Source organism: Rhinoderma darwinii, chromosome 12 (genome assembly GCF_050947455.1).
Source record: "Rhinoderma darwinii isolate aRhiDar2 chromosome 12, aRhiDar2.hap1, whole genome shotgun sequence".
Classification (NCBI taxonomy): Eukaryota; Metazoa; Chordata; class Amphibia; order Anura; family Rhinodermatidae; genus Rhinoderma; species Rhinoderma darwinii.
In genome coordinates this window covers 52,676,722-52,965,079 of record NC_134698.1, presented here as the reverse complement: position 1 = coordinate 52,965,079, position 288,358 = coordinate 52,676,722, and the positions used below count along the sequence as shown (strand labels likewise).

Below are 288,358 nucleotides of genomic sequence, written 5' to 3'. Positions count from 1 at the left end.
TTATCTAGGGGTATAGTGAGCATTTTGACCCCACAGGTTTTTTGCAGAAATTATTGGAAGTAGGCCGTGAAAATAAAAATCGTCATTCTTTCAAAGATTATGTAGGTTTAGCTAATTTTTTCTAATTTCCACGAGGACTAAAGGAGAAAAAGCACCACAACATTTGTAAAGCAATTTCTCCCGAGTAAAACAATACCCCACATGTGGTTATAAACGGATGTTTGGACACACGGCGGAGCTTAGAAGGGAAAGAGCGCCATTTGGCTTTTGGAGCTCAAATTTAGCAGGAATGGTTTGCGGAGGCCAGGTCGCATTTGCAAAGCCCCTGAGGTACCAAAACAGTGAAAACGCCAAAAAAGTGACTCCATTGAGAAAACTACACCCCTTGAGGAATCCATCTAGGGGTGTAGTGAGCATTTTGCCCCCACAGGTGTTTCATAGATTTTATTAGAATTGGGCAGTGAAAATAAAAAAAATCCTTTTTCTTCAATAAGACGTAGCTTTAGCTCCAAATTTTTAATTTTCTCAACAAATAAAGGAAAAAAAGAACCCCAACGCTTGTAAAGCAACTTCTCTGGAGTACGGCAATACCCCACACGTGGTCGTAAAATGCTGTTTGGGCACACGGCAGGGCTCAGAAGGGAAGGAGCGCCATTTGCTTTTGGTGTACAGATTTTGCTGCATTTGGTTTCTGGTCGCTATGTTGCATTTGCAAAGTCCCTGTGGGACCAAAACAGTGGATCCCCCCCAGAAGTGACGCCATTTTGGAAACAACACCCTCAAGGTATTCACCTAGGGGTGTAGTGAGCATGTTAACCCCACAGGTGTTTTGCAGAAATTCGTGTGCACACGATGTGGGAGAATGAAAATGGGAATTTTTCCTTAGATACGCCAATATGTGGTGCCCGGCTTGTGCCACCATAACAAGACAGCTCTCAATTATTATGCGGTGTTTCCCTGTTTTAGAATCACCCTACATGTGGCCCTAATCTTTTGCCTGGACATTCGACAGGGCTCAGGAGTGAAAGAGTACCATGTAAAATTGAGGCCTAATTTGGCGACATATAAAGTATTGGTTCACAATTGCAGAGGCTTTGATGTGAAATAATAAAAGAAACCCCTGAGAAGTGACCCCATTTTGGAAACTGCACCCCTCAAGGCATTTATTAAGAGGTGTAGTGAGCATTTTCACCCCACGTGTCTTTTCCATAAATGATTGCGCTGCGGAAGGTACAAATTAAATAGTTTCCCTAGATATGCCAATTCAGTGTCAAATGTCATGCCCAGCTTGTGCCACTTTTTTTTTTATATACACCGTTCACCGTACGTTATAAACTACATGTTACCTTTATTCTGCGGGTCAGTACGATTCCGGCGATACCAAATTTATAGAACTTTTTTATAACTTTTTGCACAATAAAATTACTTTTGGAAAGAGAATGTATTTTTTCTGTCGCCAAGTTGTGAGAGCCATAACTTTTACATTTTTTCGTCGATGAAGCTGTGTGAGGGCTTGTTTTTTTTGCGAGACGAGGTATAGATTTTATCGGTACCATTTTTGGATACATGCGACTTTTTGATCACTTTTTATTTCAATTTTTGGAAGACAGTGACCAAAAAAACAGTAATTATGGCAGTGTTTTTGAGTTTTTTTTTTACGGCGTTCACTGTGCGGAATAAATAACATAATATTTTTATAGTTCAGGTCGTTACGATCGCTGCGATACCAAATATGTATGGCTTTATTATTTTTTTCAATAATAAATGACTTATAAGGGAAAAAGGGCGATTGTGTTTTGTGTTATTATTTGAAACTTTTATTGTATGTTTTCCAACTTTTATTTTTACTTTTTTGACACTTTTTTTTACACTTTTCTTTAGTCCCACTAGGGGACTTGAATGTCCAACTATTTGTTTGATGTTCTAATACATTGCACTACCTATGTAGTGCAATGTATTGGAACTGTCAGTTGTTCACTGACAGCAAGCCGATTAGGCTCCGCCTCTGGGCGGGGCCTAATCAGCTTACGTAATGGCAGACAGGAGTCCATTGTTAGGGCTCCTGTTGCCATGGTAGCAGTCGCCAGCCTTGCCATCGCATGGCAAGGCTGCCGATTTTCTACAAACCTCTAGGATGCAGCGATCACAATGGATCGCTGCATCGAAGGGGTTAATGCCAGGAATCGGAGCTAGCTCCGGTTCCTGGCGATAGATCGGGGTGTCCGCTGTTACATACAGCGGACACCCACTGCTGATGACGCCGGCTCAGCTTCTGAGCCGGAAGCTGAGCCGGCGCCATCTTGCCGATGTTACCGGAAGCCTCCTGGGCCCCGCCGACGACGGGGCATAGGAGGATTCCGTTACAGGCTGATCGGGAGGTAAGCATTAGCCCTCCGATCGCCTTTGCAGCCACCGGCAACCCAGCGATCACGTTGCTGGGGTGCCGGTGGCTATAAACTCCTCACATGCTGCGATCTCTATTGAACGCAGCATGTGAGGGGTTAATCGGTCGGATCGGATGCTAGCTCCGGTCCTGGCCGATACCTTAGGGTGCCAGCTGTAACATACAGCTGTCACCCGGTGGTGATGTCGCTGGCTCAGCTCCTGAGCCAGCTTCATCTCCATGACGTATATTTACGTGAAAAGGCGGTAAGCCACCGATTTTAATGACGTATATATACGTGATCCGGCGGGAAGGGGTTAAAGGTACTAAAACATAACAAAAACTATATAATTCTGGTATCACCGTGATCGTACTGACCCGCAGCATAAAGGTAACATGTCATTTTCACCGTAAAGTGAACACTGTAAAAAGGAAACCCATAAGAAAATGGCGGAACTGCTGTTTTTTCCCAATTCCACCCCATAAAAACGAAAATGAGTCTGTTCCTGAAAGGATTAAGGTGAATTGCTGAGCAAAACTGTAATAATGTATGAGTAGTCTGTAATATGGTTTGTTAATGCTTGAGCGACCTCTCCTGGCAATATGCAGTACTACACAGCAAAGGAATGCATGTTATGGGTTTAGCCAGTAGGGGTCAGTAGCGCACGGCATAATATATCTTTATAGAATAAGCCGCTGGACATAAAAGAGGCGAGGGAAAAAAAAACCCATAGTGATAATAATGTAGAAATAATATATATGTTAATTGAAATTGAAATAAATGTGAAATATTTTTTGTACAGTTCCTTTAAACCTCCCGTAAAATGATCTGATAATAATTAAAATAATACTAATAGTTATCAAGTACACACAGAGATGAACAAGTAAATGACTTGTATTATGTGCATCAGTAAAAGTCTGTGTCTCACTGTATCGTCCAGGCTGCGCTACACTGGCTATTCACAGGCGCGATCCCACTACTGATTGGCACGGGGGTTTTGACCTGCTCCGTTTCCGACCTGGGCCGGTTCACCCCTCCTTAGAGCAACCTGGTGGCTCTGAACTCCCCCAGAGTCACCATATCGATACCAAACTTAGTGCGGACACCCGATTGACATAGCGCAGTGCAGACCAGAACTCCTGGACTCAAGCAATCCGCCAGCCTCAGCCTCCCAAGCAGCTAGGATTACAGATGCACGCCACTGCACCCGGCAAAAGTAGGGCTCTGCTATCACTTACTAGAAGCTGAAAGCGCTCTGACGTCAAAAGACCCTCCATTGCCACCTTACTTAGATCCCCACAAGACCTTCCGAGCAGCAAAAGAGAGGCCTTATAATATGTTCAAATATCAGTTATGCCTATGAAAACAATACACATTATATGCCATGTCTGGTAGGTGGGGTCCTACCTACAACCTATGGGACCTCCACCCATTAGGATGACAGGAGTCCACTCACCCCCATTCTCTAAGCCAAGAAGTTAGCGATTAGGTGGAGACTGAATGGAGAGGTTGCCCCCTTAGGCAATTTAAAGGGGCCGACCTCATATAAGAGAAAGCTAAGTAAAAAGCTGGCTATATGGGAGTTAAAAAGAGTTGTGCAGTCATAAGAAATTAAAGGCCTCTCCTCAGGATAGGCCATCAATATCTGATCGGTCAGGTCCGACTCCAGGCACCCCTGCCGATCAGCTGTTTTGAAGGGGCAGCAGCGCTCGTAAGAGCGCTGATTCCCGTTCATTCCTTATCTGCTGGTATTATGAATCGCCAACACGCTTGTAGCGGTGGTTCACAGTATTACTGCCCTCTCCCATTGAATCAAAGAGGAGCAGGCTCTAATACTGCGAACCGCCGCTACAAGAGAGTCAGCGATTCACAGTGTGAGCAGATAAGGAATGAACGGGAAGCAGGGCTCGTGCAAGTGCCGCGGTCCCTTTAAAACAGCTGATCGGCAGGCGTGCAAGGAGTTGAACCCCCATTAATCAGGTATTGATGGCCTATTCTGAGGTCTAGTCCCCATTTAAGTGATCAGTTGATGGTAATTTGATCTATTCTGTTAATAAAGTTTCTTATGAAAGCTGAATAAAGATACGAGCTTGACAGGATAAGAATGCAAATCTAAGATTATTACCAACTCAAGTATCCAATGCTAATAAATAAAAAATATTTATCTAACACGGTGAACACCGTAGCGGGAAAAAATATCAAAATGGCCGAATCGCAGTTTCTTTGCCATTTCGACCCCCCGAAAAAATTGAATAAAATGTCATTGAAATGCCAGACATTCCCCAAAATGGTATCAATAAAAACAACATCTTTCCCCTGTACAAAAAGACGCCTTACACAGCTCTATACGATGAAATATAAAAAAGATACGTGGGTCACTATTTGGCGATGCAAAACATTTTTATTGTTTTTTTTCAAAATATGACATTTTTTTAAAGGTACTAAAACATAACAAAAACTATATAATTCTGGTATCACTGTGATCGTACTGACCCGCAGCATAAAGGTAACATGTCATTTTCACCGTAAAGTGAACACTGTAAAAAGGAAACCCATAAGAAAATGGCGGAACTGCTGTTTTTTCCCAATTCCACCCCATAAAAACGAAAATGAGTCTGTTCCTGAAAGGGTTAAGGTGAATTGCTGAGCAAAACTGTAATAATGTATGAGTAGTCTGTAATATGGTTTGTTAATGCTTGAGCGACCTCTCCTGGCAATATGCAGTACTACACAGCAAAGGAATGCATGTTATGGGTTTAGCCAGTAGGGGTCAGTAGCGCACGGCATAATATATCTTTATAGAATAAGCCGCTGGACATAAAAGAGGCGAGGGAAAAAAAAACCCATAGTGATAATAATGTAGAAATAATATATATGTTAATTGAAATTGAAATAAATGTGAAATATTTTTTGTACAGTTCCTTTAAACCTCCCGTAAAATGATCTGATAATAATTAAAATAATACTAATAGTTATCAAGTACACACAGAGATGAACAAGTAAATGACTTGTATTATGTGCATCAGTAAAAGTCTGTGTCTCACTGTATCGTCCAGGCTGCGCTACACTGGCTATTCACAGGCGCGATCCCACTACTGATTGGCACGGGGGTTTTGACCTGCTCCGTTTCCGACCTGGGCCGGTTCACCCCTCCTTAGAGCAACCTGGTGGCTCCGAACTCCCCCAGAGTCACCATATCGATACCAAACTTAGTGCGGACACCCGATCGACATAGCGCAGTGCAGACCAGAACTCCTGGACTCAAGCAATCCGCCAGCCTCAACCTCCCAAGCAGCTAGGATTACAGATGCACGCCACTGCACCCGGCAAAAGTAGGGCTCTGCTATCACTTACTAGAAGCTGAAAGCGCTCTGACGTCAAAAGACCCTCCATTGCCACCTTACTTAGATCCCCACAAGACCTTCCGAGCAGCAAAAGAGAGGCCTTATAATATGTTCAAATATCAGTTATGCCTATGAAAACAATACACATTATATGCCATGTCTGGTAGGTGGGGTCCTACCTACAACCTATGGGACCTCCACCCATTAGGATGACAGGAGTCCACTCACCCCCATTCTCTAAGCCAAGAAGTTAGCGATTAGGTGGAGACTGAATGGAGAGGTTGCCCCCTTAGGCAATTTAAAGGGGCCGACCTCATATAAGAGAAAGCTAAGTAAAAAGCTGGCTATATGGGAGTTAAAAAGAGTTGTGCAGTCATAAGAAATTAAAGGCCTCTCCTCAGGATAGGCCATCAATATCTGATCGGTCAGGTCCGACTCCAGGCACCCCTGCCGATCAGCTGTTTTGAAGGGGCAGCAGCGCTCGTAAGAGCGCTGATTCCCGTTCATTCCTTATCTGCTGGTATTATGAATCGCCAACACGCTTGTAGCGGTGGTTCACAGTATTACTGCCCTCTCCCATTGAATCAAAGAGGAGCAGGCTCTAATACTGCGAACCGCCGCTACAAGAGAGTCAGCGATTCACAGTGTGAGCAGATAAGGAATGAACGGGAAGCAGGGCTCGTGCAAGTGCCGCGGTCCCTTTAAAACAGCTGATCGGCAGGCGTGCAAGGAGTTGAACCCCCATTAATCAGGTATTGATGGCCTATTCTGAGGTCTAGTCCCCATTTAAGTGATCAGTTGATGGTAATTTGATCTATTCTGTTAATAAAGTTTCTTATGAAAGCTGAATAAAGATACGAGCTTGACAGGATAAGAATGCAAATCTAAGATTATTACCAACTCAAGTATCCAATGCTAATAAATAAAAAATATTTATCTAACACGGTGAACACCGTAGCGGGAAAAAATATCAAAATGGCCGAATCGCAGTTTCTTTGCCATTTCGACCCCCCGAAAAAATGGAATAAAATGTCATTGAAATGCCAGACATTCCCCAAAATGGTATCAATAAAAACAACATCTTTCCCCTGTACAAAAAGACGCCTTACACAGCTCTATACGATGAAATATAAAAAAGATACGTGGGTCACTATTTGGCGATGCAAAACATTTTTATTGTTTTTTTTCAAAATATGACATTTTTTTAAAGGTACTAAAACATAACAAAAACTATATAATTCTGGTATCACTGTGATCGTACTGACCCGCAGCATAAAGGTAACATGTCATTTTCACCGTAAAGTGAACACTGTAAAAAGGAAACCCATAAGAAAATGGCGGAACTGCTGTTTTTTCCCAATTCCACCCCATAAAAACGAAAATGAGTCTGTTCCTGAAAGGGTTAAGGTGAATTGCTGAGCAAAACTGTAATAATGTATGAGTAGTCTGTAATATGGTTTGTTAATGCTTGAGCGACCTCTCCTGGCAATATGCAGTACTACACAGCAAAGGAATGCATGTTATGGGTTTAGCCAGTAGGGGTCAGTAGCGCACGGCATAATATATCTTTATAGAATAAGCCGCTGGACATAAAAGAGGCGAGGGAAAAAAAAACCCATAGTGATAATAATGTAGAAATAATATATATGTTAATTGAAATTGAAATAAATGTGAAATATTTTTTGTACAGTTCCTTTAAACCTCCCGTAAAATGATCTGATAATAATTAAAATAATACTAATAGTTATCAAGTACACACAGAGATGAACAAGTAAATGACTTGTATTATGTGCATCAGTAAAAGTCTGTGTCTCACTGTATCGTCCAGGCTGCGCTACACTGGCTATTCACAGGCGCGATCCCACTACTGATTGGCACGGGGGTTTTGACCTGCTCCGTTTCCGACCTGGGCCGGTTCACCCCTCCTTAGAGCAACCTGGTGGCTCCGAACTCCCCCAGAGTCACCATATCGATACCAAACTTAGTGCGGACACCCGATCGACATAGTGCAGTGCAGACCAGAACTCCTGGACTCAAGCAATCCGCCAGCCTCAGCCTCCCAAGCAGCTAGGATTACAGATGCACGCCACTGCACCCGGCAAAAGTAGGGCTCTGCTATCACTTACTAGAAGCTGAAAGCGCTCTGACGTCAAAAGACCCTCCATTGCCACCTTACTTAGATCCCCACAAGACCTTCCGAGCAGCAAAAGAGAGGCCTTATAATATGTTCAAATATCAGTTATGCCTATGAAAACAATACACATTATATGCCATGTCTGGTAGGTGGGGTCCTACCTACAACCTATGGGACCTCCACCCATTAGGATGACAGGAGTCCACTCACCCCCATTCTCTAAGCCAAGAAGTTAGCGATTAGGTGGAGACTGAATGGAGAGGTTGCCCCCTTAGGCAATTTAAAGGGGCCGACCTCATATAAGAGAAAGCTAAGTAAAAAGCTGGCTATATGGGAGTTAAAAAGAGTTGTGCAGTCATAAGAAATTAAAGGCCTCTCCTCAGGATAGGCCATCAATATCTGATCGGTCAGGTCCGACTCCAGGCACCCCTGCCGATCAGCTGTTTTGAAGGGGCAGCAGCGCTCGTAAGAGCGCTGATTCCCGTTCATTCCTTATCTGCTGGTATTATGAATCGCCAACACGCTTGTAGCGGTGGTTCACAGTATTACTGCCCTCTCCCATTGAATCAAAGAGGAGCAGGCTCTAATACTGCGAACCGCCGCTACAAGAGAGTCAGCGATTCACAGGGTGAGCAGATAAGGAATGAACGGGAAGCAGGGCTCGTGCAAGTGCCGCGGTCCCTTTAAAACAGCTGATCGGCAGGCGTGCAAGGAGTTGAACCCCCATTAATCAGGTATTGATGGCCTATTCTGAGGTCTAGTCCCCATTTAAGTGATCAGTTGATGGTAATTTGATCTATTCTGTTAATAAAGTTTCTTATGAAAGCTGAATAAAGATACGAGCTTGACAGGATAAGAATGCAAATCTAAGATTATTACCAACTCAAGTATCCAATGCTAATAAATAAAAAATATTTATCTAACACGGTGAACACCGTAGCGGGAAAAAATATCAAAATGGCCGAATCGCAGTTTCTTTGCCATTTCGACCCCCCGAAAAAATTGAATAAAATGTCATTGAAATGCCAGACATTCCCCAAAATGGTATCAATAAAAACAACATCTTTCCCCTGTACAAAAAGACGCCTTACACAGCTCTATACGATGAAATATAAAAAAGATACGTGGGTCACTATTTGGCGATGCAAAACATTTTTATTGTTTTTTTTCAAAATATGACATTTTTTTAAAGGTACTAAAACATAACAAAAACTATATAATTCTGGTATCACTGTGATCGTACTGACCCGCAGCATAAAGGTAACATGTCATTTTCACCGTAAAGTGAACACTGTAAAAAGGAAACCCATAAGAAAATGGCGGAACTGCTGTTTTTTCCCAATTCCACCCCATAAAAACGAAAATGAGTCTGTTCCTGAAAGGGTTAAGGTGAATTGCTGAGCAAAACTGTAATAATGTATGAGTAGTCTGTAATATGGTTTGTTAATGCTTGAGCGACCTCTCCTGGCAATATGCAGTACTACACAGCAAAGGAATGCATGTTATGGGTTTAGCCAGTAGGGGTCAGTAGCGCACGGCATAATATATCTTTATAGAATAAGCCGCTGGACATAAAAGAGGCGAGGGAAAAAAAAACCCATAGTGATAATAATGTAGAAATAATATATATGTTAATTGAAATTGAAATAAATGTGAAATATTTTTTGTACAGTTCCTTTAAACCTCCCGTAAAATGATCTGATAATAATTAAAATAATACTAATAGTTATCAAGTACACACAGAGATGAACAAGTAAATGACTTGTATTATGTGCATCAGTAAAAGTCTGTGTCTCACTGTATCGTCCAGGCTGCGCTACACTGGCTATTCACAGGCGCGATCCCACTACTGATTGGCACGGGGGTTTTGACCTGCTCCGTTTCCGACCTGGGCCGGTTCACCCCTCCTTAGAGCAACCTGGTGGCTCCGAACTCCCCCAGAGTCACCATATCGATACCAAACTTAGTGCGGACACCCGATCGACATAGCGCAGTGCAGACCAGAACTCCTGGACTCAAGCAATCCGCCAGCCTCAACCTCCCAAGCAGCTAGGATTACAGATGCACGCCACTGCACCCGGCAAAAGTAGGGCTCTGCTATCACTTACTAGAAGCTGAAAGCGCTCTGACGTCAAAAGACCCTCCATTGCCACCTTACTTAGATCCCCACAAGACCTTCCGAGCAGCAAAAGAGAGGCCTTATAATATGTTCAAATATCAGTTATGCCTATGAAAACAATACACATTATATGCCATGTCTGGTAGGTGGGGTCCTACCTACAACCTATGGGACCTCCACCCATTAGGATGACAGGAGTCCACTCACCCCCATTCTCTAAGCCAAGAAGTTAGCGATTAGGTGGAGACTGAATGGAGAGGTTGCCCCCTTAGGCAATTTAAAGGGGCCGACCTCATATAAGAGAAAGCTAAGTAAAAAGCTGGCTATATGGGAGTTAAAAAGAGTTGTGCAGTCATAAGAAATTAAAGGCCTCTCCTCAGGATAGGCCATCAATATCTGATCGGTCAGGTCCGACTCCAGGCACCCCTGCCGATCAGCTGTTTTGAAGGGGCAGCAGCGCTCGTAAGAGCGCTGATTCCCGTTCATTCCTTATCTGCTGGTATTATGAATCGCCAACACGCTTGTAGCGGTGGTTCACAGTATTACTGCCCTCTCCCATTGAATCAAAGAGGAGCAGGCTCTAATACTGCGAACCGCCGCTACAAGAGAGTCAGCGATTCACAGTGTGAGCAGATAAGGAATGAACGGGAAGCAGGGCTCGTGCAAGTGCCGCGGTCCCTTTAAAACAGCTGATCGGCAGGCGTGCAAGGAGTTGAACCCCCATTAATCAGGTATTGATGGCCTATTCTGAGGTCTAGTCCCCATTTAAGTGATCAGTTGATGGTAATTTGATCTATTCTGTTAATAAAGTTTCTTATGAAAGCTGAATAAAGATACGAGCTTGACAGGATAAGAATGCAAATCTAAGATTATTACCAACTCAAGTATCCAATGCTAATAAATAAAAAATATTTATCTAACACGGTGAACACCGTAGCGGGAAAAAATATCAAAATGGCCGAATCGCAGTTTCTTTGCCATTTCGACCCCCCGAAAAAATTGAATAAAATGTCATTGAAATGCCAGACATTCCCCAAAATGGTATCAATAAAAACAACATCTTTCCCCTGTACAAAAAGACGCCTTACACAGCTCTATACGATGAAATATAAAAAAGATACGTGGGTCACTATTTGGCGATGCAAAACATTTTTATTGTTTTTTTTCAAAATATGACATTTTTTTAAAGGTACTAAAACATAACAAAAACTATATAATTCTGGTATCACCGTGATCGTACTGACCCGCAGCATAAAGGTAACATGTCATTTTCACCGTAAAGTGAACACTGTAAAAAGGAAACCCATAAGAAAATGGCGGAACTGCTGTTTTTTCCCAATTCCACCCCATAAAAACGAAAATGAGTCTGTTCCTGAAAGGATTAAGGTGAATTGCTGAGCAAAACTGTAATAATGTATGAGTAGTCTGTAATATGGTTTGTTAATGCTTGAGCGACCTCTCCTGGCAATATGCAGTACTACACAGCAAAGGAATGCATGTTATGGGTTTAGCCAGTAGGGGTCAGTAGCGCACGGCATAATATATCTTTATAGAATAAGCCGCTGGACATAAAAGAGGCGAGGGAAAAAAAAACCCATAGTGATAATAATGTAGAAATAATATATATGTTAATTGAAATTGAAATAAATGTGAAATATTTTTTGTACAGTTCCTTTAAACCTCCCGTAAAATGATCTGATAATAATTAAAATAATACTAATAGTTATCAAGTACACACAGAGATGAACAAGTAAATGACTTGTATTATGTGCATCAGTAAAAGTCTGTGTCTCACTGTATCGTCCAGGCTGCGCTACACTGGCTATTCACAGGTGCGATCCCACTACTGATTGGCACGGGGGTTTTGACCTGCTCCGTTTCCGACCTGGGCCGGTTCACCCCTCCTTAGAGCAACCTGGTGGCTCCGAACTCCCCCAGAGTCACCATATCGATACCAAACTTAGTGCGGACACCCGATCGACATAGTGCAGTGCAGACCAGAACTCCTGGACTCAAGCAATCCGCCAGCCTCAGCCTCCCAAGCAGCTAGGATTACAGATGCACGCCACTGCACCCGGCAAAAGTAGGGCTCTGCTATCACTTACTAGAAGCTGAAAGCGCTCTGACGTCAAAAGACCCTCCATTGCCACCTTACTTAGATCCCCACAAGACCTTCCGAGCAGCAAAAGAGAGGCCTTATAATATGTTCAAATATCAGTTATGCCTATGAAAACAATACACATTATATGCCATGTCTGGTAGGTGGGGTCCTACCTACAACCTATGGGACCTCCACCCATTAGGATGACAGGAGTCCACTCACCCCCATTCTCTAAGCCAAGAAGTTAGCGATTAGGTGGAGACTGAATGGAGAGGTTGCCCCCTTAGGCAATTTAAAGGGGCCGACCTCATATAAGAGAAAGCTAAGTAAAAAGCTGGCTATATGGGAGTTAAAAAGAGTTGTGCAGTCATAAGAAATTAAAGGCCTCTCCTCAGGATAGGCCATCAATATCTGATCGGTCAGGTCCGACTCCAGGCACCCCTGCCGATCAGCTGTTTTGAAGGGGCAGCAGCGCTCGTAAGAGCGCTGATTCCCGTTCATTCCTTATCTGCTGGTATTATGAATCGCCAACACGCTTGTAGCGGTGGTTCACAGTATTACTGCCCTCTCCCATTGAATCAAAGAGGAGCAGGCTCTAATACTGCGAACCGCCGCTACAAGAGAGTCAGCGATTCACAGTGTGAGCAGATAAGGAATGAACGGGAAGCAGGGCTCGTGCAAGTGCCGCGGTCCCTTTAAAACAGCTGATCGGCAGGCGTGCAAGGAGTTGAACCCCCATTAATCAGGTATTGATGGCCTATTCTGAGGTCTAGTCCCCATTTAAGTGATCAGTTGATGGTAATTTGATCTATTCTGTTAATAAAGTTTCTTATGAAAGCTGAATAAAGATACGAGCTTGACAGGATAAGAATGCAAATCTAAGATTATTACCAACTCAAGTATCCAATGCTAATAAATAAAAAATATTTATCTAACACGGTGAACACCGTAGCGGGAAAAAATATCAAAATGGCCGAATCGCAGTTTCTTTGCCATTTCGACCCCCCGAAAAAATTGAATAAAATGTCATTGAAATGCCAGACATTCCCCAAAATGGTATCAATAAAAACAACATCTTTCCCCTGTACAAAAAGACGCCTTACACAGCTCTATACGATGAAATATAAAAAAGATACGTGGGTCACTATTTGGCGATGCAAAACATTTTTATTGTTTTTTTTCAAAATATGACATTTTTTTAAAGGTACTAAAACATAACAAAAACTATATAATTCTGGTATCACCGTGATCGTACTGACCCGCAGCATAAAGGTAACATGTCATTTTCACCGTAAAGTGAACACTGTAAAAAGGAAACCCATAAGAAAATGGCGGAACTGCTGTTTTTTCCCAATTCCACCCCATAAAAACGAAAATGAGTCTGTTCCTGAAAGGATTAAGGTGAATTGCTGACCAAAACTGTAATAATGTATGAGTAGTCTGTAATATGGTTTGTTAATGCTTGAGCGACCTCTCCTGGCAATATGCAGTACTACACAGCAAAGGAATGCATGTTATGGGTTTAGCCAGTAGGGGTCAGTAGCGCACGGCATAATATATCTTTATAGAATAAGCCGCTGGACATAAAAGAGGCGAGGGAAAAAAAAACCCATAGTGATAATAATGTAGAAATAATATATATGTTAATTGAAATTGAAATAAATGTGAAATATTTTTTGTACAGTTCCTTTAAACCTCCCGTAAAATGATCTGATAATAATTAAAATAATACTAATAGTTATCAAGTACACACAGAGATGAACAAGTAAATGACTTGTATTATGTGCATCAGTAAAAGTCTGTGTCTCACTGTATCGTCCAGGCTGCGCTACACTGGCTATTCACAGGCGCGATCCCACTACTGATTGGCACGGGGGTTTTGACCTGCTCCGTTTCCGACCTGGGCCGGTTCACCCCTCCTTAGAGCAACCTGGTGGCTCCGAACTCCCCCAGAGTCACCATATCGATACCAAACTTAGTGCGGACACCCGATCGACATAGTGCAGTGCAGACCAGAACTCCTGGACTCAAGCAATCCGACAGCCTCAGCCTCCCAAGCAGCTAGGATTACAGATGCACGCCACTGCACCCGGCAAAAGTAGGGCTCTGCTATCACTTACTAGAAGCTGAAAGCGCTCTGACGTCAAAAGACCCTCCATTGCCACCTTACTTAGATCCCCACAAGACCTTCCGAGCAGCAAAAGAGAGGCCTTATAATATGTTCAAATATCAGTTATGCCTATGAAAACAATACACATTATATGCCATGTCTGGTAGGTGGGGTCCTACCTACAACCTATGGGACCTCCACCCATTAGGATGACAGGAGTCCACTCACCCCCATTCTCTAAGCCAAGAAGTTAGCGATTAGGTGGAGACTGAATGGAGAGGTTGCCCCCTTAGGCAATTTAAAGGGGCCGACCTCATATAAGAGAAAGCTAAGTAAAAAGCTGGCTATATGGGAGTTAAAAAGAGTTGTGCAGTCATAAGAAATTAAAGGCCTCTCCTCAGGATAGGCCATCAATATCTGATCGGTCAGGTCCGACTCCAGGCACCCCTGCCGATCAGCTGTTTTGAAGGGGCAGCAGCGCTCGTAAGAGCGCTGATTCCCGTTCATTCCTTATCTGCTGGTATTATGAATCGCCAACACGCTTGTAGCGGTGGTTCACAGTATTACTGCCCTCTCCCATTGAATCAAAGAGGAGCAGGCTCTAATACTGCGAACCGCCGCTACAAGAGAGTCAGCGATTCACAGTGTGAGCAGATAAGGAATGAACGGGAAGCAGGGCTCGTGCAAGTGCCGCGGTCCCTTTAAAACAGCTGATCGGCAGGCGTGCAAGGAGTTGAACCCCCATTAATCAGGTATTGATGGCCTATTCTGAGGTCTAGTCCCCATTTAAGTGATCAGTTGATGGTAATTTGATCTATTCTGTTAATAAAGTTTCTTATGAAAGCTGAATAAAGATACGAGCTTGACAGGATAAGAATGCAAATCTAAGATTATTACCAACTCAAGTATCCAATGCTAATAAATAAAAAATATTTATCTAACACGGTGAACACCGTAGCGGGAAAAAATATCAAAATGGCCGAATCGCAGTTTCTTTGCCATTTCGACCCCCCGAAAAAATTGAATAAAATGTCATTGAAATGCCAGACATTCCCCAAAATGGTATCAATAAAAACAACATCTTTCCCCTGTACAAAAAGACGCCTTACACAGCTCTATACGATGAAATATAAAAAAGATACGTGGGTCACTATTTGGCGATGCAAAACATTTTTATTGTTTTTTTTCAAAATATGACATTTTTTTAAAGGTACTAAAACATAACAAAAACTATATAATTCTGGTATCACTGTGATCGTACTGACCCGCAGCATAAAGGTAACATGTCATTTTCACCGTAAAGTGAACACTGTAAAAAGGAAACCCATAAGAAAATGGCGGAACTGCTGTTTTTTCCCAATTCCACCCCATAAAAACGAAAATGAGTCTGTTCCTGAAAGGGTTAAGGTGAATTGCTGAGCAAAACTGTAATAATGTATGAGTAGTCTGTAATATGGTTTGTTAATGCTTGAGCGACCTCTCCTGGCAATATGCAGTACTACACAGCAAAGGAATGCATGTTATGGGTTTAGCCAGTAGGGGTCAGTAGCGCACGGCATAATATATCTTTATAGAATAAGCCGCTGGACATAAAAGAGGCGAGGGAAAAAAAAACCCATAGTGATAATAATGTAGAAATAATATATATGTTAATTGAAATTGAAATAAATGTGAAATATTTTTTGTACAGTTCCTTTAAACCTCCCGTAAAATGATCTGATAATAATTAAAATAATACTAATAGTTATCAAGTACACACAGAGATGAACAAGTAAATGACTTGTATTATGTGCATCAGTAAAAGTCTGTGTCTCACTGTATCGTCCAGGCTGCGCTACACTGGCTATTCACAGGCGCGATCCCACTACTGATTGGCACGGGGGTTTTGACCTGCTCCGTTTCCGACCTGGGCCGGTTCACCCCTCCTTAGAGCAACCTGGTGGCTCCGAACTCCCCCAGAGTCACCATATCGATACCAAACTTAGTGCGGACACCCGATCGACATAGTGCAGTGCAGACCAGAACTCCTGGACTCAAGCAATCCGACAGCCTCAGCCTCCCAAGCAGCTAGGATTACAGATGCACGCCACTGCACCCGGCAAAAGTAGGGCTCTGCTATCACTTACTAGAAGCTGAAAGCGCTCTGACGTCAAAAGACCCTCCATTGCCACCTTACTTAGATCCCCACAAGACCTTCCGAGCAGCAAAAGAGAGGCCTTATAATATGTTCAAATATCAGTTATGCCTATGAAAACAATACACATTATATGCCATGTCTGGTAGGTGGGGTCCTACCTACAACCTATGGGACCTCCACCCATTAGGATGACAGGAGTCCACTCAACCCCATTCTCTAAGCCAAGAAGTTAGCGATTAGGTGGAGACTGAATGGAGAGGTTGCCCCCTTAGGCAATTTAAAGGGGCCGACCTCATATAAGAGAAAGCTAAGTAAAAAGCTGGCTATATGGGAGTTAAAAAGAGTTGTGCAGTCATAAGAAATTAAAGGCCTCTCCTCAGGATAGGCCATCAATATCTGATCGGTCAGGTCCGACTCCAGGCACCCCTGCCGATCAGCTGTTTTGAAGGGGCAGCAGCGCTCGTAAGAGCGCTGATTCCCGTTCATTCCTTATCTGCTGGTATTATGAATCGCCAACACGCTTGTAGCGGTGGTTCACAGTATTACTGCCCTCTCCCATTGAATCAAAGAGGAGCAGGCTCTAATACTGCGAACCGCCGCTACAAGAGAGTCAGCGATTCACAGTGTGAGCAGATAAGGAATGAACGGGAAGCAGGGCTCGTGCAAGTGCCGCGGTCCCTTTAAAACAGCTGATCGGCAGGCGTGCAAGGAGTTGAACCCCCATTAATCAGGTATTGATGGCCTATTCTGAGGTCTAGTCCCCATTTAAGTGATCAGTTGATGGTAATTTGATCTATTCTGTTAATAAAGTTTCTTATGAAAGCTGAATAAAGATACGAGCTTGACAGGATAAGAATGCAAATCTAAGATTATTACCAACTCAAGTATCCAATGCTAATAAATAAAAAATATTTATCTAACACGGTGAACACCGTAGCGGGAAAAAATATCAAAATGGCCGAATCGCAGTTTCTTTGCCATTTCGACCCCCCGAAAAAATTGAATAAAATGTCATTGAAATGCCAGACATTCCCCAAAATGGTATCAATAAAAACAACATCTTTCCCCTGTACAAAAAGACGCCTTACACAGCTCTATACGATGAAATATAAAAAAGATACGTGGGTCACTATTTGGCGATGCAAAACATTTTTATTGTTTTTTTTCAAAATATGACATTTTTTTAAAGGTACTAAAACATAACAAAAACTATATAATTCTGGTATCACTGTGATCGTACTGACCCGCAGCATAAAGGTAACATGTCATTTTCACCGTAAAGTGAACACTGTAAAAAGGAAACCCATAAGAAAATGGCGGAACTGCTGTTTTTTCCCAATTCCACCCCATAAAAACGAAAATGAGTCTGTTCCTGAAAGGGTTAAGGTGAATTGCTGAGCAAAACTGTAATAATGTATGAGTAGTCTGTAATATGGTTTGTTAATGCTTGAGCGACCTCTCCTGGCAATATGCAGTACTACACAGCAAAGGAATGCATGTTATGGGTTTAGCCAGTAGGGGTCAGTAGCGCACGGCATAATATATCTTTATAGAATAAGCCGCTGGACATAAAAGAGGCGAGGGAAAAAAAAACCCATAGTGATAATAATGTAGAAATAATATATATGTTAATTGAAATTGAAATAAATGTGAAATATTTTTTGTACAGTTCCTTTAAACCTCCCGTAAAATGATCTGATAATAATTAAAATAATACTAATAGTTATCAAGTACACACAGAGATGAACAAGTAAATGACTTGTATTATGTGCATCAGTAAAAGTCTGTGTCTCACTGTATCGTCCAGGCTGCGCTACACTGGCTATTCACAGGCGCGATCCCACTACTGATTGGCACGGGGGTTTTGACCTGCTCCGTTTCCGACCTGGGCCGGTTCACCCCTCCTTAGAGCAACCTGGTGGCTCCGAACTCCCCCAGAGTCACCAAATCGATACCAAACTTAGTGCGGACACCCGATCGACATAGCGCAGTGCAGACCAGAACTCCTGGACTCAAGCAATCCGCCAGCCTCAACCTCCCAAGCAGCTAGGATTACAGATGCACGCCACTGCACCCGGCAAAAGTAGGGCTCTGCTATCACTTACTAGAAGCTGAAAGCGCTCTGACGTCAAAAGACCCTCCATTGCCACCTTACTTAGATCCCCACAAGACCATCCGAGCAGCAAAAGAGAGGCCTTATAATATGTTCAAATATCAGTTATGCCTATGAAAACAATACACATTATATGCCATGTCTGGTAGGTGGGGTCCTACCTACAACCTATGGGACCTCCACCCATTAGGATGACAGGAGTCCACTCACCCCCATTCTCTAAGCCAAGAAGTTAGCGATTAGGTGGAGACTGAATGGAGAGGTTGCCCCCTTAGGCAATTTAAAGGGGCCGACCTCATATAAGAGAAAGCTAAGTAAAAAGCTGGCTATATGGGAGTTAAAAAGAGTTGTGCAGTCATAAGAAATTAAAGGCCTCTCCTCAGGATAGGCCATCAATATCTGATCGGTCAGGTCCGACTCCAGGCACCCCTGCCGATCAGCTGTTTTGAAGGGGCAGCAGCGCTCGTAAGAGCGCTGATTCCCGTTCATTCCTTATCTGCTGGTATTATGAATCGCCAACACGCTTGTAGCGGTGGTTCACAGTATTACTGCCCTCTCCCATTGAATCAAAGAGGAGCAGGCTCTAATACTGCGAACCGCCGCTACAAGAGAGTCAGCGATTCACAGTGTGAGCAGATAAGGAATGAACGGGAAGCAGGGCTCGTGCAAGTGCCGCGGTCCCTTTAAAACAGCTGATCGGCAGGCGTGCAAGGAGTTGAACCCCCATTAATCAGGTATTGATGGCCTATTCTGAGGTCTAGTCCCCATTTAAGTGATCAGTTGATGGTAATTTGATCTATTCTGTTAATAAAGTTTCTTATGAAAGCTGAATAAAGATACGAGCTTGACAGGATAAGAATGCAAATCTAAGATTATTACCAACTCAAGTATCCAATGCTAATAAATAAAAAATATTTATCTAACACGGTGAACACCGTAGCGGGAAAAAATATCAAAATGGCCGAATCGCAGTTTCTTTGCCATTTCGACCCCCCGAAAAAATTGAATAAAATGTCATTGAAATGCCAGACATTCCCCAAAATGGTATCAATAAAAACAACATCTTTCCCCTGTACAAAAAGACGCCTTACACAGCTCTATACGATGAAATATAAAAAAGATACGTGGGTCACTATTTGGCGATGCAAAACATTTTTATTGTTTTTTTTCAAAATATGACATTTTTTTAAAGGTACTAAAACATAACAAAAACTATATAATTCTGGTATCACCGTGATCGTACTGACCCGCAGCATAAAGGTAACATGTCATTTTCACCGTAAAGTGAACACTGTAAAAAGGAAACCCATAAGAAAATGGCGGAACTGCTGTTTTTTCCCAATTCCACCCCATAAAAACGAAAATGAGTCTGTTCCTGAAAGGATTAAGGTGAATTGCTGAGCAAAACTGTAATAATGTATGAGTAGTCTGTAATATGGTTTGTTAATGCTTGAGCGACCTCTCCTGGCAATATGCAGTACTACACAGCAAAGGAATGCATGTTATGGGTTTAGCCAGTAGGGGTCAGTAGCGCACGGCATAATATATCTTTATAGAATAAGCCGCTGGACATAAAAGAGGCGAGGGAAAAAAAACCCCATAGTGATAATAATGTAGAAATAATATATATGTTAATTGAAATTGAAATAAATGTGAAATATTTTTTGTACAGTTCCTTTAAACCTCCCGTAAAATGATCTGATAATAATTAAAATAATACTAATAGTTATCAAGTACACACAGAGATGAACAAGTAAATGACTTGTATTATGTGCATCAGTAAAAGTCTGTGTCTCACTGTATCGTCCAGGCTGGGCTACACTGGCTATTCACAGGCGCGATCCCACTACTGATTGGCACGGGGGTTTTGACCTGCTCCGTTTCCGACCTGGGCCGGTTCACCCCTCCTTAGAGCAACCTGGTGGCTCCGAACTCCCCCAGAGTCACCATATCGATACCAAACTTAGTGCGGACACCCGATCGACATAGTGCAGTGCAGACCAGAACTCCTGGACTCAAGCAATCTGCCAGCCTCAGCCTCCCAAGCAGCTAGGATTACAGATGCACGCCACTGCACCCGGCAAAAGTAGGGCTCTGCTATCACTTACTAGAAGCTGAAAGCGCTCTGACGTCAAAAGACCCTCCATTGCCACCTTACTTAGATCCCCACAAGACCTTCCGAGCAGCAAAAGAGAGGCCTTATAATATGTTCAAATATCAGTTATGCCTATGAAAACAATACACATTATATGCCATGTCTGGTAGGTGGGGTCCTACCTACAACCTATGGGACCTCCACCCATTAGGATGACAGGAGTCCACTCACCCCCATTCTCTAAGCCAAGAAGTTAGCGATTAGGTGGAGACTGAATGGAGAGGTTGCCCCCTTAGGCAATTTAAAGGGGCCGACCTCATATAAGAGAAAGCTAAGTAAAAAGCTGGCTATATGGGAGTTAAAAAGAGTTGTGCAGTCATAAGAAATTAAAGGCCTCTCCTCAGGATAGGCCATCAATATCTGATCGGTCAGGTCCGACTCCAGGCACCCCTGCCGATCAGCTGTTTTGAAGGGGCAGCAGCGCTCGTAAGAGCGCTGATTCCCGTTCATTCCTTATCTGCTGGTATTATGAATCGCCAACACGCTTGTAGCGGTGGTTCACAGTATTACTGCCCTCTCCCATTGAATCAAAGAGGAGCAGGCTCTAATACTGCGAACCGCCGCTACAAGAGAGTCAGCGATTCACAGTGTGAGCAGATAAGGAATGAACGGGAAGCAGGGCTCGTGCAAGTGCCGCGGTCCCTTTAAAACAGCTGATCGGCAGGCGTGCAAGGAGTTGAACCCCCATTAATCAGGTATTGATGGCCTATTCTGAGGTCTAGTCCCCATTTAAGTGATCAGTTGATGGTAATTTGATCTATTCTGTTAATAAAGTTTCTTATGAAAGCTGAATAAAGATACGAGCTTGACAGGATAAGAATGCAAATCTAAGATTATTACCAACTCAAGTATCCAATGCTAATAAATAAAAAATATTTATCTAACACGGTGAACACCGTAGCGGGAAAAAATATCAAAATGGCCGAATCGCAGTTTCTTTGCCATTTCGACCCCTCGAAAAAATTGAATAAAATGTCATTGAAATGCCAGACATTCCCCAAAATGGTATCAATAAAAACAACATCTTTCCCCTGTACAAAAAGACGCCTTACACAGCTCTATACGATGAAATATAAAAAAGATACGTGGGTCACTATTTGGCGATGCAAAACATTTTTATTGTTTTTTTTCAAAATATGACATTTTTTTAAAGGTACTAAAACATAACAAAAACTATATAATTCTGGTATCACCGTGATCGTACTGACCCGCAGCATAAAGGTAACATGTCATTTTCACCGTAAAGTGAACACTGTAAAAAGGAAACCCATAAGAAAATGGCGGAACTGCTGTTTTTTCCCAATTCCACCCCATAAAAACGAAAATGAGTCTGTTCCTGAAAGGGTTAAGGTGAATTGCTGAGCAAAACTGTAATAATGTATGAGTAGTCTGTAATATGGTTTGTTAATGCTTGAGCGACCTCTCCTGGCAATATGCAGTACTACACAGCAAAGGAATGCATGTTATGGGTTTAGCCAGTAGGGGTCAGTAGCGCACGGCATAATATATCTTTATAGAATAAGCCGCTGGACATAAAAGAGGCGAGGGAAAAAAAAACCCATAGTGATAATAATGTAGAAATAATATATATGTTAATTGAAATTGAAATAAATGTGAAATATTTTTTGTACAGTTCCTTTAAACCTCCCGTAAAATGATCTGATAATAATTAAAATAATACTAATAGTTATCAAGTACACACAGAGATGAACAAGTAAATGACTTGTATTATGTGCATCAGTAAAAGTCTGTGTCTCACTGTATCGTCCAGGCTGCGCTACACTGGCTATTCACAGGCGCGATCCCACTACTGATTGGCACGGGGGTTTTGACCTGCTCCGTTTCCGACCTGGGCCGGTTCACCCCTCCTTAGAGCAACCTGGTGGCTCCGAACTCCCCCAGAGTCACCATATCGATACCAAACTTAGTGCGGACACCCGATCGACATAGCGCAGTGCAGACCAGAACTCCTGGACTCAAGCAATCCGCCAGCCTCAACCTCCCAAGCAGCTAGGATTACAGATGCACGCCACTGCACCCGGCAAAAGTAGGGCTCTGCTATCACTTACTAGAAGCTGAAAGCGCTCTGACGTCAAAAGACCCTCCATTGCCACCTTACTTAGATCCCCACAAGACCTTCCGAGCAGCAAAAGAGAGGCCTTATAATATGTTCAAATATCAGTTATGCCTATGAAAACAATACACATTATATGCCATGTCTGGTAGGTGGGGTCCTACCTACAACCTATGGGACCTCCACCCATTAGGATGACAGGAGTCCACTCACCCCCATTCTCTAAGCCAAGAAGTTAGCGATTAGGTGGAGACTGAATGGAGAGGTTGCCCCCTTAGGCAATTTAAAGGGGCCGACCTCATATAAGAGAAAGCTAAGTAAAAAGCTGGCTATATGGGAGTTAAAAAGAGTTGTGCAGTCATAAGAAATTAAAGGCCTCTCCTCAGGATAGGCCATCAATATCTGATCGGTCAGGTCCGACTCCAGGCACCCCTGCCGATCAGCTGTTTTGAAGGGGCAGCAGCGCTCGTAAGAGCGCTGATTCCCGTTCATTCCTTATCTGCTGGTATTATGAATCGCCAACACGCTTGTAGCGGTGGTTCACAGTATTACTGCCCTCTCCCATTGAATCAAAGAGGAGCAGGCTCTAATACTGCGAACCGCCGCTACAAGAGAGTCAGCGATTCACAGTGTGAGCAGATAAGGAATGAACGGGAAGCAGGGCTCGTGCAAGTGCCGCGGTCCCTTTAAAACAGCTGATCGGCAGGCGTGCAAGGAGTTGAACCCCCATTAATCAGGTATTGATGGCCTATTCTGAGGTCTAGTCCCCATTTAAGTGATCAGTTGATGGTAATTTGATCTATTCTGTTAATAAAGTTTCTTATGAAAGCTGAATAAAGATACGAGCTTGACAGGATAAGAATGCAAATCTAAGATTATTACCAACTCAAGTATCCAATGCTAATAAATAAAAAATATTTATCTAACACGGTGAACACCGTAGCGGGAAAAAATATCAAAATGGCCGAATCGCAGTTTCTTTGCCATTTCGACCCCCCGAAAAAATTGAATAAAATGTCATTGAAATGCCAGACATTCCCCAAAATGGTATCAATAAAAACAACATCTTTCCCCTGTACAAAAAGACGCCTTACACAGCTCTATACGATGAAATATAAAAAAGATACGTGGGTCACTATTTGGCGATGCAAAACATTTTTATTGTTTTTTTTCAAAATATGACATTTTTTTAAAGGTACTAAAACATAACAAAAACTATATAATTCTGGTATCACTGTGATCGTACTGACCCGCAGCATAAAGGTAACATGTCATTTTCACCGTAAAGTGAACACTGTAAAAAGGAAACCCATAAGAAAATGGCGGAACTGCTGTTTTTTCCCAATTCCACCCCATAAAAACGAAAATGAGTCTGTTCCTGAAAGGGTTAAGGTGAATTGCTGAGCAAAACTGTAATAATGTATGAGTAGTCTGTAATATGGTTTGTTAATGCTTGAGCGACCTCTCCTGGCAATATGCAGTACTACACAGCAAAGGAATGCATGTTATGGGTTTAGCCAGTAGGGGTCAGTAGCGCACGGCATAATATATCTTTATAGAATAAGCCGCTGGACATAAAAGAGGCGAGGGAAAAAAAAACCCATAGTGATAATAATGTAGAAATAATATATATGTTAATTGAAATTGAAATAAATGTGAAATATTTTTTGTACAGTTCCTTTAAACCTCCCGTAAAATGATCTGATAATAATTAAAATAATACTAATAGTTATCAAGTACACACAGAGATGAACAAGTAAATGACTTGTATTATGTGCATCAGTAAAAGTCTGTGTCTCACTGTATCGTCCAGGCTGCGCTACACTGGCTATTCACAGGCGCGATCCCACTACTGATTGGCACGGGGGTTTTGACCTGCTCCGTTTCCGACCTGGGCCGGTTCACCCCTCCTTAGAGCAACCTGGTGGCTCCGAACTCCCCCAGAGTCACCATATCGATACCAAACTTAGTGCGGACACCCGATCGACATAGCGCAGTGCAGACCAGAACTCCTGGACTCAAGCAATCCGCCAGCCTCAGCCTCCCAAGCAGCTAGGATTACAGATGCACGCCACTGCACCCGGCAAAAGTAGGGCTCTGCTATCACTTACTAGAAGCTGAAAGCGCTCTGACGTCAAAAGACGCTCCATTGCCACCTTACTTAGATCCCCACAAGACCTTCCGAGCAGCAAAAGAGAGGCCTTATAATATGTTCAAATATCAGTTATGCCTATGAAAACAATACACATTATATGCCATGTCTGGTAGGTGGGGTCCTACCTACAACCTATGGGACCTCCACCCATTAGGATGACAGGAGTCCACTCACCCCCATTCTCTAAGCCAAGAAGTTAGCGATTAGGTGGAGACTGAATGGAGAGGTTGCCCCCTTAGGCAATTTAAAGGGGCCGACCTCATATAAGAGAAAGCTAAGTAAAAAGCTGGCTATATGGGAGTTAAAAAGAGTTGTGCAGTCATAAGAAATTAAAGGCCTCTCCTCAGGATAGGCCATCAATATCTGATCGGTCAGGTCCGACTCCAGGCACCCCTGCCGATCAGCTGTTTTGAAGGGGCAGCAGCGCTCGTAAGAGCGCTGATTCCCGTTCATTCCTTATCTGCTGGTATTATGAATCGCCAACACGCTTGTAGCGGTGGTTCACAGTATTACTGCCCTCTCCCATTGAATCAAAGAGGAGCAGGCTCTAATACTGCGAACCGCCGCTACAAGAGAGTCAGCGATTCACAGTGTGAGCAGATAAGGAATGAACGGGAAGCAGGGCTCGTGCAAGTGACGCGGTCCCTTTAAAACAGCTGATCGGCAGGCGTGCAAGGAGTTGAACCCCCATTAATCAGGTATTGATGGCCTATTCTGAGGTCTAGTCCCCATTTAAGTGATCAGTTGATGGTAATTTGATCTATTCTGTTAATAAAGTTTCTTATGAAAGCTGAATAAAGATACGAGCTTGACAGGATAAGAATGCAAATCTAAGATTATTACCAACTCAAGTATCCAATGCTAATAAATAAAAAATATTTATCTAACACGGTGAACACCGTAGCGGGAAAAAATATCAAAATGGCCGAATCGCAGTTTCTTTGGCATTTCGACCCCCCGAAAAAATTGAATAAAATGTCATTGAAATGCCAGACATTCCCCAAAATGGTATCAATAAAAACAACATCTTTCCCCTGTACAAAAAGATGCCTTACACAGCTCTATACGATGAAATATAAAAAAGATACGTGGGTCACTATTTGGCGATGCAAAACATTTTTATTTATTTTTTTCAAAATATGACATTTTTTTAAAGGTACTAAAACATAACAAAAACTATATAATTCTGGTATCACCGTGATCGTACTGACCCGCAGCATAAAGGTAACATGTCATTTTCACCGTAAAGTGAACACTGTAAAAAGGAAACCCATAAGAAAATGGCGGAACTGCTGTTTTTTCCCAATTCCACCCCATAAAAACGAAAATGAGTCTGTTCCTGAAAGGGTTAAGGTGAATTGCTGAGCAAAACTGTAATAATGTATGAGTAGTCTGTAATATGGTTTGTTAATGCTTGAGCGACCTCTCCTGGCAATATGCAGTACTACACAGCAAAGGAATGCATGATATGGGTTTAGCCAGTAGGGGTCAGTAGCGCACGGCATAATATATCTTCATAGAATAAGCCGCTGGACATAAAAGAGGCGAGGGAAAAAAAAACCCATAGTGATAATAATGTAGAAATAATATATATGTTAATTGAAATTGAAATAAATGTGAAATATTTTTTGTACAGTTCCTTTAAACCTCCCGTAAAATGATCTGATAATAATTAAAATAATACTAATAGTTATCAAGTAAACACAGAGATGAACAAGTAAATGACTTGTATTATGTGCATCAGTAAAAGTCTGTGTCTCACTGTATCGTCCAGGCTGCGCTACACTGGCTATTCACAGGCGCGATCCCACTACTGATTGGCACGGGGGTTTTGACCTGCTCCGTTTCCGACCTGGGCCGGTTCACCCCTCCTTAGAGCAACCTGGTGGCTCCGAACTCCCCCAGAGTCACCATATCGATACCAAACTTAGTGTGGACACCCGATCGACATAGCGCAGTGCAGACCAGAACTCCTGGACTCAAGCAATCCGCCAGCCTCAGCCTCCCAAGCAGCTAGGATTACAGATGCACGCCACTGCACCCGGCAAAAGTAGGGCTCTGCTATCACTTACTAGAAGCTGAAAGCGCTCTGACGTCAAAAGACCCTCCATTGCCACCTTACTTAGATCCCCACAAGACCTTCCGAGCAGCAAAAGAGAGGCCTTATAATATGTTCAAATATCAGTTATGCCTATGAAAACAATACACATTATATGCCATGTCTGGTAGGTGGGGTCCTACCTACAACCTATGGGACCTCCACCCATTAGGATGACAGGAGTCCACTCACCCCCATTCTCTAAGCCAAGAAGTTAGCGATTAGGTGGAGACTGAATGGAGAGGTTGCCCCCTTAGGCAATTTAAAGGGGCCGACCTCATATAAGAGAAAGCTAAGTAAAAAGCTGGCTATATGGGAGTTAAAAGGAGTTGTGCAGTCATAAGAAATTAAAGGCCTCTCCTCAGGATAGGCCATCAATATCTGATCGGTCAGGTCCGACTCCAGGCACCCCTGCCGATCAGCTGTTTTGAAGGGGCAGCAGCGCTCGTAAGAGCGCTGATTCCCGTTCATTCCTTATCTGCTGGTATTATGAATCGCCAACACGCTTGTAGCGGTGGTTCACAGTATTACTGCCCTCTCCCATTGAATCAAAGAGGAGCAGGCTCTAATACTGCGAACCGCCGCTACAAGAGAGTCAGCGATTCACAGTGTGAGCAGATAAGGAATGAACGGGAAGCAGGGCTCGTGCAAGTGCCGCGGTCCCTTTAAAACAGCTGATCGGCAGGCGTGCAAGGAGTTGAACCCCCATTAATCAGGTATTGATGGCCTATTCTGAGGTCTAGTCCCCATTTAAGTGATCAGTTGATGGTAATTTGATCTATTCTGTTAATAAAGTTTCTTATGAAAGCTGAATAAAGATACGAGCTTGACAGGATAAGAATGCAAATCTAAGATTATTACCAACTCAAGTATCCAATGCTAATAAATAAAAAATATTTATCTAACACGGTGAACACCGTAGCGGGAAAAAATATCAAAATGGCCGAATCGCAGTTTCTTTGCCATTTCGACCCCCCGAAAAAATTGAATAAAATGTCATTGAAATGCCAGACATTCCCCAAAATGGTATCAATAAAAACAACATCTTTCCCCTGTACAAAAAGACGCCTTACACAGCTCTATACGATCAAATATAAAAAAGATACGTGGGTCACTATTTGGCGATGCAAAACATTTTTATTGTTTTTTTTCAAAATATGACATTTTTTTAAAGGTACTAAAACATAACAAAAACTATATAATTCTGGTATCACCGTGATCGTACTGACCCGCAGCATAAAGGTAACATGTCATTTTCACCGTAAAGTGAACACTGTAAAAAGGAAACCCATAAGAAAATGGCGGAACTGCTGTTTTTTCCCAATTCCACCCCATAAAAACGAAAATGAGTCTGTTCCTGAAAGGGTTAAGGTGAATTGCTGAGCAAAACTGTAATAATGTATGAGTAGTCTGTAATATGGTTTGTTAATGCTTGAGCGACCTCTCCTGGCAATATGCAGTACTACACAGCAAAGGAATGCATGTTATGGGTTTAGCCAGTAGGGGTCAGTAGCGCACGGCATAATATATCTTTATAGAATAAGCCGCTGGACATAAAAGAGGCGAGGGAAAAAAAAACCCATAGTGATAATAATGTAGAAATAATATATATGTTAATTGAAATTGAAATAAATGTGAAATATTTTTTGTACAGTTCCTTTAAACCTCCCGTAAAATGATCTGATAATAATTAAAATAATACTAATAGTTATCAAGTGCACACAGAGATGAACAAGTAAATGACTTGTATTATGTGCATCAGTAAAAGTCTGTGTCTCACTGTATCGTCCAGGCTGCGCTACACTGGCTATTCACAGGCGCGATCCCACTACTGATTGGCACGGGGGTTTTGACCTGCTCCGTTTCCGACCTGGGCCGGTTCACCCCTCCTTAGAGCAACCTGGTGGCTCCAAACTCCCCCAGAGTCACCATATCGATACCAAACTTAGTGCGGACACCCGATCGACATAGCGCAGTGCAGACCAGAACTCCTGGACTCAAGCAATCCGCCAGCCTCAGCCTCCCAAGCAGCTAGGATTACAGATGCACGCCACTGCACCCGGCAAAAGTAGGGCTCTGCTATCACTTACTAGAAGCTGAAAGCGCTCTGACGTCAAAAGACCCTCCATTGCCACCTTACTTAGATCCCCACAAGACCTTCCGAGCAGCAAAAGAGAGGCCTTATAATATGTTCAAATATCAGTTATGCCTATGAAAACAATACACATTATATGCCATGTCTGGTAGGTGGGGTCCTACCTACAACCTATGGGACCTCCACCCATTAGGATGACAGGAGTCCACTCACCCCCATTCTCTAAGCCAAGAAGTTAGCGATTAGGTGGAGACTGAATGGAGAGGTTGCCCCCTTAGGCAATTTAAAGGGGCCGACCTCATATAAGAGAAAGCTAAGTAAAAAGCTGGCTATATGGGAGTTAAAAGGAGTTGTGCAGTCATAAGAAATTAAAGGCCTCTCCTCAGGATAGGCCATCAATATCTGATCGGTCAGGTCCGACTCCAGGCACCCCTGCCGATCAGCTGTTTTGAAGGGGCAGCAGCGCTCGTAAGAGCGCTGATTCCCGTTCATTCCTTATCTGCTGGTATTATGAATCGCCAACACGCTTGTAGCGGTGGTTCACAGTATTACTGCCCTCTCCCATTGAATCAAAGAGGAGCAGGCTCTAATACTGCGAACCGCCGCTACAAGAGAGTCAGCGATTCACAGTGTGAGCAGATAAGGAATGAACGGGAAGCAGGGCTCGTGCAAGTGCCGCGGTCCCTTTAAAACAGCTGATCGGCAGGCGTGCAAGGAGTTGAACCCCCATTAATCAGGTATTGATGGCCTATTCTGAGGTCTAGTCCCCATTTAAGTGATCAGTTGATGGTAATTTGATCTATTCTGTTAATAAAGTTTCTTATGAAAGCTGAATAAAGATACGAGCTTGACAGGATAAGAATGCAAATCTAAGATTATTACCAACTCAAGTATCCAATGCTAATAAATAAAAAATATTTATCTAACACGGTGAACACCGTAGCGGGAAAAAATATCAAAATGGCCGAATCGCAGTTTCTTTGCCATTTCGACCCCCCGAAAAAATTGAATAAAATGTCATTGAAATGCCAGACATTCCCCAAAATGGTATCAATAAAAACAACATCTTTCCCCTGTACAAAAAGACGCCTTACACAGCTCTATACGATGAAATATAAAAAAGATACGTGGGTCACTATTTGGCGATGCAAAACATTTTTATTGTTTTTTTTCAAAATATGACATTTTTTTAAAGGTACTAAAACATAACAAAAACTATATAATTCTGGTATCACCGTGATCGTACTGACCCGCAGCATAAAGGTAACATGTCATTTTCACCGTAAAGTGAACACTGTAAAAAGGAAACCCATAAGAAAATGGCGGAACTGCTGTTTTTTCCCAATTCCACCCCATAAAAACGAAAATGAGTCTGTTCCTGAAAGGGTTAAGGTGAATTGCTGAGCAAAACTGTAATAATGTATGAGTAGTCTGTAATATGGTTTGTTAATGCTTGAGCGACCTCTCCTGGCAATATGCAGTACTACACAGCAAAGGAATGCATGTTATGGGTTTAGCCAGTAGGGGTCAGTAGCGCACGGCATAATATATCTTTATAGAATAAGCCGCTGGACATAAAAGAGGCGAGGGAAAAAAAAACCCATAGTGATAATAATGTAGAAATAATATATATGTTAATTGAAATTGAAATAAATGTGAAATATTTTTTGTACAGTTCCTTTAAACCTCCCGTAAAATGATCTGATAATAATTAAAATAATACTAATAGTTATCAAGTACACACAGAGATGAACAAGTAAATGACTTGTATTATGTGCATCAGTAAAAGTCTGTGTCTCACTGTATCGTCCAGGCTGCGCTACACTGGCTATTCACAGGCGCGATCCCACTACTGATTGGCACGGGGGTTTTGACCTGCTCCGTTTCCGACCTGGGCCGGTTCACCCCTCCTTAGAGCAACCTGGTGGCTCCGAACTCCCCCAGAGTCACCATATCGATACCAAACTTAGTGCGGACACCCGATCGACATAGCGCAGTGCAGACCAGAACTCCTGGACTCAAGCAATCTGCCAGCCTCAGCCTCCCAAGCAGCTAGGATTACAGATGCACGCCACTGCACCCGGCAAAAGTAGGGCTCTGCTATCACTTACTAGAAGCTGAAAGCGCTCTGACGTCAAAAGACCCTCCATTGCCACCTTACTTAGATCCCCACAAGACCTTCCGAGCAGCAAAAGAGAGGCCTTATAATATGTTCAAATATCAGTTATGCCTATGAAAACAATACACATTATATGCCATGTCTGGTAGGTGGGGTCCTACCTACAACCTATGGGACCTCCACCCATTAGGATGACAGGAGTCCACTCACCCCCATTCTCTAAGCCAAGAAGTTAGCGATTAGGTGGAGACTGAATGGAGAGGTTGCCCCCTTAGGCAATTTAAAGGGGCCGACCTCATATAAGAGAAAGCTAAGTAAAAAGCTGGCTATATGGGAGTTAAAAGGAGTTGTGCAGTCATAAGAAATTAAAGGCCTCTCCTCAGGATAGGCCATCAATATCTGATCGGTCAGGTCCGACTCCAGGCACCCCTGCCGATCAGCTGTTTTGAAGGGGCAGCAGCGCTCGTAAGAGCGCTGATTCCCGTTCATTCCTTATCTGCTGGTATTATGAATCGCCAACACGCTTGTAGCGGTGGTTCACAGTATTACTGCCCTCTCCCATTGAATCAAAGAGGAGCAGGCTCTAATACTGCGAACCGCCGCTACAAGAGAGTCAGCGATTCACAGTGTGAGCAGATAAGGAATGAACGGGAAGCAGGGCTCGTGCAAGTGCCGCGGTCCCTTTAAAACAGCTGATCGGCAGGCGTGCAAGGAGTTGAACCCCCATTAATCAGGTATTGATGGCCTATTCTGAGGTCTAGTCCCCATTTAAGTGATCAGTTGATGGTAATTTGATCTATTCTGTTAATAAAGTTTCTTATGAAAGCTGAATAAAGATACGAGCTTGACAGGATAAGAATGCAAATCTAAGATTATTACCAACTCAAGTATCCAATGCTAATAAATAAAAAATATTTATCTAACACGGTGAACACCGTAGCGGGAAAAAATATCAAAATGGCCGAATCGCAGTTTCTTTGCCATTTCGACCCCCCGAAAAAATTGAATAAAATGTCATTGAAATGCCAGACATTCCCCAAAATGGTATCAATAAAAACAACATCTTTCCCCTGTACAAAAAGACGCCTTACACAGCTCTATACGATGAAATATAAAAAAGATACGTGGGTCACTATTTGGCGATGCAAAACATTTTTATTGTTTTTTTTCAAAATATGACTTTTTTAAAGGTACTAAAACATAACAAAAACTATATAATTCTGGTATCACCGTGATCGTACTGACCCGCAGCATAAAGGTAACATGTCATTTTCACCGTAAAGTGAACACTGTAAAAAGGAAACCCATAAGAAAATGGCGGAACTGCTGTTTTTTCCCAATTCCACCCCATAAAAACGAAAATGAGTCTGTTCCTGAAAGGGTTAAGGTGAATTGCTGAGCAAAACTGTAATAATGTATGAGTAGTCTGTAATATGGTTTGTTAATGCTTGAGCGACCTCTCCTGGCAATATGCAGTACTACACAGCAAAGGAATGCATGTTATGGGTTTAGCCAGTAGGGGTCAGTAGCGCACGGCATAATATATCTTTATAGAATAAGCCGCTGGACATAAAAGAGGCGAGGGAAAAAAAAACCCATAGTGATAATAATGTAGAAATAATATATATGTTAATTGAAATTGAAATAAATGTGAAATATTTTTTGTACAGTTCCTTTAAACCTCCCGTAAAATGATCTGATAATAATTAAAATAATACTAATAGTTATCAAGTACACACAGAGATGAACAAGTAAATGACTTGTATTATGTGCATCAGTAAAAGTCTGTGTCTCACTGTATTGTCCAGGCTGCGCTACACTGGCTATTCACAGGCGCGATCCCACTACTGATTGGCACGGGGGTTTTGACCTGCTCCGTTTCCGACCTGGGCCGGTTCACCCCTCCTTAGAGCAACCTGGTGGCTCCGAACTCCCCCAGAGTCACCATATCGATACCAAACTTAGTGCGGACACCCGATCGACATAGCGCAGTGCAGACCAGAACTCCTGGACTCAAGCAATCCGCCAGCCTCAGCCTCCCAAGCAGCTAGGATTACAGATGCACGCCACTGCACCCGGCAAAAGTAGGGCTCTGCTATCACTTACTAGAAGCTGAAAGCGCTTGACGTCAAAAGACCCTCCATTGCCACCTTACTTAGATCCCCATAAGACCTTCCGAGCAGCAAAAGAGAGGCCTTATAATATGTTCAAATATCAGTTATGCCTATGAAAACAATACACATTATATGCCATGTCTGGTAGGTGGGGTCCTACCTACAACCTATGGGACCTCCACCCATTAGGATGACAGGAGTCCACTCACCCCCATTCTCTAAGCCAAGAAGTTAGCGATTAGGTGGAGACTGAATGGAGAGGTTGCCCCCTTAGGCAATTTAAAGGGGCCGACCTCATATAAGAGAAAGCTAAGTAAAAAGCTGGCTATATGGGAGTTAAAAGGAGTTGTGCAGTCATAAGAAATTAAAGGCCGATACGAGCTTGACAGGCTAAGAATGCAAATCTAAGATTATTACCAACTCAAGTATCCAATGCTAATAAATAAAAAATATTTATCTAACACGGTGAACACCGTAGCGGGAAAAAATATCAAAATGGCCGAATCGCAGTTTCTTTGCCATTTCGACCCCCCGAAAAAATTGAATAAAATGTCATTGAAATGCCAGACATTCCCCAAAATGGTATCAATAAAAACAACATCTTTCCCCTGTACAAAAAGACGCCTTACACAGCTCTATACGATGAAATATAAAAAAGATACGTGGGTCACTATTTGGCGATGCAAAACATTTTTATTGTTTTTTTTCAAAATATGACATTTTTTTAAAGGTACTAAAACATAACAAAAACTATATAATTCTGGTATCACCGTGATCGTACTGACCCGCAGCATAAAGGTAACATGTCATTTTCACCGTAAAGTGAACACTGTAAAAAGGAAACCCATAAGAAAATGGCGGAACTGCTGTTTTTTCCCAATTCCACCCCATAAAAACGAAAATGAGTCTGTTCCTGAAAGGATTAAGGTGAATTGCTGAGCAAAACTGTAATAATGTATGAGTAGTCTGTAATATGGTTTGTTAATGCTTGAGCGACCTCTCCTGGCAATATGCAGTACTACACAGCAAAGGAATGCATGTTATGGGTTTAGCCAGTAGGGGTCAGTAGCGCACGGCATAATATATCTTTATAGAATAAGCCGCTGGACATAAAAGAGGCGAGGGAAAAAAAAACCCATAGTGATAATAATGTAGAAATAATATATATGTTAATTGAAATTGAAATAAATGTGAAATATTTTTTGTACAGTTCCTTTAAACCTCCCGTAAAATGATCTGATAATAATTAAAATAATACTAATAGTTATCAAGTACACACAGAGATGAACAAGTAAATGACTTGTATTATGTGCATCAGTAAAAGTCTGTGTCTCACTGTATCGTCCAGGCTGCGCTACACTGGCTATTCACAGGCGCGATCCCACTACTGATTGGCACGGGGGTTTTGACCTGCTCCGTTTCCGACCTGGGCCGGTTCACCCCTCCTTAGAGCAACCTGGTGGCTCCGAACTCCCCCAGAGTCACCATATTGATACCAAACTTAGTGCGGACACCCGATCGACATAGCGCAGTGCAGACCAGAACTCCTGGACTCAAGCAATCCGCCAGCCTCAGCCTCCCAAGCAGCTAGGATTACAGATGCACGCCACTGCACCCGGCAAAAGTAGGGCTCTGCTATCACTTACTAGAAGCTGAAAGCGCTCTGACGTCAAAAGACCCTCCATTGCCACCTTACTTAGATCCCCACAAGACCTTCCGAGCAGCAAAAGAGAGGCCTTATAATATGTTCAAATATCAGTTATGCCTATGAAAACAATACACATTATATGCCATGTCTGGTAGGTGGGGTCCTACCTACAACCTATGGGACCTCCACCCATTAGGATGACAGGAGTCCACTCACCCCCATTCTCTAAGCCAAGAAGTTAGCGATTAGGTGGAGACTGAATGGAGAGGTTGCCCCCTTAGGCAATTTAAAGGGGCCGACCTCATATAAGAGAAAGCTAAGTAAAAAGCTGGCTATATGGGAGTTAAAAAGAGTTGTGCAGTCATAAGAAATTAAAGGCCTCTCCTCAGGATAGGCCATCAATATCTGATCGGTCAGGTCCGACTCCAGGCACCCCTGCCGATCAGCTGTTTTGAAGGGGCAGCAGCGCTCGTAAGAGCGCTGATTCCCGTTCATTCCTTATCTGCTGGTATTATGAATCGCCAACACGCTTGTAGCGGTGGTTCACAGTATTACTGCCCTCTCCCATTGAATCAAAGAGGAGCAGGCTCTAATACTGCGAACCGCCGCTACAAGAGAGTCAGCGATTCACAGTGTGAGCAGATAAGGAATGAACGGGAAGCAGGGCTCGTGCAAGTGCCGCGGTCCCTTTAAAACAGCTGATCGGCAGGCGTGCAAGGAGTTGAACCCCCATTAATCAGGTATTGATGGCCTATTCTGAGGTCTAGTCCCCATTTAAGTGATCAGTTGATGGTAATTTGATCTATTCTGTTAATAAAGTTTCTTATGAAAGCTGAATAAAGATACGAGCTTGACAGGATAAGAATGCAAATCTAAGATTATTACCAACTCAAGTATCCAATGCTAATAAATAAAAAATATTTATCTAACACGGTGAACACCGTAGCGGGAAAAAATATCAAAATGGCCGAATCGCAGTTTCTTTGCCATTTCGACCCCCCCGAAAAAATTGAATAAAATGTCATTGAAATGCCAGACATTCCCCAAAATGGTATCAATAAAAACAACATCTTTCCCCTGTACAAAAAGACGCCTTACACAGCTCTATACGATGAAATATAAAAAAGATACGTGGGTCACTATTTGGCGATGCAAAACATTTTTATTGTTTTTTTTCAAAATATGACATTTTTTTAAAGGTACTAAAACATAACAAAAACTATATAATTCTGGTATCACCGTGATCGTACTGACCCGCAGCATAAAGGTAACATGTCATTTTCACCGTAAAGTGAACACTGTAAAAAGGAAACCCATAAGAAAATGGCGGAACTGCTGTTTTTTCCCAATTCCACCCCATAAAAACGAAAATGAGTCTGTTCCTGAAAGGATTAAGGTGAATTGCTGAGCAAAACTGTAATAATGTATGAGTAGTCTGTAATATGGTTTGTTAATGCTTGAGCGACCTCTCCTGGCAATATGCAGTACTACACAGCAAAGGAATGCATGTTATGGGTTTAGCCAGTAGGGGTCAGTAGCGCACGGCATAATATATCTTTATAGAATAAGCCGCTGGACATAAAAGAGGCGAGGGAAAAAAAAACCCATAGTGATAATAATGTAGAAATAATATATATGTTAATTGAAATTGAAATAAATGTGAAATATTTTTTGTACAGTTCCTTTAAACCTCCCGTAAAATGATCTGATAATAATTAAAATAATACTAATAGTTATCAAGTACACACAGAGATGAACAAGTAAATGACTTGTATTATGTGCATCAGTAAAAGTCTGTGTCTCACTGTATCGTCCAGGCTGCGCTACACTGGCTATTCACAGGCGCGATCCCACTACTGATTGGCACGGGGGTTTTGACCTGCTCCGTTTCCAATCTGGGCCGGTTCACCCCTCCTTAGAGCAACCTGGTGGCTCCGAACTCCCCCAGAGTCACCATATTGATACCAAACTTAGTGCGGACACCCGATCGACATAGCGCAGTGCAGACCAGAACTCCTGGACTCAAGCAATCCGCCAGCCTCAGCCTCCCAAGCAGCTAGGATTACAGATGCACGCCACTGCACCCGGCAAAAGTAGGGCTCTGCTATCACTTACTAGAAGCTGAAAGCGCTCTGACGTCAAAAGACCCTCCATTGCCACCTTACTTAGATCCCCACAAGACCTTCCGAGCAGCAAAAGAGAGGCCTTATAATATGTTCAAATATCAGTTATGCCTATGAAAACAATACACATTATATGCCATGTCTGGTAGGTGGGGTCCTACCTACAACCTATGGGACCTCCACCCATTAGGATGACAGGAGTCCACTCACCCCCATTCTCTAAGCCAAGAAGTTAGCGATTAGGTGGAGACTGAATGGAGAGGTTGCCCCCTTAGGCAATTTAAAGGGGCCGACCTCATATAAGAGAAAGCTAAGTAAAAAGCTGGCTATATGGGAGTTAAAAAGAGTTGTGCAGTCATAAGAAATTAAAGGCCTCTCCTCAGGATAGGCCATCAATATCTGATCGGTCAGGTCCGACTCCAGGCACCCCTGCCGATCAGCTGTTTTGAAGGGGCAGCAGCGCTCGTAAGAGCGCTGATTCCCGTTCATTCCTTATCTGCTGGTATTATGAATCGCCAACACGCTTGTAGCGGTGGTTCACAGTATTACTGCCCTCTCCCATTGAATCAAAGAGGAGCAGGCTCTAATACTGCGAACCGCCGCTACAAGAGAGTCAGCGATTCACAGTGTGAGCAGATAAGGAATGAACGGGAAGCAGGGCTCGTGCAAGTGCCGCGGTCCCTTTAAAACAGCTGATCGGCAGGCGTGCAAGGAGTTGAACCCCCATTAATCAGGTATTGATGGCCTATTCTGAGGTCTAGTCCCCATTTAAGTGATCAGTTGATGGTAATTTGATCTATTCTGTTAATAAAGTTTCTTATGAAAGCTGAATAAAGATACGAGCTTGACAGGATAAGAATGCAAATCTAAGATTATTACCAACTCAAGTATCCAATGCTAATAAATAAAAAATATTTATCTAACACGGTGAACACCGTAGCGGGAAAAAATATCAAAATGGCCGAATCGCAGTTTCTTTGCCATTTCGACCCCCCGAAAAAATTGAATAAAATGTCATTGAAATGCCAGACATTCCCCAAAATGGTATCAATAAAAACAACATCTTTCCCCTGTACAAAAAGACGCCTTACACAGCTCTATACGATGAAATATAAAAAAGATACGTGGGTCACTATTTGGCGATGCAAAACATTTTTATTGTTTTTTTTCAAAATATGACATTTTTTTAAAGGTACTAAAACATAACAAAAACTATATAATTCTGGTATCACTGTGATCGTACTGACCCGCAGCATAAAGGTAACATGTCATTTTCACCGTAAAGTGAACACTGTAAAAAGGAAACCCATAAGAAAATGGCGGAACTGCTGTTTTTTCCCAATTCCACCCCATAAAAACGAAAATGAGTCTGTTCCTGAAAGGGTTAAGGTGAATTGCTGAGCAAAACTGTAATAATGTATGAGTAGTCTGTAATATGGTTTGTTAATGCTTGAGCGACCTCTCCTGGCAATATGCAGTACTACACAGCAAAGGAATGCATGTTATGGGTTTAGCCAGTAGGGGTCAGTAGCGCACGGCATAATATATCTTTATAGAATAAGCCGCTGGACATAAAAGAGGCGAGGGAAAAAAAAACCCATAGTGATAATAATGTAGAAATAATATATATGTTAATTGAAATTGAAATAAATGTGAAATATTTTTTGTACAGTTCCTTTAAACCTCCCGTAAAATGATCTGATAATAATTAAAATAATACTAATAGTTATCAAGTACACACAGAGATGAACAAGTAAATGACTTGTATTATGTGCATCAGTAAAAGTCTGTGTCTCACTGTATCGTCCAGGCTGCGCTACACTGGCTATTCACAGGCGCGATCCCACTACTGATTGGCACGGGGGTTTTGACCTGCTCCGTTTCCGACCTGGGCCGGTTCACCCCTCCTTAGAGCAACCTGGTGGCTCCGAACTCCCCCAGAGTCACCATATCGATACCAAACTTAGTGCGGACACCCGATCGACATAGCGCAGTGCAGACCAGAACTCCTGGACTCAAGCAATCCGCCAGCCTCAGCCTCCCAAGCAGCTAGGATTACAGATGCACGCCACTGCACCCGGCAAAAGTAGGGCTCTGCTATCACTTACTAGAAGCTGAAAGCGCTCTGACGTCAAAAGACCCTCCATTGCCACCTTACTTAGATCCCCACAAGACCTTCCGAGCAGCAAAAGAGAGGCCTTATAATATGTTCAAATATCAGTTATGCCTATGAAAACAATACACATTATATGCCATGTCTGGTAGGTGGGGTCCTACCTACAACCTATGGGACCTCCACCCATTAGGATGACAGGAGTCCACTCACCCCCATTCTCTAAGCCAAGAAGTTAGCGATTAGGTGGAGACTGAATGGAGAGGTTGCCCCCTTAGGCAATTTAAAGGGGCCGACCTCATATAAGAGAAAGCTAAGTAAAAAGCTGGCTATATGGGAGTTAAAAAGAGTTGTGCAGTCATAAGAAATTAAAGGCCTCTCCTCAGGATAGGCCATCAATATCTGATCGGTCAGGTCCGACTCCAGGCACCCCTGCCGATCAGCTGTTTTGAAGGGGCAGCAGCGCTCGTAAGAGCGCTGATTCCCGTTCATTCCTTATCTGCTGGTATTATGAATCGCCAACACGCTTGTAGCGGTGGTTCACAGTATTACTGCCCTCTCCCATTGAATCAAAGAGGAGCAGGCTCTAGTACTGCGAACCGCCGCTACAAGAGAGTCAGCGATTCACAGTGTGAGCAGATAAGGAATGAACGGGAAGCAGGGCTCGTGCAAGTGCCGCGGTCCCTTTAAAACAGCTGATCGGCAGGCGTGCAAGGAGTTGAACCCCCATTAATCAGGTATTGATGGCCTATTCTGAGGTCTAGTCCCCATTTAAGTGATCAGTTGATGGTAATTTGATCTATTCTGTTAATAAAGTTTCTTATGAAAGCTGAATAAAGATACGAGCTTGACAGGATAAGAATGCAAATCTAAGATTATTACCAACTCAAGTATCCAATGCTAATAAATAAAAAATATTTATCTAACACGGTGAACACCGTAGCGGGAAAAAATATCAAAATGGCCGAATCGCAGTTTCTTTGCCATTTCGACCCCCCGAAAAAATTGAATAAAATGTCATTGAAATGCCAGACATTCCCCAAAATGGTATCAATAAAAACAACATCTTTCCCCTGTACAAAAAGACGCCTTACACAGCTCTATACGATGAAATATAAAAAAGATACGTGGGTCACTATTTGGCGATGCAAAACATTTTTATTGTTTTTTTTCAAAATATGACATTTTTTTAAAGGTACTAAAACATAACAAAAACTATATAATTCTGGTATCACCGTGATCGTACTGACCCGCAGCATAAAGGTAACATGTCATTTTCACCGTAAAGTGAACACTGTAAAAAGGAAACCCATAAGAAAATGGCGGAACTGCTGTTTTTTCCCAATTCCACCCCATAAAAACGAAAATGAGTCTGTTCCTGAAAGGGTTAAGGTGAATTGCTGAGCAAAACTGTAATAATGTATGAGTAGTCTGTAATATGGTTTGTTAATGCTTGAGCGACCTCTCCTGGCAATATGCAGTACTACACAGCAAAGGAATGCATGTTATGGGTTTAGCCAGTAGGGGTCAGTAGCGCACGGCATAATATATCTTTATAGAATAAGCCGCTGGACATAAAAGAGGCGAGGGAAAAAAAAACCCATAGTGATAATAATGTAGAAATAATATATATGTTAATTGAAATTGAAATAAATGTGAAATATTTTTTGTACAGTTCCTTTAAACCTCCCGTAAAATGATCTGATAATAATTAAAATAATACTAATAGTTATCAAGTACACACAGAGATGAACAAGTAAATGACTTGTATTATGTGCATCAGTAAAAGTCTGTGTCTCACTGTATCGTCCAGGCTGCGCTACACTGGCTATTCACAGGCGCGATCCCACTACTGATTGGCACGGGGGTTTTGACCTGCTCCGTTTCCGACCTGGGCCGGTTCACCCCTCCTTAGAGCAACCTGGTGGCTCCGAACTCCCCCAGAGTCACCATATCGATACCAAACTTAGTGCGGACACCCGATCGACATAGCGCAGTGCAGACCAGAACTCCTGGACTCAAGCAATCCGCCAGCCTCAGCCTCCCAAGCAGCTAGGATTACAGATGCACGCCACTGCACCCGGCAAAAGTAGGGCTCTGCTATCACTTACTAGAAGCTGAAAGCGCTCTGACGTCAAAAGACCCTCCATTGCCACCTTACTTAGATCCCCACAAGACCTTCCGAGCAGCAAAAGAGAGGCCTTATAATATGTTCAAATATCAGTTATGCCTATGAAAACAATACACATTATATGCCATGTCTGGTAGGTGGGGTCCTACCTACAACCTATGGGACCTCCACCCATTAGGATGACAGGAGTCCACTCACCCCCATTCTCTAAGCCAAGAAGTTAGCGATTAGGTGGAGACTGAATGGAGAGGTTGCCCCCTTAGGCAATTTAAAGGGGCCGACCTCATATAAGAGAAAGCTAAGTAAAAAGCTGGCTATATGGGAGTTAAAAAGAGTTGTGCAGTCATAAGAAATTAAAGGCCTCTCCTCAGGATAGGCCATCAATATCTGATCGGTCAGGTCCGACTCCAGGCACCCCTGCCGATCAGCTGTTTTGAAGGGGCAGCAGCGCTCGTAAGAGCGCTGATTCCCGTTCATTCCTTATCTGCTGGTATTATGAATCGCCAACACGCTTGTAGCGGTGGTTCACAGTATTACTGCCCTCTCCCATTGAATCAAAGAGGAGCAGGCTCTAATACTGCGAACCGCCGCTACAAGAGAGTCAGCGATTCACAGTGTGAGCAGATAAGGAATGAACGGGAAGCAGGGCTCGTGCAAGTGCCGCGGTCCCTTTAAAACAGCTGATCGGCAGGCGTGCAAGGAGTTGAACCCCCATTAATCAGGTATTGATGGCCTATTCTGAGGTCTAGTCCCCATTTAAGTGATCAGTTGATGGTAATTTGATCTATTCTGTTAATAAAGTTTCTTATGAAAGCTGAATAAAGATACGAGCTTGACAGGATAAGAATGCAAATCTAAGATTATTACCAACTCAAGTATCCAATGCTAATAAATAAAAAATATTTATCTAACACGGTGAACACCGTAGCGGGAAAAAATATCAAAATGGCCGAATCGCAGTTTCTTTGCCATTTCGACCCCCCGAAAAAATTGAATAAAATGTCATTGAAATGCCAGACATTCCCCAAAATGGTATCAATAAAAACAACATCTTTCCCCTGTACAAAAAGACGCCTTACACAGCTCTATACGATGAAATATAAAAAAGATACGTGGGTCACTATTTGGCGATGCAAAACATTTTTATTGTTTTTTTTCAAAATATGACATTTTTTTAAAGGTACTAAAACATAACAAAAACTATATAATTCTGGTATCACTGTGATCGTACTGACCCGCAGCATAAAGGTAACATGTCATTTTCACCGTAAAGTGAACACTGTAAAAAGGAAACCCATAAGAAAATGGCGGAACTGCTGTTTTTTCCCAATTCCACCCCATAAAAACGAAAATGAGTCTGTTCCTGAAAGGGTTAAGGTGAATTGCTGAGCAAAACTGTAATAATGTATGAGTAGTCTGTAATATGGTTTGTTAATGCTTGAGCGACCTCTCCTGGCAATATGCAGTACTACACAGCAAAGGAATGCATGTTATGGGTTTAGCCAGTAGGGGTCAGTAGCGCACGGCATAATATATCTTTATAGAATAAGCCGCTGGACATAAAAGAGGCGAGGGAAAAAAAAACCCATAGTGATAATAATGTAGAAATAATATATATGTTAATTGAAATTGAAATAAATGTGAAATATTTTTTGTACAGTTCCTTTAAACCTCCCGTAAAATGATCTGATAATAATTAAAATAATACTAATAGTTATCAAGTACACACAGAGATGAACAAGTAAATGACTTGTATTATGTGCATCAGTAAAAGTCTGTGTCTCACTGTATCGTCCAGGCTGCGCTACACTGGCTATTCACAGGCGCGATCCCACTACTGATTGGCACGGGGGTTTTGACCTGCTCCGTTTCCGACCTGGGCCGGTTCACCCCTCCTTAGAGCAACCTGGTGGCTCCGAACTCCCCCAGAGTCACCATATCGATACCAAACTTAGTGCGGACACCCAATCGACATAGCGCAGTGCAGACCAGAACTCCTGGACTCAAGCAATCCGCCAGCCTCAGCCTCCCAAGCAGCTAGGATTACAGATGCACGCCACTGCACCCGGCAAAAGTAGGGCTCTGCTATCACTTACTAGAAGCTGAAAGCGCTCTGACGTCAAAAGACCCTCCATTGCCACCTTACTTAGATCCCCACAAGACCTTCCGAGCAGCAAAAGAGAGGCCTTATAATATGTTCAAATATCAGTTATGCCTATGAAAACAATACACATTATATGCCATGTCTGGTAGGTGGGGTCCTACCTACAACCTATGGGACCTCCACCCATTAGGATGACAGGAGTCCACTCACCCCCATTCTCTAAGCCAAGAAGTTAGCGATTAGGTGGAGACTGAATGGAGAGGTTGCCCCCTTAGGCAATTTAAAGGGGCCGACCTCATATAAGAGAAAGCTAAGTAAAAAGCTGGCTATATGGGAGTTAAAAAGAGTTGTGCAGTCATAAGAAATTAAAGGCCTCTCCTCAGGATAGGCCATCAATATCTGATCGGTCAGGTCCGACTCCAGGCACCCCTGCCGATCAGCTGTTTTGAAGGGGCAGCAGCGCTCGTAAGAGCGCTGATTCCCGTTCATTCCTTATCTGCTGGTATTATGAATCGCCAACACGCTTGTAGCGGTGGTTCACAGTATTACTGCCCTCTCCCATTGAATCAAAGAGGAGCAGGCTCTAATACTGCGAACCGCCGCTACAAGAGAGTCAGCGATTCACAGTGTGAGCAGATAAGGAATGAACGGGAAGCAGGGCTCGTGCAAGTGCCGCGGTCCCTTTAAAACAGCTGATCGGCAGGCGTGCAAGGAGTTGAACCCCCATTAATCAGGTATTGATGGCCTATTCTGAGGTCTAGTCCCCATTTAAGTGATCAGTTGATGGTAATTTGATCTATTCTGTTAATAAAGTTTCTTATGAAAGCTGAATAAAGATATGAGCTTGACAGGATAAGAATGCAAATCTAAGATTATTACCAACTCAAGTATCCAATGCTAATAAATAAAAAATATTTATCTAACACGGTGAACACCGTAGCGGGAAAAAATATCAAAATGGCCGAATCGCAGTTTCTTTGCCATTTCGACCCCCCGAAAAAATTGAATAAAATGTCATTGAAATGCCAGACATTCCCCAAAATGGTATCAATAAAAACAACATCTTTCCCCTGTACAAAAAGACGCCTTACACAGCTCTATACGATGAAATATAAAAAAGATACGTGGGTCACTATTTGGCGATGCAAAACATTTTTATTGTTTTTTTTCAAAATATGAAATTTTTTTAAAGGTACTAAAACATAACAAAAACTATATAATTCTGGTATCACCGTGATCGTACTGACCCGCAGCATAAAGGTAACATGTCATTTTCACCGTAAAGTGAACACTGTAAAAAGGAAACCCATAAGAAAATGGCGGAACTGCTGTTTTTTCCCAATTCCACCCCATAAAAACGAAAATGAGTCTGTTCCTGAAAGGATTAAGGTGAATTGCTGAGCAAAACTGTAATAATGTATGAGTAGTCTGTAATATGGTTTGTTAATGCTTGAGCGACCTCTTCTGGCAATATGCAGTACTACACAGCAAAGGAATGCATGTTATGGGTTTAGCCAGTAGGGGTCAGTAGCGCACGGCATAATATATCTTTATAGAATAAGCCGCTGGACATAAAAGAGGCGAGGGAAAAAAAAACCCATAGTGATAATAATGTAGAAATAATATATATGTTAATTGAAATTGAAATAAATGTGAAATATTTTTTGTACAGTTCCTTTAAACCTCCCGTAAAATGATCTGATAATAATTAAAATAATACTAATAGTTATCAAGTACACACAGAGATGAACAAGTAAATGACTTGTATTATGTGCATCAGTAAAAGTCTGTGTCTCACTGTATCGTCCAGGCTGCGCTACACTGGCTATTCACAGGCGCGATCCCACTACTGATTGGCACGGGGGTTTTGACCTGCTCCGTTTCCGACCTGGGCCGGTTCACCCCTCCTTAGAGCAACCTGGTGGCTCTGAACTCCCCCAGAGTCACCATATCGATACCAAACTTAGTGCGGACACCCGATTGACATAGCGCAGTGCAGACCAGAACTCCTGGACTCAAGCAATCCGCCAGCCTCAGCCTCCCAAGCAGCTAGGATTACAGATGCACGCCACTGCACCCGGCAAAAGTAGGGCTCTGCTATCACTTACTAGAAGCTGAAAGCGCTCTGACGTCAAAAGACCCTCCATTGCCACCTTACTTAGATCCCCACAAGACCTTCCGAGCAGCAAAAGAGAGGCCTTATAATATGTTCAAATATCAGTTATGCCTATGAAAACAATACACATTATATGCCATGTCTGGTAGGTGGGGTCCTACCTACAACCTATGGGACCTCCACCCATTAGGATGACAGGAGTCCACTCACCCCCATTCTCTAAGCCAAGAAGTTAGCGATTAGGTGGAGACTGAATGGAGAGGTTGCCCCCTTAGGCAATTTAAAGGGGCCGACCTCATATAAGAGAAAGCTAAGTAAAAAGCTGGCTATATGGGAGTTAAAAAGAGTTGTGCAGTCATAAGAAATTAAAGGCCTCTCCTCAGGATAGGCCATCAATATCTGATCGGTCAGGTCCGACTCCAGGCACCCCTGCCGATCAGCTGTTTTGAAGGGGCAGCAGCGCTCGTAAGAGCGCTGATTCCCGTTCATTCCTTATCTGCTGGTATTATGAATCGCCAACACGCTTGTAGCGGTGGTTCACAGTATTACTGCCCTCTCCCATTGAATCAAAGAGGAGCAGGCTCTAATACTGCGAACCGCCGCTACAAGAGAGTCAGCGATTCACAGTGTGAGCAGATAAGGAATGAACGGGAAGCAGGGCTCGTGCAAGTGCCGCGGTCCCTTTAAAACAGCTGATCGGCAGGCGTGCAAGGAGTTGAACCCCCATTAATCAGGTATTGATGGCCTATTCTGAGGTCTAGTCCCCATTTAAGTGATCAGTTGATGGTAATTTGATCTATTCTGTTAATAAAGTTTCTTATGAAAGCTGAATAAAGATACGAGCTTGACAGGATAAGAATGCAAATCTAAGATTATTACCAACTCAAGTATCCAATGCTAATAAATAAAAAATATTTATCTAACACGGTGAACACCGTAGCGGGAAAAAATATCAAAATGGCCGAATCGCAGTTTCTTTGCCATTTCGACCCCCCGAAAAAATTGAATAAAATGTCATTGAAATGCCAGACATTCCCCAAAATTGTATCAATAAAAACAACATCTTTCCCCTGTACAAAAAGACGCCTTACACAGCTCTATACGATGAAATATAAAAAAGATACGTGGGTCACTATTTGGCGATGCAAAACATTTTTATTGTTTTTTTTCAAAATATGACATTTTTTTAAAGGTACTAAAACATAACAAAAACTATATAATTCTGGTATCACTGTGATCGTACTGACCCGCAGCATAAAGGTAACATGTCATTTTCACCGTAAAGTGAACACTGTAAAAAGGAAACCCATAAGAAAATGGCGGAACTGCTGTTTTTTCCCAATTCCACCCCATAAAAACGAAAATGAGTCTGTTCCTGAAAGGGTTAAGGTGAATTGCTGAGCAAAACTGTAATAATGTATGAGTAGTCTGTAATATGGTTTGTTAATGCTTGAGCGACCTCTCCTGGCAATATGCAGTACTACACAGCAAAGGAATGCATGTTATGGGTTTAGCCAGTAGGGGTCAGTAGCGCACGGCATAATATATCTTTATAGAATAAGCCGCTGGACATAAAAGAGGCGAGGGAAAAAAAAACCCATAGTGATAATAATGTAGAAATAATATATATGTTAATTGAAATTGAAATAAATGTGAAATATTTTTTGTACAGTTCCTTTAAACCTCCCGTAAAATGATCTGATAATAATTAAAATAATACTAATAGTTATCAAGTACACACAGAGATGAACAAGTAAATGACTTGTATTATGTGCATCAGTAAAAGTCTGTGTCTCACTGTATCGTCCAGGCTGCGCTACACTGGCTATTCACAGGCGCGATCCCACTACTGATTGGCACGGGGGTTTTGACCTGCTCCGTTTCCGACCTGGGCTGGTTCACCCCTCCTTAGAGCAACCTGGTGGCTCCGAACTCCCCCAGAGTCACCATATCGATACCAAACTTAGTGCGGACACCCGATTGACATAGCGCAGTGCAGACCAGAACTCCTGGACTCAAGCAATCCGCCAGCCTCAACCTCCCAAGCAGCTAGGATTACAGATGCACGCCACTGCACCCGGCAAAAGTAGGGCTCTGCTATCACTTACTAGAAGCTGAAAGCGCTCTGACGTCAAAAGACCCTCCATTGCCACCTTACTTAGATCCCCACAAGACCTTCCGAGCAGCAAAAGAGAGGCCTTATAATATGTTCAAATATCAGTTATGCCTATGAAAACAATACACATTATATGCCATGTCTGGTAGGTGGGGTCCTACCTACAACCTATGGGACCTCCACCCATTAGGATGACAGGAGTCCACTCACCCCCATTCTCTAAGCCAAGAAGTTAGCGATTAGGTGGAGACTGAATGGAGAGGTTGCCCCCTTAGGCAATTTAAAGGGGCCGACCTCATATAAGAGAAAGCTAAGTAAAAAGCTGGCTATATGGGAGTTAAAAAGAGTTGTGCAGTCATAAGAAATTAAAGGCCTCTCCTCAGGATAGGCCATCAATATCTGATCGGTCAGGTCCGACTCCAGGCACCCCTGCCGATCAGCTGTTTTGAAGGGGCAGCAGCGCTCGTAAGAGCGCTGATTCCCGTTCATTCCTTATCTGCTGGTATTATGAATCGCCAACACGCTTGTAGCGGTGGTTCACAGTATTACTGCCCTCTCCCATTGAATCAAAGAGGAGCAGGCTCTAATACTGCGAACCGCCGCTACAAGAGAGTCAGCGATTCACAGTGTGAGCAGATAAGGAATGAACGGGAAGCAGGGCTCGTGCAAGTGCCGCGGTCCCTTTAAAACAGCTGATCGGCAGGCGTGCAAGGAGTTGAACCCCCATTAATCAGGTATTGATGGCCTATTCTGAGGTCTAGTCCCCATTTAAGTGATCAGTTGATGGTAATTTGATCTATTCTGTTAATAAAGTTTCTTATGAAAGCTGAATAAAGATACGAGCTTGACAGGATAAGAATGCAAATCTAAGATTATTACCAACTCAAGTATCCAATGCTAATAAATAAAAAATATTTATCTAACACGGTGAACACCGTAGCGGGAAAAAATATCAAAATGGCCGAATCGCAGTTTCTTTGCCATTTCGACCCCCCGAAAAAATTGAATAAAATGTCATTGAAATGCCAGACATTCCCCAAAATGGTATCAATAAAAACAACATCTTTCCCCTGTACAAAAAGACGCCTTACACAGCTCTATACGATGAAATATAAAAAAGATACGTGGGTCACTATTTGGCGATGCAAAACATTTTTATTGTTTTTTTTCAAAATATGACATTTTTTTAAAGGTACTAAAACATAACAAAAACTATATAATTCTGGTATCACCGTGATCGTACTGACCCGCAGCATAAAGGTAACATGTCATTTTCACCGTAAAGTGAACACTGTAAAAAGGAAACCCATAAGAAAATGGCGGAACTGCTGTTTTTTCCCAATTCCACCCCATAAAAACGAAAATGAGTCTGTTCCTGAAAGGATTAAGGTGAATTGCTGAGCAAAACTGTAATAATGTATGAGTAGTCTGTAATATGGTTTGTTAATGCTTGAGCGACCTCTCCTGGCAATATGCAGTACTACACAGCAAAGGAATGCATGTTATGGGTTTAGCCAGTAGGGGTCAGTAGCGCACGGCATAATATATCTTTATAGAATAAGCCGCTGGACATAAAAGAGGCGAGGGAAAAAAAAACCCATAGTGATAATAATGTAGAAATAATATATATGTTAATTGAAATTGAAATAAATGTGAAATATTTTTTGTACAGTTCCTTTAAACCTCCCGTAAAATGATCTGATAATAATTAAAATAATACTAATAGTTATCAAGTACACACAGAGATGAACAAGTAAATGACTTGTATTATGTGCATCAGTAAAAGTCTGTGTCTCACTGTATCGTCCAGGCTGCGCTACACTGGCTATTCACAGGCGCGATCCCACTACTGATTGGCACGGGGGTTTTGACCTGCTCCGTTTCCGACCTGGGCCGGTTCACCCCTCCTTAGAGCAACCTGGTGGCTCCGAACTCCCCCAGAGTCACCATATCGATACCAAACTTAGTGCGGACACCCGATCGACATAGCGCAGTGCAGACCAGAACTCCTGGACTCAAGCAATCCGCCAGCCTCAGCCTCCCAAGCAGCTAGGATTACAGATGCACGCCACTGCACCCAGCAAAAGTAGGGCTCTGCTATCACTTACTAGAAGCTGAAAGCGCTCTGACGTCAAAAGACCCTCCATTGCCACCTTACTTAGATCCCCACAAGACCTTCCGAGCAGCAAAAGAGAGGCCTTATAATATGTTCAAATATCAGTTATGCCTATGAAAACAATACACATTATATGCCATGTCTGGTAGGTGGGGTCCTACCTACAACCTATGGGACCTCCACCCATTAGGATGACAGGAGTCCACTCACCCCCATTCTCTAAGCCAAGAAGTTAGCGATTAGGTGGAGACTGAATGGAGAGGTTGCCCCCTTAGGCAATTTAAAGGGGCCGACCTCATATAAGAGAAAGCTAAGTAAAAAGCTGGCTATATGGGAGTTAAAAAGAGTTGTGCAGTCATAAGAAATTAAAGGCCTCTCCTCAGGATAGGCCATCAATATCTGATCGGTCAGGTCCGACTCCAGGCACCCCTGCCGATCAGCTGTTTTGAAGGGGCAGCAGCGCTCGTAAGAGCGCTGATTCCCGTTCATTCCTTATCTGCTGGTATTATGAATCGCCAACACGCTTGTAGCGGTGGTTCACAGTATTACTGCCCTCTCCCATTGAATCAAAGAGGAGCAGGCTCTAATACTGCGAACCGCCGCTACAAGAGAGTCAGCGATTCACAGTGTGAGCAGATAAGGAATGAACGGGAAGCAGGGCTCGTGCAAGTGCCGCGGTCCCTTTAAAACAGCTGATCGGCAGGCGTGCAAGGAGTTGAACCCCCATTAATCAGGTATTGATGGCCTATTCTGAGGTCTAGTCCCCATTTAATACATACCCCCTGAGGAAGCTAGAATAGCGAAACGCGCGTTGGGGTGTTATTTTTCCTTTTTTGTTACGGGGATCACGTGGATCGCAGGCGCAACATTGCTGATATGGGTAAGTTTCTGACTTAGGGGCTCTTTCTGGTACTTGCCGGACGGGCCCTTTTTGTTCACCATTGGATACATACACGGTATATTCCCCATGTGATACCTGATATGGGGGGTCCCCCTTCTTTTTGTTGGGTAAACCTTTCTAAAAGTCACTAAGGGGGATTTTCATGATATATGGGAACATGTCCAGTGCTTTTGCTGTAACGAGCTAGTCAGTAGACTGTGTGTAACGTACATCTGTGCAATATACGCACTGATCACCTGATCTTCCATTCATTTGTAGTGTCCACTACATACATATTCTTGTGGATGGGTGGAATATATATCTTGTCATGTTTTTGACCAGGTGCTTATATGCATTTTTTCCCTGCGATTTGGCCATCTTGCGACGTGATCCAGCTATTACATGTCATCTTTTAGATACCTCGTTGTGTTTTTATCATCATATATGTTATATTTGATATGTTTATGTATTTATATGCAATAAAAATTGTCTTTTTTATTACATGTAGCCTTGTGACTCATGTTTCTCATTGTTTTTGTAAGGTATTATGAATCGCCAACACGCTTGTAGCGGTGGTTCACAGTATTACTGCCCTCTCCCATTGAATCAAAGAGGAGCAGGCTCTAATACTGCGAACCGCCGCTACAAGAGAGTCAGCGATTCACAGTGTGAGCAGATAAGGAATGAACGGGAAGCAGGGCTCGTGCAAGTGCCGCGGTCCCTTTAAAACAGCTGATCGGCAGGCGTGCAAGGAGTTGAACCCCCATTAATCAGGTATTGATGGCCTATTCTGAGGTCTAGTCCCCATTTAAGTGATCAGTTGATGGTAATTTGATCTATTCTGTTAATAAAGTTTCTTATGAAAGCTGAATAAAGATACGAGCTTGACAGGATAAGAATGCAAATCTAAGATTATTACCAACTCAAGTATCCAATGCTAATAAATAAAAAATATTTATCTAACACGGTGAACACCGTAGCGGGAAAAAATATCAAAATGGCCGAATCGCAGTTTCTTTGCCATTTCGACCCCCCGAAAAAATTGAATAAAATGTCATTGAAATGCCAGACATTCCCCAAAATGGTATCAATAAAAACAACATCTTTCCCCTGTACAAAAAGACGCCTTACACAGCTCTATACGATGAAATATAAAAAAGATACGTGGGTCACTATTTGGCGATGCAAAACATTTTTATTGTTTTTTTTCAAAATATGACATTTTTTTAAAGGTACTAAAACATAACAAAAACTATATAATTCTGGTATCACTGTGATCGTACTGACCCGCAGCATAAAGGTAACATGTCATTTTCACCGTAAAGTGAACACTGTAAAAAGGAAACCCATAAGAAAATGGCGGAACTGCTGTTTTTTCCCAATTCCACCCCATAAAAACGAAAATGAGTCTGTTCCTGAAAGGGTTAAGGTGAATTGCTGAGCAAAACTGTAATAATGTATGAGTAGTCTGTAATATGGTTTGTTAATGCTTGAGCGACCTCTCCTGGCAATATGCAGTACTACACAGCAAAGGAATGCATGTTATGGGTTTAGCCAGTAGGGGTCAGTAGCGCACGGCATAATATATCTTTATAGAATAAGCCGCTGGACATAAAAGAGGCGAGGGAAAAAAAAACCCATAGTGATAATAATGTAGAAATAATATATATGTTAATTGAAATTGAAATAAATGTGAAATATTTTTTGTACAGTTCCTTTAAACCTCCCGTAAAATGATCTGATAATAATTAAAATAATACTAATAGTTATCAAGTACACACAGAGATGAACAAGTAAATGACTTGTATTATGTGCATCAGTAAAAGTCTGTGTCTCACTGTATCGTCCAGGCTGCGCTACACTGGCTATTCACAGGCGCGATCCCACTACTGATTGGCACGGGGGTTTTGACCTGCTCCGTTTCCGACCTGGGCCGGTTCACCCCTCCTTAGAGCAACCTGGTGGCTCCGAACTCCCCCAGAGTCACCATATCGATACCAAACTTAGTGCGGACACCCGATCGACATAGCGCAGTGCAGACCAGAACTCCTGGACTCAAGCAATCCACCAGCCTCAACCTCCCAAGCAGCTAGGATTACAGATGCACGCCACTGCACCCGGCAAAAGTAGGGCTCTGCTATCACTTACTAGAAGCTGAAAGCGCTCTGACGTCAAAAGACCCTCCATTGCCACCTTACTTAGATCCCCACAAGACCTTCCGAGCAGCAAAAGAGAGGCCTTATAATATGTTCAAATATCAGTTATGCCTATGAAAACAATACACATTATATGCCATGTCTGGTAGGTGGGGTCCTACCTACAACCTATGGGACCTCCACCCATTAGGATGACAGGAGTCCACTCACCCCCATTCTCTAAGCCAAGAAGTTAGCGATTAGGTGGAGACTGAATGGAGAGGTTGCCCCCTTAGGCAATTTAAAGGGGCCGACCTCATATAAGAGAAAGCTAAGTAAAAAGCTGGCTATATGGGAGTTAAAAAGAGTTGTGCAGTCATAAGAAATGAAAGGCCTCTCCTCAGGATAGGCCATCAATATCTGATCGGTCAGGTCCGACTCCAGGCACCCCTGCCGATCAGCTGTTTTGAAGGGGCAGCAGCGCTCGTAAGAGCGCTGATTCCCGTTCATTCCTTATCTGCTGGTATTATGAATCGCCAACACGCTTGTAGCGGTGGTTCACAGTATTACTGCCCTCTCCCATTGAATCAAAGAGGAGCAGGCTCTAATACTGCGAACCGCCGCTACAAGAGAGTCAGCGATTCACAGTGTGAGCAGATAAGGAATGAACGGGAAGCAGGGCTCGTGCAAGTGCCGCGGTCCCTTTAAAACAGCTGATCGGCAGGCGTGCAAGGAGTTGAACCCCCATTAATCAGGTATTGATGGCCTATTCTGAGGTCTAGTCCCCATTTAAGTGATCAGTTGATGGTAATTTGATCTATTCTGTTAATAAAGTTTCTTATGAAAGCTGAATAAAGATACGAGCTTGACAGGATAAGAATGCAAATCTAAGATTATTACCAACTCAAGTATCCAATGCTAATAAATAAAAAATATTTATCTAACACGGTGAACACCGTAGCGGGAAAAAATATCAAAATGGCCGAATCGCAGTTTCTTTGCCATTTCGACCCCCCGAAAAAATTGAATAAAATGTCATTGAAATGCCAGACATTCCCCAAAATGGTATCAATAAAAACAACATCTTTCCCCTGTACAAAAAGACGCCTTACACAGCTCTATACGATGAAATATAAAAAAGATACGTGGGTCACTATTTGGCGATGCAAAACATTTTTATTGTTTTTTTTCAAAATATGACATTTTTTTAAAGGTACTAAAACATAACAAAAACTATATAATTCTGGTATCACTGTGATCGTACTGACCCGCAGCATAAAGGTAACATGTCATTTTCACCGTAAAGTGAACACTGTAAAAAGGAAACCCATAAGAAAATGGCGGAACTGCTGTTTTTTCCCAATTCCACCCCATAAAAACGAAAATGAGTCTGTTCCTGAAAGGGTTAAGGTGAATTGCTGAGCAAAACTGTAATAATGTATGAGTAGTCTGTAATATGGTTTGTTAATGCTTGAGCGACCTCTCCTGGCAATATGCAGTACTACACAGCAAAGGAATGCATGTTATGGGTTTAGCCAGTAGGGGTCAGTAGCGCACGGCATAATATATCTTTATAGAATAAGCCGCTGGACATAAAAGAGGCGAGGGAAAAAAAAACCCATAGTGATAATAATGTAGAAATAATATATATGTTAATTGAAATTGAAATAAATGTGAAATATTTTTTGTACAGTTCCTTTAAACCTCCCGTAAAATGATCTGATAATAATTAAAATAATACTAATAGTTATCAAGTACACACAGAGATGAACAAGTAAATGACTTGTATTATGTGCATCAGTAAAAGTCTGTGTCTCACTGTATCGTCCAGGCTGCGCTACACTGGCTATTCACAGGCGCGATCCCACTACTGATTGGCACGGGGGTTTTGACCTGCTCCGTTTCCGACCTGGGCCGGTTCACCCCTCCTTAGAGCAACCTGGTGGCTCCGAACTCCCCCAGAGTCACCATATCGATACCAAACTTAGTGCGGACACCCGATCGACATAGCGCAGTGCAGACCAGAACTCCTGGACTCAAGCAATCCGCCAGCCTCAACCTCCCAAGCAGCTAGGATTACAGATGCACGCCACTGCACCCGGCAAAAGTAGGGCTCTGCTATCACTTACTAGAAGCTGAAAGCGCTCTGACGTCAAAAGACCCTCCATTGCCACCTTACTTAGATCCCCACAAGACCTTCCGAGCAGCAAAAGAGAGGCCTTATAATATGTTCAAATATCAGTTATGCCTATGAAAACAATACACATTATATGCCATGTCTGGTAGGTGGGGTCCTACCTACAACCTATGGGACCTCCACCCATTAGGATGACAGGAGTCCACTCACCCCCATTCTCTAAGCCAAGAAGTTAGCGATTAGGTGGAGACTGAATGGAGAGGTTGCCCCCTTAGGCAATTTAAAGGGGCCGACCTCATATAAGAGAAAGCTAAGTAAAAAGCTGGCTATATGGGAGTTAAAAAGAGTTGTGCAGTCATAAGAAATTAAAGGCCTCTCCTCAGGATAGGCCATCAATATCTGATCGGTCAGGTCCGACTCCAGGCACCCCTGCCGATCAGCTGTTTTGAAGGGGCAGCAGCGCTCGTAAGAGCGCTGATTCCCGTTCATTCCTTATCTGCTGGTATTATGAATCGCCAACACGCTTGTAGCGGTGGTTCACAGTATTACTGCCCTCTCCCATTGAATCAAAGAGGAGCAGGCTCTAATACTGCGAACCGCCGCTACAAGAGAGTCAGCGATTCACAGTGTGAGCAGATAAGGAATGAACGGGAAGCAGGGCTCGTGCAAGTGCCGTGGTCCCTTTAAAACAGCTGATCGGCAGGCGTGCAAGGAGTTGAACCCCCATTAATCAGGTATTGATGGCCTATTCTGAGGTCTAGTCCCCATTTAAGTGATCAGTTGATGGTAATTTGATCTATTCTGTTAATAAAGTTTCTTATGAAAGCTGAATAAAGATACGAGCTTGACAGGATAAGAATGCAAATCTAAGATTATTACCAACTCAAGTATCCAATGCTAATAAATAAAAAATATTTATCTAACACGGTGAACACCGTAGCGGGAAAAAATATCAAAATGGCCGAATCGCAGTTTCTTTGCCATTTCGACCCCCCGAAAAAATTGAATAAAATGTCATTGAAATGCCAGACATTCCCCAAAATGGTATCAATAAAAACAACATCTTTCCCCTGTACAAAAAGACGCCTTACACAGCTCTATACGATGAAATATAAAAAAGATACGTGGGTCACTATTTGGCGATGCAAAACATTTTTATTGTTTTTTTTCAAAATATGACATTTTTTTAAAGGTACTAAAACATAACAAAAACTATATAATTCTGGTATCACTGTGATCGTACTGACCCGCAGCATAAAGGTAACATGTCATTTTCACCGTAAAGTGAACACTGTAAAAAGGAAACCCATAAGAAAATGGCGGAACTGCTGTTTTTTCCCAATTCCACCCCATAAAAACGAAAATGAGTCTGTTCCTGAAAGGGTTAAGGTGAATTGCTGAGCAAAACTGTAATAATGTATGAGTAGTCTGTAATATGGTTTGTTAATGCTTGAGCGACCTCTCCTGGCAATATGCAGTACTACACAGCAAAGGAATGCATGTTATGGGTTTAGCCAGTAGGGGTCAGTAGCGCACGGCATAATATATCTTTATAGAATAAGCCGCTGGACATAAAAGAGGCGAGGGAAAAAAAAACCCATAGTGATAATAATGTAGAAATAATATATATGTTAATTGAAATTGAAATAAATGTGAAATATTTTTTGTACAGTTCCTTTAAACCTCCCGTAAAATGATCTGATAATAATTAAAATAATACTAATAGTTATCAAGTACACACAGAGATGAACAAGTAAATGACTTGTATTATGTGCATCAGTAAAAGTCTGTGTCTCACTGTATCGTCCAGGCTGCGCTACACTGGCTATTCACAGGCGCGATCCCACTACTGATTGGCACGGGGGTTTTGACCTGCTCCGTTTCCGACCTGGGCCGGTTCACCCCTCCTTAGAGCAACCTGGTGGCTCCGAACTCCCCCAGAGTCACCATATCGATACCAAACTTAGTGCGGACACCCGATCGACATAGCGCAGTGCAGACCAGAACTCCTGGACTCAAGCAATCCGCCAGCCTCAACCTCCCAAGCAGCTAGGATTACAGATGCACGCCACTGCACCCGGCAAAAGTAGGGCTCTGCTATCACTTACTAGAAGCTGAAAGCGCTCTGACGTCAAAAGACCCTCCATTGCCACCTTACTTAGATCCCCACAAGACCTTCCGAGCAGCAAAAGAGAGGCCTTATAATATGTTCAAATATCAGTTATGCCTATGAAAACAATACACATTATATGCCATGTCTGGTAGGTGGGGTCCTACCTACAACCTATGGGACCTCCACCCATTAGGATGACAGGAGTCCACTCACCCCCATTCTCTAAGCCAAGAAGTTAGCGATTAGGTGGAGACTGAATGGAGAGGTTGCCCCCTTAGGCAATTTAAAGGGGCCGACCTCATATAAGAGAAAGCTAAGTAAAAAGCTGGCTATATGGGAGTTAAAAAGAGTTGTGCAGTCATAAGAAATTAAAGGCCTCTCCTCAGGATAGGCCATCAATATCTGATCGGTCAGGTCCGACTCCAGGCACCCCTGCCGATCAGCTGTTTTGAAGGGGCAGCAGCGCTCGTAAGAGCGCTGATTCCCGTTCATTCCTTATCTGCTGGTATTATGAATCGCCAACACGCTTGTAGCGGTGGTTCACAGTATTACTGCCCTCTCCCATTGAATCAAAGAGGAGCAGGCTCTAATACTGCGAACCGCCGCTACAAGAGAGTCAGCGATTCACAGTGTGAGCAGATAAGGAATGAACGGGAAGCAGGGCTCGTGCAAGTGCCGTGGTCCCTTTAAAACAGCTGATCGGCAGGCGTGCAAGGAGTTGAACCCCCATTAATCAGGTATTGATGGCCTATTCTGAGGTCTAGTCCCCATTTAAGTGATCAGTTGATGGTAATTTGATCTATTCTGTTAATAAAGTTTCTTATGAAAGCTGAATAAAGATACGAGCTTGACAGGATAAGAATGCAAATCTAAGATTATTACCAACTCAAGTATCCAATGCTAATAAATAAAAAATATTTATCTAACACGGTGAACACCGTAGCGGGAAAAAATATCAAAATGGCCGAATCGCAGTTTCTTTGCCATTTCGACCCCCCGAAAAAATTGAATAAAATGTCATTGAAATGCCAGACATTCCCCAAAATGGTATCAATAAAAACAACATCTTTCCCCTGTACAAAAAGACGCCTTACACAGCTCTATACGATGAAATATAAAAAAGATACGTGGGTCACTATTTGGCGATGCAAAACATTTTTATTGTTTTTTTTCAAAATATGACATTTTTTTAAAGGTACTAAAACATAACAAAAACTATATAATTCTGGTATCACTGTGATCGTACTGACCCGCAGCATAAAGGTAACATGTCATTTTCACCGTAAAGTGAACACTGTAAAAAGGAAACCCATAAGAAAATGGCGGAACTGCTGTTTTTTCCCAATTCCACCCCATAAAAACGAAAATGAGTCTGTTCCTGAAAGGGTTAAGGTGAATTGCTGAGCAAAACTGTAATAATGTATGAGTAGTCTGTAATATGGTTTGTTAATGCTTGAGCGACCTCTCCTGGCAATATGCAGTACTACACAGCAAAGGAATGCATGTTATGGGTTTAGCCAGTAGGGGTCAGTAGCGCACGGCATAATATATCTTTATAGAATAAGCCGCTGGACATAAAAGAGGCGAGGGAAAAAAAAACCCATAGTGATAATAATGTAGAAATAATATATATGTTAATTGAAATTGAAATAAATGTGAAATATTTTTTGTACAGTTCCTTTAAACCTCCCGTAAAATGATCTGATAATAATTAAAATAATACTAATAGTTATCAAGTACACACAGAGATGAACAAGTAAATGACTTGTATTATGTGCATCAGTAAAAGTCTGTGTCTCACTGTATCGTCCAGGCTGCGCTACACTGGCTATTCACAGGCGCGATCCCACTACTGATTGGCACGGGGGTTTTGACCTGCTCCGTTTCCGACCTGGGCCGGTTCACCCCTCCTTAGAGCAACCTGGTGGCTCCGAACTCCCCCAGAGTCACCATATCGATACCAAACTTAGTGCGGACACCCGATCGACATAGCGCAGTGCAGACCAGAACTCCTGGACTCAAGCAATCCGCCAGCCTCAACCTCCCAAGCAGCTAGGATTACAGATGCACGCCACTGCACCCGGCAAAAGTAGGGCTCTGCTATCACTTACTAGAAGCTGAAAGCGCTCTGACGTCAAAAGACCCTCCATTGCCACCTTACTTAGATCCCCACAAGACCTTCCGAGCAGCAAAAGAGAGGCCTTATAATATGTTCAAATATCAGTTATGCCTATGAAAACAATACACATTATATGCCATGTCTGGTAGGTGGGGTCCTACCTACAACCTATGGGACCTCCACCCATTAGGATGACAGGAGTCCACTCACCCCCATTCTCTAAGCCAAGAAGTTAGCGATTAGGTGGAGACTGAATGGAGAGGTTGCCCCCTTAGGCAATTTAAAGGGGCCGACCTCATATAAGAGAAAGCTAAGTAAAAAGCTGGCTATATGGGAGTTAAAAAGAGTTGTGCAGTCATAAGAAATGAAAGGCCTCTCCTCAGGATAGGCCATCAATATCTGATCGGTCAGGTCCGACTCCAGGCACCCCTGCCGATCAGCTGTTTTGAAGGGGCAGCAGCGCTCGTAAGAGCGCTGATTCCCGTTCATTCCTTATCTGCTGGTATTATGAATCGCCAACACGCTTGTAGCGGTGGTTCACAGTATTACTGCCCTCTCCCATTGAATCAAAGAGGAGCAGGCTCTAATACTGCGAACCGCCGCTACAAGAGAGTCAGCGATTCACAGTGTGAGCAGATAAGGAATGAACGGGAAGCAGGGCTCGTGCAAGTGCCGCGGTCCCTTTAAAACAGCTGATCGGCAGGCGTGCAAGGAGTTGAACCCCCATTAATCAGGTATTGATGGCCTATTCTGAGGTCTAGTCCCCATTTAAGTGATCAGTTGATGGTAATTTGATCTATTCTGTTAATAAAGTTTCTTATGAAAGCTGAATAAAGATACGAGCTTGACAGGATAAGAATGCAAATCTAAGATTATTACCAACTCAAGTATCCAATGCTAATAAATAAAAAATATTTATCTAACACGGTGAACACCGTAGCGGGAAAATATATCAAAATGGCCGAATCGCAGTTTCTTTGCCATTTCGACCCCCCGAAAAAATTGAATAAAATGTCATTGAAATGCCAGACATTCCCCAAAATGGTATCAATAAAAACAACATCTTTCCCCTGTACAAAAAGACGCCTTACACAGCTCTATACGATGAAATATAAAAAAGATACGTGGGTCACTATTTGGCGATGCAAAACATTTTTATTGTTTTTTTTCAAAATATGACATTTTTTTAAAGGTACTAAAACATAACAAAAACTATATAATTCTGGTATCACCGTGATCGTACTGACCCGCAGCATAAAGGTAACATGTCATTTTCACCGTAAAGTGAACACTGTAAAAAGGAAACCCATAAGAAAATGGCGGAACTGCTGTTTTTTCCCAATTCCACCCCATAAAAACGAAAATGAGTCTGTTCCTGAAAGGATTAAGGTGAATTGCTGAGCAAAACTGTAATAATGTATGAGTAGTCTGTAATATGGTTTGTTAATGCTTGAGCGACCTCTCCTGGCAATATGCAGTACTACACAGCAAAGGAATGCATGTTATGGGTTTAGCCAGTAGGGGTCAGTAGCGCACGGCATAATATATCTTTATAGAATAAGCCGCTGGACATAAAAGAGGCGAGGGAAAAAAAAACCCATAGTGATAATAATGTAGAAATAATATATATGTTAATTGAAATTGAAATAAATGTGAAATATTTTTTGTACAGTTCCTTTAAACCTCCCGTAAAATGATCTGATAATAATTAAAATAATACTAATAGTTATCAAGTACACACAGAGATGAACAAGTAAATGACTTGTATTATGTGCATCAGTAAAAGTCTGTGTCTCACTGTATCGTCCAGGCTGCGCTACACTGGCTATTCACAGGCGCGATCCCACTACTGATTGGCACGGGGGTTTTGACCTGCTCCGTTTCCGACCTGGGCCGGTTCACCCCTCCTTAGAGCAACCTGGTGGCTCCGAACTCCCCCAGAGTCACCATATCGATACCAAACTTAGTGCGGACACCCGATTGACATAGCGCAGTGCAGACCAGAACTCCTGGACTCAAGCAATCCGCCAGCCTCAACCTCCCAAGCAGCTAGGATTACAGATGCACGCCACTGCACCCGGCAAAAGTAGGGCTCTGCTATCACTTACTAGAAGCTGAAAGCGCTCTGACGTCAAAAGACCCTCCATTGCCACCTTACTTAGATCCCCACAAGACCTTCCGAGCAGCAAAAGAGAGGCCTTATAATATGTTCAAATATCAGTTATGCCTATGAAAACAATACACATTATATGCCATGTCTGGTAGGTGGGGTCCTACCTACAACCTATGGGACCTCCACCCATTAGGATGACAGGAGTCCACTCACCCCCATTCTCTAAGCCAAGAAGTTAGCGATTAGGTGGAGACTGAATGGAGAGGTTGCCCCCTTAGGCAATTTAAAGGGGCCGACCTCATATAAGAGAAAGCTAAGTAAAAAGCTGGCTATATGGGAGTTAAAAAGAGTTGTGCAGTCATAAGAAATTAAAGGCCTCTCCTCAGGATAGGCCATCAATATCTGATCGGTCAGGTCCGACTCCAGGCACCCCTGCCGATCAGCTGTTTTGAAGGGGCAGCAGCGCTCGTAAGAGCGCTGATTCCCGTTCATTCCTTATCTGCTGGTATTATGAATCGCCAACACGCTTGTAGCGGTGGTTCACAGTATTACTGCCCTCTCCCATTGAATCAAAGAGGAGCAGGCTCTAATACTGCGAACCGCCGCTACAAGAGAGTCAGCGATTCACAGTGTGAGCAGATAAGGAATGAACGGGAAGCAGGGCTCGTGCAAGTGCCGCGGTCCCTTTAAAACAGCTGATCGGCAGGCGTGCAAGGAGTTGAACCCCCATTAATCAGGTATTGATGGCCTATTCTGAGGTCTAGTCCCCATTTAAGTGATCAGTTGATGGTAATTTGATCTATTCTGTTAATAAAGTTTCTTATGAAAGCTGAATAAAGATACGAGCTTGACAGGATAAGAATGCAAATCTAAGATTATTACCAACTCAAGTATCCAATGCTAATAAATAAAAAATATTTATCTAACACGGTGAACACCGTAGCGGGAAAAAATATCAAAATGGCCGAATCGCAGTTTCTTTGCCATTTCGACCCCCCGAAAAAATTGAATAAAATGTCATTGAAATGCCAGACATTCCCCAAAATGGTATCAATAAAAACAACATCTTTCCCCTGTACAAAAAGACGCCTTACACAGCTCTATACGATGAAATATAAAAAAGATACGTGGGTCACTATTTGGCGATGCAAAACATTTTTATTGTTTTTTTTCAAAATATGACATTTTTTTAAAGGTACTAAAACATAACAAAAACTATATAATTCTGGTATCACTGTGATCGTACTGACCCGCAGCATAAAGGTAACATGTCATTTTCACCGTAAAGTGAACACTGTAAAAAGGAAACCCATAAGAAAATGGCGGAACTGCTGTTTTTTCCCAATTCCACCCCATAAAAACGAAAATGAGTCTGTTCCTGAAAGGGTTAAGGTGAATTGCTGAGCAAAACTGTAATAATGTATGAGTAGTCTGTAATATGGTTTGTTAATGCTTGAGCGACCTCTCCTGGCAATATGCAGTACTACACAGCAAAGGAATGCATGTTATGGGTTTAGCCAGTAGGGGTCAGTAGCGCACGGCATAATATATCTTTATAGAATAAGCCGCTGGACATAAAAGAGGCGAGGGAAAAAAAAACCCATAGTGATAATAATGTAGAAATAATATATATGTTAATTGAAATTGAAATAAATGTGAAATATTTTTTGTACAGTTCCTTTAAACCTCCCGTAAAATGATCTGATAATAATTAAAATAATACTAATAGTTATCAAGTACACACAGAGATGAACAAGTAAATGACTTGTATTATGTGCATCAGTAAAAGTCTGTGTCTCACTGTATCGTCCAGGCTGTGCTACACTGGCTATTCACAGGCGCGATCCCACTACTGATTGGCACGGGGGTTTTGACCTGCTCCGTTTCCGACCTGGGCCGGTTCACCCCTCCTTAGAGCAACCTGGTGGCTCCGAACTCCCCCAGAGTCACCATATCGATACCAAACTTAGTGCGGACACCCGATTGACATAGCGCAGTGCAGACCAGAACTCCTGGACTCAAGCAATCCGCCAGCCTCAACCTCCCAAGCAGCTAGGATTACAGATGCACGCCACTGCACCCGGCAAAAGTAGGGCTCTGCTATCACTTACTAGAAGCTGAAAGCGCTCTGACGTCAAAAGACCCTCCATTGCCACCTTACTTAGATCCCCACAAGACCTTCCGAGCAGCAAAAGAGAGGCCTTATAATATGTTCAAATATCAGTTATGCCTATGAAAACAATACACATTATATGCCATGTCTGGTAGGTGGGGTCCTACCTACAACCTATGGGACCTCCACCCATTAGGATGACAGGAGTCCACTCACCCCCATTCTCTAAGCCAAGAAGTTAGCGATTAGGTGGAGACTGAATGGAGAGGTTGCCCCCTTAGGCAATTTAAAGGGGCCGACCTCATATAAGAGAAAGCTAAGTAAAAAGCTGGCTATATGGGAGTTAAAAAGAGTTGTGCAGTCATAAGAAATTAAAGGCCTCTCCTCAGGATAGGCCATCAATATCTGATCGGTCAGGTCCGACTCCAGGCACCCCTGCCGATCAGCTGTTTTGAAGGGGCAGCAGCGCTCGTAAGAGCGCTGATTCCCGTTCATTCCTTATCTGCTGGTATTATGAATCGCCAACACGCTTGTAGCGGTGGTTCACAGTATTACTGCCCTCTCCCATTGAATCAAAGAGGAGCAGGCTCTAATACTGCGAACCGCCGCTACAAGAGAGTCAGCGATTCACAGTGTGAGCAGATAAGGAATGAACGGGAAGCAGGGCTCGTGCAAGTGCCGCGGTCCCTTTAAAACAGCTGATCGGCAGGCGTGCAAGGAGTTGAACCCCCATTAATCAGGTATTGATGGCCTATTCTGAGGTCTAGTCCCCATTTAAGTGATCAGTTGATGGTAATTTGATCTATTCTGTTAATAAAGTTTCTTATGAAAGCTGAATAAAGATACGAGCTTGACAGGATAAGAATGCAAATCTAAGATTATTACCAACTCAAGTATCCAATGCTAATAAATAAAAAATATTTATCTAACACGGTGAACACCGTAGCGGGAAAAAATATCAAAATGGCTGAATCGCAGTTTCTTTGCCATTTCGACCCCCCGAAAAAATTGAATAAAATGTCATTGAAATGCCAGACATTCCCCAAAATGGTATCAATAAAAACAACATCTTTCCCCTGTACAAAAAGACGCCTTACACAGCTCTATACGATGAAATATAAAAAAGATACGTGGCTCACTATTTGGCGATGCAAAACATTTTTATTGTTTTTTTTCAAAATATGACATTTTTTTAAAGGTACTAAAACATAACAAAAACTATATAATTCTGGTATCACCGTGATCGTACTGACCCGCAGCATAAAGGTAACATGTCATTTTCACCGTAAAGTGAACACTGTAAAAAGGAAACCCATAAGAAAATGGCGGAACTGCTGTTTTTTCCCAATTCCACCCCATAAAAACGAAAATGAGTCTGTTCCTGAAAGGATTAAGGTGAATTGCTGAGCAAAACTGTAATAATGTATGAGTAGTCTGTAATATGGTTTGTTAATGCTTGAGCGACCTCTCCTGGCAATATGCAGTACTACACAGCAAAGGAATGCATGTTATGGGTTTAGCCAGTAGGGGTCAGTAGCTCACGGCATAATATATCTTTATAGAATAAGCCGCTGGACATAAAAGAGGCGAGGGAAAAAAAAACCCATAGTGATAATAATGTAGAAATAATATATATGTTAATTGAAATTGAAATAAATGTGAAATATTTTTTGTACAGTTCCTTTAAACCTCCCGTAAAATGATCTGATAATAATTAAAATAATACTAATAGTTATCAAGTACACACAGAGATGAACAAGTAAATGACTTGTATTATGTGCATCAGTAAAAGTCTGTGTCTCACTGTATCGTCCAGGCTGCGCTACACTGGCTATTCACAGGCGCGATCCCACTACTGATTGGCACGGGGGTTTTGACCTGCTCCGTTTCCGACCTGGGCCGGTTCACCCCTCCTTAGAGCAACCTGGTGGCTCCGAACTCCCCCAGAGTCACCATATCGATACCAAACTTAGTGCGGACACCCGATCGACATAGCGCAGTGCAGACCAGAACTCCTGGACTCAAGCAATCCGCCAGCCTCAGCCTCCCAAGCAGCTAGGATTACAGATGCACGCCACTGCACCCGGCAAAAGTAGGGCTCTGCTATCACTTACTAGAAGCTGAAAGCGCTCTGACGTCAAAAGACCCTCCATTGCCACCTTACTTAGATCCCCACAAGACCTTCCGAGCAGCAAAAGAGAGGCCTTATAATATGTTCAAATATCAGTTATGCCTATGAAAACAATACACATTATATGCCATGTCTGGTAGGTGGGGTCCTACCTACAACCTATGGGACCTCCACCCATTAGGATGACAGGAGTCCACTCACCCCCATTCTCTAAGCCAAGAAGTTAGCGATTAGGTGGAGACTGAATGGAGAGGTTGCCCCCTTAGGCAATTTAAAGGGGCCGACCTCATATAAGAGAAAGCTAAGTAAAAAGCTGGCTATATGGGAGTTAAAAAGAGTTGTGCAGTCATAAGAAATTAAAGGCCTCTCCTCAGGATAGGCCATCAATATCTGATCGGTCAGGTCCGACTCCAGGCACCCCTGCCGATCAGCTGTTTTGAAGGGGCAGCAGCGCTCGTAAGAGCGCTGATTCCCGTTCATTCCTTATCTGCTGGTATTATGAATCGCCAACACGCTTGTAGCGGTGGTTCACAGTATTACTGCCCTCTCCCATTGAATCAAAGAGGAGCAGGCTCTAATACTGCGAACCGCCGCTACAAGAGAGTCAGCGATTCACAGTGTGAGCAGATAAGGAATGAACGGGAAGCAGGGCTCGTGCAAGTGCCGCGGTCCCTTTAAAACAGCTGATCGGCAGGCGTGCAAGGAGTTGAACCCCCATTAATCAGGTATTGATGGCCTATTCTGAGGTCTAGTCCCCATTTAATACATACCCCCTGAGGAAGCTAGAATAGCGAAACACGCGTTGGGGTGTTATTTTTCCTTTTTTGTTACGGGGATCACGTGGATCGCAGGCGCAACATTGCTGATATGGGTAAGTTTCTGACTTAGGGGCTCTTTCTGGTACTTGCCGGACGGGCCCTTTTTGTTCACCATTGGATACATACACGGTATATTCCCCATGTGATACCTGATATGGGGGGTCCCCCTTCTTTTTGTTGGGTAAACCTTTCTAAAAGTCACTAAGGGGGATTTTCATGATATATGGGAACATGTCCAGTGCTTTTGCTGTAACGAGCTAGTCAGTAGACTGTGTGTAACGTACATCTGTGCAATATACGCACTGATCACCTGATCTTCCATTCATTTGTAGTGTCCACTACATACATATTCTTGTGGATGGGTGGAATATATATCTTGTCATGTTTTTGACCAGGTGCTTATATGCATTTTTTCCCTGCGATTTGGCCATCTTGCGACGTGATCCAGCTATTACATGTCATCTTTTAGATACCTCGTTGTGTTTTTATCATCATATATGTTATATTTGATATGTTTATGTATTTATATGCAATAAAAATTGTCTTTTTTATTACATGTAGCCTTGTGACTCATGTTTCTCATTGTTTTTGTAAGGTATTATGAATCGCCAACACGCTTGTAGCGGTGGTTCACAGTATTACTGCCCTCTCCCATTGAATCAAAGAGGAGCAGGCTCTAATACTGCGAACCGCCGCTACAAGAGAGTCAGCGATTCACAGTGTGAGCAGATAAGGAATGAACGGGAAGCAGGGCTCGTGCAAGTGCCGCGGTCCCTTTAAAACAGCTGATCGGCAGGCGTGCAAGGAGTTGAACCCCCATTAATCAGGTATTGATGGCCTATTCTGAGGTCTAGTCCCCATTTAAGTGATCAGTTGATGGTAATTTGATCTATTCTGTTAATAAAGTTTCTTATGAAAGCTGAATAAAGATACGAGCTTGACAGGATAAGAATGCAAATCTAAGATTATTACCAACTCAAGTATCCAATGCTAATAAATAAAAAATATTTATCTAACACGGTGAACACCGTAGCGGGAAAAAATATCAAAATGGCCGAATCGCAGTTTCTTTGCCATTTCGACCCCCCGAAAAAATTGAATAAAATGTCATTGAAATGCCAGACATTCCCCAAAATGGTATCAATAAAAACAACATCTTTCCCCTGTACAAAAAGACGCCTTACACAGCTCTATACGATGAAATATAAAAAAGATACGTGGGTCACTATTTGGCGATGCAAAACATTTTTATTGTTTTTTTTCAAAATATGACATTTTTTTAAAGGTACTAAAACATAACAAAAACTATATAATTCTGGTATCACTGTGATCGTACTGACCCGCAGCATAAAGGTAACATGTCATTTTCACCGTAAAGTGAACACTGTAAAAAGGAAACCCATAAGAAAATGGCGGAACTGCTGTTTTTTCCCAATTCCACCCCATAAAAACGAAAATGAGTCTGTTCCTGAAAGGGTTAAGGTGAATTGCTGAGCAAAACTGTAATAATGTATGAGTAGTCTGTAATATGGTTTGTTAATGCTTGAGCGACCTCTCCTGGCAATATGCAGTACTACACAGCAAAGGAATGCATGTTATGGGTTTAGCCAGTAGGGGTCAGTAGCGCACGGCATAATATATCTTTATAGAATAAGCCGCTGGACATAAAAGAGGCGAGGGAAAAAAAAACCCATAGTGATAATAATGTAGAAATAATATATATGTTAATTGAAATTGAAATAAATGTGAAATATTTTTTGTACAGTTCCTTTAAACCTCCCGTAAAATGATCTGATAATAATTAAAATAATACTAATAGTTATCAAGTACACACAGAGATGAACAAGTAAATGACTTGTATTATGTGCATCAGTAAAAGTCTGTGTCTCACTGTATCGTCCAGGCTGCGCTACACTGGCTATTCACAGGCGCGATCCCACTACTGATTGGCACGGGGGTTTTGACCTGCTCCGTTTCCGACCTGGGCCGGTTCACCCCTCCTTAGAGCAACCTGGTGGCTCCGAACTCCCCCAGAGTCACCATATCGATACCAAACTTAGTGCGGACACCCGATCGACATAGCGCAGTGCAGACCAGAACTCCTGGACTCAAGCAATCCGCCAGCCTCAACCTCCCAAGCAGCTAGGATTACAGATGCACGCCACTGCACCCGGCAAAAGTAGGGCTCTGCTATCACTTACTAGAAGCTGAAAGCGCTCTGACGTCAAAAGACCCTCCATTGCCACCTTACTTAGATCCCCACAAGACCTTCCGAGCAGCAAAAGAGAGGCCTTATAATATGTTCAAATATCAGTTATGCCTATGAAAACAATACACATTATATGCCATGTCTGGTAGGTGGGGTCCTACCTACAACCTATGGGACCTCCACCCATTAGGATGACAGGAGTCCACTCACCCCCATTCTCTAAGCCAAGAAGTTAGCGATTAGGTGGAGACTGAATGGAGAGGTTGCCCCCTTAGGCAATTTAAAGGGGCCGACCTCATATAAGAGAAAGCTAAGTAAAAAGCTGGCTATATGGGAGTTAAAAAGAGTTGTGCAGTCATAAGAAATGAAAGGCCTCTCCTCAGGATAGGCCATCAATATCTGATCGGTCAGGTCCGACTCCAGGCACCCCTGCCGATCAGCTGTTTTGAAGGGGCAGCAGCGCTCGTAAGAGCGCTGATTCCCGTTCATTCCTTATCTGCTGGTATTATGAATCGCCAACACGCTTGTAGCGGTGGTTCACAGTATTACTGCCCTCTCCCATTGAATCAAAGAGGAGCAGGCTCTAATACTGCGAACCGCCGCTACAAGAGAGTCAGCGATTCACAGTGTGAGCAGATAAGGAATGAACGGGAAGCAGGGCTCGTGCAAGTGCCGCGGTCCCTTTAAAACAGCTGATCGGCAGGCGTGCAAGGAGTTGAACCCCCATTAATCAGGTATTGATGGCCTATTCTGAGGTCTAGTCCCCATTTAAGTGATCAGTTGATGGTAATTTGATCTATTCTGTTAATAAAGTTTCTTATGAAAGCTGAATAAAGATACGAGCTTGACAGGATAAGAATGCAAATCTAAGATTATTACCAACTCAAGTATCCAATGCTAATAAATAAAAAATATTTATCTAACACGGTGAACACCGTAGCGGGAAAAAATATCAAAATGGCCGAATCGCAGTTTCTTTGCCATTTCGACCCCCCGAAAAAATTGAATAAAATGTCATTGAAATGCCAGACATTCCCCAAAATGGTATCAATAAAAACAACATCTTTCCCCTGTACAAAAAGACGCCTTACACAGCTCTATACGATGAAATATAAAAAAGATACGTGGGTCACTATTTGGCGATGCAAAACATTTTTATTGTTTTTTTTCAAAATATGACATTTTTTTAAAGGTACTAAAACATAACAAAAACTATATAATTCTGGTATCACTGTGATCGTACTGACCCGCAGCATAAAGGTAACATGTCATTTTCACCGTAAAGTGAACACTGTAAAAAGGAAACCCATAAGAAAATGGCGGAACTGCTGTTTTTTCCCAATTCCACCCCATAAAAACGAAAATGAGTCTGTTCCTGAAAGGGTTAAGGTGAATTGCTGAGCAAAACTGTAATAATGTATGAGTAGTCTGTAATATGGTTTGTTAATGCTTGAGCGACCTCTCCTGGCAATATGCAGTACTACACAGCAAAGGAATGCATGTTATGGGTTTAGCCAGTAGGGGTCAGTAGCGCACGGCATAATATATCTTTATAGAATAAGCCGCTGGACATAAAAGAGGCGAGGGAAAAAAAAACCCATAGTGATAATAATGTAGAAATAATATATATGTTAATTGAAATTGAAATAAATGTGAAATATTTTTTGTACAGTTCCTTTAAACCTCCCGTAAAATGATCTGATAATAATTAAAATAATACTAATAGTTATCAAGTACACACAGAGATGAACAAGTAAATGACTTGTATTATGTGCATCAGTAAAAGTCTGTGTCTCACTGTATCGTCCAGGCTGCGCTACACTGGCTATTCACAGGCGCGATCCCACTACTGATTGGCACGGGGGTTTTGACCTGCTCCGTTTCCGACCTGGGCCGGTTCACCCCTCCTTAGAGCAACCTGGTGGCTCCGAACTCCCCCAGAGTCACCATATCGATACCAAACTTAGTGCGGACACCCGATCGACATAGCGCAGTGCAGACCAGAACTCCTGGACTCAAGCAATCCGCCAGCCTCAACCTCCCAAGCAGCTAGGATTACAGATGCACGCCACTGCACCCGGCAAAAGTAGGGCTCTGCTATCACTTACTAGAAGCTGAAAGCGCTCTGACGTCAAAAGACCCTCCATTGCCACCTTACTTAGATCCCCACAAGACCTTCCGAGCAGCAAAAGAGAGGCCTTATAATATGTTCAAATATCAGTTATGCCTATGAAAACAATACACATTATATGCCATGTCTGGTAGGTGGGGTCCTACCTACAACCTATGGGACCTCCACCCATTAGGATGACAGGAGTCCACTCACCCCCATTCTCTAAGCCAAGAAGTTAGCGATTAGGTGGAGACTGAATGGAGAGGTTGCCCCCTTAGGCAATTTAAAGGGGCCGACCTCATATAAGAGAAAGCTAAGTAAAAAGCTGGCTATATGGGAGTTAAAAAGAGTTGTGCAGTCATAAGAAATGAAAGGCCTCTCCTCAGGATAGGCCATCAATATCTGATCGGTCAGGTCCGACTCCAGGCACCCCTGCCGATCAGCTGTTTTGAAGGGGCAGCAGCGCTCGTAAGAGCGCTGATTCCCGTTCATTCCTTATCTGCTGGTATTATGAATCGCCAACACGCTTGTAGCGGTGGTTCACAGTATTACTGCCCTCTCCCACTGAATCAAAGAGGAGCAGGCTCTAATACTGCGAACCGCCGCTACAAGAGAGTCAGCGATTCACAGTGTGAGCAGATAAGGAATGAACGGGAAGCAGGGCTCGTGCAAGTGCCGCGGTCCCTTTAAAACAGCTGATCGGCAGGCGTGCAAGGAGTTGAACCCCCATTAATCAGGTATTGATGGCCTATTCTGAGGTCTAGTCCCCATTTAAGTGATCAGTTGATGGTAATTTGATCTATTCTGTTAATAAAGTTTCTTATGAAAGCTGAATAAAGATACGAGCTTGACAGGATAAGAATGCAAATCTAAGATTATTACCAACTCAAGTATCCAATGCTAATAAATAAAAAATATTTATCTAACACGGTGAACACCGTAGCGGGAAAAAATATCAAAATGGCCGAATCGCAGTTTCTTTGCCATTTCGACCCCCCGAAAAAATTGAATAAAATGTCATTGAAATGCCAGACATTCCCCAAAATGGTATCAATAAAAACAACATCTTTCCCCTGTACAAAAAGACGCCTTACACAGCTCTATACGATGAAATATAAAAAAGATACGTGGGTCACTATTTGGCGATGCAAAACATTTTTATTGTTTTTTTTCAAAATATGACATTTTTTTAAAGGTACTAAAACATAACAAAAACTATATAATTCTGGTATCACTGTGATCGTACTGACCCGCAGCATAAAGGTAACATGTCATTTTCACCGTAAAGTGAACACTGTAAAAAGGAAACCCATAAGAAAATGGCGGAACTGCTGTTTTTTCCCAATTCCACCCCATAAAAACGAAAATGAGTCTGTTCCTGAAAGGGTTAAGGTGAATTGCTGAGCAAAACTGTAATAATGTATGAGTAGTCTGTAATATGGTTTGTTAATGCTTGAGCGACCTCTCCTGGCAATATGCAGTACTACACAGCAAAGGAATGCATGTTATGGGTTTAGCCAGTAGGGGTCAGTAGCGCACGGCATAATATATCTTTATAGAATAAGCCGCTGGACATAAAAGAGGCGAGGGAAAAAAAAACCCATAGTGATAATAATGTAGAAATAATATATATGTTAATTGAAATTGAAATAAATGTGAAATATTTTTTGTACAGTTCCTTTAAACCTCCCGTAAAATGATCTGATAATAATTAAAATAATACTAATAGTTATCAAGTACACACAGAGATGAACAAGTAAATGACTTGTATTATGTGCATCAGTAAAAGTCTGTGTCTCACTGTATCGTCCAGGCTGCGCTACACTGGCTATTCACAGGCGCGATCCCACTACTGATTGGCACGGGGGTTTTGACCTGCTCTGTTTCCGACCTGGGCCGGTTCACCCCTCCTTAGAGCAACCTGGTGGCTCCGAACTCCCCCAGAGTCACCATATCGATACCAAACTTAGTGCGGACACCCGATCGACATAGCGCAGTGCAGACCAGAACTCCTGGACTCAAGCAATCCGCCAGCCTCAACCTCCCAAGCAGCTAGGATTACAGATGCACGCCACTGCACCCGGCAAAAGTAGGGCTCTGCTATCACTTACTAGAAGCTGAAAGCGCTCTGACGTCAAAAGACCCTCCATTGCCACCTTACTTAGATCCCCACAAGACCTTCCGAGCAGCAAAAGAGAGGCCTTATAATATGTTCAAATATCAGTTATGCCTATGAAAACAATACACATTATATGCCATGTCTGGTAGGTGGGGTCCTACCTACAACCTATGGGACCTCCACCCATTAGGATGACAGGAGTCCACTCACCCCCATTCTCTAAGCCAAGAAGTTAGCGATTAGGTGGAGACTGAATGGAGAGGTTGCCCCCTTAGGCAATTTAAAGGGGCCGACCTCATATAAGAGAAAGCTAAGTAAAAAGCTGGCTATATGGGAGTTAAAAAGAGTTGTGCAGTCATAAGAAATGAAAGGCCTCTCCTCAGGATAGGCCATCAATATCTGATCGGTCAGGTCCGACTCCAGGCACCCCTGCCGATCAGCTGTTTTGAAGGGGCAGCAGCGCTCGTAAGAGCGCTGATTCCCGTTCATTCCTTATCTGCTGGTATTATGAATCGCCAACACGCTTGTAGCGGTGGTTCACAGTATTACTGCCCTCTCCCATTGAATCAAAGAGGAGCAGGCTCTAATACTGCGAACCGCCGCTACAAGAGAGTCAGCGATTCACAGTGTGAGCAGATAAGGAATGAACGGGAAGCAGGGCTCGTGCAAGTGCCGCGGTCCCTTTAAAACAGCTGATCGGCAGGGGTGCAAGGAGTTGAACCCCCATTAATCAGGTATTGATGGCCTATTCTGAGGTCTAGTCCCCATTTAAGTGATCAGTTGATGGTAATTTGATCTATTCTGTTAATAAAGTTTCTTATGAAAGCTGAATAAAGATACGAGCTTGACAGGATAAGAATGCAAATCTAAGATTATTACCAACTCAAGTATCCAATGCTAATAAATAAAAAATATTTATCTAACACGGTGAACACCGTAGCGGGAAAAAATATCAAAATGGCCGAATCGCAGTTTCTTTGCCATTTCGACCCCCCGAAAAAATTGAATAAAATGTCATTGAAATGCCAGACATTCCCCAAAATGGTATCAATAAAAACAACATCTTTCCCCTGTACAAAAAGACGCCTTACACAGCTCTATACGATGAAATATAAAAAAGATACGTGGGTCACTATTTGGCGATGCAAAACATTTTTATTGTTTTTTTTCAAAATATGACATTTTTTTAAAGGTACTAAAACATAACAAAAACTATATAATTCTGGTATCACTGTGATCGTACTGACCCGCAGCATAAAGGTAACATGTCATTTTCACCGTAAAGTGAACACTGTAAAAAGGAAACCCATAAGAAAATGGCGGAACTGCTGTTTTTTCCCAATTCCACCCCATAAAAACGAAAATGAGTCTGTTCCTGAAAGGGTTAAGGTGAATTGCTGAGCAAAACTGTAATAATGTATGAGTAGTCTGTAATATGGTTTGTTAATGCTTGAGCGACCTCTACTGGCAATATGCAGTACTACACAGCAAAGGAATGCATGTTATGGGTTTAGCCAGTAGGGGTCAGTAGCGCACGGCATAATATATCTTTATAGAATAAGCCGCTGGACATAAAAGAGGCGAGGGAAAAAAAAACCCATAGTGATAATAATGTAGAAATAATATATATGTTAATTGAAATTGAAATAAATGTGAAATATTTTTTGTACAGTTCCTTTAAACCTCCCGTAAAATGATCTGATAATAATTAAAATAATACTAATAGTTATCAAGTACACACAGAGATGAAGAAGTAAATGACTTGTATTATGTGCATCAGTAAAAGTCTGTGTCTCACTGTATCGTCCAGGCTGCGCTACACTGGCTATTCACAGGCGCGATCCCACTACTGATTGGCACGGGGGTTTTGACCTGCTCCGTTTCCGACCTGGGCCGGTTCACCCCTCCTTAGAGCAACCTGGTGGCTCCGAACTCCCCCAGAGTCACCATATCGATACCAAACTTAGTGCGGACACCCGATCGACATAGCGCAGTGCAGACCAGAACTCCTGGACTCAAGCAATCCACCAGCCTCAACCTCCCAAGCAGCTAGGATTACAGATGCACGCCACTGCACCCGGCAAAAGTAGGGCTCTGCTATCACTTACTAGAAGCTGAAAGCGCTCTGACGTCAAAAGACCCTCCATTGCCACCTTACTTAGATCCCCACAAGACCTTCCGAGCAGCAAAAGAGAGGCCTTATAATATGTTCAAATATCAGTTATGCCTATGAAAACAATACACATTATATGCCATGTCTGGTAGGTGGGGTCCTACCTACAACCTATGGGACCTCCACCCATTAGGATGACAGGAGTCCACTCACCCCCATTCTCTAAGCCAAGAAGTTAGCGATTAGGTGGAGACTGAATGGAGAGGTTGCCCCCTTAGGCAATTTAAAGGGGCCGACCTCATATAAGAGAAAGCTAAGTAAAAAGCTGGCTATATGGGAGTTAAAAAGAGTTGTGCAGTCATAAGAAATTAAAGGCCTCTCCTCAGGATAGGCCATCAATATCTGATCGGTCAGGTCCGACTCCAGGCACCCCTGCCGATCAGCTGTTTTGAAGGGGCAGCAGCGCTCGTAAGAGCGCTGATTCCCGTTCATTCCTTATCTGCTGGTATTATGAATCGCCAACACGCTTGTAGCGGTGGTTCACAGTATTACTGCCCTCTCCCATTGAATCAAAGAGGAGCAGGCTCTAATACTGCGAACCGCCGCTACAAGAGAGTCAGCGATTCACAGTGTGAGCAGATAAGGAATGAACGGGAAGCAGGGCTCGTGCAAGTGCCGCGGTCCCTTTAAAACAGCTGATCGGCAGGGGTGCAAGGAGTTGAACCCCCATTAATCAGGTATTGATGGCCTATTCTGAGGTCTAGTCCCCATTTAAGTGATCAGTTGATGGTAATTTGATCTATTCTGTTAATAAAGTTTCTTATGAAAGCTGAATAAAGATACGAGCTTGACAGGATAAGAATGCAAATCTAAGATTATTACCAACTCAAGTATCCAATGCTAATAAATAAAAAATATTTATCTAACACGGTGAACACCGTAGCGGGAAAAAATATCAAAATGGCCGAATCGCAGTTTCTTTGCCATTTCGACCCCCCGAAAAAATTGAATAAAATGTCATTGAAATGCCAGACATTCCCCAAAATGGTATCAATAAAAACAACATCTTTCCCCTGTACAAAAAGACGCCTTACACAGCTCTATACGATGAAATATAAAAAAGATACGTGGGTCACTATTTGGCGATGCAAAACATTTTTATTGTTTTTTTTCAAAATATGACATTTTTTTAAAGGTACTAAAACATAACAAAAACTATATAATTCTGGTATCACCGTGATCGTACTGACCCGCAGCATAAAGGTAACATGTCATTTTCACCGTAAAGTGAACACTGTAAAAAGGAAACCCATAAGAAAATGGCGGAACTGCTGTTTTTTCCCAATTCCACCCCATAAAAACGAAAATGAGTCTGTTCCTGAAAGGGTTAAGGTGAATTGCTGAGCAAAACTGTAATAATGTATGAGTAGTCTGTAATATGGTTTGTTAATGCTTGAGCGACCTCTCCTGGCAATATGCAGTACTACACAGCAAAGGAATGCATGTTATGGGTTTAGCCAGTAGGGGTCAGTAGCGCACGGCATAATATATCTTTATAGAATAAGCCGCTGGACATAAAAGAGGCGAGGGAAAAAAAAACCCATAGTGATAATAATGTAGAAATAATATATATGTTAATTGAAATTGAAATAAATGTGAAATATTTTTTGTACAGTTCCTTTAAACCTCCCGTAAAATGATCTGATAATAATTAAAATAATACTAATAGTTATCAAGTACACACAGAGATGAACAAGTAAATGACTTGTATTATGTGCATCAGTAAAAGTCTGTGTCTCACTGTATCGTCCAGGCTGCGCTACACTGGCTATTCACAGGCGCGATCCCACTACTGATTGGCACGGGGGTTTTGACCTGCTCCGTTTCCGACCTGGGCCGGTTCACCCCTCCTTAGAGCAACCTGGTGGCTCCGAACTCCCCCAGAGTCACCATATCGATACCAAACTTAGTGCGGACACCCGATCGACATAGCGCAGTGCAGACCAGAACTCCTGGACTCAAGCAATCCACCAGCCTCAACCTCCCAAGCAGCTAGGATTACAGATGCACGCCACTGCACCCGGCAAAAGTAGGGCTCTGCTATCACTTACTAGAAGCTGAAAGCGCTCTGACGTCAAAAGACCCTCCATTGCCACCTTACTTAGATCCCCACAAGACCTTCCGAGCAGCAAAAGAGAGGCCTTATAATATGTTCAAATATCAGTTATGCCTATGAAAACAATACACATTATATGCCATGTCTGGTAGGTGGGGTCCTACCTACAACCTATGGGACCTCCACCCATTAGGATGACAGGAGTCCACTCACCCCCATTCTCTAAGCCAAGAAGTTAGCGATTAGGTGGAGACTGAATGGAGAGGTTGCCCCCTTAGGCAATTTAAAGGGGCCGACCTCATATAAGAGAAAGCTAAGTAAAAAGCTGGCTATATGGGAGTTAAAAAGAGTTGTGCAGTCATAAGAAATTAAAGGCCTCTCCTCAGGATAGGCCATCAATATCTGATCGGTCAGGTCCGACTCCAGGCACCCCTGCCGATCAGCTGTTTTGAAGGGGCAGCAGCGCTCGTAAGAGCGCTGATTCCCGTTCATTCCTTATCTGCTGGTATTATGAATCGCCAACACGCTTGTAGCGGTGGTTCACAGTATTACTGCCCTCTCCCATTGAATCAAAGAGGAGCAGGCTCTAATACTGCGAACCGCCGCTACAAGAGAGTCAGCGATTCACAGTGTGAGCAGATAAGGAATGAACGGGAAGCAGGGCTCGTGCAAGTGCCGCGGTCCCTTTAAAACAGCTGATCGGCAGGCGTGCAAGGAGTTGAACCCCCATTAATCAGGTATTGATGGCCTATTCTGAGGTCTAGTCCCCATTTAAGTGATCAGTTGATGGTAATTTGATCTATTCTGTTAATAAAGTTTCTTATGAAAGCTGAATAAAGATACGAGCTTGACAGGATAAGAATGCAAATCTAAGATTATTACCAACTCAAGTATCCAATGCTAATAAATAAAAAATATTTATCTAACACGGTGAACACCGTAGCGGGAAAATATATCAAAATGGCCGAATCGCAGTTTCTTTGCCATTTCGACCCCCCGAAAAAATTGAATAAAATGTCATTGAAATGCCAGACATTCCCCAAAATGGTATCAATAAAAACAACATCTTTCCCCTGTACAAAAAGACGCCTTACACAGCTCTATACGATGAAATATAAAAAAGATACGTGGGTCACTATTTGGCGATGCAAAACATTTTTATTGTTTTTTTTCAAAATATGACATTTTTTTAAAGGTACTAAAACATAACAAAAACTATATAATTCTGGTATCACCGTGATCGTACTGACCCGCAGCATAAAGGTAACATGTCATTTTCACCGTAAAGTGAACACTGTAAAAAGGAAACCCATAAGAAAATGGCGGAACTGCTGTTTTTTCCCAATTCCACCCCATAAAAACGAAAATGAGTCTGTTCCTGAAAGGGTTAAGGTGAATTGCTGAGCAAAACTGTAATAATGTATGAGTAGTCTGTAATATGGTTTGTTAATGCTTGAGCGACCTCTCCTGGCAATATGCAGTACTACACAGCAAAGGAATGCATGTTATGGGTTTAGCCAGTAGGGGTCAGTAGCGCACGGCATAATATATCTTTATAGAATAAGCCGCTGGACATAAAAGAGGCGAGGGAAAAAAAAACCCATAGTGATAATAATGTAGAAATAATATATATGTTAATTGAAATTGAAATAAATGTGAAATATTTTTTGTACAGTTCCTTTAAACCTCCCGTAAAATGATCTGATAATAATTAAAATAATACTAATAGTTATCAAGTACACACAGAGATGAACAAGTAAATGACTTGTATTATGTGCATCAGTAAAAGTCTGTGTCTCACTGTATCGTCCAGGCTGCGCTACACTGGCTATTCACAGGCGCGATCCCACTACTGATTGGCACGGGGGTTTTGACCTGCTCCGTTTCCGACCTGGGCCGGTTCACCCCTCCTTAGAGCAACCTGGTGGCTCCGAACTCCCCCAGAGTCACCATATCGATACCAAACTTAGTGCGGACACCCGATCGACATAGCGCAGTGCAGACCAGAACTCCTGGACTCAAGCAATCCGCCAGCCTCAGCCTCCCAAGCAGCTAGGATTACAGATGCACGCCACTGCACCCGGCGAAAGTAGGGCTCTGCTATCACTTACTAGAAGCTGACAGAGCTCTGACGTCAACAGACCCTCTATCGCCACCTAGTGTCTACTGACGAACATAAGTTTCTATCACTGGAGGCCTCAAAATCCTGACGTCACCGGACCCTACAGCGCCATCTAATGTCTACTCAGGAACATAGGTTTATATCGCTAGAGGCCGCATCAGCCCTAACGTCACCGGAGCCTGCAGCGCAAATTGTGATCTACTTTAAAGGAACGTACGGAAGTCTTTTTCTTTGTGAATAGGTACACCACCGTAATCTGGCAGAACTCGTGAAGCGCACGGAAGTGTCTGCGCTGATAGACCGAGGCGTGGAGCGCACACGCGTGCTTGTCTCGCACTTCAGGGAGGAGCCCTTGCTTTCATCTCCGTGTTGTTGCCCGGCAGCCTGGCGCTGGGAGCGGTCACTTGAACCTGCGATCTAATACTATGGCTACTGGAGAGGTACGGGTTCTAGGGTAATGTTTATGAATGTATTTTTGCTACGTCACTCTTGGACCTGACTTGTATAGAGATGCCATAACTGTCGTGATCCTGTGCTGTGATCGTACATGATACCGGTTACGTACAGGAGCGGACATATATATAGTTTAACCTTGGTTTCTGTTCACCCCACATTACATGAGTTTTGCCGCTGACAGGTGGACGACTACAACTACTGCTCACAGCATTAACGCTCAATATGAATCGGTGCCATACAGTGGGTGTTACACAGTGCGTTAGCCGGTATAAGCCTGTAGTATAGCGGAGATAGAGTAGGGTCTGTGGTGATCGCGGTACACATCAGCTTGTTGACGACTGTAGTCCTGTGACTGCTGCCCATAGTAGTGTATTCGCTGTTAGATCAGCAGGAGTTGTATGTTACTGTACCTGGCAGTGTTTCATCCAGGAGGTCACAATACATACAGGTGGGTTATTCCAGACACCTGCCAGCTGCTATGCCACTAGGCTGAGATCTACCACCTCTAAGCTGGCACAGCCGCACATGGACTTCCATCTGCACACCATTGTGACCTATGTACCTGTATTCAAATGTAGAAGTCCCCTAAATGTAACAAAACATTATTAATAATATACATTAATAAACTTAAACGTTTGTCCCATTAACAACCTTGTTGCTGTCAGCTGGTCACCATGGGTCTAGCCGCCGGTGATCAGCTGATATTGCCAGGAAAGCTGCATGTGGTCACACCGCGGTCAGATGTAGTATGACATGGCGCCTATTTGATTATACTCAAGCCTGCTAGAGAGTATCCGCTCTTTTTAGTGGCTCTCCAATGTGACTCAAAGGAAAGTCCTGGGTGAGGGACTGTCCTTCATGACGTCCATGTGCCCTAAAATTGTAACAAATCAAGAATGCTAAGGCCCTGTTCACACAGAGTTTTTTTGCAGGAGGAAAATACTGAGTGCCACGGGCAAAAACGCAGCGAAATCCGGTTTCTCTGCCTCCCATTGATGTCAATGGGAGGTCAGAGGTGTAAGCGCCCGAAGATAGGGCATGTCGCTTCTTTTTATCGTGAGCGTTTTTTTTACCACTTGCGGTAAAAAAAAATGCGCCCTCCTCATTGAAATCAATGGGAGGCTTTTTCGACGCGGTTTCCGCGTAAAAAAAAAACCTCAGTGTGAACAGGGCCTAAAGGGGCACCACAACGATTGATGTTAATGAGCCTGCTTCTCTCTTTCCGTAACGGCCATAGAATAGAATGACGAGAGCAGTCCTAATGCGCGGCATCCTCTCCACTAGTCCCCGTCTGGAATCTGCGGCCAGCAGCCACCTTACTGTCCGGCCCAGTGTTCGGGTGAACCCCGTTGACTATTTATGTGTGGGTCCCAGAGCTCTGTAGATTTGCTATATATGTCCAAGTTGTGAAAACCCCTTTAATGAATTGCGCGTCTTGCTCTCCTCTGTTAGCCCTCTCGGTAATGGTACCCCTGTTCTCTTGATACCTACTCGGCCTCAGACTTTTATGGCATAGCCTATAAAATACTCCTTTAAGTTGAAGAATACATTTCTCTGTTATGGTAATGGGGCTGTGACGGTTCTGTATTGTGTCAAATGTTCAATAGGTGACGTATTCAGTCTTGTTTATGTTGACATAGATTGTGGTCAATGCCGACCGTGAGTTTGAAAGTGTGGAGCTGGGGGATGTACGGAAGAATAAGAAAATTCCTCGAAGAATAATCCACTTTGCCAGTGGTGAAACCATGGAGGAATTCAGTACAGATGAGGAAGAAGAGTTGCAGGAGAGAAGAGATCTTTTGCCAACTGTTGACCCAGTAAGTGTTGAACAATGTGACAGCGGATCCCTTTATTTAATCATTGTATATTAAAACGACCCTCCGGCCCCAGGACAACATTTTAAATGTGATGGTGTATACGGAGTAACGTTACCTGGTTCTCTCCAGTTCTGCCCTTCTGTTGTGGGTCTCCCTTTTTAGGGTCCCCTCTGTGCTGTTCCAATATGGCTGCAGCACTTCTTAGACAGAGTCTGAGACACTCCCACTGTTCTCGGATTTGCCAGAGCTGGTCATGTGAGACTCCAAAGACTCAGTCTGAGGAGCACTGTGGCCATTGTGAGGCAACACATAGGGGGGCAACTGGAGGGCACCAGGTAATATTACTCCATATACCCCATCACATTAATAATTTTGTCCTGAGACCAGAGGGTTGCTTTAATAGAAGCCTCAAATGCTATTGGTCCAGGAGCAGGCGGTGAGGCCCCTCTTCACAGGCAATGCAAAATATGAATATTTTTTTTCTTTTTTCATAAATGAAATGAATGCAGTACAACCAAGCGCTGAGCCCTGGATCCAGCACCGGGGTACAGTGGAAGCCAGCTTAATATTGTCAATGGCGCCAAATGTGCAGTAGGTCAGTTTGGCAAAAATGACAATGTAGCACTTTGTCAGATCAGACTTTTACATATAACCGTGTTGGGGAAAGAGGGATCGGACACATTGGATTTTAACATGCCCGATTCTTTGTTCCCGCGGGAGAGAAGACGGTTTCAGACTCTAGAAATTCACAAACTAGAAATAGGATGGGGCTGCCTTTATGTTGCCCTGTGGTATGTGTCTTTTTAATAGCATGCATTTACTGTTAGGCCCAGTTCACACAGAGTTTTTTTTATTTTTTTATTATGATTTTGATGTGGAAACTGCGTCAGAATCGGCAACAAAAATCATCCGAATCTACCTCTCATTGATTTCAATGGGAGACTGAGGCATTTTCTTTTTTACCGCGACAGCTTTTAGCCGCTCGCGGGAAAAAAAAAAGAAGCAACATGCTCTTTCTTGCTGCGGTTACGCCTTTGGCCTCCCATTGAAATGAATAGGAGGTAGAGAGAGTTTTTCATATCGTTTTTTGCCGGCGACACTCAATGCCTTGGGCGAAAAACGTGGCAAGAAATTGCAGGCAGGTCAAAATCTGCCTCAAAATTCTTGAAGGAATTTTGAGGCAGATTTTTCTGCCTTCAAAAAAAAGCTCTGTGTGAACAGGGCCTTAAAGAGGCTCTGTCACCACATTAGAAGTGCCCTATCGCCTACATAAGGAGATGGGCGCTGTAATGTAGGTGACAGTAATGCTTTTTATTTAAAAAAACGATCTTTTTTCACAACGTTAGGAGCGATTTTGGTTTATGCTAATGAGCTTTCTTAATGCCCAAGTGGGCGTACTTTTACTTTCGACCAAGTGGCCGTTGTACAGAGGAGTGCATGACACTGACCAATCGGCATCATGCACTCCTCTCCATTCATTTACACTGCACTAGCGATATAGTTATATCAATATGTGCAGCCTCATACACAAACCCTAACATTACTACAGTGTCCTGATAATGGATACACATGAAATCCAGCCTGGACGTCATGTGTACTCAGAATCCTGACACTTCTGAATCTTTTTTTTTGAGATTCCGGCAAGTGAAACCAAATCTCGTTTAGCTCCGTGATCTCGCGAGATTTCGTATCCGTTGCTGGAATCTCACAAAAAAGAGTCAGAAGTGTCAGGATTCTGAGTACACATGACGTCCAGGCTGGATTTCATGTGTATTCATTATCAGGACACTGTAGTAATGTTAGGGCTTGTGTATGAGGCTGCACATAGTGATATATCTATATCGCTAGTGCAGTGTAAATGAATGGAGAGGAGTGCATGATGCTGATTGGTCAGCGTCATGCACTCCTCTGTACAACGCCCACTTGGTCGAAAGTAAAAGTACGCCCACTTGGGCATTTAAGAAAGCTCATTAGCATAAACCAAAATCGCTCCTAACGTTGTGAAAAAAGATGTAGGAGATAGGACACTTATAATGTGGTGACAGAGCCTCTTTAAAGCGAACATATCAGCCCCTAAATGCTTCTCTGTCTGTATACACGCTGATTAATGTAGTATGTCACTAACTATGCAGTGGTTTTGTAGACCTTACAGTTTGAGTTGCTATGAGGAAGGAGTCTGGCGTATTCATGAGCTGGCATCCGCCCTCGCCCACCGATTGACAGCTTTCTCCCTATTCACAGTAAGGCTATGTGCACACGCTTAGCAAAAAACGTCTGAAAATACGGAGCTGTTTTCAAGGGAAAACTGCTCCTAATTTTCAGTCTTTTTTTTTTTTTTTAGCAACTCGCGTTGTTTACGGCCGTTTTTGGAGCTGTTTTTCTATAGAGTCATCGAAAAACGTCTCAAGAAGTGACATGCACTTCTTTTTCGCTGCAGTTTTTTACGCGGCCGTTTTTTGTGACGTTTACGGCCCGAAAAATGTCTGAAAACACTCCGTGTGAACATACCCTGAGAGAGAAAGCTGTTAATCCGCAGCTGGAGGGCGGGCGGGAGCTGCAGTTCATGAATACGCCGGACTCCTGCCTTACAGCAACTAATACACTCTAAGGCCCAGTTCACACCAAGTTTTTTGATGCGGAAACCACGCCAAAAGCCGTCCGAAAATGTCTACCATTGATTCCAATGGGAGGCAGAGGTTTTTTTTTTTCCGTGAGTGGAAAAAAAATGCTCGCAGGAAAAAGAAGTGACATGCCCTATCTTTGGGCTTTACGTCTCTGACCTCCCATTGACATCAATAGGAGGCAGAGAAAGTGGATTTCGCTGCGTTTTTGCCCGTGGCTCTCAATAAGCGCAAGCGAAAAACACGGCGTGCAGGCTGGTCAAAATCTGCCTCAAAATTCCAAACTGAATTTTGAGGCAGAATTTTCTGCCTGCAAAAAACTCTGTGTGAACATACACTAAGGCAGAATTCAGGCAACCGTGATTTATGTCCGTGTGACAGCCGTCAAAACAACGGCCGTCACAGGGACGCATGTATTTCAATGGGGCCGTTCACACGGCCGTTGTTTCAATGGACCGTGTGAAGGGTCTGTTGAAAAATAGAACATGTTCTATTTTGTTTAGTTTTCACAGATCACTCGATAGACTCAAGTCTACGGGGATCCATGAAAACGGGACCCGCACAGGGGGCAACTCGGACATGAAAAACTGTAGTTTTTCACGTCTGAGATTCCCCACGTTCGTCTGAATTTGGCCAAAGTTCTACAAAACGACTGCATATCCTCATATAAGTGACAGACTGCTTAAATCAGCGTGTCCAGACAGAGCAGCATAAAAGGGGTTGACGTGTTCCCTTTAAGTGATTATATAACTTTGACTAATGAACTAATAACATTATATTTTCTTTTTATGGTTCTTGCAGACAAAGTTAACATGGGGACCATATCTCTGGTTCTACATGCTGAGAGTTGCGACCTCCACACTTTCAGGTTTGTTGTCCATTCCCCAGTTTTCAACGAATTACAAAAAAAAAAAAAAGTTTATCTTCAAAGCTACTCTGTACCTCTGGGCAGTGGTTACATCTAATAGTTAAATTTAGCCCGATAGTTTGTTTATTTATTTAATGTTCACCCCAGTAGGCAATTGACTCTAGCGCAATTACAGCCGTAGTCATGGCAACGTGTTATTATTCCTTTGGACCACCGTTTTCCTTGGTTGGCAATTCGATGTCAACACATTGATTTGATATCATACATATGTGTCGGCAAATCAGTCCAGAATAGGACATCGGGTCAGTGAGTCTGGGCAAGTATGTAGGGTTTTTTTTTTATTGCCAGGACTGTATTCTGCATTATGAATCCAGTCCACAAAAATGTCTTTCCTAATCAGATTGTCAACAATAAAGGACTTCCCGCACATGGCACAAGTCTCCCCTAGAAGCAAGCTTTGTTGTTATGCCAATAGCCAAGATTCAGTATTCATTAGGCAACTGCCACCCAATACTAGACATAAAGGGGTTTTCCAGGAGCAATTTGATCAGTGGGGGTCCATGTGCGCCACATCATATTGTTGACACCGGCACGTCGGCTCATCAGTATGTGTGTCTGTGCCCTGTATTGCAGCTGTCCCATTCATTCAGCTTCTTCATTCTGATGATCGGTGGGGATCCTGAAGGTAGGACCCCCACAGATCCAAAATTGATCTCCTAGTCTAAGGCTAGGGCATCGGTCTTTTACTCCTGGAAAACTTCTTCTTTAAAGGTGGCCCAAACACATTAGGCTATGTACCCCTGCACGTAGCTGGTTGTGCGGCTTCTGACATGGTTGCCAACAGCACACCGCTCCTGGCTGCTCTCGTGTCAGGACTGACCTCATCCATCAGCTTTATTTCACTTTCACATGGCAGCATTTTGGTCAGTATTTTGCTTTAGTATTTGGTCCAAAACACAGAAGAGGTGCAAATGTTTACATTATACTTTTTCTTTTTATGTTCCATTCCGGGTTTGGGCTTACAAATAGATGCAAAATACGTTAGTGTGAAAGAGACCTTACATTTTTGTTGTACACCGCAACGCAGGCTATCACAGTGTAGACCGTGCGGAAATCATCCACGGCTACAGGGACGGGGGAGATCTCACTCTCGTTCCACCAAGTTATTTTTCCTGACTCACATGGGATCATAGACACCATTGTGATATGAATAATATAATGACACAAACAATACCATTTGGATAAATAAGTCCGCGGTATTTATTAAGGGGTTACCACACATATTAAAATTTCAATAAATAAATCCATAAATAATTAAGAAAAACCAATGACCGTAACAAGGCTTAGTCCTAAAGACTCAAGCCTATGAGTCCAAATTTAAACTGAACCATCAAAGACCTTGTCCACCCATATTTTATTGGGCGTCAATCCCCACTAAGGAATATCGCGACTTCAGGGAGAGAGGGTGGGCGCTGTTCAAAGCTTCTTCTTCCAAAAGACCCAGCGAACGTTCCAGCACTGGAATAAATAGACTGAAGATTGGCCTACGGTGTTTTGGCGGGAATCAGCTGGATCCACGACATCCTTCCAGATGTTTCCAACACATTCCAGAACCCTCTCGTGACGAACACAGCTGACCTTCAAGTGAACTCCAAAAGGGAAGTACCAACTCTCCGCATATAGAGAGAGAGAGACCATTTATGATTAAATAGGAAAAACTAAACCCACAGGCGGCATGATCCCATGTGTCCCTGTTGCTAAGGGCACCCTGGCCTTCCATTCTCGTCCTGTTGTGATTGTTTAACTGGTTCCCGACCGCTGGCTGTGTTTTTACGGGCAGCGGTCAGGGTCCTTAAAGGAAGAGTGTCACGACCAACTTTTTTTTTAATATGTTATGTGTTTTAGTGTGATAGATCAATAAATTTTATTAATGTATGTTGCTGTGTTGTACTTTTTACGTTTTTAATTGATTTACTTCTCTATGGGGGCTGCCATTTTTGTTTCCATTACTGTGTGTGTCGATTAACGACACACACAGACATGGAATACGGCAGCCACAGTCCCATAGGGACTGCGAACGGCTCCCGTCCCATTGACTGCCGTGTACGGCGTCTGTGTGGGAACTGCGCATGCGCCGCTCCCACACAGTCCTATTCGAAATTGGCGCCGTCCGGCGCCATTTTCCTGTGGACCGGAAGTCGCGGCCGGACAGTAATATTACTACTTCCGGTCGCGGCTTCCGGACTTGTGCACATGGAACAGCGGCAGCAAACGGAGCGGACGGGCCGGAGGGAGCCGCGGCGGCAGGAGCAGGTAAGAGATTTCAATGTATGTTCGTGTTTACTACTGTATGTAAACCTACTACGCTGTGTGTTAGCTCAAAAAATGGCGACACACAGTGTAGGAGGTTACACCGTTCAAACCCCTCGTTTATCCCGGCACTAGCCAGGATAAAGGAGGGGGGGATGCTGAGAGCTCACTAGAGCGAGAGCTTTTAACCCAATGTTGCAATGCTGCAATTTTGGGAAATAGCTCCATCTAGTGACCAAAAATGGGTAGTATTATAAATTAGAATTAATTTATAATATTTCCTGACTATTTCCTGACTCGTGAAAAAAATAAAAAAAATTTGAACAATGTTTAATCACCCACACACTAAATGTTTAATTAAAAAAAAAAAAACATGTTTTTCGGGCAATACCATGCCTTTAAAACCCGAGCCATAGACTTTTTACGGCTCGGGTTTTAACTTGCTGCCCGCGCGATCGGGCAGCTGAATGTCGGGTCTCCGGCTGTCAGTGACTGCCGGGTCCCTGAGGAGAGGATAGAAGCAGCTTCCGCTGCTTCTGTCTTCTCTGATCACTTGTACACAGCGCTCAATGAATGCTGTGTAAAGGAATAGAGGCAGCGGCCGCACCTCTGTCTCTCTATTTCTCCCGGTGATAATGTGACTGGTCACATGATCGCCGGGTGCCGTTACTGACAGACTGCTGCTGGGTCTTACTAGACCCAGCACAGCCCTATTAGTGATAATCGTGTGCTGTGCAGCTCCAGTTACAGTGGAAAAGCATGGTGTAAAAGAAAGAAAAAAAATATATATAAAGTTCCCCAAAGGTCTTTTTTAACGTTTGAGGAACAGACCATAGTAATAAAAAAAACTAAAAGTAAACTAAAGTGCAAATTTTTTTTTTATAATAAATACACATAAAATACCCATCCCAAAAAAACTTTCCCCTCCCGCCAATCATTGTTGTAACGCTAGCGCTGACCCAATTGCCCTAATATAGACATGTAATATATTAAAATTTACGGTAGACAATGACGATCACAAATAAAAGCTCTATTTTAGGGTAAAACTATGTTATTACCAAAAAAAATAGCTGAAACGTAAAAAATATTATTTTTTTACTATTTTCAAACTTTATGAATAAAAATTCTAAAATAGTAAAAAGGATGTGTATAAAAAAAGAAACCTGCTTTTGTCTACGGAAAAAACGTTGCAAAAATCACGTCGTTCGCCCAACAAATAAAGTTAAAGCCATTTAACTAACGCGTGCTAAAAATGGCTAAACGGTGTCTAGTCCTGAAGGCGCAAAATAGCCCGGTCCTGAACTGGTTAATGTTAATGTTAATAGCGAATAAGCAGCTGTAAGACTCCTCTTGCAGTGGTTTATCTCCCATGAGAACAAAGGATCGGGCATGTTTAAATCCAACACGCCGGATCCTTCTTTCTCCCACATCTGCCGTCGGGAAAGGGTCAGGACACCCCCATACACATTAGATCATCTGCTGATCCCAACGAAATCGTTGGGATCGGCAGAATTTTGTCTAATGTGTATGGGCACCTTAACTTTTACTCTTCATTGTATAGGTGCATTTGCAGAATTTTCTTCTGTACTAGAGACACACCTTATGGAGAAATGCCGGGAGGAGACCAGTGTTTAATCATGAATTGTTTTGTGTAGTTTATACTTGTTATATAGTGTACAATATGACCAGAATTTACAAGCGCAGTATCGTAACCACTGTCTGAGCGTAGCCGCACATCACGTCTCATTTAGCCGTACTATATGGATCTGTTATAGGGTATCCCACTATGTAATGGTCACCTGCTGTAGCAATTCTGCTTCCTGTGCTGTAGGAAAGTAACAAAAGCTTGTTTTCCATGGCTGTAATATATGGGCATATTTTTGTATGTTTGTATTCGGGATATTACTTACCCCTCCCTCGTAGCTTTCTATGGTGAGCTAAGTTTGGTTCCATTTTGCCCCGATTCCACATGTTCTGGCCTCCCAAGTTTCACCTACCTGCTGGTCAGCATTGAAGCCATGCAGGTGAGTGAAACTTGGGGTGTATGTTTACTCTGATCCTTACATGTAATATCTTCTATTCCTACAGTTTGCGACTTCCTAGGAGAAAAAATAGCCTCGGTTCTGGGGGTTAGTACGCCCAAGTACCAGTATGCGATTGACGAGTATTACAGAATGCAGAAAGAGGTATGTGCGGTGTCCCCTGCTTCTCTGGTAATAAAGTGCATATTTTCTGCTCTTACTTGGAACTGACGTCTATTACTGGCTATAAACAGATCATATTTCTACAAGGATATGCAAAACCACTAACCACTGTTTAGGTGAGAATATGAGAATTGTAGATGTATTACATAGCTAGGGAACAGGTGAGTAAAACAGATCACCTACCAGCTGCGTATCTAAGGTTGGTCATACATCTAAAGATAATTGTGAACAAGTCGACTGGAGATGTACAAGCAATCATAATAGAATATTGTGATGCAAGGCCACACAAATTTATTCTTGCGGCCGCAATTCACCCGCACATCTTCGGGTGAATTGCGGCCCCATACCTTTCAATGGGCCCATGCACACGACCGTGGTTTCCAGGGTCCGTACATGGCCCAAGAGCCTGGACCGCAAAGAGAACGGACATGTCTTATTATGGCCGTGTTTTGCGGTCCAGGCAAGTAGAAATTAATGCACGCAGCCATGTGCACGGCCCGCGATTTGCGGGTAACACTCTGCGGCCGTCCGAGACGCAAATCACGGTCGTGTGTCATTATGATTGTAGCAATTAAAGGGGTTTTCCAGTGAGAAGACATTGATGGCCTATCCTCAAGATAGGCCATCGATATCTGATCCGTGAAGGTCCGAATCTTGGCAACCCTGTCGATCAGCTGTTTTGAAGGGGCCGCAGCACTAATACGAGGACTGTCTCCCCTTCATTCCTGTCACTACTCCATACTGTGAATCGCCGACACACTTGTAGTGACCGTTCACAGTAATACAGCCTTCTCCCATTCACTACAACTGTGTAGACGATTCACAGTACAGAGCAGGTAAGGAATGAAGGGGAAGCAGCTTTTGCGTGAGTGCCGTGGCCCCTTCAAAACAGCTGATTGGCAGGGGTGCTGGGAGCCAGACCCCCACCGATCAGATATTGATGGCCTATCCTGATAGGCCATCAATTTTTTTTCTCACTAGTAAATACACATGCCATGCACATGAACCATATTAATTGTTAATGTAATTCTAATTTTGGTTTCTTTAATTACCAGCATATTGACAAATATGAAACCATTGGTCAGATCAGTGACAGGCCCATCTATAGCCATTCTAACGCACTCCTCTCTCTGACATTAATAACCTCCAACGGAAAATCATTCCCATCATGGCTGATATCTTACAAATGTACATCCCACTTAGCAATCCGTTTCAAATATTACATTGGTGGTGAGATTTGGGCAAACTATACTGTATTTCCATATAGTTACAAAGTTTGAAAGAAAAATCGTTCAGTATTGTTTTTTTTAGTGCCTCTGAGATTTGGTGGCGGTGTTGCGTGCACCTACTACAGGCAATTTTGCAAATGTTTGTATGCAGTCAATGTAGGCTATAGGTCACATTATTACTGGAGACTTCAGGGGGAATTTAGTAAGACTGGTGTTTCATATGTCGGTCTTAATCTAAAAAGTGCTGGAGAAAGATGTGCCTAGTTTATTAAAAGATATACACTGAATGGATGCCAACCGGCAGAAAAAAACCCCTATTTCCCAAGTACCATTAAATGATTGACACCTTTATTAAGCTATAAAAGCAATCAGACGAACCACATAAGTGTTTAAAAATAAACCTGCATGCTGCTGGATAAGTAATACCAAAGGGCAATGTCTATACAGTATATAATGCAAGGTACTAATGAAATGCTGGCGGCTGCAGGACGCCGAGCTATATCAAGGAATAGATCCAGCAACAAAGCAGGTATTTTAAAAAGTTCCAAAGAGCCCCCCGACATGTTTGGCTGCATATGTAGCGTCCTCAGGGGTACTGGGGCAATTGACGGCGCGCCGCAGATTTCCTGGTGTTAAATTCACCGGACATGAACAACAGGTAGAAATCCAGCCAGCCTGTTGTTCATATCCGGTGTACTTAACACCAGGAAATCCACGGCGTGCCGTCAATAGCCCCAGTACCTCTGAGGACGCTACATATGTCGCCAAACATGGCGGGGGGGGGGGGGGCTCTTTGGAACTTAAATACCTGCTTTGTTGCTGGATCTATTCCTTGATATAGCTCGGCGTCCTGCAGCCGCCGGCATTTCATTAGTACCTTGCATTATATACTGTATAGACATTGCCCTTTGGTATTACTTATCCAGCAGCATGCAGGTTTTTTTTTTTTTTTTTAAACATTTATGTGGTTTGTCTGTTTGATACCTTTTTTTTTTTTTTATTAAGCTATAAAAGCAATTATTTAATGCTAGTTGGGAAATAGGGTTTTTTCTGCCGGTTGGCATCCATTCAGTGTCTGTAATTCTAGTGCCCGCCATCTACCAGGGTCATCTTTTCATTATTGTAATTTTATTAAAAGGGCACAGAATGTCGAATCTAAAAGTTATGAGCTGCTGTGGATTTGCCCTCCTTATTTATGCCAATTTCTTGGATAAATTATAGTACATTTAATATCGTCTGGCTGTGGGGTGACACTGCCCATTTTTTGGTATGGTGCAGTGTGTTGTAAATGCTGCAAAAGTTGCAAGATTTTCACAGAATGTGATTTCCTAGACCAGAAGACTGGTACAGAATGTTTGAGGAATTCCCTACAGGCTTTCTACACGTGGAATGCTTTATTTGAACGGAATACCTGCAGGGTTCACTATGGCCATATCCCACATGCCAAATTCATAGAGATCCATTTTTCACAGAAATTGGCACTCAGAGACTAAATGGAAAAAAAAACGTGATCACCTATAGTGCTCACACTTTCTATTCAGTCAGCGACCTTTGGTTACTCATGCTTACAGCACGCCATTACTCCGACCTTCAAACAACCTCAACATTTCCCTGGGGGGGGGGGGAGGAGTCACGGGACGACCACAAGATTTTTGAACATTACGTCCACTACTTTTTCCCCCATATTGAAACATTTTAGTTTGAGTGGTAATTCCGCTAAGGAGTACACAGTCGAAATGTCATTTGCAGCGGCTCTGTCACCAGCTAAGAGTTGCTTCCTTTTTAGGAGTTTAGACCCTCCTAATAGATGTGCCCAATTATTTTAGCGAGTTAGACTGATAGACTCCCCCAACTATAGAACCCCTTTGAGAAAGACCTGGCTCGAGTGCTCAATAGCCTGTCCGTTGGTCTTGAATCAGGCAATGCTGCACTGTATGAGAATGCCTCTGTCTGGATGTCCACAATGAAGTACATCTCTTTTGTTTTATAGGTTGAAGAGGAGGAAGAAGAGAATGAAATGTCAGAGCAGGCTGAGAAACAGTACCAAGAGCAGCAGAGTCCGCAGCAGAATGAGACAAATGCTCAGACGGAGCAGCCGGAGGCGGCCAGCTCCTTTGTCAACATTAGTTTTGTAATGGAAGGAGATGACTCTGTAAACTTGGCACAGAAACAGGAACTGTCTGCTGTCCCGACTTAGGCGAAAGAGGGGACTGGTGGATTTACCAGGAAAACCAAGACCTGCCAAAATTAAAACTGTGCCTTTCTATATTTTACTTGAGTCCCAAGTGTGTGATAGTAACATAAAATTCATAACGCTCAGCACCCAGGGGGCTGTCTGCATTCACAGGCTTGTTGCGATTGGCTTACTGATTTTAAGCAGTCTGGGCTGCTCATCCATTTGTAAAAATCTAGTGTATACGATATTACCATTTTAATATATTTAATATTAAATTAAACATGCAGGTCTGTCTTCATGTGACTTCTTCATGTATGTCTTAAGGTAAGTGTCCACCTTGTAACACCATTTTGTCTTTAAAAAGATTCAGAATTTTGTGCTGGTTAATTTCATAATACATCTTTATAGCAGTTGGAGCGGTTTTCCTGACACAGAGCTCCAAATCCCCTGCAGAGGCATAGATGGCTGATTGCCTGCAGCCACCACTAGAGGGAGCTTACTTTATTACGCAGAGAGCTTACTGCATGGTGCATACTCTGAACTAAATAACCATATGCATTAAAGGGCTCTCCTGCCTCCAGCGTTTTTCACCTATCCACTGGATAGGTTAAAAATACTAGATCGGTGGGGGTCCGCAAGACGGCAGCTAAGAGGAGTTTGAATTGAGCGGAGGCCGTGCATGCACTGTTCCTTTCAAAGTCTATAGGTCTGACACAAACAGCCGAGCTGACTGTTGGACCCCCACTGATCTAGCATTTTTCACCTATACATTGTATAAGTGAAAAATGCAGAAGGCTGGAATGTCCCTTTAGGGTACGAACAGACACAGCATAAACACTGCGGATTTTCCACAGTGGATTAATTGCGGAAAATCCACAGCGTTTTACAGTAGCAGCAGTGTGGGTGAGATTTCAACAAATCTCGTCCCCACACTGCAGATAAACCTGCCGAAAAAAAACTAACAAACTGTCGTGCGGTATCTTCAACCGCAGCCTGTCAATTAATGCAGAATCACAGCTCTTACTTTGCGGGTTTTCCCATTCCCAGATCACATGGCCTGCAACGTCATCCAGGGAGGCCGGAGCAGCTGTCGGGGGGGAGTAGGTGCAATAATTTACGCAGAAGAATTTACACCTGAAAAAACATACCACTGTGGGGCAGGATTTCGGACGGCATTCCCTGCGGTGTTCAGGGCGGATACGCTGCGCAGTTTGATGCAATATATCTCCCCTAATACGCCGTGTGTGTTCCTAATGTACATCTCACGCCAGCTTGCAATCAGTCATCATTTTACCGTTCAGATCTATGACTATGTAGGGGATTTGGAGCTCTGCGTCAGAAAAAATGAGAGCTCCAACCAAAGATATATTGAGTAATTGACACGGAGTTCTGAACCTTAAAATAACTTTTGCTATACATGTAATACGGTCTACTAGAGTCAGGTTTATCTGGGCCTGTTCATAAAAATCGTATTCACGATGTATGGAAGTGCAGTTCTACAGAAGGAAACCTAATACATCAGTGTTGTCGTTTTTTTTTTTTTAAACTTTAGGGAAATGTGGTCTAATGTACTTACATAAGATTATCAGCAAGTAATGCTAAAATCAATCTGCCAGCGACAAACAGGTCTATGAAAGCCCTACAGATCTGTATAATGGAAGAAATACTAATGTACAAGACTATGGTTTAAATATTTCATAAAATTAAGCCTCACCAAAAAATAAATATTAATAAATAAAATTTTAAAAAAAACCTGGTACATGTTGACCGGTATCAACAGTTCACATGAATATCAATACACGCTTATTTTTGTCTTGGGAAATAGGAAATATAACAATGCATCCTTTATAACATAAGAAAAACGGAACTACCGTGTTTAACTAGTACGTCACTCCGGGAAGGGCGACATTCAGTAGCCGGAGATATTGAGCAGTGTAGTTCAGCAACATCTGAAGTCTTTTGGTATATGGTGCATCTCATTAAAGGGGTTCTCTGCCCACATGGCTAAAGGTAAATTACCTAGACTCTTCAATACTAAAAAGGGTCTGTACCTGAACAGGGAATCTAGCAATGTAAAAATGTCTTTCCTAATCCATACATCAACGTATTTATGGGTAGTAAAGGTGCATTACCTTCCGATGTGAAGTCAGAAGTGGCCAATCGAAGAGAACCCCTGGTCTCCTAGCAACAATGGCAAACTTTTTACAATGACCCTGATTAGATTTAATTTTTATTATATTTTTGTCTGCTCTGAACAATACAATGTGTTACATGGAACAGAGTCTTCTACGTTTTATACCTATTTATTGCCTCACTAATAAAGCTGTGGCATTCTAAAACATACCGGCTTTGTGTTTATTGGTTTTTCTGGTTGGCTGGATTTACTTAACATGTAAAGTTTCTGGCATTATAACACTTCTTACTCCAATTGGCGTAGATCTTTGTAAGTTAGAAACTGTATATACCACTAGCGGTTATGGACTCATTCATGTTCAATTTGAAAGAAAAAGACCCTTAACTTTTGCGTTCTCTCCCCGATGTCAGCTTGACGTCCACTAGCGAACAGAAGATTTTTTTTTTTTTTTCCCATCTGCAGGACATTCCAGCTACCTCACCAAGTCGTGGATTATTACTGGTCATTACCTTCGTTTCATGTCAGGGTACTATCGGGACATTTCCAGGGTGTGTAATCACTCAATCGTCAGGTTCCTAGTGTTGTCACTGCAAATGTGCCACAAATGCCCCCTCTATTACTGCCATTATCCACATTCAGCTTTAATGCTTAGATCTGATATGAATTTGCAGTTACACAGCAGCTGGCATTCGGGAATCAGCGTTCCCTGTGGCAGAATTAGGCTGGATTCACACGAGCATGTTACGTCCGTAATGGACGGAACATATTTCGGCCGCAAGTACCGGACCGATCACAGTGCAGGGAGCTGGGCTCCAAGCATCATACTTATGTACCACGCTAGGTGTCCCTGCCTCGCTGCCGGACAATCATGTTTTCAGTACGGGACAGTAGTTCCACAGAGAGGCAGGGACTCCTAGCGTCGTACATAAGTATGATGCTAGAAGCCCGGCTCCCTGCACTGTGTTCGGTCCGGGACTTGCAGCCGAAATACGTTCCTTCCTTTACGGACATAACATGCTCGTGTGAACACAGAGTACTGAAAGTTTAAAAACTTTGTAAACCTTTTGAACAAATAGTGTATGTGTGTGTGTGTGTGTGTGTGTGTGTGTGTGTGTGTGTGTGTGTGTGTGTGTGTGTGTGTGTGTGTGTGTGTGTGTGTGTGTGTGTGTGTGTGTGTATATATATGAGATCTCTATCAATTTATTATGCAATTTTAAGCAACTTAAGTTTATTTTTTTTCTTTTAAATTACTTTTTCAGATACAGCTTCTATGTGTCCTGTGTATAGAGAAGCTGTATCTTGCGGTCAAAGCCAAATCCGTAAGGTCAGCTGCACTGATGGCTTTTGTGAAAGCTGCTCTGCAGGTCTCTGACTCGCAGGATCCAGCAGTCATCGATCACATCTATGTTCATGCACTTCGATGTGAACGACAACAGCTGGTGCGTGCGTGCCAGAGACGCAGGACCGTCTTTCACCGAAGCCATCAGTGCAGCTGACCTGACGGACTCGGCTTTGACAGCAAGATACAGCTTCTATCTCAAATTAAAACAATTATTTAAAAGTTGCTCAATCACGTAGTATATTGTTGGATTTCAATTTTATTTTTTAATAAAAGGTTTACATGGTCTAAATGATACTACAGATTTACACAAAGTTCTGTTCATTTATACCTTTTGTGCTGAAATGGGAGGTATACATTAATGTCATGAGAACTGACAGCAGAGCTCTGGTTGGGAACGATTGGACAAAGAAAATTATAAATCGCACTGATAGACATGGAAGAAGACTTCTAAAAAGCTTGTGAAGAAAGGGAGAAGCAATTTTCCATAACAACCAATCAGGTCTGCATTATTTTTTCCCAACATACAAAAGAACGTTCAAGCTGGATTCATACGGACAAAAGTGCTGCAGTGTTTCCGCAGCAAAATACGCACATTTTACGTCTTTTTTTGCTGTGACGGGCTGAAATCCGCAGATAACATCTAGAACAACACGAGCATGCTGCAGTTTTGAAAATCCACACCATACTCTTATTTCCATTCGGAAAATGTTCAGCAGCACTTGGATAAGAATTGTTAAAATCTCATCCACATGGATGGGACTGTAATCGGCTGCCTATTTTCAGCATGGAAAATCTGCAGCATTTCTGGCCCATATGAATTCAGGCTTAGGCTGAATTCAGACGAACGGAGTATAAGTCCGTGTGACGGCCGTTAAACGACGGCCGTCACACAGACGCATGTATTTCAATGGGGCCGTTCACATGGCCGTTGTTTCGACGTCTATGGGGATCCTTAGGCTGCTTTCACACGGCAGTTTTTAATTTCTGGTTTTGGCTTCCAAATACTGGAGTCGTTCCAAGACACAGAAGACGTGCAAATCTTTTTATCAGAATTTTTCTTTGTGTAGATTACACTACTGGCTTTGGTTTACAAATACTGAATCAAAATACTGCTGTGTGAAAGTGGCCTTAAAGGGGGTTTTACACTGGACGATTATCGGGCAGACGAGTTTTAATATAATGCTCGTTGCCGAGAATTGCCCTGTGTAAACAGTGGAACGATCAGCAGATGAATGAGCAAACGCTCGATCATCTGCTGGTCGTATGGTTTAAAAAAGTGAAATATCGGTCGGCAGCGCATGTCCCTGTGTAAACCGGGAGACAAGCTGCCGATGTGGGGATAATGTATGGGGATTAGTGATCGGAGTAACGACCACTCGTCCCCATCCATAGCTCTGTGTGACAGGAGCAAGCGAGCGCCGGTCAACGATGTCTCTTTCATCGGCGCTCGCTGCACCGGCCGATTATCAGCCAGTGTAAAAGGGCTTTAACTTCTAAACTTAAGATTAATGCAATGGAAAAGTAAATAAAATAATTGGATTACAGTATCTTTAACTCCTTAATGACCAGGCCTGAAAAGGCCTTAATGACCAGCTACATTTTTTTTGTTTAATCCAATCAAAGGATTAAACAACTGGGGTCAGAATGTTTTCCGATCCCAGAGGTGTTCAGCAGACTTCTCTAAGTTCTGGAGCGGTTAGTTCCAGCTCCTGCTTAGAGGATGAGCTCACAGGAGCGCTCATCAGCCTCTTCTACAGCGAGTCGCTGTAGACGAAGCACCTGCACAGCATGCTTTCAAAAGACTGTGGGTGGTCGTTAAGGGGTTAAACCAAACTCATTATGGCATAATCCTTTAGCTTCTGATGCTAAGGAAAGGTCAAAAAGTTTCCCATAGCAACATAGTATGTGAACATTTAATTTTTCGCTATAGGCAATACATTTAAGAGTTACTTCTGAATATAACTCAATATTTTTTAAACAATAATTGAATTACCTGGTACAAACTGTTTTAGAGGATATTACAGTTAAGACAATAAAAATTGAAAAATAAAATCAAAATAATTATACAATTAGAGAAGCAGAATAAATAAGAAAAAATACTCCATTGTCTTTCAAAATCTGTCGTTCTGTCCCTTAAGCTAAGTAAAAAAATACTCTGAAAATGGTCTTGCCATCACACGGTTTCTAGTAGTAGGAGTTTATCAACATGGTTTCCATTGGCAAATTCACAGAAAATCCAATTAATATAAAATGGACAACAGAGTGAAGGCCAAGTCAGGTCGGAAGCAGTCTCAGTGAATGTCTATGTATCTTCAATATCCGCAGGGCTTTCTCCATCGGTGGCTACTAAGACTTCCCTATTTTCATAGGTCCAGAACCCATTAAGATCTATAAGAATACTGCACACGGTGTCCCCTTGGCTGCTTTGGATAAGGTCTTGGAGTGTAATGCGAAGGGAATCTTTTGGTTTTACCATGTCAAAGATTTCATCCTAGAAAATGATATAAAAACGTTACAAATAAAGTATGTGTAGCGTTACGACCTGGTGACCTTCAACATGCTCTAGAACATATAATAGTAGGTATCGCTTATATAGTATGAACATTTTTGCGTCGTGTCTGTATCGATCAGCACAGAATGTTAATTCTGCAATGCCAGTATATATCTGCAAGGTCAAACTCCCCAACGTGGATCTTCAGGTAACTTCAGAAGTGTACAGGCCTTGTTTACAGCAGCCAGTATTCTGTGGATGGAGTCCTTATAGAACATACACTTATATGGATTTACCTTTACATCTTGGAAAGAGACAGGATCTTGTCCATGAATCTTCATTTGTTCCTGAATGGCCTATTACGTAAAGATAGAGAACTATTAAATATACAATGTACTGCTTTTTCTCTATAGAATACAATCAGACTCGGACCTGTGGCTCAAGTGACCTAAACTTCGATCACCATTGGGTTCTATAGTGATCTAAGTTCGGTCCACTTGAACTGCAGGAGTTTGGGTCTTGCGGCCATAATACAAGCGCTTAAATGCTTAGGCATAGGTCATCTATGGTTGGCAACATACCCTAAAAAAGTAGTTCAGAGAAAATACGTTCAGATTGCCTCTGTTCTCAATGTCCAGAAGCTTGAAGATATATTGCAGGGCAGCTGGCTCTTTTCTGTTCTCCAGAGCCAAGACAAAGTCTAAATATGTCTTATAGTCCTGAAAGGGGGTGAAAACAGAATTACCAATAAGTGATTCCAAATCTCAATGGTAACATAATTTTGCAAGAGCCTCTGCTATTGCCATTCACTAACCCAAGTCTATTTTCTTCAATTAATTATGCCTTCAATTTGCCTCAAGCCCCAACTCAAGCAGGGAGACAAAGTCTTGGCAATGCATCTCCACCACCTCTGGGGGCTTTGCCCACGGCAACTAGGACCACAAGTGCTGACAGAACATATAAATATTCAAAGTGCATATATCTAACATCTTCTGTTAATAAGCAGCAGCCCAAACTATCTCCCCGCAGTCCTGGAGGTTAAAATCAGAATATGCTTGCAGATGAAAAAAACAAAACACAGTTCGGTGGAGTTTCTTGGGAAAAATATTTAATCTTTGAACGTCTAATGCGTAACTACATTAAGGAATCTAGTATAACATATGACCGAGGCTCTGATGTCATGAGGCACTTACCATCTCACCATCGTAGGTCAAGCATTCCTGGAACACCCGATCTAAGAAGACGCTGGTCAAGGTACCAGTTCCATACCGGGACAGCTCTTCTTTGCTTAGCATCCCATTGTGGTCTTTATCAAGATTCAGGTACTGACCTAGATATTTGTAGCGACATGCAAAAAAATGTGGACAGGCCACTTCTCTTAAGTTCTTCAAGATTCTATAAAGCCATTTCTTAGTTATATCTGCCACCCAGCTTTCCCATACTCCTGAAAGTTGTTGTATACCTGATCCTTTATCATTGCCTAACTATGCAGATTCTTCAGGGGTTGTGGGAATTGTAATGGTAGGCAAACTGATTGACTGGAGATGTGTAAGCAACTATATAGATATATATATAATTATTATTTCTTTTGTTACACGCAAAAAAGTTGCACTCAACAATAACACCCCTCGCTCTCACCACCCTGCAAATTAGTCTGCGTTATTACATTTTTTGCACTTTGATCACGTCTCCATTGTTCCCTGCCTTTATAATCACCTTTAAAAAAAATGAGCTTACCATAAACCCTGAGTGCAGAGGGGGCAGAGAACCAGTTTGATTCTTGACTCTCTTTAGAAAGTTCCTCATCTCGTAGCTGTAAAACCAGAACAAGTCACTTATAAAGTGTGGTGCCTGAAGAAGTCAGTGTGATACAATGAGAAGGCTTGTGTAATTAAACTAACTGGTTGCCACTTTCAACACGACGCTTGTTCCTGTTGCATTGCCACGGAAAAACGGCAGGACCAGTGACAACGCAAATAGTCACTAACATTTCAACAAACTTTCCATAAATCCTTAGTACAAGCGAATATTAAAAAAAGATTGTAATATATCTTATTAGAGAAAAATACCTCTCATTTTCCACTTATCAGCCCCCCGCCCCTAATTGTTTACTCTCTAAATTTACTGCTCTTTCCTTCTCCTCAAGACGGGATGGACTATCAGATCATTGAAGGATCATGTTACAGTTGCCCATAGAAGTATTGGAGATTGGTGGGGGTGGGCGAGCAGGGAGAGAGAGGCAGCGAGTTGCAAAGAGATGCTACGGAAGCTTCCAGTAAGTGTAATATCTCACCTCAGGGCTGGATTCGCAGCTACACTCCTTATCACTGCTGTAAAATGTCCCCAATGATCCGCCCACTAGCTCAGGGAAAGCTGAGAATTAAGGGGGGTTCTGCAGAGGGAAAACCTGCTAAATAATGCAGGATCTAAGTCATATAAAAGGTCAGAAATAGTTATTTCTCATTTACACACATATGACAAATTATTATGAAAAGTCACCTGAGAGGTAAGGTTCGCTTAAAGAGGCTCTGTCACCAGATTTTGCAACCCCTATCTGCTATTGCAGCAGATCGGCGCTGCAATGTAGATTACAGTAACATTTTTAAAAAACGAGCATTTTTGGCCAAGTTATGACCATTTTTGTATTTATGCAAATGAGGCTTGCAAAAGTCCAAGTGGGTGTGTTTAAAAGTAAAAGTCCAAGTGGGCGTGTATTATGTGCGTACATCGGGGCGTTTTTAATACTTTTACTAGCTGGGCGTTCTGACGAGAAGTATCATCCACTTCTCTTCAGAACGCCCAGCTTCTGGCAGTGCAGACACACAGCGTGTTCTCGAGAGATCACGCTGTGACGTCACTCACAGGTCCTGCATCGTGTCAGACGAGCGAGGACACCGGCACCAGAGGCTACAGATGATTCTGCAGCAGCATCGGCGTTTGCAGGTAAGTCGATGTAGCTACTTACCTGCTAACGCTGATGCTGCTGCAGAATCAACTGTAGCCTGTGGTGCCGGTGTCCTCGCTCGTCTGACACGATGCAGGACCTGTGAGTGACGTCACAGATCTGCACTGTCAGATGCTGGGCGTTCTGAAGAGAAGTGGATGATACTTCTCATCAGAGCGCCCAGCTAGTAAAAGTATTAAAAACGCCCCGATGTACGCACATAATACACGCCCAGTTGTACTTTTACTTTTAAACACACCCACTTGGACTTTTGCAAGCCTCATTTGCATAACTACAAAAATGGTCATAACTTGGCCAAAAATGCTCGTTTTTTAAAAATAAAAACGTTACTGTAATCTACATTGCAGCGCCGATCTGCTGCAATAGCAGATAGGGGTTGCAAAATCTGGTGACAGAGCCTCTTTAATCTTGGTGGAGGGGGGGGGGGCTGTACAAAAGGCAATAGCTGACTAGGCCACTTTAATTACAAAAAATAAAATAAAAATAATCAGGGTTTGTGAGTATGCTGAATAACCTCCAAAATTCATCCAAGTTACAGGAAATGAGTGAAACAGTTTAATTGTTGTTATTATGGTTAAAAATAAGGCATGTGTCCTCCAAGTTCAACCAGGAAAAGGGAGAGGACTTACCTCAAGTAAATCATCCAAAAAGCTACATGCTAAAATATCCTGTATTTTTATCTTTCCTAAAAAAAAAAACAAACACACAGGTGATTATCAATCTGCTAGTATAACTGCTCTGTAAACATATGCATCTTTTTTTTGTTAGCTGTATTGAAGTTAACATGCAGCTAAGGGTGTGTTCACATCAGCGTTCGGTTTCCATTGATGGGTTCCATCAGACCTTTCCGTCTGAGGATCCCATCAAAGAAAAGGCAAACGTAAACTATAGCTTCCGGTTGCAATACCATTGATTTGACGGGGATATTGATTCCGTCAAAATAATGGACACCTTACGGAACTGAGACAAACGGAAACCATTAGCAACGGAAGCATTACCATTGAAATCAATGGTAATACAAATGGAAGCTATGGTTTCTGTTTGCCTTTCCGTTTAAGGGTTTCTCCGACAGGAAGGTCTGACAGAACCCATCAACGGAAACTGAACGCTGATGTGAACAGGCCCAAACTCATCTTTATTTGTTTCACACTAGTTACTTGGTGAATCCGCCGCACATTGTAGATTACATTTTATTTTAAAGAGGTTTCTTTTATTCATCTCCCCCCGAGTAATTGTTCCCCGTTGTTTTGGCGCCTGATATGGTAATTCATTGTAGTTAGCCAATGAGGTGTGAATTACAGTGAATCTCCGAGATGAGGCATTTTCACTGCCTCTGACGCGGTCTAATCAGCGCGACGCAGCTTATGACAAGTCTTGCCCAGCGTGATCTCGCGAGACGACTTCTCATCGAGCACATTTGTCATAAGCTGCCTCGCGCTGATTGGACAGTGTCAGAGGCAGTGAAAATGGCTTTACCCTGGGAGATTCATTGCAATTCATAAAGGACTTTTTACACAGGCCAATGATCGGGCAAACGAGCGTTCATATGAATACTCGTTCCCAATCATCGCCCTGAGTAATCAGGGCAACAATCAGCCGATGAATGAGCAAACTCTAGTTTATCAGCGGATTGTATAGTTTATGCAGCAAAAAATATTATCCTTGTCGGCAGCACATTTCCCGGTGTAATCTAATGGAAATGCATGGGGACGAGCGATCATAGTAACAATCGTTCATCCCCTTACATTACTGACCATAGCTCCTTGTGAAAGGAGCAAACGAGCGCCAATCAACAGGCTGTTTTGTTGATAGACTATCATTTTTTACGGCCCAAATTGGCCAGTGTAAAAGGACCTTTACTTGGCTAACTGCAGTGAATTACCGTATCTGGCGACAAAACAACAGGGGAAATATTACTCAGGAAAGGGAGGAACAGAACAAAATAAAAAACAGCGCAGGAAAAAGGGAGGGAGTGTGCTGCGTGTAATATATGTAATTTGGATGTTAGGACCGGATGACCGGTCCTCTTTAATGCGATGGTGTTTAACATGAGATAATAAAGAAGGAATAAATGAGCTAAGCTATTATTCAGTAGCGTACACAGAGGGTTCGGTGGGGACTCATAGAAAAGATAAGTATTCGGTCCCTTTCGGATTCTGCTTGACACCACCATACTCTTATTTAGCGCTGAAGGTTCCTGCAATTTCACAGATATAGCATAAATATACCAAAACTAGATGGCTAGGGCTCTGAACAATGCAGTGTGGCCACTGATGAGAGAAGCAACAAAAGTGGATGGCTCAAATAGATCAGGACTTCAGGCTAAAACAGATGAACCAGTTCTGGCAATACTGCCGTATGCTTGTGTGGATGGAGGACAAACACACACACACATATACATACATACATATACACACACACACACATATTTGTGATCAGTATCCATTTTGCCATGAATTGGAGCGATCAGGCCAAAGGAGGTGCAGGATCAATCATAATCTACTTCAATCATTCCTGCAAATGTCAAAACATTTTTACAATAAACAGCGTGAAAATATAACCTACTGTTTAGTTAAAAAAAAACAAACACATTAATTTCATGATTGTTTTTACCTGTCCTTAGAGGATCAAGGAAAAAAAAGAATTTCCGGACAGCAGTGCAGACATAGAAAGAATAGAAGGACTTCTCTAAACCGTCCAGTTGAGGCAGAGTTGGAATAAGCTCAAGGATATAATTTTCCAAGTCCTATATATGAGTAATACATTCATCATTTACTGGATAAATCTAAATAAATCACGGCCAATCTCAGCTTAACATTTCTTTCCTGATTTTCATACAATACAGTAACCAAATATAACCTACAAATGTACATAAACATGTATTAAAGGGTTAAACCGTCAGAATAATCCCTTGAAAACGTTTGGACCCTTCTCAAAATATATTTACAATGCAATCTAATATTATGACATGAAAACTGGAATTTTAGAAACGAATTGATCTCCTCGTCTAACTCAGCGAGGTAGACATTTTATGCGATAGTTAACCCTATGATGAACAGGGATATACGATAATTTGTTAAGATTCACAAGTTTCAGAAACATCGGATTTGACTTATATATATATAGGCCCCGTGCACACGCCCGTGCCCATAATCACGGCCCATGATTGCGGGCCCAGCCGGCTGCCATCCGCATTTTCGGGTTGTGCTCCCAATTAAGTATGGGAGCACGGTCCGTGAAAAGCAAAAGAACGGACATGTCTAATCTTTTGTGGTAAACTTCTACGGCCCGGACACCTTCCCATGAATATACGGGAAGGTATCCGTGGTCAATAAAAGTGAATGGGTTCGTAATTGCAGACTGCAATTACGGACGATTTTTACGGTCATGTGCATGGGGCCTTATACTGTACAGAAGTATCAGAACAAAGAAGAATGAAGACAGCGACATACCGATTCTCTAAGGTAGCCTTGTCCAGCCACATCATACAGGCTTAGACCGATCCTTGTTTGGTGGAGCCATACTGGAAGAAAAGGATACAGCCATCGGTCACCTGGTTACTAGGAGTGGAGGTGAATCAAGAAGGACGTGACAGCAAACTCCCCCTCCCCGCTGCCGTTTTACTAAGAGGTTCAGAACGGCAACAAGGTCATGCGTTATATAGAACTATATGCAGATGTGGGTGTTTTTTTAATGCCACTGAAGTAAATGCCAAGAAATTCAGTCCCTGCTTTGCCTACATGTCATGGACTGGGAATGCATACATAGGGATCTCTGTGTACAATCCTCATCTGTTGACAAGCTGTATGTAAACAAGTACAGCAATGCCTACAGCTATGATCTCAAGTCTCCCAGAAATTTTAACCAGTTCAGGACTGCCCACCATAAATTTACATTGCGCGGTCCTGGGCCTTAAAACCCGCGCCATAATATATCCATGGCGGAGGCTTTAGCTGACTGTCCAAGCGAGATGCAAGTTAGTGGGATGCTGTGCAGCCCCGGTTACAATGGTAAAGTATAGGTAAAGTATACTGTAAATATTGAAATATTAACATTGAAATAGTAAAGTCTCTTAAAGTTCTTCTCAGAAGTTTGAGGGACAAACTTTTATTTGTTATTAAAGTAAAAAAGCAAATATAAAATTACACATAAAATACCTCACCCCCCCCCCCCAAAAAACAAACGCTAAAAATGGCTTTGTGTAAAGTAGTGCATACAAAAAAAAAAAAAAAAGAATAAAAAAAAAAAAAAGTGGAGGTGTTTTTTTGTATTGAAGGACATGCCCTGGTATAGCGCCACCCCCAGATGAAGGAAAGTGCGCTGAAACGCACGTCGGAGTGGAAGCCAAAACTATTGCTCTACATTTGCACTTTATTATGGGTCAGTAGGATTGTTTATATATAATTCGTGCTATGGGTCTGTATACTGTATTGTAAGCATACCATTATGTGTTATAGAAAAAAATATTTCCATATCATACTACTGGTTATTTATATATGTATGCGAGCTGCTGATTTGGCGGTCCTCTTTTAGTGTGTCCGTGGACCTTTTTAAATATATATATATATATATATATGTGTGTGTTCTTGATTTTTTTGTCAATTAAAGATTGTCATACTTTTTGATACCCCTAAATTGCCATTTGCATCCTTTCTTCGCTTTTTTAGTTTATTTATTAGGCCGCAGCTATAGCAAGCGACATACTGTGCAGACTACAAGAACAGGGACACTCAAAACGTTTTCTGATCGGCGCAGCGCTGCTCACAGATTCCCCACATTGTAACCTGGTCAATAAAGCGAACATTTAATCCAACCTTAAACTTGCCTTTTCTCATAACATAGTTGAAGAACTGCATAATGGATATCCTGCCATATGGATCATTGTGAAGAAGTTTGCTGAAGATTTTAGCTGTAAAAAATGGCCTAAAAAAATATCAGTAAAAACAGATAGTCAATTATTTACACTTACACTGGCTTATTAACAGTAAAGGTCTAGTGGATTTGTAGAACATGGACTTACTTGCATTTTGGCCCAGCCTTTTCACCAACAATTTCGAAGTTAGTATAGTTGATCATGGCTTCCTCACCAATCATGGGAGGGGACTGGTGCTTGTCTAGAAGGAACCATAAGTTCTAAAAAAAAAAAAAATACATTTTAAAACCCATTTGTTATAATGACTTCACTAATAGCCAGGTCAGCAGGTTATGTCCGACCTATGCTGCTTGTAACTTATAGAATTATATATTTTTAACTATGGCTTTTGACCCATTGCTGCTGCCAATTTATGGGCCAAGGGAAGTATTCAAACATTCTGTCTATGTACCTACTTTATATCTGAACTTCTAATAATTCAAAACTTCGGGTGATCTGCCACCTTGGAGCTCCCAAGCATGACTAATTATTGAAATGTAATGGTATTTTTTACTAACTATCTATACACTGAAAGGCTACTCTATTAGAGGCACCTGCCCTTTCAAAATTGGAGCTTCTCTTTATGGATCAAGACTTGTGACCCATGAGTGCAGAATAAAAACAAGTGAGCAAGTCTTCTGCAGATCAATTCCAGTGTGACCACATTAGAATATTACGAGATCTAAGCGACTTCGAACAAGGCCTAGTCATCTGTCGAGATTAGCTGAGGGCCAGTATTTCAATAACTGACAAACTTTTGGATTTTCTCGTGCAACAGTGTCAAGAGTAAACCAAAATTGGTGCGATTAAGGAAAAACATGCAGCGAAAGGGGATCCTGTAGGTATCAACCACTCGTCGATAAAAGGGGTCAGAGGAGGATGTCAAGAATCGTTCTGACGAACAGGTGGATCACAGTCAAGAAAATTGCAGCCAAATACAACGCTGTTGCTTCAACTAACGTGTCCAAATGCACAACTCGTTTCTTAGTACAGATGGTCTATACCTGCAGACAACCAGTTTGAGTGCCATTGCTGGCAGGAAATCAGAAAAGCAAGACTCCAGTGGGCAAAAGATTGAAAAAATTGGATCACTGAACAACTGTAAATAAAATAAATCAATCGCCTGGTCAGATGAATCCAAATTTCTGTTGTACCATCCTGACAGGAGGGTCATGATTTGGAGCAAGCAGCATGACTCAATGAACCTTTGTCAGGTGTCAACCGGTCAGGCTGGTGGAGGCCGGAGTAATAGCGTGGAGAATGTTTTCTCGGCACACCCTGGGTCCTGTGTTTGGACATTTGAACAGTAGGGCTTACCCAAGAATTGTGGCCGACCAGGTTTATACCTTCATGGCAAAGTTTTACTCTATGGCAGAAGGACTTCTTAGTGGCAATTGCAAGAAGCTATCCTATCACATGGGCCAATATTCCTGCTGAACAATTTCGACACCTAGTGGAATCTATGCCGCGATGAATTCCTGCAGTTCTGAAGGCCAAAGGAGGTCCAACACACTAATAGATGGGTGTCTCTAATGAAGTGGCCAATCAGGAGATATATATATATATATATATAACGCAACAAAGTAGAGGCAGCACTCCAACGGTGTGTTTAATTCACCCCTGTAGCAACACTTGACAAAGATCTCATTGAGACGGATTGAAATGTTGGGGTGAATTAAACACACCATTTTCTTCACATCATTGGAGTGCTGCCTCTACTTTTTTGCCATTTGAATTTTCAGAACTTGTAGCCTGAGTCAGGGAGGATCTGCTGCAGCCGACTGTTGAGGATGTGCTGCTTTCTTTATAATTATATATATATATATACACACACATATACAAACAAAACAAAAAAACATAAAGAAGTAGTTATGGACAACACCACCATTTCTCCGTTTTCTGAAAGTTTCTACATGTGTAATAAAGTCTAAAATTAAGCACACCTATATTATAGCAAGATTTATCCACCTAGTGTGATCAACTGCCATTGTATCATCAAGTCTCATTCTACCTGCAGTTCCTCATTGTCCAGTAATTCTCGGCTCTTCCTCTGTAGAAAGACAGCTCGTGACTCTTCTCTCAGCTTCTGCTGTAACACCTCGTCCTCCGCTGGTAACTGAGGAACAAACATTTGGGGCTTTTATAAAAGTACTTTACAATATAAATTATCCATAACAATGGTACAGAGTCAAAAGAAGCAGGGTATGCCCTTCCTCCACACCTCCAAATGGGGTAAAAATGCCATACTACAGAACAAAAAAAACCTGGCATTACAAAGCTCCGCTACATATCCGGACCGGCAATTAACGTGTAGTTATTGGTGTTGGTCATAATGTCATGTGGCAGAAGAAGCAACATAAATTATAGGAACAAAATGAGCCTCATACCCGATTAGAGTTCCCCTATATTCATGTTGACTACAGACCCTTCGGGAGGTACAAGCCATTATATTAGGCAGATTAGCGATCTTCACTTTTATAGCAGAACAACAATTATTATATTTCTTCCTTGGAGCTCCACGATGGGCGCTCTGTAACCTTGGCCCACTCTTGCTTTCTACAACAGTATATTAGAGAATTGCAGCCTGTGCTCACCCTGTAGTAGAATCGCGGGATGTTTTGGGAATTCGAGTCCTTCTGCCCACCTTTCCGTTCTGTATAAAACTTGGTGAACATGGCCATTTCTTCATCTTTCATCTCTTCCTCACTTTTTCTGGCTGATAAAGATATACTAGAGTGACTAAGGTTACTGCACAGTCGGACAAAATAGAAACATTTGTTTATAGGACCTGTATGTCCACGCGTAGCAGAAGAAATCCGCTGCGATTCCAACTTTCCTACAGATTGACTGTGGATTTAACCCCATACATTGTTGGGGTGAAAACTCAGAACAAATCCGTGACATAATTGGTCCTTAATTCCGCAACATGTGGATAGGCTTTTAAAAACCCCTACCCACATGTATTATACTTTACTTTGCTGCGGATTTGCTAAGCGGAATCTGCAACGCAAATTCTCTACGTCTAAACTTGGTCTTAAATGCATTGTCTGGCAAAGTCAATCCATTTTATGGACATCATAAAGGGGTGTCCTGCTCAGAACCAACAATTATAAAAAAAATTCAGGGGGGTGATTTTTAAAAAAAATTATTATTATTATTATGTTATCTAAGACGGTATTCACACAGCCATATTTTCTGTCCCCCGAGGAGTCTTTAGATTTCTAGCTGAAAACATGTTTCACAACAGAAGAAAGCAGGCGCTAGCACATGATTGAGTAAAATCAGAATTATTTATGCTTCTTACATATAATAATAATAACAACACCTTTATCGTCCCTTTCAAGCTTTTCTTTGAGACTTTTCTTCCAGTCCATTCTACTGCAATGAAAAAAATTTATTTATTTTTATTTTATTTTAACAAAAAAAAGGGAAATCTTCTGCCATTACTAGGCCAGACAACTGCAGTCATACAGCTATTATGCAACGCTTCTATAGGAATGTGTGGAGTTGTATTTTACATGCGACAGTTGCACAGTTTGGTTTTTTTACTTCTTGATTCCAGAGTCACTTTGCGGTCAGGGAAAGTTTGCCATCCATGTCACAGGTAAGATAGCTCCACAGTGCGAGGTCCCCATGAAACAACCCTACATACTTTATTCTCCCGGTCCCATGTGATATTCAGACTAAGGCCCCATGCACACGAACATGTTTTTGCGGCCGCAATTCACCCGCAAACCTGCGGGTGAATTGCGGACCTATTCATGGGCCCATGCACACGACCTTGGTTTCCACAGTCCATGCATTGGCCAGGAGCCAAGATAGGACAAGTCATTACACAGTCCGGGTTTGCGGTTCGGGCTAATTTAAACCAATGTGTGCACGGTCCATGATTTGCGAGTGTCATCGGATTATACTCCGCGGCCGTCTGTGCCGAAAATCACGGACCGTTCACATATCTACGGTCCTGTGCATGAGGCCTAAGACTTAGTTCACATGGCATATTTTACAGGCTGAAAAATACGACACTGATCTTAAGAGAAATCAACCTCTGAATTCCAGTCGCTAAGGCCGTGCCCGTAATCGCGGCCCGCAATGGCGGGCACAGGCCGCATTTTTGGGGCGTTCCGCCATACAAAGTATGGGAGCTCTGCCCGTAAAATACGAAAAGTAGGACATGCTCCATAATTCCCGGCACAGTTCTACGGCACGGAAACACCTATCCGTATGGATACGGAAAGGTGGCCAATAGAAATGAATGGATCCGTAATTGAGGACCGTATCACAGTCCGCAATTCTGGAGATTTTTTACGGTCGTGTGCATGGGTGGGGCCTTGGATTTTCAATTTTGCAAGTGTAATTGAAGCCTATTATTGCCGCATTTTTTGAACTTCAATGGGAAAAATCAACTTGTAAAACGCTGCAAGAAGTGACATGTCGATTCTCTTTATGCAGCGATTTTTAATTCAGTGGTGTAAAAATAAACCATGAACCTAAACTACACAGCCTATTTCCCATTGAAATCCACAAGAGGCGGTTTGCAGGCATATTTCAAATGTATTTTGGCACGTTATATGCGCCGAAATACACCCGAAAATATGTTGTGTAAACATAGCCTAACCAGAGTCACACCGGCAATGTCAGGTTTTGAGTGGGATCCATCATTGGCATCTGCAGTAGTCATTCAGGTGGGCTACAAAGCCACAATATGACCCAATGGCTTGTGTGCAGGGATCAGTGCGCGCAGCCACGGGCCAGGGTTATAGGCGTATGTAATGTGACTGGCACAAAAACACAAAACCCAGCGTGCACCTCTAAACACAGGGAAACAATATACAGTGAAGTGTGTTCATTTACATCTCGGAGAACGCAGCCTGGGGAGGAACATGGAGGTTTATGGCAAGCGTTGCTACCACACACATTTCCATACTGTGTTTCTCTAACCGGCGGAGAACTAGATCACCCAGCATGTCCTGAAAACATGCTGAGAGTTGTAGTTTCTCATCAGTTGGAGACCATAAGCAGTAATGACATGCGATACAATGATAAATACATACCGATTTATTTCCAAAAACAGATCACCTTTATAGATAGACTGGTAATGTAGCTGGTATGTGGTGGTGTCCAGATCCCCGGTCTAGAACACATTATATTACAATGCAACCTAAAGCGGTGAAAATCCAGTACAATCAGTGCAACCAGGTTTTAAACACGTATTCATGTCCTACAAGATTTTCCACCTGTTGATATGTAATCGTTACCATAGCACAACACAGCACCCTCTCCCCGGCCAGCCACAGCGTCACCTCCCTGCTATGCGGTCTCCCGATCGTTACTATGTTACCATAACTGCATTACAGATATGTCGCTACTTAAGTACGTAAATTATACATAGGGAAGACATATTTCCGTAGACCATTTTTATTTATAAGAGCCGTATGTTCTATGCCAAAATGGCGCCGGTGTCTGAGGACAATAGTTACAACTTCGAGCGCTCTAGTCATGCTTGAACTCTAGCGAAGTTCTAATTGGTTCCTAGTGAACCCGGAAGTGATTGCGATTTGACGCAGACATGTGGGTACAAGGAGACAAGTAGTGAGTGCAATGTGTGATAGTTCTAACAGTTGCTTGATCAGTTTACGGTTCACGTAGTGGATTTATTTTAAGTGTCATGACATTTAATACACGCTTATTTCTGTAGACATTACTACGTTTGTTTTGTGGAAAAACACTCCAAGCCTGGGAGATCAGTCCTATCCAGCAGCATGTTATCCCTCCAGCTGTGCTTCAGGTCATGGTTTAGGACAACATGTGCAAACAAAGTGCCAGGGTGCCAGGCCACTGCTGCTTTTATGCCCTTCATAAGTCGAGTGCCAGTGTACAGCCCTGTTCAGACCATAAGTACAACATATCGTGCAAACGCTCGTGAAGACAAAGATGGTTCCTTCATTAAATATCCAAGGAATTCTGAAAGAAAGGAATATATGAGAGGCTCATCTGTGTTTTATGCTGGTGCTGCCAAAACAAGATCTCAAAAGAATAAAGAGTTGATAGGGGACAGTCTCTCTGCTACACCTTTAATGGACCGTAAAATAACGTTGCCCTCTGAGCCGCTGGGTGTTGATGGTTGGAGCAACCTCAATTTGCAATATAAAGGTTATGGAAATTTTGAAGATCATGCAATGGACCAGATGATTAAAGGGAACACTGATCTAAATATTGCAAAGTCCTTTTTGTCCTATGTGGCTGTCAAGGAAGGAGATATTACTTATAAGGTACTCTTAAAATATCTGGTGTTGTGTGTACATCAGAAGCAGACCAAAGAGATTAATGATGTATCTGACATCATGAAAAGTAAATTTGACACTTTAGATACTGGGGCTCACAGCCTCCTTATTAAAGGTCTAAGTGAAACTGATCACTGGAGGGAAGCAATAGCTTCTTTAGAAACCATCAAAAAAACTGGCACACCATCTGCCAGGAATTATGGAGAGTGTATAAAAGGAGCTATTACGCACCGCGAGGACGAGCTGGCCTGGACACTCTATGATGAAATGCTACGTAGGCACTTGGTGCCACCCGAAGATACCCTTCAGAGTCTGTTTAATGCTGATCACGACTCACAGGGTGAGACTGCCAGGAACAGGCTTATTGGTGTCCTCATGTATTTACGAGAAAATCAAATCTACCCCGGACAACCTCTGATGAAAACCATAAAGTCCTGGTTTGAAAGGTAATGCTGGATAAATCTACATTTCTGTACATGGGTTTAGCCCATACTGTATCTCTGTGTGCCTCCAATTTAAGGCCTCATTTACACGAGCGTAATATACGCGCGTGCTTTTCACGCGTGTCGTACGCACCTATATTACTCTATGGGGCAGTGCAGACGATGCGTGAATTTTGCGCAGCGCGAGTGCGTTGCGTAAAACTCACGACATGTTCTATAATCGTGCGTTTTTCGCGCATCACGCACCCATTGAAGGCAATGGGTGCGTGAAAACCACGAAGGTCGCACGGAAGCCCTTCCGTGCGAACTGCGTGATTCGCGCAAGAGCTGTCAAACTCTGAATGTAAACAGAAAAGCACCACGTGCTTTTCTGTTTACAAACATCCAAAAGGAGTGTCTTAGAGATGAGCGAACCGAACGTCACCGGGTTCGGCCAAACTCGTTTTGACCGAACCCGGCAAAAAATGTTGCGGTACGCGACGTCAGGAGACAGTCACTGTCCAGGGTGCTGAAATAGTTAAACTGGTTCAGCACCCTGCACAGTGACTTCCTATCCCAATATACGTGAACGTGTAAAAAAAAAAAAAGTTCTGACTTACCGATAAAACTCCCGGCTTCTTCCTCCAGTCTGACCTCCCGGGATGACAATTCAGTCCAAGTGACAGCTGCAGCCAATCACAAGCCAAGCACAGGCTGCAGCGGTCACATGGACTGCGCGTCATCCAGGGAGGTGGGGCCAGATGTCAAGAGAGGCGCGTCACCAAGGCAACGGCCGGGAAGTTCGAACCTCTTTTTTTTAAAACAGGTTACTCCATATGGTGATCGGAATTCACTGTCGAGGGTGCTGAAAGAGTTACTGCCGATCAGTTAACTCTTTCAGCACCCTGGACAGTGACTGACGTCGACTAGCCTCATCTCTATGATGGCGGCTGCGCGAAAATCACGCAGCCGCGCATCATACACTGATGACACACGGAGCTGTCAAGTTCCTTTTGCGCACGCAAAACGCTGCGTTTTTTTGCGTGCGCAAAACGCACACGCTCGTGTAAATGAGGCCTAATACAGAGGTTTTTCTCTGATCCTTGCAGAATCGTCAAGAAAAATAAAATTGGACCAAATTCCGTCTAATGTCATATTTCAGAGATATTCTCGCCTAGTAACATTGCAGAGTGCCTTTAGCTCTGTAGAAATATCCGAACTCTGTGTGCTGCCATATAAGCTGTACTGTACGCATGACGCCTAAGGCTAAATACACACAATGAGAAATTTAATGCGTAAAATTAAAACTACAGGTAATTCCACAGATAAAACCCACACTTAATAGTGCGTTTCTTGATGCATTTTTTGGTGCAGTTTTCACATTTTGATTCGGAAATAGGTGTGGTTTTATGCTGCGGATTTTGGTGTATTTTTTTCTACACTTGTCAGATACAATTCAGAGGCGGAAACACAAGATAAATTCACATGCTGCAGATTTTGAAATACACACCAAACGTCCATTTACACGCAAAAAATTCTGCAACGTGTAGATGAGACCTCGTTTACTTTGCTGGTACTGTATTATGCTGCGGATTTGCTGCAGGAAGATCTGTTTGGCAAATCTGCATGTAATACGCAACGTGTGAAGGGAGCCTAAAGCTTCCAATACACAATGTTATATTTTGGGTCAATGCTATGATTGGACAGTTAGTTGGCCTATCTATGGTCCGCTGTCAAGGGGCTTAGGCTGTGTTCACACGTCACAATCAATTTGCTTTTTTTTTTTTTTTGATGCTTAAATTGACCACGACATGTGAACACAGCCTAATGACAATCAGAAGTGCACAATATTGCACAAGGAAAAGTTTTCAAGATATAGGAAACACTTGTCATGATCATGTGGTCTTTTGCGTTACTTTGAGTGAAGGGTAGTCGTGTCCATTTAGTCCTTTTGCAAATTTATGAAGTTCCTTTTTTTTAATTTTTTTTATTTTATAAAGCCAGTTAAGGTTGAGGAGTCAATTCCTGGATAATAAAATTTAAAGCATTTTCCAGGGAGTAAAAATTTGCAATATGCCCACTTTATCCATTTTGCCACCCTTTATGTGTCGCTGGTCTGCTTGGTGCCCGGCCGCTGTCTGTGGCTAGTCGTCACCAACCATGAAACGTAAAGTGTAAGTACGTTACCCACTTTATTTTTCTGTTGTGGATCTCTGTAATGTATTCTCTGTAAAACCTCTTTAAAAATTATTCATAGTTATTACCAAAGACAAGACTTAGAATGCCAGTCTCTGGACAGGAGCGTTTTTACTTTTATTTATTCTACAGATGGCAATGATCAAATTGACAAGAAAACCAATGTTCACTCATGGCAAATTGGCTTCAGGTTTTCTGGTGTGGAAACCACAACAACGTGCAGTACCGTGCTTGGTTTTACAAAACTCCATTCACATGCTGCGATTTTGAGAGCATGTTTTAGATTTCCCAAAAAGTGAAATCAAACGTCCTTGTGTGAACCTGGCGTAAGGATGATGCCAAAATATGCCAATATTTTAATAATTTATTATCTCGTTAAGTGTTTTGTATTACATTGAGCAGCACTTTAGGTCAATATCATGTTCTAAATTATCAAAATTTCTCCCAGTGTCTTTTAATCATTACTACAGTGTATATATATATATATATATATATATATATATATATATATATATTTAAATATTTAAAGAGGTCAACGATCCATCAATGGTAATGCGTTCAATTGTGTCGGATTTAAGCACTTTATATAATCACATGCAATGCTGCTCTATCTTTCAGAACTCCCAATGCAACCTGGAAAGGACAGCTTACCAAAGTCACAGACAAGTAGGTGTTCCAATTATATTCTTAAATAGAATGAATACATATATATATATATATATATATATATATATATATATATATATATATATATACACACACACACACTACCGGTCAAAAGTTTGGGGTCACCCAGACAATTTTGTGTTTTCCATGAAAACTCACACTTATATTTATCAAATGAGTTGCAAAATGACTAGAAAATATAGTCAAGACATTGACAAGGTTAGAAATAATGATTTTTATTTGAAATAATAATTTTCTCCTTCAAACTTTGCTTTCGTCAAAGAATGCTCCATTTGCAGCAATTACAGCATTGCAGACCTTTGGCATTCTAGCTGTTAATTTGCTGAGGTAATCGGGAGAAATTTCACCCCATGCTTCCAGAAGCCCCTCCCACAAGTTGGATTGGCTTGATGGGCACTTCTTGCGTACCATACGGTCAAGCTGCTCCCACAACTGCTTTATGGGGTTGAGATCTGGTGACTGCGCTGGCCACTCCATTACAGATAGAATACCAGCTGCCTGCTTCTTCCCTAAATAGTTCTTGCATAATTTGGAGGTGTGCTTTGGGTCATTGTCCTGTTGTAGGATGAAATTGGCTCCAATCAAGCGCTGTCCACAGGGTATGGCATGGGGTTGCAAAATGGAGTGATAGCCTTCCTTATTCAAAATCCCTTTTACCTTGTACAAATCTCCCACTTTACCAGCACCAAAGCAACCCCAGACCATCACATTACCTCCACCTTGCTTGACAGATGGCGTCAGGCACTCTTCCAGCATCTTTTCAGTTGTTCTGCGTCTCACAAATGTTCTCCTGTGTGATCCAAACACCTCAAACTTCGATTCGTCTGTACATAACACTTTTTTCCAATCTTCCCCTGTCCAATGTCTGTGTGCTTTTACCCATATTAATCTTTTTCTTTTATTAGCCAGCCTCAGATATGGCTTTTTCTTTGCCACTCTGCCCTGAAGGCCAGCATCCCGGAGTCGCCTCTTCACTGTAGACGTTGACACTGGCGTTTTGCGGGTACTATTTAATGAAGCTGCCAGTTCAGGACCTGTGAGGCGTCTATTTCTCAAACTAGAGACTCTAACGTACTTGTCTTGTTGCTCAGTTGTGCAGCGGGGTCTCCCACTTCTCTTTCTACTCTGGTTAGAGCCTGTGTGTGCTGTCCTCTGAAGAGAGTAGTACACACCGTTGTAGGAAATCTTCAGTTTCTTGGCAATTTCTCGCATGGAATAGCCTTCATGTCTAAGAACAAGAATAGGCTGTCGAGTTTCACATGAAAGCTCTCTTTTTCTAGCCGTTTTGAGAGTTTAATCGAACCCACAAATGTAATGCCCCAGATTCTCAACTAGCTCAAAGGTCAGTTTTATAGCTCCTCTAAACAGCAAAACTGTTTACAGCGGTGCTAACATAATTGCACAAGGGTTTTCAAGTGTTTTCTAATCATCCATTAGCCTTCTAACACAGTTAGCAAACACAATGTACCATTAGAACACTGGAGTGATGGTTGCTGGAAATGGGCCTTTATACACCTATGTAGATATTGCATTAAAAACCAGACGTTTGCAGCTAGAATAGTCATTTAGCACATTAACAATGTATAGAGTGTATTTCTGATTAATGTAATGTTATCTTCATTGAAAAAAACTGTGCTTTTCTTGCAAAAATAAGGAAATTTCTAAGTGACCCTAAACTTTTGAACGGTAGTGTGTGTGTATATATATATATATATATATATATATATATATATATATATATATATATATATATATATAGATTTTGCTTTTTGCACACAATAATTCACAAACTTTTATGTATTTCTTACAAATGATTGCCCAGTAGAGGGAACACCTGTCATCAGAATGCTGTTTATGTTTACTAGAGGTGCCCAACATTTTTATTTAGCAAGCCTCAAAATCATATGATTACCCTTTTCTGACAGGTACTTCTGCTGGCAGCACATTTTTGGGCTGTTTTAAATATAATACCATCTAAGTGCATCATTCCTCAGGCTCTGGAATAATTTAGTTTAGTGACAAGTGGCAATTACAGGTTATAATGCCTAATTTCAATGGTCCTAAAATATATATTGTCACGGCTGTGGGGTATGTGGACCCACTAGTTTGCTCCACTGTAGAGGAGTAGCAGCTGGCCAAACTACAGTCAATAAAAGTCTATAGCACAAGAGTACCTGTAAGAAAGTTCTGACAGACACGAGATGTAGCAAATGCTTTGGCACTGATGATACCTGGCACAGATGACACTTGGCGTGGCAGATGACAATTGGCATGGCAGATAGGAAGAACTCGACTCCAACACTAGACTTCGCTCAGAAACAAACACAGTTGCTGGATACAGGAACCTGGACACGGGAACACTGTGAATAGGATACAACTAAGGGACCATTTACTAAACTAACATGTGAAGACACAACAACGCTCAGGTACAGGAAGGGACAGGATGGATCGAAGTAGGGCAGGGTGCACGGGGACACGAAATGTAGAAAATGCTTTGGCACTGATGATACGTGGCACAGATAACACTTGATGTGGTGCAGATGACACTTGACGTGGCAGATGACACTTGGCGTAGCAGATGACAATTGGCTTGGCAGATAGGAAGAACTCGACACCAACACTAGACTTCGCTCAGGAACAAACACTGTTACTGGTTACAGGAAACAGGATACGGGAACACTGAACAGGATACAACTAAGGGACCATTTGCTAAACTAACATGTGAAGACACAACACCGCTCAGGTACAGGAAAGGGCAGAACGGATCTAAGTAGGGCAGGGTGCACGGGGATAGGATAGGGAGCGAGCAGCGGGCGGAAGCAGTACATGCCGGCGTCCCCGGGGAGGAGGAGGATGCCAGCATAGAGGTAAATGATGCTGGCGGCCGCCAGGGGAAGCCGGATAGCGGCGAACGGCGGCCGCCAGCGCTACATACCCCCCGTTTACACCCCCTCTTTTTAGGACCAGAGCGTAGAAGGAACTTCTTGATGAGCGTAGGGGCATCAATGTTCTCATCAGGTTTCCATGATCTCTCCTCAGGACCAAACCACTTCCAATCAACCAGGTGGAAGATTTTTCCTCCCACCCCCTTATAGTCCAGAATCTCCTTGACTTCAAAGATGTCAGAAGCACCACTGGGAGAAGTTACAGGGCCAGGGGATTTGCTGTAGTGATTCAGATCCATGGGCTTTAGGAGGGACACATGGAAGGAGTTGGGAATTTTGAGAGTCGGAGGCAGCCGTAGCTTATATGACACAGGATTATTGATTTGTTGTAGAAGTTCAAAAGGGCCAAGAAATCTGGGGGAAAATTTGTAAGATGGGATCTTCAAACGAATATTCTTAGATGATAAACAGACTTTGGCTCCGGGAGGAAACTCAGGAGGGCTTTTTCTTTTCCTATCAGCATTTCTCTTCATGCGGTCTACCGCCTGTAGGACAGAGAACTTAGTTTGTTGCCAGATATGAAGAAAGTCTCCAAATAAAGAGTTAGGCCTCATGCACACGACCGTAGTGGAGTGCAAGGCCGTGATTTGCGGCTCATTCGGCCGTGGACTGTCACCTGCGAGCCGCCCGCAAATCGCGGGCCGTACATATGTCCGCATGCATTGATTTCTATGAGCCTGGACCGCAAAACACGGCTGTATTAAGACATGTCCCTTCTTTTTGCCGTCCAGGCTCCTGGGCAATGCACGGACCGTGGAAACCACAGTCGTGTGCAAGGGCCTATTGAAATGAATGGGGCCGCAATTCACCCACAGATTAGGCCTCATGCACACAAACGTGTTTTTGCGGCCGCAATTTACCTGCAAACCTGTGGGTGAATTGCGGCCCCAGTCATTTCAATGGGCCCATGCACACCACCGTGGTTTCCATGGTCCGTGCATGGCCCAGGATCCAGGCTCATAGAAATTAATGCACACGGCCATGTGCCCGGCCTGCAATTTGCGGGCGTCCCGTGGGTGGCACTCCGTGGCCATCCGACCCGAAAATCACGGCCACACACATGGCTACAGTCATGTGCATGAGGCCTTAGCTGCAGGTACTTGAGATGTACTAGGCACAGGAAGAGGAACATGTGGATGTTGGCTGTAGACAATGAAGAATGGGGAAGAGGCCGTAGATTCACTTATGTAGTTGTTGTAGCAGAACTCGGCCTAAGGAAGGAGCTGCACCCAGTTGTCGTGTTGAACAGAAATATAATGACGAAGATAATTTTCCAGTATTTGATCCTTTCAACTTGGCTGTTAGATTGTGGGTGATACGCAGAAGAAAAGTCCAATTTCACATCAAGAAGTTTACAGAGGGCTCTCCAGAATTTTGAAGTAAATTGTACACCCTGATCAGACACGATATGGAGGAGCAGTCTGTGCAGACGAAAGATATGTTGTATGAATAGATTTGCCAGACGAGGAGCAGAGGGAAGGCCAGTTAGTGGGATGAAATGTGCCATCTTAGAAAAGCGATCCACCACGACCCAGACAGTAGTGCAACCTGCAGAAGGAAGAAGGTCGGTGATAAAATCCATGACAATGTTTTGCCAAGGTCCATCAGGAACGGGCAGAGGCTTAAGCAGACCAGCAGGCTTGGAATGAGAGGACTTGTCTTGGGCACAATTGGCACAAGAAGCAACATAGTCCATAACATCTCTAGGCAGTATAGGCCACCAGTAATGACAAGATATAAAGTCCCGTGTCTTACGGACACCAGGGTGGGAATACGAACATGGGAAGAGACAACAACGCTCAGGCACAGGAAGGAGGGAAGGACGGATTTAAGTAGGGCTACATATATTCTTCATAAAACTCAATAAACCTTGAGACCCATGAAAGTTAGATATGCAGCTTATATTTGTAATGAGCCTACATTACCGTACTATACAACTGCAGCTGCTTATAGCATGGAGCAATGTGCAACAGACAGGGAGAGGATTTTGGAATGATATAGTAATGTATTTAGCCCTGTGTATATATTATTTAAAAAAATAAAACAATATTGAAACCCTTGTGAAGGAGGGCAGGGCTCCAGACCCCAAAAATTACCTTGGTACCTTTTGGCTCCTATATTTAAAAACATATGTAATTAAATGGATTGTCCAGTCCTAAGAAATTAATGGCCTATCCTCAGGATAGGCCATCAATATCTGATCGGTGGGGGTCCAACTCCCTTCACCCCCGCTCGTATGAGTGCTGCTTGCCCTTCATTACTGTCACTGCTCGTACTGTGATTCGCTGACAAACTTGTAGCGGTGGTTCACAGTATTACAGCCTTCTCTCATTCACTTGAATTGGAGAAGGTTGTAATGCTGTAAACCGCCGCTACTAATGTGTCGGCGATTCACAGAATGATCAGATAAGTGTCATTCACTGTCACCTCAGGCACTGCATTACAGATAATGCAGTGCATCCGTTTTATCCTGAGGAATGCTTTAAAGGGATCTTCCAATCTGACAAATTTATGGCATATCCCCTGATTGACACGCCAAATAGAATGAAAGGAGCTGAAGACGTGGTTACACATATATTCTGTTCTCTCCGTTGTAGTTTATAGGAGTTGCAAAATGCCCCCAAAAGTGAAACCCCACATGCTATGCTGTTGATATGTGATAAATGTCCCTGATGGGAATTCCTCTTGTTAACTTCTGTTTTATTGCGGCCCTTGGGATCTATACAATCTGAAAATGAGGCCCTCAAACCAAAAAAGTTGGTGCCATTTAGAGGGTGAGGATCCGCAGTGTGGAGTCAGAGCCGAGCCCCATACATCACAGAAAAATATATGACCATGGTGAGGACGCGGAGTGCTATACCTCTACACATGCTAGCGCCATGTCTGGAGGCACACAAGTCAGATACCAGTCGCGCCTCACTGACACTTCTGTGTGCCAATTGCAACATGTAATGTCTAATGTGGGGAAAGAGGCTCCACTAGTCTCCAGCAGCAGAGCGGAGGCAGAGTGACTGTGTCGGGGTTCACTGATGTATGTAGACCAGCAGTCATTTTCCTCTGGTCCCTCACTTTACGATATATATAACCCCTTTAACTTGTGATCTGCATATTATACAAATGCTTTCTAGAATAGTTATCGTGTGCTGTCATATAGCTGTTTACGGTAGGTTTGGCCTTTAAGTAACACAGAATGTTTCCATACTTTCTAAAGTGGTCACTGTCAGGCTTGTCAAGAGCTGCTGGAGTCCATTCACCTGACACCAGAGGAATACAAAACCCTGAAAGAAGTAGTCATTGACACTGTCATCAAGGGGGAAGATACATTTCGGAAGACCACCCCAGAGGTGAGTGAGTTTCATCTCTATCACAGTATCGCAGTTGTTAACCTTTTCCTATAAAGTGGTTCCCTACCAGCCACTTGGTTTCCGTTGGGTCAGAAGTCATCTAGTCATACATACATAGATAACCAACCAAAAGGACCTGTCAATAGTTTTTTTTTATTTTGTAATTTTTACCTCTTTATAAAAGCATTGAGTATTCACACGTCTTTCTTTCCACAGACACAACTGATGTTCCACATTAGAAACAACATCTTGATTAAGTTATAAGACATTTTATGTATCCATTTGTTACCCTCCCCAATCAGCATGCTACAAAAGACAAATCATGTAAGGATCCATATGAAACCAACAAAAACCAAACAAAACCTCCCTATGAAGGTCTGACTAATAGTAACAAAATGTCATATATTTAAGGCTGTGTTCACATCAGTGTTGGGCTTCCGTTCATCGGTTCCGTTTGACCTTTCCGTCGGAGGAACCGATGAACAGATAGCCAAACAGAAACCACAGCTTAGGTTTGCATTACCATTGATTTTAATTGTAATGCTTCTTTTGCAGTTGGTTTGCGTTCCGTAAAGCAGGGCCGGCGTCAGCACCTGGCAAACCCAGGCAAGTGGCGGCGCCCACTACCCACTCGGCCGCCGGGTGCTGTCGCTGCCGTCATGTATGGACAGTGATGTCAGAGGGAGAGGAGGAGTCCCAGGCAGAGCGCTAGAAGCGGCTCTGCTCCGGGACTCCGTCTCTGGGGAAGCCCCTGACATCACTGTCCATATATGTACAGTGTTGTCAGGAGCAAAGCAGTGTCCCAGGCAGAGTGCTAGTAGCACTCTGCCCGGGACTTTGGCTCTGGGGTTACCGCTGACATCACTAGCCGTATATGGTCAGTGACGTCTGGGGTTTCTCCTGAAGCGAAATCCTCAGCCAGAGCATTGGGAACCCAAAATCGCTACCTACAGGTGGGGGGGGGGGGCAGTGTGGCACTACCAGGGAGGGGAGCTGAGTGGCACTACCTGGGGGGCTGTGTGGCACTATCTACAGAGGGCACTACATTTATGGGGGTACAAACTGGGGGCCTAATTCCTATATGGGTGCATAAACAGGGCCTAACGTCTATATGGGGGCACAAAGTCACGTTTTCTTCCATTGTACTGCCACAGTGAATTCCTCCGCAAAGGGGCGTACTAAGTGTGTGTCGCCCTAGGGCCCACATAAACCTGGAGCCGGGCCTGCCGTAAAGTTTCAATTTTTGTCACCGAAACAATAGTGTAGTAGACTACGCTATTCTTTCCACTTAAAAAAAAACGGAAACCTTATGGAATGGAAACCAATTGCAATTGAAGTATTACTATTGAATTCAATGGTAATGCAAGAAGAAGCTGTGGTTTCCGTTTCGCTTTCCGTTCATGGGTTCCTCCGACGGAAAAGTCAAACGGAACCCGTGAACAGGCCCTAGCGCTATCTTTTTTTTTAATAAACATCCTACAGCGGCTTTATAAGCCAAAAAAGACCACAAGAACACTTTTAACAAACTGTTAACAAATAGTAGACAATATTTATTGAAAATTCATGTATTAAAAACAACAGAGAGAATGAAATAGCAGCACAGGAACAAATAGTCAGACTGCAAAAGTGTGTAATAAATATATATGAGATTCACTTTTATAAATTACTGTTCATGATCAACAAGAGAAAGTATAAACCAAATGGTATGTATGAACAGCAATGTTCTACATGATTCAAGTCAAATCAAGTAGAGGCACTCCACTTTTTTTGTTTGTTTGCTCTACGTTGTTAGATATAAGGGCAATCTTACCTGTAATGTGTTTCATTACATTCTTTTCCCTGTCCTTCATGTTTTATTTTATTCCTCCATGGTGTGGCGCCGGGTCGCGTGACTGTGGCCTGACCTAACCTGCCCGAACGGTCTTCTTTAACAAACCAGATCTCTGCATCAGTGAGCAGCGCTGAGTTCCGGTGGACTACATATTGACATCACCCTCCAAACACTCTCGGGGCCAGTTAGCGCTATGTGGCGAGGGGACCTTGTGGACTTTGTCTTTTTGCGCACGCCGGTAAGCTTCGTCCACACTCTGCCCATATAGCAGGCTGCATGGTGGGATTTGTAGTAGTGAGGGAAAGTACGTGAAATAGCGTAGGCACACTAAGGAGGGAGCAGAAACGGGAGAGGAGGGGGGCGTGGCCAGCTACTGATGTGAGAGGACGTGTGTGGCGATAGCTCCGGGCCGGCATCCTGCATTATATCCTCCTGACGGTACTGTAATCCGTGAAAGTTGCCAAAATTCCTTACCAGCTACGTCGGAAGGGAAGGACATCTTCCAAAAAAAAGATGATCCCGCCTAAAGCGATGGACGCGGCGGAAAAACTGAAATCCTATGCCCGCGTGGTGATCCAAGATGGCGCCGGCGGGTGCCCTGCTGGGCAGGCCGCGGCAATGGCAGGGACATCCACATCAGCTCCCTCGGAACAGGATGCGGGACTCACGTTGCAGGAGGCATCGGATAAGCTGCTGACAGCCATCCTTGAGACGCGTACGACACTCACGGCTAAGATAGATGAGGTGAGAGTGGACGTGGGCCTATTGAGGCAAGACCTGCAGAATGTGCGGGAAAGAGTGACGGAGACGGAGGGCAGGATTTCGGCCTTGGAAGATCTCACTGCTAATATGCCTGCGGCTATACAAGATCTGCACCGTAAATTGGATTTGTGGCGCCAGAAAGCCGACGATCTGGAAAATAGATCGCGCCGTAATAATCTCCGCATTGTGGGGCTGCCGGAGAGGGCAGAGGGGCAGAGATCGGGAGAGTTTGTGGAGAAATGGCTGAAGGAGACCTTCCCAGATGCATCATTCTCGCTGGCGTATGCGGTAGAAAGGGCGCACAGGGTCCCAGCACGATTACCACCTCCGGGTGCTCCCCCAAGACCTCTGCTTGCTCGGATGCTGAACTGCAAAGATCGGGATACGGTTCTGCTGGAAGCTCGGAAGGCCGGAGGGATCCGCTTTGGAAATGCTTCTGTGTCCATATATCCGGATTTTTCTCCTGATTTGCAGAGACAGAGGGCGTCTTATGTCCCTATCAAGCGCCGACTACGGGACCTGCAGATTCCTTATTCGATGGCATATCCGGCTAGATTGCGGGTTGTGGATGGAGACAGAGCCATATTATTTACGAATCCAACTGAGGCGGAAGAATGGATTACGAGAAAGCATAGGCAATCTCCCCGAAGATGAGTGCAGTGGCTGTGCAGGATGGAAGTTGTGTCCGACATATGGAACTCATGGATACCCCATATTGCTTATAGTACAGACGTTCCAGCTGAAAGTATCCTTCTAAGATAATGATGTGATGATGTACCATATTATCTGCAACTTGTTATGGGGGGCATGAGGCCCATGTTATAAGGTGGGCAGTTTAAGCCCCATAGTAACATCCTTATATGTTCTAAATTGAAGGTATGGGGGACCGATATTATACGTCAGGTATTGAAATGTCTTTATAAGTGCCTGGGGGTGCTGGCTCGGGGGTGTGCTACACTTATACAGATAGTGTATTTACGGCAGAAGCACGCTAGCCGTAGAAACTACCCCCTAGAATATAGGCTACAAAGGTTAGCTCCTGTTGAGCAATGTTTGTTTTTGAAGGTGTTCTGAAGGATATTGAGTCAACTCACATTACCGCAGAACACGGCTTTGATATTGCATACATACGAGTCATGGAGGGTCATGCATACGGGACTGGGATAATTGTTACTCAGGGGTTGGGGGATAGGCTCCAGGGCAGTGGTGCTCCAAGGTGTGTTAACAGTATGAAAAGGATTACGGTTAATGTCCTGGAATGTCCGGGGAATGGGGTCTCCTGAAAAGAGGCATATTATATTTGCTACTGTGCGGGGACAGCGTCCACATATAACGTGTCTACAAGAAACACACATGACACCGGACACTGTGTCGAATCTGAATAAGCCCTGGGTACAGTGGGCGGGACACGCTTCGCACACTTCGTACTCCAGAGGGGTGGCCATCTTAGTACACGCAGAGCTTCGTTGGAAATTGCTACAATCCAATGTAGACCCGGAGGGGCGGTACATTTTTTTACATGCGATTCTAGATGAATGCCCATATGTGATCCTGGGGGTGTATAATCCTCCTCCAGCCTCATTGGCAGTAATTCAGGAAGCCGTCCGATTTGTAGCAGCACACCCGGGGGTTCGAGTGATCATGATGGGGGATCTCAACTTGGTTATGGACCCAGGTATGGATAGACTGCAGGGGAATGGGAGTAGAGGCCCTGGTAGTCCCACTCAGTTGAGCATGTTGGTAAAGGAAATGGGATGGATAGACTTGTGGAGAGTGACACATGAAGGGATCAGAGAATTTACATGTCACACCTCGCAGTACAACGCGCTGTCCAGAATTGATTATATATTTGGATCACATGCGGTTTTCCAGGAGATAGAATCAGTGGATCATTTACCGAGGGGGATCTCGGATCATAGCCCGATCTTATTGACATTAAAAAGGCCACAGGTAGGCAGAAGGGGGATGGGTAAAATACACCCGTTTTGGCTTCAGCTCATCCAACAGAATGATCGCATACCGGAACAGTTATCAATATTTATAGAAGCGCATACTCAGATGGAGAATCGGTCACTGGTGTGGGATACCCTCAAGGCCTATTTAAGGGGGTGTCTCCGATCCTCCATATCCTATGTAAAACGAGCATCCGCCATGCAGGAGGAGGACATAGCATATCAATGTTCACAGGCGGAAGGGGCATTTGTTCAGGATCCCACACCAGCTAACCGGAATGCATGGCTGGATTTGGGTAGACAGTATCTACAGATCCTGAGGGATAAGACATCGCGTAGCTTATTCTTTAGCAAACAATCCCATTTTGAATTGGGCAACCAATCGGGTAAAATTCTGGCACATATGGTACGGCACAGTTCTAGATCCCCCCCGGTGATGGGCATAGCGGGGCCTGATGATGAGAGATTCTCGAGCAATTTACACAGTTTTATGATCAGCTGTATGCATCAAAAGTTGATTATAGGATGGAGGAGATGGAGGGCTACTTGGATGGAATATAGTTTCCTACATTGACAGCGGAGGGGGTGGCATCGCTTGAGGCTCCATTTACGGTAGATGAGATTTTGGAGGGAATGGCTTCATTGGCCAAGGGGAAGGCTTCAGGGCCGGATGGTATTCCTCTGGAGGTATATTTACAATATGGAGAGCTACTGGCCCCCCAATTGTTGGCCCTGTTTGAACACAGCTATCGGATTTCCGCTCTTCCGGAATCCATGTGTGATGCCACCATAATTGTGTTGCTGAAGCCAGACAAAAAACCAGAAGAATGTGGGTCATATAGACCGATCTCGCTGCTGACAGTGGATTACAAAATCTTGACTAAGATGTTAGCTAGCAGGCTCTGCAGAGTGATAAAAGAGATCATCCATTCAGACCAGTGTGGCTTTATACCTTACCCTTACATAAGCTGGCGAGACGAGTCTGGCAACAGGCTAAAGATCTACTGGGATGTGTGGGGGTGGTGGCGGAGAGCCCGCTGTGGGATAATCCAAGCTTTTCCCATCTGCATGGGTTGGTGGGGAAACGTTACTGGTCATCTAGAGAGGTAGTGGCTATATCACAACTGCTAACGGAAGAAGGGTCGGTAATGACGGTGAGTGAGATTCGGGCAGCATTCAATATACCGCCAGGGGATGAATTATATTGCATACAGCTTCATCATGCTCTATTAGCACAATTCCCATTGAACTCCGTGACATACTCTAGCTGTGACTTGGTGGTGAGGCTGAGCAAGCCGTTTACAAGGGGTGTTGTTTCCCAAATTTATTCTTATCTAATGGAGGCTAAAATGCGAATGGAGCCCCTGGGGGTGGAGGATAGGTGGCGTGCATTAATTCCACAACTCACAGCGGAGGAATGGAGGGAGGCGCAGGGCTCCCATCTGCTGGTTTCACCAGCTGCAAATAATAAACTAGCGCAACTGTTCATCATCCACCAATGTTATTTCACGCTTGTAAAGTTACATCGTATGGGAAGAATGGCGTCCTCACAATGTCATAGGTGTGGAGAGATGAGGGCAGACTTTATACACCTAATGTGGGGTTGTCATCGGATTCTTCGTTTTTGGGAGGAGGTGGTTGTATTATTAACGATAGTGATGGGGAGGACGATAACTTGCAGGCCGGAGGTGTGTTTACTGGGACTGCTAAATGAGGAGCAATGGTCAATATATGAGAGGATCTTTCTTAGAGAAACACTGTTTATGGCAAGAAAGGCGGTGGCCATGAGATGGATGGCGGATAGGACCCCGACAGTAGCGCAATGGCGTAAAATGGTCAATGACATGCTTCCATTTGAGAAAATAGTGTATAAACACCGGGGAAAGCCAGCTAAATTTGATCTGATCTGGAATGGTTGGTGCTCATCGAGTCTCACTCATTGTACAGTCCAAGGGCTAACAGCTGCTCTGGCACAAGCTGGGGGTGGGAGAGGGTAAAAGACTAGGGAGGATGACACGTCCAGGTGCTTCAGGGTATGATGTACAAGAGGATTGGGGCGATGTGATAGAATATTGAAATGAGGGAGTATTCCTATTCTCATGATGTAATGTAATAAAAGTCGGGTTGGATTGAATTGAGAATCCTGTATTATGTGTGTGTGGTCTGCGAACCACGGGTTATTATGATGGATACCTGCGAGTAATCCCTTTGTATATATTGATTCTTCTGACATATGTACTATTGAATGTATAATGTTTTCCTGATGTATGTGATGGGTTGACTCTGACAGTTACTTTTAATAAAACGAGTTTAAAAAAAAGAAACGGGAGAGGAGGGAAATCGAAAATGACGGCAGAATAGCCTTATATGAGGCATATTTGAAAAAAGTACAGGGACGGCAAGGATGTGTGGGGGACATCTCAATTCACTTGCAGGGGGCACACAGGGGTGAGTGAAGAAAAAAATAAGTGGAGTTCTTCTTTAAGTCAATTACATTAAACCTTGCAGTTAGACAGCGCCCTCGACGTACAATTTCGCCTATGGCTTTATCAAGAGGTTAAAAAACCATAATGAAGATTATATGTAACTAAACAATCCAGTTTAACCGGTTCAGGACCGGGCTATTTTGATCCTTCAGGACCAGACACCGTTTAGCCCTTTTTAAACGGCTATAACGTTATTATTTTTTGGGCTAGCAAAGTGATTTTTGCTATTTTTTTTTCCGTAGTCATTGCAGGTTTCTTTTTTTTTGTCATTTTTATACACATCCTTTTTGCTATTTTAGCATTTTTAGGTTCAAAGTTTGAAAATAATAGTAAAAAAAATAAGCTTTTTTACACTTAAAGAGGCTCTGTCACCACATTATAAGTGCCTATCTCCTACATAAGGAGAGCGGCGCTGTAATGTAGATGACAGTAATGCTTTTTATTTAAAAAAACGATCTATTTTCACAACGTTAGGAGCAATTTTGGTTTATGCTAATGAGTTGCTTAATGCCCAAGTGGGCGTATTTTTACTTTCGACCAAGTGGGCGTTGTACAGAGGAGTGTATGACGCTGACCAATCGGCATCATGCACTCCTCTCCATTCATTTAGACAGCAGAATCGCGTTCTTACTAGACCATGATTTGCAGCCACATACACAGCGATTCTGCTTGATTAACGTTAATCGAGTGTCCTGATAATGAATACACATGACCATCCAGCCTGGACGTCATGTGTATTCAGAATCCTGACACTTCTGACTCTTTTCTGTGAGATTTACAGCACGGGTAACGAAATCTCGTTTACCTCCGTAATCTCGCGAGATTTTGTTTCCGTTGCTGGAATCTCACAGAAAAGAGTCAGAAGTGTCAGGATTCTGAGTACACATGACGTCAAGGCTGGATGGTCATGTGTATTCATTATCAGGACACTCGATTAACGTTAATCAAGCAGAATCGCTGTGTATGTGGCTGCAGATCATGTTCTAGTAAGAACGCGATTCTGCTGTCTAAATGAATGGAGAGGAGTGCATGATGCCGATTGGTCAGCGTCATACACTCCTCTGTACAACGCCCACTTGGTCGAAAGTAAAAATACGCCCACTTGGGCATTAAGCAACTCATTAGCATAAACCAAAATCGCTCCTAACGTTGTGAAAATAGATCGTTTTTTTTAAATAAAAAGCATTACTGTCACCTACATTATAGCGCCGATCTCCTTATGTAGGAGACAGGGCACTTATAATGTGGTGACAGAGCCTCTTTAAGCAATTTTTTTTCTGCTAATAACAAAGTTTTACCCTAAATAGACCTTTTATTTGTGATCGTCATTGTCTACCATAAATTTAAATATATTACATGTCTATTTTAGGATAGTTAGCGCAGGGCTAGCGTTATGACCATGATTGGCGGGGGGAAAGTTTTTTTGGGGGTGGGTATTTTATGTGTATTTATTACAAAACAAATTTTAACTTTACTTTTTTTTTTTTAAGCAAACTTTTTATTACATTTTTGAGAAAAGAAAAACACAATAAAGAGACTCCAACATGGAGCATTCATGAAAAAAGCTAATCAAAATTACTATAAGCAATACCTTGAAATATTGCAGGTACATGTTACTACATGAGACAATTAGATCAAGTTAAATAGCGTACAAGAGGAAAAGATGACATAATGGAATGTTCGTAGAAATCTTTAGGTAAAAACAATACCCGAACCAAGTATAGGCCATAAATACTCAACTGGAGGAGAATTGTGAACAGTCGAGAGAGGACGTAGAGGCAGTGCCATTGTTCATAAATAGCGTCCAGAGATGCCACTGGAAAATAAATCTATCTAAAGCATGAGCCCTAATAGCCCAGTCTTTTTCCATTTGATACGAGAAATTAATCTGATTTATTAGTTCCGCCTCCATAAAATCATCAGCGCATTTCCATTTACAGTCTTGCGGCCAATAGAATATGACAAACCACAGTCCTGCTACGGAGAGGAATGACATCAATATCTACAAAGCATAAAGCTAGTCCAGAGTCTAGTGGTATGTGCAAGTTCATGACCAATGTTATTAAATGAAAGACGATCACCCATAATCTGTGGACTAAACCGCACTCCCACCATGTATGTAAATACGTGCCCCTCTCCCTACACCCCCTCCAACACAAGTCTGAAGCAGAGGAAGACATTTTTGAGAGACGAACAGGAGTGAGGTACCATTGCAGGATAATATTGCGGGACATCTCCCAGTGGACTGAGCTTTTAGAAACTTTTTTTTACAAATGCTATTGCTTTAAACCAGGTCTGGGCTGGGAATTCTAGGATAAGTTCCATTTCCCACTTGATTAGGTATGACGGTTTAACTGTGGGGATATATTCAGTGAATATATTATAGAATAGGGAAATACCCTTTGCTTTAGGGAGTTTATTGGAAAAGCACAATAATGCCTGGCGAGCAAATAGTGGGCGAGAGATATCTAAGGACCCTAACGCATGCCGTATGCACAGGAATTTATAGAAATCTGAATGTGGGATATTATGAGTGGAGGTCAAGTCAGTGAAAGAATTAAGGAAAAGACAATGAATTTGACTAACCCCAGCCTCTTCCCAGGAGTCAACATTAATATTATCCACAAAAGTATACAAAAACCTAAGGGGCATGTAGCGTATGGATGCACAATCAGTGATGGTGGATTGACGCAGAAGGTACTTCCAAGCAGAAAGTGAGACCCTCAGTCCCAACAGAAGAACACCTGGTTTACGAAACAGAGAAGAAGTACCATGTAAGGCAGATATAAGAGGGACTCCCATGGCACAGCGTTCTATGTCCATCCACTTCTTGTCACACGTCGGCACCCACCAAGATTTAGTGTGGTAGACATGTAATATTTATAAAAGTTAGGGACACCCACCCCCCCATTTTCCACGTTCTGACCATAGTAGAAATGCGAACCCTGGCCCGATTCGCACCCCATATAAAGGACAATAATATTTTCTGCAGTTTGGGAAGAAAGGAACTGGGTAAAGGGACAGTCACAGTACGAAAAACATATAAGATTATTGGCAATATAAACATTTTAAAGCTGAGAAGTTATCAAGCATATGGGAAACTCTTGGAATAAGAGAGGAATAGTTTCTCCAAGGATGACATCGGATCTGTAAGGGAAAGCAATACATCATCCGCGTATAACCCTATTTTGTGGTGAACCGGGCCCACTTGAATACCATATATACGAGGATTATCCCTAATGGAAGCGGCCAACGGTTCCATGATAAGAGCAAATATAATAGGAGATAAAGGGCACCCCTGCCTCGTGCCGTTACTGATCAAGAAAGGCTCTGAGAGAATTGCGGACAGAGAGCTTCATCCTGCTATCCAGAACCGTGCCGCATAATCTGCATCCATCCTCCAACTGATGGCCGACACCAAGGAACCCAAAGTGGAGTATGAAACCCCTGTTGAAAACACAGATGAAGCTAATCACGATCCTCATTTCAAACCCATTGTGTCATTGCCAGAGCAAGAGATTAGGACACTTGAAAAAGATGAAGAAGAGTTATTTAAAATGAGAGCAAAGTTGTTTCGATTTGCGTCTGAAAATGACCCCCCAGAATGGAAAGAATGAGGCACTGGGGATGTTAAACTACTCAAACACAAAGAGAAGGGAACAATCCGCCTTTTGATGAGAAGAGATAAGTCACTGAAAATCTGTGCTAACCATTGTGTGACACCATCGATGGAACTGAAACCAAATGCAGGTAGTGACAGAGCAGGGGTCTGGAATACATATGCGGATTATGCAGATGAAGCGCCAAAACCTGAACTACTGGCCATTCAGTTTTTAAATGCAGAGAATGCTCAGAAGTTCAAGGTAAAATTTGAAGAATGCAGAAATGAAGGAAAAAGAAGCTAAAGATGTGACCAAAAATGATAGTCCTGATGAAGTGGCTGAGAAATTAGAAGAACTCTCTGTAAAGGAGGAAAGCAAGGTTCAATATAAAGAGAATTCCAAGCAAGAAAAAAACAGAAGAGAAGCAATAAGTCAGCTAGAGCCTTGTTCTTTTATTTTTTTACAAGGGACTTCTAACTAAGGAAAAAGAACGGAGTTTAAACATTGAGGTTGTTTTTTTTTCTAAGCTTTTGTCCTTCCGATGATTTCTTCAGAAACAAATCCATTCCCCAGTCATGAAAATTTACTGTATTCACTTTCTTTTTCCATAGCGGAAACACTTATTTATAGTCATCCAAAGTAATAAAACCAGATTGAAAATGTACTGCAATCTGTAATGGTTATATCTAGGCCAGGAATGTTCATGGGTGTGGTCCTTTGCAAGTGGCCATATAATACAGTCCAACACCACATTTCCTTAGAGAGGTTGTTTCATTGGAAAGGATTTAGTGGGTTATTTTTGTGTTGACCCTGCTAGGATGACTGTTTAATTGAATAAATTTGAACTGGGTAAAAAAAAAAAAAAGAAAGGCTCTGAGGGGAACCCCGAGCACAGTACCCTATATGACGGAGATGAATACAAAGCCAGTATGGCATATTTAATAAAACCCGAAAGGACAAATTTTAGATAACCCCAATGTACCCTATTGAACGCCTTCTCCGCGTCAAGAGCAAAGAAGGCGTTCTATGATGCTCCACCCACTGGATCAGGTTAATAAACCGGCGAGTGCTATCAGGGGCCTGTCGGCCAGCGACAAACCCCACTTGGTCAGGAGATACAATATTTGGAAGGACATAAAATAGTCTAGAGGAAAGCACATTTGCATAGATTTTTACATCTGAATTTAGTAGCGAGATTGGTCGGAAATTAGCCAGGGTGTCAGGAGATTTCCCGGGTTTAGGTAATGTAACGATGGTTGCCAAGAGCATTTCTGCTGGGAAGGAGCCGTCAGTTGCTGCCTTATTAAATACCGCTGTTAAGTGAGGGGATTTTTTTATAATAGCTATTAGTGCACCCATCTGGGCCAGGGGCTGTAAATAACTTAAAGGAATAGTGTCGCCCAAAAAATTGTGTTTATATCAGTTTGATGTTAATGTTTTATAAAAAACGTTTGTATTTGTTTGTGTTACTTTTTTTTATTTTTTTACTTTTTCTTCCCTATGGGGGCTGCCATTTTTTTTCCCATTTCTGTATGTGTCGATTAACGACACATACAGACATGGAATACGGCAGCTACAGTCCCATAGTGAATGCGAACGGGGCCCGTTCCATCCACTATGGTGTATGCCGTCTGTGTGGGAACGGCGCATGCGCCGCTCCCACACAGTCCAAGTTGAACTGAGCGCCGTCCGGCGACATTTTCCTGTAGACCGGAAGTCGCGGCCGGACAGTAAGATTACTACTTCCGGTTGCGGCTTCCGGACTTGTGCACTTGGAGCAGCGGCAGCAGACGGAGCGGACGGACCGGAGGGAGCGGCGGCGGCAGGAGCAGGTAAGTGATTTCTATGTATGTTCGTGTTTCAGTGTGTGTTTACTAGTGTATGTAAACCTTCTACACTGTGTGTTAGCTCAAAAAATGGCGACACACAGTGTAGGAGGTTAGACCGTTCAATCCCCTCGTTTCTCCCGGCACTAGCCAGGATAAAGGAGGGGGGGATTCTGAGAGCTCACTAGAGCGAGGGATTTTTTTCCAATTTTGCAGCATAAAGCAATGTGGTTGCTTTACCACATGCAATGCTGCAATTTTGGGAATTGCTCCATCTAGTGACCAGTGCTGGGAAATATTATAAATTAGAATCTAATTTATAATATTTCCAGACTCGTGAAAAAAATTTAAAAAAATAGAACAATGTTTAATCACCTACACACTAATTGTTTAACTAAAAAAAATAATAATTTTTTTGCTAGCAACACATTCCCTTTAAGAGAAGAGATGGCTTTTGAAACCTCTGTCGTTGTGATTGGACCTGATGGAATTTCCAGGGTATTAGAATCTATCTTGGGCAACTGAGGCGAAGCTAGGAAAGAGTTTATCTTCTGTTGGGAGGGTTGGTGAGTGGGCTGATCTGAGGATAGGTTATACAGGGATGTGTAATATAGGAGGAATATTTCCGCTATCTGCCTTTTAAAAAAGCTATTTTGGGAGCGTTTGAAATCCATTTGAGTTTACAGGCTAGGAGAGCACCCAATCTATTATTATGAATATAGGAATTTAGTTGGTACTTCTTCAGAAGAAAATCTTAATTTGGAGGCTAGTAGGGTTTGTAGGTGCAATCGCCGAATGTTCTGTGAACAGTTGACTGAAGGAGACACCTTATTTGAGGATTCAATTTGTGAGATTTTAGCTACTGTATCCATCACGTCCTTCTCCCTAGCACGTTTGGCTTGAATGAGAATACCACACATGAACGCCTTATTTGCTTTCCATAATGAGTGAGAATTAGATACCGGAGGGGCGTTTATCTCAAAATATGATGCAAGCGCATCCTTAAGTCGTTTATGGTAGTCGGGATGGGATAAAATAAAGTAATTGAGTCGCCATTGGGATGGGGAGGGGCACTAAAACGTTCCGCATTCACTTAAGATACAGGAGCGTGATCAGACCACGTAATAACCCCTAGGGAGGAGGATTTTGAAAGTAAGAGAACATTTCTATCCGTCAAGAAGAAATCACCCTGAGAATAAGACTGCATTGGGGGGGAAATCGTGTAGTCCCATTCAGTACCGTGCTGGCATCTCCACACATCAAACAAGCCCTCATCAGAATTTTTTGGAGAGAGCCGTTATATCTACTGGCAGTCGTAGAATCCAACCCCGCATCCAATACAGCATTAAAGTCGACCCTGACGCACAGATTGGAGTTTCCGAGACAATTTGGAAAAATACCTCCCAGGTCTAGAATTAGGAAAGTAAGCATTGACTAATGTATACAATATATTATTGATAGAGCATACCAGAATGAGGAAACGACCCGTAGGATCCGCCACCACTTTCTGAAGTTCAAAAGCCACAGTGTTTTTAATGGCTATCAGAACCCCCTTCCGTTTTGCAGAAGCTGATGACAGGAAAATATGTGGGTATGCTTTATGAGTACAGGAGGGAGACTTTGACTTATGAAAATTAGTCTACTGGACAAAAAGTACATCACATTTTAAAGAATGAACTTCTCTCCAGAGCAGACTACGTTTAAATGGGCTATTAAGCCCATGCGCATTAATGGAAGAAAGATTAACCGACATCAGGATGGGAAGAGAGCAGCTGAGTGAACGAGGGGAGAAACCAGCACAGAATCCAATTGTAGGCAGTACACATCATTGAAAACAAGCATGAGTAGTCTAGGCAGCTAAAGGTACGCATTCCTGAATATAACAACAAAAAAAGAGTAAGTAACAAAACTGAAAACTAAACCTATTACCCAGAAGGTAAATCAGCAAGTAAGGTCCTAGTGCACTAACGCACCTAAAATCAGGTGGGGACGGACAGAAAAAGGTATACCATGTAATCCTTATGCTCAACAGGAAAATAGCTTCAAAATACCTGCTGAGGCAGTCAGAAAATCAAGTATTGACTCTTAAGGGCCTACAGTGACATCAATATCTACAAAGCATAAAGCTAGTCCAAGGTCTAGTGGTATGTGCAAATTCATGACCAATGTTATTAAATGAAAGGCCATCACCCATTGTCTGTGGACTAAACAGCACTCCCACCATGTATATACATACGTTTCCCTCTCCCTACACCCCCTCCAACACAAGTCTGAAGCAGAGGAAGACATTTTTGAGAGACGAACAGGAGTGAGGTACCATTGCAGGATAATCTTGTGGGACATCTCAGAGTGGACTGAGTTTTAGAAACTTTTTTTTACAAATGCTATTGCTTTAAACAAGGTCTGGGCTGGGAATTCTAGGAGAAAGTTAACAAACGGAACGAATTGAGAGAACAAGCGTTTGAGAACAGATTCACAATTTGATAAAAAAGGTGATTCTACAAGGAGTTGTAGAACGTTTCTACCATCAAATAAGAGAGAGAAAACACTCTCAGTTTGTAAAAGATTCACAAGAATTTAAAGAAAATCGAGCTTATATTTTCCCTAATAGTAGAAATTAACATAGGGATACTAACACGGAAGTTTCATCCTCAGAAGCAGAGGGATCTGATTTGGAGAGAGATCCAGAACATGGAGAACGAGGTGGTAAGATCAATAGAACCCCGAGAAACTATCAGAGAGTATTTAATAGGACAGGAGGGAGAGGTAGGAACTATCAAGGGAACCAACAGGATTTTTTATCCCGACCCCCATCAGTAGGCCAATATCTACTACGGAACAGGAAATTATATTATGCAAGAATAGAGGTACCATCATTAAAAATTAGATATTAACCTTTCCAATTACATGCTCAATAACCATGGAATGACAGTATTGGAGAGGGGACTGTCTTTTGTCCCGACGAACAAATATGATTTGTTCGCCTGGACTAGGGACATAGCCCTGTTCTGCAGAAAACTTCATTGGCATAAGTTCTTCAAAGATAAGGACAGGAGAACCTGTCAGGAACACAATCTTGAACTTGAAGATCTAGCAACAGTGAGAGACTTATCTGACTTATTAGAGGACAATATTAGAGATAGGACAAAGGGGCCATTTACTAATCTAAAACTAACGAGCAAACATATGCCACCTGTCTGCAACAATCCCAACATTGATATTTTTGAAAAATTAGTTCAGAAAGCTTTAAGAACCGTGGAGAATCATAAAAGTGATTATGCCAACTTTTCCAGAGTAGAGAGAAGTACTTTACAGACTCTATCCAACAATAGAGAAATAATAATCAAACCCTCTGATAAAGGGGGTAATGTGGTTATAATGGACACTAATAACTATCTTGAAATGTGTAAAAGAGTGCTTGATGATCAAGATACTGTACATATCATCGCCTAAGAGAAAATCCCATAGAGATTTTCAAGGGGCAATTGAAAGATATTCTTGACAGGGCTCTATCTAAGGGACTGATCAACAAAGCAGAATATCAATACATGTGTCCTGAAGCGCCAAAAATAGTAACCTTTTACACTACCCCAAAAATCCACAAGGGGACCAATCTTGTGAAAGGGAGACAAATAGTTTCAGGCATAGATAGCCCCAACCAAAACATAGGGGTCTATATTGATCAAATCCTACGTCAATTTGTCCTTAGTCTCCCATCGTATATTAGAGACAACACTGACCTCCTCTTGAAATTGGAAGGCACCACCTTGGAGGCAAACATTATATTTGCCTCTATCGATGTTGAAGCATTGTATAGCTCATTCCAACACCATATAGGACTTGAGGCTGTATCCCAATTTCTAAAAACAAGAGGTAACCATCTCAATGAACACAATTCATTTGTTTTAGAACTTATGGAATTTAATCTAACCAAAAACTTCTTTCTATTCGGTGGGCACTACTACCACCAGCTCAGGGGTACAGCTATGGGGAGCCCCTGTGCCCCCTCATATGCTAATTTACTCCTGGGCTGGTGGGAAGAAAATGTGGTCTTCTCAGATACTAACAGTAAATGGCAATAAGCCTCTGGCTCAAATTTATAGATGATGTGTTCATCTTGTGGACAGGGACTCAGACTGACTTTGAACAATTTGTCTCAGAACTTAATATCAGTCAAGTGGGCCTCAGCGTCACCTCAGTGAGTGACCCGGACAGCCTGGCATTCCTAGATGTCCGACTTTCCAGGAGTCTGGGAGGCAAGATTGAAACAGAGGTCTTCAGAAAATCTACTGCAACGAATAGTCTCCTGAGATGGGAGAGTGCCCACCCATATGCTCTCAAACAAGGAATACCCAAGGGACAATACCTCAGTCTCAGGAGGAACTATTCAAACGCTAAGATTTTTATGATTCAAGCTGCAGACATGAGAGAGGTTATTCAGATCAAATTCTTAGGGATGCCTTTACTAATGCAATCAAAACCAAACGAAGTGACCTATTAATGCCCAAAAGAAAAACAAGATGCGCATCATAGGGACATTTGATGGGGCTCATGAACAGGCCAGAGAGGTTGTCTAGAAACACTGGGGGATCCTCATGGAAGATGCTGACCTGAAGGAAGCTTTAGATGAGAGACCTCTGATCACTTTCGAAGAAATAAAAGTCTGAGACAAACTGGTACAAAGCCATTATAAACCAGTACCTGCTAATGATTGTTGGTTAAATAGAAGACCTATAGGGACCTTTAAATGTGTCAAATGTCTGGCTTGCGACTCCATAGTGGTATTTAAGACTGTTGTGAGTACAGCAACTGGCAGAGAATATACCAATAGAGAATTCATTAATTGTCTATCAAAAGGGGTCCATATACATGGCCAAATGCACATGCCCTATGGATTATATAGGTATAACTAAACGTTCATTTAGGAGACGTATTAAGGACCACTATAATGACATCTTGTCAGGAGTGAGGTACCATTGCAGGATAATCTTGCTGGACATCTCCCAGTGGGCTGAGCTTTTAGAAACTTTTTTTTACAAATGCTATTGCTTTAAACCAGGTCTGGGCTGGGAATTCTAGAATAAGGTCCATTTCCAACTTAATTAGGTATGATGGTTTAACTTTGGGGATATATTCAGTGAATATATTTTAGAATAGGGAAATACCCTTTGCTTTCGGGAGTTCATTGGAAAAGAACAATAATGGCTGGCGAGCACATAGTGGGCGAGAGATATCTAAGGACCCTAACGCATGCCGTATGCACAGGAATTTATAGAAATCTGAATGTGGGATATTATGGGTGGAGGACAAGTCAGTGAAAGAACGCATAACAGAATTAAGGAAAAGACAGGGAATTTGACTAAACCCAGCCTCCCCCAGGAGTCAACATTAATATTATCCACAAAAGTATACAAGAACCTAAGGGGCATGTAGCGTATGGATGCACAATCAGTGATGGTGGATTGACGCAGAAGGTACTTCCAAGCAGAAAGTGAGACCCTCAGTCCCTACAGAGAAACACCTGATTTCCGAAACAGAAGAAGAACCATGTAAGGCAGATATAAGAGGGACTCCCATGGCACAGCGTTCTATGTCCACCCACTTTTTGTCACATGTCGGCACCCACCAAGATTTAAGTTGGTCAAGAGTGGTAGACATGTATATTTATAAAGTTCAGGGACACCCACCCCCCCATCTTCCACGTTTTGACCATAGTAGAAATGCGAACCCTGGCCCGCTTCGCACCCCATATAAAGGACAATAATATTTTCTGCAGTTTGGGAAGAAAGGAACTGGGTAAAGGGACAGTCACTGTACAAAAAACATATAAGATTATTGGCAATATAAACATTTTAATTATCACAATTTTCCCGGCACATAAAATTAGGGAGGATGAGAAGTTATCAAGCATATGGGAAACCCTTGGAATAAAAGAGGAATAGTTATGGGGGACCAACAAAGTGCTGGCGGACGATAGTTTAATCCCCAGGTATTGAATACAGTTCATATTCCATATATAAGGAAAACGGGACAGTAGGAGAGACCGTGTATTAGGGTCAATACCTATATTCAAGACCAGGGACTTAGACGAGTTAACCCTGTAATATGAAACTGCTCCAAACTTTTCAAGCAGAGTGTGCACTTCCTCCAAGGATGACATCGGATCTGTAAGGGAAAGCAATACATTATCCGTGTATAACCCTATTTTGTGGTGAACCCGGCCCATTTGAATACCATATATGCGAGGATTATCCCTAATGAAAGCGGCCAACGGTTCCATCATAAGAGCAAATCTAACAGGAGATAAAGGGCACCCCTGCCTCGTGCCGTTACTCATCAAGAAAGGCTCTGAGAGAATCGCGGACAGTGCGCTTCATCCTGCTATCCAGAATTGTGCTGCATAATCTGCATCCATCCTCCAACTGATGGCCGACACCAAGGACCCCAAAGTGGAGTATGAAACCCCTGTTGAAAACACAGATGAAGCTAATCATGATCCTCATTTTGAACCCATTGTGTCATTGCCAGGGCAAGAGATTAGGACACTTGAAGAAGATGAAGAAGAGTTATTTAAAATGAGAGCAAAGTTGTTTCGATTTGCGTCTGAAAATGACCCCCCCAGATTGGAAAGAACGAGGCACTGGGTATGTTGAACTACTCAAACACAAAGAGAAAGGAACAATCTGCCTTTTGATGAGGAGAGATAAGACACTGAAAATCTGTGCTAACCATTGTGTGACACCATCGATGGAACTGAAACCAAATGCAGGTAGTGACAGAGCAGGGGTCTGGAATACATATGCAGATTATGCAGATGAAGCGCCAAAACCTGAACTACTGGGCATTATTATTATTTTTTTAAAACAATACATTTTTATTGAATTTCCAACGTTTTTACAATCAAAGGTACAAACCGATGACCTCTAAACAATGCGAGATCATCAAAGACAAAACAGATAACATCACGAATATCATGTCACGAAAGTACAGTGCCAATGTACAAAGCAAAAAAAATTTGTAGACAAATCTATGAAAGACAATAACAGATATTTAAAGAAAATACTGGAAGGTACTCCAAGGCCGGCAGGAGTTCACAACTCTCTCATGTCCCCCAACAGAGTAAATAAGCAAAGTTTCACGGTGATAATTACTATTAACTCGTCTCAGTACCTCAGAAATGAGTGGAGAGCTGGGAGATTTCCAAGATCTAGCAATTGAAATTCTGGTTGACAATAAAATATGATGACCAACCGTCCTAAATGTCGAGGGGATATTCTCTATACCTAGGTCTAGAACTGCCATTTCCGGGCTCTAGGTACTTGAATACCAGCAATTTCAGAAATCAAATTAAACACTTCTGTCCACAAAGGAACTACGGTCGGCAGGACCACCACATATGAGGAGCAGAGCCAAGATGACCGCAACCCTTCCAACAAATATTAGACGCTCCTTCAAAAAGATGTGATACACGGGCCGGAGTCAAATACCATCTGAGGTGGATTTTACAAGTGAGTTCTAAATGATTAATACACTTAGTATGTTGAAAAATACATTTAGACGCCTTAGCCCATTGAAAAGGAAACCCCCAGCTCTCTTTCCCACTTTACCATATAAGGGGTTTTATCCTCCATTCCTTTAGACAGCAAAAGAACATAAATACAGGAAAGGCCTTTCTGAAAACCAGGCCAATGAAATAAAAATTTATAAAATGCAAAATGTAAAATGATTGTAATAAATGTCTTATTTGAAAATAATGAAAATTAAGAATCCCTGATAAATCATAACGTTCAGCCAACATTGCATAGGATTGGATGGACCCACCTTCATAGAAATCTGAGAAAGACTCTAGTCCTGCCCTATGACAGGGAGCTACAGATATGAGGGGACAGGAGGGAGATAGTCTGTATAGGAATATGTTCCAAGGGAATGTATACCCAATTAAATCTATAGGCATATAGTTTCCAAGTCTTCAATGCATCAATCATGGATGGTAAAGGCACTGTCAGCATTTGAACTCCCATATACACAGCCGTCAATTCCGACTTCATCCGTAAAATAGGTTCACCTCATTTTCTAATTGGGACCACTTAGAAGTAGACTGAGAGCACCATAAAGGATATAGTTGAGCCATAATGGACGCAATATTATACGACACTACGTCTGGAACCCCCAAACCCCCATCCCGAACTTTACGAAAGAGCATGTGTTTCGTTACCCATGCCCGTTTATGGTTCCATACAAAACTAAGAAACAATTTATGTATCTGTGAGGTGATATGTGTAGGTTTGAGGAAAGGTATGGTTCTACATAGATACAGGTATCTGGGGAGCAACAGCATTTTGACTAAGTTAATCCTAGCAATCCATGATAAATTGAATTTGCCCAATCTCTCACATTCTGACCGTAGACAGGCTAAAAGCTCCGTATAGTTTTCGGATAGTACCTGGGAGGGAGTAGGAAATAAGTAATGGTGTAGAAGGAAGAGGGAAATGGGAGGAAACCTCCAGCTCACCGATCTGACACTCCTGTGTTGGTAATCGCCCGGGTCAGCCGCGACGGCACACGGCAGCAATAGCAGAAAAAACCAGAGAGGATCCAGCGATAGTGATGTCAAAAATAGGGAAAACTAAGTTTCCACTTTATTGAATGCAAGCTGTCAAAGCTTGAAATAAAACATCAGGAGGAAAAAACAAGGTGGTGATGCGGCAATAGAATAGCCTACGCGTTTCAAGCACTAGGCTGTGCTCTTAGTCATGGCTGTGTCGAGTCAAGGAAATAGTTGTATTCCTAAATAAGGGAGACCTGAGGTAGCCCAGGCCAAGTTATGAGTTGATAGCCGAGATTTAAGCAGTGGATCAACATTAAGAGCTAGCATCAGGGACTTAGAGACATTAAGCTTATAATATGAGATAGAGGAAAATTGGGAGACTATGTGTAGAATCTCAGCTAATGACTTCTCAGGCAAAGTACAGGACAGGATAACATGTCTGCGTACAGTCCAATTTTATGTTCTGATTGACCTACTGTAATACCTGTCACTTTCGGAGAATTCCGAATCATTTCAGCCAGGGGTTCCATACACAAAGCAAATTTCAGAGGGAATAAAGGACAGCCCTGACGTGTACCGTTTGTTATCTTGAAGGGTTGTGAAAGAAATCCTGAGGAAAGGACCCTAGCTGATGGCAAGGAATACAGAGCAAGGACAGCATTTTTTTATGAAGGCGGTAAACCCAAATTTGTCCAATATACCCCCCAAATACCTCCAATTAACCCTGTTGAATGCTTTTTCAGCATCCATGGAAATAAAGACAGAGGGATTCAGAGATTTGTTAGCTATTTGTATGAGATCCAAAATTCGTCTAGTTCCGTCACTTGCCTTCCGACCCTTCACAAATCCCATCTGATCCAAATCAATCAAAGAAGGCAAATACTCCTTCAGTCTAATCGCTAAAATTTTAGCATTAGGCTTTATATCACAATTCAATAGAGATATGGGGCGAAAATTAGCAGGTGTGTCTGGTGTTTTACCTGGTTTAGGTAAAGTAACTATAGTAGCCTGTAATAACTCTGGAAGGGGCCGTAAGTTAGATACTATGCTCATAAAAGTATTTTGTAAATGAGGGAGTAAACTTTCAGTAAAGGATTTATAATATTCATTAGGCAAGCCACCTGGACCTGGCGATTTATTAGGTTTAGATTGAAGAATGGTTCTGCGAATTTCATCTAGGGAAATAGGTGCATTTAACTGGGACAGTTGGGAGTCTGACAGACTAGGAAGATAAGGACTCTTGAAGAAGATGAAGAAGAGTTATTTAAAATGAGAGCAAAGTTGTTTCGATTTGCGTCTGAAAATGACCCCCCAGAATGGAAAGAATGAGGCACTGGGGATGTTAAACTACTCAAACACAAAGAGAAGGGAACAATCCGCCTTTTGATGAGGAGAGCTAAGACACTGAAAATCTGTGCTAACCATTGTGTGACACCATCGATGGAACTGAAACCAAATGCAGATAGTGACAGAGCATGGGTCTGGAATACATATGCGGATTATGCAGATGAAGCGTCAAAACCTGAACTACTGGCCATTCGGTTTTTAAAGGCATGGTGTCGCCCCAAAAACATGTTTTTTTTTTAAAATTTAAACATTTAGTGTGTGGGTGATAAAACATTGTTCAAATTTTTTTTATTTTTTTCGCGAGTCAGGAAATATTATAAATTTTTTCAAATTTATAATACTACCCATTTTTGGTCACTAGATGGAGCTGTTTGGAGCTAGTTCCCAAAATTGCAGCATTGCAACATTGGGTTAAAAGCTATCGCTCTAGTGAGCGCTCAGCATCCCCCCCTCCTTTATCCTGGCTAGTGCCGGGATAAACGAGGGGTTTGAAAGGTTTAACCTGCTACACTGTGCGTCGCCATTTTTTGAGGTAACCCACAGTGTAGTAGGTTTACATGCAGTAGTAAACACACACAAACACTAACATACATTGAAATCGCTTACCTGCTCCTGCCGCCGCGGCCCGTCCGCTCCCTTTGCTGCCGCTGTTCCATGTGTACTTGTCCGGAAGCCGCGACCGGAAGTAGTAATATTACTGTCCGGCCGCGACTTCCGGTCCACAGGAAAATGGCGCCGGACGGCGCCAATTTCGAATAGGACTGTGTGGGAGCGGCGCATGCGCAGTTCCCACACAGACGCCGTACACGGCAGTCAATGGGACGGGAGCCGTTCGCAGTCCCTATGGGACTGTGGCTGCCGTATTCCATGTCTGTGTGTGTCGTTAATCGACACACACAGAAATGGAACAAAAAATGGCAGCCCCCATAGGGAAAAAAAAGTGTGAAAAAAAGAAACAGTAAAACACAAACACACAAATGAAAATAAACGTTTATATTAAGGCACTAACATCTTTAACATATTAATAAAATATTTGTGATGACACTGTTCCTTTAAATGCAGAGAATTCTCAGAAGTTCAAGGCAAAATTTGAAGAATGCAGAAATGAAGTAAAGGAAAAAGAAGCTAAAGATGTGAACAAAAATGATAGTCCTGATACGGGGACGGACAGAAAAAGGTATACCATGTAATCCTTATGCTCAATAGGAAAAGAGCTCCAAAATAGCTGCTGAGGCAGTCCGAAAATCAAGTATTGCCTCTTGAAGGGCCTAAAGTGGACCATTCCTCTGTCATTCTAGAAGAGGCAGGGGCCTTGGAAGCGAAAGTTGACGAGGGTTGCAGAGATATGTTCCATTTCTCCAGAATAGAGATCCCATCATTAATCAAATGTATCACTGTTGTGGCACCATTCCTTGACACCAGGAGTTTTACAGGGAACCCCCATTTATATTTGATACGGGCATCTTGCAAAGTTTGAGTGATTGGAGAAAACTACCGGCAGGTCTGTAACATCGCCGCGGAGAGATCCATAAATAGTGCCACAGAACCATATGGATAGGCGACCCTGTCTACAGGCCCCAAACATCAGACGCTCCTTGATAAAGAAGAAATGGACCCTCACCAAGATGTCTCTCTGCACTTTATCTGGAGCCGACTTAGGCTTGGGAATCCGATGAGCACGATCAAGTGTGAGCTCAAGATCAGACAGAGAAGGTAACAAGGTTTTAAACAGGAGCTTGAGGTAACCATTCATTTTGGGAGGAGTAACATCTTCCGGCATTCCTCTAACTTTAATGTTGTTTCTTCAAGATCTATCTTCTGCATTCACCACTTTAGACTGGCGAATTCTGCCATCTTATTCTCCAAATAGTCTGTTCTAGTTCCAATAGCATCAATGTTTGATTGAAGATTGGTGGCTAAGGTGGAGACCCGCTTTGAAATGTTGTTTCGTAGAATAACAAGCATGTTTTTAAATTGCAAATTCCAAATTGCAACATTCCAGATTAGTCGAGGTGTCCATTAACTCCCCAGGTATCAATGTAACAATCCTTTTATTGGCTGGGCCCTTACTTATCGGAGATGCTGAGGGCGATATGTCCGAAGAATGTTTAGAGCGTCCTCTGTTATCGGGAGAGGATGGGATCCCACCGAGCGTTCCAGATACAGAGGTGGGAGCTCCTGACAAGGCACTTGAAACTGGCGACAGTACTGGCACGTCCGATCCTCCTGGCCATACACCATCAGGACCATCAGGGATAGCATCCATAGTGTTAAAGTAGGCAGTCAGTTTTATGGGGCCTTCAGACTTGCACCTTCTTTTAACCATGTTGCAAATTGCATGACCCAGTGGATTTTTCCTCTGTATGTGGGCATCACTTGTAACCACAAGCAAGTACAGTTAGGCCTTTCAGGGCCGTAGCAAGGAGAATGCAGGAGGTGTCTAACAGAATTGAAGGCCATATCCAGGCACAAGCAGTACTAAGTCAATGTCACATAAACAATCCCTAGGTGTGCTAGTGGTTAACTAGAGCAGAGTAGCACTCTCCTCAGTGTGGTAGATGCTGAGGGTCTTGGAAGAAAACCTGGCACTCCAAAAATTCTTTGTTTTGGAAAAATAATTTTATTTGCAATCCACAGACTTAGACAATGTGACGTTTCGGTCAAAATAACCAGACCTTTTTCAAACAGTCTGTAAAATTAATAAGGACGTTTTTTCTATTAACAACCAATAACAATATTCATGTCATCACCATAAAAAATTGAAATTTCAGCTCTCCCAGCGTGCAGCTGACTCACGCTCTCATTTCTCGGCTACTCTGGTGGAATGGGCACTGCCCAGGCTGTTCCCATCACATAAACAGTGAGTACCGTTGCAGGTCAGGAACTGCGTTATCCTGACCCTTGTACGGTCCGACTGACTGCCTAGGGGCTTTGTTTGTATTACTAAGGGCTGTTCCACTGCTGCATCCCTGGGTATCTATGTAAGCGTGGTGACTGAGACATTTTGTTGTGGCCTGCGTGTGACCCTCAGCAAAAAAAAATAAAAAATGGCAGAGTTAGAGTTAGACAACTTTTGCTAATCTAATCGTAAACCTGATACACACACACACACACACACACACACACACACACACATTTATATATATCTCAAATTAAAACTTGGTGGTTTTATCCATGCAAATTCTGTGAGATAATACTGCTACTAGCATCCTTTCCTGTGATCTGCTGTCCACCCTCCATTGTCAAGAAAAATCCATCTTTTGTTACAGAGCAGATGAGTTGAAATGTAGGAAGTGAGGTTTTGTCTCTTCCAAAGCGCACACTGTTGTCTTCACAGTCTGCCCATAGAAGTCTATGGAAAGGAGAGGGGGGAGCAGTGAGAGACAAAGATGATACAGCCCATGGAAGTCTTTGGAAAGGGCAGGGGGAAGCAGGAGCAGAGAGAGCCACACATATACTGCTGATCATAGAAGTCTATGGAGAGGGGAGTGTGGCAGGAGCAGAGAGAGATGAGACACAGGTGCTGCAGTCCATAGAAGTCTATGGTGAGGTTTCGAGAAAGGGGGAGCAGAGAGAGAAGAGACACCTGCTACTGGGTTATGTCATTCTAGTGCTGGATTCTCAGCTACACTTCTCTTTACTGCTGTATGATGTCCTCCATGCGTCTTCTGCTTCTAAGGCTATATTCACACGAGTGTGACATTTAGGAGCGTAAAAACCTTGTGGAAATCTGTGCATTGCGTTTTTAATCAGTGTGCTTTGCGTGTGGCACGTGTTTTTCACGCACTTGCAAGCACTTTTGTTTTTTATATAATTGATGCGTTAAACATGGACAACACACAGATGTACGTCCGTGTACTGTCCGTGGTTTTCACACATCCATTGACTTCAATGGGCGACTAGGTGCGTGAAAATGCACCAATATAGGACATGCAGTGAGTTTCACGTAATGGACACTTGCTGCGTGAAAAGTCACACGTTTGTAAATAGCCCCATTGAAATCAATGGGTCCGTGTGGTGTGCGTTGCTTCAACGCACAGCACACAGACAAGAATCACGCTAGTCTAAATGAGCCCTTAGGGTGTGCTACAGAGAGAGAGTGGACCAGGATGTTCTGTGCTCAGTGTGTGCAATGTATGGCAGACATGATAGCAATTAGGCTTCACCCACTAACTCCGTGAAACTGAAAATTAGAGAGAGAGCCTGCAAAGGGAAAGACTGCAGAACACAATTCATATACTGGACAGAAATAGTTTTATTCTTTATGTACACACATATGACCGCTTATCCTAAAACTGGAGACCGAGAGACTCACTCCTACAGAGAGAAAACGTAACCCTAAAATATGTTTCTGTTATATCGATAATAAAAGGGTTAAAACTGGAAGTCTTGGCCCCTTAAAAAAGTAATGAGGGAAACATTTTGGAGGGGGATGAGGAGAGAGCGAACTTATTGGACATTTTCTTCAACGTTATTCACAGAGGAAAATTAAATGTTGGGTGAAGTGCAGAGGAATAAGGAAAACTCTCCATTAAACTATCATAGTTTGGTAAAGGTGTGCCAACGTATTTCCACGCTCTCTTACTGGATGGGGTAGTGTGATTCTTTTTTGTAGACAGGCTTTCCCTATATCACAGGCTGGCGGGGCAAGGAAAATTAAGTATTTACTCAGTATGTCTATAAAGTATTAAAGGGGTTTTCCGAGTTAAAATGACTGTGTAATTTATTGATGTAACTACATTTGTAATATACTTTTTCCAAATTGTCCCCGTCTCCAGATGCTGCCGTGGGGTACTTGACGGGTGACGTCACTCTCTGGACGCTGAGTTGATCTTCAATTATTTTCCGTGTATACGACACTTCACTTGTGACGTGGCTTGTATGGGCTGTTCTGGTTTACCGCCTGTAACGCGCATGCGCGGTCCCTGCTGTTATCTTGAGAACGCATGCGCGTTACGGGCTGTACAACAGAACAGCCCATACACGGCACGTCACAAGTGAAGTGTCGTATACCCGAAAAAGAATTGAAGATCAACACAGCGGCCAGAGAGAGAAGTCACCCGTCAAGTACCCCACGGCAGCATCTGGAAACCGGGCCAATTTAGAAAATGTGAGTATATTACAAATGTATTTACATTAATAAATGACAAGCATTAACACATAGTCATTTTAACTCGGAAAACCCCTTTAAGCAAAAAGAGCCCGCACCATTGTGTAGTATATAGGTTTTAAAGGTGCAATGTAGAAATGCTGTACTCACATGTGGTAAAATGGGATTCTCAGTTGTTGGACCTGGGATCGTACTCCCCATCTGTGGTCTGTAAATAGTCCTCCAGTAGTCCTGTTGTATCACAGGTCGTGCTGGTGAAGTGATCGTATAGATTAGGAAGTCCGTGAAAAAAGTAACAGACCAGGCCTCAGTATTGGGTCAAAAAGTTACTTTAAATTTTTTCCCATTTAAAAAGTTTTAGTCAAAGGACTGGTAAAATACATAAATGAAACAATAAATAAAACCAGGAGTGGTATGAGATGTGGGGTTGGGTGTCCCTCTTAAATAGGCCAGTGTGGTGACATCAATTACATTGTCTGATACATGTCCTGTGCAATGGCGATGACTCATACTATGGACGGGCACTGGCGCTCAGTTCCTAGAATTTGTTGGGACCTTGAATAATAACGAGCTTGGACTGAAATTTACCTGAACACAGGATATGCTTCCTGGATCTTTCGATCTCCATTGATAGTACTGGTAGACTGTCCTCAAGACTTTTCAGAAAATCTACGGCAACAAATAGCCTGCTATCCTGGGATAGCTACCACCCTACCCCACTGAAAAGAGGAATATCAAAGGGACAGTTTAACCGTGTATGGAGGAATTGCTCCTCTTTTTCTGACTTCCAAGATGAGGCCAGAGATTTAGAACATAGATTCCGAAGACGGGGATACCCCATGAGCATTCTGAAGAGGGCACGCCAACACGCGGCGTCCTGTAACAGAATGGATCTGCTTCTTCCACACCGTAATGACAAGAATGATGAATCCAAATGTATTTTAGGCATGATAGGGACCTATGATGGTGCGTCAAATGACATATTGAGAGTACTTCAGTCCTATTGGGGGATATTAAAAATGGACCCTGATATCAAAGAGGTAATTTCACCTAAACCCTCAGTTACATTTAGGAGAGCTCGTAATTTGAGGGACAGACTTGTAAAGAGCCACCTAGCCATGACTAGCATTGGAAATAACTGGTTAGTACGTGCTAATTTAAAGGGCACTTATCGGTGTAGTTCTTGCAAAGCCTGCCAATATATTAACACTAGTAAAACTTTTACTAGTGCATCAACTGGTATAGAATATTTCAACAGGGAATTCATCAATTGCAAGACTACTGGTGTGGTATATCTGGTTACGTGTCCTTGTCCCTTAAATTACGTAGGCAAGACCATTCGACAACTTAGACGACACATCCTAGACCATGTGGGTAATATTCTGAGGGAGGAAGATCGTACTCTATCCAGACATGTCTGGCAGCATCATGGAGGAGACCGTGGATGTCTCAAATTCCAGGATATTGAAAGCATTCGCCCATCTCCTAGGGGAGGCGACCTTGATAATTGGCTCCTACGTAAAGAGGCACAGTGGACGATCAGACTCCATTGCGTCAAACCATGTGGCCTGAATGACACTATTTCGTATGCACCATTCATAGAGTAGGAAGGTTACCCTTCTGCTCAATTCAAGTGTGCTACGATTATATGTCAGTAGGTCGTTTTTTGTAGACGTACAAGCTTATGTGGCCGCATTTAAATTGTAAACATAATATCAGTACACTATTTCCTAACAAATTCATATAATGTACTTATTCCTAAAATATTCTCATGAGAGGTTCACTAACAGCATCAATTCAATGGGCAGTTCCGTGTTTGCTAAATCACTCTCATTAAACAAGATTGCAACATTTATCTTGAGAGCTATTGTATTAGGATTAGCCTCTGTTGATTTGCTCTGGTTGCAGACAAAGTCTAATAAAATAGGTGCTGTATTCAACCATTGTTTTCTATTGGTATCTCTGTCTTCAGCCCAGCAGCCTCGTGCTGTCATGACTACAGACACACCCGTCCGTCCTCATGACGTAAGAGACACACCCACTGTCCAATCAAACGATGGGCTGACGTGGTGTTGTGGGAGGTACAAGGGGTGGAGCTAAGTCTCTTTATAGTCGGTGTTCTCGTCGCCACAAACCACTATCCATCTGAATCTGAGAGCACTAGTTCACCATCAGGACTAATGCTCAGCAGTTTTAACTGCTCATTAAAGAGACTCTGTCACCACATTATAAGTGCCCTATCTCCTATATAAGGAGATGGGCGCTGTAATGTAGGTGACAGCTGTGCTTTTTATTTAGAAAAACGATCTATATTTACCACTGTATGAGCGATTTTTAGCTTTATGCTAATGAGTTTCTTAATGCCCAAGTGGGCGTTGTACAGAGGAGTGTATGACGCTGAACCAATCAGCGTTATACACTTCTCTTCATCCATTTACACTGCACTAGCGATATAGTTATATCGCTATGTGCAGCCACATACACAAACACTAACATTACTGCAGTGTCTTGATAATGAATATACATCACTACAAGCCAGGACGTGATGTGTATTCAAAATCCTGACACGTCTGTAGCGTCTCTGTGAGATTTCCAGCAAGGCAAACGTAATCTCGCGAGATTACGATGTAACCTGTCATTTCAAACGAGATTACGTTTGCCTTGCTGGAATCTCACAGAAAAGATTCAGAAGTGTCAGGATTCTGAATAAACATCACGTCCAGGCTGGTAGTGATGTATATTCATTATCAGGACACTGCAGTAATGTTATAGTGTGTGTATGTAGCTGCACATAGCGATATAACTGTATCGCTAGTGCAGTATAAATGAATGGAGAGAAGTGTATGACGCTGATTGGTCAGCGTCATACACTCCTCTGTACAACGCCCACTTGGTCTAAAGTAAAAACACGCCCAGTCGGACATTAAGAAACTCATTAGCATAAAGCTAAAAATCGCTCATAAAGTGGTTTAAAATAGATCGTTTTTCTAAATAAAAAGCATTACTGTCACCTACATTATAGCACCGATGTCCTTATATAGGAGATAGGGCACTTATAATGTGGTGACAGAGCCTCTTTAACTACTTCTTCGCAAATAGCAGTAAACAACAGTTTTACTACTAGGATTCTACTATTTTCTCATCAGTTTAGATTACTCACTTGCTACTATATTGTAACAGCAAATGTGACTGCAATCACAGTCTATGATATCTGTTAACCCCTTCGCGCTCAGTGACGTACTATTCCGTCATGGAAACCATCCCGTTCGCGCTCCATGACGGAATAGTACGTCACGGGAGGAACGGCCATTTCAGCCGTCTTCCCCACACATACAGGAGCTGTGACAGCTGCTGTCTTGTACAGCGGTTGCCGCAGCTCCTATAGCGTGGACCGATCGCTGTGTCCCCGCTGATTAACCCCCTAAAAGCCGCGTTCAATAGCGATTGTGGCTTCTTAGGGGTTAAACCACCATCGACGGCCCACTACATGATAGCGGGCAGCGATGGTTGCTATAGCAACCAGACGCCTAACAATGGCGTCCGGCTATGCCATCTACGGAAGCCTAGTGGGACCTGACAAAGTCAGGACCCACTATGCTTGCTTTCAGTGAGTAGCTGACAGCTGTAATACACTGCACTACGCATGTAGTGCAGTGTATTAGAATTGCGATCAGGGCCTCCTGCCCTTAAGTCCCCTAGTGGGACAAAGTAATAAAGTAAAAAAAAAGTTGTGTAAAAATAAGAAAATAAAAGTTTTAAAAGTAAAAATCGCCCTTTTTCCCTTATCTGTCTTTTATTATTAATAAAAATATATAAATAAATAAATTATACATAATTGGTATCACCGCTTCCGTAACGGCCTGAACTACAAAATTATTTCGTTATTTATCCCGCGCGGCGAACGCCATAAAAGAAAATAATAATAAACCATACCAAAATCACAATTGTTTGGTCACTTCACCTCCCAAACAAATTGAATAAAAAGAGATCAAAAAGTCGCATGTACCTAAAAATGGTCCTGATCAAAACTACAGTTCGTTACGCAAAAAAAAAGTCCTCGCACGGCTTTTTTGATGGAAAAATAAAAAAGTTCTGGCTTTTAGAATAAGGTAACACAAAAAGTAAATGATTTTTTACAAAAAGTATTTTATTGTGCAAACGCCATAAGACATAAAAAAAAACATAAACATAAGGTATCGCCCCACAGAATAAAGTGAATATGTCATTTATAGTGCACGGTGAACGTTGTAAAAATTTTTTAATAAAAAAATCAATAGAATTGCTGTTTTTAGTCACCACGCCCCTTAAAAATAGAATAAAAACTGATCAAAAAGCCGCATGCACCCCATGAAAGCTACAATGAATTCCTCAAGGGGTCTAGTTTCCAAAATAGGGTCACTTTTGGGGGGTTTCCACTGTTTTGGCACCACAAGACCGCTTCAAACCGGACATGGTGCCTAATAAAAAGGAGGCCTCAAAATCCTCTAGGTGCTTCTTTGCTTCGGAGGCCGGTGCTTCAGTCCATTGCCACACTAGGGCCACATGTGGGATATTTCTCAAAACTGCAGAATCTCGGCAATAAATATTGAGTTGCGTTTCTCTGGTAAAACCTTCTGTTTTGTAGAAAAAATTTTAATAAAATGTATTTTCTGACAAAAAAAATAAATATGTACATTTCACCTCTACTTTGCTCTAAATTCCTGTGAAACACCTAAAGGGTTCATAAACTTTCTAAATGCTATTGTGAATACTTTGAGGGATCTAGTTTCTAAAATGGGGTGTTTGATAGGGGTTTCTAATATATGGGCCCCTCAAAGCAACTTCAGAACTGAACTGGAACCTAAAAAATAAATAAAAAATGAGGCAATACTTAGCTTCTTACATTATACTGATAATGAGCAGCGCCCACCCCGAGATGACCCCAGTTTTGACCGTTTGTATAAATGGAGACCCCTATTAGACTGTTTCAGTGCCCGGTTTTCCCAAGCATACACCCCCGAGAAGTGTATTTCTATTGATGAGTCCTTGGTAGATTTTAAAGGGAGGCTTCAATTCCGCCAGTACCTGCCGAGTAAGAGGGCAAGGTATGGCGTGAAGATGTATAAGCTGTGCGAGAGTGCATCAGGGTATACCTACAAATATAGGATATATGAAGGGAAGGACAGCAGTATTCAGCCCCCAGAATTCCCCCCTTACTGGGAGTTAATGCAAAAATTGTGTGGGATTTGGTGCACCCACTGCTGGACCAGGGTTACCAACTCTGGATAATTTTTATACCAGCATCCCACTCTTCAAGTGCCTCGCTTTCAGAAGTACTGCGGCATATGGCACTGCTAGAAGAAATCTGAGAGGCCTCACTAAGACACTGCTTGGGCAAACACTCAGAAGGGGTGAGAGCAGGGCACATTCTAGCAGCAACATATTGTGTGTCAAGTACAAGGACAAGAGAAATGTCACACCAGTACCCATGTACCTGTACGAGGTACCAGTACGGAGACCCCCAAACCAGACTGCATCCTGGACTACAATAGGTACATGGGAGGGGTGGACTTGTCAGATCAACTCCTGAAGCCCTACAGCGCCATGCGTTGTGGTATAAGAAGCTGGCCGGGCACATCACACAGATGGCATTATACAATGCGTACGTGCTACGTCGATGTGCAGGCCAGACGGGAACTTTCCTGGAATTTCAAGAGGTGGTTATCAAGAACCTAATCTTTAGGGACCAAGAAGGGGGGGCACCCAGTACTTCTGGAAGCGAGGCCACACGCATCGTACCAGGGCAACACTTTCCATGAGAAGTTCCCCAAACTGGCAAGAAGGGAAAAAGTCAAAAGAGGTGCAAAGTCTGCTATAAGAGGGGGATAAGGAAGGACACAATATATCAATGTGACACGTGTCCCGAAAAACCAGGGCTCTGTATGAAAGAGTGTTTTAAAATTTATCACACATCCCTTGATTTTTAATCTACCCCAGTTTTACTTACCCTGATGCACTTCACACAGCTTATCCCCCTCATCTTTCCCTTCTGAGCCCTGCTGTGTGCCCAGGCAGCTGTTAAGAGCCACATTGAGAGTATTGCCATACCCGGGAGAACCCATTTTACGGTTTATGGGGGTTTATGTCTCCGGTCAAAATGCTCAATACACCTCTAGATGAATGCCTTAAGGGGTGTAGTTTTTAAAACGGGTCACTTCTCAGGAGTTTCAACTGTACTGGTACCTCAGGGGCTTCTGCATACATGACTTTGCACCAGAAAATCCCCAGTAGGCCAAATGGTGGTCCTTTCCTACATCTTATTGTAAAAAATTAAAACATTTTAAATTCCCAGCCCAATTCAAATAAGTTCTGTGAAAAAACTGCGGGGTCTAAATGGTCACAACACCCATAAATGAGTTCCTTGAGGGGTTTAGTTTCCAAAATGGGGTCATTTCTGGTGGGTTTCTATTGCTTTGATACCTATGGGGCTCTGCAAATGCGACATGGCACCAGAAAACCAATCCAGCAAAATCTGGACTCCAAAGAACAAATAGCGCTCCTTTCCTTCTGAGCCCTCCCATGGGCCCAAACGGCAGTTTATCACCACAAATGGGGTATTCCTGCACTCAGGACAACTTGGGCAACAAAATGGGGCACTTTGTTGCCTGTGAAAATAAGAAATTTTGATGAAAAATTACATCTTATTGGAAAAAAATTCATTTTTTTAATTTCACAGACCAATTCAAGTACGTGCTGTGTAAAAACTGTGAGGTCAAAATGGTAACAACAACCATAAATGAATTCCTTGAGGGGTGTAGTTTCCAAAATGGGGTCACCTTTGGGGGATTCCTACTGTTTTGGCACCTTAACACCTCTTCAAACCTAAAATATATTATTATAAAAAAAGAGGCCCCAAAATGTACTAGGTGCTTCTTTGCTTCTGGGGCTTGTGTTTTAGTCCACAAGCGCACTAGAGCCACATGTGGGACATTTCTAAAAACTGCAGAATCTGGACTATACATATTTAGTAGTGTTTCTCTGGTAAAACCTTCTGTGTTACAGAAAAAAAATGGAATAATATTGAAATTCAGCAAGAAAAAGGAAATTTGCAAATTTCACCTCCACTTTGCTTTAATTCCTGTGAAATGCCTAAAGGGTTAAAAAAAACTTTCTAAATGCTGTTTTGAATACTTTGAGGGGTCTAGTTTTTAAAATGGGGTGTTTTATGGGGGTTTCTAATACATAGGCCCCTCAAAGCCTCTTCAGAACTGAACAGGTACATTAAAAAAAAAAGGCTTTTGACATTTTCTTAAAAATATGAGAAATTGCTGTTTATGTTCTAAGCCTTGTAACATCCAAGAAAAATAAAAGAATGTTCAAAAAACGATGCTAATCTAAAGTAGACATATGGGAAATGTGAACTACGGTAGTAACTATTTTGGGTGGTATTACCATCTGTTTTACAAGCAGATGCATTTAAATTCAGAAAAATTCTATTTTTTCAACATTTTCTCTCAATTTTGCATTTTTTCACAAATAAACACTGAATATATCGACCAAATTTTACCGCTAACATAAAGCCCAATGTCTCATGAGAAAACAATCTCAGAATCGCTTGGATAGGTTTAAGCATTCCGAAGTTATTACCACATAAAGTGAAATATGCCAGATTTCAAAAATGGGCGCAAACTAGGCTGCGTCCTTAAAGGGAATGTGTCGCTAGAATTTTTTTATTTTTTATTTTAGTTAATTATTATTTAAGTGATTACACATTGTTTTAATTTTTTCACAAGTCAGGAAATATTATAAATTTGATTCTAATTTATAACATTTCAATGTGCTGGCCACTAGGGGGAGCAGTTCACAAAATTTCAGCATGGTCAATGTGGTAAAGCAACCTCATTGCTTTATTCTGCAAATTTGGGGTAGACACACTCTCTCTAGTGTCCTCGCGCAATCCCCCCTCCCTTCTTCTAGCTAGTCCCAGGAGAAGGAGGGGTTTGAATCTTCAAGCCTCCTACACTGTGTGCCGCCATTTTCTGAGCGACTGCACAGTGTAGGAGGATTAGATACAGTGCTCAGCAGACAGTATAACACGAACATAATACACACATCACAAACATAAATTACCTTCTCCTGCCGCCGCCGCCCCCGCTCCTATTCCTTGCGCCTTCGCTTCCTTGAACATATGTCCGGAAACCACGACCGGAAGTCGTCGTCTTACTGTCCGGCCGCTGCTTCCGGTCCTCATGAAAATGGCACCGGATTTCGCTCTGCGAACGAGCTTTGTTTTGGTCTGTGTGGGAGCAGCGCATGCGCCGTTCCCACACAGAAGGCGTACGCGTCAGAGAATGGAACGGCTCCCGTTCGCACTCACTATGGGGTTGTATGTGCCGTATTCCATCTCTGTATATGTCGTTAATCGACACATACAGAGATGAAAAAAAAATGGCAGCCCCCATAGAGAAGTAAAAGTAAGAACAAAGTAAAAAGTAGAACATGAGAACACAAATATGTTAATATTATATTAAAAGCAATATGTTAAAAAAAAAAATAATTCAGGACGCCTTCCCTTTAAGGGGTTAAAGCTCTATAACAGCAGTTTTTACTGCTACAAATCCAATGTTGTATAACACTGCTGATGATCCCCCGCTTGTGTAGCGAATGGGAGAAATGCGCAGAGTTAACCTTGTAATTGGTGTTTTATCTATCTATTTATCGGAGTTTACCTTAACCCCTTAATGACCGGGCCTGTTTGTCACTTAATGACCAAGCCAGATTTTTAAAATCTGGTATGTCTGACTTTATCAGAGAATAACTCTGCAATAATTTTGTATATCCAAGTAATTCTGACAATGTTTTTTCGTCACATGTTGTACTTTATTTTAGTGGTAAAAGTAGACTGATACGAAATAAAATTAATTAAAAAATTCACAATTTGAAGACATTTTGTAAAAATGTAAATTTTTCCCTAGTTTGAACTGCAATATGTCACATATGTACATACATACTGTACATTTTTTGTTATTAAATATATATTTCCATCTCAACTCCATTTTGGCTGCACTTTTGAAAAAAAACAACAAGATTTTGAGCAATTTAGAAGACTTACAAATTTAATAATAATTTTATAAGTTTTGAAGTACATTTTGTTTTCCTGCACCAATCCAAGTTTCATGAGGTTCATAGGTGTCAGAATGATGGAAACCCCCATAAATGACCCCATTTTGAAAACTACACCCCTTCAGGTATTTATTAAGGGGTGTTGTAAGTATTTTGACCCCATAGTTTTTTGTAGGAATTCATGCAAAGCAGGTGTAAAACAATATAATTTAATTTTTTTTCACAAATGTATCATTTTAAAGGCAGATTTCTTTGTTTAGCAAACATGAGAATGAAGAATCAATCATTTCTCCTGTGTTCAAAAATACACCCACTGTGGCCCTAATGCGCTGCCTGGACACACGGCAGGGCCCAAAAGGAAGCGAGCACCCTTTGGCTTTTAGGACAAATATTTTGCTTGAAAATTTTTTAGGCCCTACTGCACATTTGGAGAGGCATTGAGCTGCCAGAACGATAGAAACGCCCCATAAATTACCCCATTTAGAATACTAGACCCCTTAAAGTATTTATCTAGGGGTGTAGTGAGTATTTTGACCACACAGTTTTTTGCTAAATTTAATGCATAGCAGGTGAAAAAAAAAAGTCACTTTTGTTATAAAAGTATCACTTTGAAGACCGATTTTCTTTGTAAAGCGACCATGAAAATGAAGAAACACACCCCAAAATCTATCACCCTGTTTCTCCTGTGTTCAAAAATACCTCCACTCAGGATGTAATCCATTGCCTGGCTGCATGGTGGGGCACGAAATTACAGGAACCCCTCTATGGTTTTCAGGACATAATTTTAGCTTGATTGACTTATAGGCCTCACTCCTTCTTTACAAAGGATTTGAGCCTTCCGAACGATGTAACACCCCCAAAACTGACCCCATTTTGAAAACTACATTCCCGAAGGTATTCATCTAGGGGTGTAGTGAGAATTTTTTTTGGGGGTAGGGGATCTTCCCCTAATGGTATTCATCTAGGGGTATAGTTAAAATTATTTTCTTTTTGTGGGAAATCTCTCCCTAATGGTATTCATTTAGGGGTGTAGTGAGATTTTTTTTTTGTTATTTTGGAGTTTTTCTTACATTCCAATTTATATGTGGGCTATAGAATAATAAAAACTGAAGTGAAAAAAAAATGGATGGATTGGATACTAAAATGGTAACGAAAATGAATAAAAGGGTTACATTTTTTTTTAAAATCAAATTATTAATTTAGGGATGTATGGTACACACGGAAACATTCCCAAATGCAGAGCCCTGGTTTCTCTGGTCAGGTGTCACACTGATAACTGCTTGACCTCCGTATTCCGTTCCTAGCACATAAGCAACATTTCTTTTGGGGTCTGCTTTTTTTGGCAGTAGGGGGCACTTCGGATGGGAAATGTTGTCATGGGACAATTCTGCTGGCTTGGCTAGATGATGCCACCCCTCCCCTCCCCTGGGTCTGGTCTCCAAATATAAGATTTTTAATTACTTTTTCTTGATAGTGAAGATAGGATCCCTGGTTCCCCGCCTTTCTAAAAATGACAAAGGAATTATATAGTGACACTTGGATGAGGTGAACGGACAGTTTTTTTAACGATATCCGGGATCTCCGGACAGCGCTGTAGGGCAGCATCTGGTCTGCAAGGTCCACCCCACCCATGAATTTATTGTAATCCTGTATGCAAACCGGCTTGCCGATGGTACGACTTGTCCCGTGTACAGGAATGTGGCTGCTGCTGTCTGGGTGAATCGATGTAAGCATCAGGACATCCTTCTTCTCACGGAATTTGATAAGCAGCAAGTCCTCATTACAAAGTCCCCTGATTTCCCCAGCTTTTAATTTTTGGTTTACTAGGGACTTTGGCAGGGCTTTTTGATTTCGGCGTATGGTGCTACAGGCCACTGTCGGGGGTATATGACTTCCCATTGAAAAAGTTTATTTGTGGCCTAATCTTAAAAAGCCGGTCATGGCTGGGGTCACTGCGGGGTGGGCAAAATGTGTTATCAACAAAATGAAGGAAGCGCAGTATGTTCTCAAAGTGCTGCCTCGTCATTACCTCTCTATACATAGGGGTGTCGTACAGGACATCAGATGTCCAATAGGACCTAATCGTGGGTTTCTTAACTAAACCCATATTCAATAGGAGGCCCCAAAATGTTAAAATGTCTGCCACAGCTACTGGGCAACACACGCTATTTTTGGCGTAATAAGATGTGGGGTGACTGGCGATAAATTGAGCAGCATATAAATTGGTCTGCTCAACCATCAGGACTAATAACTCCTCTGAAAAGAAGATTTTAAATAAGTCCTCCTCCCTAAACCCCTCGGTGCTGATTTGGATGCCCGTCACAGATCTAAATTCTGGAACACACGGGCTGTATGACTCAGTGGGCACCGATTTGGGGTCAATGGCACTAGTGCTAGGCGGACAATCGTGCCTGCGGCGCCTTGGCTGTGGCTCCTTATCACTAGAGCTAGTGGATGATGACCAAATAAAAATTGCTCATCAGTCTCCCTTGCGCTTTCTGTATCCGAGCAGATCATGGCGTAGGCCTCTTCTGCCGAATACAGACGCTGAGACATTTTATTACTATAAACCTAACACTAACCCTAACTAACTATTTCTAACTAATTGCCCCCCTAACTAACGCCCTACACCTAACTTACGCTACCTAATGCCCTATGCCTAACACTAAGTAACGATAATGAACCCTACTAAACCCCAACTAAATGCTACACTATATATTTTTTTGTATTTTTTTATATATAAAACACTAAAACGTCCCTACTACACTAACCCTATAAACCTAACGCTGATAAATGTTCCCTAACACTAGCCCTAACTATATCTAACTAATTGCCCCCCTAACGCCCTGCACCTAACTTACGCTACCTAATGCCTAACGTTAACTAAACGCTATATATATATATATATATATATATATATTTTCATATATACACACTGTATATACTTCTTTATATATATATATATATATATATTTTTTTTTATATATATATATATATAGATTGAGATTTTAAACTATAATATAGAACAAAGGTGGGGGAGGGGGTGAATGGGGTACAGGGGGTGATCAGTATCTCTTTTTTTCACTATTTGCAGGAGACCAAGGCACACAGCTCAGTTCTCCTCAACGATCTGACAGGAATGAGGAGAACTGAGCTGTTTGCCCTGCCTCACAGCCTTTGCATGCTGCGATTGGTCAGTCCAATTTGACTGACCATTCACAGCGATCGTTGTACGGGGACCACTGTCATTGGTCCCTCGACGGCTCCCTGTGACACTCAGCTGTCTATGAAAGCTTTTGCCAGGGACTTGTCACCGTGTAAACACACACGGTGACAGTTTATGTGCAGGACGGATATATCCGTCCTTCGGCGTTAAGAGGTTAATTGAGAAAATATAGCACTACAGCAAATGTCCTTGAGTGAATGAGTGAAAGTGTATAGCAATTATCAGCACAGTGTGGATGGGAGCCAGGTCCCCCTCAGTCTCATTTGCTATCAACCACTGTGATGTATAATCAATTATTAGCACAAATTGTGCTACTAGGTATATATATATATATATAAATATATTTTTTAACTTGATCTAGTTTCTTATGCAGCAAGATTAACATGCCCTTGTCCCTGGTTGACTGACAATACTGCATATTATTATCTCTTGGTTCCAAACATATCAGGACACTGGGTGTTCTAGTGTCAAATTATTGCACTAAGTTACTAAATAAGTAACATCAATCGGAACGAACTTGAAAGCCACTATATTTTAAATGTCCTCATTAAAAGTTCTATCTTAATTTACTTATATCCATTCCACTTTCGTCAGTGAATTAATTTATATATCCAATAGGATTCGGAGGCGCAGAGGTTTTTAAAGAAGTAGCAAATAAGGTTTTACACTAATAATTGTACGTTTATGCACTTGGGAGGGGAAAATACATGTCACTAAGGATGGGTTATCAATCGGGAAAAAAAACGAAACAGAATTTAAGCGCAGATAGCCGACATCATCTTTCGTCCTAATAAATATAATATAATAAATATATATATATATATATATATCTATATATATATATATATAGCACACAAGAAAATGGCGACAGAACACAAGAAAATGGCGACAGCACACTGCGAACACTAATGCCACCTAAGCTGCTAAATATAAATAAATATGCATTACTGCTAAATATACTTACAATTAGGGATGCATGATGCATGGAAACTTCGATACTGTTTTGATACTGTGCATCCCCAAACGGTTGGATACCGTCATTTCATGTATTTCGATACTTAGCTGTGCGGCCGCGCAGCTAAGTATAGTAACACATGAATGTATGAGAGTGGGGCTGCGGGTGTGTAATACAGCCATTGCCCCGTTCCTGACAAGTGCGCGCCGTCAGGATGATGCGATGCGGCCAGCGCTGCACTAATGATTGCCAGCAATGAAGAAAGAACATGGCGGGCGTACTACAAAACACCCCCATGTTATGTCTTCAGTGCATGCGTCACCGCTCATTAGTGCAGCGCCGGCCGCATCACCTCATGCTGACCGCGCACGCACTGTAATCTGTATTATACAGCCGCAGCCCCGCTCTATAACAGCGGAGATCAGAGAATCCTCTCATCTCCGCCGCTATTCCCCTGAATGCTGCGATCAAAGCTGACTGAAGCATTCAAGAGGAAAGGGCTAAAGGAGAAAAAGCACCACGAAATTTGTAAAGGAATTTCTCCCGGGTAAAACAATACCCCACATGTGGTCATAAACGGCTGTTTGGACACACGGCACGTCTTACAAGGGATAGAGCGCCATTCGGCTTTTGGAGCTCAAATTTAGCAGGAATGGTTTTCGGAGGCCATGTTACATTTGCAAAGCACCTGAGGGACCAAAACAGTGGAAACCCCCACAAGTGGCCCCATTTTGGAAACTACACCCATTGAGGAAATTATCTAGAGGTATAGTGAGCATTTTGACCGCACAGGTTTTTTGCAGAAATTATTGGAATTAGGCAGTGAAAGTGAAAATCGAAATTTATTTTCAAAGAAAATTTTGGTTTCGCAAATTTTTTTTCATTTCTATAAGGACTAAAGGGGAAAAAGCACCGCAAAATTAGTAAAGCAATTACGGACCCATTCATTTCTATTTACCACGGACATCTTGCCGTATATTTGCTGGAAGGTGTCTGGGTCGTAGAAAGCCTCCACAAAAGATAGGACATGTCTTATCTTTTGCTTTTTACGGACCGTTCTCCCATACTTTGAAAATGCGGGTGGCGGTCCGCGGCCGGCCGTGCCCGTAATCACGCACCTGCTGATGATGTACATCTGAATACCAGGATTTTTTTTGTATTTATTTTTTTCCCGGGTCCATGGTGCAAAACAAGTTATATATTTTTCCAATATACTTTCCGCATCAGTTCCTCACGTTTTACAAAATCTCTGCTTGCAGTCTTTCAATAGGTGCATTCATTGTTTACTCCCAGGGGATAAAAATCTGTCCTTGTCATGGGATGGATATACAGCTGACCAGGACAGATTTTTATCCACTGGAAGTAAACAATGAAAGTTCCTATTGAATGACAGCAAGCAGAAATTTTTAAAAACTTGACTTTTTTAAATTCATTTCTTATATAATAAATGACCTTTATTTGATAAACCGTGATAACTATTTAATGTCTGGTTATCGCTTTTATTAATTCGCATTGATTTAAAAAATAAATTACGGTTTGTTTTTTTTAACGGCTCATTTCATTTGCCAAATATGGATGCATCTGCAATAGTTAAAAAATATTCTATTCTCATTTTTATCTGGGGAACCCACGGAATAAATCTCGGCGGTTTAGTCTGTAGTTTCCTTCTGAGGTGTAGTACATACGTAGGTGGAAAGCAGGACACTAATTTTGTTATCAGGTTTTTTCCAGATATGACTAATCGTTGAATACTAAAAGAACCCACAGCTTTTCACTGGCTTTACCCACTTTTCTAATATACAGTATGTAGCTTGCAGCTAATGGGCTATATAGTTCTAGAACTTTTGTTTTGTGTAACCCGAAGTGAAATGGAATGGGTGAGTTCACACACTGCAGAATTGCTGTGCATTTTTGGTGCGGAGTCCGCAGTAGTTTACAGTACAGGGCATGTGGATGGGGTTTTAAAAACTCCATCCACATGTAACCGAAAAATGTGCGCAAAATTGAGGTCATGCTGTGGAGTGTCAGTTCTGCTGTGGATTTTCACCACGGATTTCACGCTTTGCAATGCATAGGGTGAAATCAGCCTGCAAAATCCACACGTAACACATGCGGTTTTTGACATGAATTTACAGCGGACTTGTGGCGAAATCCATGGCAACCCAATTAAAAAGTGAGCACGGGATATTTAGATGGGTAATAAGTATAATGTCATAAAAAAAAGGAATCGTGCAGTTCAGTCCAGTATTTTTCAAACGATGTTAAATATTTGAACTCTTACGATATTCATAGGACAGCTCCAGCTAGATGTGGAAATATGGGTTAGACTGAGGCTAATGAGCTCTTCAGAGATTTTCCATTGATGGGCTATGCTTAGGCTACCCACGAGTCCTTTTAGTTCAGCTCACCCCATTCATTTGAATTGTCTGAGACGCAGTACCACCAGATACAGCCGCACACGTATGGACATTGCAGTTTCAGGTTCTGCGGTAAAGCCTGATGATTGCTAGGGGGTCCCATGGGTGGGACCCAACCCGATCACACATTGATGGCCTATCCTGAAAACCTATTCAATATTTTCCACTGCTGCCACCACCCTATGTCCTACTCACACGAGTCCTTCACTTTGAGGTGTTTTCTACTTTAGAGTTCTGCTGTGACTGCTCCTGTTCCTAAACAAGATCAAGGATGGCAAAAATTAAAAGGTTTTTACACTTTTGCAATTATTCTTGCCTGATGTAACATATGTTGCGCTCCTATGCAGAAACCTGCGCGTTCAATCTGACCCTGCAGTCATGTGTTACTCCAATCTATATTCCGCCAGTTCTTTCCACGGTTGTGTTTGCACCTTGTTATTGCCCCACGCTCATCATATGGATCAGGAGAGCTTCTAGCACATATGCCGAACGTATAACCATATGGCAATATGCACCCGGCATAGGCCAAAAGTGTGTCCTTAGGCTTATGCTGGGGTCGATACCCTTTTTCTTCACGTGGTTTCCACGTGGTTTACGTTTATTTTTTTACTATGGTAGCCTATTAGTAACGTATCCTACTGCATACCTTATGTACACACTGTACACTGTATCCGATGTATTCATGAGGATAGCCCTCCCCCGCCTCTCGCCACCCTCCTCACAGTGATTGACAGGCTGGTGCTGCCCTTACATAGGGCTGATGACAGAACCACTTTAACTTGAGTTATACTTACATTTTCATGTTTCACAGGTGTTGTTCTTTTAGTTGGTTTAGGCATATTCTATTTATGTTGTTATATTTTTATTTTTACACTTTCTTTAACATGCATTTGTAAAAGGCTGCAATCATTCTAGCATGTCGGATCATGCCCAAAGATGTATTCTCAAGAGTATTGCAGGCAGAAACCTGGGTTTTTCCATTTACGTCTATTGCAGTTACAGTAACGTAGCATATGATTCTATTAGGATACTCTTCAAAGTTATTTTTCTTTACTTAAGTCCCATGAAGTCTGTCAGTAATATTCATGGGATATGCCATAGACGTCTGATAGATCTGGGACTCGCACTTATATCACCCGCCACACCAGGCTGTTCGTGGGTCCCCCTTTCTGGAGATAGATGCGGATCCCACAAATGGAGAAGCATTAAAATAGACAGTATATGATTGTTGGATAACCGCAAAATTCCCTACAGAAAATCCCTCTGGAATATTTTGATCTGTGTAGATAGTTACTTTTTAGAGTCAAAGTTAATGCTTCACTTTTTCCAAAAGAGCAAACACCAAAGTCCGTCTGTTCGATTATAGTGGTGTAATCTAAAAGCACTGGAGCGTAGAGTAGAAGGCTTGTAAGAACACAGACCATGGGAGTTGGAGTGCTATTTCTGCTAGTCTTTATCTTAATATGGCGGGGAAATTCCAAAACACAATAAGGCTATGTTCACACGGGGTCTTTTGCCGAGTTTTTTGACGCGGAAACCGCGTCGCAAAACTCGGCAGAAACGGCCCGAGAACGCCTCCCATTGATTTCAATGGGAGGCGTCGGCGTCTTTTTCCCGCGAGCAGTAAAACTGCCTCGCGGGGAAAAGAAGCGACATGCCCTATCTTCGGGCGCTTCCGCCTCCGACCTCCCATTGACTTCAATGGGAGGCAGGAGAAAGCGTGTTTTCTGCCCGCGGCGCTCAATGGCCGCGGGCGAAAAACGGCGCGATAATTGCTATTCACACGGAGTATTTTGGGGGAGGAATATCTGCCTCAAAATTCCGTTTGGAGCTTTGAGGCAGATATTCCTCCCCCAAAATACTCCGTGTGAACATAGCCTAAAAGCCTTTTTATGTTTGTTTGTTTGTTTTTTTTAAGGGGAACTAAATCTCATGATAATAAAATACTGGTTTCTATAACCACGTCTTGACAAATGTCTAATGCAGAGTTTCCCAACCTTTTCAAGCTCGAGGCACCCCTGGAAAAAAAATAATTCCTCAGGGCACCCCTACTAAAAATAGTTTTACAAATCGACAAAATACGGCTAAAAACAAGCACTACACTCTTAGGGTATGTGCACACACACTAATTACGTCCGTAATTGACGGACGTATTTCGGCCGCAAGTCCCGGACCGAACACAGTGCAGGGAGCCGGGCTCCTAGTATCATAGTTATGTACGATGCTAGGAGTCCCTGCCTCGCTGCAGGACAACTGTCCCGTACTGTAATCATGTTTTCAGTACGGGACAGTAATTCCACGGAGAGGCAGGGACTCCTAGCATCGTACATAAGTATGATGCTAGGAGCCCGGCTCCCTGCACTGTGGTCGGTCCACTACTTGCGGCCGAAATACGTCCGTAAATTACGGACGTAATTAGTGTGTGTGCACATACCCTTAGGGTATGTTCACACTGAGTTTTTTGAAGGCAGAAAATTCTGCCTCAAAATTCTGTCTAGAATTTTGAGGCAGATTTTGATCTGCCTGCACGCCGTTTGCCGCATTTTTCATGTCCATTGAGCGCCGCGGGAAAAAAACGCTGCGAAAAACGCTTTCTCTGCCTCCCATTGATGTCAATGGGAGGTCAGAGACGTAAACGCCCGAAGATAGGGCATCTCATTTCTTTTTCCCGCGCGGCGGTTTTAATGCTCGTGGGGGGAAAAAAAAATTTGTAACCTTTTTTTTGGAACCTTTTTCTTTTTTAATTCCATTAAGGCCGGATTCACACGAGCGTGTGCATTTTGCGCGCGCAAAACATGCAGCATTTTGCGCGCGCAAAAGTTATTTAACAGCTCCGTGTGTCAGGCCCGTATGATGCATGGCTGCGTGATTTTCGCGCAGCCGCCATCATTATCACACTCCGTTTGGATGTTTGTAAACAGAAAAGCACGTGGTGCTTTTCTGTTTACATTCATAGTTTTACAGCTGTTGTGCGAATCACGCTCGTCCCACGGAAGTGCTTCCGTGTGCTGCGCGTGATTTTCACGCACCCATTGACTTCAATGGGTGCGTGATGCGCGAAATACGCACAAAGAACGGACATGTCGTGAGTTTTTCGCAGCGGACTCACGCTGCGTAAAAATCACGGAACTGTCTGCACGGCCCCATAGACTAATATAGGTCCGTGCGACGTGCGTGAAAATCACGCGCATTGCACGGACGTATTTAACGTTCGTCTGAATAAGCCCTAAAGGATAACTTTATTTACAACGTTATTTTATTCTTATGTATTAACATGCTCCTGTATGCTAATACATTACACTGTGTAACTATGATACAGTGATGCAATGATGCAAAACAGCCCTGAGGTCCTTTCTGCAGTCAGCCCTAGGGACCTTTGCATTACCGTGTTTCCAGTGATGCGAGCGAAGATCTTTGGTCATAGACCGCGGCGATCAAAGGGTTAAACAGATGGGGTTGGAACATTTTCCAATCCCAGCTGTGTTTAAGTTCAGAAGCTGTAATTTACAGCTCCTGCTTAGAGGATGAGCGCTCATCAGCCTCTTCTACAGCGACGCCAAAAGACGTTACTGCAGACTGGGTACCCGCAACACCTGCCGTCAATAGACAGTGGGCGGTCAGGGAAGGGTTAAGAACACAATTCTATGCGTATATTTACGTTTCTCTGGGACTATTCTTCGCTATACTCTTTATAAAATACACAGGAGACACTAGACCAGTGGTTCCCAACTGGGGTGCCACGACACTCCGCTCATCCATGCAGCAAAAAAAAAAAAATGTTTTGCTTTTTATCTCCGCCCCTGACGCTTACTCTAAGGGTATGTTCACACGGCAAACTAAAAACGGCTCTAACATACGGATCTGTTTTCAAGAGAAAACAGCCGCTGATTTACAACCGTTTTTTATGCATCAGGCGTTTTTACGGCCGTTTTTGGAGCTGCTTTTCTCTTAAGACTGTAAAGGATCTGCCAGGCACAGCTTCGGGGTTAACTTCCTTAGGTAATCAGTCTTCACCTGAGTCTATCTCTCTGAGACTGACTCCAGCTTCCACCACTCAGGCTGGCAGGCTTAGGAGTGGGAGAGCCTATCGCAGCCTGGCCAGACTCAGCTAGCTCCCGCCCTCTGTCTATTTATACCTGCCTTTCCTGTTTCTCCCTTGCATTTTGATTCTTCTCGTGTGGTTTCCTGGCCCAGCTACAGCTCCTAACTATTTGATCCTGCTCCATTCTGACCCTGGCTTGCTGACTACTCTCCTGCTCTGCGTTTGGTACCTCGTGCTCTCCTGGTTTGACTTGGCTCGTTCACCGCTCTGTTGCTCACGGTGTTGCCGTGGGCAACTGCCCTTTTCACTTTGCTTTATATTCCCGGGTCGTTGCAAGTAGGCAGGGACAGAGTGGCGGGTAGATTAGGGCTCACTTGTCCGTTTCCCTACCCCTATCATTACAGAGACAATGAAAAACGGCTCCAAAAACAGCTCAAGAAGTGACATGCACTTCTTTTTTACGGGCCTTTTTTTTACGCGCGCTTTTTACAAACTGCATGTAAAAAAACCGCCCCATGGGAACGAAACGCCCTTTTTCCCAACACGTCTCCTACAAGTACCGCCCACCACTAGAAGAGCCTGACGGAGGGAGAGGAGCCATTAACGCTGGGCAGAGTAAGTATTTCTTATATAGTTAGCAATTGTGTGAGAACTGGAGCCGGGGGAATGCTGGAAGTTGTAGTTCTCTCCTCTTATACCTCTTCCCTGCAATGTCCTCTGATATAACATAACAGCCTGGGCATGCTGGAAGTTGTAGTTCTCTCCTCTTATACCTACTCCCTGTAATGTCCTCTGATATCACATAACAGTCTGGGCATGCTGGAAGTTGTAGTTCTCTCCTCTTATACCTCCTCCCTGTAAATGTTCTCTGATATCACATAACAGCCTAGACATTTCTGGGAGTTGTAGTTCTCTCCTTTTACCTCCTCCCTGCAATGTCCTCTGATATCCCTTAACAGCCTGGGCATGCTGGAAGTTGTAGTTCTCTCCTTTTACCTCCTCCCTGCAATGTCCTCTGATATCCCTTAACAGCCTGGGCATGCTGGAAGTTGTAGTTCTCTCCTCTTATACCTCCTCCCTGTAATGTCCTCTGATATCCCATAACAGCCTGGGCATGCTGGGAGTTGTAGTTCTCTCCTCTTATACCTCCTCCCTGTAATGTCCTCTGATATCCCTTAATAACAGCCTGAACGTGCTGGGAGTTGTAGTCCTCTCCTCTTATATATCCTTATTTATTCCTTCCCCCAGGAGTAAGCACATTTTCAGTCTGTGATGGTCACTTTACAGGGGGGGGGGGGGGGGGCTGATGGTCATTTTACTGGGGGGGGGGGACTGAGGATGATTTTACTGGGGGGTCTGATGGTCATTTTACCGTGAGTGGGAGGCTGATGGTCACTTTACTAGGGGGGGGGGGGCTGATGGTCATTTTACTGAGTGGGATCTGATGGTCACTTTACTGGGGGGGCTGAGGCTGATGGTCACTTTACTGGGGGGGGGGCTGAGGCTGATGCTCTCTTTACTGGTGGGGGCTTATGGTCTCTTTACTGGGGCTGATGATCATTTTACTGTGAGTGGGGGGCTGATGCTCACTTTACTGGGGGGCTTATGGTCCCTTTACTGGGGGTCTGATGGTAATTTAAGGGCTTATTCAGACGAACGTGAAATACGTCCGTGCAATGCGCGTGATTTTCCCGCACGTCGCATAGAGCTATGTTAGTCTATGGGGCTGTTCAGACAGTCCGTGATTTTCACGCAGCGTATGTCCGCTGCGTAAAACTCACGACATGTCCTATATTTGTACGTTTCTCTCGCATCACGCACCCATTGCAGTCAATGGGTGCGTGGAAATCACGCGCAGCACACGGAAGCACTGCCGTGTGACGCGCGTGATTCGCGCAACAGCAGTAAAAACTATGAATGAAAACAGAAAAGCACCACGTTCTTTTCTGTTTACAAACATACAAAAAGAGTGTCATAATGATGGCGGCTGCGCGAAAATCACGCAGACGCGCACCATACGCAGCTGACACACGGAGCTGTTATGGACCTTTTGCGCACGCAAAACGACGAGTGTTTTTTGCACGCCCAAAACGCACACGCTCGTGTGAATTCGGCCTTACTGTGAGTGGGAGGCTGATGGTCACTTTGCTGGGGGGGCTGAGGCTGATGCTCACTTTACTGGTGGGGGCTTATGGTCTCTTTACTGGGGGGGCTGATGATTTTACTGTGAGTGGGGGGCTTATGGTCACTTTACTGGGGGGCTTATGGTCTCTTTACTGGGGGGCTTATGGTCTCTTTACTGGGAGGGCTTATGGTCCCTTTACTGGGTTGCTGATGGTAATTTTACTGTGAGAGGGGGGCTGATGATCACTTTACTGGGGGGCTTATGTTCTCTTTACTGGGGGGGCTGATGGTCATTTTACGGTGAGTGGGGGCCTGATGGTCTTTGAGTGGTTTCCGCCTCTGACTCCCCCCCTTTGAAATTAATAGGAGGCAGAAAAAACCTGCAGCACTTGTTTGGAGTGCCCTTTTGCCTGCGGTTTTTGCATTCAACGGTTTAAAATAAATGTGGACAAAAAACACAGCAAAAAAAGAAAGCGGCAAATAACGCTGTCAATTCAAAATCTGCCTCAAATTTCCTAAAGAAATCTTGAGGCAGATTTTATTTTTTTGCCTTACAAAAAAATGCTGTGTAAACATACCCTAAGGCCCTGTTCACAAGTTTTTTGACATGGAAAACGCGTCGGAAAACGTGCCATAAAACGTTCGAAAACGCCTCCCATTGAAATCTTTGGGAGTCGCCGCTGTAGAAGAGGCTGATGAGCGCTCATCCTCTAAGCAGGAGCTGGAACTTACAGCTTCTGAACTTAAAGAGGCTCTGTCACCAGATTTTGCAACCCCTATCTGCTATTGCAGCAGATCGGCGCTGCAATGTAGATTACAGTAACGTTTTTATTTTTAAAAAACGAGCATTTTTGGCCAAGTTATGACCATTTTCGTATTTATGCAAATGAGGCTTGCAAAAGTCCAAGTGGGCGTGTTGAAAAGTAAAAGTACAACTGGGCGTGTATTATGTGCGTACATCGGGGCGTGTTTACTACTATTACTAGCTGGGCGTTGTGTATAGAAGTGTCATCCACTTCTCTTCACAACGCCCAGCTTCTGGCAGTGCAGCACTGTGACGTCACTCACAGGTCCTGCATCGTGTCGGCACCAGAGGCTACACTTGATTCTGCAGCAGCATCCGCATTTGCAGGTAAGTAGCTACATCGACTTACCTGCAAACGCCGATGCTGCTGCAGAATCATCTGTAGCCTCTGGTGCCGACACGATGCAGGACCTGTGAGTGACGTCACAGTGCTGCACTGCCAGAAGCTGGGCGTTGTGAAGAGAAGTGGATGACCCTTCTATACACAACGCCCAGCTAGTAAAAGTAGTAAACACGCCCCGATGTACGCACATAATACACGCCCAGTTGTACTTTTACTTTTCAACACGCCCAGTTGTACTTTTGCAAGCCTCATTTGCATAAATACGAAAATGGTCATAACTTGGCCAAAAATGCTCGTTTTTTAAAAATAATAACGTTACTGTAATCTACATTGCAGCGCCGATCACAGGCAATAGCAGATAGGCGCTGCAAAATCTGGTGACAGAGCCTCTTTAAACACAGCTTTTTGTGAAAGAAGTAACATTTCCTTTGGCTACAATTCAATGTTTTACTACCTGATAAGGTGTAATACCTCCTTACCTCCAGGAAGTGGCGCTTTTTCTACTATATTAGATGATTAAAAGAAAAAAAAATCTTTTTGCGCACTGTACAAGTGAGCAGGGCACCGTGCTTGCGTACTACGTGAAGTGAGCTATAATTTCACATATTTTCGAATATCTCTAGTGGAATACAGCCTACTAATATGTTGCTTTTCTATTTATACACTGACTTCCACCTGGTGACGATTGACCATTCAGGTCTTCGGGCATTGTCTGGGGTTTAAAGCATTGGAGGGCCCACATTCCTCCCCCGAAAAACGACATCATATCTTTATGGGGGGGTCAGAACTCTTATTTTTTATACAGAACTCCAAATCCCTTGTTTTCCATCATAGAGTTAAACTTCTGGCCTCGTGCGGCCGCCACTATTGGGTGGGGAGCGCTCTTCATACGGATTTATACATCTAATATTCAGTTGTATGGGAGCTGCATAAACCTATGTGCAGGTACTGTGCTCACCCCTAATGGCAACTGCAGGCTGATGATTCTTATAATATAAAACTGAAATGCATGAAAAATGGAGCACTGTCCCTAGAAAGTTATATGGTAACGTTTCTGCGACCTAAAAATGACCCTTTCAACCTTAAAGAATTAGAATTAAAAAAGACTGCAATATAATGATTGTTAAAATTCATCGCCTTGCTCCAGTGTGACGACTCGGTCGCCATGACAGTGTGTCACGTCATATATCTGCATTGTCCAGTGGTTGTAGGCTGTGGTCATGTTTGCTGCAGCGACATTTTGTCCATTGGGTTATAAGGTCATCGCACCAGAACGTGGAAGACTGGCAGCAGGGGACTAGCAAGACGTTTTCAGAGTAAAAATATTGCAGATCTTTAATTTTTTTTGCAGGTTGGCTTTGTTTTTGTAATATCCGCCAAGTCCCAGAACTTCTTAGTTAGGCCTTATTCACACGACAGTGATAAACAATCATGTTCTATGGGTGTATTCACACGGCCGTTCTTTTAACGTCAATGGATCCGTTTTTAACGGCTGTCAATACATATAACAACCGATAAAAACGGATCTGTGACATGGGGATTTGCAAGGGAACTACTAGTTCCCTTGTTGGCTATCGGCGGCGCGACAACACATACTCACCGATCCAGCGCGAACTTCTTCTGGTCTGGTCGCTAGTCTCTGCAAAGTCGGCGCGATGACGTCATCCCGCCGCAGATCCCGTGAGACTAGCGACCACACCAGTAGAAGATAGCACTGCATCGGTGAGTATGTGTCGTCGCCGCAGATGCCCTGAAGACGAGGGACCTTACCTGAAGAAGACACCGTTGCATCGGTGAGTATGTAGGGCATTCATGTCAGCCTGTGTGACATCATCTACAGGGGGCTGTGTAGCATCTATAGGGGGGCTGTGTGGCATCATATACAGGGAGGCTGTGTGGCATCATATACAGGGAGGCTGTGTGGCATCATATACAGGGAGGCTGTGTGGCATCATATACAGGGAGGCTGTGTGGCATATACAGGGAGGCTGTGTGGCATCATATACAGGGAGGTGTGTGGCATCATATACAGGGAGGTGTGTGGCATCATATACAGGGAGGTGTGTGGCATCATATACAGGGAGGTGTGTGGCATCATATACAGGGAGGCTGTGTAGCATCATATACAGGGAGGTGTGTGGCATCATATACAGGGAGGTGTGTGGCATCATATACAGGGGACTGTGGGCCATCATATACAGGGAGGTGTGTCGCATCATATACAGGGAGGTGTGTCGAATCATATACAGGGAGATGTTTGGCATCATATACAGGGAGGCTGTAAATAGTATCTTGGTGAACATGTGACCTTCCTTTGGGTGTTTTCAGGGGGTTTGGACAAAAAAAGCCTGACCAATGAAATTCATCAGTTCTTTTAACGGCAATGAAAAACTGATGCAAAATGGATGACCTCCCTGTATATGCCACACAGCCTCCCTGTATATGATGCCACAGAGCCTCCCTGTATATGATGCCACAGAGCCTCCCTGTATATGATGCCACAGAGCCTCCCTGTATATGATGCCACAGAGCCTCCCTGTATATGATGCCACACAGCCTCCCTGTATATGATGCCACACAGCCCTCCTGTATATGATGCCACACAACTCCCTGTATATGATGCCACACACCTCCCTGTATATGCAAAATGGATGACCTCCCTGTATAAGCCACACAGCCTCTCTGTATATGCCACACAGCCTCCCTGTATATGATGCCACACAGCCCTCCCTGTATATGATGCCACACACCTCCCTGTATATGCCACACAGCCCCGATGTATAAGATGCCACACAGCCGACATGAATGCCCTACATACTCACCGATGCAGCAGTCTTCTTCAGGTAAGGTCTCTCGTCTTCATGGGATCTGCGAAGGCGACTCGATGACAGTCACCGATGCAGGTCGTGTTCACGTGAAGAGGAGAGACCATACCTGAAGAGATTGGCGCTGCATTGGTGAGTATGTCATCGAGCCGCCGATAGCCAGCAAGGGAACTAGTAGTTCCCTTGCCAATCCCCATGTCACAGATCCGTTTTTAACGGTTATTTCATGTATTGACAGCTGTTAAAATCTGATCCATTGACTTCTAAGGAGGCTGTTAAAACGGCCAAAAATAGGACATGTCCTATCGTTTAACGGCCATTATTCACGGGCCTTTAAAATAACGGGCGTGTGAATACACGCATAGAACATCATTGTTCTGAAAACGGCCGTGTGACGGCCATTAAAAGAACGGCCGTCACACAGCCGTTTTTCACCATCGTGTGAATAAGGCCTTATAGATTTAAAATATATATATAAAATATAAAAAAGTCATAGCTTTTTCAAGTCACCACTAGGGGTTGCTCACTACACAGATTTTTAGAGGTCCCATTGAGTTCAGTAATACCTGTATAAATCCACTCCTCCTAGTGGGGGTTGCATTTATGACCGTGTGAAGTAAAGCAGGGGATTTAGAGCTCCATGGGTAAGTTCATACAGGGCTGATACACTGCGTAAAGGTGCAGAGTGCATCCGCCCTGTTGCCCACAGGGAATTCCGGGCGAAAAAACGCACCAAATGCTTACCATGGGCGTTTCTCCGACGTCCTGACGTTCTGCAGCCCTGGGATGACGTTTCCCAGGAGGCCAGCCTGAACGAAGAAACACAGAATTCTAGGAAAATATAAGCTCTATTTATTTTTGTTCCCGAGTTGCGATTTTTTTGTGGCGGAATCACAGCTTTTCCGCTGCAAAAAATGCAACATCTGCTATTTGTTGCAGGTTTTACTCCCGAATGAATTCAATGGGGTAAATCTGTAACAAAAAAATCTGCAGTATTTACGCTTCGTGGGAACTTACCCTATGTGGGAAAAACAAAGCTCCCAAACCTATAATGATATGTTACAAAATTACCGTGAATATTATATATTTTTTAGGGCGAGAACGGAGCAATCTGAGGCAGTCACTCCAGGCTACAATCTCGGGGTACTCTGAAGCTCTAGGCATGAAGGAAAATACACAATTATTAGATGACATAGAAAATTCAATGTCACCACAACAATGTCTGGCACTGCGTCATAGCTTTTATAAACGGAAGCCTTGACGCAGATGTGAACAGAGCCCTACTGAGACATGACTTTTACTACAGAAGGTGACCTGAATTTGTCAGCAGTTCCCTCTGACACATGATATATTTTTTTGTGTTTTACTTCCTGAACTGGTAAAGAAATTCTGGGAATATCCGAGAACGCTGTTCACATGACAACATCACAATAACGTGTCTGTCCCACCTGCATTATGCCAACTTCATATATGAGCGTGAAGGCACGGTGCGGTTACCAGACTACCACCAGTCTGCATTTCATTTTCATTCTGCGGGCCAGTGGTCGTGTACAGAAGAAAGATTAATAAGTGGATAAATTGCATGTAAAGAAATTGTATTTGGATTTATTGCTGTTTTTCAGTGTTTGCCTTTGAGCACTAAAGTCCGGACTCATAAATGCAAGAATGTGGGGCAGTTAAGAAGGAACTGTCAACTCTCCTGTCATGTCTATTTTACGAAATACTTCCCTATGTAATAACAATTCTGGAACATATTTTATTAGAACTCTGCATTGTGCCATTCCTCTGTTATTCCTCCTAGAAATGTATGAATAAATTAATAGTTGGGTGTTACCGTTTCCCTTATTAAAGGGGCATGCCACTACCCAATCTCACTGTCGGCACTGATTGGACATGGTTAGTCTGTGTAGGGGCAAACCCCTATGATGAAATGAAAAAAAAGTATGCTTTAATACAGCAGAAACTAAAACCCCCGCAGAAAAATGTGTGAATATGAATTTCTACATTTTCATTCACATTAGAGATGGTCACTGTGGCAAAATAGCTGATCTGCAAAAATGCAACATAAACACCCTGTGTGACCCCAGCCTAACAAATGGACGTGGGATCAAATGTCACATAATACATATAAATAAAAACATAATGAAATAATAAAGACGACGATAAACAATACAATTTTGAATAAATAATTGTCCGCTGTGCTTTATTTTAAGGGTTGCATAAATGTAAATACAATCTCAAGCTCCAAAACTATTTATAAACAACAATAATGAAATAATCAAATCCACCCAGCCCTGAAGCCGGGTGACCCAACCCTCTAATAAGCACACGACAAAACTGGGAGATTCATAAAATAGGGTGGAGGAGGGTGGGGCTTGATGCTGCGGTGGTACTTCAAAGACACTTCTGAGGTAAATAATTCAAGAGCCCAAGCCATAAATTCAAACGAGCCAATCAGGAACTCCTCTTCAAACTCAGTTGTAACCAGGCAGAATTTAGAGAACATTCTACTGTCCTGTGTAACTGTTAGGCCTCATGCACACGAACGTGCTTTTGCGTACGCAATTCCCCCAAAAATCCACGGGAGAATTGCAGCCCCATTAATTTCTATGGGCTCATACACACGACCGTGGTTTCCACGGTCCGTGCATGGCCCAGGAGCCTGGACCGCAGAAAGAACGGACATGCCTTATTACGGCCGTGTTCTGCGGTCCAGGCTCATAGAAAATAATGAACGCGGCCATGTGCACAGCCCGCAATTTGCGGGCAGCTCGCGGGTGACCCTCCGCCCCCGGCCGACCCTAAAATCACGGCCGTGCACATGGCTACAGTCGTGTGCATAAGGCCTTAACCCATAAACTCCAAGTGAATCTATGGCTCAAATTCCATAAATTCAAACAGACCTATCAGGAAACTTTAGCTGTATCCATGCAGATACCATAATCGTGCACCAAGTACATGTCAAATTAAAGGAAAATTGGTTAATAACATAGTGGTTCCATTAACCCCATGTGCTCCCATTATTGTTAAGTTCAATAGGGGGCTTCCAAATTTATCAAAGCTGGCTAAAAGAAAAAACAATCAGAGCTTTAATTTCTTAAACTGCTCTGGTAAAATAAGCTGCGCTGTCATTGCTATGAGAAACAAGGCCAGTGGTTAAGTTAGACAGTTTTGATAAATCTAATTGGAGGAGATTTATCAACACAGGTGCATCATAAGAAAAGTGCACCGGTCTCTCCCCCCAGTGCACCGGTCTCTCCCCCCAGTGCACCCGTCTCTCCCCCCAGTGCACCGGTCTCTCCCCCCAGTGCACCTGTCTCTCCCCCCAGTGCACCTGTCTCTCCCCCCAGTGCACCGGTCTCTCCCCCCAGTCCACCGTGTCAAAAGATGTATAATTTTAGGAGTTATTAAAAATGGCTCAAATTACACCAAATGTAATAAAATGGTGCATGTGACAATTAGGGTTGCACGATGCATCGAAATATATAGATACCGTGCACCCTCAAACGGTTTAATACTGTTAATTCATGTATATAGTATTGTAACACATGAATTTAGTCAGAGCGGTGTAACACAGCCATTGCCCGCTCCTGACATGTGTGCGCGCGGTCAGCATGAGGTGATGCAGGCAGATAATGTACATGCACTTTTTTTTGCGGGTACATATAATTTAATGATTAACTTTTACTAACCTCTTTTTGGGGGATTAGAAAAATAAACAGAAATTCTGCCAAGGTTCTATGTGTTTTAAATTGACGCCGTTCACTGTGCGGCGTAAATAACATGTTACCTTTATTCTATGGTTCGGTACGATTACGGCGATACCACATATATAGAGGTTTTTTATGTTTTACTACTTTTGCACAATAAAAATTATTTTTAAATAAAACTATTTGCTTTTGCATCGTCGATTGCCAAGAGCCATAACTTTTTTTATTTTTCCGTCAATGTTGTGATAGGTGGGCTTTTTTTTTTTGCGGGACTCAACGTAGTTTCCATTGGTACTTTTTCGGGGTTCATGGGGCTTATTGATTAACTTCTATTACTTTTTTGGGGGCCAATGGAAAAAATATAAATTCCGCCATAGTTTTTTTGCGTTGTCTTTTTTACTGCGTGAACCTTGTGGTTTAAAATACATGTGAACTTTATTGTTTGGGTCATTACGGTCGCGGCGATACCATATATGTGTACTTTTTATTTATTTTTTACACTTTTACTAAATAAAATCACTCCTTAATGGAAAAAATGTTTTTTGTTTTTTTTAAACTGTAATCTTTATTAATAATTTTTATTCAACATTTATTACTTATTTTTTTAGTCCCACTAGGGGACTTCACTATGCGATCTCTTGATCGCAGATATAATGCTTTGGTATACTTGGTATACTTAATGCCTGTCAGTGTAAAACTCACAGGCAATCTATTAGGACATGCCTCTAGCACAGCCTAATAGTCTTATAGCCAGGGCAGACCTGGGGGCCATTGTTAAGACCCTGGCTGCCATGGCACCCCATCGGAGGTTTGCGATTGCATTTGCGGGCCGCCGATAAGTGACAGAGCTCCCTCCCTCTGTAAACAAGTTAAATGCCGCGGTCGCTATTGACTGCAGCATTTAACGGGTTAAACGGCCATGATCAAAATAAACTTAGATCGCTACCGTTGGAGCAGGATTCCGGCTGTCATTAGACAGCCGAGCAACCGCTCCAGCCTGCACGGGACACCCATGCAGGACTTAGGCTAGGCTGCTATGAAAAAGAGGCGGCCTAGCCTGAGGCCCCTTAGTGACCGCCCTGAAAAGGCGTATTGATGGTCACTATTGGGTTATTGTGAGGCACATGGAGGTTCAAAATTCATGACACCACGCGCCTCACATCAAAAAATAGAAGTTTTTTTTATTATTGTTGGCAAAGTATTGTTTTGGTATCGAGAATCGCAATACTACACAAAGTATCGGTATCGAGGTCCAAATTCTGGTATCGTGGTAACTCTGGTGACAATATATTTGTGCAGTTCGTAATGACTGACATACATGTACATAATGTCACACATAAGTTCTGCATATGCATGGACTTCATTTTATGGCGCAATCTGCTTAGTAAATTTTCTCCACCGTCAGCAACATACAGGTGCGGCAGCCTAAAACCTAAGCGGACTATTTGTAAAACATGTTGCAAAGTGAGTGGTTGATGGCGCCTGCTGGGTAGAGGCAGGGAATTTCTGTTTTCTGCAGCCTTGCGGGCTTATTATCTGAATATTTCCTGCTGGTAAATGAAGAGAGAGAGCTCATAATGACCAACTTCCTGATACAATACTCCAAACTAACAAAAGTCTAAAATGTTGGGGCTCTGTATGCAATGCTATATATTTATTAACACAAAAGAAAATTGAATACGTGACTTGAACTTTTGTCCATTTCTCCTCTTACTTGTTTGTGCATTCAGGAACCCAATATCTGGGTATTCCCAGTAGTCAATACAATAGAATGTACTAACGTAGTCAATTCAAGCGCTCTCACATTCTTTTCTAGCCTTCTAATTTCACAGGTATTTTCAATATGCGTATAAGAGAACTTGGTATTTCCCAGCTTTAAAAGCCTGACTTAGTAAAACAGGAGAAACAGAACTGTGCCCTGGTAAATGAATGGAAACTTGCATAAAATCACACCTGTGATCAGGTGAATACGGGCACTTGTCAGTAGGTCCCTTATTATCTTTGATTTGCTTTGTATGCCAGGCATCGTGCATTATGGCTACCCATGATCGAGTGTGACTACAATAATCAACTTCCACCTAAGGCATTCTTGCGTAGCAATTATTCAATTTGTTTCCAGATGATTCCCAAAGAACTAAATTGTTATGACCCTAAATAGGAACATTTACATTCATTACAATTATCGGACATATGTCCCCATTTTATAACGCCATCTCGGTCGTACCCTTAATAAGAAAAGTAAGGCGATGACCATTTCAGATACGACAGTGATGATTCTACCCTTAGTTATCAAATCTGCTATACTAATATGTAGGCTCAACTTTGAACCTACACATACCGTACATTAGAATGGGATATACTAAAGAGCTCTGACCATGTCACTGCCATTGGAAGCCAGCTTCTCAAAAGTAAATTTGTCAAAGTTTTGGCATGCAAAGTGCCATGGAAGCATTTGGGAGCAACAACTGCTCATCAATGAAACAGTAGTCCTCACGAGTTTACAGAATGCGGATGCATGTAAGGCTCTGTTCACATCTGCGTTGGCGGCTCGGTTCCATCACATTTGACAGCAAGTATAACACAGACAGACACCATGGCAGAACCATGACGAGCCCCATTGTAAGTCAGTTGGGGTTTGTTTGTTTGTTGTTGTTGGTATGCGTCATACGATGTATCTGGCAATGTGCCATGGCTTCCATTATAAACTGAAGGTACGACGAGGTTCAGATAGTGTCTACAAATTGTCTGATTGCAATACTCACTGCTGCTGCAGATGCCTGTGGAAGCAAGTATTGTTCATCGGGAGTTTCATAGATTGGGTTTCCATGGTTGGGCAGCAGCCCACAAGTTCCTTATCGCAATGTACAATACCATTCTAGGCTGAAAGGGTATACAGCCATTGGCTCTTCTCCACCTGGCAGTCTGACAGATATATCTGAGTTTGGTTGGTAATAGAAGAATGCTTCTTGTGGCAGTTGTGAATTTTGAAGGAACATTAATGGTGTGGGACTGTTTTGCATGATTCGGGTTGGGCCCCTTGAATCTAGTGAAGGGAAATTGTAAGGGAGTTGTCCGCATTTACCAATATTTTTTTTTACGAGGTTCCCCCAATTATAAGCTGATTTCAAGTTGTCCTGGACCCCTATTGATCAGTTCCCGGAAGCAAATGTTTAATTTCCCTGCAGCGCCACAGCAGGGGAAATGAAGCATTACATAGGCTACATTTCAATCAATGGGTTGTCTGTGTAGTGCGTGAATATCCTGGGTCCTCCAGAGAGAGGGACAGTCTTTGAAGGACTAATAGATGAGGTTATTGAAAGATTGCGTAATTGAGTATTTGAAAATGGATTTCCTAAACCAGACAACCCCTTTAAATGCTACAAGATCAAATAACATTCTAGATATTTCGTTGCTTCCAACTTTATCATAAGAAAAAGTATTTAACAGTTCCTGGTCAATGACATTTCTTGAACTTCTCCCAAAGTATGACTATGCAAAATTACATTTGACAATTGCATTGTGTTTTTCTCTATTGCAATGGTGCGGCTAAATGCTTTGAATATTAAGAAAAGTACAATAAAATATTACCGGATATAATTTTATTTTTAGTTCTGTTTTATTATTGGTTTAAAATATATGTGAGGGACTTACATTTGGAGGTTGTGGTTCACTTTATAAGTTTCTTCAGCAGTATGTGTATATACTGTGTCTTAAAATAATCTCGGTGAGATCCTAAAGTAGAAAAAGTCTGGAAAATACAGTTTCCAATTGTAATTATTCATTAGTCATTCGGGTTTAAAAAAAATAATAATTGACTTCCAAGGTTTACATAGTCGTACAATATCCTACTCTCCCGTACTAGCGAAGGATCAGTATAACTGTTACCACACAGGTGGCGCCACTCTACACAGGTAGTCATCAGGATGAGGGCTACAGTAGTATATAAGAAGTTGCGAACATCAGGTTGTTGTTTTTTGGGTACCATGTATCTATGGCAGTGGTCTCCAACCTGTGGCTCTGCAGATGTCGGGGCATGTTAGGAATAATAGTTTCGCAACAGCTGGAAAGCCACTGACCTGTGACATAACTACTAAACATATGTGATATTTTGCCATGTTGTTCACTTGCAATAACAGACGTCTCATACTTTTTTAAGAATAGGAGTTGATAACAGAGGTTACTCATGTAGTCCAGCGATAGATCTATAGTATATCAGCCTTTAGAAATGCATTGCATAAAATATATTGCCGGGGGTTTTTCCGCTTCAGTGGCTTCCTATTGAGGAGGGGTTGTCCAGTTCGGGCAACTCCTTTAAGTTATGTCTATGGTGAAACTATGATGAAAAATATGTATTCTAGGTGTAGAGTACTTTTGATACCACCATTTCCCAACTCTTAATGTAATGTTCGAGGGACATTAAACTTAGTCTACCTAAACACTTTTTACTATGCGGTTGAATATTGTCTGTAGGATCTGGGTGCTGAAGTTTTCGACACTGACTATACTGATCCTCAATAGGATTAGTGGTAGGAAGTCTAGAAAAATGTCTGTCCCGATAAGGGCCTGTTCACATCAGCGTTGCCCTTCCGCTGAGGGGTTCCGTCTGAGGTTTCCGTCGGGTAACCCCTTAACGGAAAGGCAAATAGAAACCTTAGCTTCCGTTTGCATCACCATTGATCTCAATGGTGACGGAAACTTTGCTAATGGTGATGGCATCAATAGCACAGTCGACTGCGTACCAGGCAAAGCCACAATTGTATGTCCAGGGCTGTGCCTGTGTAAACAATAAAGAAAATGTGAAGCTCACTTGAGCACAGCGGCCCCCTCAATCTGCTGATAAGCAGCGGTCCCAGGCATTCAACCAACACCAATCAAACGTTGATGGCCTTTTTTAAGGATATTGTTTAAAGGGATTTTCCCATAATCCTCATTTATCACCTATCCACAGGATAGGTGATAAATGTTTGATCGGTAGGGGTCCGACCACTGTGGCCCCCACCGATCCTGAGAACAGGGATTTCTGAGGGCCCTATGTGAATGGAGTATGGGAAAGGATAGGTAATAAATTATGGCTATGGGAAAACCCCTTTACCTCCCATAATACCCATTTAACGTTTGCGGGTAGTATAATGGATGCTACAACCAGTCTGGGTAGGTAATGGTATTACTACTTTGAGCAGGATTGTCCAAGTTTAGCTGTGATCAGCAAAGTGTCAAATACACAAGTGAATGTAGACTTTCTGTTAACCCCGTAGTGTTACAGTACATGTGTCCTTGCTTCTTTATCCGAACATAATTATTAATATAATGAGGTTGTCAGCAACTTGTTTATTATTTTGGTTGCTGCGCGTCTGGGGGATTACATGAAACTGAAGTACAGGACATGTTCCTTAAAGAGCCACACCCTACCAGACCTGAGCCCAGATACCGGGGAATCCCCGTACACTTCCCGGTGAATACAGGGAACTTGTATAGTTACTTACTTTGTACCTGTCCTGTTTTACCGCAGGGAGATTTACTGTGTTTTACTTTAATGTCCTTTGAAAGTCTGTACATTGTATTTCTATTCTTATATAGTTTTGCATTTTTTAAATGCTTCTTTGACTAAGGAATTGTCTGATATTTAAGACTTTTTTTTTACTTCCTTCTAAATCGGTAAACCGCTGTAAAATGTGTCATTTTAAAAAAAAATTCTTCTAGGTGTCGATCTCTTTTTTTATCGCTTGCTTTTTCAGTTATTTTCATTATAATTAACAGATGTTACTTTTGTGGCATAAAGTAATTTATTCTTTTTTACAAGTGAAATCGGGAACTTAAAGCTTCTAAAATGCAAAATTTAGGCAACTTTGCAAATGATTAAAAAAATCCTACCATTTTGTTTCTGCAGACCTATGCGTCTCCATGGTAACAGACTACAAACTGTGTGTAGTCTGATTCTGTGGTCATACTACCTACTATCCGTCTTTTCCCATTAATATATATTCAATAAGTTAGAAAGAAGTATAGTACAGATGGAAGAAAGTATGTCTGCAGGTTCAAGCTACATAAGGTTTGTAGTCGGTTACCATAGACATGCATGGGTCTTCATAGGAGCTGTAGACACAAAAAGGAAATTTTTAATCAAGACTATTTGCAAAGAGTTTTTCTTTTTGAAAAACTGTACACACATGTTTAAACCGGGAAGAGATCGGGGGATGCAAAGCGGTGATGTTGTAAAAATCCTTTCTTTTATTTGACTGTTATTTGACTGATCCCTTCGTCATAACAAAGCTGTGCTCTTAGCTGGACAGAAGACCTGCTTAGGCTAGAAGCTTTTTGAATTTGTAAACGTAAAAATAGCATTTATAAAGCATACTTTTACATTGCCCCCGTATTTTATGTACAAATTGCATCTATGTATAATTATCATTAAAAAAAAAAACATTTTTAGGGAGAAAATATAAGGAATAGATGGTAACGCAGGGCATAACATGGATACAGCCGGCTTGTTTGAGCCCCTATGTAAACTGTCTCCACTTTAATCATGTTTTGCATTTAGAACTAGAAAAAAACAGAACTGATAATAGTAGCGAGAAAGACGAAAATGACCAATGTCATGTGCTGTGCGATAGAATGCAATGTCAGCGCTAAGCAATATTCTGCAGAGAAACATGTATCTGTGACAATGATATGTATGGGTACAATACCTAATCTAGTGGTACGTCCGATTCCATGTAACTCTAGTCTACTCCTAGTTTTTTCACTGTTTTTGCAACAGATAATATCAATCCATTTGTGTCCTGAACTGAGGTAACTGTGCACTAGAATCAATAGGTCATTATCTTCGGCACCTCAGCTGTTGTAAAACTACAATTCCCAGCATGCCCTTGACAGCCTTTGTCTGGAATAATAAAGCTTTTGTCAGTCAGTACATGCTGGGAGTTGTAACAGCTGGATGGTCGAAGGTTGCTGAACCCTGCAACTAGATCATGAACATTAGAGAAAATTAGAAGTGCCTTAGCCCACTAAATTATAACCTACACTGAGTTTTTCAAATCATTATACTTAGGTGTTAAAGTGTAGCTAAACGTTTGAGAAACTTATGACATGTCACAGTGACATGTCAGAAGTTTGGATTGTTGGGGGTCCGAGGACTGAGACCCCACCAATCGCTAGAATGAAGCAGTTGAAGCACTCGTTTGAGCGCTCAGCCGCCTGGTGTCTGTTCGGCTTTTTCCGGAAAGCCGATGTATCGGAGTACGGGCTCATAGACTTTCTATTGAGTCCGTACACCGATACATATATTTCCGGAAAAAGCCGAACAGACGCAAAGCAGCTGAGCACTCACACGAGCGCTTCAGCTACTTCGTTTTAGCGATTGGTGGGGGCCTCAGTGCTCGGACCCCCACCAATCCAAACTTCTGACATGTCACTATGACATGTCAGAAGTTTATCAAACGTTTAGCTACACTTTAAGATACGTATAGTTTCAGGTACAGTAGTCGGGTCAGTGTGTGGTAAATTCCCAATCCTTTTTCTCAAGGGCGATAAGCCATTTCCAAAAGTGTGTGGCAGCGGCTTGTAGTCTACTTGCCCTAGTGAGCACACATGCACGCTTAGGCGGCAACTATTGAAGGTTTAGTCCGGAGCAACTGTTTGACTTTGAATTATCCTCAACACTTTAGACCCATGCAGGACTCTGTGCTCATAGTTTGCTATATTAATCCCGCATTAATTTGATCTACAAGGTCAGAACTCTGACCTACGTATCTCATCTATAGATACTCTGGTTAGAAACAGTTCTGTTCCAGTAACCATTGGCTCTGAGATCTGCTCCTGCGGTCCAAATTAGTTAATGACTTTAAGATCCTACAGAAAAGTCTGGGCAGACAAAGTAATTGAGCACAGGCTTCAGCTGAGGCCTAAAAGATGATGGCAGGGAACCTCTGGAACAGCAACAAGCAGGTAAAACAAAATGTGAACAAGTATAATCAAGAATGTAACATCTTTAAAAGTTCTGCCTAAATCTATTTCTTCCAAACCGGAGTTACATTTCAATATTACTATGCAAAAACTTCTGAAATTAGTCTTTAGGAAGGAGCCGAGTTCATTGCTGTTTAGAGCAGAATATCATAGTTTATTAAAGGGGTTTTTCCCATCTTGGACATCCACAGGATATTCCATAAAAGTCAGATAGATGTGGGTCCCTGTGGATATGCCATAATTGTCCAAGATGGGAAAACCTCTTTAACCCTTTCATGACCAAGGGTCATTGATGCCCCTGTGTCCAGGTCAAATTTTTCATTTCTGATATGCACTTATTTAAACGATAATATCTTTGCAACCGCTTTGAATATCACAACTATTTTTACTGTTTTGTTTTTTTTACAAGACTTACGAGGCTTTTGTTTTCTAGATTAGTTTAAATAATTCTATGTTTTACGTTTTTATTATAAGCAGACAAATCTCTAAAAATGTGTAACAATTAGTCGTCCTTTCTCCCCGTCACCCTGGATCGCTGTGAGCGGAGAGTGAAATATTCTATAAGGCTGTATTCAAACGACGTGAAAAAAAGGGCAGTTAACAATGGATCAACTGTCGGTTTTTCATGGCTGTTTTGCATCAGTGTGTCTCAAAATTTGAATCTATTTCCTGGCCGTCTGACCGTTTTCAATCGCCATTTGCCATCCGTTTTGCATAGCCTTAAAAAAGGATGAATTTTATTCGTTAGGGTTTTTTGTCCCAGCCCCCTGAAAACACCACAGTACTTATGTAGATAGTGCCGCAATACCTCTGTAGATAGTGCCACGTTGCCCACTATAGATAGTGCCAGTGTCCACATAGTGCGACAGTTCACACTGTAGATAGTGGCCACACAGTGCTCATGTAGTAAATGCTCTGGCAGGTGATTCCACTCTTAGAGGAGGCCCTGGACAGTGACGTCCGGGGCTTCCCTCTAAGAGCGGAATCCACGGCCAGAGCGATCTGACCGGGGATTCCGCTCCTAGAGGGTGCTTAGGTGGCGCTATCTACAGGGAGGGGGGATTTGCTGCTATCTATAGGAAGGGTGACGCTATATGCAGGGGTGGCACAATCTATAGAGAGGATGGAGAGACATCGGCGTCTCCCACTAGGAGGGCAATCCCTGGCCAGAGCGATCTGACCTAGGATTCCACTCCTAGAGGGAGCTTAGGTGGTGCTACCTATAGGGTGGGTTTGCACCATCTACAGTGGGCAGTGTGTGGGGCTATCTACAGGGGGAGTGTATTCTGGGGCTCTTAAAGCCCCGGCAGACATGAGATTACAGCGCTGCCTACAATGAAGCAGCACTACACTCATTAAACCCCGTTCCAGGTTGCCAACGTTTCTATACATGATAACTGCACGGGGCATCGGCAGTTGGAACATATATAGCCGTATGGCAGTCATGAAGGGGTAAACACACCGTTATAGACTAATGTATACTTATTAACTCATCATATTTGCATGCAGCGTTCTATAAATGATAACATCTTGGAACGACCCTTTGCACATGGGTTGACCTTTACTATGCCGTGTGAAGCATTGTCAGGATGGCACCATACTCATGCAGGATCAAAGTGCCAATACTTTAGTGTTCATTATAATTTATCTATTTTTAGGAAATGGCATGCAGACTAATAATATGGTTCTCCCATCTATTGACACCATTCATTGCTGCTGATGAGCAACTGCTGAAGCTTTAAATTCTATTCAATAAAGAATGGAAATAGCATTTTCCGACACTTTTTATACATTTAGTTGAACTTAAAAACATGTCCTGGAATATTCTCTTTGTTGTTATTACACTGCCCTTACCACTTTTATGCCTATAAATGTGACACAAGTGATTGGAGGAAACATAATGTCTGATTGCTGAATGATTGTGTTTTCTCTTTGTAGGAACTGCAGACGTTTCTTACATTTGTGGATTCTAAACCACCCTATGATATTGTGGTTGATGGACTGAATGTTGCCTATCTCTCCAGAAAAAATCCATGTTCTACACCTGTGAGTATTGAATAGGTTACTGACATATTTTACTTAAAGAGGTTTTATGAGAAGTATACAGCCGTAAAATTAAATACTTTCACTATACTCTATTGCCGCGCTCCCGCCACCCGCTGGACCCAGCGCCCGCTATTTACCGTGGATTACCACTCAGGTCACGTGACATGTTATTCCTACGAACATGTCACATTACTCATGATGATAAATAGGGAACATCCGGGACTGGCAAGTATCGTAGACCTTGGAATAGAGAATATTGTGTTCCTTTCGAAGGTGACGTTTTTTTATTTTTACTATTTTACAGCTACACACCTTACTTTTATATTCCTGAAAACCCTTTTTAACTAATCATACTTGTAAGCTAACCATAGCATTATTACATTAAACCCAATGGTATGGAATTTCAGAAGATAACATTGGTTTGGGGCCACGAGGTGGAACCTCGGGTCAGCGGCTGTGATATAACATTCCACCGGGCCATGTTACATTTTGGAATTTGTGGGGATTCAGTTCACAAATTTCCACCAAGGTAATTTCTTGACATGTTAAAGAGACATGGGTTAGCCTGCATTACCGACTTACCATAATTTATATTTTTCACATTAAACAATATGTATCAAAAGAGCTACCAGTAAGAATTGAAGGGAACCTACTGTATAACCAGCGTTTTGGTCATTAAACCGTTGCCATGATGCTGTAGTGCTTATAAATACCTTTGTAGACATTCCCCTTTTGAAATTGACCGGTAAGAAGACGTTATAAATCAGCGCGTGCTATATGTAAATGGGTTACCAGGAGACATCTAGGCGGTTCTGGAGGGATGAGGAGTCACTGTGTCCTGACTGTTATCACGTTCATTCTTCTTTAAATTTACAAAATCCCGCTCTCCAAGCATGCACACAGTAAAGCAACGTGTACCGTCCTCTGCTTCATCTGCGCCTTGCATATGTGCCAGATCGTGCTGTACTTTTCTATTGGATTTGGCGGCTTGTTAGCTCTCAGGGCACCTGTCCTTACCATTGCTCGGAGAGTAAAGTGAATAGCACATGCGCAGGATTTCGGCGCAGCTCTGGTGACAGTTTCTCTTGAACCCTTAATGGCATGCCACGTACTTGTATGCGGCAGTCACCAAAGGGAAGTATGGAGCGGGCTCACAGGCTGAGTGCGCTCCATAATGAGCAGGTGTCGGCTATATGATACAAAGATCACATTGATTCCGCCCCTTTAACCATTTTGATGCCGCAGTCAACAGTGACCGCGCCATCTAAGCCCTTAGAAGGACGGCAGCGACCCCCTCCGACAGCCCATCACCCACCCACGTGACCCAATCGCGGGGTGCCAATCGTTGTTATTGCAGCCTGGGGGCCTAATGAAGTCCCCCAGGTCTGCTATCTTTGTTCTCCTATAAAGGCCTGTAAAAATCCCAATATACTGCAATCAAACTATCATTGGCTCAAGTCCCTTAGGGGGACTAACAAAAAAAGGAAAATACAGTTAAATAAAGGTTTTTTTTTTATATCTAAAAGTTAAAAAAATACCTTTTCTTATTTTTTCTCTAAGTAAAAAAATTAACATAACAGGTATTACCACATCCATAAAATTTTGCACGGTGAATGCTGTCAAAAAAATAATTTAACGCCCTAGCGACTAATATATTCGTCACAAGCGGGTCCTATTTCCTGCATCATGGCTGATATATCTGTCACTTGGATCTCGTGGGTACTGCCACTGTACCCACGAGCTTAGTGGCAGGAGCACAGCAGTGATACACAGCCAGGCTCCTTCCACAACTGCTGGAATTAACCCCTTAAGGACCCAGCCACTTTTGGACCTTATGACACAGCCTCATTTTTTAAATCTGACGTGTCACTTTATGTGGTAATAACTCTGAAATGCTTTTACCTATCCAAGCGATTCTGAGATTTTCTCGTGACATATTGTACTTTGTTAGTGAAAAAATTTGATCGATAAATTCAATATTTATTTGTGGAAAACACCAACATTTAGAGAAAATGTGCAAAAATTTGCATTTTTCTAAATTCAAATGTATCTGCTTGTAAGACAGATAGTAATACCACACAAAATAGTGACTAGTTAACATTTCCCATATGTCTACTTTATGTTTGCATAATTTTTTGAACATCCTTTTATTTTTCTAGGCCGTTACAAGGCTTAGAACTTTAGCAGCAATTTCTCATATTTTCAAGAAAATTTCAAAAGGCTATTTTTTTAGGGAACAGTTCAGATCTGAAGTAGCTTTGAGGGCCTTATATATTAGGAACCCACACAAATCACCCCATTTTAATTAAAGCAAAGTGGAAGGGAAATTTGCAAATTTCATTTTTTTTTTGCAGAAATTCCATTTTAATCCATTTTCTCTGTAATACCGAAGGTTTTTACAAGAGAAATACAACTGAATATTTATTGCCCTGATTCTGAAGTTTTTAGAAATATCCCACATGTGGCCCTAGTGTGCTAATCGACTGAAACACAGGCCCCAGAAGCAAAGGAGCACCTAGTGGATTTTTCGGCCTTCCTTTTCTTAAATTATATTTCAGGCACCATGTCAGGTTAGAAGAGGTCTTGTGGTGCAAAAACAAAGGAAACCCTCCAAAAGTGACTCCATTTGGGAAACTACACCCCTAGAGGAATTAATCTAGGGGAGTCGTGATCATTTTGACCACACAGGTGTTTCATGGATTTCATTAGAATTGGGCAGTGAAAATGAAAAATGACATTATTTTTCAATAAGATGTAGCTTTACCTCAGAATTTTTTATTTTTTTCAAAAAATAAATGAGGAAAAGCACCCCAACATTTGTAAAGCAATTCTCCAGAGTACGGCAATACCCCAGATGTGGTAATAAACCGCTGTATGAATACACATCAGGGATCAGAAGGGAAGGAGCGCCATTTGGCGAGCAGATTTTGCTGGATTGGTTTTTCTGCACCATGTCGCTTTTGCAAAGCTCCTTGGGTACCAGTACAGTGGAAACTACCCAAAAGTGACTACATTTGGCAAACTACACCCATTGAGGAATTCATCTAGGGGTGTAGTGAGCATTTTGACCCCACAGGTGTCTCATAGATTTTATTACAAATGGGCAGTGAAAATGAAAAATTATTTTCCAATAATATTGGAATATTTTCACAATTTTTCATTTTCTCAACAAACAAAAGAGAAAAAGCACCGTAACATTTGTAAAGCAACTTCTCCGGAGTACGGAAATACCCCACATGTGGTCATAAACTGCTATTTGGACACACAGCAACGCTCTAAAGGGAAGGAGCGCCATTTAGTATTTGGAGTGGAGATTTTACAAGATGTGTTTTTTGACACTATGTTGCATTGAACTATAGTACCAGTACAATATAGATGAAAGAAATTAAAATGCGTCACTCACCCGTTTGCAAATCTTCCTAACTTTATTGTGTCACCTTGGCGAGGGCAAAAGCATCACAGGGAGGACAGCTCCAGCGCGAAACAGGCTGTGGCCTACAACTAGCTGTCCTCCCTGTGATGCTTTTGCCCTCGCCAAGGTGACACAATAAAGTTAAGAAGATTTGCAAACGGGTGAGTGCCGCATTTTAATTTCTTTCATCTATATTATACTACAAGACCGTCTGTTTTTATGCTGAGCACCGCCCAAATTTTGCTTAAATGAGAAAAGCCCTGATTCCACTTGCATCTATCTGCCTGTTCCATGCTGTGAGGATTGAGAGTGGTGCCGACTTCCTTCTACTGTGCTTGATTTATAGTACCAGTACAGTGGTACTCCAGAAAAATTACCCCATTTTGGAAACTAGATCCCTCAAAGAATTGATCTAGGGGTGTAGTGACCATTTTGACCGCACAAGTGTTTTGCAAAAATGAGTAAACAATAGATGTTGCAGATTGAAAATTGCTGTTTTCCACAGATATGCCATTTCAGTGCCCAATGTGTTGTGCCCAGCTTGTACCACCGTAGACACACATCCCATAAATTGTTAAGTGGGTTCTCCAGAATACAGTAATACCCCATATGTGGTTATAAATTACCGTTTGGGCACACTGCCAGGCTCAGTTGGACCACCATTTGGCTTTTGAAGCGCAGATTTTGCTTGATGTATTAGTGGTATTTCAGTTTATAATGTGGGGGCATATGTGAGCTGGGCGGAGTACATCAGGGTATATGTAATCTGGGCGGAGTACATCAGGGTATATGTAATCTGGGCGGAGTACATCAGGGTATATGTAAACTGTGTGTAGTACATCAGGGTATATGTAAACTGGGCAGAGTACATCAGGGTATATGTAAGCTGGGCGGAGTACATCAGGGCATATGTAAGCTGGGCGGGGTGCATCAGGGTATATGTAAGCTGGGCGGGGTGCATCAGGGTATATGTAAGCTGGGCGGGGTGCATCAGGGTATATGTAAGCTGGGCGGGGTGCATCAGGGTATATGTAAGCTGGGCGGGGTGCATCAGGGTATATGTAAGCTGGGCGGGGTGCATCAGGGTATATGTAAGCTGGGCGGGGTGCATCAGGGTATATGTAAGCTGGGCGGGGTGCATCAGGGTATATGTAAACTAGTCGGAGTACCTCAGGTCATAATAGGATGATGTAATTAATAATAGGGTGAATGAATAATAAAATTAATAATCCATGGATTGGTGTGGTACGCTTTGAACCAATCCTTTATGCACAGGCCGGGTTATTGGGTATTATACAAAATATCTGGTCTCCAGTATTGCCTAATCTTTGACTTCTTCACTAGCCCTATAAGCCGCACAAGGCTCTAAAGTTTCCTCATCACCGCTGCATCTACAGGGTCCACATGTGGGTTCCAGCAAATGACGATGTGGATGTTTAGTGAAATTCTACTGGACCTAAAAATTAGTCTGGGCCGTCATTTTGCATCATTGCGTTTTGAGAGTCATAATGTGTTCTTTTTCCGGTGACGGAGCTGTGTGAGGGCGCGTTTTTTGTGGAACGAGCTGTAATTTTTATTGGTTCCATTTTGGGGTACATGCGATTTTTTTATCACTATTTATTCCATTTTTTGGTAGATGAGGAAACCAAAAAACAGCAATGCTAGCACGTTTCTTTTTTTTTTTTTTTTACATTGTTCACCGTGCAGCATAAAGAACATGTTAACTTTATTCTGCGGGTCAATACGATTACAGCGACACCAAATTGATTTCATTTTTTTACGTTTCACTACGTTCCCACAATAAAAATACTCTTTTCTAAAAAAAATCATGTTTTAATGTCGCCATTTTCTGACAGCCATAACTTTTATTTTTTCGTTGATATCGCTGCGGGAGGGCTTGTTTTATGCGTGGCGAACTGTAGTTTCTATTGGTACCACTTTGCGTTACTTGCAACTTTTTGATCACTTTTTATTACATTTTGTTTGAGACAAGATGACGAAAAAATAAAATGCTGTCATTGTTTTTTATGAAAAATTTTTACGGTGTTCACCGTGCGGTAAAAATAATGTGATATTTTTATAGATCAGGCCGTTCTGAACGCGGCGATACCTATTATGTATAGTTTTTTTTACATATTTTCATTTTTTTTCTGATAATAAAGGAGTTGATCAGGGAAACAGGGCAAGTGTTGTTTTTATTATTTATTTATTATTTATTAACTTTTATTTATTTATTTTTCTTTCACATTATTTTTTACATTTTTTACTTTTTCTTTTACACTGACCTGGGGACTTGAAGATCTGGTCTTCTGATCCCCAGTACAATACAATACTTATGTAGTGCAGTGCATCGTAACTGTCATTTTTCATTTGACAGTTAGCGTATTAGGTCCTGTCTCAGGCAGGACCTAATAGGCTACCGTACCTTGGCAACCAGGAAGCCTAGTAACGGCTTCCTGGTTGCTATAGCAACAATCGCCACCCGCGATGCATCGCGGGGAGGCCCGGGGAGTACAGAGGGAGCTCCCTCCCTCTGTAAACCACTTCAATGAGGCGGACGTCATTGACAGCCGCATTGAAGGGGTTAAATGGCTGCGATCGGCGGTAACAGCCATCGCAGCCATTTCAGCGGCATGTCAGCTGTGTATAACAGCTGACAGCCGCTGAAGATAAAGCGCGAACAGCTCCTGTGCTCGCTTTATCTGCAGGGGATGACTGTACGCCCGAGTGCGGGAACTCACTTAGATTTTGGACGTACAGTCACGCCCGTGTGCGGGAAGGGGTCAAAGAGAACAATTCCGGAAGTTTAATCCCTTAGCTGCCACGGTCAATACCAACTGCAAGATCTAAGGTGTTTTACAGAGGGAGAGAGCTCCCTGTCACCCCATCGGCACACCCGGGACAATGGGTTACTAATGGGTTACCATGGCAGCCGGGGGCCTAACAAAGGCCAGCCATGAGTAACTGCCTATTAGGGCATGCCAGAGGCATGGCCTAATAGATTGCCTGCCAGTTTTATATTGACAGGCAATAATGCTTTGGTATACTAAGTATACAAAAAGCATTATATCTGTGATCTGCAGATAGCATTGTGAAGTCCCCCAGCGGGACAAATTTAAAAAAAATGAAAACCGTAAAATAAAGTTTATGAAAAAAGAAAAGAAAATTACAGTAAAAATAAAATAAAACCACTTTTTTCTTTAGAAAAAGTGTAAAAAAAAATACACATATATGGTATCGCCGTAATCGTAACGACTCGAACAACGCATTCAACAATGAAATTAATTCCTTTTTTTTTTTTTCATTCCTTTCCAAAATAAATATGTATTAAATAATAATTTGACATGTTTTCCTATGTTGGCCACCAGAGGGAGCACTTCCCAGAGTTACAGCAAGGTGAATCAGGCAAAGCAGCCTGACTTACAGCTGATGTAAATGTGGGAGGGAGACTTGCCCCCTCCCTATATTTGGATACAAACCAGGAAAAGGTGTCTTCAAACTGCTAATCATTGTCCAGCTCCCATTTTGGGAGTGCTTTTACAATGGCAGCTGGTAAAAGCCTAAGAATGATGAAAGTCAAGAGGGAAGACCCTGTGGTGAAAAACGGATAGCACACTGAAGCATTTGACTAAAGTGTGCTTGTGGCTTAACTTTATTGCAACAGGTGGTCGGGTACTGGATCGTACCCGGCTCTTCCCGATACCCCTGTCGGCGGTGCGTACTGGGGTAATAATGGGGAGTTAGTTGCAGCCTTTTTACTGGTTAACACTAAGCCCCACCTTAGTAATGGACATTGTCAAACAGACAACTGTCATTACTAAGGCGCTAATAAAGTATTCAAAAACACAGAGACATAAGAAAATATTTTTATTTAAATAAAAACTCCCCCACAAAACCCTCGTTAACCATTTTATAAAAAAAAACAAACCAAAAAAAAAACCACAGATCATCACAGTAGTCCACCGAATCTACGACGTACTCCAATAGGTCCAGCGGAACCTTCAAAATAAAATAGTATTAGTAATTAGTAATATGAAAGATATAAATACTTATACTCATCTACAGCGACTTCTGTCTTCTTCCCTTGCGCCACAATAATACTAGTGGTCCCCACAAGCGCCCTGCACGCACCCCCCTCACACACGCCCACGCAAACCATCAAACAAACCCCCCACAAGCACCCTGCACGCAGCCCCCCACAAGCACCCTGCACGCACCCCCCCCTCAAGCACCCTGCACGCAGCCCCCCACAAGCACCCTGCACGCACCTCCCCACAAGCACCCTGCACACAACCCCCTGACAGAAACCCCCCACCAGCACCCCGCACGCACCCGCCCCCCCCCCCCCCCCCACATGCAAACCACACACAACCCCTTCACAAGCACCCTGCACACAACCCCCCCGCGGTTTGTGTGTGTGGGAGGGTTGTGTGTGGCGCGGTTGCATGCTTGGGGGGGGTGGTACGGGGGCACTCGAAGAAGCAGCGGTGCTTGCCGCTGATTCTTCAAAACAGTTGATAAGTGGCTATGAAGGATCTTCTAAGGCTGTGTTCACACAGAGTTTTTTGCAGGAGGAATATTCCTCCTGCAAAAACTGCTCCAGACGTTTTTTGCACAGTGGTTTGACAAAAACTCGTCAAAACACTCATCGAGGCATTTTTTTCCCGTTTCTGAAAACCGCCACAAGATAGGTCAGGTCGCTTCTTTTTACCGCAATGCGGTTTTTCCGCTTGCGGTAAAAAAACTCGTCCGCCTCCCATTGAAATCATTGGGAGGCATTTTCGGGCGGTTTTTAATGAGTTTTGCGGAGCGGTTTCCGCGCCAAAAAACTCGTCAAAAAACTCTGTGTGAACAGGGCCATAGCCACCAATCGGCTGTTTTGAAGGAACAGCGGCGAGCACCGCTGCTCCGTTAAGCTCCCCCCCAAACATGCAACTGCGCCACACACAACCCTCCCCCGCGCATGCACGCACGCACGTGCACATACACACCTTACCTTCATTCGACCGGTCTTCACCAAAATGGAGCCGGCTTTCCCCCTACAAACCAGCTTCTATGCTGTGTCGCTCTGAACTACGCATACGCAGTACAGCGATAGAAGGCAGAGGTTGGAACGAACGGCTACCGTTCGTTATATCCTATGCCCTGTTGCTGCCAATGTGTCGTAAGGCCGGATTAACACGAGCGTGTGCCTTTTGCGCGTGCAAAAGGTACTTAACAGCTCCGTGTGACAGCCCCGTATGATGCGCGGCTGCGTGATTTTCGCACAGCCGCCATCATTATGACACTCTGTTTGTAAACAGAAAAGCACGTGGTGCTTTTCTGTTTTCATTCATACTTTTTACCTCTGAAAGCTATAAATGACAGATTGATAAATCATTTGGTTTCAACACTATTAAGTAACCATTTAAAAACTATAAAAAAAGAAATACTAAATAGACATGATCCTAGTGATCAAAAGTCCCTGTGACACATTCAGGACTGTGCACCACATCTGCCTCCAACTGGCACCTTGGAAGGGGAAGGTAAAATAATGAAGGCAGCTGACAGATTGCAATGGGCACTGTGCTAGTTTTCTCAATACCTTAACCTTTCTTCTTTAAATAAAGTAGGTCATAGATGGCCCATTACAACGTTCAGGCCGAGGATCAAGCCATTAATGGGAGAACACACAGATTTTGCCAACATTTTGGATTTTTTTTTTTAGCATTGACTTGATCCCTTTTCTTAGATGGATTAAACACACCGGGTGTCCGAGTATGGACAGATGTTTTACCAACCATGAGAAATCTACCCATTTATGACCACTTAATGAGGTCACGATGAATCCGAAGAGTCCATAGACCTATCAGTATACAATTCTAATGTGTAATAGAACAGTCAGCTGTGTTAACAGGGTTAGTACAGTTGAAAAAAGACATATGGCCATCAAGTTCAACCAAGGAATGGGAGAAAGGGAAGGGACATGGGTAAATTATAGAACATTTTTTTAACCCTATTAATCCAGAGGAAGATTTCAATAAAATTACCCATAAGGCATTAACCAATCTGTCCTAAAAAGGAAACATTTCCCTCCTGATCCCAAGTGGTGAACAGACTGAATCCACATTCAAACAAAAATTCTATACATTGACATAGTAGGAGCTGATATTTTTTGTTCTAAGAAATTATCCAAGCCTTTTTTAACAGTTCATGCGGTCGGCTATTCCACAGATTCACAGTTCTTACAGTAAAGAAGACTTGTCACTTCTGAAGATTGGACCTTTTTTTTTTCTTCAGAAGGGGGGATTGCCCCCTTGTCTTTTGTTCGGGCCATTTACACTACCGTTCAAAAGTTTAGGGTCACTTAGAAATTTCCTTATTTTTGAAAGAAAAGCACAGTTTTTTTCAATGAAGATAACATTACATTAATCAGAAATACACTCTATACATTGTTAATGTGCTAAATGACTATTCTAGCTGCAAACGTCTGGTTTTTAATGCAATATCTACATAAGTGTATAGAGGCCCATTTCCAGCAACCATCACTCCAGTGTTCTAATGGTACATTGTGTTTGCTAACTGTGTTAGAAGGCTAATGGATGATTAGAAAACACTTGAAAACCCTTGTGCAATTATGTTAGCACTGCTGTAAACAGTTTTGCTGTTTAGAGGAGCTATAAAACTGACCTTCCTTTGAGCTAGTTGAGAATCTGGAGCATTACATTTGTGGGTTCGATTAAACTCTCACAATGGCTAGAAAAAGAGAGCTTTCATGTGAAACTCGACAGTCTATTCTTGTTCTTAGAAATGAACGCTATTCCATGCGAGAAATTGCCAAGAAACTGAAGATTTCCAACAACGGCGTGTACTACTCCCTTCAGAGGACAGCACACACCGGCTCTAACAGAGTAGAAAGAGAAGTGGGAGGCCCCGCTGCACAACTGAGCAACAAGACAAGTACATTAGAGTCTCTAGTTTGAGAAATAGACGCCTCACAGGTCCTCAACTGGCAGCTTCATTAAATAGTACCCGCAAAACGCCAGTGTCAACGTCCACAGTGAAGAGGCGACTCCGGGATGCTGGCCTTCAGGGCAGAGTGGCAAAGAAAAAGCCATATCTGAGACTGGCTAATAAGAGGAAAATATTAATATGGGCAAAAGCACACAGACATTGGACAGAGGAAGATTGGAAAAAAGTGTTATGGACAGACGAATCGAAGTTTGAGGTGTTTGGATCACACAGAAGAACATTTGTGAGACGCAGAACAACTGAAAAGATGCTGGAAGAGTGCCTGACGCCTTCTGTCAAGCATGGTGGAGGAAATGTGATGGTCTGGGGTTGCTTTGGTGCTGGTAAAGTGGGAGATTTGTACAAGGTAAAAGGGATTTTGAATAAGGAAGGCTATCACTCCATTTTGCAACGCCATGCCATAACCTGTGGACAGCGCTTGATTGGAGCCAATTTCATCCTACAACAGGACAATGACCCAAAGCACACCTCCAAATTATGCAAGAACTATTTAGGGAAGAAGCAGGCAGCTGGTATTCTATCTGTAATGGAGTGGCCAGCGCAGTCACCAGATCTCAACCCCATAGAGCTGTTGCGGGGGCAACTTGACCGTATGGTATGCAAGAAGTGCCCATCAAGCCAATCCAACTTGTGGGAGGGGCTTTCTGGAAGCATGGGGTGAAATTTCTCCCGATTACCTCAGCAAATTAACAGCTAGAATGCCAAAGGTCTGCAATGCTGTAATTGCTGCAAATGGAGAATTCTTTGACGAAAGCAAAGTTTGAAGGATAAAATTATTATTTCAAATAAAAATCATTATTTCTAACCTTGTCAATGTCTTGACTATATTTTCTAGTCATTTTGCAACTCATTTGATAAATATAAGTGTGAGTTTTCATGGAAAACACAAAATTGTCTGGGTGACCCCAAACTTTTGAACGGTAGTGTATATATATTTATAAAAGTTAATCATGTCCCCCCCTTAGTCGTCTTTTTTCAAGGCTAAATAGGTTTAGTTCTTTTAATCTTTCCTCATAACTTAGATTCTCCATGCCTTATTAGCTTAGTTGCTCCTCTTTGTATTTTTTTGCAACTCCAGGGCATCCTTTCTGTGAACTGGAGCCCAGAACTGAACTGCATATTCTAGATGAGGCCGTGGTAATATTATGTCCCTGTATCACGAGTCCATGACTGTTTTTATACACAGCAATATCTTGCTGGCTTTAGAAGCAGCTCATTGACATTGCATGCTGTTATTTAGTCTATGATCTACAAGTAATTTATTCACATTGTATCTAGTTTGCCAAGTGGATGCCGAAAACACTGTGTGTCCTAATCGGCTTGTACTTTATAAACATCTTCCATAGACTGAACTACACTACATGGCTTAGTGTCATCTACAAAATTAGAAACATTGCTATTAATCCCATTCCACGTATCATTAATAACGAAGTTGTATAATAGCGGTCCTAGCACTGAATCTTGGGGTACACCACTTATAATTTGGACGGCAGGAATTATTTGCCCTGCCCAGACAGGTGTGCACTACTGCTGAGTGTGGATACTTTTCATTTTGTTCTGCCTGCTCCATTAGTCAGATGTGAACAGTGATTTAATGTTAAGACAAGGTTTTGTTGCTGTAGTAACAGACAGTGGCTGAACAACATTCCTGAGGTTTGTGTGTGAAGCCCGTCTCGTGTAAACCGAGCGCCACACGTCATAGGCAAGATGATCCTGTACAAAGGAGACCATCCCATGTTACTAAACTCTTGACGTAAAAGTCAGCAAAGGGAATCCCTGCACGCAACGATTTAGTCATTTGTTTCAATATCATGCAACTATTTGTCGGACTGAAACTGGTTACTTACCATTTGTATTATTTATTATACAATTGTCCTATTACTATTAATAAAATGGATCATAGTTTCATTCAGTCTTTTGTGGAATAAGCAGCAAAAAATTAGTGTGTTATTAATCATATAAAACTATCAAAAAGTTAAAATATTTCTGAAATGTGTTGTCATGTCGGGGGCTGTTTTTTATACTGATGACTTATCCGCAGGATATGATCGGTGGGGGTCCGACACCTGGACCACACACGGATCATCTGTTCTGGCTGCCTCCGGGCTCTGGTAGCTATGCGCGGGTCGGTGCCAGAAGCAGAAGGCTCCAACCACTGTATAGCGGCTATGCTGGGTTACTGCAGCTCTCCTCCTATTCACTATCACGGCCGCTATACATTATAGCAAAAAACTTGAGGACAGCATCCATATGGCAAAAGTAAAAAAGTGTTTATTAACACAGCCCAATATCAGTAGTGCTACGTTTTGACCCCGCAGGAGTCTTTATCAAACATTCTTGGTAAAGAAGCCTGCGGGGTCGAAACGTAGCACTATTGATATTGGGATGTGTTAATAAACACTTTTTTACTTTTGCCATACAGATGCTGTCCTCAAGTTTTTTGCTATAATGTATAGCGGCCGTGATAGTGAATAGGAGGAGATGCTGCCATACAGATGATGTTTTTTGCTACAATTGATTGTCCAGGAGGGATCACTGGACTTGGAATTTGCATCCAGCTGAAATTGAGTAGTTGTATGGCGATCAGGTGAGTGCTGTTGATAACCAGTCTATCATTGGCCGCTATACATTGGTCGGAGCTTTCTGTGGATAGGTCATCAGTGTAAAAACAGCCTCCAACCTGGAAAACCCCTTTAACCCCTTCCCTCGATTGGGCGTGACTGTACGTCCAGAATGCAAGTGATTTCCCGCATTCGGGCGTACAGTTACGCCCAAGCTTCAAACTGTCACCATGTCAACAGACATGGTGACAGCGTCCTGATCGCAACTGTCATAGACAGTTGCCGAGCAGGACTCGCGGGCACAGGACCAATCAGAGTGGTCCCGTGCCGGAACGAGCTGTGATTGGCCAGTCAGTACTGACAGGCCAATCACAGCGCAGGAGCAATGGTTTGCCGGCATCTCCGTCTCTGACAAGCTCATTCCTTTCAGAGAGCTTGTGAGAGTCGGAGACCAGAAGAAATACAGTGTAAAAGTGAAAAAAATAACGAAAAAACCCAGCGATCTGCCCCTTTTCTGCCCACTAACCAGTGATCACCCCCTTTGGTGGCCACTGGTTAAGAAAAAAAATAATAAAATATATATATATATATATATATATATATATATATATAATATATCATTTCAGGCCCCCACAGTGTCCTTCTGTCGTGCTGTGATCTGTCACCTGTCGCAGTACCCGGTCGCCATCACCCTGCTGTGTCCCTAGATTGCCCACTGCCCGAGTTCCCTGTTAGGTAGCAATGCCACGTCTCATTTAGTTTTTCCCCTGGTAGGTAGGGTACCCTTACTAATTGAATACAGCAGGGTCTGTTCTCATTCCACGGTTGAGAGTAGCGGTTTATTTTTTGATTAAAAAAAAATTACAAAAATGTAAAAAAAAAAAACATTTTAAAAAAATTATTTTAACAAAAGTTACAAAAAAAATTTGTTCGTTAGTTAGGTAGCAAGAGTTTATCAGTATGGCCAAAAGAGTCTTTTCAGCCGAGGAAGCATATGAAATGCTGTGTTCCGACACGGACAGCGCGAGTGAAGGTGAAGCACAGTTCGTGCTTCCATCTTCCTCTGAATCCAGTGACTCTGAGTCCTGCTCTGCCTGAGCTGACCTGGGAAGCTGCGGATAATTATGCCCCCCAGGTGCCTGAGTTTACAGCCCCCTCAGGCATTCAAATTGAAATTACCGGCTTCAGCCCCATTGATTATTTTAAACTTTTTTTTTCAGACGCCCTTTTAGAGTTAATGGTCCAGCAGACCAACATCTATGCGGAACAGTTTATCGCCCAGAACCCCGACTCTTATTATGGGAGAAGCCAAAATTGGACCCCCACAAACCCAGTGGAATTGCGGAAGTTTTGGGGCATATTTTTACGTTTTGGTCTCCTAAAAAAGCCCAGTATTAGAGACTATTGGTCCCTTGATATTTTATATAACACCCCCCTTTACCGCACAGTAATGACAAGGAAGCGATTCGAAGCCATCCTGAAATTCCTTCATTACAATGATAATAGTCAGTGCCCACCCCCACAGGACCCAAATTTTGATAGGCTATATAAAATAAGACCATTGATTGCCCACTACTCCCACATTTTTTCCCAAGTTTATACCCCCCAACAAAATATTTAGGTGGATGAATCCCTAGTCAGCTTCAAGGGTAGACTGCACTTCAGGCAGTATCTACCCAATAAAAGAGCCCGGTACGGCATAAAGCTCTACAAGCTGTGCGAAAGTGCCACCGGTTACACGTACTCTTTTAGGGTCTATGAGGGAAAAGACTCCCATATAGATCCCCCAGAATGCCCCCCCTTCCTTGGAATTAGTGGAAAGATCGTATGGGATCTTATCCATCCTTTAATTGGCAAAGGATATCATCTTTATCTGGACAACTTTTATAACTGTGTTTCATTACTAAAAGTTCTCTCGTCCAGATCCACCTTGGCGTGCGGAACAATCCGCAAAAATCTGAAGGGCCTCCCCAAAACTTTGCTGGGTCAGATCCTAAAATTAGGAGCAAAGCTGTCTGCAGCAACGATCTGCTCCTCCTAAAGTATAGGGATAAAAGGGACGTCCTTATACTGACCAGCATACACGACAGCAGAGGCAGCTTAATCCCTGTACGTGGATCCACCACCCAAGTCCCAAAACCATATTGTGTACAGGAGTACAACAAGTATATGGGTGGCGTTGACCTGTCTGACCAGGTTATAAAACCATACAGCGCCATGCGCAAGACCACGGTATGGTATAAGAAGCTGTCTGTGCATCTTACACAGCTGGCTTTATACAATGTCTTTGTCCTCTACAGATATGCCAGCAGTGGAGATACGTTCCTGCAATTTCAGGAAAAGGTCATCAAGTCCCTGATATTTGGTGACCAGGAAGGAGAGGGCAGTTCATCCGGCTCTTCCGTCAGCAGGATAATTCCCGGCCAGCATTTCCCCACAGAAATCCCCCCCACTGAAAAAAAACAGAAGCCCCAAAAAAAATGCCGTGTGTGTGCCATGCGAGGCATTCGTAAGGACACCACATACCAATGTGAGACGTGTCCCACAAATCCCGGCCTGTGCATGAAACAATGTTTCAAAATTTATCATACCTCCTTGGATTTTTAATTTATTTATTCTTTATTCACCTTTTCTGTCTCCCATATTGGCCATGACCAATTATTCATTTTTTTACTGACCAGCCCCATTTAAAATGTGATCATTTAAAATTAGTAAAAAAACACCTAAAACAAAACTAAAACTTCTCACTATACCCGAGGGAGTGTCTGTCTCATCCAGGTTGCAAATCTGGGTGAGAGGAATAAATCCAGATGAGATTGGTTGTCTCAGAAAATCTTTTTTTGTTGAGGCCTTTGATTTATTTTTTGGGCTGGATTTTATGGAATGGTGGGTAGGTTGGTAGTGGGACCTGCCATTCCCTCTCCCTCCATTGCGGGTTTTCCAGGTTGTCCTCCTTATTTACTAAAATTAAAGTATTTCTTATTATACCCCTAGTTGAATAACTAGAGGGTTGTCACTTCACAAATTAAAAATTCTCACTATACCCCTAGATGAATACCTTGAAAGGTGTTCCATTACAATCTAAATCTTCTCACTATACCACTAGATGAATTCTTTGAGGGGTTTAGTTTCCTAAATGGGGTCACTTTTCTGGGTTTCTAATGTTTTGACACCCCAGAGCCTCTGTTTTCATGACACAGGGCAGTAAATGCCATCGTACTAGGCCTCAGATGTTGCATGGTGCTCTTTACCTTCTGAGCCCCGCCACGTGCTCAAACAGCAGTTTATCTCCACAAATGGGGTATTGCCGTATTCAGGAGAAATTGCATAACAAACTGTGGGTGCTGTTTCTCCTTTAACCCCTTGTGAAAATTATGAATTTGGGGCTAAAGCAACAGTTTCTTTGAAAAAATCTAAATTTTATTATTTTACTGCCCAGTGTATGAAACACCTGTGGGGTCAAACTGCTCACTACACCACTTGAAAAATTCCTTGAGGGGTGTAGTTTCCCAAATGGAGTCATTTTTGGGGGGTTTCCACTGCACTGGTACAGTGCAACATGGTGCAGAGAAATCAATCCAGCACTCCAAAAGCTAAATGGCGTGCCTTCCCTTCCGAGTCCTGCCTCTTGCACAAACAGCAGTTTATGACCACATGTTTGGTATTTCCGTACTCTGGAGAAGTTGCTTTACAAATGTTGGGGTGCTCTTCCTCATTTATTTGTTGAAAAAATTAAAAATGTTGAGGTAAAGCTACATCTTATTGGAAAATAATGTAACTTTTCATTTTCACTTCCCAATTCTAATGAAATCTATGAAACACCTGTGGGGTCAAAATGCTCACTACACCCCTAGATGAATTCCTCAAGGGGTGTAGTTTCCTAAATGGAGTCACTTTTGGAGGGTTTCCACTGTACTGGTACATTAGGAGCTTTGCAAATGCGACATGGTGCAGAGAAATGAATCCAGCAAAATCAGCGCTCCAAAAGCTAATTGGCGTGCCTTCCCTTCCGAGTCCTACCGCTTGCCCAAACAGCAGTTTATGACCACATGTTTGGTATTTCCGTACTCAAAGTGTAAATGGAGTCACTTTTGTGGGGTTTCCTTTGTTTCGGCACCACAAGACCTCTTCTAACCTGACATGGTGCCGGAAATATAATTAAAGAAAAGGAAGGCCCAAAAATACTCTAGGTACTCCTTTGATTCTGGGGCTTTTGTTTCAGTCCTTTAGCACACTATTGGCCACATGTGGGATATTTCTAAAAACTTCAGAATCAGGGCAATAAATATTCAGTGTTTCTCTGGTAAAAACCTTCAGTATTACAGGAAAAATGGCTTAAAATGGAATTTCTGCAAAAAAAAATGAAATTTGAAAATTTCCCTTCCACTTTGCTTTAATTCCTGTGAAACGCATAAAGCGTTAAGAAACTTTCTAAATGATGTTTTTAATACTTTAAGGGGTGCAGTTTTTTAAATGGGGTGATTTGTGGGGGTTCCTAATATATAAGGCCCTCAAAGCCACTTAAAAACTGAACTGGTCCCTAAAAAAATAGGCTTTTGAAATTTTCTTGAAATGAGAAATTGCTGCTAAACTTATAAGCCTTGTAACATCCTAAAAAAATAAAAGGATGTTCAAAAAACGATGCCAATCTAAAGTAGACATATGGGAAATGTTAGCTAGTAACTATTTTGTGTGGTATAACTATGTGTCTTACAAGCAGATACATTTGAATGTAGAAAATGCTAATTTTTTGCACATTTTCTCTAAATTTTGGTGTTTTTCACTAACTTAAAGGGGTTGTCCGAGATACCAACATTTTTTCAAAAACTCTGTCATACATTACCCCTTATACAGACAACCTAAATAAAGCATTATTTTTTTTAAAAATTCTACTTAGCACATTTCTTCTTTGAATTCAGCACAGTTTGTTTACATGCAGTTCAGCTCTGGTTTGTTGATCTTTCCTTGTTATGAAACAAGGCTGCAATGAGCGTGCACGTACCTTCCAAGAGTTCACGTGAGCTGTCCCTGCTCCTCCCCGCTGACATCCTTCACTGGACTTGTCTTCTTGCTGACATTCTTGAAGGATGATGAGCAAATGTTCTCCCCCCATTATGTTTTTCACATTTATGTTTTCTTTCTCTTTTCAGGTCTATAAACCTCTTCGTGTCTACCCTAATCCTCGCCCACCCTCTTCTATCTCATGTCTCTCTCCACTAAGGCCTCATGCACACGACCGTATTTTTTCCCACCCGTAAATACTGGCGTAAATTCGGGTCCGGTGTCACACGTATTCCACCCGTTTTGCACCAGTATTTACGAACCCGTGCTCGTAAATATGGGTCCGGTGTCACACGTATTCCACCCGTATTTACGAGCACGTTTTTGGCGGCAAAATAGCACTGCACTAATCGGCAGCCCCTTCTCTCTATCAGTGCAGGATAGAGAGAAGGGACAGCCTTTTCTGTAATAAAAGTTAAAGAAATTCATACTTACCCGGCCGTTGTCTTGGTGACGCGTCCCTCTCTTCACATCCAGCCCGACATCCCTGGATGACGCGGCAGTCCATGTGACCGCTGCAGCCTGTGATTGACCTGTGATTGGCTGCAGCGGTCACATGGCCTGAAACGTCATCCAGGACGTCGGGCCGGATGTCGAGAGAGACGCGTCACCAAGGCAACGGGCGGGAGACCGGACTGGAGGAAGCAGGAAGTTGTCGGTAAGTATGAACATAGTTACATAGTTAGTACGGCTGAAAAAAGACACATGTCCATCAAGTTCAACCAAGGGAAGGGAAAAGGGAAGGAAAAATTTCTACACATAGGAGCTAATATTTTTTTGTTCTAGGAAATTATCTAACCCTTTTTTAAAGCCATCTACTGTCCCTGCTGTGACCAGCTCCTGCGGTAGACTATTCCATAAATTCACCGTTCTTACTGTAAAGAAGCCTTGTCGCCTCTGCAGCTTGAACCTTTTTTTCTCCAGACGGAGGGAGTGCCCCCTTGTTTTTTGAGCGGGTTTTACAAGGAACAGGATATCACCATATTTTTTGTATGTGCCATTAATATATTTATATAAGTTAATCATGTCCCCCCTTAGTCGTCTTTTTTCAAGGCTAAATAGGTTTAATTCTTTCAATCTTTCCTCATAACTTAAATTCTCCATGCCCCTTATTAGCTTCGTTGCTCTTCTTTGTATTTTTTCCAACTCCAGGGCATCCTTTCTATGAACTGGAGCCCAGAACTGAACTGCATATTCTAGATGAGGCCTCACTAATGCTTTGTAAAGTGGCATTATTACATCCCTGTCCCGCGAGTCCATGCCTCTTTTAATACACGACAATATCCTGCTGGCCTTTGAAGCAGCTGATTGACACTGCATGCTGTTATTGAGTTTATGATTTACAAGTACACCCAGATCCTTCTCAACAAGTGAATCCGCCAGTGTAGCGCCCCCTAGGACATATGATGCATGCAGGTTGTTGGTACCCAGATGCATAACTTTACATTTATCTACATTAAACTTCATTTGCCAAGTGGACGCCCAAACACTTAGTTTGTTTAAATCTGCCTGTAATTCATGAACATCTTCCATAGTCTGAACTATATTACATAGCTTGGTGTCATCTGCAAAAATAGAAATAGTGCTATTAATCCCATCCTCTATATCATTAATAAATAAGTTGAATAATAGTGGTCCCAGCACTGAACCCTGGGGTACACCACTTATAACCGGGGACCATTCAGAGTAGGAGTCATTGACCACAACTCTCTGGATACGGTCCTTGAGCCAATTCTCAATCCAATTACAAACTATATTTTCTAAACCTATAGTCCTTAATTTACCCATTAGGCGTCTATGGGGGACAGTGTCAAATGCCTTTGCAAAGTCCAAAAACACTAAATCCACAGCGGCCCCTCTGTCTAGACTTCTGCTCACCTCTTCATAAAAACAGATTAGGTTAGTTTGACAACTTCTGTCCTTAGTAAAACCGTGCTGGCTGTCACTTATAATGCTATTTATTGTCACATAATCCTGTATATAGTCCCTCAATAGCCCCTCAAACATTTTCCCCACGATGGATGTTAAGCTTACTGGTCTATAATTACCCGGGGAAGACCTAGAGCCCTTTTTGAAAATAGGCACCACATTTGCCCTGCGCCAGTCCCTTGGCACTATACCAGTCACTAGAGATTCTCTGAATATTATGAAAAGGGGGACAGAAATAACTGAACTAAGCTCTTTAAGAATTCTAGGGTGTAACCCATCTGGTCCTGGGGCCTTGTGCACATTTATTTTATTTAATTTAGCTTGGACCATCTCTACATTCATCCAATTCAGTATATCAACTGATATATTAACAGCACTGGCACCGGCTACATCAGCTGCTCCTTCTTCTGTTGTATATACAGAGCTAAAGAACCCATTTAGTAACTCTGCCTTCTCTTGATCCCCTGTGATCAACTCCCCATTACCATTATCTAGGGGTCCTACATGTTCAGACCTTGGCTTTTTTGCATTTATATGCTTGAAGAATTTTTTAGGATTTGTTTTACTATCCTTGGCCACCTGCCTTTCATTTTGTATTTTTGCTAATTTTATTACATTTTTACAGATTTTATTAAGCTCTTTATATTTTACAAAGGCTACAGCTGTACCCTCAGATTTGTATTTTTTAAATGCCCTTTTTTTGTCATGTATTGCCCCTTTCACAGAAGGTGTAAGCCATGTGGGGTTTAATTTGAGTCGTTTATACTTGTTACCTGTAGGAATAAATTTTGCACTATAATAACTCAAAGTAGATTTGAAAATCTCCCATTTATCATTTGTTCCATTATTTGACATTAGTTCTTCCCAGTCTATATCCTGAATTGCAGCCCTCATCCTGGGGAAATTGGCTTTCTTAAAATTAAATGTTTTTGCCCTCCCAGCCTGCGTTTGTTTTTTACAGTATAGGTAAAATGTAACTATATTGTGATCACTGTTACCGAGGTTTTCACGAACATTGACATTCCCAACAAGCTCTGCATTATTAGAAATGACCAGATCCAACAGAGCTTCACCTCTAGTCGGGTCTTCCACAAACTGGCCCATGAACGTCTTTTATTTTAATTTTTTACAGGTTTATACTGATCGGTAGTCACTGTCCAGGGTGCTGAAAGAGTTACTGCCGATCAGTTAACTCTTTCAGCTCCCTGGACAGTGACTATTTACTGACGTCGCTTAGCAACGCTGCCGTAATGACGGGTGCACACATGTAGCCACCCGTCATTACGAGAGCTCCATAGACTTCTATGGACTGTCCGTGCCGTTATTACGGCCTGAAATAGGACATGTTCTATCTTTTTCAACGGCACGGGCACCTTCCCGCGAGAAAACGGGAAGGCACCCGTCGCCAATAGAAGTCTATGAGCCCGTTATTAGGGGTCGTAATCACGACCCGTAATAACGGGAGTTTTTACGGTCGTGTGCATGAGGCCTGAGGCAATGTTCACACTGAGTTTTTTTGCAAGAGGAATATCTGCCTCAAAATTCCGTCTTGAAGTTTGCGGCAGATTTACCTCTCCCTGCACGTTGATTTTTGCGTCGTTTTTCCCGGAGTTTTTTGTGCGCTGTTTGCGTATTTGTTTGCCGCTTTGTTCGGGGCATTTTTCGCTTCGTTTATCTTGGCGTTTTTTGCTTGTTTGTTTGCGTCTTTTTTTGCAATGTTTTTTGCTGTGTTTTCCATTGCGTTTATCGTAGCCTTTTTCACGTCGTTTATCATTTCTTTTTTTGCGTCGTTGTTTGCGCCTATTTTTGCTGCGTTTTTCGTTGCGTCTTTCGTGGCGTTTTCCCAGTTGATTTTCGCTGCGTTCTTTGCCTCTGTTTGCGGCGTTTCTCGCGTCTTTTTCCGCTATGTTTTTCGCAGCTTTTTCCGTGGCGTTTATCGTAGCCTTTTTTGCGTAGTTTTTCGCGTCTTTTTTTTGCGTTTTTTTTTCTGCGTTTTTCATTGCGTCTTTCGTGTCGTTTTCCCTGTCGTTTTTCGTGGCGTTCTTTGCCTCTTTGTTCGCGGCTTTATTTGTGGTGTTTTTCGCGGCATTTATCGTAGCCTTTTCGGCGTTTTTTTTTTTTGCGTCTGTTTTTTGCGGCATTGTTTGTGGCTTTTTTTGCTGCGGTTTTTGCGTCGTTTTCCGTGGCGTTTTTCGCCCGCGGCAATTGAGCGCCGCAGGCATAAAACAACGCGAAATACGCTTTTTCTGCCTCCCATTGAAGTCAATGGGAGGTCAGAGGCGTAAACGCCCGAAGATGGAGCATGTCGCTTCTTTTTCCCGCAAGGCAGTTTTAATGCTCGATTTTAATGCTTGTTACAACAAATTGCAGCATAAATCACGCACCAAACACGCTTGTTTGGTGCATGGTTTTCACGCATGCATCTACTTGAGTGTAGGTGCATGATAACGCACCAATAGAGGACATGCAGTATGTTTCACGCAGCGGACTCTCGCTGCGTGAAAACGGCCCCATTGAAATAAATGGGTCGCGTGTGCTGTGCGTGGTTTCGACGTGGTGTGAATGGGGCCTTATGCGCGATTTACACTAGCGTGAATCAAGTCTGTGTGCTGTGCTTTGAAAAAACGCACAACACACGCAACCCATTTATTTCAATGGGGCCGTTGACACATGTGACTTTTCACGCAGCGAGAGTCCGCTGCGTGAAACATACTGCATGTCCTCTATTGGTGCGTTATCATGCACCTACACTCACATTGAAGTCAATGCATGCGTGAAAACCACAAACAGCACACACGTGTTTGGTGGGTGATTTACGCAGCAATTTGTTGTAAAAAAGAAGAAAAAAATGGGCTGGCTTTGTGAGTGCGTGAATAACACATGACAATCGAAAAGCACACTGATGCATAAGGGCGGATTTAAACGAACGTGTGCGTTTTGTGCACACAAATACGGTGGCGTTTTGCGTGCGCAAAATGCACTTGACAGCTCCGAGTCATGTTCATACGGATGCGCGGCTGCGGTTTTCGCGCAGCCGCCAGCATTATGACACTCTGGATGTTTGTAGCACGTGGTGCTTTTCTGTTTACATTCATTATTTTACTGCTGTTGCGCGAATCACGCTCGTCCCACGGAAGTGCTTACATGGGATGCGCCTGATTTTCACGCACCTATTGACTTCAATGGGTGCGTGATGCTCGAAAAACGCAGAAATATAGCACATGTCGCGAGTTTACGCAGCGGACTCACGCTGCGTAAAACTCACGGACTGTCTGCACTGCCCCATAGACTTGCATAGGTCTGTGCGACCCGCGTGAATACCACGCGGGTTGCACGGACGTATAGCACGTTCGTGTTAATCCGCCCTAACGCAAACACACGGATGGGATTGACGCAAGTTTTTCACGCGCGGAAAATACACACGCTAGTGTGCATGAAGCCTTACTAATGGACGCTGTTAGACAGTGGCCATTAATAATGAACTAGTAATCAATTTTTAAATAAATGAGAAGGACATAGAAAAAATATTGTAATAAAATAACACACACAACACTGGTTAACGATTTTATTAAAAATAAAAAAGGTGTCATTGAAGTAGTCCTTGAACTTGATGTAGTACCAAGGACCCAACCTGTAAAAAACACCTAATAACTAAGAAAAAAAAAAAAGAGGGATGCTTAGATACACTGCTCATGTGTGATACTGTTAGACCATGTATCTAAGCCTACCACAAGGTAGCCTTAGTAACATTACCCAAGCAGACAGTGTCACACATGGGCCATGTATCTAAGAATACCACATGTTAGGCTTAGATACAGGGCCCCAAAACACTAATCTTAGGGTATGTTCACACGGCAGCGTCCATAACGGCCGAAATTACGGGGATGTTTTCAGGAGAAAACAGCCCCGTCATTTCAGCCGTAACGGCATGTGCAGGCACTTGAACGCCGCGTCCATTACGGACGTAACTGTAGCTGGTTTTCCATGGAGTCCATGGAAAACGGCTCCATTTACGTCTGAAGAAGTGACATGACACTTCTTTGGCGCGGGCGTCTATTTACGCGCCGTCTTTTGACAGCGACGCGTAAATATACGCCTCGTGTGAACAGACAAACATCAGCCCATTGCTTTCAATGGGCAGATGTTTGCCAACGATTTCAAGCCGTAATTTCGGACGTAATTCGGGGGTTAATACGCCCGAATTACGTCCGTAAATAGGCCGTGTGAACATACCCTTATACAGGAATAAAAAGAATGTCATCTGGGGTCCTGTATCTAAGCCTACATTGTGTTAGGCTTAGATACAGGCTCCATGTGTGACACTGTTTGTTAGACCCTGTATCTAAGCCTAACAATGTAGGCTTAGATACAGGACCCCAGAAGATCTTATCCAGTTCAGGACCAGACACCGTTTAGCCATTTTTAGCACGTGTTAGTTAAATGGCTATAACTTTTTTATTTCTTGCGCTAACGACGTTATTTTTGCGGCGTTTTTTCCGTAGACAATGCAGGTTTATTTTTTTATCGTTTTTATACACACCTTTTTTGCCATTTTAGAATTTTCATTCATAAAGTTTGAAAATAATAGTAAAAAAATAAGCTTTTTTACGTTTCAGCTATTTTTTTTTTGGTAATAACATAGTTTTACCCTAAAATAGACCTTTTATTTGTGATCTTCATTGTCTACCGTAAATTTCTATATATTACATGTCTATATTAGGGTAATTGGGTCAGCGCTAGCGTTACAACAATGATTGACAGGGGGAACGGTATTTTTTGGGGTGGTATTTTATGTGTATTTATTATTATTTATTTTTTTTGTACTTTACTATTTTTTTATTATTATTGTCTGTCCCTCAAAGGTCAAAAAAGACCTTTGGGGAACTTTATATATTTTTTTTCTTTTTTTTTACACCATCTTTTCCACTGTAACTGGAGCTGCACAGCAGCCCCAGTTACAGGGGAAATCAGCCCTCTCATAGTGACGATTGTCACTAATAGGGCTGTGCTGGGTCTGATTAGACCCAGCAGCAGTCTGCCACTAACGGTACCCGGTGATCATGTGACCAGTCACATGATCACCGGGAGGAATAGAGACAGCGCCACTGCTGCTGTCTCTATTCCTATACACAGCGTTCATTGAACGCTGTGTAAAAAGACATCGGAGAAGACAGAAGCAGCGAAAGCTGCTTCTATCTTCTCCTCCGGGTCCCCGGCAGTCACTGACAGCCGGAGACCCGACATTCCCGCAGGTGCCGTCCCTCTTCACTTTTTTCACTGTGAACACGCATAGGCGCGCTCACAGTGAAAAAAAGCTGCATAGGCTGGGCGGGCACCCGCAGAAACGACACGTCTCCAGTGACGTGTCGTGTCCCATCCGAGGTCTCGCTGGGGCGAGACCATGTGATCGGGACACGACACGACAGTGGAGGAGGAAGAAAACGTGACGTCAGAAGACAGGTGATCGGAAGAAAAGAGCTGCCAGAACGGAGAACAGAAGCAAGATTGCACAGGTAAGTATATTAGGGAATATTTAATGTGTGTATTGTGTGTTTAACTTTTAAATAAAAATTTATCTCGGACAACCCCTTTTAAAGTACAATATGTCACGAGAAAACAGTCTCAGAATCGCTTGGATAGGCAAAAGCATTCCCAAGTTATTACCACATATAGTAACACACGTCAGATTTAAAAAATGAGGCTGTGTCATTTGGTCCAAAAGTGGCTGGGTCCTGAAGGGGTTAATGTAGTAGTATTCTATTTATAAAATATAGGGAGACCAACTTTTTTTTAGCATACCCAAATCCGTGTGAGCTTTGTCTTTGGGGATAATTAGTATTCAGTGTTTACAGATGACTCACAATTGTATAAATAAAAAAAAACTCCAGGATTAGGAAACTGTATGTGGAGATTGGGCTTTTGTTAACTTTTGCAACACACCCTTTGTTCTCTACCTTACTAAAAGGATACTGTGGATACTTTTAGTTTGTATATATTCAATATCACCATGACCACTATACAAGAGAATGATACTTTACCTATTTGGGGCTTTCCGGCATTTAAATATATAGGCTCCACTTTAAACTTCAAATGGTTGAGTGGAAAACCCATACTGTGAATTTAAAGGGTACTTGTTACTATGTTCATGTTGCAATTTCTCAGGGCAGAGTCATTTGAAAGGGTGCGTGAAATGCTTGTATTATATTACGCACCGAAACCCACTTGAACTACACGTGCAAACTTACTATTAATTTCACTAGGATATACGCTGTGTAGTTCATACGCCGATGAAAAAAAAAAATGCGTAAAAATATGCTTCATTAAAAAAATGTTTACATGATGCATGATGCATTTTATGAGTTGATTTATCCCGTTGGAGTCTTTCCCATTTGCTTAAAAAAAACTCTTTTAGAAAATACGCCTCAAATATCCTTCTAATACACTTGAAAAACGTAAAAACGCTTTGAAAATCAGCTAGTAAAACACCTGGATTTCAGAGGCAGTTTTTTTCTTGAAATCAGCCTCGTATTTTTCAGCTAGTAACATCTGCCGTGTGAACACAGCGCTGCACGATTCGGGAGTTATTCCGGTTTTAGCAAATGTTTTTCTTTGTCTAATGTAAAGTAAAAATGTTTCAATTTGTACCACCGCAGTGAGGAGAACTTTGAATGGAGCGGCGGTCGAGCATGCTCGCTGCCACTCCATTCAAAGTCTATGGTACTGAAAGAGACAGTAGAGTACATCGCCCGGCTATTTCTGTCAATCCCATAAACATTGAATGGAGTGAGTGGTGGGCGCGGAGGAGTAGAACTGTAACCATCACCTATTGTCAATGGTGGATCTATATATAGGTTTTGCCTGTCATTGTAATCTCTTCTGTGATAATAATGAGATGTCTGCTGAGAAGTGATCTCTACAGAACAGGAAGTGTCAGTCTACTGTAAGCCTTAGTGGCCAGAGTGAAAACTGCAAGATTTCTGGATTTATTTATTGAAATATATAAAAAATATATATGTTTACCATAGATGGCTTCAAAAAAGGCTTAGATAATTTCCTAGAACAAAAAAATATTAGCTCCTATGTGTAGAAATTTTTTACTTCCCCTTTCCCATCCCTTGGTTGAACTTGATAGACGTGTCTTTTTTCAACCGTACAAACTATGTAACCATTAAAACTTAATTTAAACAAGGTCATTTTCTGATGATATATTCCTTTTGTCTTGAAAAGAGCAGTTCCCCCATTTAAAAAAAAATAAAAAATACAGTATATAAGTCAAATGGCTATACACATTAGATAGCTGACGGACAAAGGAATGAGCACTATCTCTCCAGCTCCCCCCTAATCATGTACGCTTGGTCGAACATGCATACGTATTTCAATGGGGAGAGGGAAATAAGACGCCAGACTACCTGGCAGCAGCTTATCTTCCACAGCAACAAAAGATCAGTTGAAATCGAACTTGTCTGATCCTTTCCTTTCTCGACATCTACCATCGAGAGACAGTTGAGAGGCCTCCATATAAATTGTAGTCCATCCCCCCGAAATAAGCAGTTTCAGACGACTTTGGTCTAATGTGTATGGCCAGCTTCCTACATAGTATAATGCGCCTATAGCTGCCCCCTCCACACACACACATACACAGTATAATTCCCTTATAGATGCCAGCACACCGTCTGGTTTAGGGGCCCGGTTGCAACTGCTACCTCTATAGCTACGCCACTGGTAAAATTGTTACATGTTCCAGTCAGCTGTTTCTTATTTCTGAATATAGAAATGTTGGTTGCTAGTGCACCTTCCACAGGTTTTGTCACCAACCCTTCCCAGATTACTAGATTGTGCGTCTTTAACATTACTGTCCTCAGGGAAGTTTTTAAAAATCAAAAATAACTACAACTGTAAAAATAAAAAAGAAGAAACACGTTAATTCTCTTCTACAGACTTACATCTAATTAATGAAACAAAAATTAAATACGTGACACATTCCTTTTAAGGATTTTTCCCACAATTGACATAAAGCTGCATGAGTCGGTCACCAGCCAGTATCTGTGTATGACAGATATGAAGTGTAATAGGATGTAAGGAGTGTGGGGGGTACTGCTGAATGAAGGATTGGGTTCTGAGGTCAAATGTGATGGGGAATTAAAGGAAAGGAGTCAGATTAGAGAATATGATAGGCCTGTCTAAAATTATATATTTTCAGAGCACGTTTAAAACTGGATTTTTGGAAATAATCTGAATGTCTAGGATTGCGCATTCCAGAAGACTGGTGCAGCACGAGAAATGTCTTGGAGACAGGAGTGGGAGGTTCGGATTATGAAGGATGTTGGTCTTAGATCGTTGGGAGAACGTAGAGCACAGGTAGGGTGCTAGACAGAGATGAGGAAGAGATGTAAGGAGGTGCAGCACTGTGGAGAGCTTTGTGGGTGAGAGTAAGTTTACATTGTATTCTATAGTGAATGTGTATTCAGTGTGTGACTGGCACAGGGTAGAGGCGTTGGTGTAGCGGTTGGTCAGAAAGATGAGCCTGGCTGCTACATGAATGATAGATTGGAGAGAGGAGAGTTTAGTGAGGAGAGGATCGATTAGTAATGAGTTACAGTAGTCAAGATGAGAGTGAATCAGAGCGACAATGAGAATTTTGGCTGTTTCCATAGTAAGAAAAGGGCGGATTCTAGAGATGTTTTTAAGGTGCAGATGACTGGAGCGAGAAAGTGATTCAATGTAAGGAGTAAGGAAAGAGCTGAGTCAAACGTTACCCCAAGACAGCGGGCGTGCTGCCAAGGAGTCATGGTAATACCACACACTGAGATGGAGGCATCAGGTTTGGTAGTTTAGTTTATGGTGGAAACAAAATGAGCTTATTTTTTCAAGGTTTCAGATATAGAGAGGACATGAAGATAGAGACAGTGGACAGACAGTCTCTAGTGTTTTATAATATAGCGGGGGTGATGTCACTAGAAGATGTATATAGTTGGGTGTCATCCACGTACAACTGGTACTGGAAGCCAAAGTTTGCTGATAGTTTGTCCAAAAGGGGCTGTGTAGAGAAAAGAGAACTGGACCTGGGACTGGTCCTTGAGGAACCCCAAGAACAAGGGGGAGAGAAGAAGTAGAACCAGCAAATGATACACTGAACAAGCGGTCAGATTTTTCTAATAGTGGTATTAAATTTTACTATTAAGCTCAGAAAGCCCCTTGAATAACAGCACGAATATCAGATTGGTTTAGGTTTGCCACAGTGAAAATCCCCTACTGACACAGAACCGGATCAGCAAATCATGTGCCCACAGAAACCTCTTTTCAGCATTGTCCTCACAGTGAACAGGCATTGAGTATATTCTAGCCGTGTCATGTGTTGTATTTCATTTGCTGACATCTTCTATAATTTGCAGCATATGCAGTGTTCATTATTTGACTTTACCCACATCCAACCATATATACAGTGTCTTCCAAAAGTATTCAACCCCTAGAAATTAAAGTGCTCAATTTGTCTGGATTACAAATTACATTTGCACTGATCGTTCAAGGCATTATTCATTACAGCAAACTAGTATGCTCTTAATGCAAATTTTCAAACTCACAATTCAGACAATTTTTCCTTTTCCTTTTTTTAAATAAAATTATAAACTTAAATTCTGCTTCTGAAACAAATTCGGGATACTTTACCAACCAATCTTGAACGACAAGTCGTTCAGAAACTGTCTGTCTAACTTCTCTAATGTATCGCCAGCTATGAAGGAGCACTAAACAAAGAAAATGTAGCAGGTAACACTAGCGTCCCTCACAAATTGTGGCAGTATGTGTAGGCAGCAGGAAGAAATCGACTGCGCTATTGATTCCGTAAAAAAAAAAAAAAACGGAAACCTTACGGAACGGAGACAAACGGAAACCATTAGCAACGGAAGCCGTACCACTGAAATCAAGAATAGTGATAGTATCAATACCTTACGGAGTTGATGCCACCCCCCCCCCCTTCCTCCTTTGCAGCTAAAACAGCTTCTACTCTTCTGGGAAGAATTTCTAAAAGATTTTAAGATTTTGGAGTGTGTCTGGAATTTTTGCCCATTCATCCAGAAGAGCATTTTTATGTCAGACACTGATATTTAACGAGAGGGCCTGGCTCACAATTTCCATTCTAGTTCATCCCAAAGGTGTTCGATGGAGTTGAGGTCACGAAACTCTACACTAGACTACACCATTGAGCGATATGCCAATGTTAGTAATGTACACTATTAAAGTGTTAGTCCAGTTACACTCTCCCGCCCGAACTAACATCGGGCGTGAAGAGATGCTCCTACACGATGAGCGATACTGTTGCCATTGCAACCGTACGACGTCCAGAAAGTATCGTGCACAGGTCCAATTCTAACAGTACCGTCCTGCATGCGGGGGCTTCTCTCCACGTCCGATATTAGTTCGGGCATATAGTATAACTGGACTGACACTTTAAAGTGTAGCTAAACTTTTGACAAACTTCTGACATGTCATAGTGACATGTCAGAAGTTTGGATTGGTGGGGGTCCGAGCACTGAGAACCCCGCCAATCGCTAGAACGAAGCAGCTCGTGTGAGCGCTCAGCCGCTTCGTGTCTGTTCAGCTTTTTCCGGAAATAAATGTATCAGTGTACGGACTCAATAGAAAGTCTATGAGCCCGTACACCGATACATCGGATTTCGGGAAAAAGTCGATCAGACATGAAGCGACTGAGCGCTCACACGAGCTGCTGCGTTCTAGCGATTGGCGGGGGTCGCAGTGCTCGGACCCCCACCAATCCAAACTTCTGACATGTCACTATGACATGTCAGAAGTTTGTCAAACGTTTAGCTACACTTTAACTGGTTGCCGACACAGGACGAGTATGCTCGTCCTGAGCGGCGAGCTCTTCGCGCATTAGGACGAGCATACTCGTCCTGTGTGACAGCCGTCTCTGCGCGCGATCGAGAGCGGGGCAATGGCTGTAATACACAGCCACGGCCCCGCTCTGACAGCGGAGAGGAGAGAAACCTCTTCTCTCCGCTGTTAACCCTTTGAACGCCGCGATGAAAGCTGATCGCGCCGTTCAAAGAGGGGGGACTGCACATTGATCGCGTCACAGAAGATAACTGTGACGCGATCAAAGCACACAACTCATATGGCCAGACAGCCCAGGGTCCATTGAAGGACTCCAGGGCTGTCTGAACATATTTCCTGTTGTTAGGGCATACTGAGGTCTGCCCTAACAACTGCCTGTGTACAATCATTACACAGGCTAATGTACTGGCATATAGATCTATGCCAGTACATTGCAGTTACAAAATCAAAATGATAAATCCCTTTATGGGATTAAAAATAAAAGTTCAATGAATGTAAAAAAAATGTTATGATAAATAAATAAAAAGTTAAAAAAATACACAGAAACACACATTTTTTATAATAAATAAACTTTTTAAAATATAAGTTCCAAAACATGAACTAATATAGACATATTTGGTATCGCCCCAACCGTAAGAACCTGTGCAACAAATGTATAACATTATTTCTGATGATCGGTGTATGGTGTAAAAAAAAAAATATTAAAACTGCTGCGCAACTGCTTTTTTTCTGCATTTTCGCCAAAATAAAAATTTATAGAAATTAAACGATAATGTATTTGTACCAAAAAATGGTACCTACATAAAGTACAACTCGTCCCGCAAAAAACAAAGTCTCATACAACTACGTCGTACAAAAAATAAGAGTTATGAGCGTCGGGATGCAAAGAGGGAAATGTAAAAAAAATGCTCTGTCCTCAAGGCCTCCTCAAGGTTAAGCCTGTAGCATACATAGCTGTTTCCTGTAGCATAAGCTTTGGAGGAAGTAAAATGATTATTCCAGAGGTTTCCCCATCTGAAGCAATGATGACATACCCGCAGGTGTTATTCCCACATTTGCCAATGCAAGGCGACCCTCAGTGGTTGCATGCTGCATCAGCTTCAAAGACGAGGGCTATATGCCACAAATGCTACAGGTGACAATACCACTTTAGGCTGCATGAAGATACCACCATTCTTCAGCCCTCCCCGAGGGCCCACTATATTTATTATACTATTTTATATAATACATTTTTATAGATTTTTATATGCATCACAGAAAAGAAAACAGTATACAGTTACCAAATCTTTTTTCAAATTGTAAGTAACATAATATTCTACCACTTTAAAGTGGTTCTTTAGCTTTAATATTTAGTGCTCACTTTACCGAACGCTAAATGATCTATAAGGGGGAAAAAGAATTGTGCCCATCGGACATTGTATATACAGAGGTATTCTCACTTAGAAATATTGCTTCAGGAGGAGAATATCCCCGTATGGATGAAATCCATCTGTGCCTTTACGACTCCCTACTAATGAACTCATACAGGGTCCATGCACAGAGCTCTGCTGTGTGCATGAGCCATAATAGAAATTATATACAGCTACAATACCACTTATGACCACTAGGGAGACCTATCCTTCAAGCTATATTATTGCAGGCTCCAATGTGAATATTTTTTTCTATTTATTTTTTTAATGTCATCAATACAATTTATTCCTGTCATCTGTGGAAGCAATCAGAAAATCCAGCAGGCCTGTCAGGATAATGTCAGTAGACCATATATATAGTTTTACTATCTGCGCTGCATATACACTGTAGACTACAGTTGATTATAGGCTGCTGAAAAATACTGAGAGCAGCTGCAGATAATCTGAACCCCCCGCCAATGACCTGCTATACAGAAAAATATAATTTATTAGTTACGCTGAGTGTGACTGTAGCCCTACCGCACTTTCTCCAGCCCATTGGATGTGTAGGAAAAAGTGGGACTGGGTTGCCAATTCACAAACACTATGTTAAAGTAGGAGACCCCTTTTCTAGAGGAGCTTGTGCAGATTATTGTCTTATCCTATATATTTTACAGTTTACAGTAAAAGCTGCTAATGTGCTCATATTAGTATGTAAGCTATAGACATATCATTTATCATCTTTATGTTTCATTTGTCCGTAAAGCATTTTAAATGTCAGTGATTTTTGGATTAGTTGTCCAGAAAAAAGAAAATATCAGGTTGACAGTCTTGTGCAGGGGCTTCATAAATATGACTTTAAGGCCCAGTTCACACGGAGTCTGATGACGCTGATTTTGACGCAACAACCGCGTCAAAATCAGCACCAAAAAACTCAGTGTAGACCGTGATATCTCAGAGCTGCACTCACAATTCTGCAGTGCCTGGTGTAAAGATGACCATTCTCAGACGTAAATCGCAATTACAAGCGCTATACAGATTTTGAGCCAGCAATGAATGCTGGGAGATCTCCGGTATGACGCCTGCAGAATCGTGAATGTAGCTCTGGAGTATAATACAGGCTCAGGATCAGTGCAAGATCAGCAAATTGTAAAATGTTCTAATGTAGAAAGACATTTTAAAGGGGGTTATCTGATGGAAATCATCCCTGTCCATGTGCCACATTAGGGCATATGGACATCATGAGGGGGGGGGGGGTCATCTGCTTGAGAGCCCTCCCTATGAGCCAGAACAGCATATATTACACGGGCGGCCATTCATCTAAATCGCTGTCATCTAATGCTACATTTCAACACAACTGTTTGGCTGGCTGCAGCATCTTCCAGCAAGTTCCGCTGGTTGCCAGGGTGACGGGAGGCGGGCCCTAATCTCTGATAAGACAACCCTATTTCCTGGTGATGTGTGGCATTGATAGACCGTCATCTGACTGATATGAGCGGCCCGCTTCCTGTCATCCAGCACACACAACCTATTTTTATATCTCGCTCTTACCACCGTACATACATTCAGCCTTAGGTCTCCTGCACACAGGACGTAAAAGCCGCAGAATTTCAATCCGGAATTTTCATACGGAAATTCTGCAGAGTTTATGCAAGATAAATTTACAATCTGCAGATTGAGAATCTGCAACAAAGGTCAATTTCCGCAAGTGTTTTGTTCAGATTTTTCCACGGTGTGTGAATGAGATTTGTTCAAATCTCATCCAGTTTGCTGCTACTGTAAAATTCTGTAGAATTTCTGTAGCATTTTTATCCAAAGTGCAGGAGGCTTTAAAGGGGTTTGCCCTCTCTGTGCAGCACCCTTGTTTTCATTTTCTAGGGCTTGCTGTGGGCAAGACTACTATGTAAAGGACTACATTTCCCATGATTCCTTACAGACATTGTCTTTAGTTACACCTGCCTCATGCCCCTCTATTACAAGGTATTAGGTAATGCTGTAATTACTCACTGCCTCCTACTGAGATGCAGCTCTGCTTTTCTTCTGCCCTACTCAGCATTATCTGCTGCCCAGCATGTGAAACAAAATCCCCCTAGAGGCAGGGATGAAGGAGGGAGTGCAGGGAGCAGTGGAGATAAGACGCATGTTATGTGTGACGTCCCATACTACAGGGAGAGGGGACATAACCACGTGTTCAGTGTACGTCACACAAGCAGGAGGTAAACACCAGGATCATGGTCATGTGACTGCATAGGAGACTGGCTTACAGAGACATTTCAGCTACAGACAGCACATTAGCAAGTGACTAATCTTACTGCAGCTAAACCATCTGCACACAATTTTTAAAGAACCAAAAACCCCTTTAAAGATTATTAGGTGGTTTCCCACGCGCTACTCAAGACTGGAGTTATGCATCTTGGCCCAGACAGTAGTACAGTTAAACAGTCCCATACAGGGGATGTCCCATCTATCTGTGAAGCAAAATATTCCAGTACTCTGCATCTGTCCTCATAGTTTTTTAATGTGAAGTGATTGGAGTCGCAGATCATGATGAAATTCCACTTCAAGTAATAAAACTTGTATTAAGTGCATAGTGCTTCTGCTACATTGTATTTTTGGGCATAGGCAAAATGTGGCATGGAACACTGCCCCAGGAGGTCTCTCTCTGCTATTGAGCCTCCGTGAGAACAGACAAATAGTGCAGGGCTCATCATCTGCTTCTGAAATCTGTGACCTCCTGGAGGGCGGTGTTCCCTGCCCCGAAAATATGATAGAGCAATGGTGGCAATAGCTACTGCCCACTCAGGTGTGCACATAGGCTAAAGATTTCTGATATACTGTATTTAACTATTTGATTTGTCCACAGCATAATGCCAAGTAACCCCAAGCCCGCCATATCCCACTGATCATGTGCAGAATTCTGTCTTCATGTAATTTACGCATTATTGTTAACCTCACCATCATTTGACATCTTTAATTTTTTACTCGTATGCACCTACAACTTTTACTAAATAAGATGGACCAAAGTTGCAAAAGGTGGAAAGAGAGCTTTGTTTTGCACCAAAATTGATTGCCCGTTGCATTGGGTTTTATTTGTTAACTTAAACCAATTATACCTTTGTCTAGAAGAGGTGACGTGTGCAAAATATGAAGCATGAAATCAAACTCCAATTACATTAGTACCAATCAACGAGTGAATTATAGGATTTTATGTGAAGGTCCGCTTTTGTGGGGTTTCAGATGATTAGACTGGGAACATGGGCTATGACATAAGCCATATTTTGACTTTCTATTCTTTCTGTATGGACTATGCTCCTAATCCCACAACGTTATTTCTGTATGGCAGTATTACTACACGTAGTCTGTTTTTTTCAATACACCGCCTGCTCCATTGGATGATATATTATGACCAGCAGGGTACCAGGTAATATTACTGCATATTCCCCATCATATTGCAGATTTTGTCCCTGGCCCAGAGGGTCACTTTAAGGCTGGGTTCACACGACCTATTTTCAGGCGTAAACGACCTATTTTCAGGCGTAAACGAGGCGTATTATGCCTCGATTTACGCCTGAAAATACAGCTCCAATACGTCGGCAAACATCTGCCCATTCATTTGAATGGGTTTGCCGACGTACTGTGCCGACGACCTGTAATTTACACGTCGTCGTTTGACAGCTGTCAAACGACGACGCGTAAAATGACTGCCTCGGCAAAGACGTGCAGGACACTTCTTTGCAACGTAATTTGAGCCATTCTTCATTGAAGTCAATGAAGAGCAGCTCAAGATTTACGAGCGTCAAAGACGCCTCGCATAATACAAGGAGCAGCATTTACGTCTGAAACGATGCAGCTGTTTTCTCCTGAAAACAGTCTGTCTTTTCAGACGTAAAAGCCTCTCATCGTGTGCACATACCCTAAGACTTAAAAACATAATTTGTGAAAAAGGTTACGCAGGCATTATGGGACAAGGGACACATTCCTGTGTCCACCAAAACAAATCCTACTTCTAATGTTCCCAAAGGCATTGACGTAGTTTGTGGTAGCTTCATGTGCACTTCCTGTTCATGCCGAAGCAGACAGATATGTCTCAAAATGAAGTGAGATAATCATATGACTAGTTCTTATTAGGTAAAACCCTAAAAAATCCCCATGCTTTATTTAACAATTTAAGATGAAATTTCATCAAACAGAATTATAAACGCTTGCAACAAAGAATATTCCAAATGATTTCATGCAATTGCAGAAATGGTTTTTGAATTCGAAGGTTACTTTATACCATTTAGGCCGGGTTCCCACATGTAAACTCTGTGGAATTTCCGCAATGGAATTCTGTGTGCGGAAATTTCGCTGAATTTACTGTAGCAGCAAAGTGGGTGAGATTTAGAAAATCTCATGCCCGCCCTGCGGGGAAAAAACACAGCATAGACCTGCGGTGCGGAATTTAAATCCACAGCATGTCAAATTATGCTGCATTTTTGTTGCTTTTCTGTTGCGGGTTTTCCCCATTGAATTCAATGGGGATGCAAAACTGCAACGGAAAGCCAAGTGTTGCAACTTTTGCTGCGGAATCTCAGCGATTCCTTTGCAAAAATCGCAACTCAGGAAAGAAAAAAGAAATTCATACTTACCCAGAAGCGGTCACATGGCCTGCAACTACATCTTAGGAGTCCGGACTACATGCAGAAGAGAGGATGGGGGTAAGTATAAACATTTTTTTAACTTCAGCGCTGCTTTCCACAGCTGAAATTCCAGCCGAAAAACCACACCACAATGTGATAAGGGTTTTTCGGATGGAAGGTGATGCGGGTACCCGGTTGGATACGCTGCACCGTTTTTAGGCAGCATATCCGACCCGTGAGAACCCGGCCTTACTGTGTTGGATCACTGCGGGAGTTTAGGAAAAACGTGTTTGTAGCGGATACATAAGGCAAACAACCGTCTGCATTAACAGATTGTAACGATATCGATGCTGTATTTATTGTGCTGTTGCCCTACATATCTCTGCAGCTAAATAATGATCAAACTTTGCCCATTGTTCTAACTTTTGATTTACCAGTACGGTATGTGGTCAAGTACACATTTTTGGTGGAAATCCTTTTTAAATAAGCAATTGGCGAATTATGTTCAATTTCCCATACTATTTATAGTTTCCACAATGTATTCAGTATAATTTTAGTAAATACTTTTTGCATAGAATAAAGGTAAGTAAGGTTTGTGGCCAACCAGCATTCTGTCTATTGTACTATGTTACGAGACCACTCTGACATTTCTAGATCTTAGAAGAGGAAATCCTGTGGAAGTTCCCCTTTCTTTTGCTTATTACCCAACGTTATTTTACTGCAAATGTTAAGACCAAAAATGTATGTACTATTCTTATTAGTTATAAACCACTTCATCACTTTATTACCACACTTAAATAGGAAATTGCACTTTTAATACAAAGGAAAAAAACTGTGAAATCCAGAATTTGAATTCTTATCTAAAATGTATGTATTTTGCAAAATAATAATATCCAGGAAAAATTGGTTGGGCTGTTCCGCTGCAACAGCCCAGGCATTGATTGAGTGATAAAAGCAAATCTCCATCATCCTGTGTCACTTGCCATTATCATTGAGATCATTGAGATACCCTATAGATGACATATGGCTATTTCTATGTATCTCCATACCCACATAGGAGCTCACTATCCTTACGATGCCACTCTGCTTCCTTCCGTGGGAGACCAGTGTTACCTCTGTATACAATATAAGGTCTCTTGCACACGATCGTTGTGCCACTCGGGCCGTTTTTTAAGGCATCAGAGTGGCACCCGATAATCTTCACGGACCCATTCACTTTGACGGGTGAATCGGGTCCATAAAAAATGGTTCCTTGTCTCCGATCCGAGGAAAGATAGAACATGTCCTATCTTTCCTCGGATCACTGTGTATGAGGCGTTAGAGCAACATTATGATGGGAGTTAAAGAGAACCTTTCTCCTGCCCATACACGTGCAGCATGTACTGGGCAGGGCTTCACAAACACTGTCTCACTGTCTTTATCATAATTCCATTCTTTTCAGGATTTGTCTTCCTCATATGACATTCCCAGCTGGGATTTTTACAAATACCTGTGTATACGACATGCTGTGTCTACAATGGATGCTACAAGTCCAGTATTTGCAAGACCGGCTCTATTGTTTTATACTAATAAGCTCCCTAAAGCTAAGGGTCTTTCACTATTTTACAATTTGTCTACATCCTCAACTCCTATAGCCAAATTATCATACATGTCCAAGTGGGATGTAGATCTTGGACTGGATATATCTTTCCATGTGTGGTTTAGGGCATTGAAATGGGTGCGGCGCGTTTCCAAGAGCTCAGTACACTGGGAGGTCACGAAAAATAGCTTTTCACTGGTACCTTACCCCAATAAGGTTGGCTAAAATGTCGTCTTCTGCATCTTAGGCTTGCTAGAGAGGATGTTGTATGCGGGGGTCGTACATGCATATGTGGTGGGATTGCCCAACAGTTTCCTCCCTTTGGATGGTTGCTTTTCGGCTTATCTCTCATGTTTTGAAGTCTCATATCCCTGTTGCCCCTGGTTTGGCCTTGTGTTTTCTGGGTTTGGATCGGCGTCCTCGTCATGGTAGAGTTGTGATCTCACACATTCTTCGGTCTGCGAGACTCATGATTGCTCACAAGTGGAAGGTTAATGTTCCATTATCAAAGGCAGAACTAGTGAATCAAATTCAGTTTTCTTATCATATGGAAAAATCATGGGCCATTAGGTCACATACTACAGTATAGAGAAGTTTGTTAGAAACTGGAGAATACGGAGCTTGCCTGCCCAGGATAGCAATGGGTCTTCGGTTCGGATTCCTCTCAAGAGGTCTCGGGTGGGGAGATTGGTTGCCTGTGGTCGGGTCTATACCCATGGTAGTCAACTATCTCATGTGTCTGCCTTCTACATATAATTTGACTTGTACATTTGTTACCAATATTATTATCTTTTTTTTTCTTCTTCAGGATAGCCTCTTCTATCTCTATAATTGATCTGGATTTATGTAATTGACCTTTTATATTCCTGATATTCTGGGAATTTGCTCAGAAATGTTAATATCCCTGTAATTCTTGTAATTTTATGTTATTGTTTGACCATTTGGTGGTTACCTCATGTTGAGGCTCCACAATAGGTTATGTTCTGTTAAAATGTTCAATAAAAACTCTCATTGAAAAAAAAAAAAAGAGGATCTGTCAGCTGTGCTGACGTGCCTGTTTTGGTGAACACTAGTATTCCTTATGAAATAACAATGCTGGAGCATCTTTTTTTACTAGAACTCTAGACATTTACCTTTCCCTTTGTCAATAGGTTGTGTCCCGTCACAGTCTGACACGTTCGAATCAGTGCTGACGTATCCGATTGTGTGGGGACACCCTCTAAACGGAGGCATGGGGCACAATGCAGAGTTTTAAGAAAATATGTTACAGAGTTGTTATTTTATAGGGAATTTAACCCCTTAATACCGAAGGTACTTTAAACCTTAATGACCAAGCAATTTTTTAAGTTTTTCCATCGTTACATTCAAAGAGCTATAACTTATTTATTTTTCCATCGACATAGATGTATAAGGACTTGTTTTCTGCAAGTAGTATTTTTTAATAGTGCCATTTTGGGGTACATATCATTTATTGATTAACTTTTATTAACTTCTTTGGTGGGTTAATGGAAAAAAACACCTGAAATTTGTCCATACTGTTTTGCATCTCAAATCTACGCCGTTTACCGTGCTATAACATAACATAACATTATTCTGCCGGTCGTAACAATTGCTGTGATACCATATTTATGTTTCAATAATTTTTATTGAAGATTTAAAAAAAAAAACATCAGGGGGTCAAACCCCATAAATAGGCTTATGACAATCAAATATATTCTGAATAAAAGGAAAGGGAGCAATACCGTATTTATATAGTTCTTTATGTTTTACTACTTTTACACAGTAAAAACACTTTTTTTTTTTCCAAAATTATTTGTATTTGTGTTGCCATATTTTAAGAGCCATAACTTTTTTATTTTTCTGCTGACATAGCTGTATGAGGGCTTTTTATTTGCGAGACGACTTGTAGTTTTTATTGGTGCCATTTTGGAGTACATGTGACCTTTTTGATCACTTTTTATCAATTTTTTTTTTTAAAGAGGCTCTGTCACCACATTATAAGTGCTCTATCTCCTACATAATCTGATTGGCGCTGTAATGTAGAGAACAGCAGTGGTTTTTATTTTGAAAAAAGATAATTTTTGAGCAAGTTATGAGCTAGTTTAGATTTATGCTAATGAGTTTCTCAATGGACAACTGTGCGTGTTTTTACTTTTTACCAACTGGGTGTTGTACAGAGGAGTGTATGAGGCTGACCAATCAGTGTCATACACTTCTCATTGTTCCAGCCCAGCTTCTTTCACTGCACAATCACACTGTGCTGTGAATCATGCTGGGTTGGAACAATGAGAAGTGCAGGACACTGAGTGGTCACTGATTGGTCATTGTCATACACTCCTCTGTACAACACCCAGTTGGTAAAAAGTAAAAACACGCCCAGTTGTCCATTGAGAAACTCATTAGCATAAATCTAAAATTGCTCATAACTTGCTCAAAAATGATCTTTTTTCAAAATAAAAACCACTGCTGTTCTCTACATTACAGCACCAATCAGATTATGTAGGAGATAGAGCACTTATAATCTGGTGACAGAGCCTCTTTAAGGCAGGATGAACAGAAAACAGCAATTCTGGCAAAGTTTTCTATTTTAATTTTACGGCGTTCACAGTGCGGGTTAAATGATGTAATAGTTTTATAGTTGGGGTCGTTATGGACGCGGCGTTACCAAATATGTGTAACCTTTTTTTTCATAATAAAGCATTTTGTAAGGGGAAACAGTGGGTTTTTCATTTTTTTTACTTGGGATTTTTATTTATGTAATATATACTTTATTACATTTTTGTAAACTTTTTTTTTTTTTTGTCCCACTAGGGCATTTTACTATGCGATGATTTGATCGCTTTTATAATACACTGCAATACTTCTGTATTGCAGTGTATTATGCCTGTCAGTGTAAAACTGGCATTCACTAAAGGCAGACCTGGGGGCTTTTGTCAGGCCTACGGCTGCCATAATGAACATTGGCGCCCCGCGATCGTATCGCGGGGTGCCGAAGGGTTGAGAGAAGGAGCCCCCTCCCGCTAAAACCACTCAGATGCGGCGATCTCTATTGACCGCTGTATGTGAGGGGTTAAACATGATCGGGTCCATTGCTATTCGTCTACCGTTCGTTGCCCTGAAGCCCGAGGCTGTTAGCAACAGTCTGAGCTTAAAGGGAACCTGTCACCAGCATTTCACCTATTGAACTTTACTTATCCCTCACTGGCCGCTGCTATAAAAAGTTCATTGCCGTTATCCCCTCTCCTAAACGCCTCCTCCGACTGTAAATAACGGTCTGCAAACATTTCACGCTTTTCATCGTAATAATCCGGTGTCCCTTTGTGCGCACACACCAGAAGGGTACATCAATGCACAAGCGCAGGATTGTAAGGAGGCGGGGTAAACTCGGAAAGACTTGAGGAATGAAGATTTGACTCTTTTCAAACGAAGATCTGACTATTTTATGCTCATTAGCATATGTTGTTGGAACACCAAAAAAACTGAATACTAAAGCTACAGAGCCGACTAAGAAGACAATTATAGGTTATATAGAAATAATTTTTTTACCCACTACCACCTGGTATTGCTGGTTTAATAAGTGAAATGCTGGTGACCGGTTCCCTTTAAGGAGGAGAGCGCCTAAATCGTGTGAAACATCTTCTGAAGTGCCGCCGTGAAAAGGCGGCGCTTCAGAAGAACTACCCTGAATGGCTGCCGTAAAAACACTATACGGTGGTCGTTAAGTACTTACTAAATGATAACTGACCGGTCCTCTTTATTTGTAAATGTTTATTCTTTTCTTGAATTTATCATGTCTTCCAGCTCCTGAATGTGGTGTCTTGCCTGGCAGCAAGGGGTAAGAGGATCCTGGTACTGGGTAGGAAACACATGTTGGTAAACTCCAAGAAATGGCTAAAAGACGACATTCGCCAGTTGCATGAATGTGCTGACTGTTTTTTCCTTGATAACATGTGAGTACAGTTTTGTTTGTTATACATCCCTCTGCACCTGGCTGGGGACGTAATCTGTATTTACCAAGTTCACCATCTTTATAAATCATATTTTCTTCTGTGGGTCACTACAATTACATCAATACCAAATGAATGTAGTTGTTTGAGGGTTTTTTTTCAGCTTTTCTGCCAAAAAAAACACTTTCTTTTTTAGAAAATCTTTTTTTTATGTGTTGCTGCATTCAAAGACCCCTAACATTTAGATTTTTCGATCAAACAAGCACTATGAGAGCTTGTTGTTTTTTTGCGGGACTAGTTGTCCTTTTCATTGGTACTATTTTAAGGTACATACTATTTTTTTAACACTTTTTTTTGGGAGGCAGTATTTAAAAAAACGTTGGCATTGTTTTTTAGCATTTTTTTACAGCGTTCACCATGGGGTAATATGTTCATTTTATCGTATGAGTCGTTACAATGCGGCGATACCAAATATATACATGGTTACACTTTTAAAAAAATCAAGGGTTTTGTGTGGGGAAATAAGGCAACTTTTATTTTTTTGCTTGAATATTTTTTTTGCTTGAATATTTTTTTGCTTGTATATTTTTCCCAAACTTTTTGTAACACTTTTTTTTACCTTTTTTTTTTTTAAATCACCTATCATTAGATTTCTGATCGCTTATATAATGCATTGCAATACTTCTGTATTAGAATGTGTTATATGTGTCAGTGTATAACTGACAGGCAGCCTATTAGGTTGCCAGAGCAGGGTGTCAGCTGTATGTTACAGCCAAATGCCCGCAAGTGCTGGCGGCGACTCAGCTCCTGAGCCCGTGTCATCACAGCATTATAATTGAACTCGCAGAAATGAACAGTAAGCCGCGACGTACTAATACGCCGCAGAGCGGAAAGTTTTAAGAGCTATGTCCAACTCTGCAATCAATTTGTTTTCTTTTGTTTCTCCGATTCATCAAAAATGAAAAATGAACCAATTTTGAAAATAGTTTTTATTTCCTAGCATTTTGTTTCTACTCTTATGCAAACCTATGTCTCGCTATAGCTACATACTACAAGACAACTGTGTAGAATGATCTACAGTTAGGTGGGCATAGCCTTTAAATAGCCATTCCCTAAAGAATTATCGCAACTTCCCCCTTATGGACTGAGGATGTTCTAAAATGACACATATAGCTCGGCAATGAGTTTCAAGTACAGACAGCCTGAGCCTGTGTCTTGACTGAGTGCAGTTACAGGGTGCCATAAACAGTAGCTTATAATTTGCTGCTTATAACTTGACACAAATGATTGTTATTTTGACAATAAGATTATTAGGCTGTGTTCACATCAGCGTTGTCTTTCGATTGAGGGGTTCCGTCTGAGGTTTCCGTCGGTGGAACCCCTCAACGGAAAGACGACGTTGATGTGAACAGGCCCTTATTTATCCGAGAGAAAGACTTTGGCTTCACATGTTATTTCATTTTGTTATATGTTCTTCTTGCAGATCATTAGATGACCCTTTCCTAATTTATGCTTGTTTGAGCTCTGGTAGTCACTGTTGCTTTATTACCAGTGATCTTCTAAGGGACCACAAGGCATGTCTGCCCAATACAGAAATACAACGTCTCTTCTTCAAGTGGCAGCGGGGTCACCAGCTAGTTCTACCCTTCTACTCCACAGGGAATGTTCATTTGCGGGTAAAGAAAACATTCTTCTCTTCTGTTATACAATTTCCCAGTTTTGCACAATTTGCTGACAATCATGTAACTTCCTTGTTTTTATTCCATTTTTTGCCTTTTGACATTTCCAATTGTTGTAAACCCAGGGCTTTTATTTTGGTGAAACATCTAATGGGATTGTGGATCCACTTGGCTACTCTGCCGTAACGGAGTCACTGGTAGAGGGTACCTTGGTGGCAGCTGGATACAGTCAGATTGCAGGTAGAGGGTACAAGCTAGTGCTGAATACTGGAAGAAAGCTGGTGCTGGATTACTAGAAGCAGGCTGGTGCCGGAATACTGGAAGAAGGCTGGTGCCGAATTACTGGAAGCAGGCTGGTTCTGGATTACTGGAGTCAGGCTGGTACCCAATTACTGGAAGCAGGCTGGTGCCGGATTACTGGAGTCAGGCTGGTGCCCGATTACTGGAAGCAAGCTGGTGCCGGATTACTGGAAACAGGCTGGTGCCGGATTACTGGAGTCAGGCTGGTGCCGGATTAACTGGAGTCAGGCTGGTGCCCGATTACTGGAAGCAAGCTGGTGCCGGATTACTGGAGGCAGGCTGGTGCCGGATTAACTGGAGTGAGGCTGGTGCCCAATTACTGGAAGCAAGCTGGTGCAGGATTACTGGAAGCAGGCTGGTGCCGGATTACTGGAAGCAGGCTGGTGCAGGATTAACTGCAGTCAGGCTGGTGCCGGATTACTGGAAGCAGGCTGGTGCAGGATTAACTGCAGTCAGGCTGGTGCCGGATTACTGGAGTCAGGCTGGTGCCGGATTACTGGAGTCAGGCTGGTGCCGGATTACTGGAGGCAGGCTGGTGCCGGATTACTGGAGGCAGGCTGGTGCCGGATTACTGGAGGCAGGACTGGTCACGGACACAGGACTCCGGATACAGGACTGGTCACTGACACAGGACTGGTAACGGACACAGAACTCAGGATAACGGACTGGTAACGGGCACAGAACTCAGGATACGGAACCATCGCAGACTAACACTAAGTTAGTAACAACGTTGCTCAGGCACTGGGGCGGAGGGCAAGTACGACTATATATGGTGTACAGGGATAGGCTGGGGACACTTTAGTGGTGCATGTGCTGGCCCTTTAAGAAACCACGAGAGTGCGTGCGCACCCTACGGGAACCAGGGGCAAGAGGCAGATCGCGCCGGCGTCCCAGGGGAGGAGGGAGAAGTCGGCGGTAAGAACAAACAAACTGACGGTCACGGCCACCAGTAGAGGGGAGATGCGGGCGGTCCACGACTGTCGACGCTACATTTGGTATCCTTTAAACTGCCTATAGGCACTAGAATTTTATCACCAGATCACAATTCCCATACCATGTCTGTGGTCAGAACCTTTCCAGGAAAAACAGATTCTATTGATTCCCCTACCAAATAGCGCTCGGTTTTACTGGAGAAGGGGGATAAACCGCTGCCAGTCATTTCTGGAAGTGCTTATCTCCCAAGACACAACAGCAGATGTCAGAGCACAGTCCTGCTGCCCCTGTATTCATTTGAGTGTTGTCAGATTCCACCAAAATCAATAGGATTCACTGAAATGTATTTAAAGGTGTTTTCTAACCACAGATAACCCCTTTAATATGAGATATCAACTGATTTCCGTGGTACCGGCTCCCATGACCTCTTACAAACAGCTAATTTTGCCAGGGAAAGATTAGGTTGGCTGCTCCTTTTCATTGCTGAAACTCACCCCAAACAATCGCCTAAACGGTGTTCAATTCCTCTGCAGCGCCACTACAGGGGAAATTAAGCGTTATATGGTGCCCATTAATATCAATGGACTGTCCATTGAATATATAGAAGTGTCAGGTCCTTAGAAAGGGACACACTCTTTGTAGCTGCTCTCCGCTACGGCTACGGGATGGGGGTTATCCGTAAAGGACTGTCCTCTATAAACTCAGAATGTTCTAATAGGGTATTAGGGTATAAGAAAGAGAAAAAAGGAAAAAGAGGGAACAGCACAACTCTAAGGTAGTATTATCGAATGCCAGGACAAATGTTCAGACAAGCTGGTCACATGGATGAGTTATCTGTCTGAATGGTTTGTACATGTTGTTAATAAACCATATGACTTTGAAGCCAGTTTACTTACTTTTTTGACAACCACAAGCGGCAGCACCCCAAAAAGAGAAACTTTCTTTTTTTGTTTATGTTTGATGTATTAATAGGGTGTTTGAAAATGGGTTTTCTATATTAGTTTAAACATTACTTTTAATGGATGACAGAAACGGGAGGCAAACAGAGATGAACCATATGGCATGGGGAGTGAAGCATGAAAGTATAGACCAGAGGTCCGCAACCTGTGGCACTGGTGCTACAGCCGGCACTTGGGGCATGGTTTGCTGGCACACTTCTGTTTCCCAGTTACCCAGTGTCATTGTGTGCTTGGCAACGCTTAACACAGTGGGAGAAAGCGGCCCTTCGTTATATGCTTGGCGGCACTGATCACCAGGAGAGAGTGTGGCGCTCATTGTGTTTGTCGATGCTGAACACTTGGCAAGCACACAACGCAGCACTGCTATCTCTTTCCTGGTGTTCAGCATCCCCAAGTACATAAAGGAGCGCAGCTCTTTCCTGGTAATCAGCACCGCAAGTACAGAGTGCAGTTACCGCTCTGTAAAAGAAAAGGAAAACGTTTTCAGCTCCCTTATGTGCACCCCCCGAAACTGATGTTCAGTAGTGTGGTCTCTCCTATGTGCACCCCCCATCTGGTGTTCAGTAGTGTGGCCTCTCCTATGTGCACCCCCCCAAGCTGGTGTTCAGTAGTGTGGTCTCTCCTATGTGCACCCCTCTCTATCTGGTGTTCAGTAGTATCGGTCTCGTCTTCGTACACCTCCAAATCTAGTGTTCAGTAGCCGTGGTATCTCCTATGTGCACCCCCCCCCCCAAGCTATGTTCAGTAGCTGCTGTTTATCCTTTGTGCAGTTCCGCCTAGCTGGTGTTCATAAGTATCACTGCCTGAAAGAACGATTAAGATCCACTTTAATTTCTATATCAAGTTATAAAATGGGCAAGTATGCCAACGTAACTAGTATCAGGCATTAACAAAAGATTCAGATTGTTTAGAGCACAAGGAATAAGGGGGTGGAAGATCTATTTCCATCTAGTGGTATCAGACCTGCTATAGTAAAATATAAATCTACCTGACCAATTGCCGCTGAATTAATTAGCTATTTTTTAATGAGTCTCCATATGCGTTTCTGCACCCAATTTATATAAGGGGTGCGTCCTCAGGGGTCACAATAAGTTGAATTGCAGTGAACAATAACCAGGCAGCACTGTTTATGTATTGTATATTCTAACCTAGTGTTATATTCTATCACAGTGCAAAGTTTTAAGCCGGACTGAAAAATGATTTATCGTGTCTCCCGGCGTACGAACGACACCGATACCTGGCCGCTCAAGCGCCGGGAGAACGCCAAATACAAAAAGGCTTTACTCCGCACACAGGGCGGCATCCTCAGAGCTGGACAGCCAGTCACCGTGCAAGACGTCCTAAATTACGTCCGTGACTTGTGCCTGCCCATATGTTACAGATCAGACAATCAAATAGTTGGTCATGTTAACGTCCCTGGTTGCCAAGGGAGCATAAGCAGCCATTCAACTCTTCATTGGTGGTAAGGATATAAATTGGACATAAATAGCGGACAGAGGGTTATGACTAAAAGAGAACAAGCAAGCCATAATCGCAGGGTCCTAGTGTACACTTGGTTACTAAACCAAGAGTACACAATCACCATAACAGTGTTGCACACCGCTTATGCAACACCCCTGAAGGTCTATGATGCAATTGAGGTGTATACACAAAGTGGAGAATTCAGTAAATCTATAAAGGTTGCCCCCTACCAGAATTGAACTAATATGACTTTACAGAAAACATGTAAACGAAATGTGTTCATTGAGGCCCAGTGGTTTGACGGTCTCCATCCTTAATATTCACTGAGCCTCCTTTTGCAGAATCCATTTGTTCCAATTACCACCCCTGCCTGATGGTTGTATACATTCCATTCCCTGAAATCTAATGACTGTATGGTCCCCCTGATGGGATTCCCACACATACAGGAGTGTATTTTTCCTCAAAATATCCCAGATATGGTCCCTAATCTGTCTCTTGAATTCCCTTTTTGTTTTACCAATGTACTGGATACTACAAATGCATGTCATGAGGTATACAACCCCCTTTGTTTTGCAGTTGATGAAGGATCTATTGTCATAGACTTTACCTGTGGATTTGCTCATGAATGTTTTGCTTGTATAGATAGTCACAAGCTTTGCACTAACCACAGCGATGAGTACCCTTTGTGGTCATGGTTAACCTGGTAGTCATTTTAGATGGATAAAAATGGCTATGTACCAACCTGTCATTGATATTGCGACCTCTTCTAAAGGTAATCGAGGGATATTCCCCCACCACTTCTCCAATATCAGGGTGAGCTCTGAGAATACCCCAGTATGTTTCCAGGATCTTCCGGACTTCCACATTGGCAGAATCAAATGTCCCAATGATCATCAACTGATCTTCCTTATTCTGATCCTTTTTGGGATTAAGCAGTTGATAACTATTTAAACCCAATGCATGCTGATATGCATTATTGAGTACTCCCTGGGGGTAGCCTCGTCTTGCAAGCCTGCCTCTCATATCATCTTGGGGAACTGACTCTTGGGTATCCCTTTCCTCAGGGCTGTGGGATGACAACTCTCCCATCTAAGCAGATTGTTCGTCGCTGTATCTTTCCTATGTATGTTTGTTCTGATATAACCCTGCTCAGTTTTCTGGATTTTAATGTTCAGAAAATTGATGTTACGATCATGAATCTCGGATGTGAAAAAGAGGCACAGATTCGTAACGTTCAGGACCGATACAAACTTATGAAACTGTTCCCTGGTGCCAGACCAGAGGATAAGGATGTCGTCTAATAATCTTAGCCAAAGAAGAACAGACGACGTCCACACCTCCATCTCCTCACACAAAACTATTTCTTTTTCCCACCAACCCAGAAAGAGGTTGGCGTAGGATGGGGCACAAGAGCTCCCCATCACCACACCTCTAATCTGGTGGAAAATCTTGGTATCGAAAAGAAAAACATTATGCTGTAGAACAAACATAAGCAAATAAACCACAAATTGATTATGGTTTATAAAGTGTGTGCCTCTCCCCAGGAGGAAGCTCTCCACAGCCCTAAAACCAAGTGTATGGGGAATAGAGCTGTAGAGAGCCTCAATATCCAAGCTGGCAAAGAGGGCCTGAGGCTCGCATCTAACATCCTCCAAGTTACTTAGGGCATCCATTGTATCCCTAATATACGAGGGACGAGACGTGACAAATGGTCTCAGGATCTTGTCCACATACAGACTAGCATTTTGCGTGATGCTATCAATACCTGAGACAATCGGTCTCCCCTTGATGGGATCTAAACCTTTATGGAACTTGGGTAAGCTGTAGAAAGTTGCGTATTGGGGATGTTCACCCAAAAGGAAAGCCCTTTCTTGATCATTAATGATTCTGTCTTTGTAAGCATCATTCAAGATATTCCTTAATTCATTGACAAATCTAGCAGTTGGATCAATTGACAAGATATTGTAACATGCTTTATCACTAAGGATGCGATTATACATTTCACTATACTGTATACGGCTCATGATGACAATATTCCCCCCCCCCTTATCAGAGGGCTTTATTACAATAGAGTTGTCTTTTTCAAGTGTCTGCAGCCCCAACATCTCCTCCCTTTATGTATTGTATTGTAACCTAGTGTGACCCTCCAATTTCTTTATTTAACTGGTGTTCAGTAGCCGCAGTCTCTCCTATGTGTACCCCTCCAGCTAGTGTTCAGTAGTCGCAGTCTCTCCTATGTGCAACCCTACAAGCTGGTGTTCAGTAGCTGCTTTCTCTCATGTATGCACCCCACCAAGCTGGTGTACAGAAGCCGGGGTCTTTCCTATGTGCACCCCCCCCCCCCCAGCTGGTGTTCAGTAGCCTCATATGCACCATCGATAGATCATCTTTGCAAAGAAGGTCAAGGACAAGGGTCACACTGAAATGTAAGTTAATTAACAGATTAATTTGCTTCTCACATACGGGGTAACAGTTTGTATGTAGCTTATATGACTCATGTTTGCATGGCACACCGAGTACTTCTTCATTGATTTTTTGTTCTTTATTATTATTATTATTGGCACACCATACAAAAAAGGTTGCCTACCCCTGGTATAGACGGATGAGATGTATATTTCTGCAGGAACAGAAACAACAAAACTGCCTTCTGCAACTATATACCATTCATTGCTAATAAAAAAAAAGTATTTTACCAGTAGGGCATAAATATTTTTACACCTGATTTTGTAGCCTGGTATTCACAGTCCCCTAGGTAAATTTACCTGTGGCAGATATGTGGAAATAAATGATATACTGTCTAGTTCAACCATCTGGAAAGCAACTTAAACATAAATCTTTTTCTTGTTCCCACAGCCTATCCTGATTTATGATACCATCCTGCAGAATACACAAGCTTCTTGGCACATTCCTTACGATGAAGCAGGGGTAAAGAGAGCTGCCTTTGAGGTGCCCAAGACTTGGCTGTGCCTGAAGAAGAAAGCTTAGCAGTACTGACTGTTCCCATGTTCATGTGCATTGTGTTCATTATGTTTTAATGAATTATTACACATATTGTGTTGTGTTGAAATAAATCTTTCTTTATTATTTTCTGTTTGTTTAAAGGGTTGTCCTACAATTATCTTATGACAGTGTGTCTCTCTGCTAGGACCCCCAGTGATCAGCTGTAATCTGCGGGGAAATGTTTAATTTCCCTCCAGTTTCAGGGGAACTTATAGCATTACACAGTTCCCTTTGAAATCAATGGGCTGTCCATGTAATGCATTGATGTGCTGGCGCGACCATCCCTCAATCCAATTATGTCCTGGTTGCGGCTGCCCGCAGGATCCGCATCTATCAGACATTTATGGCATATCACGTGGATATGTCATAAATCTTTAATTTGGGAATATCTATTTAAGGCACCAGAAGATGCCCCTCTATTCGCGAAAGTCAAAAAGTTCCATCCAGCATGTTTTTTTGCACTGAAAGGACTTATACATTAAGTTCTTTTAGTGGGCACCCGGTATGTTCATATATACAGAACCTTATCTGTGTGTAAAGTGCCTTCAGCAGTACTATAGAGCCATCACTAATTTATCCAAGTCTCTAATGGTAATGAGAAGACTCTGATAATCCTGTCCCAGTTTATACAGCAAAGCTGACAGAAAACAGGAAGTGTTAGCCTATTGTGACTGCTCTGTTCTAGTGGCCAATCTGAAAGCTGGAATATTACAAGATTTTTTTTAGGATCAACACATTAAAAAAAAAAACAACACAAATTAAAACAAATATGTTTATTATTAAAACCGGATTTGTAATTTCCTTTAAGTAACATATGTTGGCATTCATTGAACAGTTCATCGGTAAATGTTTTTCAACTTGCTGTTTTTTTCTCCAACTTCTAATAAACCTCAACTATATCTTGTAAAGAGAGATGCAATATATAATGTTTAGTGCTTACCCATATTGGTCTTTAGCCTCAATTTTCTTGTATAATATAGCCAATATTTAAAGGGGTTGTCCAGAATTACAAAAGATATCTGCTTTTTCTACAAGCCGCAGCTTCAAGTGAATGGGGCTAAGATACAATACCATACCAGCCCATGGACGAGGATGGCGCCCCCTTTAATATACAGTGTGTTCCATTTTCAAGTTAGTCATACTCATACACATAGGATAGCTTTAGATAAATAATCATTTGTCAGGCAAATTTGTGTCCGGACTACCCATATTCGCAAAAGGTGCATCATTTTTCTATTAGAGGGGGGGATAGGAGTCTGTCATGTCAGTGGCATAATTTATCTTCTATGGTTAAAACTCAACTTGTCCGTCCATCTTCTTTTTCCAGACGAGAGATATTGGGGGACAGTGGGCATTCTCATACAGTTTTTTTTTAACTCCTCAGAGATTAATAAATGATGTGAATAAGTGGCTGCATGTATAATGTATAGAAGAAGCTATGCACCAGTGACATAAAGGAAATGTAAATGATTGGTAAGTTATACAGTAAGCAGTAGCAAGAATTGGTTAAAATATCAGTTTTAAAAAATAAATAAAAATTGGACTCATAAGTAAAAGAACTTGTCCTGGTAGGTTTGGTAGGTTTTAAGTAAACTAGTCAGATTACAGACATTCTGTACATTTCCATATAGTGGCACTCATTTACCGTAAGAGGCCTCTCCACTTCTTGTAGTTGCGAAATAGTTCAGGGAAGTAAAAGGGTCTTGTTGAAACTGAAATAACTGCACTGTGAGTCCGGTCTTTTATTTATACTTCTCTATACTCTAGGATCCATTCTCAGATTTTGTTAAAAAAAAAAAATATAGCGTGTGTGTAAACCACATTTACAAAACCATGCTGTTATCTGAAGGCTTTTTAAAGCGGATCTGTCCTCTGACTATGCTGCCCTGCCGGGGGAGCGCACTTCTACTAAATACACAGACTCATTACTGTGAGTCCGGTGTATTTTTTTTAGCCAAACTGCACAATGTTTTTTTTCGTATGGTTTTGGCTAATAGGAGAATGAACCTGTTCGTATATTTTTACACTTATAAATATCAGCTACTACATCAATAAAGACTGGGTCCACTCATTTAATATAAAAAAAAACACCACATTTTATTATATTACTTTGGATATAGACTCAAAAACATAATTTCCTATGTACAAACCGTGGGACCACATTTACACCGTGTTCCAAATTATTATGCACATTGGATTTAAGTGTCATAAACATTTAATTATTAGTTTTTCAATTAAACTCATGGATGGTATTGTGTCTTAGGGCACTTTGGATCATTATAATCAATCTCAGACACCGGGGATAATTAGTTTGCCAGGTGTGCCCAATCAAAGGAAAACTACTTTATCCACATAATAATGTCCACTTAATAATATCCACTTAATAATATCCACTTAATAATAATATCCACTTAATAAAGCAGGCCACAGGTTTCAAGCAATATGGGAAAGAAAAAGGATCTCTCTGCTGCCGAAAAACGTGAAATAGTACAATACTTTGGACAAGGTATGAAAACATTGGATATTTCAAGAAAACTTAAGCGTGATCATCGTACTGTGAAAATATTTGTCGCTGATTCAGAGCACAGACGGGTTAGTTCAGATAAAGACATAATGAGGAAGGTTTCTGTCAGACAAATTTAATAGGATTAGGAGAGCAGCTGCTAAAATGCCATTGCAAAGCAGCAAACCGGTATTTGAAGCCCCTGGTGCCTCTGGAGTCCCGCGAACCTCAAGGTGTAGGATCCTCCAGAGGTTTGCAAGTGTGCATAAAGCTATTATTCGGCCACCCCTAAACAATGCTCACAAGCAGAAATGGTTGCAGTGGGCTCAGAAATACATGAAGACTAATTTTCAAACCATGTTGTTTACTGATGAGTGCCATGCAACCCTGGATGGTCCAGATGGATGGAGTAGTGGATGGTTGGTGAATGGCCACCATGTCCCAACAAGGCTGCGACGTCAGCAAGGAGGTGGCGGAGTCATGTTTTGGGCTGGAATCATGGGGAGAGAGCTGGTAGGTCCCTTTAGGGTCCCTGACGGTGTGAAAATGACCTCTGCAAAGTACGTAGAGTTTATGACTGACCACTTTCTTCCGTGGTACAAAAATAAGAACCGTGCCTTCCGTAGCAAAATTATCTTCATGCATGACAATGCACCATCTCATGCTGCAAAGAATACCTCTGTGTCATTGGCTTCTATCGGCATAAAAGGAGAGAAACTCATGGTGTGGCCCCCATGTTCCCCTGACCTCAACCCTATTGAGAACCTTTGGAGCATCCTCAAGCAAAATATCTATGAGGGTGGGAGGCAGTTCACATCAAAACAGAAGCTCTGGGAGGCTATTCTGACATCCTGCAAAGAAATTCAAGCAGAAACTGTCCAAATACTCACAAATTCAATGGATGCAAGAATTGTGAAGGTGATATCAAAGAAGGGGTCCTATGTTAACATGTAACTTGGCCTGGTAAGTTTTTTTTTATTGAAAGAGCTTTTGATTTCTATAAATATGACCTCCTGATGCTGCAAATGCAACAAATTACCATTTTAGTTCTCTTTACAACCTTTAAAATGTTTTGATCTCTGTTGTGCATAATAATGTGAAACCGTGCTTTTAGAGTTTTTTACTTCTAAAAAAATTATCATTAGGAGATTTGTTCAATACAATTTGCATTATACTCCAACGGTTGATGGCTTGAAGATTATACTGACTGTTATTTGCATCAACTATTTAGGAAAATCAGCGAAAAATAACATTTGCATAATAATTTGGAACGCGGTGTATGGTGATACTACTGATAAGTTGCTTCCATTTAAACTACATATTGTTTCACTAAACTTTTGACATGCCATTGTTACATGCAAAAAATAATAAAATATGGAATAGCACTGCCGCCTCATCATGACAATCTACACCTACAGATCCATTTTAAATAACGTTTGTTGTCCAAATACCATAACAATGTGACGTTTCAGCAGACGAGCATTTCAAGCTTGAGAAACTGATGATTTTGCTTATTCCTACATTTTCTTTTATTTGCTTTGCACAAGGCAATTGGGGAAGATATTTTTATAACATTTGTTTTTACATTTTTTTTACATTGTTGTAGCGTCAAAGGGGTATTCCAGCCCCTGAAAATTGATGGCCTATCCTCAGGATAGGCCATCAATAGCTGGTCGGTCGGGGTCTGACTCCTGGGACCCCCACCGATCAGCTGCTTCCCCTTCATTTGTACTTGCTCACTGTGAATCGTCGACACAGATGTAGCAGCGATTAATAGGTATTCCAGCCTTCTTCTCTCATTCACTTCAATGGGAGAAAAGGCTGCAATACCTGTGAATTGCTGCTAAATGTGTCGACGATTCACAGTGAGCAAGAAGAAATGAAGGGGGAAGCAGCGCTCGTACGGGGGTCCCGGGAGTCGGACCCCAACCGATCAGCTATTGATGGCATTGCCTGAGGAGAGGCCATCATTTTTTAGGGGCTGGAAAACCTCTTTAAAGGGTATGTTCACACGAGGGCGTCCGTTACGGCTGAAATTACGGGGATGTTTCAGCCTGAAAACATCCCCGTAATTTCAGCCGTAACGGCATGTGCAGGCGCTTGAACGCCGCGTCCATTACGGCCGTAATTAGCGCTGCTATTCATTGGAGTCAATGAATAACGGCTCCAATTACGGCCAAAGAAGTGACAGGTCACTTCTTTGACGCGGGCGTCTATTTACGCGCCGTCATTTGACAGCGGCGCGTAAATTTACGCCTCGTGTGAACAGACAAACGTCTGCCCATTGCTTTCAATGGGCAGATGTTTGTCAGCGCTATTGAGGCGCTATTTTCAGACGTAATTCGGGGCAAAAACGCCCGAATTACGTCCGTAAATAGGCCGTGTGAACATACCCTAACAGTGTTATATAATTGTCATTGATATTGGTTTCATACGTGTTGCATGAAAGAGAAGATTTTGCATTTTCTGATGCGTTGATGACTTCTGACTTTTTTGTGGTTTCTGAAAAATGAACCAAAAAACATTATTTCAAAAATAATAAATGACCCCCAACTGTTGGGGGGGGGGATGACTTATCATTGCTTATCATGCCACACAACAGTCATTTCTAATACATTGTTCTTTCCTGTAAATTGCGCTGAGCCTGCCCATTCTAGTTACTGATAACATCCTGTAATTATTAAGAACAAGCTAAAGAACATTCTGATCCTAATGCGTTCTTGTCAAGGGGAATTACATCATATTCAGCTTCAGTTTTCAAAGGCATAAAGTGAAGTAAATCAGAGACGTCCGGACCCATTAAGCAGAAAAATATACTTGCACTTGGTGTTACAAGACAAGCAACATGAAGTCCAATAATAAACATCCAATAGAGGGAACCCGTCAGTAAGACCATTCTGCCATAGCTGAGGGCAGCGGCAGCGTGATGTAGTGACATGTGCCCTGGTGATATAAAAGTATGTTTAATTCTGAAGCGCCCCCAGCTTCCACAAATACAGAGAGAGATGTGTCAATCATAGTGAGCTGGGCAAAGATGATGGGGGGCAACTCAGTGGACACTTCTTTACTGTGAGACGGTGATAAAACTTTTCTCTAAAACGTCACAGCGCTTTAGTGTAAAACAGTTTAATAGGATCGGGGCGCCTGTCACTAATGCTCTGTCCACACTTGAGTCATGATTTCGGTATTTACAGGAGCCATGAGGGATTGACGGATCTGTTATGGGCCGTAAAAAAATTTCTCCATTGATCTTATAATGGATCAGTCATGTTTCCGTCAGGTATGGCTCTGTTCACATCTGCGTTAGAGGCACTGTCCGAGCGTATAACTGACAGCACACTGACTGAACACTGGTCCATTATTAAAGTCAATGGGCTCATTCACATGTCCAATTTTCCGCACTAGTTCAGTCCAATTATCGCGTTAGACTGCGAGATGCTGAAAAAAAAAGTAGATACATTTTCTGACGGACGTGAAAAGCCGATGATCACAAACAAACTGAACACACTCGGAAAAAATATTGATTGAACTCTGATGTAAAATTGTCCCTTGTTTCCCAATGAAACATTGGCGATTTTTTCAATGCTCGTCTGAATAAGCCGTAGGTTGAAAGTAACAATGCTGTGGCGTGAATAAATCCTCACAACTTAGTTTTGCATTGGAGTGCTGTGGTTTTTCTTACACGTGCCTATGAAAGTCCATGAACCTGACGAAAGTGTCATTTTAAAGAGGCTCTGTCACCAGATTTTCAAACCCCTATCTCCTATTGCAGCAGTTCGGCGCTGCAATGTAGATTACAGTAACGTTTTGTTTTTTTCAAAAACGAGCATTTTTGGCCAAGTTATGAGCATTTTTATATTTATGCAAATGAGCCTTTCTTATGTACAACTGGGCGTGTTTAAAGTAAAAGTACAACTGGGCGTGTATTGTGTGTAACATCTGGGCGTTTTTACTTGTTTTACTACCTGGGCGTTGTGAATAAAAGTGTATGATGCTGACGAATCAGCATCATCCACTTCTCTTCGTTACCACCCAGCTTCTGGCAGTGCACAGACACACAGCGTGTCCTCGCGAGATCACGCTGTGACGTCACTCACTTCCTCCCACAGGAACTTCATCGCGTTGAATGAGCGAGAACACGCTGTGTGTCTGAACTGCCAGAAGCTGGGTGGTAACGAAGAGAAGTGGATGATGCTGATTCGTCAGCATCATACACTCCCATTCACAACGCCCAGCTAGTAAAACAAGTAAACACACCCAGATGTTACACACACAATACACGCCCACTTGGACATAACTTTAAACACGCCCAGTTGTACTTAAGAAAGGCTCATTTGCATAAATATTAAAATGGTCATAACTTGGCCAAAAATGCTCGTTTTTGAAAAAAAACAAACGTTACTGTTATCTACATTGGAGCGCCGATCACATGCAATAGGAGATAGGGGTTTGAAAATCTGGTGACAGAGCCTCTTTAAGTGGTTCAGACAGTGGTAAATGAGATTCTTCACTATTTTTAATTTAGCTTTCTATTAAATGTATATATATGGCACAATATACATTGGGCTTCCTTTTTTTTTTGCATCTTTTGTCCAGATTCCCTCAGAGGCGTCAGCTGCAGGGTTATTATCACGTATGTGTGTATACGTCTAGTAAGAATAAAGGTATGTTCACACAGGTAAAATTACGCAGCGTATCAGTTCTAGGACTCGCAACGAATTCTGGCCAAAAAAACCGCACCAAATTGTGGTGCAGTTTTTTGGACAGAATTTCTGCTGCGGAAAACAGTGCTTGAAAAAAACAAAACAATACTTCCCCCCCACGGGCGTTGTCATAGCGACGCGTCCCTCTGTTCTCCGTCCAGGCCGGCCTCCTGGGATGATGCTGCAGCCCATGTGACGGTGCAGAGGTCACATGGGATGAGACGCCATCCCAGGAGGCCGGCCTGGACGGAGAACAGAGGATCGTGTTGCTATGACAAAGCCCGAGGGGTACTAACTTTTTCATACATTTTTAACGGAAATTTTTTTTTTTCTTCCTGATTTGCGATTATTTTAGCGGAAACACAGGTTTTCCACTGCAAAAATGTTCAATATTTCTTGTGGGTTTTACCTCTTGCGGATCAAAAAAACGCACTGCAGTTGAGTTCAAGCTATGAACAGTTTCTCGGCTGATTTTTTTCCTCAGACATCCTCGAGGAGTAGCCCATAATAAGGTAAATATGGTTCAGAAACGTGTTGTTTGGTAAGGCCCCATTCACATTGTGTTCCTGCTATCCGCCGGGCGTATACGTTTTTAAACACTCAAAAAGTATTGAAATGTATAGCTCGGCGTATACATAGACTATTATGGGTCAAATGTAGACCAAAATAGCATCCGTTTGGTCTGTTTGTCATGGTTTACGCTGGGATACTGTTTTTTGAAAGTACTGAAAAGCGTAGTCTGCTGCGCTATTCTGTACTTCAAAAAAGGTATACGTGATGTAACTTTTTTTAGCATTGGTCTCAATGGACGAATGCTATACGTTTGTAGCCGTTTACATACAGTAAATCTATCAGTTGTTTTTTTCTTCTATCAGTGTTCACTTTGAAAAAAAAGTATACTTTTTTTTTAGATAAAAAACGGACAGAAATGTATACCGACGCATGAGTATATGCTAAATGTACACGCTATAAAAAACACAGGCGTAAACAGAAAATGGTACACGTTTGTATAGGTTTTCAATGGTACACGTTTTTATAGTGCTCGGCGGATAGCACAAACGCGATGTGAATAAATGGGCCTAACTCTGTCCTGTCAATGAAAATCAGTAAAACCCCTTTCTACTCTCACAACACTATTGTGCAAAATGGGAGGCTGCAGTGCCCCCATAATAAAGACAGTCAGTGTCCCCTATAAAAGGTAACCAGTGCCTCTAATGTGCCAGTCACTGTGCCCCAGCACAATAAGTGGCACACAATAAGTGGCAACATAGTTCCCCCACAATGCCCCTACAAATTAAATACAAGCCATAGTGACTCCATAAGTGCTAGGCATATTTCGACTAATATTATGACACCCACTTCACACGACTTATCAATTCATATATAACTTTTGAGAACTCTGAGAATACAATGTACTTCGTGAACAATAAAAAAATACTATAACCTAAATACTTTCGATTTGAACACATGTTGGGCACATTTCCCTACCTAAAGATGGCGGTAGTATGATACTTTTATAGGTCACGTGATAAAGAGTCCCGCTTGTGATAGGTGCGTGCGCAGCGCAGAGCGATGATGCTTTTCATACGCTTATTCGGCAGCGCCGCACGATCCATTGAGAGACTGGGAAGTGGCAGCATCTTTGTCTAGTCATGTCTCGGGGGTCGAGCGCGGGGTTTGACCGGCACATCACCATCTTCTCTCCTGAAGGGAGACTCTATCAAGTCGGTGAGTAACCAGTGGCTGCGCCTTTCTTTCTATGGTAACTCTCCGGCACCCGCAGCTTCTGTGTCACGCTCGGCCTATGGACCATGTTTAGCTGTGTCAGACGTCTGGACGCGTTATATTGTCCTTCATGTGACTTTATATAGAGACCTAACCATCTCTGAGTTATTATTATAATTGCATTTCTATCCAAAAGATGCTAAAATATATGTACCCATGACAATATTGATCAGAAAAGATGGGTGACAACCAGTGCAGCCACCATAACATCTCCTGCCAAGGATTGTCACCCAGCTTTCTAAGATCTCTGATCGGAAGTCCACCTGGTGATGTTGATACATTTACTGCGGAATTAGACAAAATTGCCAATTAGAAAGCTGGGTGGATACCGGTGTGTGAGCTGTGATGGCAGCCGTATTGGCATCACCCAGCTTTCTGAGAATCAGAATAAAAAAAGTACATCAAGATTTTTAACTGCATGACCGACCAGGCAAACTGGTGGATTTATAATAACTGGGCATTTGTGTGTTCGGTCGTGGTCCGCTATATTACCAGAATTTTAGAGGGACAAAATCTTATTTTGTTCTGTTACCATAGTGACACAGAGGTCTGCATAGGAGCTGAATACACACAATAGTAAGGAAGTTGCAAAAGAGCACATAGCCTTTACCACATTAAAGAGGTTGTCCACTTGGTAAAGTCCCTACATGCTAGAAGGATCCATTGAGAATAAGCTGATAACAGTGTCCCCTGTGCTTGGACCCCCAGCGCTGCCACTGCCTTGATTGGTCCCTGTGATTTTTCGGTTGTCTGAACATGTGACCCTGTCTTTCTAGATCTAGCACAGCCCTGACAGTAGCAGTTGTAGTGTTAACAAAATCATTTTGGGGGACACACAAAAGAATAAAGTTACATTTAAGATAAATAATAGAAAAATAAAAACTTCCCCCCACACCGTGATCCTAACCAGGGCAGGTTCTATCATCAAAATAACTCCCGGCAGTGATGGGAAAAAAAATAATTTTTAATTGATTAAAGTTTTATACTCCATTCCCAATATGGCTAAAACAGGAACGATCATTTGGTAAAAGAAAAGCCTTGTTTGTCACACGCAAAAATCACTTGATATAGGTTGGAAAAAGGCGCAGGTCCTTCAAGTTGAATTTTTGTAATTTAAGTGATAGCTGTTTGACCAGTACCTGTAAAAATAGCAACCTTACTGGTCATTAAAGGGATGTTCTTACCTCCGACATGTATGGCATATCCAGACTATCCCGTAAATGTCGAAGATTCCCTGACCCCTGTCCTACCTTATCCCACTGTCGCTACTCTATGGCCACTGACTTTATGAGTTGGCCGGGAGTACTCCAATAGAAATGAATGGGAGTTGTGGAAACAGTAGCGCAGCGCGTTCGTTACGTTGTTTTTGGAGCTGTGGAAATGGCATAGCTCGCTGTTTTTGAAACTCCCATTTACTTCTATGTAAGTAGCAGAAACAGCATAACTCTCGAAGCTCAGCTGTTTCCATTCTCCCGGCCATCTCATCACTCAGTGGCCGAGAACTAGCGACAGCATGAGAAAGTGTGACGGGGCCCTGTTATAGAGATGGGAGCGAGTCCCAGAGGTTGGACCCCCTGTCTATCCGACATTTATGGCATATCCTGTGGAAAATACCCATTTAAGGCCTAAAACAGCCCAGGTATTAAGGGGGTTAGCAGGTCCCCTGCGATTAGCTAATTTCTGTACTTTGCAGGGGGGGGGGGGGGCTCAGTTATCTTGCCTTGGGCCTCATGTATTACGACCGTCGTTTTTTTTGTCCATGTGCCACCCGCAACTTTAGTTACCTTTTGTAATGGTACATTGTTACTATACAAAAATATTGTGCTAGGACTAGGCGGCCTTAATTTTTAATATTGATGTTTATTTGACTACCCGCAACTTTGGGGATAGAATCTGGACAATACATATTTAGTAGTATTTCTCTGGTAAAACCTTCTCTGTTACACGAAAAAAATTGAATAAAATTGAAATTCAGCAGAAAAAATGAAATTTGCAAATTTCATTTCCACATTGCTTTAATTCCTGTGAAATGCCTGAAGGGTTAAAAAACTTTCTATATGCTGTTTTGAATACTTTGAGGGGTCTAGTTTTTAAAATGGGGTGTTTTATGGGGGTTTCTAATACATAGGCCCCTCAAATCCACCTCAGAACTGAACTGGTACCTTCAAAAAAAGGCTTTTGAAATTTTCATAAGAATATGAGAAATTGCTGTTTATGTTCTAAGCCTTGTAACGTCCAAGAAAAATAAAATAATGTTCAAAAAACGATGCCAATCTAAAGTAGACATATGGGAAATGTGAACTAGTAACTATTTTGGGTGGTATAACCGTCTGTTTTTCAAGCAGATGCATTTAAATTCTGAAAAATGCTATTTTTTGTAAATTTTCTCTAAATTTTGCAATTTTTCACAAATAAAGACTGAATATATCGACCAAATTTTACCACGAACATGAAGCCCAAAGTGTCACGAGAAAACAATCTCAGAATCGCTTGGATAGGTTTAAGCATTCCGACGTTATTACCACATAAAGTGAAATATGTCAGATTTGAAAAATGGGCTCTGAGCCTTAAGGCCCAAACTAGGCTGCGTCCTTAAGGGGTTAAGCTGTCCATCTATGCAGCCGTTGTGCGCCACATGGCCAAGAACCGAGTGGCAATACCACGCTATGCGGTTTTTGTACAGGTGAAACGCATCACAACTTTGTGCTTTGCCTCTACGAGCCACGCGGCCACAAAACGCGTAGTTAAAATGCATTGAGTTCCAGTGAAACAGCGGTTTTGCTGCACGGTTCTTGGCCACACAGCATGCTATTGCCACGTGTATGGGCAGCCTTAAAGAGTATCGATCATATTTTTGCGGCCCTGTCTGAGTGTATCATAAAGAAGTGACCGACACGCTGATGCCAGTAATTTGCCATAGTTTGAGAATTTACGTGTTATATTTTTGCCGAGCTACAGGCTTGAGTCCAATGGTATTCGTGTATTCACGCTACCCCCGCCCTCCAGCGGCTTATTGACCCATTTCTCCCTATTAGAGTAAGTTCACATGTAGCGTTGTACAGTAGCAGCAAAGTGGATGAGATTTGAAGAAATCTAATCCACACGCTGGGTAAATGAGCGGAAAAACAGTCAGAATTTGACCTGGGTTGTGTTTCTTAATCTGCAGTTGACATAACTGTATTTGCGTAATTGCTGCTTATTTGCTGCGGGTTTTCCCTATTGAATTCAATGGGCGGTAACACCCGCAACAGATAGCAGACGTTGCAGGGTTTTTTTGTGGCGGAAAAGCAACTATTCAGTAGCAAAAAACGCAACTCTGAAAAAAAAAAAAATCTTACCCAGAATTCTGTTTCTTTGTCCAGGCCGGCCTCCTGGGGTGAAGCTTCATCCCATGTGACCATTACAGCCAATCACAGGCTGCAGCGGTCACATGGGATTAAGAGTCATCCCAGGAGGCCGGCCTGGAAGACTGCAGAGGGACACATCACCATGGCTACGTAAGTATCAAACTTTTTTTTTTTTTTTTTTTATGTGCCGTTTTCTGCAGTGGACATTCCGGCCGGAAAACTGCACCACAATTTGGTTTTTCGGCCGGAATTCCCTGCAGCGCCCAGAGCGGATATGCTGTGTGCTGTTATGCAGCGTATCTACCTTGTGTGAACATACACGTTTCTTCTATGCACAGTATAGGGGTAAGTCAGCAGCAGACGCAGCACGAATATATGAATATTATTGGACTCATTTCTGCCGTGCGCCAAAAGTATACCATGTAAATTCTCAATCTGTGGTAAATTACCTATTATAGGGGTTTTCTCATAATCCATGTTTATCACCTATCCACAGGATAGATGATAAATATCTGATCGGTTGGGGTCCGACCACACGGACCACCACAGATCACGAAAGGAGGCTTACCTTGCCGTTCTTGGTAGCCCCATATGAACGGAGCGGTATTTGCATGCTCAGCTGCTTCTCCATTTATTTCTATGGGGCTGCCAAAGATGGTGCTTGGCAGCCCCATAGAACTAAATGGAGCGGTGGCCAAGTATGCGCAGTACTGCACCGTTCATCTGTGGCTCGCAGGAACGGCAAGGTAAGCCTGTTTTAGTGATCCCGTGGACAAGTGATTAATATTGATTAAGGGGGAACCCCTTTAATTAATCCTTTCCCGTCGCTAACATCCCTATTTATGTCAGGAAAGGGTTTTTAAGAATGGCGCTCGCTCAGAAGCTGAGCGGGCGCAGTAGCTTCCGGTTTCTGCTCTGTTGCACAGCAGGGACCCAGCAGCAATGCTTGCAATCAGAAAAATCTTATTGCAAGCATTTAACCCCCCCAGATGCCGGTGTCAGATGTGACCACCGGCATCTGAAGGGTTTTTACTGCCCCGTTCAATTCGGGGGCCGGTCACCGGCTCCCGCGCATCGAGATTGCGGGAGTTGGTGTATTACTCTAGCACCCGGGAGCCTTGTGAACGCTCCAAGCTCTGCTATTGGAATATTGCTATTGAGCTGTGCCTGTGGCAGGTCTCAATAGCAATGCACTAATTTTGCTATAGACTGCAATATTGTGATATTTCAGTCTATGGCATAAGCGGCCAAATGATCGCAAATTCAAGCCCCCTGGGGGGGGGGGGGGGCTAAAAATAGTAATAAAAAAAGTTTTCAAAAATATAAATTTAAATCACCCCTAGATCACATATAAAAATAAACAAACACATTAGGAATGCCCAAACTATGAAAATATTTTTCCAATATGGTGAAAATAGCGGAGAAAAAAGGTCAAACTGGCCAAATCGCTGGTTTGTGGGGTTTTGTTTTTTTTTGGCACATCAACCCCCCCCAAAATGCCAGTCATTCCCCAAAATGGTATTAATAAAAACGACATCTTTCCCCTGTACAAAAAGACGCCTTACACAGCTCTATACGCAGAAATGTAAAAAAGATACGTGGGTCACTATTTGGCGATGCAAAACATTTTTAGGCCTCATGCACACGACCGTGTTTTTGCGGCCGCAATTCCCCCGAAAATCCACGGGAGAATTGCGGCCCCATTCTTTTCTATGGGGCCGTGCACACGACCGTAGTTTTTGCAGTCCGTGCACGGCCCGGGAGCCCGGACCGCAGAAAGAACGGGCATGTCTTATTACGGCCCGGTTCTGCGGTCCGGGCTCATTGAAAACAATGGCCGCGGCCATGTGCATGTACGGGCGGCCTGCGGCTGACAGTCCGCAGCCGGGCGACCCGAAAATCACGGCCGTGCACACGGCTACGGTCGTGTGCATGAGGCCTTATTGTTTTTTTTCAAAATATGACATTTTTTTAAAGGAACAAAAACTATATAATTCTGGTATCACCGCGATCGTACTGACCCGCAGCATAAAGGTAACATGTCATTTTCACTGTAAAAAGGAAACCCATAAGAAAATGGCGGAACTGCTGTTTTTTCCCAATTCCACCCCATTCTGAATTTTTTTCCGGCTTCCCAGTACATTACACATAATATTAAATAGTGCCATTAGAAAGTACAATTTGTCCCGTAAAAATTAAGCCCTCCTATGGCTGTGTCAATGAAAAAATAAAAAAGTTATGAGTTTTTGATGGCGGGGAGGAAAAAACAAAGGCGTAAACCCGAAAATTAGTCTGGTCTTGAAAGGGTTAAATAGAATCTCTCACTAGGTCATATAAGTTGAACTGGTTAACTGACCTGAATAGACTTGTCTCCCTGATTCCAGCGACGTTTATGTTTTATCCCTGGACACCCCGAGCCCCCCCCCCCACGTTCCAGCAGAGATATGGCCCACTATTGTGTTGGCTCCATATATGCTAATTTGCTGTAGTTAGCCAATGGGGTGGAGCCAGCTTCCCTGACTGATGCTGACCAATTAGAGCGAGGCAGCTTGAGGGTAGTTCACTCCCTGTTGGCGAACTACAGCAAATTAGCATATAGCGAACCAACGCAACAGTGGGCCATATCTCTGGAACGGGGGGGTCCAGGAAAAAGAGAAAAACGGCGCTGGAATCTGGGAGATGGCACTGTTCAGGTCAGTTAACCAGTTCAACTTATATGACCTAGTGACCGGTCCTGTTGAAGTGACAGACCACTGAAATCGGTCCACAGTCAGGGCAGTATAAATATGACCGATCAGCTTTAACAGATGCTAAAACTCTATGTCCTTGTCCACACGCTGTGGAATTGCCGGAGTTTTGGACAGAAAAAAACACTTCAGAACATGTGGATGAGATTTAACAAATCTCCACACGCTGCGTAAAATTTCCGAGCCGAAATTGACCTGCGGTGCGTATTTTTCGGACCACAGCATGTCTATTCCTGCTACGGAAAGTGGCCAGAATGACTGTGTTTTTCAGAGGAGATATCACCATCTCCTAACATTGAGAAAAACGCAGCAATTTCCGCACCATTCTCTGCCGCAAAAACCTCGGGAAATGGTGCGTTTTTGCCGCAGCGGAAAGCCTTTGACTTTCAATGGAATTGCTGCAGAAATTTTCTGCAGCAATTGCGTTGTGTGTGGACAAGCCCTATAGGTGGTAACAAAGGGGTTTTCCTTTATTGAACATTTATGACATATCTAAAGGATAAGCATGAATGTCCAAAAGATGCTGGTCCTGCCTCTGGGACAAGCCAGCTCGGCTGTTTCCATACTCCGATCCACCAGACGGTCAGTGACCGTTGAGGAGCGGACAAGGTAGGAAGCTGGTCAGGGAGGCCCGTTCAAAAGATAGGTGTGGGACCCGCATCTATTGGACACTTATGGTGTATATCCTGTGGATATGCCAAATATCAGAGATGAGAAAACCGCTTTAACGGCAGCAGTTCCGATGCTTCCCGTCCTGCCTGTGTCAGGAGGCTCTGGATGAACAATGCTTATTTGTAATTCGGCGCATAATGGACCATGCCCCAATTTTTTTCTCATGTATCCTGTGTTCGATTGGCAGAACACTGAGGTAGAGTATGGGCCCCGAACAGGCCAGTGCGGCCATATTACCGAGATATAATGCAGTTGTGTAGTCTAGAGAAATTTTCTAACCGTTCAACGGATTTCTATTTGCACATGGTCATTATCACAATGATCCATCCCTAAAAAGAAAATGCCCTATGTGAAAGCCCCCGTTGCCCTATGTGAAAGCCCCCGTTGCCCTATGTGAAAGCCCCCGTTGCCCTATGTGAAAGCCCCCGTTGCCCTATGTGAAAGCCCCCGTTGCCCTATGTGAAAGCCCCCGTTGCCCTATGTGAAAGCCCCCGTTGCCCTATGTGAAAGCCCCCGTTGCCCTATGTGAAAGCCCCCGTTGCCACATTGCTGATGGGACTGAGCAAGCGTTTTGTTTGGAGATTTTAGATAAGCAGCTGAACACTGAGCTCATAGCGTTTACAGGAAAAATATGTGAATAAAGCAAAGCAGATGTAACAGAGCGGACGTCTTATTTATGTGGCTATAGAAAAGTGAAAGTGAAATAAAATCTTAAGAAAGTGCGCCGCCCTGCCTGTTTTTTTTTTTTTGTTTTTTTTTTAAATAAGTGAAAGGGATTTTCCTTTTAATATATTTGTGGCATTTAATAAACTGAGAACACAATGTTCTCCAAATCTATTATACACCCCCCATTATAATGCAAGCCATAACCCCAGAGAAAGTCTCCAACTGCCATAGATCATAATGGAGAGCGCCGCGCCCGTGCCTGACTAGCTCTCCTTTTTCTCTCAGGTTTGCATTGTACATAGTTGCTTAAAAGGATTTTCCAGTTTTAGGTACATAAAAATTCCCATTGTATGATAACAATTTTTGCAACTTTCTAATTAACTTTTTATTTTTAATTGCTTAGCTTTACTTAGAGGCTCTGTCACCAGATTATAAGTGTCCTATCTCCTACATAATCTGATTGGCGCTGGAATGTAGATAACAGTGGTTTTTATTTAGAAAAACTCATTTTTAGCAAGTTATGAGCAATTTTAGATTTATGCTAATTAGTTTCTTAATGACCAACTTGCGTGTTTTTTTTATTTTTTATTTTTTTTAAAGTGCAGTAAGTGGATTCTTTAGGGTCAGTTCACAAGGAGTTTTTTTGACATGGAAAATGCACCAAAAAACGTTTGAAAATGCCTCCCATTGATTTCAAAGGGAGGCGGAGGCTTTTTTTTCCCCGCGAAGGGAAAAACCGTCTCACGGGAAAAAGAAGCGACATGCCATATCTTCGGGCGTTTACGTCTCTGACCTCTCATTGACATCAATGGGGAGCAGAGAAAGCGTATTTCACTGCGTTTTTTGCCCACGGTGCTCAATGGACGCGGGCGAAAATCGCCGTACAGGCAGAGCAAAATCTGCCTCAAAATTCCAAACGGAATTTTGAGGCAGATTTTCTGAATGGTTTTTGAACATAAAGTGCCAACATTGAGTGTTCGTAAAGTCCTATGGCTGTAATTCAGGAAGTAGTCTGTTCCCATAGTTATGGCGGACTATCCTCAGAAGCGCAGCAGGATCTCCAAGCCAGCGTAAAAAACCGGTTGCGAAAAAGAAGTGCAAGACACTTCTTGGGACGTAAAAAAACGCTACGAAAATTGCGAGTGGCACAAAAAGCGTCAGAAAATCAGGGGCTGTTTTCTCTTGAAAACGGCTCTGTATTTTGAGACGTTTCTGACTCTGCGTGTGAACATACCCTTAGCGTTATATTCACATGTGGCAGATTTGTTGCAGAAATTCCTGCCACTGTCCTGTTCCTCTAAATAGGGCTTGCAGAAATCCACACACGTGTTGCAGAAACAACTCAATTCGGATGTATGGAATAGATTTTCAGTCCCAGAAATTTCTGCAACAAATCTGTTTGTGAACATACCCGAGTTCCTCTTTCTACTCAGCTGTATCCCCCCCTGTGGGTAGCCTTATTGCAGCCTCTTTGTAAACTGCGTTTCCACAGAGCGTTTTTTAAAAAAAAAAAAATGTATTGTAGTTTTGTTGCGGTTTTGATCTTCATAATTGCTTTAAAAAACGTGTTTTAAAAAGGTGATTTTGCATCACCGTCGTCGGACGAAAAATTTGAAGCATATTAAAACCCACGCTTCACCGATAATAACTACACGCCCGAAAAGCACATCACAAAATCACTGTAAAACGCATGCAGTTTTAAATGCTTTTTTCAAAGCAACGAAGACGCGCATAAAAGCCATCAAACCTGCAATAAAACTGCTGGAATTTTGTAACGTATTTACCCTATTAAGATCACTCCATTCCCATGTCCACGTTTAGAAGGAAGGGGATCAGAAATGACGATGTGGAAACCGAGCGCTATTGATGCGGGAAAGTACATTGCAGAGCCTTTTATTTTAAATCTGAAAGGTTTCGGGATTTATTTTGTGTAACTTCCATTTAATTTGAATAGGACTGGAAACTTCCACTTTCGTATTTTTATCTTTCTCTTGGAGGTTCTTGAGGCATCTTTGTAGCCCGCCAGCGTACATGTTGTTGTTTAGTAGATGCACCACAGTTGTCGCCACCATTTTTTTTTTAATGTCCTGTCTTATTTTCTCTGTTTCTTCCAGAATATGCATTTAAAGCCATCAACCAAGGAGGCCTCACATCCGTGGCAGTCCGGGGCAAGGATTGTGCCGTTGTTGTCACACAAAAGAAAGTCCCTGTAAGTAAAGTGAACGTAACGTCTTGGACTATGAATATAGAATGTACTTAAAAAGAAAACAATCTTTATTTATAATACAAGAGGAAGAATCAAAGACAAGGAGCATAGATTCCACACGCTATGATCAACAGAGCATATACTAGACAGTGGAATACAGAAATGGCGAATAACCGTACTAGAAGAGAAGCTTGTATGTCATTGCAACAATGTGAACTCGGTACAGCGTCAAAAATCGAGTCGCATAACCCGCAATGAGGTACAGAAAGTGAGAATTAAAAGGTAGTCCTGCCCGTGTAAGGCGAAAGAGAGAGAGAAAAGGAAAAATGAAAAGGGGAGGGGAAGCAGGGTGCGTATTGGGGTGGGAGAAAGAACACTATTCAGGTCGGATCTCCCAGAAGATCGGTGTACTCCGAATTTGCTAGCTATCCAAGGATACCAAGTTTTATGAAACTTATTATAGGTATTAGAGAGAGGAAGTCAAGTTTTCCATATACATTAGATCATGGACCTTGGCTATCCAGAGAGAAATTTGGGTGGTCCCCTTTTCCTCCACAGTAGGGGAAAACCCAGTCCGAGCCGCCATCCTCAAGTAGCGAAGTAAGGACTAATTTTAGGCTTCGTTCACATCTGCGCTAGGGCTCCATTCCGGCGTTCCGTTGGAGCGTTCCTTCGGAACGGAGCCCTGACGGACACAAAGGGAAACCATAGGTTTCAATGGTGACTGATCCGGTGCCAATGGTTTCCGTTTGTCTCCGTTGTGCAAGGGTTCCGTCATTTTGACGTAATCAATAGCGTAGTCGACTGATGTCATGCAGCCCTGGTCCGATTCAAACTGAGGACCAAAGTGCTGCAAGACAGCAGTGCAAACCACTGGAGCTGCATATATAATACTGAGCTTAAAAGGGGTATCCCATCTTATAAATTAATGGCAAATTGGTAGGATAAGCCGTGCTGCAGTTCCCTGTACAGTGGGTTGTTGGGAATAAACGGTGAAAGGCCTGCAGAGCTAAATTAGTGATGTGCCCTCTTCGTTCTCAGATTCGCGGGGGACGACAGAGCTCCTACTGATCATAAAGTTATGGCATTTCCTAGTGATCTGCCATCACTTTATAAGATGGGAATACCCCTTTAATAAAGAGTCTCCGGAAGAACAATGTTCCAACATGATGTTTCAAATAGACTTTTATGTGAAATGAAGTTGTATTTGGTCCTGCGGGTAACCTAATTGGATGGTGTTCTACGTAACTTTTTTGTTTTTCTAACGTACAGATGCAGGATAAGTTGCTCGACAGCAACACAGTGAGCCATTTATTCCAGATAACGGAGAACATTGGCTGTGTGATGACCGGAATGACAGGTAATGTATGAAGACTATCTCTTGCTGTTATATTTCATTACACTTCTGTTATTACAGTCCGCCATTTTTCAACTGTAAAGTTTTATATGATTATTAGAAGCGCACAAGCTACAAGTGTAAGCCGCATTAATCTCCTCCACCACCAACGTTCCTACAAAGCCGAGTTATCCATAAATCCCTGCTGCTATTAAGACATACATGTCCTTGACGAGCTTATACAGTACATTGCAGTGTATTTTATAAAAGCCTGAGCAGTTAAAGGGGTTCTCCCATAATCCATATGTATCACCTATCCATAGGATAGGTGATAAATATCTGATCGGTGGGGGTCTGACCACTGTCGACCCCCATTAATCATGAGAGCGGGCTTAGCTTGTCGTTCCTGGGAGCTCCCAGGGAATGGAGCGGTAGTGCTCATGCTCGACTACCGCTCCATTCATTTCTATGGGGGTTCCAAGTGCGATCTTCAGCAGCCCCATAGAAATTAATGGAGCGGTGGCCAAGTATGCGCACTACCGCTCCGTTCCTATAGGGCTCCCAGGGACGGCAAGGTAAGCCTGCTCTCCTGAACGGTGGGGGTCCCAGTGATCGGACCCCCAACGATCAGATATTTATAAATTCTGTGGATAGGTGATAAATATTGATTATGGGACCACCTCTTACGGGCACAGCGCTGCCCTCCACTGGCAACCAATCTGTCGAAGATTAGGCTCTATTCTTACTTGCTTTGGTTCTTGTCTGTTGGCTTTGTCTTGCTTTCTGACAGCCAGAATAGCGTACCATGCTGATTTATTCTAACCATTTATGAAAGAAAAAAAAAAAGAATAGCTTTACTCAGCTCAAGGCAGGATTACCGCTAATCTGATGGCAGAGAGCAGATTGGTTTAGCAGGATTGTATCTTACTGCAAGGTCAGCCGTATATGGCATAAAATTGATTTCTGCTGCATGATGGATTTAAAACCTTATCCACTGCTGTGAATATATAAAACGATATTTAATGTGATCCCCCTGTTTTCAGCGGACAGCAGGTCTCAGGTGCAGAGAGCACGCTATGAAGCTGCCAACTGGAAGTACAAGTATAGCTATGAGATCCCAGTCGATATGCTTTGTAAACGACTTGCTGATATCTCTCAAGTGTACACACAAAATGCAGAAATGAGGCCATTGGGCTGCTGTAAGTATTCCTACACGATTATGAAATGATCAGTATGTTTTTGTATCCATAAATCTAGGGTGTTGTCATTTTATTTATTTTTTTCATTACATCTTTTCTCCGTTTTTATTCAGGCATGATCCTAATTGGATTTGATGAAGAAAATGGACCTCAGGTTTATAAGTGTGATCCTGCTGGATATTACTGTGGCTTTAAAGCTACCACAGCTGGTGTGAAACAGACCGAAGCCACCAGCTTTCTGGAAAAGAAAGTGAAGAAGAAATTTGATTGGACATTTGAGCAGAGTGTTGAGGTGGGTGCCGCGACCCCCTACTGTATGCTGGTAGAAAAAGAGAATTTCAAGCTACACTATTAACGCTTCGCTGGTGCACTGTCATGCGCACGCACACTTTGACGCAGCAGTATTTTGGTCAGTATTTTGCATCAGTATTTGAAAGCCAAAACCAGGAGTGGAACCTACACACAATAAAAGTAAAATAGAAACATTTGCTTCTCATCCCGGTTTTGGACCCACTCCTAGTTTTTGTTTTCAAATACTGACCAAAATACTGCCTTGTGAATGTGGCCTAACACGAGGGCCCATGGTAACGAGCGCAACCGCCATACGCGACCTAGAGGCTGGGGCGAGCATGGGCACGCGGTTTTTATGCACAATGTTGGTGGGTTTCTCAATTGCACCAATATTTCCTTTGCTTAACCGCTTGTGAATGATGGTTTAATAGCAGCACTTTGATATTTATGGGCTATTTATATGACCACTCCACCAATCACATGCGGCCACACAACGACTGACAGAGCGCTTTCTGCAGAACCACCAGTAGGGAGGGAACACAGCGCAAGCCGGACAGTGTCAGAGCGAAGACATCACGCCCCCTTGCCATTTAGTTAGATAAAAACGCTCCATTGACAGTTCAGGGGCTTATTTACGTATCAGGTGCCAAATATAACGGCACCGATATGTAAATAACAGAGGAAGATAGGAAAATAATTTCATGTGAGACAGGGTTTGTACAGCCTTCCTATTACATGCCGCGCTCAGGGGCACATGTATGGGCAGGTGAAAGGTTTTCTTTAAAATAACTAGTTTCCTAAATGGTCACACTTTCAAATATGTAACAAATCGAAGAAACGTGATATGCCAAAGAATGGGGCCTTAACTCCTGTGCCAAAACCCCATACTTTTTATGGAAAGTGGCCCTCTGACCCTTCTCTTAATAACGCAGGAGCAAAGGAGACCAGGACAGGAATCCAAAAAGAATGACCTGACGCAGATGTCCAGGACGCGTAGATGAGGACTTAATCAGAAACAACATGTATCGGGAACTCTGGTCCCTTTTGTCAATGACTGTCTCTTGTACTTGACAAAGGAAACCCAAGTACTCAAAACGCATTTTTTTTTGAGAGACGCTTATTCAATAAAATACATATAATCCTCATCTACGTGTCCTGAAAGTCTGTGCATGAAAGGTGTTTCTTTTTGGAATCCTGCGCTGATCTCCTCTTTGTTCCTGCGTATCTAGGATGAGGAAGCACCAGGGGATCTAACACCGACTCAACCCTTCCAATCCATACTCTGCAATAGTATTGCCTAAACCTGCACAACTTTATAAGTGATCCTTCATGATCCCTACTTTCCCTAATAACCGTAATCACTCTTTACACATATATATATATATATATATATATATATATATATATATATATATAATTATTTTTTTTATTTTATTTTTTTAAAACATTTCTACCTTCTTTTAATAAGACAACCCATTTCTATGTGGTTTTGGGCCATATTGAAGTCCTAATGGCTTCATGAAAATGGTCCGGATCCAACAACAATCTGAGAACAGCCAAACTGTACCAAGACGTGATCATATTGTTCTTTTTCAAGATAAGCGTCACGAGCGGTGTTTGGCAGGCACTGATGGAACAGAACAAAAAATAGCTGCCGTTTGAATAAATGTCTAGCCCACAGTTATCTTATGTCTTTGGCCAGGGTGTGGATGAAGGCCTCTTTCCTATAGAAAATATATTGGTTTTCACCATTGAGCAATTTCTGTGTATCGTTGGTGTGTGTCTGGTAGACTTCATGAATACATGGTTTAACCCCTACCCGCACCAGGACGTAACTGTACGTCGTTGCGGGAAGTTACTTCCCGCACGAGGACGTACAGTTACTGAGTTAATCCCAGTGCACACTGTCGGCGACAGTGTGCACCGGGAACCAGGAGGTCAGCTGTCGCCGACAGCTGACACTCCCCTCTTGCCGGCCAGCGGTCCTTTGCCGCTGATTTCGGCGCATTAACCCCTTAAATTCGGCGATCGGGTGCAATCGCCGAATTTTAGGGGTTTCTAACATATCGGCAGACCCCCGTCCGAAATCGCGGGGTCTGCCGATAGTTAGTATGGCAAACGGAAGCCAAACAATGGCTTCCGGGTCTGCCACGGACAGAAGCCCATCAGGACCAACCTTCGGCTGGTCCTGATAGGCTTCCTGTCAGAGTGACAGAAAGTCACTGTGCCGTTCCCGATGCACACTGTCGGCGACAGTGTGCATCGGGAACTTGGAGATCAGCTGTCCCCGACAGCTGACACTCACCAGTGTTGCCGATCAGCGGCTCATCGCCGCTGATTTCGGCAATTAACCCGTTACATGCGGGGCTCGATTGCGATCTCCGCATGTAGCGGGTTTGTAGCGCATCAGCAGCCCCCATGCAATCGTGGGGGCTTCTGATGCTTGTGATGGCACCCGGGGGCCAGACAACGGCCCCCAAGTCTGCCATGTATGTCAGCCTATGAGGATCAGCCTCTGCTGATCCTCGTAGACCAACTGTCAGAGTGACTGTGACGTCACACTGACAGTTGGAATACATTACACTACCTAGGTAGTGAAATGTATTCCAGCAGCGATCAGAGCTGCAGGTCAAAAAAAGAAAGTGTAAAAAGTAATAGAAAAGTTAATAAACAAAAATATAAAGTGTAAAAAGTTAATAAAAATGTTTTATAAAAGTGTAAAAATAAAAGGTTTTGTTTTCCTATAATAAGTCATTTATTATAGGGAAAAAATGAAAACGTTAAAAAAAAGTACACATATTTGGTATTGCCGCGTTCGTAACGACCCAATCTATGAAACTATAATGTTAATTTTTCCGCACGGTGAACGCCGCAAACAAAATAAACGGAAAACTGTCAGCATCGCTATTTTTTGGTCACCACCCCTCCCAAGATATAGAATAAAAAGTGATCAAAAAGTCGCATTTACCCCAAAATGGTACCAATAAAAACTACAACCCGTCCCGCAAAAAACAAGACCTCCCTCAGCTTTTTTGACGAAAAAATAAAAAAGTTACGGCTCAGAATAGAGTGTCCCAGAAAATAAATTATTTTATAGAAACTTAATTTTATTGTGCAAACGCTGCAAAACGTAAAAAAAACTATACACATATGGTATCGGCGTAATCGTACCGACCGGCAGAATAAATTAAAACGTAATTTATTGCGCACGGTGAACGCTGTAATAAATAAAGAATTTAAAGCGCCAAAATCGCTGTTTTTTGGTCACCCTAGCTCTAAAAAAGATCCTGAGGGGCCAAAATGATCACTATACCACTAGAAAAATTCCTTGAGGGGTGTAGATTCCAAAATGGGGTCACTTTGGGGGGGTTTCGGCTGTTTAGGTACCACAAGACCTCCTCAAACCTGACATAGTGCCTAAAATACATTCCTAAAAAAAGGAGGCCCCGAAATCCACTAGCTGCTCCTTTGCTTCTGCGGCCTGTGTTTCAGTCCATTAGGACACTAGGGCCACATGTTGGATATTTCTAAAATCTGCAGAATCTGGGCAATAAATATTGAGCTGCGTTTCTCTGGTAAAACCTTCTGTGTTACAGATTTTTTTTTATTACAAATGAATTTCGGCAAAAAAAATGAAATTTGTAAATTTCACCTCTACTTTGCCTTAATTCCTGTGAAACGCCTAAAGGGTTAAAATATTTTCTGAATGTGGTTTTGAATACCTTGAGGGGTACAGTTTTCAAAATGGGGGGATTTATGGGGACTTTCTAATATATAAGGCCCTCAAAGCCACTTCAGAACTGAACTGGTCCCTGAAAAAATGGCCTATTGAAATTTTATTGAAAATATGAGAAATTGCTGCTAAAGTTCTAAGCCTCGTAACGTCCTAGAAAAATAAAAGTACGTGAAAAAAAATGATGCAAACATAAAGTAGACATATAGGGGATGTTAACTAGTAACTATTTTGTGTGGTATTACTATCTGTTTCACAAGCAAATACATTTAAATTTAGAAAAATGCTAATTTTTGCAAATTTTTGCTAAAATTTGAAGTTTTTCACAAATAAATATTGAATTTATCGACCAAATGTTTTCACTAACATAAAGTACAATATGTCACGAGAAAACAATCTCAGAATCGCTTGGATAGGTAAAAACATTCCGGAGTTATTACCACATAAAGTGACACATGTCAGATTTGAAAAAATAGGCTGTGTCCACAAGGCCAAAACAGGCTGTGTCCTAAAGGGGTTAATAGAGGTAAAATGTAAACAAACAAAAAGTACGGTTGTGTATATTCCATGAAATTCTCAAGCATTGCACTGTTCTCTTTACCCTTAGACGGCCATCTCTTGTCTGTCCACCGTTCTGTCAATTGATTTCAAACCTTCTGAGCTCGAGGTTGGTGTAGTGTCTCTTCAGGATCCAAAATTCAGGTTTGTATAGTCCAGGACACATTCATATGTGGAGTTGTACCTTTGTACGCGTGATCTTTGCAAACAGCAGTGATGTACATAAGTTGTAGTTTGGTTTAGGTTGTAAGGGGCAGGAGGGGGGACTTGAATTCTCATGTCTTGTCCATAAAGAAGAAAAATAGTTCTCTGATTTAGCATATGGAAATAGTCAGGTGGTTCTTTTCTGTTCCATTATTATTGGTGGGGATCTGATCTCTGGGACCACAGCCTTTCTTGAAAACGAAGAAACAGAGGTTTAGTGAAAGGAACTGCAAAACCGCTAAATTCAAGTAAATGGGGCAGTGTTTTAGTTCCTTGCACAGCAGGCGGCCGGGAGCGCCGCAGAGCAGGGAAAAACGTTGAGGATTTTTGGGGGTATTGACACTCCTAGCAATGTGCCATCTCTTCTAATGGCGGAAAAACCACTTTAAAGACGTTGCACCAGAATAAACAATTCTCACCTATCCACAGTACTGGTACCCCTACCGATTTGTGAGAATGGGGGTCCCGAACCCCCTGTTACTCATCACTTCTTAACCGCAGTGAGGAAGACTTTGAATGTAGCTGTGATGGAGTGGCAGCATGCGTGCTCAATCTAAAGTCTATAGAAATGACAAACTGCACTCTACCGCCTCCGCACTGTGGGAGGGGTGCAGTTAGCAGGAATGGGGGGTTTGGGACCCCTAATCTCATTATGGGGGGGGGTTCCCAGTCTGTGGATAGGTGATAATTGTTGATTCTGGTACGACACCTTTAATTACGTTTTCACACACACAAGTCTGTTGTCTGGAAATTATGCTATATCCATGAAAAATTATGTAATACTGCAGTTTGTTTTTTTTGTACAGCAAAAGCAGAATCTTTCTTCCAATAATATTTTTTTTTTTTGTGCTTGTTTCATTGTGATGTGTTCTGCCTTGTTAATGAGATCTTGTCATATCCTATGACTTGCTGTACATTGTGTATAATTGTGTAATATTTTCTGTATTCCAGAATTCTCACAGAAGCCGAGATTGATGTTCACCTGGTAGCATTAGCAGAGCGTGACTAGTATATTGCCGAATCTGACAAGTGACCACAAACCTTTTGCCTGTTGATCTTCTGTGTATCGTTTTCTCTATGAAATAAAGAGATTTTTTGAATATTGTTTCTCTATTATTTTATTCCAAGCAATGGCTTGCTGAGAATGTGACTGATGTCTATACATTGCCATGAAATCAATAATAAGTAGTATTAAATAAAATTTTATAAAAATGTCAAATGCTTAGGTTACATGTGGCAGTGTCTTGTAATATTACAACAAGTAAATGCTCTACTATTCTCCTTTTGAAATGTCTCTCTGGAGGTATAAAAGATTATATATTTTATGTCGCACTACAGGCAATCACAAAACGGTGTCCTCTTTGCTGCAGCACATCCTGTGTATGGCAGAGCTATTCAGCTGATGAATGTTTGTTAGAAAATGTACATATAGATCAGCTTCTTAAAGGGAAGGTGTCACGAATTTATTTTTTTTATATAATATTGCTTTTAGTATGATATTAAAATACATTTTATTTATTTGTGTTGTACTTTTAACTTTTTTCTTACTTTTTACTTCTCTATGGGGGCTGCCATTTTTTTTTTATCTCTGTATGTGTCGATTAACGACACATACAGAGATGGAATACGGCACATACATCCCCATAGAGAATGCGAACGGGAGCCGTTCCATTCACTATAGCGTACGCCGTCTGTGTGGAAACGGCGCATGCACCGCTCCCACACAGATCAAAAGGAAGGTTTTTGGTAGAGCGAAATCTGGCGCCATTTTCATGTGGACCGGAAGCCGCAGCCGGACAGTAACATGACGACTTCCGGTTGCAGCTTCCGGCCATATGTTCAAGGCAGCGAAGACACAAGGTATAGGAGTGGAGGCGGCAGGAGCAGGTAAGTTATGTTTGTGTATGTGATGTGTGTATTATGTTCGTGTTATACTGTCTGCTTACCACTGTATCTAATCCTCCTACACTGAGCATTTGCTCAGAAAATGGCGGCACACAGTGTAGGAGGTTTGAAGATTCAACCCCCTCCTTCTCCTGGCACTAGCCAGGATAAGGGAGGGGGGATTGTGTGAGGACACTAGAGCGAGTGTGTCTACCCAAAATTTGCAGCATAAAGCAATGAGGTTGCTTTACCACATTGCCAATGCTGCAATTTCGGGAATTGCTCCCTCTAGAGACCAGCACATGGAAATGTTATAAATTAGAATCTAATTTATAATATTTCCTGACTTTGTGAAAAAATTAAAACAATGTTTAATCACTTATATACTAACTGTTTAACTGAAAAAAAGAACAATAATTTCTAGCGACACATTCCCGTTAAAGACCTCAAGTGGTAGCACAACTTTCCATGTCTGCATTCCCCACCTAACTGTATACCACACTCTACACTTCTTTTATATATCGTGTACTTACTTTTTGAACTGCTGCCTTGTCTGTGCTTTAAAAAAAGCCTCCCTCTTGATTCTTAGATTTCCCCAGCTTTCTCTTCCTCTCTGCTTTGCTATCAATCCCATTATGCTCCATCACAGCATCACATGACCAGCTAAAGACCATACCGTTTCTGCATGCATGGGGACACTGATTATCAGGAACCTGTCTAAGTATTAGTGGTAGCTGATGATAGATTTGTCTGTTGTCCCCCTGTGTAAAACTAGTGTGGTACAGGAACTGCTGAAGCCTGTGATGGGTGACACATAAGACACCTGAGGATGGTACATCAGGATATGGTATAGTACAGAGCCGCAGGGGACTCCATGTGCCATACAGTCTCCTACAGATGGCCCTTCCAGTCCTAAGGCCTCATCCACACCAACGTATTTTTTCCCTTCCGTAAATACGGGTCCTTGGTCACACGTATTCGACCCGTATTGCACCACTATTTACGGACCCGTGCCCATAAATACGTGTCCGGTGTCACCAGTATTCCACCCGTATTTACGGGCACGTTTTCGCTGCAAAATTGCACTGCACTAATCGGCAGCCCCTTCTCTATCAGTGCAGGATAGAGAGAAGGGGCAGCCTTTTCCGGAGGTAAAAGAAATTCATAGTTACCCGGCCGTTGCCTTGGTGACGTGTCCCTCTCGACATCCAGCCTGACCTCCCTGGATGACGCGGCAGTCCATGGGACCGCTGCAGCCTGTAATTGGCTGCAGCGGTCACGGGCTGAAACGTCATCCCTGGAGGCCGGACTGGAGGAAGAATCGGGGAGCTCTGTGTAAGTATGAACTATTTTTTTTACACGTTGATTTATATTGTGATCGGAAGTCACTGTCCAGGGTGCTGAAAGAGTTACTGCCGATCAGTTAACTCTTTCAGCACCCTGGACAGTGACTATCCCCTGACATCGCCTAGCAACGCTCCCATAATTACGGGTGCGCACACATAGTCGCCCGTAATTACGGGAGCCCCATAGACTTTTTCACAGAAAAGATTCCGAAGTGTCAGGATTCTGAATACACATGACGTCCAGGCTGGAGGTCATGTGTATTCATTATCAGGACACTTGTGTATGTGGCTGCACATCGTTCTAGTAAGAACACTATGTGCTGTGTAAATGAATGGAGAGGAGTGCATGATGCTGATTGGTCACTGATTCGTCAGCATCATACACTTCTCTCCACAACACCCAGTTAGTAAAACAAGTAAACACGCCCAGTTAAAAACACAATACACGCCCAGTTGGACATACGAACAAAAACACGCCCAGTTGTCCATTTCAAAGCTCATTTGCATATAATATATATATATATATATATATATATATATATATATATACAGTCCAATAGTAGATGAACACAGCACTCAATAGTCTCCAGAAAATCAGGCCATGTGCTCGTTGCCTGGGGGTGAATCAATTCCCCAACATCCAGTAGAGAATAACATAGACCACAGCAACGGCACCAGGACTTCAGAATAGATGAAAGCAAAAGTGGATTTTATTCACCTCAATACAGCAACGTTTTGGTTCAACATGGCTTGAGAAAGGTTCCTGTTGAACCGAAACGTTGCTGTATTGAGGTGGATAAAATCCACTTTTGCTTTCATCTATTCTGAAGTCCTGTTGCTGTGGTCTGTTTTTCTCATATATATATATATATATATATATATATATATATCTCATAACTTGGCCAAAAATGAACGTTTTAAAAAAAACCAAAAAAAACAAACCGTTACTGTTATCTACATTGCAGCGCCGATCACATGCAATAGGAGATAGGGATTTGAGAATCTGGTGACAGAGCCTCTTTAATGTCCTGCTCACTGTGTCCGAGCAGTGTGTGTGTGACTAGGGGGTTTGGGACCCCCGCAATCAGACAATTATCACCTATCCTGTGGATAGGTGATAATTGTCTATTCTTGGAACACCACTTTGTCAAGTGGGCGAATTTGCAAAAAACGCTGCATTTTGCCACGATTTCCCCATCTCGTATAAATAGACTCTGACGCCAGATTCATATGAGTGCAGACTTGGACATAAAAAAACGGCCATTTTCAAGTCCGAGTCGTAACCGTGCAAGACACATTTTCCCAGATCCCTCATAGACTTGAGTCTATAGAGGGATCCGTGAAAATGGACGAAAATAGGACGTCCTATTTTTTCCACAGGGTCCTTCACACAGTCTGTTAAAACAACGGTTGTGTGAACAGCCCCATTGAATTGGATGGGTCCGTGTGCTGTCCAGTTTTTTTAACGGACAGCACACGGACTTATAATACGCTTGTCTGAATAAGCCCTAAGTCTGGAATCACGCTGCACTTTTGCTAGTTTTTATGGCCTTGTTCACACAGTGCAGATTTCAAAATCTCCAGCAAATCTGCACTGTGTAAACAAGACCTTACAGTGTGTATTTTAGTGCAGCCATATGTTACAGCCCATAATGAAATATAAAATGCACTATATACAACTGCGTTTTGGAATGTGGCGTTTTTGTTGCTTTTAAATGTTCAGTGTCGGTTTTTTCATAACGCAGCGTGCTCTGGGTGTGGCTTTTTTCTGGCGGTTTTAGGCTTTAATATAGGACTAAAAACGCCGTTACAAAATGTTACATTTGAAAAAATCCTGGCGGTTTAAACTGTATGATGCAAAATGTGTGTGAGGAAAGCTGTTTTTGGTGCAGTTTATGGCTCTGTTTTTTTAGCCATGTGGATCCGAATGGAAGGACTTGAATAAAGGAAAGATTGATGCAAGCCATTTTTTTTTTTTTTTTTTTATCCACTCCTGTGTTTGGCTCAAATACCTGAACCAACAACTGCATTAAAACTCTGAGTGTGATCTTGATCTTAGCCCTTATTCGCACGACAGAGTTTCCCGGCCGGGTGACGGCCTTTCATAAAACGGCTGTCACCCGGCTGTAGTAAGAACAATATACCCCTAATGGGGCTATTCACACGACCGATTTTTTGACGGGCCGGGAAAACCGGCTGTCAAAAAATGGGACATGCCCTATTTTCGGCCGTTCACCCGATGCCCGACTGCCATAGAAGTCTATGGGGCCGTGTAATACACGGCCATCACCGGAATGTGTCCCGAGTGATGGCCGTGTCTACTGTCGCTCGCTCTCTCCTCACAGTGCAGAGTGCATGTGAGGAGGAGTTTATGCTATTCGAACGAATCGCTGTATGCTGGAGGTAAGTTTCTACAATGTGGGGGTGCTGTATACAGGGGTACTGTGTGGCAGGGCCCGGGTGCTTGTTTTAAAAGCGCCTTTGCCCGGCGACACCTCCCATGGCTGATGGCGCCGCTAGCAGCTGCTGCGGCTGCTACTGCTGTAGCGACGCCACTATAGCAGAGCAGGGAGGTATCTCCCTGCTCTGCTATGTGCTAGCCCCACTTTAGCTTCCTGAAGGAGCGGAATCCCCGTGTGTTCGGGGATTCCGCTCCTGGACAGAGCGCTTGATGTCTCTTTCCATATATGGACAGTGACATCAGGGGAAACTCCTGAAGCGGAATCCCCGAACACTCTCTGACCGGGAATTCCACACCAGGCGAAGCCAGTAACGTTCAGTGTCCATAAATGGACACAGACGACAAGGGTTTTCCTGAAGTGGAATCACCGGCCACATGGGGATTCTCCTTTAGGAGTTGCCCCTGATGTCACTGTCCAGATATGCCCGGAACGGAATCGGAACGGATGCAAACCGGCCGGGAAAAACGGCCGATTTTATCGGCCGACACTCGGACTCGGTCGGGACCCTGTCGTGTGAATAAGGCCTCTTAGGCTGGTTTCCCACACAACATAAACACTGCAGCATTTGCGCAACGGAATTCTGTTCTATACTTCACAGTAGGGGGCACTATCACTGCCATGTTGTGCTGAGGTGCTACATTGCATGCCGACATACTAGAGCACCATGAATGGTAATGACAGACATTGTTGTAAATATTATTCCTTTCACTTTACCAGCTCTGTCCAGCTCTTGTACCTCGCACATGAAGTTTTTGTATATCAGACCAGCGGAGGGACACTCCCTTTTATGGCACCTAGAAATGGGGAATTCCAGTCCACGTTATGAAGGTCAGAACAGCAGTATAAGGCGGTGTTTAGACTTTGCATTTTGTGTCACAGCTTGAAAACTGGAGTCCTGATGCTACACACATAAATGTAAATTTTGCAGTCGTTTGTAATTAAACGCCTTATATTTTGCTATTTTCTGTGGTTTTCACCCTATTGGCTTCAATGGAGAAGATCGCAGCATTAAAAACCGTATGTAAAGACTGACATTTTTTGCGTGCAGTACCACAATGATTGTTCTTCTTGGAAGCAGTTTTAGGAACGTTTCCTGGAACTGCTTAACAAAAATCACAAACGCAATTGCCACTAAACCGCTTAGGGTATGTGAACACGATGAGAGGCTTTTACGTCTGTAAAGACAGATTGTTTTCAGGAGAAAACAGCTGCGTAGTTTCAGTCGTAAATGCTCCTCCTTGCATTTTGCGAGGATTCTCTGACAGCCGTAAATTTTGAGCTGTGCTTCATTGAGTTCAATGAAGAACGGCTCAAATTACGTCTGAAAGAAGTGTCCTTCACTTTTGACGAGGCTGTATTTTTACGCGTCGTCGTTTGACAGCTGTCACACGATGACGCGTAAATGACAGGTTGTCTGCACAGTACGTCGGCAAACCCATTCAAATGAATGGGCAGATGTTTGCCGACGTATTGTAGCCCTATTTTCAGACGTAAAACGAGGCATAATATGCCTCGTTTACGTCTGAAAATAGGTTGGGTGAACCCAGCCTACTACTAACATGCGGTTTTTACTCTGCCATTTTGGCGCAGCTCTGAGCCGCATCAAAACGCAAGGTCTGAACCTAGCATTTGAACTGTCGCCAACATTTGAATAAGAATTGTGTTATGATTACCACAATGGCACACGCTAAATATGGCGTAACTCACCACATACAAGATGTACTATTTTATAACACCTAAAGGGCTGCTCCAAAATTATAGGCCAGAAATTTTCACGAGTTGATAATACATTTGTTGCGACCATTATGAGTTGTTTAACAAATTGAGTAGTTTCAAATTAGTTGTACATCTTGTAAAACCATGTAAAAATAGCGCACAGAATTTATATATATTTTTTTATGCACATAATGCCACTTTAAGTAATAAAAACACACACAACATAATAAATCTTGTGCTAAAGCGATTTCAATCATGCGCTGAGCAGCGGTTCCAAGATGACTGGTCATGTATCAGGCTCTAGTTCAAGGGGGGCGATATATGTGAAAAATTTCCTGAGTGCAGACAGCACATATTTAGGCCTCGTGCACACGGCCGTGCCCGTAATTATGGCCCGCGATTGCGAGCACGGACGAAGTATGGGAGCACGGCCCGTGAGAATCGAAAAGTGTGATGGGAATCATCACGGTTCTACGGCACGGACACCTATCCGTAGCGGTATGGAAAGGTGTTTGCAGTCAATAGAACCGTGTGGGTTCCTAATTGCGGACCGTATTGCGGTCTTCAATTACAGAGGGGTTTTTTACAATCGTGTGCATGCGGCCTAACATGAGACTTTTTGTTTTGCAAATTTGTTGCCTTTTTTTGGCAAGATTTTCATAATTGCTGCAATTTTCACATTTTTGCTGCAATTACATGACATTTATTGGTCAGTATAAATAAAGATACAGATCAGTGATAAACGGTAAAGCTATAATTGATCCTGATCAATCATTCTGCCATAAAAATCCATTCTCAGCGGCACAATAGTTAAATGTAAGTGCCGCTCATAGTGACATTTTCATTTACGGTAGGCACCCTCGCATTGCTGTTAGGCAATTATGACGCTCCACAAATGCCAGCTTGGGTTGTACTGATGGAAATGAATGTCCGATGCGCGATGAACGACTTTTCAATTCAGCGATTGCTCGTCTGTGTAAAGGGGCCTTTAGACGGTAAAAAACGGCCGGGAGCACCCCTGTCTATGCTGTTATTTCTACCACTGAGAAGTGGCTCCATCTGTCATTGAATAACTAGCATTATAGGCTATTGTGCCTCTGCATTGTCCACTTAGGGTATGTTCACACGCTTAACAAAAACGTCAGGAAATACGGAGCTGATTTCAGAGAAAACAGCCTCTGATTTTCAGGCGTTTTTGAAGCTGAAAATGAAATTTGGAGCTTCTTTTGAGGCTTCTTTTCAACGCCTCAAGAAGTGACATGCTACTTCTTTTTACGGAGCGTCTTTTTACGCTCCGTTTTTTGACAGCGACGCGTAAAATAAAGGCTCGTGGGAACAGAACATCGTAAAACCCATTGCAGGCAATGGGCAGATGTTTGTAGATGTAATGGAGCTGTTTTTTCAGGCATAATTCGAGGCGTAAAACGCCCGAAAAACACCTGAAAACACTACGTGTGAACATACCCTTATACTGATTCTGTTGTCTCTGAGTGGTTTGGTGGCCCTCTGGGATATAAGGGCCCAGGAATTGCTCCCCTATTGCTACTCCACATGATCCATTGCAGTACAAACATAAGTAACTATTTTGTGACACATGACAAATGTCACACTGCAGATTAGGGTGAAACTCCTATTTGGGAAATGCCAATGATGTATTCACTCACGTGTCCGCATTAAAATACATATTTGTCTTGTACTAAGCCGGCTGATCATGAGCTGGTTTCATACTGTCACCATGATTCATGCTGGAAGCTTGGGAATGTGAGTGCTGGGACACGGAGACGCACCCATGGACTGCACTTATATTTTCCTTGTACATGAAAACAATGTAGACAAAGTTTTCTATGGAAGGGAAATTCCCCGGCATATACATACATAAGAGTACGGAAAGCTAAAGCACTGAGCCTGTATTTCAGTTAACGCTGGGGAGTTTTGCTGCATTAGACCAAGCAGATGGTTAATAGATTCCTTAAACTTTTTTTTCTTTGGACTCTAGAAAAAATTATTATTCTTTTTTTATGCCTGTAAGGCCGGATTCACACGAGCGCGGTGAACGTGGTGCTTTTCTGTTTTCATTCATACTTTTCACTGCTGTTGCACGAATCACGCGCGTCCCACGGAAGTGCTTCCGTGTGGTGTGCGTGATTTTCACGCACCCATTGGCTTCAATGGGTGCATGATGCGCGAAATACGCACAAAGAACGGACATGTCGTGAGTTTTACGCAATGGACTCACGCTGCGTAAAAATCACGGACTGTCTGCACAGCCCCATAGACTAATATAGGTCCGTGCGAGGCGCGTGAAAATCACGCGCGTTGCACGGACGTATTTAACGTTCGTCTGAATAAGCCCTAAGGGCGGAGATTTACACAAGCGTGGGCGTTTTGCGTGCGCAAAAGGCACTTAACAGCTCCGTGTGTCATGTTCATATGGTGCTCGGCTGCGTGCTTTTCACGCAGCCGCCATCATTATGACACTCCATTTGGATGTTTGTAAACAGAAAAGCACGTGGTGCTTTTCTGTTTGCAAACATACTTTTGACTGCTGTTGCGCGAATAACGCGCGTCCCACAGAAGTGCTTCCGTGTGGTGCACGTGATTTTCACGCACCCATTGACTTCAATGGGTGCGTGATGCGTGAATAACGCAGAAATATAGAACCTGTCGGGAGTTTTACGCAGCGGACTCACGCCGCGCAAAAATCACTGACAGTTTGCACGGCCCCATAGACTAGCATAGGTTCGTGCGAGGCGCGTGAAAAGCACGCGCGTTGCACGGACGTATTACACGTTCATGTAAATCCGCCCTAAATGCTGTCAATTTATGCTTTCTACCAATTCTTTGCTATTGTAGTTGTTTTCCGTAGAAATAGTCTGAGTTTGGTGATCGCGCTGAAGAGTGATGGGAGGGAATTCATGTTTCCACAAAGCCCTATAACCTGAAAGCTGTGATCCACGCGATTCCCTAGTAAAGGGAAATATCCTTTAGGCCTTATTTACACGAACGTGTTAAACGTCCGTGTGTTGGCCGTTGAAACAACGGCCGTCAAACGGACCTATATAATTCAATGTGGCCGTTCACACGGCCATTGTTTCAACGGACCGTGTGAAGGGTCCGTGAGAAAATAGGATATTTTTTCACGCTTCACACATCGCGTTCCGCAGCGCACAGCACAAATGCACCTCGGACGTGAAAAACTACAGATTTTCACGTCCGAGATGCGCAACACTGGTGTGAATCCGGCCTTAGGCTGAGTTTACACGTAGCGTAAATACTGCGGATTTTCCGCAACAGAATTAGTTGCAGAAAATCCGCAGCATAATACAGTAGCAGCAAAGTGGATGAGATGTGAACAAATCTCATCCACACACTGGGGAAAAAACCCTCAGAAATTGACCTGCGATGCAGAGTTTTATTCCGCAGCATGTCAATTGTATTTGAGTAAACACTGCTTATTTGTTGCGAGTTTTCCCCTATACATCTGAATGCTTCTGACGTCATACAGAGGTTTTTTTTTATGACTTTTGAGTGAGAGGAGCTTAGCTTAAAGGGTGGGGCCACTAGACACATTTAGTCCGGGTTTCAACGTAGCGTAAACGCTGCAGAATTTCTGCAATGGAATTCTGTGCAGATATTCCACAGTATTTACAGTAGCAGCAAAGTGGATGAGATTCAGAAAATCTCATGCCCACGTTGCGGAAAAAAACGCAGCGTAAACGTTAATAAATTGATCTGCGGTGTGAAATTTTATTCCGCAGCATGTCAATTTATGCTGCGTTTTTGTTGATTTTCCGTTGTGGTTTTCCCCATTGAATTCAATGGGGATGAAAAACCCGCAACAGAGAGCCAAGTGTTGCGACATTTGCGGCGTATTCGCAGCGATTACGCCGCAAAAATCACAACGATGGAAAATAAAAAAAATCATACTTACCCAGAAGGCCCTCCTCCTTCCTGCAGTCTGGCCTCTTGGGATGACATTGCATCCCATGTGACCGCAGCAACCAATCACAGGCTGCAGCGGTCACATGGGCGGTAGCGTCATCCAGGGAGGCCGAACGGCGATGGGGGGACACGTCGCCATAGCAACGACCTACCTAAGTATGAACGGTTTTCACCGCTGCTTTCCGCACAAGGTGGTACGGTTTTTGGACGGAATGTACTGTGGGTTTCAGGTCAGATACGCTGCGTGGTTTTTACGCAGCATATCCGTCCCGTGGGAACCCGGCCTTACTATAATGGCCTAGATTTCTCTTTCTGGCGCATGGACAGCAGAAGATGCAGCAAATTTATTTAGAGATGTGCGTCTCCTAATAAATAAGCCACATTTTACTCCTGCAGATGTCATACTAAGACTTGCTTCTGAAAGTAGTACATCTGCCCCATTGTTCCCTGCTTGATCGCATGCCGTATTACAGAGGTATTCTTGCTGCTAGGAGAGAATATCTCCAGCATATCCACACAATGGAGCATATTGAAGTGACACATGGAAAACTTATGGCCCTTCCATGTGCATGAGATCTAAAGGTAAAGATGTAGCAGCGTGTTTTATCTTTAACATTTTATTTTGCATGAATTATATATACCCTATATGACCATACAATAATACAATTGATAATCCAGCACCTATCTGGCCCCATTGATGTATTCTTTAAGGATGGATTCACACGAGCACATTACGTCCGTAATGGACGGAACGTATTTCGGCCGCAAATCCCGGACCGAACGCACTGCAGGGAGCCGGGCTCCTAGCATGATAGTTATGTACGACGCTAGGAGTCCCTGCCTCGCTGCCGGACAACTGTCCCGTACCGTAATCATGTTTTCAGTACGGGACAGTAGTTCTATGGCGAGGCAGGGACTCCTAGCATCGTACATAACTATGATGCTAGGAGCCCGGCTCCCTGCAGTGTGTTCGGTCCGGGACTTGCGGCCGAAATACGTCCCGTCCATTACGGACGTAACCTGCTCGTGTGAATCCAGCCTAAAGCTACTCTAAAGCTGGAGCTTTACTTTTATTATTAAAGGGGTTTTCCTACTTAGCCCATTTATCACCTATCCGCAGAATAGATGCTAAAAGTATGATCGCCGGGTACCCCACCACTGGGACCCCCACCGATAGATAGAATGGGGGTCCCGAACCCTGTTTCTCCTCACTGCACGATCATACATTTATCACCTATCCTGCAGATAGGTGATAAATGTGCTTAGTGGGAAAACCCCTTTAATATGTCTGAATGTACTTTGAACTTCTCTTTATGAATTATGTTCTACACACAAAGCCAAATGCGCTATATAAGGAAATAAAGATTAGGGATTTTCACAGGCATTTCTTCCCAGTAGGGAACACAAATATATGTGCTAAATATAAACTACAGTAAACTAGGGTTTAAAGGGGTTGTCTCATCAAGATAACCTCTGTCTATATGCTCTATTAGGGCATATGGACATCATAAAGGAGGGGGGCAGTGTAGTATGCTCTGTATTTCCCAACACTGAGCACGCCTGTTGAAGAATATAGTCCACTGCTGTCTTGACATTCACTGCTACTTCTTAGGCCTCATGCACACGACCGTAGTGTTTTTCTGGTCCGCAAATTCCAGGACCGTGTTCCGTGAAATGTCCTCCGCAGTTCATCCGTATGTAATCCGCAAAATGCGGATGAAAAAAAAAAAGCCTAGGTAAAACAGGATGACGACAGAACTCATTCCCGGTCGTCGCCTAGCAACACTTCTGCAAATCCGCAAACTGCGGTTGACACACGGAGGTGTACCCGCATTTTCCACGGGCCCATTGACTTCTATGGGCATGTCCGCATCGAATTTGCGGGCCGTAATAAGACATGTCCTGAGTTTCTGCGGCACGGATTTGCGGACATGCGGAGACCCGTGAAAACACGGATAGTGTGTATGGGCCCATAGAAATGAATGGGTCCGCAATTCTCCCGTGGATTTGCAGGGGAATTGCGGACGCAAAAACACGTTCGTGTGCATGGGGCCTTATTCTTCAGAAAACTCGCAAAACAATTACTAATTTAATTCATGATCTAATTGGTTGGTCAGCTCAAATCCCACACCCAACCTATTTTATAGTTACATAGTTGATAAAGTTGAAGAAAGACACAAGTCCATCAAGTCTAAGCTACAATCCTACCATATTAATCCAGAGGAAGGCAAAACCCCCGTGAGGATGTTGCCAATTGCCTCATTAAGGGAAAAATGCCTCCCCGACTACTAATTTGTAGTCCAAATCCCTGGATCAACGTCCCATCTCCAGAATCTCGTGCTCATAAACTGTAATATTATATTTTTCAAGAAAGGCATCAACCCCCTTCTTGAACTTGTTCAAAGAATCAACCATCACAACATCCTGTGGTATAGAGTCCCATAGTCTCACTGCTCTTACAGTAAAGAATCCCCTTATGTGATGGTGGTGAAACCTTTTCTCCTCTAGCCGTAGAGGATGCCCCCTTATCCTTGTTACAGGCCTAGTTGTAAAAAGATCATTAGAAAGATCTCTGTACTGTCCAGTTATATATTTGTACATTGTAATTAGATCGTCCCTAAGCCGTTTTTTTTTTTCTAACTGAATAGCCCCAGGTTTGATACCTTTCTTGGTCCTGCAATCCACTCATTCCCACCATTACCTTGGTCGCCCTTCTTTGCACCCATTCTAGTTCAGCCATTTCCTTCTTATACACAGGTTCCCAAAATTGTACACAATATTCCATGGTTGGTCTGACTAGTGATTTGTAAAGAGGCAAAACGATGTTCTTGTCATAAGCATCTATGCCATCTTTTGATGCATCCCATGATTTTATTTGCCTTGGCAGCAGCTGCCTGGCACTGGTTGCTAAAGGTAAATGTACTGTCCACCAATATCCCCAAAAGATCTTTTTTCAGTAGTAGTTTTACCCAGTGTTTTACCATTTAATGCGTAATTGTAAAATGTGTTTCCTCGCCCCAAATGCAATACCTTATGTTTATCGACATTAAACTTAATTTGCCATTTCTGTGCCCAAACCTCCAGCTTCCCCAAATCCCTCTGTAGTATTACATTATCCTCCTCTTTGTTGATTACTTTACAGTGCTTAGTATCATCTGGAAATACTGAAATTATACTCTGTAAACCCCCTACAAGGTCATTAATAAACATATTAAAGGGGTTTTCCAGCTTCTGAAAACTGATGACCTATCCACCGGATAGGTCATCAGTACATGATCTGCGAGGGTCCGACACCCAGACCCTGCACAGATCAGCTGGTCCGGTGCCTCCGTGCATTGGACGTACAAGCCGGAAGCAGTTTGCTCCGGCCATGGAATAGCGGACGAGCTGCAGTACTGCAGCTCTGCTTCTATTCAAGTGAATAGGAGCAGACCAGCAGTTCTGCTGCACGGCCGCTATGCTATGTACAGAGCCAACTGCTTCCTTGCTCCGTCCATAGAATTATGTGCCACAACATCCAGTGCTTGCAGGCCACCGGAGCCGCTTATCGGTGCGGGGTCCGGGTGTCGTACTCGCACCGATGACATACTGATGACCTATGCGATGGATAGGTCATCAGTTGTCAGAAGTTGGACAACCCCTTTAAAAAGAAGAGGTCCCAATATAGACCCCTGTGGAACCCCATTGGTAACTGTGACCCACTCTGAGGATGTACCATTAATAACCAACCTCTATTTTCTATCACTGTGCCGTTGTTGACCCAATTACACATATTTCCCCCAAGTCCCAGCATTTTCATTTTATATACCAACCTTTTATGCGGCTCAGTATCAAACTCCTTTGAAAAGTCTAGGTACATCCCATCCACAGCTTTACCCAGGTCCAGTCTAGACCTTATCTTCTCATAGAAGCTGATGAAATTAGTTTGACAGGACCGATCCCTCATAAACCCATTCTGATGCTGCGTTGACTCTTTATTTTCATTGAGATACTCCAGGATAGCATCTCTTAGAAAACCCATAAATATTTTACCTACAATGGAGGTTAAACGTACAGGTCTATAGTTTCCGGGCTCACGTTTTGACCCCTTTTTGAATATTGGCACCACATTTGCTATGCGCCAGTCCTGTGGAACAGACCCAGTCAAGATAGAATCCTTAAATATCAGAAATAAGGGTCTGTCTATCACGGTATCTAATTTCTGCGGAACGCGTGGGTGCATACCATCCGGGCGGGGTGATTTGCCTATTTTAGTGTTTTTAAGGCGGCGCTGCACTTCTTGCTGGGTTAAGCAGGTGACATTTAATGGAGAATTTACTTTATCCCTAATCATGTCATCTGACATTGGATTTCCTTTGTAAATACAGTAGAAAAAAAGGCATTTTCCTCATCCTCCTCCACCATTACACCCAGATTATTTTTGAGAGGGCCAACACTTTCAGTTTTCAGTTTCTTATTATTTATGTCTTTGAAGAATATTTTTGTGTTATTTCTACTTTCTTTGGCAACGAGCCTCTGTTTCAATCTTTGCCGCCTTTATTTGTCTTTTACACAACTTACTTTTTTCTTTATAATTATTTAATGCCTCGTCACTACCGTCTTGTTTTAGTAGTTTGAAAGCTTTCTATCATTTATTGCCCCCCCCTTACGGTTTTTATTTAACCACATGGGTTTCATCCTGTTTCTAGCTTGTTTATCCTCATAAGGTATATATTTTTCACAGGACCTAAGAGGCTATTTAAAATGTCTCATTTAGTGTATTTTTATTTTTGAAGACGTGGTCCTAGTTTATGCCCTTTAAGAGAACCTTTCACCTGCCCATACATGAGTAGCATGCAATGGGCAGGGCCGCACAATCCCTGGGGCGCTTTACGTTCTTTTCCTATCTTTCTCCGTTATTTAGATATCGGTGCCGTTATATTTGGCGCCCGATATTTAAATAACCCCCCTCTCTCGCAAGCGATCACAGTCTTGTCCTTGTCTGCTGAGAGCGGAAGAGTGAGAGTGTGCGCGCGCAGCTCCGAGCTGTGCGCACACATGCTCCCCTCTCTCCAGCTCTTGCTGTGGCACTGTCCGCAGCTGATTGGACAGCGTTACGGCGGTGTTACATGCCCCCTTGCCATTACACGCTCCATTGACCGTTCAGGGGGTTATTTAAATATCGGGCGCCAAATATAATGGCACCAATATCTAAATAACGGAGGAGGGTAGGAAAAAAATGTAAAGTGCCCCAGTGTTTGTGCAGCTCTGCCCATTAGAAGCTGCACATGTATGGGCAGGTGAAAGGTTCTCTTTAAGGTCATCCCTTAGCCCATGAAAATTGGCCTTTCTGAAGTAAAGTGTTTTTGTAGGTACTCTACCAAACATCTTATTAAAAGGTTATATGAAAGCGTATTATGTTGTGGTCACTATTACCTAGGTGACCACCAACCTGTACTTTTGATATCCGGTTCCGGTTTGGCCTATTCGTTAGAATTAGGTCTAGAAGTGCCCCCTCCCCTCCTGTAGGGTCTTGCACCAGTTGTGAAAGATAATTAATTACTTTCAAAAACCAGCTTCCTATGTTAGACATGCAGGTTTCTGCCTTCCAGTTTATATCAATTCCATACTTCCTAATATTCCCCCTTTTTCAAGAGCATAACACGACTACTACTGCCCATTGTACAGGGATATAGCTGGGGGAGGGGTGTTAGCTGTAGATGTGCCATGGGTTCCAGGGGAATGGCATCAAGCTATTCTGGCTTGTCCAGGGTATTTAGATACAGGACAAGGGCAGTCAAGTGAATCTTTGTCCTGGATTATGATGGCTGGAGATTTTGTCACAGTTTTTCTCAATGAAACCCCCTCATATCATTTTGTAAGTTGGTAATTGCTCTGTTTACCTGGTGCACTCGAGCGGTCCATGTATCACACGAACGACCATTCATCTAAACCAATTGCATAAAATTGCCGTAACCAGATGTTATTTGTGAATAAATATTTGAATTTCCATTCACACACAGTTTTATTGAAGTCTGTGGCTGTGGGGACCTGTGTTATTTATTTATTTTCAATGTACCATGATCTAAAATTGGCATGTTTGCGGCATCACAATCCTTCGACCTCAATGTGGGAAAAAACCCAGTATATGCCCTTATGTGCATCTATAGAAATTACATTTTTCAATAGGATATGGTTCTTGGAAAAACTCCCAACTATTGCCCCTGTGTAAACTGGCAACTGTACCCGTGAATAGTTTGATAGCAGTGTTTGTATCTAATGTCTATTATATATTTCCATCAGTATGGATTACTAAAAAAAATTGACTAACTCATAAACTAGTGATTATCCGGGAAAATTCAGTGTATGCACTTGCTGTCACTAGGTAAAACATTCATGTGAAAATGTATGTAGGCGGCACGTAATTATAGACGGCAGATTGGTAATTATTATTTTTTTTCATATCAAATCATGTCCCCTGAGTGTGGCTTTTACTTAATAGCATTTTTCTGGATAGGGCCCTTTTAAGAAAGTATGTTTTATTGAGTACACAAGTAAAATTAGTTTTTGAATTTTTTTAATAAATATACCATTTTCATATAAAAAAATAATTCATGTAAGTTATTTACAATTTATACATTTTGTAGTTTATTTTTTGACCACTTTATGACATTTAGGAGGTCAAATACGTATCTGAAGTTTCTTAGCAGTATGACAACCTGGGACAACCAGTAGCTTTGTCATTCACTAGCTACACTCAGACATGTTAAAATATTTGTAATATTCTGTTATTCACCACTAGTTAGTCCAGCTATAAAGATGTTGGTCATCTCTGGGAAGTAGTCATTCTGCTGAAAAGGCCCTTGTGTTTCTCGTATTAATAGACATTTTTTATTTATTTTTTCTGTCAGCTTCATGGCATTGAATTCTGAGACCACGAGTTGGTTCTGGGCTCCTCTAGACGCATACACTTCATGACTCCCGAAGAACATCTGATACTTCAGAACAGCACAAGCACCTCATCTCTAGAACTCTACAGTGGAGTCTCATCCACCGTTCCAGCTTCAGTAAGCAAAATCACTGGTCCAAGTGCTGTGAACTCTTGTACTTGGCAAGATTCTGTCCAATATATATTATGCTTCTTTATTAATGCTTTAAAGCATCCTTTGGCATACAGATATGCAAACGTCGTCATACATGTACTGTAAAAAGAAAAAATACAATTAAGTAAATAAAAAACTTTATATACGGGTACATACATAAAGGAAAATGGGCGCTAATAATGTAATTTGGACCCTCATACTAGAGTTACTTTATGCCATCAAGCCCCAGTCCAGCACTTGCTCAAGTCACCTCTAATTCACTAGAGAAGTAAAGGGCCTTAACACTCAGGTTTGTGCCCCCTGCCCTTCTTTGCAATGTCACTGGAAAAGGGGAGCCCTGCAGTGGTTCATGCAGTCAAGTGGGAAAGAGGGTGGAGCCAACTTTAACTGGGCCCTCCCCTGTCCATAGTCCTCAGACCATCCACAGCATCGGTCTCTGTAGGATGTATGATCTCGATATATGTGCCAGCTCGGTTCTATACAACATTATATCCCCCTCGGTCCAATGATAATAAAGAATTATACCAGTAATAATGAATAATTACCTCATCATCTGACTGTTCTGATTCTGACTCTGAACTGTCTTCATTTTCACTTTCTGGCAGATATTGCAGATTCTTCTCGGTCACAGCTAGCAGGTGCTGTTGAATTTGGAGGTTACGTCTTCCCCAGGTAAGCTGGCATGGTGAATATCCTTGATAGGTCACTCTATTCACATCTGCTCCATACTTCAGCAGCAAAAACATGAGTTCAGCATTCTGTTTGTCTACAGCCATGTGTAGAGCTGTTCGGCCATTACATGGTTCCTACAATGGAAAATGGAAATGTTAAGTTACAAAACCAAATCTCCTTTTATTAAGCGTTAATATTATTAATTACTATTAGGTTGGTAGGAAACTCAAAAAAGCCCCAGTCCTAAGAGAGAGAAACTCACCTGTGCATCAATATCTGCTCCCAGCTTAATCAAGTCCTCCACAATAGCAAGAAAGCCATTACTGGATGCCAAGTGTAGACACGTGTGACCTATGAAAAGATGACATCATGAGTGTTCTGCCATTTTAAATGGGTATTTTCGTTTTTTTTTTGCATCTACTCCTTGCTTTTAATATGAAAACAGATTTAACTGGTACCTACCATCATAGTTTGTGTACTGTAGAAGGGGTGACAAGAGGGATTTACAATTCTGGACAATAACTCCAACTCCGTGTAGAGACCCCTTTGCACAGGCAATGTGCAGAGCTGTATTTCCACGATAGTCTCGAAATTCTGGATCACAACCGGCTTCAAAGAGTTTTGCAGCTATTGCAGGCTGATCTGTTATTATGGCCAGATGAAGAGGTGTCTGTAAATAAAATAAAATTTTATTGAAATTCAGTTATACCATAATCCAAACAATTTTACCTAAAGTAGATGGTACAGTTTATTTGTCATCTATTTTTAACACATTAGCTATATCTATATATTAAAATCAATAAACTGGTTTAGTAAAAATGTATCTTTATAAAGTTGATAAGTGAACGCTTTAAATGCCTATTTACCTGGTGAAGGTTATTCTGTCGGTTCAGGTAGAAAGGATCTCTATAGGATCTTTTAATCGCCTCTGCTGCCAGTTCTTTTTCCTCATGAATAATTGCCAAATGAAGAAGTCTGTAAAATAAAATAAAAAAGAAGTTTAAAAAAATATTCGGATACAGATTAAAAAAAAGCAATGTTATTTAAAAGGAAATAATGTGTCACTATTTCATCACCTTGGTTTGCCAGATGGTAATATATGTAGTCATTATACTGTGTCAACTGTAAGTCATTTCCCCTCCCCCTGCAATAAGTACAGGATTGTGTAAGTTGGGTTTTTTCTGTGTTGTCTCTCTATATCTGTTTTCCGCTTTCTCATGTATGCAGTTGTGTTCCTGGCCACAAGCCAGGGACTTTCCGAATAGCTACAGAGCTCCACCTCTCCCAGCCAGCAAGTCACATCACAGAACATGGTGGCCTGGCCTACCCTCCCCCATGTCCTTCCTCCCCTCCTCCACCCCTCTCAAGCTTACAAAGGAGAGGAAGGGAAAACCCAGAACAGATATATCAATACCATAAAAAAAAAACCACTATCTAGTTACAAAATAAAAATGTTCCTTCCTTTTAGATACATGAGCACATCTAAAAAACAAACAAAAAACAAACCGATAGCAAGGTCAACATTTTAATTGATGTTACATTTGCACTCCTTTCTTTGTGCCAAAAAGTAGAAAAATAAAATAAAAAGACCAAAAACACTATCTGCTACTCTAATTCTGCAAAAAGCTGTACTGTGCAATGCGTTGTTATGCAGGATTTCCTTTCTTTCTTATGCAGCCCCCATTTTTGTGGGCCGACAGCGGTTGTGTAACAGCAAATATGTCTGCGCATTTGCATTGGTTTTACTTTATTATTTCAATAAGATGATCTTTCCTAAAGAATGATGACGATCATCATATAAGACTAGACATAAAGAGAATGCACACATTATAGATGTATAAACTACACATATATGAAACAAAAACATGCAATCCAGGATCACTTACGTATCTCCATCCTCGTTTGCCTGCATTTTCCATGCCTCTGGTTCATAGTCCTGGATGTTTTGTACTTTAGGGATAGACAGACTTTGCATTTCTTTGACTATATTATTATAGTCTTCTTCTCTTAAAGAGTCCAGTCCACTGTCATTTCTATCTTCAGTGCCCTGCAACAGCTTGTCTTTCCCAGGCATCCTGATATCGCCATCCGCCATCATATTCCCAGAATAATCCATATATCTCGTAGTCATCTTGAGCAAGTCTCCTTTAGGACTTAAAATTATTTTTTTTTTAAAAAAGGAGTTCTCAGAAATTTCCTGAAAATGGTGGTTCCAAAGGAATGAAAGGAATCGGCCTACAAAAATCAGTCGGTTGTCTTAGTCCGGTTTTGTAGGGCAAAATAATCCCTTTAGCTAGCACCCAAGTGTGATCGGATGAGCAGTGTGAGAGATCTGAGCCCTGTCTCTGTGTGTTGGGCTTTTTCAATATAGTGATTACACATATGGGGATTTTTGGTAGGCGGGGCTGTAAGATTTCCTCTTGTGCTCAGGGCTGGGAAATTCCAAGTACAAGTCACACTGCAAGTGCAGAACACATGAACCAGACTGATCCTGTTCAGAACTTTTGAAAAAAAAAAAAAAGAAAAAGAAAAATGTAAAATCAGAAAACTTCCAGACCTGTTACACAGAGAAGAGAAATTCCCTTCTGTGTGGAATGTTCTTTATTTCTCAAACACAAACAATAAGTTCTTATGAGAATATTTTAATACCCAGTACAATCCCACAGAATCTACTGATATTTTGAGGGACTATACGGTATATCTTTGTTTGTTTTTACTGTATTTATGTAAAATTTTGACAATTAGAGTAGTCCTGCCACTGTAAGGTTCATTCATGCTATTTTGGCTTGAATTGGCTGCGCTGCATTGCAAAAAATGGAGATTGGTTTAAAAAAATGGAAATATAAGACCTGGGCATTGCGCAGTATTCAAGATATTTGAATCATAAATGAAAGATGCGGGCGCATAAATACATTAAAATAAATATAGTGCTCTGGCCAAACGCCGTATTTATAAAGTACCAGCACCTCTTTTTCCAATATTTTCCAAATGTGTCAGAAAAAGTGGGCTCACTGGGGGGGGAGACTGACACGCCACTTGGATGTGGTAGCCAGTATGTTCCCCTATGTATCTAGATGGCCACATCTACAACAGCTTACAATAAGTTCAGGTCTTGCTAAT

The 288,358-nt window shown here is 42.5% G+C and overlaps 5 protein-coding genes and 3 pseudogenes across 15 annotated transcripts in view; 6 read left to right on the top strand and 2 right to left on the bottom strand.

The window, feature by feature from the left end:
• The first annotated feature begins 79,186 nt into the window (after positions 1–79,186).
• Positions 79,187–95,090, top strand: FAM177A1 (family with sequence similarity 177 member A1). 3 transcript variants are annotated; one of them, XM_075843683.1, is made up of 5 exons: positions 79,187–79,510; positions 81,167–81,343; positions 84,757–84,832; positions 89,231–89,328; positions 92,566–95,090. In XM_075843683.1, the coding sequence occupies exons 1-5, from the start codon at positions 79,496–79,498 to the stop codon at positions 92,770–92,772; spliced, it is 573 nt and encodes a 190-aa protein (XP_075699798.1). In that variant the 5' UTR covers positions 79,187–79,495; the 3' UTR covers positions 92,773–95,090. The 3 variants fall into 3 exon arrangements, with proteins under 3 accessions (XP_075699798.1, XP_075699800.1, XP_075699799.1); XM_075843685.1 differs by having other exon boundaries at positions 79,188–79,524; XM_075843684.1 differs by having other exon boundaries at positions 79,189–79,510; positions 84,766–84,832.
• A 1,375-nt stretch (positions 95,091–96,465) lies between these two features.
• PPP2R3C (protein phosphatase 2 regulatory subunit B''gamma) lies at positions 96,466–111,941 on the bottom strand. Of its 9 annotated transcripts, XM_075844975.1 has the most exons (15): positions 111,854–111,939; positions 111,650–111,756; positions 109,900–109,973; positions 109,190–109,311; positions 108,607–108,711; positions 106,704–106,816; positions 106,509–106,606; positions 105,136–105,206; positions 104,297–104,429; positions 102,313–102,368; positions 100,456–100,531; positions 99,912–100,048; positions 99,300–99,437; positions 99,015–99,074; positions 96,466–98,718 (listed from the first exon to the last, which is right to left on the bottom strand). In XM_075844975.1, exons 3-15 carry the CDS (start codon positions 109,967–109,969, stop codon positions 98,530–98,532), a joined length of 1,368 nt encoding a protein of 455 aa, XP_075701090.1. In that variant the 5' UTR covers positions 109,970–109,973; positions 111,650–111,756; positions 111,854–111,939; the 3' UTR covers positions 96,466–98,529. The 9 variants fall into 9 exon arrangements, with proteins under 9 accessions (XP_075701090.1, XP_075701087.1, XP_075701088.1 ...); XM_075844972.1 differs by having other exon boundaries at positions 111,650–111,941; XM_075844973.1 differs by having other exon boundaries at positions 111,675–111,941.
• A 206-nt stretch (positions 111,942–112,147) lies between these two features.
• PRORP (protein only RNase P catalytic subunit) lies at positions 112,148–240,268 on the top strand. Its single transcript, XM_075844828.1, has 7 exons — positions 112,148–113,325; positions 116,116–116,163; positions 122,341–122,473; positions 189,387–189,494; positions 231,707–231,855; positions 233,336–233,528; positions 240,038–240,268. The coding sequence occupies exons 1-7, from the start codon at positions 112,358–112,360 to the stop codon at positions 240,167–240,169; spliced, it is 1,731 nt and encodes a 576-aa protein (XP_075700943.1). The 5' UTR covers positions 112,148–112,357; the 3' UTR covers positions 240,170–240,268.
• LOC142664999 (ran-specific GTPase-activating protein pseudogene) lies at positions 132,903–133,587 on the top strand (annotated as a pseudogene).
• Positions 141,358–141,859, top strand: LOC142664998 (ran-specific GTPase-activating protein pseudogene; annotated as a pseudogene).
• Positions 141,962–146,558, top strand: LOC142664997 (ran-specific GTPase-activating protein pseudogene; annotated as a pseudogene).
• Positions 240,269–248,967: 8,699 nt separating the features above from the next.
• PSMA6 (proteasome 20S subunit alpha 6) lies at positions 248,968–267,234 on the top strand. The gene is made up of 7 exons (XM_075844502.1): positions 248,968–249,118; positions 258,722–258,816; positions 260,086–260,173; positions 261,193–261,348; positions 261,462–261,640; positions 265,980–266,074; positions 267,086–267,234. Exons 1-7 carry the CDS (start codon positions 249,043–249,045, stop codon positions 267,141–267,143), a joined length of 747 nt encoding a protein of 248 aa, XP_075700617.1. The 5' UTR covers positions 248,968–249,042; the 3' UTR covers positions 267,144–267,234.
• A 16,789-nt stretch (positions 267,235–284,023) lies between these two features.
• NFKBIA (NFKB inhibitor alpha) overlaps positions 284,024–288,358 on the bottom strand; it is a 4,522-nt gene continuing 187 nt past the window's right edge. The window contains exons 2-7 of the mRNA XM_075844618.1: positions 287,125–287,739; positions 286,105–286,213; positions 285,701–285,908; positions 285,501–285,589; positions 285,112–285,372; positions 284,024–284,665 (exon numbers count right to left, since the gene is read on the bottom strand). Of these exons, the coding sequence (XP_075700733.1) occupies positions 284,618–284,665; positions 285,112–285,372; positions 285,501–285,589; positions 285,701–285,908; positions 286,105–286,213; positions 287,125–287,369 (960 nt within the window). The 5' untranslated portion in view covers positions 287,370–287,739 and the 3' untranslated portion in view covers positions 284,024–284,617. The remainder of the gene's footprint in view (positions 284,666–285,111; positions 285,373–285,500; positions 285,590–285,700; positions 285,909–286,104; positions 286,214–287,124; positions 287,740–288,358) is intronic.

What these genes read in the sequence shown, in the direction of transcription:
- FAM177A1 (XM_075843683.1), top strand. An exon ending in TTTTGCCAACTGTTGACCCA is followed by an intron (nt 81,344 to 84,756) that starts GTAAGTGTTGAA and finishes TTCTTTTTATGG; the next exon opens with TTCTTGCAGACAAAGTTAAC. An exon ending in TGCGACCTCCACACTTTCAG is followed by an intron (nt 84,833 to 89,230) that starts GTTTGTTGTCCA and finishes CTATTCCTACAG; the next exon opens with TTTGCGACTTCCTAGGAGAA.
- PRORP (XM_075844828.1), top strand. Translation starts at nt 112,358, where the DNA reads ATGTTATCCCTCCAGCTGTGCTTCAGGTCATGGTTTAGGACAACATGT. An exon ending in AAAATCCATGTTCTACACCT is followed by an intron (nt 189,495 to 231,706) that starts GTGAGTATTGAA and finishes CATGTCTTCCAG; the next exon opens with CTCCTGAATGTGGTGTCTTG. An exon ending in TGTTTTTTCCTTGATAACAT is followed by an intron (nt 231,856 to 233,335) that starts GTGAGTACAGTT and finishes TTCTTCTTGCAG; the next exon opens with ATCATTAGATGACCCTTTCC.
- PPP2R3C (XM_075844972.1), bottom strand. Translation starts at nt 109,969, where the DNA reads ATGGACTGGAAGAAAAGTCTCAAAGAAAAGCTTGAAAGGGACGATAAA. An exon ending in TTTTGGATGATTTACTTGAG is followed by an intron (nt 100,532 to 102,312) that starts GTAAGTCCTCTC and finishes CTGGTTTTACAG; the next exon opens with CTACGAGATGAGGAACTTTC. An exon ending in TGACCTACGATGGTGAGATG is followed by an intron (nt 99,438 to 99,911) that starts GTAAGTGCCTCA and finishes ACCCCCTTTCAG; the next exon opens with GACTATAAGACATATTTAGA.
- PSMA6 (XM_075844502.1), top strand. Translation starts at nt 249,043, where the DNA reads ATGTCTCGGGGGTCGAGCGCGGGGTTTGACCGGCACATCACCATCTTC. An exon ending in AGGGAGACTCTATCAAGTCG is followed by an intron (nt 249,119 to 258,721) that starts GTGAGTAACCAG and finishes TGTTTCTTCCAG; the next exon opens with AATATGCATTTAAAGCCATC. An exon ending in CATTTGAGCAGAGTGTTGAG is followed by an intron (nt 261,641 to 265,979) that starts GTGGGTGCCGCG and finishes CTTTACCCTTAG; the next exon opens with ACGGCCATCTCTTGTCTGTC.